The sequence below is a fragment of a genome, unplaced genomic scaffold (genome assembly GCF_019419815.1).
Source record: "Pyrus x bretschneideri cultivar Hongxiangsu unplaced genomic scaffold, Pyrus_bretschneideri_v1 Contig3, whole genome shotgun sequence".
NCBI classification, from domain to species: Eukaryota; Viridiplantae; Streptophyta; class Magnoliopsida; order Rosales; family Rosaceae; genus Pyrus; species Pyrus x bretschneideri.
The window spans coordinates 9,293,933-9,571,611 of NW_025999612.1; the positions used below are offsets into that span (position 1 = coordinate 9,293,933).

Consider the following 277,679-nt stretch of genomic DNA (forward strand, 5'->3'; position numbering starts at 1 on the left):
AAATTGCGGCGGAAGAATCATTGATTTCGGCACCTACTTTCAAGGACTACATTGATCGATTTTCAAATTCAATGACCATCTTTGTAACGTCCCACATTGCCCAGGGGAGTGGATCATGTAAGCCTTATATGTATATTCTCATCTCTACCTAGCACAAGGCCTTTTGGGAACTCACCGGCTTCGGGTTCCATCGGAACTCCGAAGTTAAGCGAGTTCGGGCGAGAACATTCCCAGGATGGGTGACCCACTGGGAAGTTCTGCTCGTGTGAGTTCCCAGAAACAAAACCGTGAGGACGTGGTCAGGGCCCATAGCGGACAATATCGTGCTACAGTGGAGTCGAGCCTGGGATGTGACAATTTGGTATCATAGCCAATCCTTGGCCGAAAGTGTGTCAATGAGGACGTCAGGCCCCTAAGGGGGTGGATTGTAACATCCCACATCACCCAGAGGAGTAGATCCTGTAAGCCTTATATGTATATTCTCATCTCTACCTAGCACGAGGCCTTTTGGGAGCTCACTGGCTTCGGGTTCCATCGAAACTCTGAAGTTAAGCGAGTTCGGGTGACAACATTCCCACGATGGGTGACCCACTGGGAAGTTCTGCTCGTGTAAGTTCCCAGAAACAAAATCGTGAGGGTGTGGTCGAGGCCTAAAGCGGACAATATCGTGCTACGGTGGAGTCGAGCCTGGGATGTGGTGGGGGCCCGGGCCAGGATGTGACAATCTTAATGGTGTGAGTCAATTTCAGAGACCATCTTGATGGTGTGGGTTAATTTCAAGAACCATTTGTGATAAAAACTCGTAAATCTTGTGGGGCCCATTTATATGTCACATTAGCACATAATGGAATTTTTAACAAAATTGTGACGGAATTACCAAATTGATTTGCGACACCTATTTTTAAGAACTATATTGATTGATTTTTAATTTCAGGGACCATATTGATGATGATGGTCAATTTAAGGGATCATTTGTAATAAAAATCCTTTTAAAATTTGTGTCTATCTACTGCACATATCTCGAAAAGTAAACTTATCTAACAATGATAAATAGGGTAGTGAACATCACCATCACTTGAAAGTAGTGAACAAAAATATTCCCCTAAAAAATAATACTTTCCATATTCGATATCATGCATGATGCATCATCAAACCAAAGTGATTAAGCCGTCTTCTTTTCAGCATAAGCACTCTTTCGTTGAATATTATCTATTAATTTATTTCAATACAATGATTTCAGAAAAAATATAACAAATTGAGGAGATTACAATACGTAAAGAAGAGTGCACAAATCGCTTCCCGACATTATATACGTGAGTGGTGGTGGTTAATTTAACAAAAAAAAAAGTGTGCGTGATTTGTGGTGTGGACAGCATGCACGCATGGAGAGATTGAATAAAACAACACAAAACAAGAAAGGTTTCTCGCCCCTTTGGATCATTGCCTGATAAGCGATCGAAGTGCTCAAATTTGGAGCCATTTGGTAGTAAAATACATGTCAAAACATGACATAGAAATGTTTTTAGTCATGCAAAAAGTAGTGACCATCTTAGTGGAGCAAATCACTATTAAGAGAAAGTGGGGAATGAGCTAGTTTTGGTCTTCATATTGTTTAGTTCCCACAATTCCACTACTAATCCCTTTCCTCTCACATTCCCACAATTCCACTACTCATCTCTTTTCTCTCACATATATAAGAAAGATAAAGACTTCTTAATAAAATATTACATGCCTAATAAGTGATGAGTAATAATTAACGACTAATCACGTATCTAGATTTTTTTTTGTTCATGGGGTGAGGGTGTGATGCTCCCAATCTAATGGGGTGAAGACGATTAGCTAGGTTAGTGTAATGGGTGGTGCTATCTACAGTATACACACTTATATTTACCTCCAACAAATTTCTTGTAAATTTTTGTATTTTGATTTTCTTTAATTTATTTAATCTGACGGTCGAAATTGATAAGGATGTGTGTGAGATAAAAAAGAATGTGTAGATAATAGATAGCACCATCGTAGTATAATTTTATTGATTTCCTTTTACAATTCAAATTCACGTTGTGTGAATACAATTGTAGTCGTTAGATTGCTGCAGTCGTCGTTATCAAACTATTGGATCATCATGCTACATACAAGATCTCTAGTGGTTCAAACAGTAAAATTAAAAATAAGAAAAATGTGAAGAAAAGTAAATAATTGAGCCATAAAAAACACAAACAATAGGATATGGACTTTAAGTGGTGAATCCAACTGTCTATTTTTAAGGTTAAAAAATTAATATTGAAAGAATTGTGCAGAAAGTGAAAGGGAACATGTGAAAATCATTTATCTATTCTTACGACCCAGTTAGGGTTAAAATAACTTTTCCAAAATATATTTGTTGCTACAAATAATATTTTATATTAATTTAAATTAAAGCATTATAGAGTAGTTTAACTGTTTAAGTGAGCGTGATATCGATATATAGTAGGCTAAATTTGATAGATATAACATTACTGTACAATAGTGTGAGTTTAATATATTCGTATCACACTCATGAATTTAATATATTGAAGTCATGAGTTTAATAAATTGGTTTCACACTCAAATTCTCCGACCCATTATAAGAATGTAATTTCTATATAAGTTCAATATATTGGGACTACACCGGCCTTTTCCGGTCTACTTCCTAAGAGGGGAGAGATAATTTGAACCCCTTGCACAATAAGTTGAAGAAGAAGGAAATCCTAATCACCAATGCACACAACTTTTTAAAGAGCTTATTTAAAAATGTTAAACATACAAATTATAGCTAGTTGTTGACTAATATATATTATAAATTATAATATATATTTTTTGTAGTATGACTTGGTGGAGGAGGAGGAGGAGGAGGTGGAGGTAGGTGGGTGAAGCTAACTCGGGCGAGCACAGCATGTCATGATGTAGTGGATGTCTAGTAGGCACCACCTAGACCAAGGACATACCTCCAAATAAGTCGATATATTTAATTTGATTAATTTTGATGATGCGAAAGAACAAGGGTCATTACACTCATTAAGTAGAAATCATTTTTTATTAAACAACTAAACGTATCATTTAATTACGTTTGACATTCTTGCGATCACTTTCACTTTCATGCGATCACTTTCACTTTCATGCATGCAGACCACAAGATGCTCCAGCTAGCGAAGTACAATAATACAATTATAAGAATAAACTGCCAACTGACGCTTTAGATTATTATTTAGTTGCAATCAATGTTCTAAAAGATACTAAGTGCTAGTCGAACAGCAGTTGGGACCTAGTTAGACGGCTAGGTAAGGCCTCGACGGACTAAGTGAATTCAAGTAAATTTATTATATATTATATAAATAAATGCATACTTATATTTTATAAAATACATAATTATATTGGGATATATAAATTGTAAAATAAAATGATATATAAATTATAAAGTATTTAAAAAGATTGAAAATATGGGAAACAAACATATAATGAGTGTTCAACAAGTCTCTTACATTTTATTGAAAAAATAAAATGCAAAACGAAAATTATCGATTTTTTTGCATAAATGAGAATCGCGACCTACGCGAGTGCCTAGTGGGTTTAGGCAGGGCTAGGCGGACGCCTAAGAAGGTCTAGGCGTTCTTGGTTTTGAAATGCTTATGGATTAATTAGGACGATGACCAGCTGCCTAGCGCCTAAGTGGCTAGGCGATGATTTTTAGAACAGTGGTTGAAATTGACCCCTTAAACTTTTTTTTTTTTTTGGTAAATTAATCATGTGAAGTGTTTGAAATTAGAGAGTTTTAACGAAAAACCTACGGTACTATTCACTTTAATGAAAAATCAAATTTTTGCACTAAAAAGTCAATCCTGGTACTATTCATTTTACCATTTATTTTGTCTTTATCATTAAAACTCAAAGTTTTCAAGCTATTTTCATTAGTTTTCCTTTGAAATTAACTAATTAATCCCTTATTGTCGGACTCAATGAAATTTCATCCACCTTGTTTTATGTTCAGGATCTTGTTCTTTAGTCTACTTTGCTAAACCCTAGAGAACTTTAACTAGCTTGTTAGATTGTTGACCAAAAAAATATAACTAGCTTGTTGGATTCCAAGATAGATCGTAGATCGTACTCTACTCTCCATTTCCCCAATGCATGGATGAAAATCATGAAATGAATGAATTATTTCGCTTTATTAGGTCAAAGAATCAAATAGAGTACAAGCATTATTGGCTGAAAAGAAATGAAAATAAAAAACATGAGGGACAAGAATAATTAGTAAAATAAGGATGAGTCCCATCCCTCCAGAGTGGGACTTGGGCCCTCCCCCTAATCAACTTCAAACCACATTATCATCTCATGAATCATGTCCTTCTTCACTCCTTGTACGTACCATGATGTACAGCCTAAAAGGGAAGCACTTATACAAAACAAGAAAATGGACGGCTATCCCTCACCATTCATTTATTCATTTGCATATAAAAATGGCTGACTTCAAGCTAATACAGTTTTTCGTCTTACAAGAGTTGGGGAGGAACGTTTATTTTGCTCAATCTTATTCTTATTTTACAAAAAAATTATTTCTAAAACTCGAACTCGTGATCGTTTGATTATAAAGGAGCAACATTTTCATCGCGCTAATACTTGCCCTCATTCATTCATTCGTACATACCTAAGCAAAAATTATGTGACAAATTTTTTATTTAAATGTTACCAAAAGCACATTTGAGAGACCGTATTGTACCATCTCCTTATTATAAGTCAATTTTATACGTATTAATGATATAGCATATTTTCCATTTAATTATATATTTGGTTTGCTTTTCTCAATTATTTGTATTTCATTCGGCTTTATTTAGTTTGTACGTACGTTGCGATCGAACTCATTGTCTCATAACTTTGGAGGCATAACTAAATGTTCTTAATAACTTAACTACAAATTCGTCCACGTTTACAATAGCATGCATTTAAATCCTATTTTTCTCAATATTATTTGTATAAATAGATTACATAAAAACTTTGATTATTTGAATTCATTTTTCAAATTGGAAATAAAATAAAATCTAGGGCCACCTTATCTTTCTCTCTTGGTTGTTTTTTTTCCCCGAAAAAGAGGCTACAATATTAGTTTAGATTATCTTGTTAAGATCCTTTGTATACAAACCAAAAAATAGGTAAAATCAAGCTCCTAGAAGGATAGACGATGAAGCACGTGCAACACATGAAGCACGTGCGCCGGATAAGGCACGAGTTTAGGTTTGCCTTTCCCGTGAGTCATGACAATGTTTTAAGTAATTAACACAATTTAAGCTGCATATCATCAAAATTTGGGGTCCATGTTGGATGAATTTTTTCATGTGATCAAATTTTGATGTGATAATTTTCAACTTTGGACACACAATAATCAACCCGGCATTTGAAATTTGAAAACCCGAAAGTTCGAATTTTTCTAGAGCATAACTCGGATGTACCTAAATTTTTCAAAGTGAAGGAAGACACGTAGACAATACAAATGAAGTAACATAGAGTACGTGTAGAAGTTGGGTTTCACACATGGGGCCTAAGTTTGAACTACCTAAAATGATTCCTTCATGAAAGCCACTTTATTGCTTATTGTGGTATTATATAATAGTTTTTTCATGAGGTCCAAAAATTTCAGTTGTTGGCAAGTGGCCCTGTGGGTGGGTAGGAATGTTGTCTTGCATCACAACATGAGTTCGAACTCCGTCGGCTTCCTAATGATAGATTTGTTAGATTAGATATTAGATGAGGGAATCGACGGGGTTCGAACCACACAATGGTGCAAGGGCAACACTCCTCTCCACCATTGTGGTAGAGGGCCACTTGCTCTTATTTTTCAACTTTAATTAAATATCTTGATTTATGCATCTTTATTGAAAATTTTAATTTGAATATCTAAATATGAAAATCTAACTACTTTCATAAATAATAGTTAAAAGAAAATTTATATGCTATATCCATAGGTCGTTAAAATACATTTAACATGTGATGGAAGTATCTACGAAAATAAATAAAAATTAATCTTCCTATAATCCATGAAAATAGTTCAAATAAATTTCATCTTCCATGCATTTATAAATCCATATTAGTATATATCCTGATTTATATAGTACTTACAACATAGATTAGTCAACACAGTTAACATGTGATGGGGCAAAACAAACAATTGAGATGCAAATTAGGAGGAAAAAAATGAGAAATAATATTTAATTCTTATATTAATCCTAAATTGAGTAAAAGATAAACTGATAAATAAAGATGATATCTATCACAATTTAATAAAAAGATATTTATCACAATTTACTGAAAAGATAATTAAAAAAAAAGTTGATATTGATAATCCGTGAATGGACCTAACCCAACAAAGTGGAGTAAACAAAAAAATAACTCACAAAATCGAACTTATATGAAGTTTATTCTATAATTCTAATTAATCACTTGTTCCTTGTTTTATGAACCTATGGGTATGAAGATTCAACCTGAGTGATATATAGTAAATAATTAACAATAAAAATATTGTTTTTTTTTTTTTTTTTTTTTAACTTTGGGTGGTAAGTACAATTGTAGGTGTCAATAACAACACTCCAAAAAAAGGATTTGTGAAAGGGAAGGGGTCTTCTACCAAAATATGCTAATCTTATGGCCTTATCATGCAAAATATCAAAATATGATTGTTGGCCTAATTGAATGTCCATTATGTCCAGTTGTCAATTAACAGCAGATCGTCCTATCACCCCCACCGCCCACTTATCTTATTGGTCCTTCTGATAAGTGCCCATGTCCCTTCGCTTTACATAGGAAAAGGTGAAAACTCCAAATCTCTCACTTTAGCCCGCCACTCACGTTTACTCTTTATCCATATAAAGAAAGTGAAATAATGAAAAGAAAAAAAAAATAGCAAAATTTGCTAATTCGGAATTTAATTTGACGAAATTTAATTTGAAAATCATGTTTCGACCTTTCTTGATGTCCTTAACAACCAACAAATGGCAGTGTTTTTTCTTGTTTGCATGCATTTACAAACATACTTTTTCGCTGTATTCAAATTTATATATATATATATATTTTAGTATGTTAATAAATATATTAGTATATAATAACATGTTAAATTTCTACCTATTCCTTTGTTCGATATTAATATAATAATTTGAAACTCTCATCTTTTTTTTAATACTGGTAATTTTTAAATTATATTTTCTCAAGTTGCAAATTATAATCGAAGAGAACGATTAATAATTATTGTAAAGTTATGATTACCACAATGAGACTAACCACAAGCAGGATAAAAAGTTACGGAAAGAGATCCTCTCTGGATCCACCCCATCAATCAAACCAGGTTATATCATTTAAAATTTTAACATAGTAATGTGTAATTGACCTAAAATATCGTCAAAGTGACATCTTAATGAGTGAATTATTCTCAACAAATAGGAAATAGGTCGTCGTAAATACATTTCACTCTCGCTAACTAATTGGAAACAGCTACCACTAGTTGAAACGTAACTAAGTGAAGAAAACTACCACAAGCTGAAAGCCGAGTAAAAATGTATAAATAAAGTTGAATTTCATAAAAAGAAAAATGAAAAATGGAAGCGGCGTCCTATAAATAGGACACTTCCCCTGCCTCCTTCATGAGCTGGCTCTCTCTTTCGCCTCAGATCACTTCCTCTGTCGCTTCCTGTCTCACGGACTCGCCCCCTCTCAAAGATTCAGTTAAACGCCCGCCGCATTTGTAATCCTAGATTTCAGCAACCGTCGAGAAAATATCTTAGTGATTTCTCAGCAACCGTGCGATCATTTTTCCCCGACTTTCTCGGCTTTTGTCGCGGTGGTTAGTTACGGGGAGAGGAGAGAGAGTGGCGGCGAGCATTTCAGCACGCGCTGCATGTCAGTAGATTGTATAGAGACCTACTTTGCTGGAATTGGTGAGCTCGCGAACCCCTTGCAATGGCCTCAGCTTCGAAAAAAACGACGCCTTCCTGTTGCTTCCGCCCCGATTCGGCGGCTCTCGTTCCGCGCGAGGCTGCGCCGGCGGCGAAGACTTCTTCCAGCGCCGTCGTCTCGGCCTCCGGTGTTCAAGATTGGAGCAGCGTCGCTGGCGCCGAGGATCGGCGCGATGATCAGCGCCCCAAGAATATCGCCATGGCGGCCTTGTTTCCCAAACCTTCCACCAATGCCACCACTGCAGGTCTATTCACATTTCCCAATTTTATTTATTTATTGTGTGTATATATATGTTGTAAATATTGATTCTTTGAGTAATGTATGGTCGATGAGATGTGAAAATTTGAAATTTCTTGAATTCTTGATTTGTGTTTGCATAAAATGTAGGGTTCTTTTGCATTTTTGTTTAATTTTCGATAAGTCCTTCATTTACTAAAGAGTGAATTTTTCTTGTAAGTTTACAAATAGGAATAACCTCGGAGAATTTCGAATGTAAAAAGCTGAAGACTTTCGCATTTGTCTTGAACTAATTAACTTTATGCTGTCTGATTTTCATGGTTTGTTTTAAGTGATTTCGATACTGAAATTTTCTGTTTAACTTGGTTGGTCAACTAATATCATGTAGGCATCCCAATCATGCTTAGGCCTCAAACAAGGCATCCATTGGACCCTTTATCTGCTGCTGAAATCTCTGTCGCAGTGGCAACCGTCAGGGCAGCTGGAGCGACACCTGAGGTTTGTTTGTTTCACTATTGAATTCTTCTTCAACAAATGCAATTCTTATTTGGTGAAATGGTTGACTAAATAGCACTTTCCGCATTCCAGGTTAGAGATAGTATGCGTTTTGTTGAAGTGGTTCTACTGGAACCAGATAAACATGTTGTTGCATTAGCAGATGCATACTTCTTCCCACCTTTCCAGCCATCATTACTTCCCAGAACCAAAGGTGGACCTATAATCCCAACCAAGCTTCCCCCTCGGCGAGCTAGACTTGTTGTTTACAATAAGAAGTCAAATGAGACAAGCACGTGGATTGTTGAGCTATCAGAAGTACATGCAGCTACTCGAGGTGGACATCACAGAGGAAAAGTAGTATCATCAGAAGTTGTTCCAGATGTTCAGCCTCCCATGGTACTTTTCTTTTGTGTGTTTCCTTTTGACATTTAAACTTGTTTGTACCCTTATATGGTCTGTTTTTTTTATGTTCATGAAAGATTAATTTGATGTTTTGGACTTTTAGCTGAAGAAAACACCATGAATGATAGAATAGATATCGATTTTTGTACCTGTGATAGTGCACTATTTGAACTGGCATTTTGCTAATGGACTTGTGATATATGAATATGATAAGCTTTAGTTGTTCCATAGCTGTCTGAAGTTTGAGGTTTCTGTAAGTTCTTAACTTTTGATTTTCCGGAACTTCAGGATGCTGTAGAATATGCAGAATGTGAAGCTGTTGTGAAAGACTTTCCTCCATTTAGAGAGGCTATGAAGAAGAGAGGTATTGAAGACATGGACCTTGTGATGGTTGATGCCTGGTATGCAATTTACATTTAGTGCTCCTGTACATGTGGAATTTCGGCAGGTTAATCGATGACCTTCTACTTACATATTGGTGTTCATGCTGCAGGTGTGTTGGCTATCATAGTGAGGCTGATTCTCCTAGCCAAAGGCTTGCTAAACCACTGATATTCTGTAGAACTGAGAGTGACTGCCCTATGGAAAATGGTTACGCACGCCCAGTTGAGGGCATCTATATACTTGTTGATATGCAAAACATGGTGGTGATAAAGTTTGAGGACCGCAAGCTTGTTCCCCTACCTCCAGCCGATCCGTTGAGGAACTATACTCCTGGAGAAACAAGAGGCGGTGTTGATCGAAGTGATATAAAACCTTTACAAATTATTCAGCCTGAAGGTCCAAGCTTCCGTGTTAATGGGTACTTTGTGGAGTGGCAGAAGGTAATTTCCAAATTGGTTTATAAGTAATATTTTTTCTTTATTAAAAGTTGGTAAATCAACTAACATTCTGGTTGGCAGTGGAATTTTCGTATTGGATTCACTCCCAGGGAGGGACTGGTTATATATTCTGTGGCCTATGTTGACGGCAATAGAGGGCGAAGGCCTGTAGCCCATAGGTTTAGTTTTGTGGAAATGGTGGTGCCATATGGAGATCCAAATGATCCACATTATAGAAAAAATGCTTTTGATGCTGGGGAAGATGGCCTTGGTAAAAATGCACATTCTCTAAAGAAGGTTTGAGGACTAATTCTTGGATCAGTTTTGGTATATGAATGTTTTCTTGGTATTCTGCGTTTTCTCTTATTATTTTATCCATATTGGGTTGAATTAAACTACCATGACAGGGGTGTGATTGTTTGGGCTTAATCAAATACTTTGATGCACATTTTACAAACTTCACTGGAGGTGTTGAAACTATCGAAAATTGTGTATGTTTGCACGAAGAAGATCATGGAATTCTGTGGAAGCATCAGGACTGGAGAACAGGCTTGGCAGAAGTGCGCAGGTCAAGAAGGCTAACAGTGTCATTTATATGTACCGTGGCTAATTATGAGTACGGGTTCTTCTGGCACTTTTATCAGGCAAGTTCCACATAACTTTCTCACCTTTTCTTAGATCAAGTGTAGTGCATGTTCTTTTCAGTTTAATTGTTAACTTGCCCAGTATAATACAAACATTTTCTCTCTAAGCATTAGTTCCAGCTCTTTTTGAGGGTTTTCATGTTGTACGAGCTACCTGCCTAACAGTGAAATCAATATCGTGCTGTTTTCAGGATGGTAAAATTGAAGCTGAAGTTAAACTTACGGGAATCCTCAGCTTGGGAGCACTTCAACCTGGAGAGGTTAGAAAGTATGGTACTGTGATTGCACCTGGGCTATATGCACCAGTTCATCAACACTTTTTTGTTGCTCGTATGGATATGGCTGTTGATTGCAAACCTGGAGAAACTTACAATCAGGTATGCGGCTACTAAAAGTCTTACAATCTAGCATTGTGCTTTCGGCTTTGAGAATTTTTTCTTTTGGGTTATATTATGTAGGAAGCTTGGCTTCCATGATGAACTATTCACAAAGTTTATGCAAAAGCATATTACAACACTGATTATAAGAGTAGTCCATGGATGTCTGAGGGCCACACCTACACCACAACATACTAATTAGAATATAATTGTGAAAATATGTTTGAGTTTAAAACTTCATGAAACATCTTATTCTATCGAAACTGTAAAATCCACCTCCAAACCTGAGTCTAAAATGTGAAGCAGGAAAATATGATCACCCCCCTGCTCTTATTGAATGGTTTATCTCTAAAACTACTCAAGCACATTTAATAATGGTTTATTTATCCTTAAATCCATTTTACAAAATAGAAGTTTCATAGGTTTATTACTTCATAAGAATTTACTTATTATTACCTGCAGTAGTGATTAAATTGTGACTTTATCATTGCTTGTCAAAACAACTGTATAAGTCTTAAAATCAGTTTTTCTTCTGTAATTATTTATTGTAGGTTGTGGAGATGAATGTTAAGGTTGAGAAACCTGGAGAGAATAACGTCCACAGCAATGCATTTTATGCTGAGGAGACACTTCTCAGGACTGAATCGGAGGCTATGCGTGACTGTAATCCTTTGACGGCTCGCCACTGGATTGTAAGGCATCGTTACCATGATTTTGCAGCTGGTCCTGCTCAATGATTTCCTTCTGTTGTTTAAGATTCTCAGGTGCGATTCTTGTGTCCAATCTTGCTCATGCTGATTTGAAATTTTCTCATGGTCCAGGTACAGAACACACGAACTGTAAATAGGACCGGACAGTTAACAGGCTACAAGCTTGTTCCAGGTTCAAACTGTTTGCCATTAGCTAGTCCTGAGGCCAAGTTTTTGCGAAGAGCAGCTTTCCTGAAACATAATCTATGGGTTACACCATATTCGCGTGATGAGATGTTTCCTGGAGGAGAGTTTCCAAATCAAAATCCGCGTGCTGGTGAAGGATTAGCCACATGGGTTAAGAAAAATCGATCTCTGGAAGAAACTGATATAGTTCTTTGGTTGGTTTCCCTCTCTTAGTTTATCATGCCCATATCTTACTTTTGCCTTTGTACGTTGTATGTACACATAACTGTTTTAAGCTGGTGGAAGTAACCGCGATGATGATTGCAGGTATGTATTCGGAATCACTCACATACCTCGGCTAGAAGATTGGCCTGTCATGCCAGTGGAGCGCATTGGATTTATGCTCATGGTATTCACGCGATAAATCTTTTTTATGCTAGAGCAGTTTGTCATTTTATTGTCTGGTTTCTGATCCCGCATTTTTGGTTCATTATTGCGGTTGCAGCCTCACGGATTCTTCAACGCCTCTCCAGCCGTGGATGTTCCACCAAGTGCATGTGAATTGGAAGCCAAAGAAAATGATGTCAAAGACAATGGAGTAGCCAAGCCGATTCAGAACGGGTTGCTAGCAAAGCTCTGAAAAACACATGCTTTCTTTGACTACCTTGTTTCAAATTCATTGTTTTTCTTTAAATTTTTTAGTATGATCGAGCTACGCGGGTTTTAAGTCTTAGCGGTTTCTGTTGTTCGTAAAGCACATAAACGATTACGAAATACATTCCATTTGTAATTCGTTTATGGTTTTCATATGTGCTTCATATCCGGATTTTGAAAGATTGGTCCAGTATTTCAATCACATTAACATGTCTTACAAGGGTATAGGTTGAGTACAAACTTACTTTTGGATGGGAGTTTTGGTTCGAGCTATATTCTAAATTCTAATTTAGTCTAAACTACGGGGATGAAAATTTGAACTTGTGTTAGAGAGAGAGAGAGAGTATTGCTCTATCCCACTCATGACTATTGATCTCTTAACCTAATTGAAGCAATGTTCCTTCAACCAAAAAGTGCTCGTCAAAATGTGTAACTATGATCATTTTGTCAATTCTGCTACAGCTTTTGTCAAAATGAAGTCGTGACTATTGATTTTTTAACTTATCAAAACGTGCAACTATAATCATTTTGTCAATTTTGTTACAACTTTTGTTAAAATGAGTCGTGATGGAAAGTCTATTGTTATTGAAGGATCATTGCTCTAATTGAGTTATAAATTAACTAAAAGACCGAAGATATGTCATTTTCATTCCCACATTTCAATTTCCCGCCCTACATTTAAGCTGCCGCGGACTACCAAGGGCGTGACAAAAATTTGAATCTATCGAAATTCCAATGACACCAGAAAATCTCTTAACCCGTCCTCCCATCGCCGATAAATTAACGCTGGGCTGCCCAGTCCTCGACCGCTGCCTCGGTGGTGGCGTCCCCTGCTGTTCAATAACGGAGCTCGTAGCTGAAAGCAGTTGCGGCAAGACTCAATTTTGCCTCCAACTCGCCCTCTCCGCTCAGCTCCCGCCCTCCCACGGCGGCCTCTCCGCCTCCTCCCTTTACCTCCACACCGAGTTCCCCTTCCCCTTTCGCCGCCTCCACCAACTCTCCCAAGCATTTCGCTCCTCACGCCCACACCTCGTAGCCATTAACCCCTGTGAAGATGTGTATGTTGATAGTGTGCACGACGCATACCAGATGCTTGATATAATGCCAAAGATAGAGTCTTTTATTGAAAGCGCGAAAACCCGGTTGCCTGTCAGGCTAATTGTGATTGATTCCATCGCGGCGCTGTTCCGGACTGAATTTAACAACACCCCCTTGGATCTTAAGCGGAGGTCGTCGCTGTTTTTCAAGATTTCCGGGAAGTTGAAGTCATTAGCGAATAGGTTCCGGGTGGCGGTGGTGGTGACGAACCAGGTGGTTGATTTTATGGGGGGAAGTGATGGGGTAAATGGAGTCAAAGTGGGCAACTTTGGGTCATTGCACTCCTCTGGAAGACGGGTTTGCCCTGCTTTGGGACTTGCTTGGGCAAATTGCGTGAATTCGAGGGTCTTCTTGTCGAGAAATGAGGTGGTTGTTGCCGAAGGGAATAGTAATGAGCTGGAGGATGGTCTTTGTAGGCAAACAAAGAGGCGACTTGATATTCTTTTTGCACCTCATTTGCCCCAAGCATCGTGTGAATTTGTCATCACACAGCAAGGAGTGTTTGGAGTTGTCTCAGCTAACAGATAAATCTGATGGTGATGGACGTGGTCCAGTACTTACCTAAATTTTGAGTGTAGGCTTCTGCTAGCAAAAGTGAAGACTGGGTTACTAGACCAATGGTAATTCACTTGTCATGGGTTCTGAGGCCAAGTTTTTGCGAAGGGCAGATTTCTGAAACATGATATTTGGGTTACACCATACGCACGTGATAAGATGTTTCCTGGAGGAGAGTTTTCAAATCAGAATTTACGTGTTGGTGAAGGGTTGGCAGTGGAATTTTTGTATTGGATTCACTCTTAGGGAGGGATTGAATATATATATTATGTACCAGATGCTGATGGCAGTAGAGGCAAAGGCGTATTACCCACACATAGAGTTTCATGGAAATGGTGGGATATGGAGATCCAAATGATCAACATTACAGAAATGTTGATGTTGGGGATGGGGATGATGGCCTTGGTAAAAATGCTTCTGTAATCAATTTAGATTCCGTTTATGAATATTTTATGGTTCTTTGTCTTTGGTACAACAGTACAGCTTTAGCCTCTAGGATATTTTTAGAACTTGAATTATCGACTTTCTTATATGCGAACATTTTCTCGCTCTTTAGCATCAGTTCCAACTCCTTTTCAGGGGTTTTCATGCAGTATTCGCTTACTTATCTTTTATGAGCTACCTGTCTGTTTTCTCGCTGTTCTAGTTATTTTATCCTACCGGTTAAGCCAATGTTATGCTGTTTGCAGGCTGGCAAAATTACAGTTGAAGTTAAACTACCAGAAATACTCACCTTGGGAGAACTGCAACCTGGAGAAATTAGATGTACGGTACTGTAATTTCATCTGGGCTATGTGTACCAGTTCATTAACTTTTCTTTGTTGCTCATATCCATACGGCTGTTGATTGCAAACTCGGGGAAACTTAGAATCAGGTATGCTACTTATAGTCTTACCATCAAGCATTGTGCTTTTGGATAGATAAGCACATGAAAATGCCTTCGTGCTGATTTATCTGCAAAGTGAATGCCAGAGCATATTACAACTTTGATTATGAAAGTAACTGATGGATGTTTGAGCACCCATTAGATCGCTGGTTAGACGATAAATCTGAATTATGTTTTAGTTTAGAGCATCGTATATTACCCCAGTAATACCAGCTGAAACATCTTATTCTGTAGAAGGTGCGAAATCCCCTCCAACCTGAAAGTCTAAGACGTGAAGCAGGAACACATGATCAACCCTTCATCACTTCTTGCTTTCAATATAACTCCCACCACGATAACATGCTCTAAAATGACGCAAAAACGCGTCATGGTACTTGACCTATGATGTTTTTTTTGTCAATCGACAGCGTTTTTTGCTTCAAGATACTTGAACTATGAAGCCTGTTTTGCGTCATAAACTTTATCACTCCCGAATCTACGAGGCTATTAACAAACATCATTTTTGCATAGGAACAACTTTGAACTATTAACAAGCATCATTCTACGGGAACGCATCTGCAGTGCTTAAGTGCGTATGAGATTAAGTACATGCCAATCCATTCCTTGATACCGAAGGATCGAGGACTACGAGGTTAAGCGCGTAAAGCAGAAAATCATTGCAAAGAAAACAGAAATCCATTAATTCAAAACATATCCGCGATCCTTAATTATATCACGTTAACCACAAAGGGTGAAAAGAAACAGATAATCTAGAAAATGACATGCAACTAGATATTGAATATGACGGTGATGGATCGATCAGTCCACAATGACGAGACTTCGATAATCTTTGCCGGAGATGGATGCTTCCATGACATGGTTCTGCCGGTCAACTTTCCAACCTTTTTCTTTGTCCCAAATATCCTCGAACGAAACTTGTCCAATCAGATTATCATCCCCTTTCTCCTCCCTAAACTTCCAGCTATTCCGGCCGTTGTAGCCGCTACAGGTGTACCTGTATAAGGGAGCCAAAACCTCTTTCCTCAGCCGGTCTACAACTCTGCTCTCGTAGTTTTCCTTGTATTCCTCCGCGTATGATGCTGGTGGGAAAACCTTCCGCGCAATGCTTTCCCACAGCAAAGTGGCCCGGGCAGCGTGGGATTCATAATGGTTTCCGGTAAGGAAACAGTCTGCAGCAGTGGTTACCTCGGCATACTTCTGATCATCGTCACCATCATCATCGTCATCACTGTCGTCGCTCACATAATATTTAAGGTAATCATGCTTGAATTGTCCCTTCAATTTTTGAATATCTGACTCCAAGCACTCCACAAAAACATCGGTTACACGGTCATGTAACAACTTATAATCCGGATCACCCTCGTACATCTCTACAGCCTTCTTGGTCAGTTTCTCGAGGGGCTCCAGTGTCCCCCATCTACCGTCTCGGCCTTGTAGGAGGCGGTGCAGAAGTTCTACAAGGCTATACAAACCCATACTCCCAAAAGAGGAGGCAATAGGCGCAATGTTGCACAATAGGGTCTTGGGGTGGTTCTGGTGGAGCCAAACCGCCGCCCTGTAGAACGCTTGTTCATATGATTTTCCATTCCTATGGTCATTCAGATGACATATGAGCTTGAGGGTGGTTAGGGGATCGTCGGACCATGCCAGCGGCAGCAGTTGCTTGAGATAGTCACAGGAGGCCTCCACCTCCGCCTTTAAGGCTGGTGGATAACTTTTGATCGATGCGGTTGCAAACTCGTAGTACCCGTAGTTGTCATAGTCAGCCGATACGACGATGTTGAAAAAGATATCAAGGCGGGGGTCGCCGGAGGAGAGTTGGACGGTAGATTCAGCAGTACTGAATCCCATTGCCAGTTAGAGGGGTTCTGCTACTGCTCCTAGTGCTCATTGCTGTTCTCTTGGCGTTGGAGCTATCCCGTTCCCGAATTTCGGAACCATCAGAGAGAGTGATCTGCCTGGAATTGTCAGGTTTGGAGGAACAAGAGTCGGAGAGTTCGGATAAGCCGTCAATCTCACTGCGAGTTGTGAGATTTTGCGGGCGAGGTTTGTGTTTGCTGCTTTCATAACTGATGGGAGGATTTCCGTCAATTTTCCACGAGGAGAGAAGGGAATATTAGGGCAGAAATATAAACGCTGTTTACTTGGGTGACAAGGAATTGGGCAAAACCCTAAATGGTTGCTTATCCAATTCAAATCTATATTGATTAGATAAATGATTTTATTTACTTGGGTGCCAAGAAATTGGGCAAAACCCTAAATGGTTGCTTATCCAGTTCAAATCTATATTGATTAGATAAATGATACTATAAATTAAAAAATTGAAAATAATTAACCTACATGGCACATGTCAATCTCTTAATATTGATAAAAACTTGTGTAGGGCTTGGCTTGCTACCGGATCATACTGAGTGACACTACCACACCATTCATAACTTGCCATGCGTTAAGCATATTGTTGCATTAGTATAACTTTTTATTTTCAATTTAAATCATAACTAATAAAATTAATAAAAACAAAACTTTCTAAAAACACCCGACTTTGAGGGAGTGTAATTACTGGTTGAAAGGTTCATTAAACCATCTTAAAGGTTCATTAGGTTTCTCACTAACCTCATTATTTATATAAATTATCGGATAATTATCAGGTGAAGTACTCAATTATCAAAGCCACCTTCCTTCACCGGTTGTTTGTAATTCCCAGGTTTCAAATATTATGACTATTGATGTGAAATTGAATAAATTAAAAGCAATCATAATCATGAGAGAGAAAGATGATAGATTGGGGAATCAGGGAAGAGGGAGGCTGAGTAGTAAGAGGGGGGAGGGGGGTGGTGGTTTTGCTGCAGATGGAGGAAGGTTGAACTGGGGTTGGGTCAGTTGGCGGTGGTTTTGGAGAGGAAGGTTGAGCATGGGGTTGGGTCCGTTGGAGGTGGTTTTGCAGATGGAGGAAGGTTAAACTGGGGTTGTGAGTTTTATTTTAACCATTTTTTTTTAAACAATCGATGTTATCTATAAAAGATCATAATAAACTAGCAATAATATGGTTTAAATTTACCGTTGACGAGCATCGAATCTAAAACATCTCAGTTACAAGTGAAGAAAAATAACACTAGATCGTAGTACTAAATAACTTATTTTAATAATTTTAGTTTCTTGAAGAAATAGTTTTTTTTTCCAATTTAAGCCGCACATAAATTTTTCCCACTTATTATCGTGGCAATGCTCACCACCTAAGTACCAATTCGAATTCCGGATAAGGATTCGATTTCGTCCGATGTTTTTATTGATCCACGTGCACTGACCAAATTAACATTAAACAACTACCCAGATCACAAGTAAATTAATTATAATGACGATTTGTATTAATTATAATTAACAAGATTTTCTTTTGCAAGATTTAGGAGTTTGTTATTGTTTGGATTTAATTACTTCAATCACTCTTCTCTATATCTTCTAGTTCATTGTAAAATATAAGATGGTCAATTGTAGGCTACTTGTAAAAAAATAAATATAGTCATATAAAAAAAATTAAAAATAGAAAAACAGTAAACATCTTGAGTTTCCTTCCTCTCCTCATTTACACCAAATTTTGCCAATAAAACAAAATCTTATAAAAAAAAAATAAAGAGAAATGTGAAATTATTTATCGGGTTGTGCTCTCCATATTTATTTATTTTTCCTCACACATTTAAACATGAAATTCAATAAATTAAAGAAGATTAATTAAAAAACTAACGTGTGAGTGGTTAAAAAAATGTATAAATTCTATTTATATTTAAAAAACCAGAGAAATTAAAAACAATTAAAAAATAAAAAAAATTTGAATCCTCAGATGCTGATGCAGATAATCACCTAGGAGGATGCTCGCCGGGTCGTGATGATTCAGTATCTTTCAATTACATTCATTTATTGTATATCGTCAAATTTATTTTAAGTAAGTACTGTTTATATTTAATTTTAAATAAAAAAATTTAGAAAGATCCCGCGGCGAGGGTCCTCTCTCGATAATCACAACCTTCCATGGCGTGTCGCCGATTATTCGTTTCTGAAATTCGAGCGTCTTGGCCGGCACAGATTCTCAGAAACCCCAACAACCTCTGCATCCGCCAGACCTCCTAGATTTTCTGCCTCCTTCTCCTCTGGTCTCCCAATAGTCTTCCACTCTTCCCACTCCCCTACCACCCATGGCGGCGAACCCAGAAAATGACGAAAGGACCCTCCACGACGAACTCTCCCTCCCGGTCCTCCTCGCCGATCGCGTCATCAAATCGGCCCAGGAAGCCGAGTCCTCCAAACTCGACTGCGCCGACCTTGCCAAGCAAGTCGACCGCCTCTCTCAAATGCTCCGATCCGCCGTCCGAATCGCCGCCGCCACTCAGTCTCTCTACGATCGCCCCGTCCGCCGAATCGTCGCCGACGTGGCAAAGAACCTTGACCGGGCGCTGACCCTCGTACGGAAATGCAAGCACAGTGGGGTCCTCCGGCAAGTCTTCTCCATCACCACCACTGCTGATTTCAGAAAAGTGTCCAACCTTCTGGAGTCTTCGATTGGAGACATGAAGTGGCTTCTCTCGGTGTTTGAGTCTGACGGCGCCAACCTCTCCCTGCCGCCGATCGCCAGCAACGACCCGATACTCAGCTGGGTCTGGTCATACATCGCGACCATTCAAATGGGTCAACTCAGGGACCGAGTCGACGCGGCTAACTCGCTTGTTTCACTCGCTCGAGACAACGACCGGAACAAGAAGATAATCGTCGACGAAGGCGGCGTGACGCCGCTGCTAAAGCTTCTGAAAGAAGGGTCTTCTCCGGACGCCCAAATCGCCGCCGCCAGTGCTCTGTTTCACATCGCCACTGATCAAGAAAGGGTCCGAATTATAATTGATTTGTTGGGAATTAACGTTGTTGTCTCGGTTTTGGGCGATTCCCCGATGAGGGTTCAGGTGTGCGTGGTGAGATTGGTGTCGGAAATGGCGGAGCTTGACCCGGTGGCGCAGGAGGAGTTAGGCAGAGAAAATGTGATTAGGCCTTTGGTGTCTCTGCTGGCAATGGACACGGTTCTGGATGATCCGAAGGTGCAATCGGGTAAGCCTAGCATTCATAATCTTGTTCAGATTAATAAGCAGTTAGCTGTAAATGGTTTGAATCCAAATAGTCGTTTGTCTTCCTTTTCGAATCATTATCATTCGGATGGTAGTAGTAGAGGTGGCGGGCATCATCGAAAAGAGAGGGAGAGAGAGGCGGAGTCCAATCCTGAGGTGAAGCTTGAGCTGAAAGCCGGTTGTGCCAAGGCATTGTGGAAATTGTGTAAAGGGTGTTTGTCGAATAGTCGAAAAGTTACAGAGCCGAAAGGGTTGATTTGTTTGGCAAAGATTATTGAGAAGGAAGCAGGGGAGTTGCAGCTGAATTGCTTGATGACTGTGATGGAAATAGCCGTGGTGGCGGAGTTCAATCCCGACCTTAGAAGAGCGGCTTTTAAGCTTAATTCTCCAGCTGCAAATGCAATTTTGGATCAGCTTTTGAGAGTGATTCAGGAAGAGGCTAATCAGGAATTGCAAATTCCTGCCATTAAAGCAATTGGGTCATTGGCAAGAACTTTCCCTGCTAGGGAGACCCGGATAGTTGGTCCTCTGGTTGTCCGGCTTGGCAGTGCGGATGTCGATGTGGCAATTGAGGCTGCCATTGCATTAGGGAAGTTTGTGTGTACGGAGAATTTCAATTGCGTGGAGCATTCCAAGACGATTATTGAGTTTGATGGGGTTCCTTCTCTGATGAGATTGTTAAGGACAACTGATCGAACTAGTGAACGGGGTCATGTCAATTGTTTAGTACTACTATGCTATCTAGCATCGCATGTTGGCAATAGCAAGGCTCTTGAACAAGCACGGGCATTGAATACTCTTGAGGGGGGAGCTCGATATCTTGTAGCTCAATATCCCGATTTGAGGGATTTGTTAGCCAAAGCCATACACAATCTCACACTTTATCAGGCTGGAGCTCATCCCCACAGGCAAACCTTCATACCGTAAGCACTTGCAGTTTCAGTCATGTGAGTTTATCCTGTTTTTGTAATATAGAGAGGCAAATTGATTTATCGCCATCATAACAAATCCAAAATTGAATGGTGCACGAAATATTTCTTTGTAATTTTGTATCACATATGTATGATCACCCTACTGTGTCAGCTGTTGTTTTTTACAAGATGAGTGGATGTTTAGGCATGTATCAGCAATCTGTTGCACATAATTTGAAGGTATCTTATTGTTTCGATGAAGCATCAAACTTTTGTTTCTCCCCGTCTACTAAATCTGCCTATGCAATTTTCATTCCTTTTGTCGATATAAATAGTTGTATGGGAAGTGCATAGGTGTAATCTCGGTTATATATTGGTTTGGCATCGACGAAAATGGAATGATGTGTTTCGAGTACTTGTTATTTTGGATCGTAATCTGGAGCTTCTGAAAGCTTTCGATACATTTTAGATCTTCAAATGTACATAGAATTTCTCTGGAAGTCAAGAGGTAGGTACTCTTTTATGTTCTACTATGTTGTATATATGCCGATGTTTTACTTATATTATGGTTGAAGGCACTCGTTTTTTAGGCTGGCACATAGCATGATCCTCTTGCCTTACCTCCCTGAGCTCTTTAATTCTACGGTCACTTTCGTACGATGATGAGACGGCATGAAACCACCTCTGGGCGGGATCAGTAACAATTTTCTTGAGGGCGATAACATTCTTCAAGTACGTAACACGTTGAACGGCCAAAATACCCTAGTATTTCTACTAGATTGAGTTCTGCTGTGGGTGTTTGGCAACCTTTTGTAGTTTCAGTTTTGCAGGGATGAAGAGAAATGCAGCTTCATCACCTCTCTGCAAGTAAAAGGGAACCCTTCATGAAAAAACGTAATTGGATGAAGACCCAAATGAAACCAGTAATTCCTAATCCAAAGGACCAAAGAGCTATATAAGGACCAATGGGTTATTAGAGCCCTGGCCTCTCTGCACTTTTTTGGGCTTTTAATTATATTTTTTTTGGGTCGAATTTGTAGTTTTCTTATACAAAGTAAAATTGGTTATATAGAGCTCCCCATGGCCTTTCTGGTGAGTTGGTTATGATAGGTTGTGATCAATTAAAATAAACTTAAGTCTGGTGTTCATTGTGTCAAAATGTGAGATGAACTATTGGACATGACTGGACAAGATAGATTATGAATACACAATAGAGTGAGTTATCTAACCTATCCATATATACGGGTTACAACTCTTGCCTAACCAATTCCTGTCAATCTAATCTTATCTCTAAGACTCAATCTCATCCAATTCACCAAATGAGTCCTTAATTCTTGACAGCAATTGATTAGAAATAACCAAATTATTCAAACTGAGAGGGACATTTTTCTATTTCTAAGCCACCTTAAGCATGTCATTAAGCAACTAATGACAATCATTAAGAATGTCATTAGTTGCTCCTCCATTCAAACCATGAAAGTGGAAACCAATAGAGACATTAAACCACCACTTTCTCTGGCTCTCAATTTTAGGTTAATTATCTTTGATGAGAAGCTAGTTATGAACATGATGAAGCTTTAGAATTAAGCAAGCAATAAGCACTTTATGTTCTAATTTATTAATTAGTTGAATCTTAATCCTGTCATAATTACTATTACTCATCAGCCAAACTGCAAATTGTGTAGTCTTTGTAATTGCAGTCTCCAACAGCATGGATCTTTTGATATAGGCGCCTCAGTTTTGAATTTTCTAGATCAAACATCCATGTCTTTTAGTTATTTGATTAAACATTTTTTGTCATAATTTTGGTGATATATGCACATTATATTGTAACAAATTTCTTATAATCTAGCCTTTTGATTACACTCTCCTCCGTTAGAGATAATTGTAAAAAAAAAACAAAAGTTGGTTAGATTCAAAATTATTTTCACAATAATGCTACAATTTAGCAATAATTATCTACGATTTAAGATATTTTCTTTCAAAATAGTTTAAAATATTTTTAAATCCCCCAAAATCAAACGTACCGAAATAAGTTTTTCTTTTAGTACGTTTAAATGAAAATAGGATTGAGAATAATATAAACGTACCAATACACAATGTGTACAAAATAAAACGTACCAAAATAAAAATAATGTACCAATATTAATAATATGTATCAAATCAAACGTACCAAAATTGCAAATAAATGTACTAATTAATGATTTTTGTAAATTCAAACGTACCCGCAGATAATATATACATAATATATTATACCTAATAATAATTCGTCAACAACTACACTTTAAAAAACAGCAATATATATATATATATATATAATTTCACAAAAAAATTGAAAAAATTACATGAAGCTTTTTTTTGTTGATCACCAACTATTTGAAAAAGAAAAAATCATTTGGAAAAAGAAATAATATAGTTTAATTACTAATATCTCCACTAAATAAGGAAAAGTTGTAACATCCCACATCGCCCAGGGGAGTGGATCATGTAAGGCTTGTATGTATATTCCAATCTCTACCTATCATAAGGCCTTTTGGGAGCTCACTGGCTTCGGGTTCTATCGGAACTCCGAAGTTAAGCGAGTTCAGGCGAGAGCATTCCAGGATGGGTGACCCACTAGGATGTTCTCATGTGAGTTTCTAGAAACAAAACCGTGAAGGCGTGGTCGAGGCCCAAAGCGGACAATATCGTGCTATGGAGGAGTTGAGCCCGAGATGTGGTAGGGGCCTGGGCCGGGATGTGACAATTTGGTATCAGAGCTAATCCCTGGCCAGATGTGTGTCGACGAGGACGTCGGGCCCCTAAGGGGGGTGGATTGTAACATCCCACATCGCCCAGGGGAGTGGATCTTGTAAGCCTTATATGTGTATTCTCATCTCTACCTAGTACGAGGCCTTTTGGGAGCTCACTAGCTTCGGGTTCTATCGGAACTACGAAGTTAAGCGAGTTCGGGCGAGAGCATTCCCAGGATGGGTGACCCACTGGGAAGTTCTCGTGTGAATTCCCATAAACAAAACTGTGAGGGCGTGGTCGGGGCCTAAAGCAGACAATAACGTGCTACGGTGGAGTCGAGCCCAGATGTGGTGGGGTCCGGGCTGGGATGTGACAAAAGTGCATCATGCAGATAAAATGATAAATTCAAAAATTATTTAATTTGGTCAAAACACTTTAATCAAATTTTAAAAAAGCACAGATGTTTAATCTAAATGATATAGAAAAATTATAAAGAATTCTAATTTTTCCATTAATATATATGATTATACTAGGGTTTACGTACGTAATGTAACACATGTATAACCACAAGTTACAATATTAATAACCAACTCATGCATTATATATAATATGAGTGAACCGGATATACCACGATTTCTATACATCCTTCCATTTTTTTTTTTTTGAACAAATACAGCTGTCCATTATTAGACCATAAACTATTATAAAAATGCCTTGTTTAATTAATATGGAGCTTAATTATAGGGTAGTGCTATTCACATGCTCTTTTTTAACTTTCACATAACCCTTGTTAATTAATTTTTGTTTATTGATTATCTTGAATTCATTCGATCCGACAATAAAAAATTAAGTGGATGTGTGGAAAGTAACAATGGGTGTGTGGATAGGAGTAGGATTCTCTTCCATTCCATCCCCTCCTATTTAAACGGTTGCGATTACGCCACATCTACATCTTGTTTTGAATTTTTTATAGGAAAAATTAGAATGCTCTACATCTTTTCTATAGTTGTTAGATTAAACATTTATCCCTTTTAAAGATTTGATTAAGGTGCTTTGATCAATTGCCACCTCAATAATTTTCTATTTATTTAATTTTCATGTCATTTATTTAAATGCATTTATGTAGAGACATAAGGTAGCTTAGCAACTAATTGCCTATAATATAGGAATTTAATTTCGTCAATCCCCTTCTATGCATTAAATGACATTTTTTAAATAAAATAAAATAAAAAATTAATTAACTAATTCCTCATTACCTTATTCTCAGTGTTTAAAAAAAAGAAAAATTCTCTTTCTATTAAAAATGTCTCAATAAAAAGTCTTCAATACATATATTTTCACGTATAGATATATAAAAAATATACTTAAAACTTATGGTACATTTGAGAACAAAAGTATCGACTTTTGGTACATTTTGATTTCAAATGTTCCGAGAAACCAAATGTACCAAAAATTCAAATGTACCATAAAACCAAATGTACCCATTGTTATGTAACCCTTTTGATACGTTTAGATTTCAAATGTACAGAGAAACCAAATGTACCATAAAACCAAATGTGCCCATTGTCAGGTAACCCTTTTGGTACGTTTAAATTCCAAATGTACCAAAATACCAAATAAACAAAAAATCACAAATGTACCACAAAACCAAATATCTCTATCAGATAACCCTTTTGGTACATTTACATTCCAAATGTACCGACAAATACAAAAAATCAAATCCACTATAAAACTAAACGTGTCCACATTATAGGTAACTAGACGTAGCTATATAATCAAACAAATCTTTATTATGTGTTGGGTCTTCTAAATAATAAAGTCTGACAATTTTTTTTATAAATAGTCTACCATATTCACACAAAAAAAAGAAGCAAAATTATAACAAACAATAAAAAAATGCATAGATATGGATAATAAATGCATAAATATAGTGATAAGAGGAAAAGAAAAAAACGAAATGTTCAGGAAAAGTTGTGAAAAACTAAAATTCTAAACAAAATTGAACTTATGTGAAAAACTGAAATTAATAACCAAAATTTTAGGAAAATGTTTGATCAAATTTTCAAAAGGAGTGTATGTTTTGTCTAAAAAATTTTAAAAATGAGGCGCCTCTATCAAAACGCCCTTTTTTTTTTATATAGAGAATAAGACAAAAAGAAGAGTGTGAGAGGAGAGGATGGAAGGGTATGGTAATAGGAGGGGAGAGAATCCTACTCCGTGTGGATAAAACCATCCTAATTATAAGCTACAATGGCTGATAAAACTCTGCCAGATATATGCATGCATCTGGAAAGCTCTATCAGCAAGTGAAAAATGTTACATTTTCAGATTTCCAAAGATTTTGTGCACCAGATTCAAAGATTTCTCCTGAAAAATGTTGAACTAGCTGGAGGCATCATAATTTGTGCTAAGACAGGCCAATCAAGTAGAAAAGCTCAAAGCCCTTGACCTAATTGTGCTTTTATTTCTGCTCTGTAGAGAAATATTCAAAACCCACCAGATGAATGTGTAAAACATGTCACTTATGACTCAATTACTTACACAAAAGCAAGCACCTACCTTGTCGGGTGCCGTTCGTACTAATATTGGTCTCAAAGGGCTCATTAGCTAAAGCATGCATTTCAAAGTTCACATGAACAAATCTTTGTTCGACCAAACGGTCAAGCAGTACACTACATTAGCAGTAGTACTTGATATCTTTGAATTTTAAATTCTTTTCATCTTCTTTTTTTTATTTTTTTTTATTTTTTATTTATCAAAATTCTTTTCATCTTTACTTGAAGGGAAAAAGTGCAACAAGAAGACCATCATTGTTTTCTCTGGGTTCATGCATGCATTGATATTCTTTTTCACCATATCTGCAGTCGGTTCACTTCAGCTTTTAGTTTTGCATATATATAAATATATACATACAAGCAGTAATGAGAGAAAGAATACAAACGCAGTACAACAAATACAAAAATAAATACTTTTAGCGGCTTGAGTTACAAGATTCTTGTACATATACATGTATGCTTATATATATTTCAATAAAAAGTAGGGGAAGATTGTACGTAATTCCTAATTATACCATTCCTAAGTTCGTTTTGATGTGATTTGTTTATAATCACTAACGTAACAATTGATTAATGTTTGGACTTGGTGATTATGCTCTTAGATGTTTAGATCAGGAGTAAGAAGCAAGCAACTTCAGCTTAGCTGTGATCTCACGGATTATAACATAACAGAAAACGGAAAGGAAAGAAAAGAGATAAGAATATTTAATCAATGATAACTGATGTTTAGTTTGTATTAAATTAATAACTGTCACCACCACAACGAGGGTGATTTTTCTTTTCATGTTTTAAATCATGGGGCAGGAAGGAGTCACGGCTAGTATCTGTTAGGTAACACAGCACTATATTCATATAGTCTTGTGTAAGTTATTGTCTTCAATGCCTCTCAATTCGTTTTCCTTCCATATAGTTTTTAGTTCGGGACAAGCTAGCCCACACTATATGTCATGCGATATGCATGCATGGTTTTAGAAGCATTGGAAGATTACACTAATGGAGGAACCAATTGGTTAAAACATGAGTAGTTGAACATTACACTGATGGCTCATTTACGTAAGTGTAACCAAAGTAGGAGGAATTAGAGTGAGGAGGAATTGAATTAAGGAGGAGTTGAAATGAGGAGTAGTCAGAATCGAATTCCTCTTGAAAAATAATCCAGCAAAAGAGGTCGTTTGCTAGGTAGTGGATAGTGATGGCTAGCAAAACTGGAATTATAGTAAATATTTAAGGGCATAAAAAGTAAGAAAAATGGATTTTGAATTCCTCCATACACTCGGAATTGAAATACCACCTCCTAAAATGAGGAATTGAGTTCCTTATTTTGTGTGGGTCCCACCTTTCTATTTATTCGCCAAATTCAGCAAGCGAAGGCATACCCCGTAATCGGAATTCAAATCCCCGTTTTGATTTTGGTTATGGGTTCGTAAACACGCTATCAGAAGAGAAACACCAAACACAAAATAAGACAAACACAAACTCCCCAATTTGATTCTAGTGATGAGAACGAATATAAAATGATTGGTAAGAACAGGCTAAGTTCACGGTTCAAAATTCGAAGCCCTCCCATGTAACCAAAAGAGAAACACCAAACACTAACTCTACTTCATATAGAGCAGATTGATAGCTTTCTATGATCATTTTTCGTGACCCACTATTGGCTATATGATTGAGTACGTACTTGTAATGGTATGGCCTACGGATAAGGTGTTTAGGGTTAAGGTATCTTGTGTACCTACAAAAATAGGGAAGACCATAGAGAATTATTTGAGAAGGGATTATTCATTCTACATATTATTTTTGACCAGGCATATGTGTCTTGCCCCTCAGATTTTGAAAGTCAAAATTAGCCCTTATATATATGCATGGGCTCCATGTGTATGCAAGAGTTTGGAAGTCATGGCCGGCGCTGACTGGCATCTTCCTAAAGTTATATGGTGCCCATTGTGAAAGCTTCCCACTGTCTATCATCGTTTTCGTTCTTTAAACAATTTAGACTTTTTTTTTCAACCGAGAGACTCTAAATGCAAAATGATTTTTGCAATGACTGTCACACCGTTAGTAACTTGTATGTGTTATAATATAAGTGACGACAGATTTCTTAAAAGCATAATTAAAACATATTCATAACATAATATATTGATAACACATTATGTGACAGTTTATACGTGTGTACTCTCATTCTAGATGTCTCTCCAATAATGTAAGAGAGGCCAGCCAATTTAAACCTTTTGGAGTGATGCGATTGAAGGCAAGAAAATCAGCATCCCTGACATATTGTGTGTGTATATATAAGCCCCAGCCTAATCCTCTTAAAACTCTGCCAGCGTTTCAAGAAATATATCACAATCTCAATCCAACCCCACACACACACCTACACTGAATTAATTTCCTACACTCATTATATAAATATGTATACATATATATATAGACAGACATATTTGTATATGTGTATTATACATGCACGTTCAGTTCATACGGGTTAGCATCAATAATGAGCTATCGTTTGGTCATGGGGTCAATAATAAAAAATCAGATTAGTTTGCAGCTGTTTGGTGCATAGCGATGTTTTGGCCGCTCGAAAAGCACTTTTGTGGTAAGCAGAAAAAACAGAGACATGAAAACAGCAAGGTTCTAATGATAATTAGTTAACCAACAAGGAAAGATTAGGACCACAAAAAGAACTAATTACACTCATGATCATCTTATTTCAACTTTTTTTTTTCTGAAAAAAGAAAACATAAAAATACAGATTACAGAATGTTCTGCAAATTACAATTTAACAACCTTGTCAATAAAAAGTGGAAAAAAAAAATATCCTCAAATATCTCAAACCCTTTTTTTTCACCAGTATGAATTCCCCTGTTACTATCAACATCGATGTGTATTTGTTTAAAAACCCATGAAAAACCCAAAGAATTAAAAATGAATTTACAATTTTCAAATATTCTGGAAAACATCAAAATTTTCACCTGTTAGATCTTCTGACAACGACGTTAATGGATAGCTACTGAAATCTACTGAATTTTGAGCATGGTGATGAACAAGCTGCCCTTGTTGTTGCCAGGAACTAGTGGGTTTGATCATTTCCTCAGACTTTATCCCATTGACATGAAACTGAAACAAAGAGTCTAGTTTGTTATCTGTTTCCCATGAAAAAGCCGCATTTTCGATTGTGTTGTTGCCGTTGTTGCTGGTCATATGATACCCTGCTGCATAGCTGCTGACGTTCGAGCTATTGCTCGAGCTTTCCTTAACCTCATTCATGAAAAATGAGCTGAGTCTCGAAGCTGAATTGTCCGAAAAATCTGTGCCGGACATGCTTCCGTGGTCCGAATTTGCCAAACTTGGCATTGAAGTAAACCCAAAATTTGAGCTTGACTCATAAGGTCTAATGTTGGTATGGTGGTATTGAGTGGCAACAAGATCTGAATTATAGGCTGATGATGACTCGAAACCGGATTGGGACTCGAAACCGGGTTGGTACTCGAAATAAGATAGAGAATCAAAGGCTCTTGAGGCTTGTGGATTGTTGAGGACTCCTCCATTTCCATCATAGTAATTTGAATCATTGAGAAGAAATGTTGGGCCTTGGGAAGCCATGGTTATTGGCATAGCTGGAAGCTCTGGCATTGGCAAAGACTCTTTTAGGTCTGAACAATCAATGTTCTTCCTTTCTTTCAGTTCTTCTTCAGTTAGTGGCTTGTGGGTAGTTGGGTCAATTCCTTGCTTCATTAGCTTCTTCTTCAAACATGAATTCCAAAAGTTCTTTATCTCATTGTCGGTTCTTCCTGGCAATTGTGCTGCAATTTGAGCCCACCTGATGAAATTCACAATTCAGTCGCATAAACAAGTATTTACATCATTAGGGTTTTAAAATGTTGATTATAGTATTGCTCCATGTCGAAGCGACAAGAAAAATTGACAATAAACACGGATATCCGTGGCACAGAATGAGGTGGCCAAAAGTGTTACCGGTTGCCTAGAACTTCGTGAAGACTAAGAATGAGATCCTCTTCCTGTTGTGAGAACATTCCTCTCTTCAAATCAGGCCTCAAATAATTTATCCATCTCAATCTGCAACTCTTTCCACACCTCTGCAAACCTGATGAAAAACCCAAAAAAGAACAAAAGGAAACAAATACATACATCAAACGTTTGATGAAGTGTTCGATTACCTGAACTTCGTAATGCAAAGTTGAAGTGAGTTGGGGAATTACCAGCATGCTTTGGGACTGAGCTCCAGCAGCCAACACCAAATCGAGTGATGTAGTTGAAGAGCTTCTCATCTTCTTCCGGTGACCAGAGGCCTTTCCTTAACTTCTGCTTCAAACAACACGAATGGCGTCCCATTTTTCCTGTGTGCTGATGAAAGTCCGGAAAATAGTAAGCCGCTAGCAGGTTAGCTACTGATCACAGCAACAATCCAGACATGGGGTTTGAGAATATATGTCTGTGTTGTAAGAGCGAGGAAATTTAAGATTAATTTCTTATGATTTAAAGAAAAGTGGGATAAATCATACTTAGAATTCAAGTTAGAGAGAGAGAGAGAGAGAGAGAGAGAGAGGGAGAGAGAGAGAGTTGAAGCAATCAAGTGGGTTTTACGCAAATCTGGTGCTGCTGCTTTTACAATGGACTGGATTGGTTTTTAAGATATCTCTATCTCTACAAGTTGCCAGAAAAAAGTGATATAACTGAGTGAAAAATACAGTTATATGTATAGGACTCATAAAAATATATGAAAGAAAAAGTTGTTTAGGTTTAAAACCTCATAAACTCAAAAGGAGTTGTCCTTTAATTTTGTGTTGCTTACACAAATAGGAGACCTTTTGGACCTTGACTTAATTGAGCATGAGCATATATATGTATATATATACATATATATGTATATATGTATATATGTATGTTTAGTGTAACAATCCATAATTTTGCACTTAATTAGTCTCACCTACTATGTATGTATGTTTAGTACATATGTATATATGTATGTTTATTGTAACAATCCATAATTTTGCACTTAATTAGTCTCACCTACTATGTATGTATATGAGTAGTTTTAAGTTTTTAACCCCTTAGTTTCTTTTTTAATAAAGCGGTATTCTAAATTATTTTAGTTACGAGAAGAGATTGGAATTTTAGTGAAAGGAGATAGACATACTGCACTTACCAGTTGGTCTAACACTGTTGAGAACATTAATTTCAAATCAAGAAAATGAGACCTTGCATATGCTTATAAGTAGTTGGGCTACTCCCCATATTACTAAGTGATTTTATGGTGGAACCTCAAATTTCTTCATGGTATCAAAGCATGTTGTCTGGCGTGTGATACCCAACGGCCACACGTGCTCCAAAAAGTCACCCAATTTGTGTTGTCCACTTGCTAAGCTTGAAAATTCATCACACGTGAAGCGATGTGTTGAGGGCATCAATCCCACATCGGGAAAAAGAAATAGCTGAACTATTATTTATATTGTCAATTGGTTTTATGATGAAACTTCAACTTTCTTTAAACCCTACACCAACATTTTTTTTTGGGGTATATGATATTATATACCCATTTGAACCAAAAGAATCAATAGTTTTATATAGAAATACAAGGATTACGGTTCGATTAATTTCTTCAGAAGGGAAATCAAATATACTTTCTTCTCCCATTTGTTGCTGAAGTGGGAACATATTCATATTCATATTTGATCAATTTGCATATAAATAGTATTTAAGCCATGACTGCCAGCTACTGTACACAGTATACTGCATTGGAAGACAAAATCGAAATTATAAATAATAATTAATCTTATCGAACCACCACCAAGCAGTATTACTCGAAAATTATATAATATGACTCAGGTTTTTGTATAAATATTTACAGGAAAAAATATAAAGTTCGCCGACAGTATACCAGAGCATCAACTGTGGGTTCCATTTGTGTATATATTTGACTATATAAAAGATAAATTATTACTTAAGTCGGACTAGAAAAATCTTGGCGGTAGCTATGTATTTTTCATAACAACACGAAAGAAAAAAACCAAAGATTCCACAAAGAAAAAAAACGAAAGAACAGACAACTTCCCTTTCCCTTTTTTTTTTCTTCTTTTCATTCATATTTTTCTCCTCCCTTTTGGACCTGCCGCCAGTAGCAAGTTTCTTTTGGTCTAACTTAATTAGTGTACGAATCTACCTAAAATAGTTGAAATCAGATCAATTTGCCTGTATAGTTCTTTATTGTTTAAGAGTAAATTTTTTTTCTTTTACTTTTGACTAATGATGCATAGGTGACGTTTTTACTTACCTCATATTGTGACTCGAGCAGTAATCAATAAAGATGAATTCAACTATATAAGTTGGTATTACTTTTATCACTCTCTTTATTGATACAAACAATATTGAGAAAAATGATAATCGATCTCAAGACTTTAGAAGACTCGATGCATGATGTGAATGCTCCTATTCAACTGAACTTTAACATTACACCCTTACTAGTTAAACTACAAGCTCTTAAATTTTAAACCCTAGCTATTACTCCCATCACTCTTGCCCCTCGCATAATGTGCTACACAATATGATACATATATGGTTCAAATAGTTATCTATTTATTTTGGCTAATTATGTTTTGGTAGGGATCACACAATTCCTTGTTTAAAAATACTCGTTTTGACAAGGCTGCAAATGCTTATAAGTTAAATTCATTCTACTGAATGACCAGGGGAAGTTGATATGCCTCTTTGAGTCTTCTCAATTCCTGAAATGATGGCTGCCCTCTTTTTTCTCAAAAAATTACAGTGACAAAAAATTGATTTTTTTTTTCTCCTAGTTTCTTATTAATTGACAGATAAGTTCTCTCCTTGGTCCCAAGCATATATAAATTGAGAAATAAATATGGGCTTTTGTGGGGGTTAGACTTAAAGAAGATTAATGAACTTGCTTAATCAATGTTTCATAAATAAGATCAAACAAAATAAGGGAAAGCCACAACAAGTACTCCCCCTTGCCATTAGTTTTCATGAACTGAAAAGAAGAAAATTTGCCCTAACCCTACTACCCTTAGCTTAAAAAGGATGAACAATCAAAGATCTCCATCATGGATTAACAGAATGAAAGCTTTTGATCAACTAATAGAGGGAACTGATCCACCAGATGGCAGCCACGTGTCCACATATAATCAATTACCGTCTGAGTGGCACAAATTGTATTTAAACTTCATCTTGAATGAAATCTCAATGATTGGAGGCTCTGATAGACGTTTCCATGACCGACACTTACACGTATGAGGATATAAAATGCCATATAATCTTGGAAAATACACAGCCAGCTCGACACACACAAATACGGCCGATTTGTACACTGCCCTACCATCTATCGTCGTTTTGTCGGTCAGTGATCATGCTACAGTCCTATGGACCATGGAGTATGATTCTCTCATTTTCTATTCTCATTCATTTTCCTCCATTTCTTTCATATTTTATTTTTTGTCTTATTGTTTTTATAAAAAAATCAATATAAGATGTTGACGTAATTTAACCATAACCATTCAAGTAGAAGGAGAGGAAAGATAAGAGAGATTAAAAAGGGAGAAAATCCTACTCCCAGTCCCATGCCTCCAATCCGGATGTTTACTGTTAATTTGTATACAAATCTTTCCATACATCTCGGCGGATGTGACTTTCTTCTTCAATTTATTGTGTCGTGAATAAACATAACATTGACCTTAGTATAACATGTTATAAATTTTATTGCTTGTATATATTTTTCCACCGACCTCCCGCTCGACTTCCGATCGGGCTACGAGCATGAGTAGGTAGGCCAATCAAGATTAAGAGCACGCTGGTTCCTGAAAAAATGAAAACAAGAAGAAAAGCTTATTAAAAGAGCATAATTGCCTATTGGATTGAATATAGCAAATTGCTTTGTTTTAGATTACTTGAAAATTATGCATTTGAGATGAGGTTTAAGTAATAATAATTAAGTGTGGGAAATGATATTTTTTGGGCCATAAAGATCTTGTATTACACGTGAAAAAATAACTTCTTGGAATTTGAAAGCAGACTTGATGTCATCGCTTAATAGATTAGTTTTAATGACATGACTTATAATTCATGTTGTTAAATCACTAATTGACACAGGCTGTTTAGAAGTAAAGGAAATGCTTAATTATTGATTTGAATCTAAGAGCTCCTTTAAAATTACTTTTAAAATGATTGAAACCATTTTAAAAAAAAATTATCCCTAAAGCATTTGAAGTGTTTTATACAAAAAGTATCAATTATGTTCTTATTGCAGAAAATATTTAAGTGTTTTTTCAGAATTTATTTGTATTTTAACTAAAAATTAATTTCACAAACAATTCTACTAAAAACACATTTAATCATTTAAAAAAAACTTTCAAACGATCATAAATATTTAAAAACTTGGAAAACAAACACAGGACTAGGGAATTGGTTCGATTTAATTAGTACACACTGCCTGCGTGGGCAATACCTTTTGCGACACCCATGATGTGAATATAACTTTTGAGCATTGACTTCTCCTTAATTTATTTTTACAAAGTTTTTAAAGTATATTTTCAACCCTGTTCAATTGAAAGACCTAAATCTCAAAATCCATGGTGAAAACGTTTGTGACAATGTCAATCATATCGTCTGTGCACAGACTGCAAGGTGAAGAATTTTATTTTACTTTAAGAGATTATATTCACACATTCTAAATTACTTCTTCCACATTTTTTTTAATTTTTAAATATTTTCTACACACCACTAACACTTAATAGAAAAATATTAAAAAATTAAAAAAATATGAAAGAAATAATTTGAAGTGTGTGAATATAATCTCTCTTTACTTTATCTCAACATGGCTAACATGAAAATTTAATAATGTAATTGAATGATAGAATTTATACGTTACAACATATAATATTGATTATTAATTAACGTTCTATAATATAAGAAGTTAGTTATACAAAAACACAATATTTTAGTACCACACAATTGCTTCTCGTTCTCATATTAGCTCATAAATCAATTTCCTGCTAAACTTACTGTAAATTTGAACTTGCATGGCATGAAATTTGCTATATAAGAATTGTGGACCTAATTATAAACAAAGATGAGGTTGTATGATATATGTTATACATTTACTCATTTTTCAAATAACAATAATTTACTTGTTATCTTATATATACTTGTTATTTTTTAGTACGATATTTTATATTTTAGTTTTTATAAAGAAGGAAGATTCAAAATTGAGCATCTTACTTTAGCGGTTACCTAATTATTACAGAGATTTCTTAGTATGCTAGGAACACAGTTTGATACATCAAATATCATAATACAAACGATTTGATACTTGAAAAAAACAATTCAACTACTTGTAATAATATTTAAAATACCAAACTATATTTTCATCACACTAAGGAACACTTGAGTCCGACGAAAGAGTCAAAAAGAAGAAATTAAACTAACATAAACCTTAATTGGACTGTACTTCAATTTATTTTATTAGGCCAGTCTTTTAAAATCGATTTTATAATAAACCGTACCACAAGAAATTTCTCACTTCATGCATTTCAGCATTTGGGTCCCCAAAGATTTTTGAAAAGGACAATGATAGATAACTTGTTTCGAAAAAACTCTTGACATAGGACCGTCACATTATTGAGAGATTCCTTTCTTTTATACATTTCTTTTTTTTAAATTGACCAGAGGCAATTATATTAGTCATTAAGCTTGGCTAATCCCATTTCCATATAATCATGTTATTACTAATTAGCTACAAACTTAGAACACGTTTACTTGCCGGGAATAAGAATTAGAAGCATTTTAATTTTTAAGTTTTCCATTTTTACTAACATGTTTACTTGATGGAAATAAGAATTAGAAGCACTTTGATTTTTGAGTTTTCCGTTTTTACTAAAGTATGGAAAATCATTTCACCTCTTAATTTTCCATGTGTTTATATAAAAATAGAAAAGTGTCAGTTTCTACTTTAAATTCGTAATCAAATACCTATCAAAAATCAAATGAATTATAAGGCTAGTTGATCCAAATTTATTTTCTTACGTCTTATATTTCCAAGTTTTCTAGATTCCTTCCTTCTCCCGTTTCAGTTGATTAAGTATCTAGCTTAGCTCTTCTTATACATGGTTTGTGCCCAATTGAGAATTTAAGTGGTGACTTAACTATTTTGATATTGTTCCAATTATGACCCAAGTTAAATCATCTGGTCCATCAAGTCCCATTTGGAAACAAAAGTTATTACCTAGTGATTCAAGTCATATGGTGGAGCTAATGCTCATCCATCAAACTAATAAATCAACATTAATAAGATTTATGGTTTTGGTGGTAATCATCTTCAACAAAGAACAATCTAAATAATCAATTTGCCAAAATCGGTCAAATTTATATATTTTGAGAGGGCGCAACCTAGAAGTAATATACATGTAATAAGCCGAGTTCTAAACTTAGATGTTCAATACTCGAAATCTCAAGCATGTATAAATATAGTAAAGAAAAACGGCTTTTAGTTAAAATTGTCATAACTCATCAGCTTGATCCATGAGATTTAAAATTGATAGAAGTGGTCCATAAGATTGTTCACAGTAAATTTCTCACAGAATGACCAAAATGCTTGACAGTGGACAAGCTCAAAGGCCACTTCTATCGATTTTAAATTTTATGAACATACATTGAGGAGTTATGCCAATCTTATGGACTATTTCAAATAAAAAGCCAAGGCCATAATGGCAAATAAATCATACATGACAGGCTAAGAGAGAAACAATCACCGTCAAAAAAGTCTGAAAAAAAAATTGTGAGCAACGACAATAATTAATAGATTGTAGAATCATCTGCATGTATGACAAGACACCATTTTTTGGTATGTGGCGTATAATAACATGACTTTAAAATTATTGATTGGGCAGAAAGAAAAAGACTTGTGAATGTACGCAAGTGATGTGTGAATTGAACCCGTACAGTGTAGTGTGGTGTCTATTTCGAGTGGGGTATATGTGCACAGCAATTGTACGATAAAAAAAAGAAAAACTAATAAAAAAATTTGAAAAATTTGAATTTTAAAGATAAAGATAAAATAAAAGATAAAGTGAATAATACTATGATTGACTTTTTAATGTTAAAATATAATTTTTCGATAAAGTGAATAATACCATAAGCTTTTCGTTAAAGTTCCTTTAAAAAAATTCTTAGATACGGATGTCTGTATGTGTAACAATCAAAATATGATTCTCTCTTCTCTTTTTTTCTCTCCATTTCCCTCTCTTCCTATTTGAACGGTCACGGTTAAACTACATCAATATTTTACAAGAAAAAGACAAAATAGAAAATATAAAAAGAGGAAAAATAAGATAATGAAAGGAGGAAGGAAGAGAATTATAATCCGTTGCAACCTCATACCTAAGATAAACATGAGTGAAACTCGCATGTAACATGTAGAGGATTTATGCATTTTTCGAGTAAGAGGCGACGCTTGCGGAGCGTTAGTATGTAACGATTTCTCCTACCGCGTACCAAGAGATTACAGTTTGTTCAAGGAACAAGGACAGGTGGACTCCATATATTAAAAGAAAACTAATGAAAATAGCTTGAAAATTTTGAGTTTTAATGATAAGGACAAAATAAAGGGTAAATTGAATAGTACCATAATTGACTTTTTAGTGTAAAAGTATAATTTTTCGTTAAAGTAAATAATACTGTGAACTTTTTGTTAAAACTCGTTAGATTAAATATACTTATATATGCAAATGCAAGCGTGTAAATGGTCATCAACCATCGATCTTCTGTGTATCATGAGGATGAGGGCATGTATAGAACGTCAAAGTTGATATACTTCCGACATGATATATATATCTCTCTTTCTCTTGGCGGCTGGCTGGAATATATACTGTTGCTAATTGTGCCACCTCGACCTTACTTATAAAAAGTCGGTAAGTCTTCGTCCTCGTGTGGCTACGTCAGGATGATTGTCCCCAACATCATCTACCTTATATTCCCAGTCCATTTCAACGTCCTGTTTCCCTCTCTCACCAGGATAGAAATTTCATGTCACTGGTCCAGGTTTACTATTATCTTTTCTATTCAATTTTCTTTTCTTTCTTTTGTTTTTATTTTTATTTTTTATTTTTACATGAAGAGAAAGATACAGAAAATAACTCTTTTACCGTAAGAGTCTTACGTAAAGAGAAAGATAGAGATAGTGAGATAATATAATCGAGATATGCAAGTAATGACAAATATAATGAAATGACATTTATACCTATGGATAGGCAAGTTACACCCTCTCTCTTCCTCCAATATATATTGCAGTTGACAAATGCAGTAATATATGGAGAACATGGTAACAGTGCACATTTTATCGTCAATGGTATATAGCGCTGAATAGTATGAAAAAAAAAGGACTGGTTATAATGAAAATAGAAGATCTAAAAATTATAAAAATTAAATCTAACGGCTAAAACACTTGTAATACCGTACCGCTGAAGCTAGTTAAGTGAGAATGCTATTTTTATATGTGTGCAAAAGATGTTTCCAACTTATGACAAAATTGATAATTTTCATATGTCGTCCTGCAATCATAGGATAATACCATGGAAAAGAAAATTGTCTATGGTACATACAATGAGTATAGTAGTTGAATATGCTTTCGTCTATAAAAGTATGAGTATGTTTTTTTTTTTTTTTTGGCAAATGATATGGTTAGTGGTTAAATTGTTAGTTATTAGATAGGAGGGTGATCGGTGGAAATCGGACATGATTGTTTTTCCCCACAACGATAAGGTGACATCTGCAAAGTAAGAGCATGTTAAACATGATATATCCAGGTGAAATTTTGGCCCGACAGAAAATGATCGAGGTGCAAATAAGTGCATCCTTGAGCTTCAATATAGAAAAGAATGAAAATCTAGATAATTATAGCTCGTTCAATTGACAACATATTCTATTGATACGTCGTCAACAATATTGACATGAACATTAATCAACTTAATGATGACAGTATTAACAATAATTAACAATCTAATTAATTTGCTAAGACGACTAATTACAATTGATATGATTAAGATGTGTCCCTAGCTATAGAAGTTTTTTCAACACCTAATCTGAGCCTTCACATTATATTTCATTGTAAATGATGTTTCCATTGTCAAAATTATCATCCTAGATTTGTTTTTGCACCAAGAGACAATCTTAATTACAATACTTAATTACAGAGAACTAGTAGAAATTACACATAAAGCAAAATTATGAGACTTGGAGAGAGAGCTTTTTATTTATTTTATAAAAGGACAAAATTTATCTATGTGACAGATGATATCATAATTTTTTTTTAATTGTCATTACATTTACTATTTTAACTCTCCTTTTTCTTTTCTTTTATTTCTCTTTCTCCTCTTTCCTTCTTCGGTTTCTCTATCTTTCTTTCTTCTTGTTCTTCTTCTTATTCCTTCTCTCTCTCTCCTACTTCTTATTTATACTTCTTTCTGTCCTATTCTTCTTCTTTGTATTGTTCCCTACATTTATGAGAACAATTAAGATTTTTTATTATTAGTTTTTATTTTAGAATTTTTTTGAAGTATTTGATATTTGAGGTTTTGATGATTAGGATTTTGAAACTGATCTTGCAAAAATGTTGCAATTTTGAAACTGTTCTTGCAAAAGTGCTAAAAAATTTAAAACTGATATTGTAGAACTGCTAGAATTTGAACTTGATCTTGCACAAGTGCTGAAAATTTTTAAACTGATATTACAAAAGTGCTGAAATTTTGAAACTGTTATTGCAGAAGTGCTGAAAATTTTGAAATGATCTTGCAGAAGTGTTGGAATTTTGAAAAGAGTAAACTGTCGATTTACCCCCTGAACTTTCACCTAGCTTTCGATTTCCCCACTGAACTTTTCTATTGGAAAATTAAGGACTCAAACTAATTTTTTTAGTCGATTTGCCCCCTACCGTTAGTTTTTCATATATTCCATCCATATTTCTGTTAAGTGAGACCATGTGTACAACATGTGAAGGTAGTTAAGTCATTTCACTCTTAAAAATGATTAAAAAACTGAAAATAAATAAAAAAACAAAACTTTCCCTCTATTTTTTCCTGCTAATTCCTATCCTCAATTTTATTTTTCTTTCTCATTCCTATGCATGAGAAATGACATATGATGTTATTGTCTTCGTAAGTAACTACGCTAGTCTTTTTCTTGAAGCATGTACTACCACTTCTATTTTCTCTAACAAATTAATAATTTGACAAATGCTCATGGTGTTATTGTCTCCAAAACAGTGCATTAATATAAGAAACATGTTCATAATACTCATAAAAAATGCTCAAGATAATAACATGTTTTTCTTATATTAATGCACTACTTTGGAGACAATAACACCATGAGCATTTGTCAAATTATTAATTTGTTAGAGAAAATAAAAATGGTTGTACATGCTTCAAGAAAAAGACTAACTTAGCTACTTATGAACACAATAACACCATATGTCATTTCTCATGCATAGGAATGAGAGGAAAAAATAAAATTGAGGATAGGAATTAGCAGGAAAAAATAGGGAGAAAGTTTTGTTTTTTTATTTATTTTCAGTTATTTATTTATTTTTAAGAGTGAAATGACTTAACTACCTTCACATGTTGTGCACATGGTCTCACTTAACAAAAATATGGATGGAATATATGAAAAACTAACGATAGGGGGCAGATCGGCTAAAAAAATTAGTTTGAGTCCTTAATTTTCCAATAGAAAAGTTCAGGGGGGAAATCGAAAGCTAGGTGAAAGTTCAGGGGGTAAATCGACAGTTTACTCATTTTGAAAATGATCTTGAAAAAGTGCTGGAATTTTGAAACTGATATTGCAGAAGTGGTGAGGTTTTAAAACTAATCTTATAAAAGTGCTAGAATTTTGAAATTGATCTTGCAAAAATGTTGAAATTTTAAAAGTAATTTTGCAAAAATATTGAAATTTTGAAAATTCATCTTGCAAAAGTACTAAATTGTTTGAAACTAATCTTCCAAAAATACTGGAATTTTGAAAAATTATCTTAAAGAAGTGCTGAGATTTTGAAACTAATCTTATAACAGTGCAGAAAATTTTGAAACTGATATTGCAGGAGTACATTAATTGTGAAGCTGAGCTTACAGAAGTGCATAAATTAATTTCTACCGATCTAAAGTCAGTTTGAAGTCTTTATAGATGGTGTTGGTTTGTAATTTTGGCTTGGTTAGGTAATAAGTCTATTGGGGACACAACAGAAATTTTAAAATTTTGATGCTTGTTTTCGGGCAAGATTTGTTAAGATTTGGTTTTTGTCTTTCCCTTAAATAATTTAAAATCGGATTCTATAAAATGTATTTTATGTTTTTATCTCTATAATTAAAGCTCCTATGATAATATAGAAATTATATATAGTACACACACTCTCATATCGCATGCATTTCATGGAGACTACTTGTATTTTCCTATTAGCGCAGTGTCCCTTTCAAACAGTCTCCATCGATCAACAAGAAAGCTTCCTTTTCAAGAGATGGTGATCACAAAATGATAGTGAAAGTAAAGCCATGGAAACCCATTTCTTTCCCTTCATCCTTCCCCCAAATGATTAGGTCGTTTGCCCATGGGTCTCAAACTTTTTCTTGTCTCCATAAAAATATATGCAAAAAGATAATATTTCTTGTCGTGAAGGAAAGCTGCTACTTTCTCCATCAAGGCATGAAACTTTCATGCCCCTCTTATTTTTTGGAACATTTTATAGAAGATATATCTACAAACCTTAAAAAATGCTTCTTAATAAGTCACTAGGGTTGGTCAATGGTGAAGGTAAGTATAAGGTAATAAATAGGAGTATGTTAGAAATCCAGAGTTTAAAACCCTCATTTATAACAAAAATAAAAAGTGTTTCCAAATAATAATAAAAAAGCTCAATCCTTTGCATATAAAACAAATTTTATTACCAACATATCATATACACACTGTCACATCCCGGCCCGGGGCGGAATCACTTTCCGGGCCCGCTCCACCACCGTAGCACGACATTGTCCGATTTGGGCTTACCATTCCCTCACAGTTTTGTTTTTGGGAACTCACACGAGAACTTCCCGATGGGTCACCCATCCTGGGAATGCTCTCGCGCATTACTCGCTTAACTTCGGAGTTCCCATGGAACCCGAAGCCAGTGAGTTCCCAAAAGGCCTCGTGCTAGGTAGAGATGAGAATATACATATAAGGCTCACTCCCCTGGGCGATGTGGGATGTTACAATCTACCCCCCTTAGGGGCCCGACGTCCTCGTCGGCACACATGCAGCCAGGGTTAGGCTTTGATACCAATTGTCACATCCCAGCCTGGGGCAGAATCACTTCCCAGGCCCGCTCCACCACCGTAGCACGATATTATCCGCTTTGGGCTTACCATTCCCTCACGGTTTTATTTTTGGGAACTCACACGAGAACTTCCCGATGGGTCATCCCTCCTGAGAATGCTCTCGCACGCTACTCGCTTAACTTCGGAGTTCCCATGGAACCCGAAGCCAGTGAGCTCCCAAAAGGCCTCGTGCTAGGTAGAGATGAGAATATACATATAAGGATCACTCTCCTGGGCGATTTGGAAGCCAGTGAGCTCCCAAAAGGCCTCATGCTAGTTAGAGATGGGAATATACATATAAGGATCACTCCCCTGAGCGATGTGGGATGTTACACACACAATCGAAGGCTCAAATACATAAAAAAACACAAAACAAAAGATGAACCTCCACAACAATGACAAAAGAAGAGCCCTATACAGAAAAACACACAAAGAAACCCTAAATGCCTAGATCTTCTTCCATAGCCGAAGCATTTGCCGCCAACCACGAACCAGCCCCTTGCAATCGCAGGAGATAAAACCCAACCAAAGGGAAAAAAGCCAATGGGAAGTACCCCTATAGGTAGTAATGCCGAGATCAACACACACATGCGTTAATAAAGGATCATTTTTCGACTCCAATGAAAAACAGGCTCAAGATAATGTTTGTCTAAGGCTCAGGGAAAGAAGAAGACCAAGGCCCAAAGATAGAAGGAAGACCCTAAAGGCCCACATGGGTAGAAAGGAATCTCGCCAAGCGCAATAACTGACCACTAATAGCTCGGCTCGACTAGATTACAAAAAGTACTTTTCGACCAACAGGGGCACGTGGGCGGACTGACAATTTTATAGCATAAGCCTTAAGGAACATGCCTACTCAACTGTCAACTCTGAACATTTGACAATCACCACCAGTCAATGTCAAAGTCTGTGACGGGATGTAAAGGTGAAGGGAGCGATACTCGGTCGAGCAAAATTAGGTAACCGAGCCCGAGCAGGTCGCTTGGCTCACATCACTTAGAGATGGCTACACACTAAATGTGCAATTATCACTTCATCACCAAATAATTAACTAACGGACCAGAGCATCTTTTGGCATGTAGGCATAAAGCACTAGGTAACCACCAGGAGGATACTCTACAGACGATCGCTTCTTAAGAAGCCCTACAGCTAGACTACTAGTAAATGAAAGCACGTTAACCAAGGCAAGATATTTATTGGTTGGATAGGAGGAGGCCACGTCACATTCTCTTAGAGACCACACATTAGAAATGTGGTTATTTGCCTATTTAAGGGAGTGAGGCAAAGAGAGAAGGGGTTGGCAAAGTTGGGGTGAAATAGGGGCATTTGCTCCATGGCTTCACCATGCTAACTAAGGGTTTTGAGCCACTTTGTATGTAATATCAGCAAATATATAGACTGGCTAAAGTGGATGTAACCCCGTTTATGGATGACCACTATATATCTTTGTGTTCATGTTTAGCCTAGTATTTCACAGTTTATACTCCAAGCCACCAAGAGCTTAGTATCTTTGATTGTTTCGTCCATAACATGTGAGCATCCACTTGGATTTGTCCAGGTTTGACCTGCAAATTTTGAACATTAACAACATGAAAGTTGGTGGTGTGAACACTTGAGTCGAAGCTCTACACATCTTCAGATAATGCTGTGAAACACGACGGAACAAAATGGTTGCATATCAAAGCAATAGTGGAACGGAGAAAGGGTGAAGCCAAGCCGGAGAGAAAGAAAATGGTTTGAGTAGTTGCATGGAGGTGGAAAGATAGCGGGAAAAAGAAAAAAAATATATTGGAAGAGAAACTTTTCGATTCGGGGCAAAGGCCGGTTAAATCAGAGGCACAAGGGGGTGGATAACAGGGAAAAATGGGCAGGAAAACAAAGAACAACATAGGAGAAAAATAGGACGAAGAAAAGGGAAAGGGGCTGCCATCGGTCATGGGCATTGCTAGGGCCGACGGCCGGACGATTTATCGAAATTGGAAGCACTCACTCACAAATTGAAAAAACCTCTCACACAAAGAGAAAGACTCTCATTTCCTTTGCATATAAAACATTGTTACGAAAATATAAACATTGTTAAGCAAATATACATAAAGCACTTGAATTTTTAATAAAATTATATATAAAAACTCCAAGATGATATTACCATCATTGCGAAATAAAATCGCTAACTTGCCTAGTTTTAACACTCAATGCATGTACAATTAAGATTATTGCAGGAGAATTAAAAAAAAAATACAGTTTATATAGATATGATGGTCCTTTCTCATCGTGCCATGTTGTTTTAGTGGACTATATCTAATCACATAATTGTGATGTAGTTAACTTTAATTTGGGGTTAGTGATGTGTTTCAAGTTTCAATCTTTTTTATATTTACATACTTCTTTTTACTTCTTACGTGAAGAAAGTTGAGATTCCACTATAAAATTAATTAGCAATATAGGAAGTAGTCTAATCTCTTATAAGCACATGCATGATCCTTCATTTCCTTGATGTAGGATTTACTCTCAACATGCTCCTCACATGTGACGAATTTTCAAGCCTAATACGTGGACAACACAAATTAGGTCACATGTAGCATGTGTGTTTGTTTGGCTTCACACGTGGGACAATTTGCTCTGATACCATGAAGAAAATTGAAATTCTATCATAAAATGAATTAGCACTATGAAGAAGTAGCCCAATCTCTTCTAAACATATGCAATGTCTCTCTTATTCTTTAATGTGAGATTCACTCTCAACACACCCTTCTCTATTAATGAGATGTATAGTGGCTTAAGATTCCTTGGACCCGCTAGCTTGAGTCTACCCACGACCCATGAACCCATCCCCACTATAAATCAAGTCAAAAGTTGCAATTAGAGTGCCTTGAGAAGAAACACCCTCCATGTCCCAATCACAAAGCTAAGGGGATAACCCTGATTAAAATTTCATGTCCCCAATTGATAACCAAAATTTTGATTTGACACCAATATTATATTCTAATTAGCACCTTTGGCGTGTTCCACATGCTTCTCCTCTAACTAATTAAATTTGCTTCAGCTTGCTCAAATTATAGGACAAATATACATGGTGGCATGCATATAGGAAGTTATAATATTTGGAAATAGGACTAAGTTTCTTGGTTTAAATTAAGCCACACATGCCAAGAAACTAGTTCAAGCATGATTAGTTGACACTTTTAATTTTTACTTTAAATTTTATGTTGTCTAAGTTATTGTAACACTATAAGTGGTATTGTCTATCAACGATAACTTTATGTGGTTCTGCTCCTACGTAATAATTTTATGTGGCCGCGTTATTCTTCGATGACCTATTATAGTCACCTATACATATTTGTACGTCTATTGTTTTGTGACAATTTGGTATGAGTGGCGTTTGTAGTTTTTGTCCATGTGGTAGTTGTTAGGGGTTTACTATAATTGTCTATTTAAGAAAATTCACTCAAGATCATTTTCTTGATCACTGAAGCAATGTAACCAATTAACACCTTTGTAATATGTTTGGATGATCAATGAAATATCAATCTATTGTTTCTTGTTAAAAAAAAAAACACACCATATGAATAAATATTACCGGTGTTAACAAATCTCTTTATTATTATTATTATTTTGTCAAATTAAGTAGTAACAAATCTCATGAATTTCACAACTTGTCAAATGCAAAATTAGTTAGTGAAAAAGTTGTTAGCACTCTTTTATTTTCGGTAAAGAGTACTCTCTTCTTTTTATATATAGATTACATTTACAAAGTGAAATTTAGACTGGACATTACCTGTAATCTACATATTAATCCTTGCAAATATTTTGACACAGTAGATTAAACTTGCCTTGTCGCTTAAATTCATGACATAAAAAGTGTTTTATGCTTTCATTATCTTGGTAATCCCACATTTTCTAAAGTGTGTTGTGCTTTCATTATCTTTAAAATTAAATGATTAGGTCATGTATACTTTTGTAACATTGTCAACGATAAAAAGATGCTTGCCCCTTAGATTAAGTTATTAATTGACAATTTCATCTTGCTTTGTCACATTCTAACTCATTTTCTTCCCACCCGTAATTTCATTATATTACAATCAGTTAAGATATCGATTATGATGTGACAACCCTTTTAGTTTAGGGTCGATGACATTCTATACCTCCGTTATTTAGTGGATCTAACTCATTAACACAACATAATTTGTTCGTAAAATTTCAATTAACGGGTGGACACTTAATAAGTTGATTATGGGCGAATTCACTAGCAACCCATTAGTTAACATGTGATTTTGGGTGAACCCACGAAACTCATAACTACCCATTAAAGAGGGTTAATTTTGTAATTTAAAAAAAATCTATTTGAGATACTAAGAGTATGCGACTCATTTCTTTTTTACTCCATCGACTCACGCACGCTGCCGATTTCAGGTGAACAATTTTTTGTCTTTTACTCTGGTGCCGATTTTGGAGTTGAGGCGGGCGACGATCAAACCGCAATGACCTAAGCTCCTTCCGGCACAAATCTAAAAGCTTATCAAAAGAACTTGGTGAGCACATAGAGCCTGGTGAAAATGGCGCAAGGGGGCAAATGAGACGCTGGCACGGTCGGGGTGGGAGGCGAAGGCAGAGAGGGGGAAGTGGGAAGAGAGAAGCTGAAGGCATTGGTGGATCTATAGTTGCAATCCCTTCAGCGGAGGGAATATTTTTTTGCTATGAATAACATTAAGGGTTCACTCTGCAACAAAATGAGAGATTAATAGTTGAGTGGTAATTTATTTGTTTACATTGAGAAAGATGGTTTTTCAATGAAGCTATCATGGAACATTTTCACACTATAAAACCTCATCATGGACGACTTAGTTAGGATTTTTTAGCTTGTAATGTTATTTTGAGTATGATAAATGAATGAAATGTATTATCATTTAACTTTCAATGTTATTTTTATCTATAAACTTTTTCACCCTTATTATTGGAACCCCACAAATTTCAAATCTTAAATCCGCTACTAGCCGAAGGGTATGCGTGCTTTAAGAACTTGAGGAACCCAATTGTAATTGCAATGTATCACGTCATATGCATTTCTTTTCTTCTTCTATCTCGAATATTTGAATCACATTATTGTCAGCTCATTATAAAGTTAAGCACACCTCCCTCCCTCTTAGTGTATATTATATCATTCGCTAAAAAAAAAACAAAATTTACCATCTCTATCTCTGTATCCCAATCAAACTTTGATACTAGTAAATAAATACACGAGCAGCGTGGGGGTTGCCCAACTTAATTGGAGAGAGGGCCCTCCACATTTTTCATTTGGATTGGCTGAAACATATATCCTTCATCCTTTATTGCCACCGTACGGACTGAGCCAAAGATGTATCGGAACCACATTTGCCTTATCATTGGTGTCTCATTACTTTAAGACACAAGTAGTGGAGGAGGACATGCCAAATCTTTTTCCTCTTGGGGTTCTCTAGTTTGATTTTATTTAACCCAAGAAGAACACCAGCAGAACACGCTAAAAAGTGAGCCCAACATAACTTTGTCTGTTAGACTCGCTTTTGAGCCGGGTTCGGCTAACATTTTTAAAAACCATTCCATATTGTATATCACATGCATGTCCTCATCTGCAAATTATGTACAATGACAATATATGATATTTGACTTCTGATTGCCAACAAGGGTTGGTTTAGTTAGTAAGGGCATTATTGTGATTAACCTTCAATCTATATTTGATCTCCTTGCCAGCAGTTTTTCGTTAGTGTACGATCTGTAAATTCTTACGTAAATCCACACCGGTGACAGTTGACAATTAGGTGCCACATGTAAATCCTTCTCGCTTGAAGTTGTGGGATGCCCCTGGCGCTGGTGGTGAATGTAGCCAATTTGCTCCTAAAATTTTTGTTGCTGAAAGAAAAAAAAAAGAGATTTGATATTATTTTATTTTTTTGTTATAAGGGACTAACTTACTCCTACATACCTACCTTCACAACTGAACTAACTGACCCTAGTAGCTTTGTTCATTCAAGATGGCTAATCTTCAATAATGGATACATAAACCTTAAATTGTATACAAGCGATATTGAAAGAGAACTAATTGATCTTGAGATCGTAAGGGTGACTATTCTTAACCAACCGCACTATAAATCCCTTTAGAAATTTAACCCGTTTCGAATTGCTTCTCTAAGAAGCACTTTTTTTTATTTTAAATTTTATTTATTTTTATGAATGCTTATGATAGAAATACTTTCATTAGGAACACATTGAAGTCCTTTATTAGAAATTCAATTTCTTGATAAAAAGTACGTGAAAGTGCTTTCCAAAAAAGTATCTAACATGTACTACTCTAAAACACTTCTATCACACAAGCACTTCTAACTTGTCTTTGCCAAACACAATTAGAACCAATATTTGCACTTGTAGAACCAATTCCAATCACGCCGTAGATCCTTTTGCCTGTGAAAACAAGATTGGGCTTTTCACCAAAAAGATTGGGCCAACACCGGCCACTTTAGAGGCAATTACAGATGCAAGCGAAACAAGTTAAGGGCCATTGGGCTTTTTGCTACCCACGACCCGCTTCTTCTTCTTCTTCTTCATCGCTTACTTTTCTGAACAAGACGACTCGTCGTATACGTCGCTCACTTATAATTTCGGCCCCCCAAACACACACACCATTCGAGTCGAGAGAGAGAGAGAGAGAGAGAGAGAGAGAGGAGGGAGAAGGGAAGGAGAGAGAGATGAACTCAGAAGGCGGAGCGTCACTGCCGTCAGGCCCAGACGCGAAGAAACGGCGAGTGAGCTACTTCTACGAGCCCACCGTCGGCGATTACTACTATGGCCAAGGCCACCCGATGAAGCCCCACCGAATCCGCATGGCCCACAACTTAGTCGTCCACTACGGCCTCCACCGTCGGATGGAGATCAACCGCCCCTTCCCCGCCGGGCCCATCGACATCCGCCGCTTCCACGCCGACGACTACGTCGACTTCCTCGCCTCCGTCACCCCCGAGACCCTCGCCGATTCCGTCCACTCCCGCCACCTCAAGCGCTTCAACGTCGGTGAGGACTGCCCCGTATTTGACGGCCTCTTCGGTTTCTGCCAGGCCTCCGCTGGCGGCTCAATCGGCGCCGCCGTCAAGCTCAACCGCCAGGACGCGGACATCGCTCTCAACTGGGCCGGTGGGCTTCACCACGCCAAGAAGGCCGAGGCTTCTGGATTCTGCTATGTCAATGATATCGTGCTCGGCATTCTTGAGCTCCTCAAGGTTCACAGGGTAATTACAAAACGACTTCTTTATTTCTTTTTGTAATTAAATTATTAATTTTTGAATTGAACTAATGTTTTTATTCGGAACTCGATTAGCTTACCTACAAATTTAGGTTTCTTGATGCTTCTTTGCTGCGTATTTTACTTGCATTGACCAATTTTTAGTTACCAAACTATATGAATTTTATGCTTTCTTGCACTTAACCGGGAGCAAGTAATTCGAAGTTTCGTAAAGTTGAATCCAATGAAATTTCGAACGGAGTAAAATCTACTCGTGAGAGTATCCGCCTTTTATTCGGGTTGTACGTCTGGTCTAGGCCCAATGTTTGTTCTGTTCATTTGTTATATCGTGTTTGTAGTCATTGTTTTCGATTGCTTAATGAATTACTTATGTGATCGTCACTGCGCAGCGTGTGCTTTATGTAGACATTGATGTGCACCATGGAGATGGAGTTGAGGAGGCATTTTACACCACTGACAGGGTCATGACTGTGTCCTTCCATAAGTTCGGGGATTTCTTTCCTGGCACTGGGCACATTAAAGATGTTGGGGTTGGGACTGGGAAGAACTATGCTTTGAATGTCCCGCTAAATGATGGGATGGATGATGAGAGTTTCCGTAGTCTGTTTAGGCCCGTCATCCAGAAAGTCATGGAGATGTATCAGCCAGACGCAGTTGTTCTTCAGTGTGGAGCGGATTCTTTGTCTGGTGATAGGTTGGGGTGCTTCAACTTGTCTGTCAAGGGCCATGCGGATTGTCTTCGTTTCCTGAGATCTTTTAATGTTCCTCTGATGGTCTTGGGTGGTGGAGGTTATACAATCCGTAATGTGGCTCGTTGCTGGTGTTATGAGGTTTATCTCTAATGCCTTCCTCTTTATTTTGGCAATCACTGTAACATCGTATATCTGTGTTTCCCGTTTCTTTTAATTGAACAACTATCATATGATGTAATGTCCTTATGATTGCATCCATTACTTTGAAACAGACAGCAGTGGCGGTTGATGTGGAGCCTGATAATAAGTTGCCTTACAATGAATACTATGAGTATTTTGGGCCAGATTACACTCTTCATATTGCCCCGTCCAACATGGAGAATCTAAACACACCCAAAGATCTGGAGAAAATAAGGTGTGTTTGTTGCTTCATTACTTGTGACAGTCACAAGTTGGTGCTAGTGGATTGCATTGTACTGCAGTTTACTTTTAAGCTAGAAATTTTATTTCGTCATTGCTGACACCAATAATCTCAGCTGCATCATACTAGTCCCCAACCATGCTTAAATTATTGAACAGAGATCTCATAACATATTGTAAAAAGGAAGTAGCTCATCCTTAATTTGCTTCTATTTGAAAATATGTTGGCGTTTTGAGCTCCACAAGCTTAGCTTCGCTTCCAGAAGTATTCAGGACATCACATAATTACAGTGGACCCGTCAGATATTGGAATTTTAAGTTCAGCATGCTGTTTATTGTTTGTAATTGGTATCGCAGATCATATGATTTAACGTGTTTCAACATTTGTGCTATTTGCCTGGTGCAATGGAAAGTTCAACTACGAGCATTTATTGAGAATGCTGGATTGTATATTTAACTAGCAGTGAACTCTGTCATCCCTCTCTCATCATATAAGTTTTATTTATTGTTTACTTTTTTTTTTTTCTCCCAGGAATGCACTGCTAGAGCAACTTACTCGCATACCTCATACACCCAGTGTTCCTTTCCAGACAACACCACCAACTAGAGAAGTTCCAGAGGAGGTTCGTTTGAGCGACAAATTAATTTGGATACTTTTTCTAGGATTTTATGTATTCACCTAGTTTCTTATAACCTGAGTTTGAATGGATGCAGGCGGAAGAGAAAATGGACGAAAGACCAAAGCCTCGCATTTGGAATGGCGAGGATTATGACTCTGATCCTGAAGACGACAAGCATTGGACTAAATTCTCCACCCCTGCTCGTCAGCATGCTGTTAAGTCTGAGATGCAGTAAGGTTTTTCTTTTCGTATATTATACAGTAGGTTAGGTTCTTTTTGCTTTCAAGTTAACACTGCCCTTTTTGGAGGTTAATTTAATTCTGGTCAACCATTACAAAAAATAATCTGACCTCATGGTTATCACCCCAGCAAGATTTGCATCAAAACCGTATTTAGGATTTTTCTCTTGATAAATATGCGATTTAATTGTTGGATAAAGTGCGTTTTAACTGTTGCCCGTCTTGTAATGTTCAAGAGATGTGGTTGTTAATGTAGGGATGAAGCAGACGAGATGGAAGAAGATAAAAAACATCATCTTCATCATCATACTTCGTGCTGACGCGGATGGAGTTTTTGTAGCTTCTAGTCGTAATGCCCCTGTATCACCTCGACGCGAGATGTTGTTTAAGCAGAGTGAGGTTTGTTAATGCCACAGAATTTGTAGAAGGAATCCTATTAATTAGTGAGGTATTACGTATTAGAGCAGCCAGTGATGCCGAATTTACATTGTGTAATACCGAATTTACTGCCTTTTACAATGTGTGATACCGAATTTACATTGATAGCAGCAGGCGAATATTACTTACAATGTGAAATACAACCTTCTGATTAGATAGTTGAAAAGGTTTACTATTGTTGTACTATTCTTCTACTTTAACTCAGAATCGTGATTTTCTGTACTCTGAAACTTTTAACCGTTAAGGGCAATGCGAGAGACCAATTTTTTAAACTAAATTTTGTAAACCAGATAATATGATTGTTGATGATTGGATTATTATTTAATGTTGATTAACGTGCTTATTTTCTATTAGGGACATATCATTTGGGTTGCAAATTTAATTTAAAATTTTGGTCTACCTAGTATTATCCAACTCTTAATCCTTGGTCAAAGATAAAATTACCAAGATTTAATGGTTAAAAAACTCTGTAGTGGTACCAATTATGTCATTTACTTGACCAATCATACAAAGCTTTGTACAAGTTTTCTTTACAGGCGTTCATAAGTATAATACTGAATTCCATCAATTGTAATGTTGGCACGAGACATTATAATTGTAGTATACTCGTCTTATGTAAGTTCTTATAACAAGTATCATTTAAGGAGATGACTTACGTGAATTTTCGTATGCCGTTGTGGCATGTCGATACTTGTTCCATTTTTCTGAAGGATCGTGGCCTTCGGAATCACCATTTAGTAGGGCTACTAATAACTAGGCTTTGCAACAAATAAATAATGTAATATCATTTGTTTTAGAATAACATCGCATTATTAGTTTGAGATATTGCGACGACTTTCAGGATGTAGGGAGCCTCCAACATATAATATCTTACGCGCCCTTTTCATTTTCTATGCTTTTCGCCCTGCGAATTGCGAAGAAGATTACACGCAGAGCAAAAAGCAATGTCACTCCTGCAAAACACCCACCAAATTCGACCGTTAATTCCCTATCCAGTTCAAAAATTCCCCAACTCTTTCCACCCCACATCTCCAAACCTCCATTTCTCTCCCAAAACACCTCCAAAACCAATCCACTTCCGCCCATCGACGCCCCAATCCCAACCCGCCCACCACCCCGCGCCGGAAACCAAAACCCAAGACGACGGCATCCCCGCCGAGGATGTCAAGATCCTCGCCAAATTCAAGTCCATGCACAACTACATTCGGGTCCTCGAGGTATCAAAAAGGGCCGACCACCCGTTCGCCGGCTCAAGACTCCTCCTTCTCGACAACCCCGGAAACATCCACAGCATCTCTTTCATTTTCAAGTCCCTCACCAACACCTACTTCGATGTCTTCGCCACCTTGCCGCCGATTATTCCTCCCGGACCCATCGGCATTCTTGGGTTCGGGGCAGGGTCTGCGGCAAGGTCGATTCTTGATCTGTACCCAGAAGTTGTGGTTCATGGGTGGGAGCTTGACCCATCTGTGATTGCTGTGGGCAGAGAGTACTTTGGACTCTCAAAACTTGAGAGGCAATACACGGATAGGCTTGTAATTCATGTTGGAGATGCTTTCAAGGCCAGCACGAGAGACGGGTTTTCAGGGATTTTGGTGGATTTGTTTAGTAAAGGAAGTTTGGTTCCCGAGCTGCAGGATCCAAATACTTGGAAGATGCTCACAAAGTGTTTGAGAAAAGGCGGCAGAATAATGGTCAATGTAGGAGGTAGCTGTGTGGAGGCTGAGGACTCACTGAGAGATGGGAAAATTGTTATGGAAGAAACTTTGAAGGCTATGCATCAGGTTTTTGGCGACAAGCTTTTTGTGTTGAGCCTTGGGAATCGACAGGAAGATAGCTCCCTTGTTCTTACGGGTGATATGCCGCCTGATCTTGGAGCTTGGAAGAAGATGCTGCACCGTTCCTTGGAGGGTTATGTCGATATGTGGACACCATTTAGCGGCTAAATTGGTATGTTTTCCTTCATTGTTTGAAGAATTGGTACATTGTCTAAACACAAGCTGCTGCTGCTCTGTTCATCACAAGGTCTTTAATTTCCGCTCACCCACTTGCTAAGCAAACCCTTAACACAATGCTGTTTTGATCTCTGGTTTTCGGTTTTGCAATCAGTTGAGTTCAACAAGATAGAACCAGCTGTCTATCTCAAAATATGAAACCTCTGGCTTTCATTCAACTTCGTAACTTTAGTTAAACTTGTGCAAATAGCAGTTACAACATTAAGGATGTCTAAAAATATTAATCAAGCATATACGGAGCATTGTGAATCACCAACCTATATAATCTACTCTTTTGTTAATTTGGTTCATGCATTCGCAGTCATCACGGACTACAGATCTATAGTCGAAATAGAAGTCAAAGAACAGTGAACTCATGCCAACTCCATGATTACTTGAACAAAACAAAAATGAATACAATTTAGGTTTAAGGCAATGTAGCTGAGGTAGAGAATCCATAAATGCTTTCAGGGTTTCAGTATTTTAGGGCTTCTGCGGCAAGTTCTTGATTCTTGCTTTCCAGTATGAGCTGTTTTTGGGCAAAGTTGGTTTTAGCTGTTGTAGCAGTATATCTTCTTGTGGGTGTTTTTCCTGCAACTTCTACATTAATTCCTACTGGTAATAATATCATATTGTGATTAGATCTGTATTGGCATTGCACTGTGCATTTACATATGTTGTAGAGAAATCACAGGGCTTTACATTTCCACTTTAATATATCAAACGTTTAGAGGTTAAACTTACTGGGTACTAACATGTCTTCCTTGGTTTTCGCATGGCGGAAGGTGGTGGGAAGATTTTTCACATGTTGATTGTTGATTGTTGCCTCGTCTCGATCATCCGCTACAACATTCATGTGTTAACTCTTGTTCGGGATATCAACATCAAAGTAGTATTTTTTTTTTTCTATTCATCCTCCCCGTCTTCAATGTCTTGGTCTTGTTCAAGGACGCCAATATGGAGTGGTACTCTTTCTTTCATCAATTATGTTTTCATCTTCAAAAGGTGAAGATACCAACTTGGATAAAAGCTGTGTGCGCAGTTAACCATTTTTGGTGTGGTGAGAACTCTTCATATCTTTCATGCGAGTTCTTTAGGTGTCTATACCTAAGACCATGACACTTTCTTAGTAAGGGAGAGACCTAGAAATATACAACTAACATAGTTAACTTTTTTAGTTTCTTTCAATATCTCAATCAACCAACTAAAGTTGAAGTAGCAATGAATTGAAAAGACATGTATATTTGTTGTCCACTAATGTTCAAAGGAAAGAAAAAAACATAGTAAATATTAGTAAAAATTGCTTGCACGATGCTGTGGGTTATTTTATCTTAGCTTTTATATATAAACACACACACATATACATACATACTTGATGTGAAAAGTTGAAATGAAACAACTCGTAGAATAAATGTGATTGTATCATGAAATTTAAGTAGGCTGTATCGTGAAATGAAATATCCATTCCATCCTTAGCAAACCAAACATGTATTGTTCATGTTCCTTGGCAAACTAACATGTATTGTTCATGTTGGGGACCGGACGGAAAATGATGTTTGTTAGATCCGGAAACTCAATTGTTGCCAAGGGGAATATAGGTTTTAACTAATTGTGGCCTCATTTGCAAGTCCATTTGGTCTTTGGGGTCTTTCTACAAATCTTGAAACTCAAAGTCAAATTGTTGAGAGAGTGAATTCCACATCGAGAAAAAAAAAAAAAAGACCTTCAATGTGCTTGTAAGTGATTGGGCTACTCTTCATATTGCCAATTAGTATGGTGAAACCTCAACTTTCTTCATCATATCATAGCAGGTTCTCTCACGTGTGAAGCCTAATGGCCACACGCACTCCACGTCATCCGATTTTTTATTGTCCACGTGTTAGACTTGAAAATTCGCCACAAGTAAAGGGAATTGTTGAGAGTATAAATGACTGATTTTTTGTAGTCCACCTATTAGACGTGAAAATTAGTCACAAGTGAGGGGGTTTGTTCAGAGTATGATTCACAATGGGGACAGAAGGGACCTTGCATGTGCATATAAGTAATTGAGCTATTCTCCATATTGCCAATTGATTTTATGGTGGAACCTCAACATTCTTCACAAATCATGTCACCAATATGCATGGTGACAATGCCTTCCTTGAAAGTAAGGCGAGTAAACTTGTGAAGCAGGAGCACTTTTGTCTTTCATGTGAAAGCAATTGCACAAATAACATGGTCGGACAAAAACCACCCAAAATTTTCTGGTGAAGTAGAGGTCAAACTCCATAATTAATTTCCAAACAAAACATTTTTTTTTCTGGTAAAAAGACTTTTTATTACAAAACAAAAACCTGACATACAAGCATGGCCCAAAACTAACATATAAACAACAAAAAATGGGCCAAAACTAAACAAACATTAAAAGAGCCAAGAAATAGTTAGGCCCATAAACTAGAACACAGACATAGAATCCAAAAACTTCTACTACTTTCACTGCCGCCATAGATCTTCTCGATCCGTCCCAATCTTCTTCCATAGCCAAGTAACGCCTCACCAAACACCACATCCAACTCCAATCTGCTTCCCGAGCACAACCATAAAGTAAGGATAGCCAACAACCAAACGAGAGAAGTTAGTTATCAAGATGAAGTCCGTGGAAATCCATGAACGACACTGCTGATAAAGGCAGATAGACCCCAACTGAAGCTAGGGTCGGTGCTAATGGTTTTGCTCAAATTTGGAGGCCTCGTGACACACCCTAACCCGGAATGTCCACCTGGACTCCGAATCGAGTTATGCTGGCTGACACCAGGAGAGTGACGAAGCCATAGAGTGTTGTGATGTGGAACATGTGCGTAAATTTAAACCTAAAAGTGCCTAAATGAAAGAGTGCGCTTATGAGTGGAAATGAACTCATTTCACACGTGATGTCAGAGTATAAGTAAAGTACAGTAAAATTAGGATAAGAACTATACCATTGGAAGTAGTATTCAATAACAATGTTTGCCAGAAATCCTCGTTGACACGAAACTACTACTAAAACCTGGAGGGATGAAAAATAAGGGTGAGTCGGCCTAAAAATAAACTTTTGTAAAAAACCTTTTTGAAAACATAATAACCCATCACTATAAAACATGTATAGTTTCCAAATATACATACTACGTATAGTGTGAAAGTACTTACCGTAGCCTGCAATATTTCAAAATTTTAATAAGTCACAATAATTCGTAAATAAACACCTAATGTTCGGAAATCAATTAATCTCACATAAAAAACATATCATATAGAGTGTTCATCTACATATGTTGACACATGAGTTCATGTAGAGATATTCTGACATGAATAGGACTGGGTGTAATAATGATATACGCTCTAGTACTACAATCGCATGAAGACTGGTGCTAATTGCTTGTAGTAATCTAGGACAGGATTGGCACCTACAATGGATCCAAAGTAAGTTACGGTGCGATGTGAACATACACGTGAAAGACTGGCCCTGACCCAAGTGACTACTAATACCGGTGTAGCAACGATGAGAAGATAATGTAAACAAAATCATACAGTGGTAAATCAGTAATTTATGTTGACATAATACTATTCACTGCCGTAAATATAAATAAGGCATCCTGTAATAATATGCATACATGTGCATCCCGTAGGATTCATAATAATCTCACAATTTCAATCATCGCAACAATTCTTATAACGTTAATTTAATTATGGCATCACTTAGAAAATGCATTATTAATCTATGTATGGAAACTCAAATAATATATATACTATATAAAAGAAAAGACCCATTCACATATACTTGCGAGGTCGCAGCCATTCGAACTAGAAAAATCGGAGTCTCTGATGGTAATCGCACCTAAGAATAATATCAGGACCCATTAGTAAAACTCAACTTAAACGATCAAATTTGGGAAAACAGAGTGCGGATTTGGAATCAAAGCGTCGAAATATGCTAAGAAGGGTCCCCTGCAAATTTTGTAAAAGTTAACGAAAATGTCCATGGTCAACCCTAAAAAGTCAACCGAGACGCCGAGCCGGTCAACTACATTAAAACTTCAGGATTTCACTAAATAGATGTCAAAAATGGACTTAAGGCATCGAAATTGGCTTATGAGGATTTCCGAAATTTTTTTCTAAAAATCAACACAAGGAATATTCCAAATCCATTAAAAGTGGGCCAGGCCAAATCCTCAGTTTAGGGTCAATGGGCCAAAGGATTGGGCCGGCTTATGGATTAGGTTTATTTATTTATTTTTTCTCGGCCGATTGCCACTGCAATCACCAGAAACTGGAGATTTTGGCCGGGAAAATTCTCGAGCTATGTTTAGCTTCGAAACTCAACCATTTTCAACAATCTTTATGTCAAAATGAAGCTAAGGAAAATGAGAATAAGAATTTACCAACATGAGGACTAGTCGTGGATGAAAAACACCTACAACTCGCGGGTCTAGTCGCCGAAAATCTGGAAAAGTCTTCCCTCTTCATTTCTATGATACTCTGTTGTGCAAAACACATAAGCACACTCATAATCGAACCACGAAGACAAATTATAAGATTTTGAGTATTCTAGAGGCTTACGTAGATCGAACAGTTGGGAGTGTGAAAAAATGGAGATAAGATAGTTGGGAGTGTAGCTCGTCAAGGTTGTCACGGCGCAGTGGTGATGGTGGTGGTCCTCAGTTATCACCAGAGAGGGAGAAAGTTGGAACGAGAAGTAGAGATAAGAGAGAGAGAGAGTTTCAACTGATAGACGAAGTCAAAAGGTAGTTACTGCCAACATGCTTTAAGGAGTTCAGTTGTGTTTAAAACTTCATCTTATTAGTCTTCCTTATTTATAGGATGTATTTTTCAAATATTCTTAATCTTTTGATTTATGTTTTGTATATTTTGAATTTCAAAGTTCCTTGTAAATATGGTTTTCAAACCCTCTAATGTAATCTTGATGCAATCATAAATACAAGCATCCTATAGTTGAATGGGTATGTAATCAAAGTGAAAACCTGAGTTCTTAAGTTTTATACGGTTTCTAGAGCTTTTTTTTTTTTTTTTATGTCTAACGACATAGATCCTAGTCTATTATCCTTCCCATCATCGCTTCCATGGCTGAAAACAATGTCTCCACTGCTAACACACACCCCCCCCCCCCAAAAAAAAAAAAAAAAAAAACACCTGATATCCTATATCCATTGTCGTTAACATCAAACTAGATAAGATCAACTGCCCACTGTGGTTGGCTCAAATCCTTCATATCCTAAAAAGTAGGGACCTAATGGGGTATGTCAATGGCACGCTACTGTGTCCCCTAAAAGATGTTACTGTTTTGACCACTGTTAACCCTGCGTACACTACTTGGGTCAAATAGGATCAAATGATCCTTAATTGGATAAATGGATCTCTGACTGCTTTTGTCTTATTTGTGGTGGCAAGCAAACAAACTGCTCTAGCAACCTGGGGAAGCTCTTGAGTAAATGTATGCATCTACCTCTCAAAATCGAATTTTGTTTATGAAAAATGAGTTGTTGCAAACTAAAAAGGGTGATTTATCCGTGGCGGACCTCGCCTTTGCTAGACAACATGTGAATGATGAACAAGTTGTCCAAATTGTGTTGAATAATCTTGGACCAGCATTTGAGATGACTATAAGTATTGTACATGCTCGTGACAATCCTATCACGTATCCAACTCTTGAAGCACTGATACTGACTACAAAAAGAAGAATGGCGGACCAAACTGTTCCTTTGGGGGAATTGGCACGATGCGGCAAGAGAGAGGATGGAGAGGTTGTGTGTGTGTGGGTCCCCCACATAAAAAAATATGAAAGGAAAATAATTAAATAATTAGGCCAATTGTCTAGTATAGCGAATTTACTAAAATATCCTTCGACTTCGTAAGTCGATAAAATCTCCATCATAACTCCGAATTCGATTCCGTTTGTGTCCATGTGTTCGTATCGTCGAATACTACGCAAATACGCTAAAAGAATGAGTCATACGTCTCTCTAAATGATGGTTAACGGAAGTCAACAATCTCACCGTTAGAGGCATTTTCATCAACTTATTCTTTTGAAATTAATACATTCGTAAAATTAAAGACAGGGTATCACACCTCACACAAGAGGTGAGAAATACTCTCCAAAAGAGAAAGACTCTCACTTGAGAGATAACCCGATGCTTCCAACTTTTTTTTTTTTTTTTTTGTAACGCTCCGAAGCTTCCAACTTTTGATGTGATGTTTGTGTGCAACTTCCAAACAAAACCTTTGGCAACCTTTCTTCTACCAACCCATAATTAATTTTCCAAATTCATTATTTATCGTTGCATTTTTATAAGGAGTCCAATTATTTCGTATCAATATTAGTTCCAACGCATATTTGAGCACACATCGCAATCCATAATAGATTGAAACTATTGCATTAACAGAGAAAAGATGTAAGAGTTGGAATAATTAAACTAATCAGGGAATCATGAAAATGATCATAGGAGCCAAAACCCATTATCTACAATTCCAAATTAAACTAATCAAGGAATTATGAAAATGATCATAGGAGTCAGAACCCATTATCAACGATCACATTCCGAATTAAACTAATCAAGGAAATATGAAAATGATCATAGGAGCCAGAATCCATTACTCACGATTCCGAATTAAATCAATGAGGAAATTATGAAAATGATCATAAGAGCTAGGGTCCATTATTCACGATTCTACGGGGAAAGACTTGTCGTCAACCTTTTGAAAATTCAATTAAAAACTCTTGTCCAAACCCCTGCAAGTTAGTTAAAATGACTCGAGAAAGCTTAAAAGAATAAAATAGAACGTGAACCAAGGTTCATGGAACAAAGTCAAATCAAAGCCTATAAATCTTTTCTTTCCCTTTGCACTATCATTCATGTCCACCTTCACCCGTAAAAAAAAAAAAAAAAAAAATTAAAGAAGTCAAGTCAAAGGCTGTAGGTCTTGCCTTCCCTTTGCAGTATCATTCATCTCCACCTTCACCCGTAAAAAATAAATTAAAGAAGCAGTTTTGTTCCAGTACCGCGGCAGCGGCTGGAGTCTTGAAATTTGGGGGCCGAAGCGGCCACAAAATGGAGCCCTACATATGAGCAACCGTCATCAATAGTTACTAATTTATTTTCTCACTTTATTCTCGATGATAATTAACTAAGAAAAGACTTTATTCTCGTAGATAATTAAGTAATTAACCAAGAAAAATGAGGCACCTAATGCAAGTGACATATTGGTCAAAATACGACCTTCCAATTGAGGAGTCTTACGCGATTTGTGACAGGTTACTTGTCACACTACACATGGGTGATTGTACTAAATTGAGGTGTATGGTATATAGAAGTTCTGGTTTGTAATCAAGCTTTAATTTCAAAGACGTTAAGTTTAATAAAAAATTGTTACTTGTTTAAAATTACACTATTTTTAATGAACAAATGAAAAATCTCTTGTATAGCAGAGAATAAATAAAAAGAGTGGATGACGTAGCATAAAGCGATGAAAGGGTTACTAACATAATTCATTGCAGAACAAAATCTAGAATCCATCAGAAAATTTGAGAGAAATCCCAAAGGGTTTTGTTTGATTAATTCTTGAATGATTGTCATTGATACATCCAAATGACTTAAATAACCATTACAAATGTTCGGAACAACTCAAATGACTTCTAATAATTAAAACAACATTAGTTAAACATTAATCAGATGACAAACGAAGAGTCCAATTTTTATTACAAAACTTTAAACGCTGTTTCGAAGGCTGAAATGACCTCAGTAGCCAAAATCCATCATACATCACAGCCTAAGCAGTGTGTTGGGCGCATGGCGCCGTTTCTTTTTCGAAAAGTTATCACAGGCCTAAATCGAAGCTCGAATATGCAAAATCCCACTGTGTCCTTTTATCTTTCAACAGTCCATTTCGTCTTCGATTCATTTAGCCATTTATTTTACATCAGCGGATGACTTAGGGGTCAATCCCTTGAAAGTTCAATAAGAAACAGAAGCACATATTGACCAAATAAAAAAAAGAAAGAAACAGAAGCACAAAATTATTGTCCAAACCCCAGCAAGTTTGTCTATAAATCTTGCTTTCCCTTTGTACTATCATTCATCTCCACGTTGTGGTGATAGGAGTTTCGAGGTTATTGTTTCTGCTTCCGATGATGAATGGTTCTTCAGCAAAGCTGGTGGCAATTACAACACTAGTGTTGCTTCTGATGGGGGATTTCCAAGCAATTTGTGGACTACTTCCTCATGGTATAACCAATAATTATCTTCCTTTTGTGGGATCTCCAAGCATTAGCATTAGCTACGTAAATCGACTTAGTTTTTACCAATTTTATTATTTAGGAACTAATTTCTTGCTTCTTGTGATTTTCTCATATAATTGAACAAGGTTTCTTTGAATGTCAAAGTGATATTTGAGCACGAAAGTAGTGCCCGTTCGCCGCATCCTAAGATCATTTGATGGGCCGCAGCCACCTGCACCTCATAGGAATCAAGGATATCGGCAAGACTGTCCCAACCGCCCCTGATAGGAATCAAGGATATCGGAAAATTTGTTGTTTTTAAGAAGAGTTAAATTTATGTCCCCTACTCTTTCATTGTATTTTTACTTTATTATTTCTTTTTATATTATGAGCTAAGGTTTATGTCCTTTTAACTTAGTGTAATTTCTTGTTCTGATTCAATAAAATTTCTCTTGTACCGTCGAGATTTGCTTAAAAAATGGAACAAACCAAGCAACCAACCAAGAAACTAAGAAACATAAATTAAGCCATAATATTCAAGCAAGATGACCGATAGATATAATTTGAATTCCAATAACATTCACCAATGCAATTGAATAAAAAAAATGAATTCAAAGAACATCAAATTTCAACCAAAGAAAAAAGAAAGAAAGAAGGACACATCCAATTTATTAAGCCAAGATTTCGATCGATAGGTGATAGCGTCGATGTTATTCTATATTTTTACCCTGATCTTAGTTATAATTTATTTGTTTTTTTTTGTGAGAATTTTGATACTTTACTTTATATTTCAATTGTAGGACATGTGAATCTATTTTGAGAACAAAAAAAAAAAAGCAATTAAACGAATTTTTTTTGGAGTAGATTCATGCGTCTTTTAAGATGATTGTGTCGAAGTTTCATAATTTATTTTCCAGCCGTTTGACTGTAGTGAATAAAAGAAAGTTGATCACACAATGCTGGCAGCTTAACGTTTTGTTCTTGGTTGGGCCATAAGTAATTCAAGATGACCTTTTTTTAGGAAAGTCCTTTTTATAAAATGTAAAGGACATTTTTATCTTTCCAACGCCACCCGGCAAACCCCATTTTAGATGATTCGACTAGGAAACGTGTTGAATATTTGGTTGCTCATATTGTCCAAGTTAGGATAGAATTGTATTTCCTAATCTATTATTTTAAATGGGTTTCTAAATTTGTTGGGAGACCTTATTTAGATAATTTGTGCACACTATATATATTTAGCGGGGTCTTTTTCTACGGCCATAATGTTTTTAGAGTTGGAGATCTCGATTTAGGAGCTTTTGACTGTTTGTTACAAGGGTGTTTTCTATCTTTTCTTCTTAATAATATTTTTGCTTTTCAATTGTAAATATGCGTAACTGATTCCTTTTGTTAGGACGAGTCCACGAACCTTAGTATGAATATGTAGTTTATTTTCAATTTGTTTATGCATATTTCTTTGAATTATTAATCATTGTGTTTAAACTATATATATGTCTTAATGTTTGATCACCATCAGGATGGTTAGACAAGTAATTTGATGCAACTTCTGTTGAAATGTCATCCTGAAATTGAGTAGGGTTTCTTGTGATTGATAATTGTAATTTCACTTAAGGCAAATGTCACGTCGTAATTGTTGCATGATTTTCAAAGAACACACCCCGCTGAAGCCAAGGCATCCTGGTCGTCACCCGAATGTGACGTAACCAAAAAGGAAAGTGAAGCATAAAAATATGGATAAATTCAAACCAAAGCTAACACTTATTTAAACTAAAGTAGATAGTGGCGGGTGAGGAGAGAAGAAGGAGAGAGAGAGAGAGAGAAAGAGAGAGAGAAGTGTTCTGATTGGACAGAAATAAGAGAGAGATGTCTGATTGGGTGAGAAGATGTGGGAAAATGATATGATTGGTGGTGAGGTAGAGTAGGGCTCGGGACAGATTTTAAAGAGAAAAGGGGACAAGATTTGTACAATTTGACGAAATCTAACGCGCCTTTAAAAAAAACAGTGGCTTTCAAACACTGAATAATTAACACGCACGTGTACAAATCTACCCGTTGTTAACACACTTTAACTAAATGTAACTTTTTCGTTACAGGCCCGATTCGGGTTGAACACGCGCTCGCTCACTCGTAACAACGAGTACTATTTAATTACGATAACGAGAAAAATAATTTAAAGCCGAATAACTACATTCATGTCAGTTTCCACTTTGCCAGAAAGGGCATAAACTTCAATTTACACACTCAGGGAGAAAATTACATGGAAAATTAGGGATGGGTTATCACAATCTACCCCCCTTAAGAAAATTTCGTCCCCGAAATTTCAACACTACTAAAGATCATAATTAAATAATAGATGTGGACAAAGATCTTGCATACGCTACTCTATCTCCCAGGTAGCTTTCTCAACGGAGTAGTTTCTCAATAAGACTTTCACCATACGAATGGTTTTGTTCCTGAGAACTTTGTCTTTCTAGTCAAGAATCGTCACTGGAACCTCATCATAAGTCAAATATGGGTTAATCTCTAACGGCTAAGGAGGAATCACATGTGACGGATCATAGACGTATCTTCGAAACATGGACACGTGGAACACATTATTCACTATTGACAATTCTAGAAGTAGATCAAGTCGGTAAGCAGCTTTACTAACTCGCTCAATAATCTGATAATGTCTGATTTAACGAGGACTTAGCTTTCCTTTCTTCCCAAAACATACAAAGCCTTTCCAGGGTGACAACTTTAAGAATACCCAATCTCCAACCTTATATACTCTGTTTATCGAATGTCTGTCAGCTATACTCTTCTGTCGATCTTGTGCTGCTTTCATATTAGCCTTTATCACTTGAATATTCTGTGTCGTCTCATCCACGATTTCAGGGCTTACCAAAACTCTTTCGTCTACCTCGGACCTTCACAACAATGTACGACAAGGTTTCCCATAAAGCGCCTCAGTTGGTGACATACCAATGCTGGAGTGAAAGCTGCTGTTGTAGGCGAATTCTATTAAAGGTAAGCGCTTGTACCATGCGTCTCCGAACTATAGTACTAAAGATCTCAGCATGTCTTCTAGTCTCTTAATTGTTCTTTTTGAAGTCCATCAATCTAAGGATGATAGGCGGTCTTGTAGAGTAATTTTGAACCTATAGCTTCTTGAAAAGCTACCCAAATTTTCGAAGTAAATATGGGGTCTTGATCAGAAATAATACTAACTGGAACACCAAGATACTTGACAATTTTAGAGACGAAAAGTTTGGCCAACCGATTCAACGGGTAGTTCTCACAAACAGGTAGGAAGTGCGCTGACTTGGTAAGCCGATCTACAATCACCTAGATACCGTCATAGCCATTTCGCGACGAGGTAGCTTGTACACGAAATCCATGGTGATATCTTCCCATTTCCACTGAGGTATGGGAAGTGGTTGTATCAACCCAAAAGGTTTCTTTCTTTCTACTTTGACCTGCTAACAGACCGAACAACGACTCACGTACTCCGTAATTTTTCTCTTCATTCCTGGCTAGTAGAAAGGTCAAATAGTATGATACATTTTAGTACTCCCGGGATGCATCACGTAAGTTGAGATATGCACCTCATCGAGTATTTCTTTCTTCAGTTCTTCTACCTTCAGTACATACATTCGATTGCCTTGCATGAGCATACCATCAAGCCTTCGAATCCTGAGATCTCCCCTATTGTCGTTCAACATTGCTTGCTTTAACTCCTGGGATTCTGAGTCATTCATTTAAGCCTCGAGGACGCAATCTAACAAAACTAGTTTGACTTGAAAGCTGGCAAGTAGGGCTCCCTGGTGATCCACTCCTATCCACTCCTAAAGTGGCTCCAGTAGATCTTAGGTCGGTGAGAATAGGAACACGACATGCATAAAGAGCAATGAGTCCACCGTGAGATTTCCTATTGAGAGCATCTGCTACAGTATTTGTACGACCAGGGTGATATTCAATAATGCAGTCATAATCGCTAATCAATTCCATCTATCTATGTTGCCGAAGATTAAAATCTAACGCGCCTTATCAAAAACTGTGGTTCTCAAACACTAAATAATTAACACGCATGTGTACAAATCTACATGTGGTTAACGCACTTTAACTAAACGTAACTTTTTCGTTACAAGTTCGATTCAAGTCTAACTCGCGCTCACACACTCGTAACAACGAGTACTATTTAATTACGATAATGAGAAAAATAATTTAAAGCTGAATAACTACATCCATGCCAGTTTCCACTTTGCTAGAAAGGACATAAACGTCAATTTACACACTCGGGGAGAAAATTACATGAAAAATTAGGCACAGGTCGTTACATCAAAAAAAAAAAAAAATCACAAAGCTTAATGAGTCTTGCATGCTCATATCTGATATGAATATCACATTCATATTGCATGTTTGATATGCATTCTAGCTTGAATGTCACAAGTAAAATATGCATTAGAAAAACCTAGCCTTCATAGTTTGCAAGTGTCAACTCATATGTAATTGGTAGAATTGCATATGATTGATTTTTTCTTCAAAACTATTTAGTTTTCTCTTTGTTGCCAAGTTTTTACTAAATCCAATTTCAATTCTTTTATTTTATGCTTCTTCACAATTTCAAATCTTGTTTTAAATAGTCATCTAAGAATCGGTTTTAAATACAATTTATTTATATCACCTCCGTCACCGTTCAAGCATTCCGCTACTCCGCCTGAGTAATGTCACGTGGATTTTTAATTTTTTATATTAATCGGAGGAGAAAATTTGGCTACGTATATAATACCTGGATGTGCATTATTAGTGTTTCCATTTGGCTTTGGAGTCTTAATCTCTACAAAGCCACTAGAGCCAAAGTAAATGAATGTGATACGGTCGGGTTTTTTTTATATCTATTAGTCATATATGAAATTTGGTGTAAAATTATAAATGAGGAGTGAAACGTAGGAAATGTTGAATTCAACGATATTAAGGGCTGTTTGATGATTATTTTGTTTTTATTCTTTTAATTTTTATTTTTATGAAAACTGAAACCTTATTTGTTAACTACTTTCGGTTTTCAATTTACTAAAAATGAAAATAAAAACCGAAAAGTGAAAACTCAAGATCAAATACTGAAAACTATTGGAGGAGTGAAACGCTACCGTTCGGTTTTATAAAATGAAAAGGTAGGGCCACAACCGCCTTCTTCTTATTCGCAAGTTGCCAGAGCCCTCTGCAAGTAAACTTATTTTTCGAATGCAGGGGCCATGCCTCTGCCTCTCCAAAGTTTACCAATCGCTATCAAGAACCAACCAATTGCATGCTCTGTTTCTCAAAACCCATCTCCCCCACGACCCTTTTTACGCAACCAGATTACTCAGATTCTATGCAATCAACGGAGACCTTCGCTCTGCACGTCAAGTGTTCGACGAAAGTTCCCACCGGAGTGTCTACCTTTGGAACTCCATCATTCGAGCCCACGCTCAAGCACGCAGATTTGAAGATGCATTTTCTCTGTTTGCTGAGATGCGTAGAACTGAAATCAAACCGGATAACTTCACTTATGCTTGCATTGTACGTGCCTGCGCTGATAGTTTTGATCTGGATGGACTGAAGTTTGTGCATTGTGGGGTAATGGTTGCAGGGTTGGGATTGGACTCGATTTGTAGCAGTGCACTTGTTTCAGCTTACTCAAGACTCAGCCTTGTTGATGAAGCAAGCAGGGTGTTTAATGGGATTCGACAGCCGGATATGGTTTTATGGAATTCGATGATTTCGGGTTATGGAAGTGGCGGGTTTTGGGATACAGGTTTGCAGCTGTTTAGTGAGATGAGAAACATGGAGATGGTGCCGGATGGATACACAATTGTTGGGTTGCTTTCAGGTTTAGCGGATTCGAGCTTGATAAGCATTGGAGAAGGAATACATGGTCTTTGCTTGAAATGGAATTTAGATTCTAATGCTCATGTGAGCAGTGTACTTGTGAGCATGTATTCGAGATGTATGTCTATGAATTCTGCACATAGAGTTTTTAGTGGTTTGTTCGAGCCAGATTTAGTTACATGGTCTGCTTTGATCACTGGGTTTTCGCAGTCGGGAGATTATGACAAGGCATTGTTCTTTTTCAAGAATTTGAACATGGAAGGTAAGAAGCCGGATTCGGTTTTGACTGCCAGTGTGTTGGCTGCTGCTGCTCAGATGGCGCATGTAGGGCTTGGTTGTGAGATACATGCTTATGTTCTTCGACATGGAATCGAATCGGATGTCATGATTTCCTCTGCACTTATAGCCATGTATTCAAAGTGCGGCTTCTTGGGGATGGGTACTCGTGTTTTTGAGATCATGCCAGAGAAGAATATTGTTTCGTACAATTCTTTAATATTGGGTCTTGGTTTGCATGGACTTGCCTCCGAGGCCTTTAGAATGTTTGATGAGATACTCGGAAACGGATTGAAACCTGATGAGTCTACATTTTCTGCTCTCCTTTGTGCATGCTGCCATGCTGGCCTTGTCGAAGATGGCCGGGAAGTTTTGAGAAGAATGAAAGATGAGTTTTGCATTCAAGCTAGAACGGAGCATTATGTTCATATGGTGAAACTTCTTGGGATGGAAGGAAGATTGGAAGAGGCTTACTATCTAATCTTGTCCTTGCCTGAGCCACTGGACAGCGGCATATGGGGAGCCCTTTTATTGTGCTGTGATGTATGTGGAAATTTGGAGCTGGCAGAAATTGTAGCCCAAAGGCTCTTTGAAAGTAATTCAGAGAAAAGTGCTTACAGAGTCATGCTTTCGAATATGTATGCTGGTGGTGGGAGGTGGGATGATGCAAAGAAGTTGAGGGATTCCATAACAGAAGGAAAACTGATGAAAATGCCCGGGCTCAGCTGGATTAAAGGTAGTGAATTTTTGTTTGATCAAAATAGTCCTTGTAGTAGGATTTAAAATTAGTGACAAAACAAGCTATCTGTACTAGGAACAGAATATTTTTTATAAGTGCGGAAATTTGACAAGGCTCTTACTTTCTGCGTTAATCGAATGCCATAAAATCTCGGATTGGTTTTGCTTGTTTTACCTTCTGATCTTATAAGCAGCTCTCTAGTGATGCATAAAGAAGGCCAGAGGCAACTATTAAGATATGAAGATGATAAACTGAAGGATATAATATTGTAATTATTAAGCTATAAAGACGATGTATTGTCAAATGCAACTGTCTGTAGCAGTGGATTTTATTCTATTTGTGATATTTTACTGGAATTGAAAGTGTGTATAGAGGTGTACAAAGAAAGAAAAGTGTGTATGGAGTCAATCATAATATTTGAGGGCCAACTACTTGTATATGGAAACAACCCTAACTATTACAGCTTTGCATTGTCACAAATGTGATCCTGAATATATCAGATAGCTTAAAAATTATCTGTTCACCCGCATTGGCTCCTCTCCATCCGAACGTCTCCAAACTTTATTAGATCCTTATACTTCCTTAGTGGCAGCAATTTGTTGCGCCGTTGATATGGTAATAAATGATATGTGGAATGTGCCTAATTTTGTAGTTTTCCTCTCCCCCATCAGGTGTCAATCGTTCTGCATGATCATTCATCAGAGGCAGCAAGTCTAACTGCTCAAGTGTAGTGAGAAACTGCAAACCTTCAGGTAACGTCTTCAGCCCGCACGCAACAGTGCAAGTGGAGGATATTCATAGAATCTGAGTATTCTAGTTGGTGAAGACAGAATTCTCGAAGAGATGAAGACAGAATTCTAGTTGGAGTATTCAAGTAACGTCTCCATTTGGTGAAGACAGAATTCTCGAAGAGGATTGGGGACCTGCAATTTAGTTCCTGAGTAAGGGCGGTCATCATATACTTACAGCAAGCCCTGGTTGATCAGTTCATTTATATTTTCTTCTGCTACTTCCTCCATAAGCTGCCCTGCTTTCTCTTGAACCAGTCCTTCAGCCACTAGTAACCGAATAAGTTTCCCTTTGGAAATCCAGTGGTTCTCGGGGAAGATGGAACAATATATCAAGCAGTGGTAAAGAGAATCAGGTAAATCTCTACAACATATTTTTTATGGAATACATGAAGAAGAAGCTGATGTTTCTTCTTCATTGTCTTGAGAGTCTCTGTTTTCTTCCATCTCCACTTCAATGGTATTTGAACTAGCCATAGAGATCTACCAACTGTGTTTTGCATTTGCATATAGAAGTGAAATATAGCAATATTTATGGGTTAGAGCTTATGTCATACGGTATATATGCTTTGCAGTTTGATCCTTGTTTGCATTTCCTTCAAGCCAGTCGTGGTCTTGTGGTCTTGTAGACCATTTCTTAGAAAGCTTCAGGATGTGACTTCGTGGGAGCTTTGTACCGAAGCAGCCTGCAGCGGAAGAGATGATGAAGAAGCTGATGTCTCAACTTCTTAGTTCTCTTCGAAGTTTTTGTTTTCTTGTCTCTCCTTCGATGGTATTTGAACTTAGCCATATGGTGTTCTACAAATGTGTTGATAGCTTATGCAGCTTGATGCGACTCTGAGATGGTAGCAGATGCAAATTTGTGATGGTTAAGCTTTGTAAAATCACATTTAATATAAAATTTCAATACAATAAAAATAAAACATGATTTTAATTGATATGGGACGAGGATGGAGATGAATGATAATGACAGTATGTACTACCAAAATTACTCTTTATTTATTTTTATTTTTTTATTGATTTCTTTTGTTACTTTGTGCTTGGTTCTTTTTTTAAATCATTAAAAATTGATTCCAATCATTAATTGTCTTATTATGCGGTTTACAAAATATAATCTAAGAAGATGGTTTTCCAAACCTTTTCCCTCCCCCATAAATTGTGTTACAAATTTAAACACCATTTTCTCCGCATTAGACCGTTTCAAACAGGCATTGATGCCTCTCGTTCATAATTAACGAGAATCTAATGTGAAAAAATAAAGTTCAGGTGCCTATATCAAAATGCATATTTAATTTGGAACGTGCCCCTTGAAATTGTTATAGAGAAGTGTTAACGAGACTCTTTTAAAAGTAAGATTAGTCATAAACTTTCTGTCATCTCATGTTTTTTACACAATGTTTTAAAATGTTGACTCGGATAATTAATGTTAAATTGTATCGTGACATAGAGTCCACGAAGAGTACAACTTTTGAAAAGTCCTTAACATTTCTCATTCTTAGATATTTTTCTTTATGACTTGTCTGCTTTCATAGGGTTCGTCCGGCATACCAAGCTTGGAAACCATTAAAGGACCCATTTAGGGGGAGTAGATGGGCTAACCTCACAATGGGGTAACAATAATGTAGTTTAATTTATCCTTTGTCGATAATCAAACCTAAAATCTCTTACTAATAAGTGAAAAAGAATACTACTAAACTGTAGTACTAAGTGACAATAATTTCGTACTCTTGGCTCCTCTTAATAAACATGTTTAGGGTTGGGGGTTGGGGTTGGAGAGGTGCGGGGGTCTTTATATAATGATCTTTACTGGTAAACCCTACAGCCACGAGTACAATTTTGGTCACAAATAACACTGAACAGACTACAGTTGCTCATGAATCTGTCATTTCAATTTGTCAGAATATAGATTATCCCTAAATATCGTCTGTGTTGGGCAGCAATAAACACTACGTAATTAAGATCTTGAAGCGCTTGTCCGCGAAAACTTCAATTTTAGCCGCAAATACCAAACTTAATCATATGAAGGGATATGGGTATGTTAAATTCTAGCTCTTCATATTCATGACTAAAACTAGTCTATAATAGAGTGCGTGTTAAGAAAAATGCTAGCGACTCTCTATGGATTATCTGACACTTCACAATTTAACACTAATTATCGTACTAATATTATAAGAAAATTGTTATTAGCATTCTAATAATCTTATTCTATACTCCTCACAAATATATTTTCTTTCTAAAATCGGTATAACAATCAAGGCTAAAAAATTGTAGAAGTAAGGAAAAATGAAAAGAAGGAAAAAAAGGGGAGAACGGTGATCGACCCTAACCGAAACTAGGGTCGGCGCCACCTGTTCTGCTCAAATTTGGAGGCCTCACACGAAGATGTGAGAAATACTCTCGTAAAGAGAGAAAGACTCTCACTCGAAAGAGAACCCGAAGCTTCCAACTTTTGATGTGATGTTTGTGTATAATTTCCAAATAAAACTTTTGGCAACCTTTCTTCTTCCAATCCATAATTAATTTTCTAAATTCATTATTTATCGTTGCATATTTCACAAGGAATCCAATGATCTCGTATCAATATTAGTTCCAACACATATTTGAGCATACATCGCAATCCATAATATATTGAAACAATTGCATTAACAGAAAAAACATGTAAGAGCTGGAATAATTAAACTAATCAGGGAGGAATTATGAAAATGATCATAGGAGCCAGAAATCATTATCCACGATTCCGAATTAAACTAATCAGGAAATTAAGTAAATGATCATAGGAGTTAGAACCCATTATCAATGATCCCATTCCGAATAAAACTAATCAAGGAAATATGAAAATGATCATAGGAGCCAGAACTCATTATCCACGATTCTGGATTAAACTAATAAGGGAATTATAAAAATGATCATAGGAGCCATAACCCATTATCCACAATTCCGAATTAGACTAATCAGGTAATTATGAAAAGAGAAATTTTATTTGAACCCATATAACATCATTCTACACTCAACTTAAATTTTAAATATGAGGTGTCCTTTTTAACCTATTACATAATTACTATAAAGTACGAGATGTAATTAACAATAAAACTAAATTTTATCAATAAACCCACACCCAATACTTTCACCAATCCTTCTTCTACGAAACTTAAAAAGAGACAAAGAAATTAGATCTGTGACTAAATGCCTAGCATAAAAATCACAAGTCCATGAAGGCACGTACCACTTCCCAATCCATCCTACAGAAAACTGAGGCAATCACGCCAACGTCAAGGCAAAGAAGACAGAAGATGGAGATTATGTACTAGTTAAAATTGGTCAAGAACAAAACCAGATAGCATGATATTTATGTAAATATTCATATAACTAAATTCAAATGGCAAAGAGCATAGGCACCTACAGAAAAATTATGGGTTATTTCTAAAAAGTGGTAACAAGTCAAAGGAAAAAAACATAAACTTTTGGATAGCAATTTTGGACACTCATTTTAAGTGTTTTGCACTCAAAAAGAGAAGTGCAAGAGATTCAATTGAGCGTGAAAATCACTGGCCAAGTTTTTTTCGAACAATGTAACAAAGATTTAAAGCCGAATGTCAATAGAAAAGTCGTAATCACCAAAAATGATACAATGAAGAGAGTAAAATTGCTGATGGAATTGGCAACAATATGACCATAAAGGGTGCTGAGGCAGACATCAATTACCATACCTAAACATGTATATATAAACCTGTCAAACAAAATAGCAACTGATGATTTTCTAACAAGTGCAAAATATAACAAGATTAAAGAAAAACTGCAAGTAGCCTCTGACCTTTAAGTCTCGAAATCAAACTCAGTAAAAACCAAAATTAGGAAATGTATAAATCAGAATCTAAATCATATTGGTTTGGTTATTCTGTAAGAGAATAAGTTATCACAAATTCTAACTTGATATGGGTATAAAGATAATTTACATATTGAATTGGGTTTGTGAGGGTAGTTTATGTAGTAAATTTGGTTTAAAAAGATATTGATAGTTTAAATAAAAAGTTAGATGTAAAGAGAGATTATATGGATTCAAGTAAAATTTTCCTGATGAAAATGATCATAAGAGTTGGAACCCATTATCCACGAGTTCGCGGTGGAAGAAAATGATCATCAGAGCCGGAACCCATTATTCATGATTCCGCGGTAAAAGACTTGTCGTCAACCTTTTGAAAGTCCAATTAGAAACTCTTATCCAAACCCCTACAAGTAAGTTAGAGTGACTCAAGAAATCTTAAAAGAATAAAATACGTAAAGCGTAAACCAAGGTTCATAGGCGGATCAAAGTCAAATCAAAGTCTATAAATCTTTGCTTTCCCTTTGCACTATCATTCATCTCCACCTTCACCCATAAAAAATAAATTAAGGAAGCAATTTGTTCCAGCACCGCCGCTGGGGTCATGAAATTTGGGGGCCGAATCGATCAGAAAATGGAGTCCTATATATGAGCAACTTTTTTTTTTTTTTTTCCTCACTTTATTCTCATAGATAATTAACTAAGAAAAGACTTTACTCGTAGATAATTAACCAAGAAAAAATTAGGCACCTAATGCAAATGACATATTGGTAAAAAACGACTCTCCTATTGAGGAGTCTTACGCGAAGTTACTTGTCACACTACACATGGGTGATTGTACTAAATTGTGGTGATGTTAAAGTTTAATAAAAAATTGTCTACATGTTTAAAATTACACTATTTTCAATGAACAAATGAGGAATCTTTTGTATGGTAGAGAATAAGTAAAAAGAGTGGATGACGCAGCATAAAGTGATTGAAATGGTTATCAATGTAATCCATTGCAGAACAAAATCTAGAATCCATCAGAAAATTAAGAGAAATCCCAAAGGGTTTTTGTTTGATTAATTCTTGAATGATTGTCATTGATACATCCAAATGACTTAAATAAAGATTACAAATGTTTGGAACAACTCAAATGACTTCTAATAATTACAACAATATTAGTTAAACATTAATCGAACTACAAACGAAGAGTCCGATTTTTATTCCAAAACTTTAAACGTTATTTTGGAGGCTAAAATGACCCTGGACGGCCAAATTCCATCATACATCAAAGCCGAAGCAATGTGTTGGACTCGTGGCGCCATTTTTTTTCCAAAAAGTTATCACGGGCCCAAATCGGAGCTCGAATATTCAAATTCCACTGTCCTTTTATCTTTCAACGGTCCATTTCCTCTTCGATTCATTTTGCTATTTATTCTACTTCAGCGGACAACTCAAAGGTCCTCCCTTTGACAGTCCAATTAGAAACATAAGCATATATTGACAAAAAAAAGAAGAAGAAAGAAATAGAAGCATATAATTATTGTCCAAACCCCCGCAAGCTAAAGTCTATAAACCTTGCTTTCCCTTTGCACTATCATTCATCTCCACGTTGTGGTGAAAGGATTTTCGAAGTTATTGTTTCTGCTTCAGAAGATGAATGGTTCTTCAGCAAAGCTGGTGGCAATTACAACACTAGTGTTGCTTCTGATGGGGGATTTCCAAGCAACTTGTGGACTACTTCCTCATGGTATAACTAATCGTTATCTTCCTTTTATGAGATCTCCAAGCATTAGCATTAGCTACTTAATTAAATCGACTTAGTTTTTACCAATTTTATTATTTGGTAGCTAATTTCTTGCTTCTTGTGATTTTCTCATATAATTGAACAAGGTTGCTTTGAATGTCAAAGTGATATTTTGAGCACGAAAGTGGTGCCCGTTCGCCGCAGCCTAAGACCATTCAAAGGGCCGCCACCCGCACCTGCTCGCAATATACCGGAATCGCATACGCCTAGGGTACAATTGAAATAAACAAACATAAAACCCTTGGCAGAAACTCCCCAGGGCACTGCGTCGTTCCTATTTTCTTGTATTGTTATTTGTTTTCTTAAGAGGAGTTAAGTTTATATTCCCCGCTCTTTTATTGTATTTTTTACTTTATTATTTCTTCTATATTATGAGATAACTTTATGTCCCTTTACTAAGTGCAACTTCTTTTTCCTGATTCTATAAAATTTCTCTTATGCAGTCGAGGTTTCTTTAAAAAAAGTGGAACAAACCAACCAACCAACCAACCAACCAACCAAGAAACTAAGAAATAGAAAATTAAGCCATAACATTCAAGCACGATGACCAATAGATATAATTTCTAACAAAGTTCTAAAAGACGCTAGGTGCTAAGTTAGGCGGCAGGCTGAGGCCTAGCGCCTAGGCGGTGGGGTTTGGGCGGGCGTCTAGGCGAACTAGGCGGATTTAATTAAATCTATTATATTTCGTGTAAATAAGTGTTTGTTTATATTTAGGGAATTGGTATTAGCACTCCAAAAATCTCATTTGACACTTCAAACTTTCTATAATTAGAAAGAAAAATATACTTGTGAGGAGTGTAGAATGAGATTTTTGGAGTGCTAATAACAGTTCTCTATATTTAAAATATATATTATTTCATTACAAACTACAAAATGAAATGACATTAATATTATGAGCTATTGGAACACAATGAAAAGATTGAGAATAAGCAGGGATATTTAGATGGGTCTGGATGGGTTAGGCGGATACCTAAGCAGGGATATTTAGAACAGTGATTTCTATTAACATTCACCAATGCAATTGAATAAAAAGAACATTGAATTCAAAGAACATAAAATTTTCAACAAAAGAAAAAAAAAGGACACATCCAATTTATTACGCAAAGATTTCAATCGATAGGTGATGAGTCGATATTATTCTATATTTGTACTCTAATCTTAGTTATAATTGATTTGTTATTTTGTGAGGATTTTGATACTTTTCTTTATCTTTCAATTGTAGGGCATGTGAATCTATTTTGAGCAAAAGGCGATGAAACGAAAAAAAATTGAAGTAGATTCATATGTCTTTCAAGACGATTGTGTCTAAGTTTCAGAATTTATTTTCTAGTCGTTTGACCATACTGAATAAAAGAAGGCTGATCACACAATGCTGGTAGCTTGATGTCTTGTTCTTGTTTCGGCCATAAGTCATTCAAGATGACTTTTTTTTTTTTTTTTAAGGAAAGTCCATTTTGTAAAAGTGTAAGGAACGTTTTTATCTTTCTAACGCCACCCGGCATGCTTGATTTGGAGCAAATTTGACTAGGAAAATTGTTGAATATTTTAACAAATGAACAAGTAAACTTACAAAATATAAAATAAGTCTAAACTAAAATTCTAAACCTATAATTGTAAAGTTATAAAATAATCCCTAACACTAATATGTTAATCCTAACATTATCAAAAACCCTAAACTTACAAAATTGAAACAGAAAATTATAAAGTTAACAACTTAACAAATTTAAGTAATTTAAATGAAAATGAAAATTAAATGAAATTTGCATAAAAATTATGAAATTTAAAATTTTAACCCTACCCAACCCCCACCCCACACCACCCATCCCTGCGCCACCCTTACCCAACCCTCGATGACTCAGTCACAGCCAACCCAACCCAACCCACCCCCACCCCCTACCACCCATCCTTGATGTCCACCCGACCCTACGCCCCAAATTTTGAAATCTCTAAATTCCCTATATCTAAAATCCCTAATTTCGAAATCCTTGAATCACCAAATTGAGATAAACCCTAAATCCCCAAAATGAGTTAAACCCTAAATCCCCAAATTGACAAAATCCCTAAATTTGTAACCCCTAATGTATACCCTAATATGTAATCAATCCACAAAAACCATACATCTAAAATAATAAACAAATGAAGAAAAAAAACGAATTACCTTATAGTTAAGAGAGAGAAAAAGAGTTATAGGGAGCGAGAGAGTTACAGGGAGAGAGGGCTCGAGGGAGAGAGAGAGTTCGAGGGGGAAAAAGAGTTGTAGGGAGAGAGAGTTGGAGGTTGGAGTGAAAGAGTTCGAGTGAGAGAGATGGTTAGAGTGAGAGAGTTCGAGTGAGATGGAGGTTTTGGAAAATGAGAGAAAGAAAGGCTCTCTAGAACTAATAATGCGAAGGACTTTGCGCGACGAACACATTCGTCGCTTAGTTTTAATGAATTTAAAAAAAACCTGCCCTATTTTTGGTTAATTTGAGAACAATGCGCGACAAAAGGAAAACATTCGTCGCGTATAAGTAAAAAGCGCGACAAATATAGCACATTTTGTCGAACAATATTTAATGAACATTTAAAAAAAAGGCGCCTACATTTTACTTTTGAAATTTTGAAGGACTTGTAGTGATGAAGTTATCCCATTCGTTACGCAATACGGTATTGCGCAACGATTTACCCTAATTCGTCGCCTAATGTTTAATGAACATTTAAAAAAAAGCGCCCATATTTTGATTTTGGGAAATTTTGAAGACCTTGCGCGACGAACTGAACTTAATGCGTTGTGTAAACCACCAAATACATCCTTTGGGTTGCGTAAACCTACCTTGAGTGACAAATTTTCTTGTTTTCGTCGCGTTATTACGTTATGCACAACGACCTTCTAGTGTTCATCACTTTGAATTGACTTTAATTTTTTTTTAATCCTTTATCCAATTACAAATTTAATAAATTAAAATTTGTTTATATACAAAAAATTAAATACACTTAATTGCATTGCATATAAGTCAAAAGTCCTTAACCTCATCCTCGGTACAATAAATATCACTATCTTCACTTTGATCACTTTCTGTCTCCCATTCATCCTCATCGTTGGTACATCAACAACATCATCCACGCCCTCAGGTGGATTGTATCGTGGGAGACTTCCAGGATCAATTGTAATTGAGTCTATATGAATTTCGATTTAAGGACCTCCAACTACCTAAAATGGTTCTTGGACAATATTAGTATCCTGAAGTGTTTATGCACCAATTTGTGTCGAAGTTTTGAGGAGTTGGTTAGCAAAGTTGTCATCATCGTCATTGTCGTCAGGATCTCGGTCCGCAATATCATACACCCTTTTGTGATCAATCATCTGAACAACTTTCCATCCCCTTCTGGCCTTTAGATCTTCGATGTAGAAAATTTGCTTGGCCATAGTTGCCAAAATGTACGGGTCTTCACAGTACCAACATCGGGTAGTGTTCATTGATAGTAAACCATCGTCCTGTTTAACACTTCCATTCCTACTAGGGTTTGTATTGAACGAATGACACTTAAAAATGATGACTTGGCATAGAAATCAATGTCTGCAATATCTCCCGCTCTTGGGACATGTACACCGCTGTTTTGAGTACAAACCTTGTCATCACAGTTAGCTCCCAAGAATTTTATGCCATTCACATGACACCCTGAGTACAGTTCCGCGCTTAGAGGTCTGATAGCCAAGTTGCATAATTCATCAGTATACGTGGGAGAATTGCTTTCCTTCAGTTTTTTCACCTAATTTATACCAAAAAATTGACATGTTGGTTTTACCAAAATTTATGACAACTGACATGCAATTATATTTAGGAAAAAATCAACAAAAAAACTTAAACAACTTACTTGTTCGCGAAACCAACAAGGAAACAGGTCACGGTGTGCTTCACAACATATAAATGTGAAAGATGTTCCCGTTTCATCAACTTTTCTTGCTCATCTAGGTACTCAATTATCTTGTCACAATTGTTAAGTACGAACCAATGAGCTACTTGCATGTCCCTTTCGGTGAACGAATCACCTTGTACTAGTTCGCCAAATGGTTGTGCGATTTGGGCAAACACAAATAGTTTTTGCTTTCTCACACCACCTTCATTATTAAGATGTGGTCGATTGAACACCGTCTCAACATCTTGTAAGTACATAGCACCAAACGTATTCGTCTCAAATGCCACCCAAGCCTACATAATTGATCATTTGGGCTTCGCCATGTTCCTTACATTCTTCTTTAACTCACCCAGTAATCTGCAAAAATAAAATAATGATGATTCAAAATAAGTTAAATCATCAATTGATCACGAATTAATTAATGACTAAAGACTTTATACATTTCGATTGAATACATCCATCGATAATTGACTGGTCGGCAAGTAATGCCTCATCTGGCAAGTGAATCATCACATGGATCATGCTTGTGAAGAAATAAGGAGGAAATATTTGTTTAAACTTGCATAGGACTTTGACAATGTCAGTGCGTAACTGTTGTGCATCAGACTTTTGCAACGTCCTAGCAGATAATTGAGAAAAAAATCTTGCCAACAATAGAATTGGCTTCAATACATCTTCTGGCAATAGGTGTTGAATACCAATCGAGAATAGGTGTTGTAGTATGACATGACAATCGTGAGTCTTAAGCCCATAAAATTTGCCCCCGTCGACATTTACACATCGTGCGATATTTAAAGCATACCTATCTGGAAACTTTAAAAACTTTTTCCCCTTCTTCGATTTTACTAAAAAGAAGCTAGCCCCTTTCTGGTTATCTCACCTTCCCTCGTTATCTATAAATGTGGCCTTATTCCTATTCACTCCAAATCGATACGAGCTTTGATCGTGTCCTTTGTCTTTCCCTTGATGTCTAATATAGTTCTAACCAATGTATCAAACACGTTATTCTCAACATGCATAACATCGAGGTTGTGGCACAGTTTCAATTTGGACCAGTACGGCAACCCAAACAACATACTCTTGTGTGTCTAGTTTAGATACGTGTCATGTCTAGTCTTATTTACCGATTTTCCAAACAGACGAAAATCCAAACGATTCAAGTGGGCTAAAATATTTTCTCTGAACCATTCTCTAGGTTTTGGCTGAATTTCTGTTCCATCTCATTCTGATGCCACTCGTGGTCCCACGGCAACCATCTACGATGCCTTAGGTAACAAACCTTCCCGATGTGCCAATAAGATGTTATGTCCTCCTTGCAAACTGGGCATGTCAAATAACCCTTAGTACTCTACCCAGACATCATAGCATATGTGGGAAAATTGTTTATAGTCCATATCACTACTGATTGCAAGGTGAACATCTACCTACTTGATTTATCATATGTCAAAACTCCGTTTTCCCACAAATCTTTCAGCCTATCGACCAACGACTGCAAATAAACATCGATGGACTTGGGCGGATCCTCGGTTATCAACATAGTCATCATCATATATTCTTTCTTCATGCAGTTTCAAGGTGGTAAATTGTACAGAATTGCAAAGATTAGCCATGTGTTGTAGTTTTGGTTTAATACCCCGAATGGATTAAATCTGTCTGTGGCCAGCCTCAATCTTACGTTCCATGGACCTCGCACAAAATCGGGGCACAAACGATCAAGCTCTTTCCATGCCTTACCATCAGCTGGATGCCACATCAAATCGTCATCCACCCGTTTGTCCTTATGCCATGTCTGTCGCTAGTAGTATACGTCAAAATATACAAACGCTGAAGCCTGGGCTTTATTGGAAGATAATGCATAACTTTTTGTGGACTCTTCATCGTTCTGTTTTGAGTTGTCACTTTAAACCTCAGCTCTTTGCATATAGGGCATTTATCTAGCCCTTCATTCTCCTTATATAACAATACACAATTATTTTTACACGCATGAATTTTTTCATAGCCCGATCCCAGACCATTCAACACATTCTTTGTACTTTTGTGATCTTTAGGAAAACAATTGTCTTTTGGAAGCATCCTCTTGAAAAGGCCCAAAAAATAATCAAAGCACTGATTGGACATACGAAATTTTATTTTTCCATGCATCAGCTTCACAATAGCTGTCAGTACTGAAAAATCCTCGCAACTAGAGTATAATTCTTGTTTGGCACTTTTTAATAGCTTTTCATAATTTTTAAAGGCTTCATTATCCATGCTTCAAGGGACGTCATCTCCCCCTTCCTGATCAAAATTGGTCGAGGTGTTTGGAAAAGCATCATCTAGGATATCCATAATTTGTTTGTTTGGATCAACATAAGATTCAGCTGCCTCAACTAAAGGGGTCACATGTGAAAATGAAGGATGTACTAATCCTTCCCCATGATGATTCTAAGTGGTATACGTCTCCATCATACCATGTCGTACTAAATGGTATCGAACATTTTCATAATACTTAACTGTTGAATTGTTATAGTTCCTACACGGACACCGAATTAGAGGTGAACCCTGGTTGTGTGCCATTAAGAAATCAATGAATTGATTTATTCCGTCCAAGTATTCATGTGCACATCTGTTAGGATTCTGTATCCACTATTTGTCCATATCGCATGCGAAAAAAAGAAAAATCACAATGGTTGTAAACACTTCAATTATAACATGCCACCTTATGCCTCTGACAAGGGTCATATCCCATTCATGAATGCACGGCTATATGTCGTATTTTACGACTCTATCAAATTAAATTTCGACGTTGAAAAAATTTGGCAGCACATCCATGCAATTCTTCAAATGCAGCACATATGTACTAAATACGTACGTAGCACTCGAAGAATGCACAGACATGCTACCAAATTTCTCTTTATCGAAATCTAATCCGTGAACCGCAAACTACAACACATAACTGTGCATTCCCAAACTGTCCAAAAATTGGGACAATTCAAGAATTAATTGGACCACAGTCATGCTTTCATATCCATGCACAAAATCCAACTAATTCTCAAACGGGAAGCTAAGTTTTCGTGAAAACAACGCACGAAGTTAATACTTAACTTCATACAAAAATGTTTGCATACAAATAAATTGTATCACATAAATGCTAAAAAACAAATAAATAAACTACATTTAATGTTAATGAAATAGTCGAAGAAAATATACCTCTTAATGCATTCCTCGCCGATAGTCGTTAAAAAAAAACACCTACACACAACAAATTTAATTTTATTAGTTTCATTGTGTAATTTCAAATAAATTATTGAAAACAAATTTGCTTACCAAATGATATATAGGTGATGAAGAGCAGGAGCACGAGACCGAGTGATCGAGCTAAGGGAAAGGAGAGACAATGAGCTAAGGGAGGAGAGGCAGAGCTGCAATGATTTTGCAGTTTCTATCTCTCTGCGTCTAGGAAGCTGAATTAAATTTCACACTCTTACGCGACGAAGGATTCGTCCCACACAATCTGTGCATTCGAATACATGGTGCCAAATATATTCTCCTTTACTGCCATTTTTTACCCACCATGCATGACGAAACATTCGTCGTGTAAAACATATGCATTCCATGTTCTGGCGCTAACTTATGGCCAGTCCCGCGTTTTTTGATAACCTTTGCATGACGATGGTGTAGCGTCGTGTAATTCCACTTTGAGCGACAAAAAAGTAATTTTGTCACTATTTTTATTTTTATTTTTTTTGTTTTAAAATCTTTTTTTTTTCATGTATTACTTTATTTTTAAATTAATTAAACATTCATGCATATTTAATTAATATAATCGTTTATTATAATAATATTTTATTAAAAAAAACTTTAAAATTGCATATTAAAAAGTAATGTTCATAAATAAAAACTTAAAAACCCAAATATTATTATTTAATTAAACATAAAAACAAAACATAAATAAAATTCTATTATGTCGCTGATGGTTCTGGTATTCGGTTCAGTTCTGCCTCATATTCAACATCAAACTTCTACTCCCGAAAAGATGATTTGAATATGTTGTCAATGCACTTTATCAAATTTGGGTCACTTTGGTCGATGTCCCAATCAGGCTCTAACTCATCGACCAAGTGCGTCTTTATCTCCTCGATGACGGCTCTACAAGACTCCCAATCCGCACTGCATTTGTCACGCACTAATACACACACATTGTGCATAAACTTGTTGCACATATCCAACTTCAGAATTCCCATCAATCCTTCATAATTAATTTTGTAGCGGCTCCCTCCAAAACTGTATTGGACCACGGGCGCATCTTTTTTTTTTTTCTTTTTCTAGTCTACTAAAAAAATTTATATTAAAAATAATAATGCAAAGTATAAAATGTATAGAAAACACATAATAAATTTAGTGGGTATTACCTTTTTCAGAACTCTCACCTTCCATCCTCTTCAACGAACGAGCACCTAAGTCACCAATCGTGGATTTGAGAAATATGCAAAACCCCTCAGCAAATGCCGCACTGATTCTCTGATTCAATAGCATTGAATCCTCTGACTTAGAAAACTAACCATCTGGAGTAAAAATCTTGCGTGACGAAACCTTTCTCGCGCAAGACTCCGAAGTCATCGCCCTTTGATTTCACCCTTACTCGACGAACGTTTCGTTGCTCAAAACGTATGGATTCGAAATTTGGCGGTAAATTTAACCGCGTTTTTCATGGCCTTTACGCACCGAAAACTTCGTCATGGTCGGAAATAATAGAAAACTTAAATAAAGTAAATTAATCAATTCAATTATTTAAACAACAAAATATGTATTAAAGGCTAATTAAGTCCAATTACATAACTTAAAATAAATATTGTCCTAAACAATATAAATTTAAAACTACTCTACTAGTCCCCCTTCCGTTCCACGTCATAATGCCACTACATGTAACCCTTCTTCAACGCCTCTTCCATCAACTTCATCAACTCTTTGTTCATATCATCAAGAGTATAGTTACACTGTTACACATATATGCAAATAATTATTTACAACATATAAAAAAACAATTTCACAAAATTAATTATTTTCAACATTTGTCACACTTACTAATAGTATATCCATCACTGCCTTCTTCATGTCCTCAGGCATAAATTTCCAAGAGCGTCACTCAGCAGTAGGACAATTGTTCTGCATTGCTAAACGAATCGAATGCGCAAACTTCACATATTGTGTCATATCATAGGGCCTGAAGGGCGTGTTGCTTCTTTCCACCATTCGTTCATAAACCACCACTCTCCTACTATCCTTATTATTGGCCATCAGATGTACAAAATAATGTGAAGAAAATTGTAAAACAATATGTGCTTATAAAGAACACGTAACACTTTATGCGACGAAGGCTTCGTCGTGCATAACCTTTGAGTGACGAAACTTTTGTCGCGCAAAGTACGAAATAAATGCCACGACTTCAATGCCACTGACCATCATTTTGCGCGACAAAGTCTCGTCCCTCAACGTTATGTGCGACCCTCGTCGTGTAATTAAGTAGTAATATGCAATAAATACGACGCCTTAAACGCTAATTGACTGTTTCACAGTGTTTTTGTGCGACCAAATCTTGTCCCGCAAAGGTTTTAGCGATAAAATTTTTTGTCGCGTAAAGCCTTGTGTGATTAACTGAATATTTATTTTATTCTGTCTCGAAAACAGTTTCTCAACAAAATAATGTCAACATTATAATATTTTAGAAATTTGTTCTCGAAACGAAACAAAATAAATACAATCCATATAAATTTATTCTTCCAAATTAATAATAATTCAGTGACTAATAAAAAAAATTATTCTAATCGTCTGTGGTCCAGCCACTCTGTGCCGCTCTGCAGTCACTTTCAACATCAAACTTCAACTCCCGAAAATGCTACTTGAACACAACATTGATGCACTTCATCAAATTTGCGTCACTTTTGTCAATGTCCCAATTAGGCTGATATGCAAAAATAAATAAATTATACATGTCACTATTATATTTTATCTAAAGAACTAAATTATTATTTAACTAATTAATAATTTACACGTATAGCTAATGCATCGATCATGACTATCTTTATCTCCTCGGGGACATCTCTCCAAGACTCCCAATTCACTCACCAATACCCCGACGCCGCCCCTAAATTTGTTCACCATATCCGACTTTTGATATCCTACTAATTCTGCGTAAGTGATTTGATAACAGCTCTTAGCTAAAGAAGTGTATCTAACGCATGTCGCAACTCTCTTCTTTTTCTTGTCTACCAACAAAATAAAAACTTATATTAGTCTACTCAAATACTTAATTAATTAAACAACCAACAAAATTTAGTACGTATTACCTTTCTCAAACCTTCGCCCAGAACTCTCTTTGACGAAGGACAACCACAGTTCGCCATCGCGTACAGAAAAACAAACAAATTGGAATAATAATTCTGTGAAAGTAAAGAGTTTTTTGATTGAATTGTGAAGAGAAAGAGCGAAACTGGCTAGACTACTTTAAAGGAATTCAGACTACTTTGCACGACGAAACCTTCGTCGTGCAAAACAATGGAGTAAATACTGCATTCAACACTTTGACCAAACAACTGACAAAACTTTTGTGCGACGAAAAATTGGTCGCGCTTTTTTGGCACCAAAAATACAGGCATTCGCACATTTTGCGTGACAAGAAGTTTTTTTGTCGCTAAAGTTACTTTTGCTCGACGAAACATGACGTCGCTCAACATGTTTGTTCCATTAAATTATTTCCGACCGGTTTGAGCAACGGAATGTTACCTTCGTTGCGCTAACCTATTTTGCGCAACGAGTTTTATGTCGTCACATAAAGTTTGGTCGCGCAAATATTTTTTTCTACTAGTGACTAGACCTAGGCTATGAACCCACTTGAAGGAAAAAATTAATTTTTTTTAAGTTCATGAAGCAACATATCGCATGCATTTAACAATTAAATAGTCGAAACATGCTTGTACGCACTCAAAACAAAACTTAACCTATTAAATTCACAACCCAGTAGTTGTGGTGAACCAAAGATTCAACTCTAATTAACAAAGAGAGTTGGATTTCCTTATACCTTTATAGATCCTCTTTGCATAGACAAAGAATAATCACCCAAAGTGAGGGCCTTCATTCCTTTCCTTGAGCTGGACTTCATAATAGGTACTTTTTTTTTTGTTATTTTTAATAAATATAAACTAGTAGATACATTGTTTCTTGTAAAAACTAAACAATAGTTACATTATTTTCATAGTACGAATAATATCGTTCGTTAAAAAAAAAAGATATTAAGAGGAAATTTGAGCAATGGTCCTTGAACTTTGGCCCAATCAGAGCTTTGATCCCTGAACTAAAATCTATGAGGACTAATCCCTGAACTTGTTATAATATAGAGCAATAGGTCGTTTAAGCTAATTTCGTAAGACTTAATCCAAAATAAAGAGTTTAAAGAGGCAAAAAATGGATGTAAATTCTAAAAGACTCCATAATAGGTTCTTTATTTTCTTATAAATATAAACTCGTAGATACATTGTTTCTTGTAAAAACTAAACAATAGTTACATTATTTTCATAGTACGCATAATATCATTTGTTAAAATAAAAAAAAGATATTAAGAGAAAATTGGACTAATCCCTGAACTTGTTATAATAAGAGCAATGGTCGTGTAGAATAATTTCATTAGACTTAATCCAAAATAAAGAGTTCAAAGGGGCAAAAGTGAAGGTAAATTCTATCGGAGTTAGTCAAAATGATCATTGCTCCATATAATAACAAGTTCAAGGATTATTACTCGATCACGAATTTTTAATTCAGTGGCCAAACCTCAAGTTAAGCAAAGTTCAGAAACCATTTCTCCAATTATCTTAAGTCATATTGTACTGCTGTCTAATGATATTTCTCTTTATTTGTAAGTGAGAAATCTTATGTTTGATTGTCGTCAAAGACAAATTTGGACCAAATTATCATACTTAGCCCGTTGTAAGGCTTAACCAACTCTTCCACACAAAAAAAAAAAAAAAATTTAAAAGCCTAAAACATAGTCAATAGTGAAGTTTTGCTCGTTTGAAGATGCCTGCAGAACTACGTTCATATCCCAGTATGATGAACTCACTTAAAATGTATAGTCAACACTCTCTGAATATAGTGACTTTATAGGTCACGAAAAGACAAAACACAAAATTAGGCGCATTTGTTAAAGAACCTAAGCCTAAAAAGAAACAAGTACAAACTTAGGGTTAAAATAGAGGACCAGATCAACTGTTATACTAGTTTTGGAATCGAAAATAAAACTCCCAGTCTTGTTCTCCTGGACCTTGGGAGGTTAAAAAATCATGGTCACCTACTGTCAGGGACGGATTCACCTTCAGGCAAGGTGGGTCAGCTGACCCTCCCAAGCTCAGAAATCTTCTATGGAAGAACTAGGTGCTACATTTTGAAAATTTGAGATACCCTTGAAAACTAGTTGCTACCTTTTGGTATGTTCTCCAACTACTCGACGAATTGCTTGTATGGACACTGGGCTAGGTAGCTGCTAGCCTTGTACTTTTGTATGCATTGTTATAAGCATTTATCGATAAGCTCACTCGGCGTACATTAGCATATGCTGACATACTCACTCAAAAGCCATTGATATTAGTTGATATGCTTGTTCGGAATTTGTTGGCATATGTCGACAGGTGCGGAATATGACTTGATAAATGACCCCGGGCCTACTAGGGCTCGATGAAATGCCGTTCAAAAAGTTCTACACGCTGCTCGCGCTAGTCTTACTGAGCCCCCAAAATAATATCTCTTGAATCCACCACTGCTTACTGTTTGATAACAATTATGGTCATTTAACATTTGTTGTTATTTTCTCTTCACAGGTAAATTAACACCGAACAATGAGTGACCATGATTTCCTTGAAGCTTGAACTTTAGAAGAACTGGACCCATGCAACTCCGGTATAGTTTAGACTTCAGATCATTGCTACAATTTTTCCGTGTTTCATTTCTTGATATGCAATTCCACGAAACCACATTTGTTACTGTGTCTCATTGTCACCAACAAAACAAGGATGGTAGCCTTGCAAATATAACCCAAAAATAGGCATTTATTCAAATTATTAGAAAATCCAGCAGGAGATTACAAAAAAAAAATAGTCATCTACAAATCAGTCAACAGATCCTCCAAAAAATAGTCATCTATCGAACCGAACCAATTAAGCAATTCATCAGAAAACTCAATATCCTCGTAAATATTGGAACTCGAATTCAACTCCCTTCCCTTCGACGACGTCGTCATGCCCTCCTCCCCCTCATCATCATCATCCTGCTCCACAGCTGTCACAACCTTACTCCCACCACCACTCTTCTCGTCCTCAACCGCCTGCATGTGCCCTTCGAACAACGCCATGTGTCCGAACAGCTTGCTCTTCCTCGAGAAGCTCGTGCCGCACGTGCACCGCCACCTAGCCTCGCCGCAATGCTTCAAGTAGCTCTTCAAATCCGCCACCACCGAGAAGCTTTTCTTATTGCACCTGTTACACGAGTACATTTTTGGGCAGTGGCTCCTCTTGAAGTGATTCTTCACGCAAATCACCGATTTTAACGGCCGGAACTTCCCGTGCTCCTTGTTCCGGTTTGGCCAACGCCTCGGGGGTCTTGCACCGGTTCCCGTGAGCCCGCATGTGCATTCTCAAATTCGCGTCTAGCTTGAACCCTTCCCGCAAATCTCGCAGTAATGGATGTGCTCCGCCAGCAGCTCCATCTCGTCCACCTCCACGATGTCACCTCCGTCTGCGTCATCCTTACCGCTATCGTTCTCTTTTACCTCTTTCTTGACCTCGGGAACCTCGATTTGAGCGGCAGGTGTGCGGTTCTGAAAGAGATCCAACAGAGCGGCGCCGTTTGAGATGATTTCCTGGATGGCGGAGGCGATGCCGGCGGATACCATATCCATCTGGTCACTGCTGACTAGAGTGGTGGCGTGGATTGAATCGGTGAGGAAGTACTGCACGGAATCCATTCTTGTTCGGACCATCGAGAGATTCCGGAGCGGGACTGCCGGGTCCGTGTCCTCATTCAAAGACTCGACGGAGCTCTCCGGCGGAGTATGAAAAGGTTGACGCGGAAACGACACAGTGCGGACACAAACACAATCACAATCTCAACTTGACTCCAAGAGTTTCTTTTTGTCAATAATTCGTTGTGAAGTGCTGCGAAGTGAATGTCACACAAGGTGATACATCACGTGTTATATAAAGAGTAGAATATATGTATTTAAAAATTAATAATTTAAAAATAAAATATTTTATCACTTACATAAAACACATAATGTACCACTTATATTTCCGCCGCAACTAAAAATTTCTTTCAAAGCACATGAGCAGAAATCATCACAAAAATGGGGGCCACCGAACAGGTGGCAAAGGTGGGGCCTCACGGAACACGTGACAAAGGTCGGTCATGTGGAACCGTTGAATGAGGCTGGGTGCTGCTCCAGTTAATGTCTGTACTTTGTAGCATAAAATAGAAGGTGGAAGCCAAGAAGCTTCGTTTTCAATATTATATGTTATAAGCTCATTGCATCAGGTGAAGTGCTTTATTGGCCAAGACATCCAAACCCCCTGGATTCTGGAAGCTTTCAATACCAGGCGCTTCATAATTCGAGGGAGGGACGCTTAAAAAAAAAAACTTTCTAACCTGAAGTGTTTTCTTCTGTGTTTTAAGTGCATTGAAAAATTTCTTTAAGATAATCTCGAGTGTTTTTTTTAGCAAAAATAAAATCAAAAGTTAAATTTAAACTTTAAATGTAACAGAACAAACATAATATCTTACTCAATTAACATAATTCACATATGCATAGATAACGTGAATTCTTGCATGAATGATGAATGTGCATATCGTATCATGTTTTTACTTTTTTAAATTATGAGCTACTTAACAACGAAACAGTGAACCGTTCTTTTGAATCATGTGACATGCCAGATTGTAAACACGTTTAACCGTTACATGCGGTACTCCATAATTTTTTTAGTGTTTTTTTAACAGGGCATCAACAAGCCAATGGCGTTCTTCAATTGGATCCTGAAGAAGCAGGCTCGTGTATCTCAGTACATTATTTTTCTTAAAATATACTTATATTTGTCATTATTGGTAGTAAATTATACAAGGATAGTATTATTCACACATTTATTTTTACTTCTCAAGCACTCTTTTTAGTTTTCAATTTTCGAATCGAATAAATTGAAGAAAATTAATAGCTAAAATTTAATAAAAGTGTGTAGGAAATAAAAATAGGTGTGTGATCCATTATACAATGGATATATGATGGTGTATTAATATTTTACTCCAACAATAGGGCAAGAAGCGCACCAACCAATGAGGGGAAATGGAAAAAGTTATGCACACTTAATCAAATTTGAAGGCAATAATGTAGGAAGATATTGCTTACCAGTTTTGAGCGACACTCCCAAGTTCCAAAGACATGGTGGTCGATGATTCCACCTACTAAAACTGTCTAATTTTTAGAAGGAATATTTTATTTGAAAAAACTGTCTAATTTTTAGAAGGAATATTTTATTTGAACTAATATGACCTCACTTTGCACTTACACTTATATTATTTTTACATATTAATTTTAAGAGAGAATACAGTTATAGCCTACAAAAAATTACATTATTAGTTCAGTTAAATAAAATTGTCATCCTAAAATACTAAATAAAAAGACAATAATAAGAAAAATCAATATTATTATCATTAACAAAACTGTTTTATCCCTAATTTTTAAACAAGTTTTTGTTCATCAATTTGAATGGTTTCCTAAAAAAATATTGGATTGAATTAACTCCTTCAAGCTTGACAGGTGAATAAAAATTGGTTATTATGATTTCGAATAAGCCGTTATAGTGAAATCAGTAGACAGACTGCTTTTAGGAAGTCCTACAAGATTCATTCGTTCTTTTTCCTCTAATAGATGGTTAGAACTTTATTTGGGTTTGAACCCTTCTAAGAGGTCCACTAGAGATCAACAATTGTTGATGAAAGAACAAGATGTTCCTTTTGTCCCTTCCAAGCGATTGAAAAATAAAGAAATAATTAACATATTCAAGATGATTACATATTTGTCAAATATTGCCTCAATTCATCCTATTCCATCAGATCTAGGATCTGATATGGTTCCAAAGACTTAATTGGATATAGACAGTTCCAATAAGATTTCATATTATTTTTTAAAAATCTCTTTTAACCCAAATTTACTACTTGAACTACTCTCACAAACCAAATTCAATATGTAATTAATCTTTACAAAAAATTTTAAAAAAAAATTCAAACTTAAAGCATATGTTCTTTCCTTCCAACTGACTTGTCGTCTATCCTTTCAATTATTATAGGAATCGAAATTGAAATTGAGATTAATAATATTTTGTGTATCAAACCCTTTTCATTACAGTATACTCAAACAATGGCCAAACAAGTAATAGTAGATTTCTCCAATGGTGACCAAGCATTTTCCAAGGAGGGAGTAAGGTGGATCAGAATACGTATACCTTAGAAGTCTAGTCATGAATTCGATTTGATAGTTCTGATCAGATAAAACTGCTTAAAAGACTAGCGGCACCACTAGATCTTGTTGTAGTCTATCCAAAAAAGTAGGCGAAGTCTGCCGATTTCGCTAAGATTGACCATTCTTGTTCCGCAAGACACGTAAACTTATCTGACTGGAGATCATATAGATTTCTATATTCTTGTAGATTCTTACCATCTACAGATTGGCATGCGTCTCAAGTAATCACACTTCTAGGAGGAAACAATATCTAATCCTAAATATCCTCTTGGAATCTCCCTTTTTAATACTGAATCTATGTCCTTAAAAAGGTCTCTCTATTGACTATTATAAATACCCTCATTTAGCGCATAACTCTGGTAACGCAATTCCACTCGTACAATGCATGCTCTTTTGCTTTTTCTCTTACCGACTGCTTGAATCTTAACATTGCTTACTAACTTGATCATCAGAGAGCTTACTGATACCCAAGGTTTGACTTCAATTGTTTGATTTCTTATTTATATAGAGCATCATCGTTGGATCATGAGTGGCATAATCTCTTGTGACCTGATTAATTATGAGCATCAAGTCACAATGAATCAGCAGTTCTTTTACTTGGAGCTCTTCCGCGACTTTGAGTCCTGCCAAGAGTGCTTCGTACTCCGCTTCGTTGTTGCTTGCCTTAAACCCAAGTTTTAGAACTTGTTTAAGTATGGAGCCATCTAGGTAGCTGTAGTATCATTCCTGCGCCCGCCCTATGTATGGCCGATGATCTATACGTAGAGTTTCCAAATGCAGGGATTTTCTAGTGGGTTTTGAGAGTTTGTTGTGTCTGTAGTATCTTAAGCTACCAATGTGAACTCAGCCACGAAACCTGCTAGTGCTTAAGCTTTGATTGACGTTCTGGGCCTGTAAAATATCTCGCGTTGCCTCAATTAGATGACCCATTTAGTAACTCTAGATAAGGCGTAAGGGCTATGCAAGATAGATCGTAGCAGATACTCCGTCATGTAGATCACCCTAAACGATTGGAAGTATGGTCAGAGTTTCCTGACTGTTGTTACCAATGCTAAGGTAAACTTCTCCATTTTTTTATATCTTGTCTCAAGTTCGAGAATAGCTTTTGATATATAGTATACCAGTTTCTGCTCCCCTGAGTTTTCTCGGATCAGAGCTGCACATACCACACGGTCAGACACGGCCATGTATAGGTACAAGTCATCTCTATTAATCTGTTTAGGACATCAATAAAGGTTTAGAGAGGCATTCCTTGAGCTTTGTGAGGGCTTCTTCGCATTCGTCGGTCCAGAGCAAGCGCTTGCTCTTCTTTATCGCCATAAAGAACGGCTTGCACTGGTCTGTGGATTGCGAAAAGAATCTGCTGGGCTACCGCTTGTCTTGTCAGGCTTTGTATTTCCTTCATAGTTCTGGGCGACTTTAACTCCATAATGGCTTTGATGATCCGGGTTAGCCTCAATTCCACACTTAATAACCAGACATCTTAAGAACTTGCCCGATGCTACTCCAAATGTGCACTTTTCCAAGTTTAGCTTCATTTTGTACCTCTGGAGTAGACCAAACGACTCTTGGAGGTGTACTATGTGATCCTTCTTCTCCTTGCTTGTGACAACTATGTCGTCCACGTAAACTTCCATCGTGCCTTTGATCTTTTCCTTAAAGATTCGGTTGACAAGTCGTTGGTTTATTGCCACTGCATTAAGCCCGAAGGGTATAACCTTGAAGCAGTTGTCCCTGGGTCGATGAGGAATGATGTTGCCTCCATGTCTGGCTCATACATTTTTATCTGGTTGTATCCGAAGTAAGCGTCCATGAAGCTCAGCAGCTCTTCCTAAACTGCCATTAAATCTACCAGTAGGTCGATCTGTGGGAATGGGTATGGTTCATTTAGGCAAGCTTTATTCAAATTTGCAAAGTTTACACTTACCCTCAACTTTTCATTCTTCTTTTAGACCAACACCACCATCGCTAGCCAGTCTGGATGGTGTAAGTTTGTCAATCTCTACTCCTATGATTTTCTTCATTTAGCTCCGTGGTTGCGTTTGCACTGGGTAACTAGTCTAGCAGTTAGGTCCAGGTGGAGATGACGGCAAATCACGGAGGGATCGATTCTCGACATGTCTTCTTCTGACCATGCAAGCACGTCTCTGTTAGCCTCCAGTAAGTTGGTGAACAATTTTTTCTCTTTATCGGTTAGCTTCGAACCATTCCTCATTTTTCACTCTGATTTGTCAGGTCGAGGCTCATATACAACATGTCTTTGTCCGCCATTGACTCTGACGTGTTGTCGTCTTAAGGGTTAAGATCTAAGTCTAATTCTTTGTAGCTTATTTGCTAATCGTTTGACTATGGTTGCTATGATGATTTGTTCATGGAGACAGCACAGCAGTGTGCCATTCCTTACTCCGCCCGGAGTAAGGTAGCGAAGTAACTAGGCTAGATGGAACAGTCTTCATCTTATGCATCGAATTTCAGCAGAGGATGGCATTGTGGGAGTCGACGAATCCATCACATAAAAGGTCCCCATGTGGTTGTAGGGTTCTACTTGGATCGCCAGTATTATCGTTCCCAAAAATCGAGCTGGGGTTCCGCTGAAAGTGTGAAGGGTCATTTTTCCCTTGTTAACGATGTCAACAATCCCCATCTTTTCAGCGGCATCCTTGAAGAGTACACTAACTCTTGAGCCATTTTCGACCAAGATGCAGCGAACATCACATGCACCTGAAGAGCCTACCGTGAATCGGACTATCGCCTACTCATTCTATCCAACTCATGAGGAAATTCTAGATTACGGAAGCGTCCTGAAGAGACGACTTCTTGAAGAGGTGAAGACATAATTCTAGTTGGAGTATTCAGGTAACGTCTCCATTTGGTGAAGACAGAATTCTCGAAGAGGATTGGGGACCTGCAATTTAGTTCCTGTGCAAGGGCGGTCATCATATACTTGCAGCAAACCCTGGTTGATCAATTCATTTATATTTTCTTCTGCTACATCCTCCATAATCCACCCTGCTATCTCCTGAACCAGTCCTATCATGTAAATTAATCTCTACAACATATTTTTTATGGAATACATGAAGAAGAAGCTGAGGTCTCAGCTTCTTCAATGTCTTGAGAGTCTCTGTTTTCTTCCATCTCGACTTCAGTGGTATTTGAACGAGCCATAGAGATCTACCAACTGTGTCTTGCATTTGCATATAGAAGAGAAATATAGCAATATTTATGGGTTAAAGCTTATGTCGTACAGTATATGTGCTTTGCAGTTTGATCCTTGTTTGCATTTCCTTCAAGCCTGACGTAGTCTTGTGGTCTTGTAGACTATTTCTTAGAAAGCTTCAGGATGTGGCTTTGTGATGGAAATAGATGCTTATAGTTTGTGATGATTGAGCTTTGTATTGAAGCTGCCTACAGCGGAAGAGATTACGAAGAATCTGATGTCTCAACTTCTTCGTTCTCTTCGAAGATTTTGTTTTCTCTAGTCTCTTCTTCGATGGTATTTGAACTAGCCATATAGTGTTGTACAAATGCGTTGATAGCAGATTGATGCGACTCTGAGATGGTAGCAGATGCAAATTTGTGATGGTTAAGTTTTGTAAAATCACATTTAATATAAAATTTCAATACAATAAAAATATAACATGACTCTAATTGATATGGGACGAGGATGGAGATGAATGATAATGATAGTATGTACCACCAAAATTACTATTTAGTTTTATTTATTTATTTTTTAATTGATTTATTTTGTTACTTTGTTCTTAGTTCAAATGAAAACTCAACTATGGCACTAGGGCGTCTTTTTAAACTATATTTTGTAGGTCATATGATATGGCGTTTGATGGTTGGAATTCTTCTTTAAACCATTAAAAATAGATTCAAAGCATCGAAGCACCTCATTATGTGGTTTACAAAATATAGTTTAAAAAAAATTGATTTTCGTAGCATTTTCCCTCCCCTATAAATTGTGTTACAAATTTAAAGACCATTTTTCTCCGCATTAGACCATTTCAAACAAGCATTAATGCCTCCCATTCATAAATTAACGAGAATCCAATGTGAAAATAAAAAGTTCAGGTGCCTATATCGAAATGCTTATTTAATTTGGAACGTACCCCTTGAAATTTTTGGAGAGACATGCTAATGATACTCTCTCAAAAGGGGATTAGTCATAGATTTTCTATCACTTCATGTGCTTGAAACAATGTTATCCGGAGAATTGACCTTAAATTGTAATGTGACAAGAAGTTCCATAAAGAGCACAACTTTCGAAAAAATCTCCTTGGCATTTCTCGTGTGTTAACCGAAGAAATGACTTAAATTGTAATGTGACAGAGAATCGATAAATAATCTCACTTTTAAAAAAGTCTTCTTAGCATTTTTCGTGTGTTAATTCCTGCTGTGTTATTTTTGTGTCACGTGAGTAGTGGCGTAGCTAAGTAGATTGTAAGGGTAGGGATCTTTGGCGTACGTTGCACGCTTTCTTACCGTCCATATATCACAAAACGTGTACTTAAAGTGAAACAATACTACATAAAATATTCTTCTAATCATGTCCGGTCACATTTAACGGATTACGCTCCATAACACAATCGGCAGCTCCACAAAACTTGTCAAATTCTTCTACGAATAAGCAATTTGCATAAAGTGCACGCCTCGTCAATAAATCGAATACACAGCCAAACCAACTATACATATTTCAACCCATTCAATTTCAATCAGGGCAAAACAAATTGCTGCGAAGTTAATTTGAGTCGGCCTTTTTTTCCATTTAATTGCGAAACATGATAAACAATCATATTGCCCGAAACCCTAGTTTATACAATTAAACTGTCATCACATCCACATACATACAACATTATGTATGCATACATGCATGCACAGAGAGAAAGAGACCTGAGGACTTGGTTGTCCCTCTCAACTTCACGAACTTCGGTGAAGAAGTTAAACCAACAATGAATATACAACCATAATCCACAAACAGTATTAGATTTCCCAGAAAACCTGAGCAAAATATACGTACCGCATATTGGAAATAATCCAATGGTAAGGCCAAGAGCTGCAGAGGAGGCCAGCGGCTTAGGTTCTGCACCCCTTCAAAATCCAAATCAAATTTTAGAACTTTCTTTCTTTCTCAGCAACCGCCAAATAAAAGTACCAACGAAACAAGACTTTTTAGGAAAAAAAATTGTTGGACCATTATCAATCAATCAAACAAAAAAGAAAAAACAGAATGTGTGAATCTGGAATAGAAAAAGAAAAATCAAATTAGAGAGAGAGAGAGAGAGAGCAAAGGGTGCCTGCAGAGGATTTCGAGGAGGGGATCGACGACTTTCTTGTTGAACCAAATCGACACCCATTACTACTTGCCGCCATCACAACCCCTTTACAAATTTCAACGACTAATTCTTCTATTTTGTTTTTCAGTGAACGGAATTAGGGTTTGAAATTGAAAGGATTCAGGGTTTTCCCAGGAAAAGAAAGCCTCAACACAGCAAAAAAAGCATTCAAGAGATTAAGGCATTTAAATAATTAGACGAAGTAGACAGAGATTAAGGCATTTAATTTTTATCTTAGATGGTTTGTAAAATGAAAATGCATCAAACCAGTATATACCTTTCTTATAAACTCATCGACTGAGAAAGGGAGCAAGCAAGCAGAGGTCGCCGGAAACAGAAAAGTCAGTTTTGATTTGAGTATTTTTGAAAGAAAAAAAAAGAGTCTGAAAACCTTAAAATCCCCAGAAACCCTAATTTATAAACTCCCGATCAAACGCAAAAAGGATAGAGGAATCCCAAATAAAGGGAAATTCGAGAAATTCAACATACCATAAGACGCTTTCTGATGACCAAATTCATCGTCAATGGAGGCGGTTGTCGACCGTCACTGTACCTCCATTTCGTGGCCGCCATGTTTGAGGCTTTCAACCGTCACTACTTGGTTTGTGGGCTTCACATCGAGAGATATGGGGAGCGGAGAGAAAGGAAGAGCAGCGGAAGATGAAAGATTGTAGGTTTTCCAGTAGAGAAGGAGAGAGACGAGGGACGAGAGACGAGAGGAGAGCGCACGCGCAGGAGAGAAAGAGGAAGATTGATGAGAGAAGAGTGCGTCTAACCCGATTCCCAATCTGTACAAAACCCTACGGACAAAATTGTGGGTAATTTGGTCAACAAACAAAATAGTGGCAGAGTTGTAATTAGAATGAAATCCGGTGCAAAACACTGTTCATTTGTACAGTGCAATTTCCCCTCCTTCTTTAGACTGACTCAAGAATATTTGTGCATCCATTTCCAGAGGTGGAAACCACTGTCCACATCGTCAAGTACACATATAGATGAGAGGCAAACTGAGTTGGGTCCACTACATAGGCTGATAACAGCCTATGTGCAAGGCTAAAGCCTATCTTCCAAATGACTAACTTTTCAAACAAAATGTAAAGCTACAAAACGTCCTACACGTGAATATGTCAACCAAACTGATCCAATCCACACGCCACACATCCCAAAATAAATTAAGGAAGCAGTTTGTTCCAGCACTGCCCGCTGGGTCTTGAATTTTGGGGCCCGAAGCAATCACAAAATTGGGCCCTACATACGAGCAACCGTCATAAAAATTCTTCTAAGTTCTTTTTTTCTCACTTTATTCTCGTAGATAATTAACTAAGAAAAGACTTGACTCGTAGATAATTAACCAAGAAAAAATTAGGCACCTAATGCAATTGACGTATTGGTCAAAATACGACTCTCCTATTAAGGGTCTTCCCTTTGACAGTCCAATTAGAAACAGCAACATATATTGACCAAAAAAAAAGAAAGAAACCGAAACATATAATTATTATCCAAACCCCTGCAAGTTAAAGTCTATAAATCATGCTTTCCCCTTGCACTATCAATCATCTCCACGTTGTGGTGATGGGATTTTCGAGGTTATTGTTTCTGCTTCCGATGATGAATGGTTCTTCAGCAAAGCTGGTGGCAATTACAACACTAGTGTTGCTTCTGATGGGGGATTTCCAAGCAACTTGTGGACTACTTCCTTATGGTATAACTAATAATTATCTTCCTTTTATGAGATCTCCAAGCTTTAGCATTAGCTACTTAAGTCGACTTAGTTTTTACCAATTTTATTATTTGGTAACTAATTTCTTGCTTCTTGTGATTTTGAACAAGGTTGCTTTGAATGTCAAAGTGATATTTTGAGCACAAAAATGGTGCCCGTTCTCCGCAGCCTAAGGCCATTCAGAAGTCGGCCATCTCCACCTCATCGCAATCCACGGATACATCAAAAGTCCCCGCCCCCCAGCCCACCCCCCCCCCCCCCCCCCACCCCCCCCCCCAACCCCCCCCCCCCCCCCCCCAACAATAAACTAAACCAAAGCCATTCCCATTCCCATTCCCGCCCCCGCCCTCTTCTCTTTTCTTTTTCCAGAAACTCCAAATCAGGCTTGACACCCCCCCCCCCTCCCTCCCCGGGAACCCCAAGGACCATCGGGGCAGCGCGTCGTTCTTATTTTCTTGTCGGTTATGTTCTCCCCTCTTTTATTGTATTTTTTACTTTATTATTTCTTCTTATATTATGAGTTAAACTTTATTTGCCCTTAACTAAGTGCAACTTCTTTTTTATGATTCTATAAAATTTCTCTTATGCAGTTGAGGTTTCCTTAAAAAAAATGGAACAAACCAACCAACCAAGCAAAAAACTGAGAAACAAAAAATTAAGCCATAATATTCAAGCACAATGACCAATAGATATAACTAGTAAAATTGCCCGCGAGAAGTATGGTCTTGTACCATTTGATTTGTTTTGCTATTCCAGTTTCTTTTTGGCATTTTGCCATCATGTGCAAAAAATGTAAACTTCAAGCACCAAATTATAAGATGTGAAGAAAAAATGAACACGCATAAATTAAATTTTAAATTTTCATCACATTCAAATTGTAATCAAATAAAGTAAATAAACAGTAACCATTTTAGAAAAAAAAAAAAAAAAACCCAAAAAAACTCAATACACACTCCTAAATCTCGTCTTCAAATTCCAATCCAATTTCCACACAGCTGCTGGGAGCTTTGCAATTGTATTCTCCAAGACAATATGTACATCCTGATTATATAATTTCTTTGCCAAATAAAAATCACGGTGCATAAACAAAAAGGAAAACATAAGAAACGGGCACGCCTCTTCAATCCTATCTTTGAATATATAGCCTTTCGTGGACATAAAATCATACAAACATGGCATATTGGAAAGTTTGTTATGAGAAGTGTCATCGGTTGCTATTAATTGCGTAAAAAAAATCATATCAATATTGAAAAGTTTACTGAAATAAAATTAAGAACAAAATTTACTAAACACAGAACTAAAATTAATAGAAATAAATTACTGAAATTAAAACCCAAATTCCAGAAATGAAGAAAAATGGAATCCCAACATGGAAATTGAAGCTTTACCTGTAGATCGGCAACGCAAACGGAATCCAACAGCAGGTAACTCAAGAGTGAAAGAGACAGAGATGAAGATGAGTTAGACAACGACATGCACCTCACCATTGATTTGAGTTCTGGTAAGGAGTGAGAAGGAGAGGAGAAGGCGAGGTGTGCAACAACACACTCAGCCCGCCGTGCTATCTTGGCAACATCTTGCACGGGAAGAATACTTCTGACCTCCACCTCCAGCAGATCTTTCACACTTTCGACCTATCACAATCAAATCAAATCAAATCAAATTCAAGTAAAAAAAGAAAATGGCAAGCTATAAGAGCACTGTAAAAGTAAAATTGCAACAAATTTAATACTCGGAGGGCAAGTACAAATAGCAGTTGAATACACTTCCAGATTGGCCCATCAACTAAAAGCTTGATCAAGTCTGGCCATTTAGTGAGAGGCCATGCTTCTGCATCGATGAACGACCCAGTCAGACTAACATTGACAAAACCGATGGCCTCGTTTGAACTTGAGAAACAAAATAAGCAAATACAATTTTGATTTGAGATACGAAAAAAAATGACAGCCACAATGGAAAAAAAGTGACGACCAAGTTTAATAATACAAACACCATCAACCCTATACTGAAATTCCGAGAAAATACAAACAGTACATCCAAAGATACTTAATTTGTATGGTTCAAAAGAGGAAAAAATTAGGATTAGAGTTTGACGGTTCTCACCCAAATTTGGTCGCAATCGAGCACTCTCACCTTCCTGCATTCAGTACAATAAGAATTTAAGAACACAACTGAAAGTAAATGAACCAACCCAATGTCAATGGAAATATAAATTGTAACTCACGTACCAAGTGGCATTGATCCTGAGAAACGTTTGAAGACTTCTATATTTGACATGGGAAAATCTCAACAGCACAGGCTTGTTAATTGAAGTCGTCAACATCAGAACAGTTCTTCCTCTGCAATTGACTTTCACAGAGGAAGAGATGCTTTTTAGAGAAATGTCTTATGTCACAAAGATGGTGACAATCACTCCTGGCAAGTGAAACGCTTGCTTCATCCCTGCTGATTGTAGCTGCCTATTAGAACAAAAGCTACACAGCTACACAATATATGCATAGTTTTTCATTGTTCTAGGTTTTTTAAGTTCCTATGTATCTTCTCCTATATCTATGAATTCTAAATAAATGCAAATCATACAATGGTTGAATTCATTATGACTTAACTTTATTTATCAAATTGGAAACATCATAACATGCTCTACCTAACGGATTATATCAACAAACAGATGGAAGAAAAACAAATCACAATGACAGAGAGACGTTTGTTTGTAAGGAACTACAGAACCTCAAGGTAAATTCACCGTCACTGTCAAGCAACCCCAAGCTAATTCATACGGAGCAGCAAAGATACACAAAAAACTATTCAACAGTTACATTGCTATTTGGACAATTACAAATAAACAGACGCACAAAAACCTATTCTGTAGTACCTAAGTCATGACTGAGAGAGATGATAGTGAAAAGATGACCAAAACGTAATAATAACACTAATCTGGAAGACCATCAAAGTTAGAGCAGCGAATTTAAAGTCATATTTCATAGTGTACTGATGCCATAGATGTACAACTATGAAGTCTATTCCATAAGTCCTATACTTCATAACCACAGAAAGCAATGTACACTAATCTCTCTCACAATTTGAGCACTTGCCTAAAATTATATTCGACAATACTTTCAGCTAGCTATGAGCCTATGACCCATTATTCCTTTTTCAAACAATACTACATAACATATTCTTCTAATCATGTCCAGTAACATTTAACGGATTACGCCGCATAACACAGTTGGCAGCTCCACAAAACTTGTCAAATTCTTCTACGAATAAGCAATTTGAATAAAGTGCACACCTCGTCAATAAATCGAATACACAGCCAAAACAATTATACATATTTCAACCAATTTAATTTCAATCAGGGAAAAACAAATTGCTGCGAAGTTAATTTGAGTCGGCCTTTTTTTCCATTTAATTGCAAAACATGATAAACAATCCTATTGCCCGAAACCCTAGTTTATACAATTAAACTGTCATCACATCCACATACATACAACATTATGCATGCATACATGCATGCACAAAGAGAAATAGACCTGAGGACTTGGTTGTCCCTCTCAACTTCACTAACTTCGGTGAAGAAGTTAAACCAACAATGAATATACAACCATAATCCACAAACAGTATTAGATTTCCCAGAAAACCTGAGCAAAATATACGTACCACATATTGGAAATAATCCAATGGTAAGGCCAAGAGCTGCAGAGAAAGCCAGCAGCTTAGGTTCTGCACCCCTTCAAAATCCAAATCAAATTTTAGAACTTTCTTTCTTTCTCAGCAACCGCCAAATAAAAGTACCAGCGAAACAAGACTTTTTAGGAAAACAATTGTTGGACCATTATCAATCAATCAAACAAAAAAGAAAAAACAGAATGTGTGGATCTGGAATAGAAAAAGAAAATTAGAGAGAGAGAGAGAGAGAGAGAGAGAGCAAAGGGTTCCTGCAGAGGATTTTGAGGAGGCGATCGACCACTTTCTTGTTGAACCAAATCGACACCCATTACTACTTGCCACCATCACAACCCCTTTACAAATTTCAACGACTAATTCTTATGTTTTGTCTTTCAGTGAACGGATTTAGGGTTTGAAATTGAATGGATTCAGGGCTTTTCTCAGGAAAAGAAAGCCTCTACTCAGCAAAAAAAGCTAGGAATAAAAAGAACACTTACCGAGCTGCTGGCTTTTGTCCTCTCTCACTTCTTGAGTCCCCAAATCCAGCATTCACCAGCTAACCCAGCAGCAATGACTTCGATCAACACAAAGGTCCGGGTCTGATTAACGTTAACAAAAAATCCCACTTGCTAAAATCAATCCAATACCGTTTTCACAATTACAAAATGTGTTAAAAACAAAAAAGGACGAAAAAGCAAAGAAGAAGCATTCAAGCGATTAAGGCATTTAAATAATTAGACGAAGTAGACAGAGATTAAGGCATTTCATTTTTAACAATATATACCTTTCTTATGAACTCGACTGAGAAAGGGAGCAAGCAAGCAGAGGTCGCCAGCAACAGAAAAGTCAGTTTTGATTTGAGTATTTTTGAAAGAAAAAAAAAAGAGTCAGAAAATCTTAAAATCCCCAAAAACCCTAATTTATAAACTCCCAATCAAATGCAAAAAGGATAGAGGAATCCCAAATAAAGGGAAATTCAAGAAATTCAACATACCATAAGATGCTGATGGCCAAATTCATCGTCAATGGAGGCGGTTGTCGACCGTCACTGTACCTCCATTTCGTGGCCTCCATGTTTGAGGCTTTCAACCGTCACTACTTGGTTTGTGGGCTTCACATCGAGAGATATGGGGAGCGGAGAGAAAGGAAGAGCAGAGGAAGATGAAAGATTGTGGGTTTTCAAGTAGAGAAGGACAGAGAGGAGGGATGAGAGGAGAGCGCACGCGTAGAAGAGAAAGAGGAAGAGAGATGAGAGACGAGCGCGTCTAACCCGATTCCCAATCCGTCCCAAACCCTACGGACAAAATTATCCGGTGCAAAACACTGTTCATTTGCATGGTGCAATTTCCCTCTTAGACCATCTTCAATAGTGACCTAAAACCTAAAAATATTTATCCCAGAAAATTTAGTTTTAGCTCAGAAACAGTTTTTCTACTCCAACCCTTCTGGCTTAAAATTTTAGCCCAGATTATCAAAGAATGAATTAAGTCTATTTTTTTTTAAATTAACTTTTTTTTAAAAAAAAAATTATGTAGAATATCCTAAATTAATTTTATGAACATTTTAACCTAAAAATATTTAAATTCCGATAAATTTTGAAAAATCAATAAATCAATGCATGAAAATCAAGATAAACCACATAAACTTAATACCAACGACATTTAATAAATCACATAAACTTAAAAAATAAAAAAGACAATTAATAAACTACATAAATTTAAAAAATAAAAAAAACAATTAATAAACTACATAAACTTAATACAATCGAAAACTCATAGACTACATAAACTTAATAATGATATTCATCATCTTGACTTGGTGATGGACTTGGGTGATAGTCTTGAGATGAATCATCATCTTGAAATATACTCCTTGTGACATTCCTTCGTAAAATTTCCTTTTGCTTACCACGTAAATATCTCTTCCTCTCTGGAGTGTATTTGTCGAGGTCCTCCATTATCAAATTAGTTTCGTACCTTTCTTGCTCCCTATCCCCTTGTTCCTTCATGGCCAAAAGCATTTGGGCCGATTCTTTTTGCCGACGGCACTGGATTTCGTTCATTATTGCCATTTCGCTAGCAAATTGTGCACGTGTCGGATCTTGAGACTTCCCTTTTCTCTTTGCTTCCTTTTGCTTATCTCTACCCGGGGGCCTTGCAAAAGTAGAAGTTGGGGTCATTTGTTCGACACCTTCATTGTCGGCAAAATTCACACCTTCATTGACATTATTTGGGGGTGGGGCTTCATTATGATATAATTTTCCACTTTGTTGGTTCGCATCGGTTCCCCACCTCGGACAATCCTTGAGGATGTTCCAAGCATGATGCAACTTAAAAGCTTGATTTTTTGGTGTAGTTCTTGTCTTGTAAATTGTCATTGCTTTGTCACCCTATGCAACAAATACATAAAAACAATTAGTTGCAAAATACTATTATGTACATGACAACTAAAATATCAACAAATAAACTCATAATTTCTGAGGCGCCCCTTCCACTAGGCGTGTCAACCATGGCTCTCTCCAAGCTTCCTTTCCACAAAGTGCACGCTTTGTTGATAATCTTCCACCGATCATAAACACCACCAACTTCCCTTCGACCGGCGTTGGAGTTTTCATGGAACTTATCAACGATTTTACCCCATAAAACCTTTCTATTTTGATTGGTGCCGACGACACCATCTTCGCTAATCGAAATCCATGCCAAACATAAAGCAATATCTTCGTCAAAGGTCCAATTACGACCTCTAACATGCTCTTTTGCCATCTTGAAAATTCTGGAAATGAGAATAAATGGTATAAAAAAAAATTGGAAGAATTGTAGGAGAAAAGTGAGTTTTGTGTGGATGTTTGAACAAATACATAGGTATTTATAGAATTTTTGGTTGAATTTTAAGTTAAATAATTTTTTAAAATTATTCTAGTCGTTGCATTTAAATTTGGACCGTTAGATCTTTTTTTTTACCGTTATATTTAATTATATTTGATCTAAGCCGTTAGATTCAATAAATACATAAATATAAAACTAAAAAAAAAAAATTTGAACCTGGACCGTTGGATTAACCAACGGCCCATTTAAAGTCACCATTGGATTACAAAAAGTAGCCGTTAGGCTGCTTTTGCTTTGAAACCTGAGGGAACAGCCCCACGTGGGGCTGTCGGCTGAGAGAAATTTTTCTGGCGCGTGCAGCGCGTGGGCGTCTGGCAGAAAGGAAACTGGGCTTCACAGCCCGTGTTTCACTCACAACAGGTAGGGTCCATAATGACTTTTGGCCTAAAAACGGGCTGGTATTTGGCCTTCTTTTAAGTTTTGGGTTTTAGATTTTATTTAGCACATGGGTTGGAGTGGGTTTTGAGGGGAAAAAAAAGGGAATTTTAGGTTATAAGCCATTGTTGGAGATGGTCTTAGACTGAGGTAATTTGCATCTCATTTAGAATGATTTTAAAAAATGTTAGGCGCTAGTCGGACAGTAAGTTGGGGTCTAGCATCTAGATAGTTAGGCAGGGCCTAGATGGACGTCTAGACGGACTAGGCGGATTTGTACTTTTTAAATATATTTATAATATAATATATAAATAAGTCCATTTTTACACACATAAAAATCATACTTGTTGAGAAAAATAAAATACAAAACATATAAAATAAATATTTGTTATAAAATATAAGTATTGTATAAAACTTTAGGGTTTTTTTAAGACCATAATTATTATTGGGTCTTATTTTGTTTAAAGAATTAAAATTGGGCCTGCTACAAATCTTGAAACAAAGTTCATAAAATTTTAATTAATAAAAAACCTACTAACCCTAGATAATATAGCCCCACCCACCCCCCACCTTTCTCTTTATCTCATTTGCAGACTTCCGATTTCTCTCTTCGATCTCACTCTCTGCAGCGCTATCTTTCTACCCACATCCCTTTCCACAGCAGATATTCTCTCTCTCCTTCCCTTTCTCTCTCTCTCTCTCTCTCTTTTTCACTCCCTCCTCGTCGGATTTCGTCGGAGATCTAAGGCATGGGTGTGACTAAAGATGGAATGCAATGAGAAAATGGTGACTGCGAGCTCGAAAGAAGGCAACAAAGTGACAAGACTGCCTAGCACCGCCGCTGAGGCCGCCTAGGAGCGCCCAGGCGGGCGCTTAACACCTCCCCGCTTTCCTCCGCCGATTGGCACCTAATTGGAGCAGTACCTTACCAACCAGTGCCTAGGCTGATTTTTAGAACACTGAGTAGAAACCAACTGACACTCAAACTCATAGAATGAGAGACTGATCCGTGGCATAGGCTAAAGCCTATCTTCTAGATGGCTGACTTTTCAAACAAAATAAAAGCCACACGTTCACACATCCACACTTGAATCTATCAACCAAACTGATCCAATCATTCCACACGTAGAATGAGAGACTGATCCATGGCATAGGCTAAAGCTTATCTTCCAAATGGCTGACTTTTCAAACAAAATAAAAGCCACACGTCCACACTTGAATCTGGCAACCAAATTGATCCAGTCTACACGCTAGACATCCCAAATCAAACCCATACTTGAATACTTGCATAAGGAGTCAAAATCTACTATTGATGCATTCCACATGGCAAGAATTAAAAGGCATATACCATTTGTATTCATATGATAATCATTCCATCCTACTTCATCATCTGATGTCACGCCTTAATGCACATCCATATCCCCATATTCCATCATCATTCAAATCAATTGGAGAATTAGACAACACTAAGTTGAAATAATTCAATATATTACCGAAAGATAAATATTATGATTAAAACACAATATTATCCCTCCATGATAATTAAAATTATCTCAACCACTTTGTCATCTAACGGTCTAGAACTTTGCTTACTTACCGATCTCGATTATTCAGGCTGATAGTGTAATTTTAGGTCCAAACAGGATGTAAAGATAAATTTACATATTAAATTGGGTTTCTAAGGGTAGTTTAGGTAATAAATTTGGGTTTAAAAAATATTGATAGTTTAATTAAAAATAATATGAGTGTAAAGAGTAAGTTAGGTGTAAAGAGATATTATATGGATTCAAATAAAATTTTTCTGATGAAAATGATCATAAGAGCTGGAAATCATTATCCACGATTCTGCAGTGGAAGAAAATGACCATAAGAGCTGGAACCCATTATCCACGATTCTGCAGTGGAAGAAAATGACCATAAAAGCGGGAACCCATTATCCACGATTCTCCGTGGTGAAAGACTTGTCGTCAACCTTTTGAAAGTCCAATCAGAAACTCTTGTCCAAACCCCTACAAGTAAGTTAGGTTGACTCGAGAAAGCTTAAAAGAATAAAATACGTAGAGTGTGAACCAAAGTTCGTAGGCAGATCAAAGTCAAATCAACGTCTATAAATCTTGTTTTCCCTTTGCACTATCATTCATCTCCACCTTCACCCATAAAAAATAAATTAAGGAAGCAGTTTGTTCTGGCACCTTCATTGGGGTCTTCAAATTTGGGGGCCGAAGCGATCACAAAATGGAGCCCTACATATGAACAACCGTCATAAAAAGTTTCTAATTCTTTTTTTCTCACTTTATTCTCGTAGATAATGAACTAAGACAAGACTTTACTCGTAGATAATTAACCAAGAAAAAATTAGGCACCTAATGCAATTGACATATTGGTCAAAATATGACTCTACTATTGAGGAGTCTTATGCAACTTGTGACAAGTTACTTGTCACACTACACATGGGTGATTGTACTAAATTGAGGTGTATGGTATAAAGAAATTCTGATTTGTAATCAAGTTTTAATTTCAGTGACGTTAAAGATTAATAAAAAATTGTCACGTGTTTAAAATTACACTATTTTCAATGAACAAATGAAAAATCTCTTGTATGGTAGAGAATAAATGAAAAGAGTGGATGACGCATCATAAAGTGATGAAGGGGTAATCAACGTAATCCATTGCAGAACAAAATCTAGAATCCATTGGAAAATTGAGAGAAATCCCAAAGGGTTTTTGTTTGATTAATTCTTGAATGATTGTCATTGATACATCCAGATGACTTAAATAAAGATTACAAATGTTTGGAACAACTCAAATGACTTCTAATAATTACAACAACATTAGTTAAACATTAATCGGACTAAAAACGAAGAGTCAGATTTTTATTCTAAAACTTTAAACCCTGTTTTGGAGGCTGAAATGACCCTAAACGGCCAAAATCCATCATACATCAAAGCCTAAGTGGTGTGTTGGGCTCGTGGCGCTATTTTCTTTCCAAAAAGTTAACAAGGGCCCAAATCCTTTTATTTTTCAATGGTCCATTTCCGCTTCAATTCATTCTACCATTTATTCTGCATCAGCGGAAGACTTAAGGGTCCTCCTTTTGACAGTCCAATTAGAAACAGAAGCATAAATTGACCAAAAAAAAAAGAAAAAAAAAAGAAAAAAAAAAAGAAAAAAGAAAGAAACAAAAGCATATAATTGTTGTCCAAACCCCTGCAAGTTAAAGTCTATAAATCTTGCTTTCCCTTTGCACTATCATTCATCTTCACGTTGTGGTGATAGGATTTTCGAAGTTATTGGTTCTGCTTCCGAAGATGAATGGTCCTTCAGCAAAGCTGGTGGCAATTACAACACTAGTGTTGCTTCTGGTGGGGGATTTCCAAGCAACTTGTGGACTACTTCCTCATGGTATAACTAATAATTATCTTCCTTTTACGAGATCTCCAAGCATTAGCATTAGCCACTTAAGTCGACTTACTTTTTACCAATTTTATTATTTGGTAACTTATTTCTTGCTTCTTGTGATTTTCTCATATAGTAGAACAAGGTTGCTTTGAATGTCAAAGTGATATTTTGAGCACGAAAGTGATGCCCGTTCGCCGCAGTCTAAGACCAATGCCAAATCTGACGCCTCCACCTCCTTGCGATAATGAACGAACGGTGTGGAGGTTTTACCAGTGCAACTAGACCGCATGGCCCCCCCCCCCCCCCCAAAAAAAAAAAAAAACCAACCAACCGCACCATCCCCCCAATATTTTGTTTTCACCCACCCCCATCCCCCGCGACCGACCAACCACACCATCCTCCTCCCACCCCACCCCCACAACCCAATATTTGTTTTCCCCCTACCCCCACCCCCACCCCCATCCCCCCAACCAACCAACCAACCGCACCATCCCCATCCCCCCCCCCCCACCCCCACGAACAGGACCATCTGGGGCAGCGCGTTGTTCTTATTTTCGTGTTTTTTTATTTGTTTTCTTAATCAAGTTTATGTTGCCCGCTCTTTTATTGTATTTTTTACTATTATTTCTTCTCATATTATGAGCTAAACTTTATCTCCCCTTAACTAAGTGCAACTTTTTTTTTATGCACTTAGTTTTTCTAATTCTATAAAATTTCTCTCATGCAATCGAGCTTTTCCTTTAAAAAAAAAAAAAAAAGGAACAAACCAACCAACCAACTAAGAAACTAAGAAACAAAAAATTAGGCCTAATATTCAAGCACGATGACCAATAGATATAACTAGTCAAATTGCCCGCACTCCGCTCGAAGTATAGTCTTGTACCATCTGATTTGTTTTGTTATTCCAATTTCTTTTTGGCATTTTGCCATCATGTGCAAAAAAAATGTAAACTTCAAGCACCAAATTATAGGATGTGAAGAAAAAATGAACAAGCATAAATTAATTTTTAAATTTTCATCGCATTCAAATTGTAATTAAATAAAATAAATACACAATAACCATACAGAAAAAAATTAAAAACCCACAAAAAATCAAATCACATTCCTAAATCTCGTCTGCAAATTCCAATCCAATTTCCACACAGCTGCTGGGAGCTTTGCAATTGTATTCTCCAAGACAATATGTACATCCTAATTATATTATTTCTTTGCCAAATAAAAATCACGGTGCATAAACAAAAAGGAAAACATAAGAAACGGGCACGCCTCTTCAATTTTATCTTCAAATATATAGTCTTTCGCGTACATAAAATCATATAAACATGGAATGGTGGAAAGTTTGTAATGAGAAGTGTCATGAGTTGCTATTAATTGCATAGATAAAATCATATCAATATTGAAAAATTTGTTATGAGGAGTATCATGAGTTGTAATTAATTGTTACAATATAAATGACCGATATGGTTGATATTTCATTGATTTAGGGCATAACATTAATAAATTGCTTGTCAGGCAGGATGTGTAATATCAGGTGAAAATCTACGATGTATGGACATGGACACGGATACGGGGATACGACACGAAGATACGTCAAATTTCTAAAAACGAGATGGGTTTTGTGATGTCCTCGGGGATCAGAGATGGGTTTTAGTTTCAGTTTCAGAGATGGGTTTCGGTTTCACAGTTTCACTATTAAGTATTAACAAAGTGAAACTGAAAACGAAAGCTCACCACTCACTCACCAGGAGTTGCAGACAGAGACGAAGGAGACGACGGAGCAATTGTAGACGGAGAAGATGGAGACGATAGCGTAGTTGCAGATGGAGACGACAGAACGGTTGCATATGATAGTCTAATTCGTGACAGTCTCCCAAGCATAGTGATTTCTGAGGTTCGAGAGGTAAATCCGAATTTTTTTTTTCTTCTAATTATCCTCCGATTTTAGAGTGATTTCAGTTAGCTAACTTCGATCAATCACAATTCTGTGAGGATTTATTGTGATTATTTTTTATTTTTCTTCTGATTATCCTCCTATTTTAGTTTCAAACGTATCTGAAAAGTAGGATACTTGTATCTGGACAATACAATACGCGTATCTTATCAGTCCTAAACGTATCTCTTCATTTCGATACGTATCGGACGCGTATCCTTCGCATATCCGTATCCTTAAAGCGTCAGATACGGGATACAGTAGCTTTCTCCAGTGTCCATGCATCGTAGGTGACAATTTGATGTTATTTTCTCCCAATATCATCTCTACTAATCAAAATGGTGATATACTACTGAAAGGAATTGCCGCTTCAACTGACCCTTTACTTTTAAGAAGCTTTAATGGTCGTCGTCAATGTTTCTCTGTTCTCTTTGTTTTTTCTCAAAAGAAAATGCTGAAAAGAACAGTGCAAAGTTAGTCATTTTTGGGAACCATCTGAAATCATAATCATAAAACAGCCAAAAAAAAAAACCCAAATTCCAATCAAGAAAAATAAAAACTTACATATGTAAATTTAAGCTTTACTTGTAGATCAGCAACAACAAAAGAAAAACGAATCCAACAATCTGAAGAAAGTTGGGTTTAAGGGATTTGGGTTAAATGAAATTGATTTGGATGAGCAAATTTTTGTTTCGATTCGTCGTGCAGCAAGAATGAAGAGGTTGAGGAGGACGAAATGAAATGGTGAGAAAATTTGGATGATGAGCAGTATTCAGTATTGATTCGGAGTGTAGCAAGAAGGAAACGGTGCAAAGGAATGAAGCGGTGCTGCAGAGAAATCTTCCTAGCACGCCACGCGTGCAAAACATTTTTTTGTTTTTTGTATACAGAGAGCCAACACGTATGCCTATTGGCAATTTGAGGATTTAACTATAGAGGCATAAAAAATAAGATCACAGAAACTTAAAAAAAGCGGTGCATACCCTCATTAGCACGCCACGCATGCAAAAGGGTCTTTTTTACTATACCAATTTGCAATACATAAATGAGAGACCAATCGAAGAGGGGTATTTTCGTCTTTACACTGTCACGTATGAACGGTGTTTTTTCGATTGCGCTTTACTATATATAATTTCTAATAACATTCACCATTGCCATTGAATAAAAAGAACTTAAAATTTTCAACAAAAGACAAAAAAAGGACACATCCAATTTATTAAGCAAAGATTTCAATCGATAGGTGATGAGTCGATATTATTTTATATTTTTACTCTAATATTAGTTATAATTTATTTGTTATTTTATGAGAATTTTGATACTTTACTTTAAATTTCAATTGTAGGGCATGTGAATCTATTTTGAGCAAAAAGCGATGAAACGAAAAAATTTTGGAGTAGATTCCCATGTCTTTCAAGATGATTGTTGTTTTGATGGATTTAGGTGAACATTAATTTGGGCTCCATTTTAATTTCTCATTATTCTGTTTGAATGAGGATCCTCTGATCCTCTTTGTGAGGATCCCGGATATCCTCCAATCACATCTGTTTGTCGTATATCGTGCGGTTAGAAATCATTATAAATCTTTTTATTTAAAATTAAATATAAACAGTATCTGACAAAAACTGACCATATAATATACGATGAGCAGATGTGATTGAAGTATCCTTATTCTATTTTGATCCATTAATAAACGCTATTGGAAAAGTGAAACGCTACCGTTCTATTTTATAAACTGAAAAAGTAAGGCCACAACCCTATTCTTCTTATTTGGAAGTTGCTACAGCCCTCTGCAAGTAAACTTATTTTTCGAATGCAGGGGCCATGCCTCAGCCTCTCCAAAGTTTACCAATCGCTATCAATAGAGCCGGCCCTAAGGGTTGCCGGATGAGGCACCCGCCTAGGGCCCCCACTTCGGAAGGGCTCCCAATTTTTAGGCGGAATTAGGTAGGTCTGGACGAGGATGGACGGGAGCTATGCATGCTTATATGTAAAAGCCGGAATTTGGAAATTTTTTGTTGCAGGGTCGGCCTCGCTTGACAAGGAAGACAATCATATTCCAACATCATTTTAATTGCATGATTTTACTTAAGATGGTCCCACCATCTTATTTTAACATTTTTGCTTCTCTCTTAAATATCACTTTTATGCTTATTTTTATGGGGTTTTATTACCCTATTTTAAGATCATACCACATATGTCAATATTATGTACCTAAAGGGCTAAAACTCTCACCTTTTTGAAAAATGACATTATTAAATGTTCAAATTAATTAGTTTATATAATATATAATAAATTATTCAAATCCGTTTCGTCCGCCTAGGCACGTATACGAAAATTACTATCCTCGTCACTCTAATATTTTTCCTAGTTTTAAAATGTTGTCATTGTAATCCAACCATTCAGTCATTTATTGAATGTAATAAGTAACATTGTAACAATAGAAAAATGATTGGAATTTGGCGTGCTGGGTAGGAACTTCTCTTTCGGTTTGAATTGGTTAAAAAATTAGATTATGTCAACTTCATAAGTGCATTTGCATATAAAAATGCGAGACGGGTAATATACTAATATTTGAGTAATGTTTGTATATCTTTATTCGTTTGATATTAATTTTAATGATATTTAACGTAAAAATAGGCTTTTCATGTATTTAATGAATTTTTTTTACACATGTCAATGTACAAAAGGTCGAGAGTCAGAAAACTCTAGGCCCCCATTTCAAAGGTTCACCTAGGGTCCCAGGGCCGGCCTGATCAAGAACCAACCAATTGCATGCTCTGTTTCTCAAAACCCATCTCCCCCACGACCCTTTTTACGCAACCAGATTACACAGATTTTATGCAATCAACGGAGACCTTCGCTCTGCACGTCAAGTGTTCGACTAAAGTCCCCACCGGAGTGTCTACCTTTGGAACTCCATCATTCGAGCCCACGCTCAAGTACGCAGATTTGAAGATGCATTTTATCTGTTTGCTGAGATGCGTAGAACTGAAATCAAACCGGATAACTTCACTTATGCTTGCATCGCACGTGCCTGCGCTGATAGTTTTGATCTGGATGGACTGAAGTTTGTGCATTGTGGGGTAATGGTTGCAGGGTTGGGATTGGACTCCATTTGTAGCAGTGCACTTGTTTCAGCTTACTCAAGACTCAGCCTTGTTGATGAAGCAAGCAGGGTGTTTAATGGGATTCGACAGCCGGATTTGGTTTTATGGAATTCGATGATTTCGGGTTATGGAAGTGGCGGGTTTTGGGATAAAGGTTTGCAGCTGTTTAGTGAGATGAGAAGCATGGAGATGGTGCCGGATGGATACACAATTGTTGGATTGCTTTCGGGTTTAGCGGAATCGAGCTTGATAAGTATTGGAGAAGGAATACATGGTCTTTTGTTTGAAATGGAATTTAGATTCTAATGCTCATGTGGGCAGTGTACTTGTGAGCATGTATTCGAGATGTATGTCTATGAATTCTGCACATAGAGTTTTTAGTGGTTTGTTCGAGCCAGATTTAGTTACATGGTCTGCTTTGATCACTGGGTTTTCGCAGTCGGGAGATTATGACAAGGCATTGTTCTTTTTCAAGAATTTGAACATGGAAGGTAAGAAGCCGGATTCGGTTTTGATTGCCAGTATGTTGGCAGCTACTGCTGCTGCTCAGATGGCGCATGTAGGGCCTGGTTGTGAGATACATGCTTATGTTCTTCAACATGGAATTGAATCGGATGTCATGATTTCCTCTGCACTTATAGCCATGTATTCAAAGTGCGGCTTCTTGGGGATGGGTACTCGCGTTTTTGAGATCATGCCAGAGAAGAATATTGTTTCGTACAATTCTTTAATATTGGGTCTTGGTTTGCATGGACTTGCCTCCGAGGCCTTTAGAATGTTTGATGAGATACTCGGAAACTGATTGAAACCTGATGAGTCTACATTTTCTGCTCTCCTTTGTGCATGCTGCCATGCTGGCCTTGTCGAAGATGGCTTGGAAGTTTTCAGAAGAATGAAAGATGAGTTTTGCATTCAAGCTAGAACGGAGCATTATGTTCATATTGTGAAACTTCTTGGGATGGAAGGAAAATTGGAAGAGGCTTACTATCTAATCTTGTCCTTGCCTGAGCCAGTGGACAGTGGCATATGGGGAGCCCTTTCATTGTGCTGTGATGTATGTGGAAATTTGGAGCTGGCAGAAATTGTAGCCCCCAAAGGCTCTTTGAAAGTAATTCGGAGAAAAGCGCTTACAGAGTCATGCTTTCGAATATATATGCTGGTGATGGGAAGTGGGATGATGCAAAGAAGTTGAGGGATTCCATAACAGAAGGAAAACTGATGAAAATGCCGGGCTCAGCTGGATTAAAGGTAGTGAATTTTTGTTTGATCAAAATATTCCTTGTAGTAAGATTTAAAATTAGTGACAAAACAAGCTATCTGTACTAGGAACAGAATATTTTTTAAAAGTACGCAAATCTGACGAGGTTCTTTTTCTGCGTTAATCGAATGCCATAAAATCTCGGATTGGTTTTGCTTGTTTTACCTTCTGATCTTATAAGCAGCTCTCTAGTGAAGCATAAAGAAGGCCAGAGGCAACTATTAAGATGTGAAGATGATAAACTGAAGGATATAATATTGTAATTATTAAGCTATAAAGACGATGTATTGTCAAGAGCAACTGTCCGTAGCAGTGGATTTTATTCTGATTTGTGATGTTTTACAGGAATTGAAAGTGTGTATGGAGGTGTACAAAGAAAGAAAAGTGTGTATGGAGTCAGTCATAATAGTTGAGGGCAAACTACTTGTATATGGAAACAACCCTAACTATTATAGCTTTGCATTGTTACATATGTGATCCTGAATATATCAGACAGCTTAAAAATTATCCATTCACCCGCATTGGCTCCTCTCCATCCGAAGATCTCCAAACTTTATTAGATCCTTGTACTTCCTTAGTGGCAGCAATTTGTTGCGCCGTTGATATGGTAATAAATGATACGTGGAATGTGCCTAATTTTGTAGTTTTCCTCTCCCCCATCAGGTCTCAATCATTCTGCATGATCATTAAGGCAGCAAGTCTAACTGCTCAAGTGTAGTGAGAAACTGCAAACCTTCAGGTAACGTCTTCAGCGCAAGCAACAGTGCAAGTGGAGGAATTTCATAGAATCTGAGTATTCTAGTTGGTGAAGACAGAATTCTAGTTGGAGTACTCAGGTAACGTCTCCATGAGGTGAAGACAGAATTCACGAAGAGGATTGGGGATCTGGGGACCTGCAATTTAGTTCCTATGTAAGGGTGGTTATCATATACTAGCAGCAAGCCCCGGTTGATCAATTCATTTATATTTTCTTCCGCTACATCCTCCATAATCTGCCCTGCTTTCTCTTGAACCAGTCCTTCAGCCACTAGTAACCGAATAAGTTTCCCTTTGGAAATCCAGTGGTTCTCGGGGAAGATGGAACAATATATCAAGCAGTGGTAAAGAGAATCAGGTAAATCTTTACAACATATTTTTTATGGAATACATGAAGAAGAAGCTGATGTCTCTCAGCTTCTTCATTGTCTTGAGAGTCTCTGTTTTCTTCGATCTTGACTTCAATGGTATTTGAACTAGCCATAGAGATCTACCAACTGTGTTTTGCATTTGCATATAGAAGAGAAATATAGCAATATTTATGGGTTAGAGCTTATTGCATACGGTATATATGCTTTGCAGTTTGATCCTTGTTTGCATTTCCTTCAAGCCTGTCGTAGTCTTGTGGTCTTGTAGACTATTTCTTCGAAAGCTTCAGGATGTGGCTTTGTGATGGTTATGCTTTGTATTGAAGCAGCCTGCAGCGGAAGAGATGACGAAGAATCTGATGTCTCAACTTCTTCGTTCTCTTCGAAGATTTTGTTTTCTCTAGTCTCTTCTTCGATGGTATTTGAACTAGCCATATAGTGTTGTACAAATGTGTTGGTAGCTTATGTTGCTTGATGCGACTCTGAGATGGTAGCAGATGCAAGTTTGTGCTGGTTAGGCTTTGTAAAATCACATTTAATATAAAATTTCATTACAATAAAAATATAACATGATTTTAATTGATATGGGATAAGGATGGAGATGAATGATTATGATGGTATGTACTACCAAAATTACTCTTTAGTTTTATTTTTTTATTGATTTCTTTTGTTACTTTGTTCTTGGTTCAAATGAAAACTCAACTATGGCACTAGGGAGACTATCTTTTTAGACTATATTTTGTTGGTCATATGATGTGGTGGTTGATTCTTCAAAGCATCAACTGCCACATTATATGGTTTATAAAATATGGTTTAAAAAGATGATTTTCCTAGCATTTTCCCTCCCCCCATAAATTGTGTTAAAATTTAAAGACCATTTTCTCCGCATTATACCATTTTAAACCAGCATTGATGCCCCTCATTCATAAATTAACGAGAATCTAATGTGAAAAATATAAAGTTCAGGTGCCTATATCCAAATGCCTATTTAATTTGGAATTTGCCCCTTGAAATTGTTAGACAGAAATGCTAACGAGACTCTTTTAAAAGTGGGACTAGTTATAGACTTGTCACCTTATGTTTTTTACACAATATTTTAAAATGTTGACCTGGAGAATTGACATTAGATTGTACAGTAACAAGAAGTTCACGAAGAATGCAACTTTTGAGAAAGTCCTTAACATTTCTCATTCTTAGATATTTTTCTTTGTGATTTGTCTGCTTTCATAGCGTGTGTCCGGCATACCAAGCTTGGAAACCATTAAAGGACCCATTTAAGGGGAGAGGATGGGCTAAACTTTACAATGAGATAGTAATAATGTAGTTTAATTTCTCTTTTGATGATAATTGAACCTAAAACCTCTCACTTACAAGTGAAAAAGAATATTATTAAACCGTAGTACTAAGTGACAAAAATTTCATACTCTTGGCTCCTCTTATTAAACATGTTTAGGGTTGGGGGTGGGGGTAGTGGGTAGGGGGTGGGGAGGTATGGGGGTCCTTATATAATGATCTTTACTGGTAAACCCTTCAGCCAAGAGTTCAATTTTGGTCATAAATAATACTGAGCAGACGACAATTGCTCATGAAACTGTCATTTCGATTTGTCAGAAGATAGATTATCCCTAAACATATGAAGGGATATGGGTACGTTAAATTCAAGCTCTTCATAATTTATATTCATGACTAAAACTAATGACTAGTTTATAATAAAGTGCGTGTTAAGAAAAATGCTAATCATTTTTTATGAGCTCTTTGATATTTCATAATTTAATATTAATTATCGTATTAATATTATAAGAGAATTGTTATTAGTACTATAATAATATCATTCTATACTTTTTACAAGTATATTTTCTTTCTAATTATAAAAAATTTGGAGTGCAGAATAAGATTTTTAAAGTGTCAATAATAAATTTTTTTTTTATAAAATATTATGCCAAAAACATTAGATGGTAGAGAATCGATAAAGAATTTTACTTTTAAAGAATCTCCTTAGCATTTCTCGTGTGTTAATTCATGTTGTGTTATTTTTGTGTCACGTGAGTAGTGGCTTGGCTAAGAAGATTGTAAGCCGTCTATATCACAAAGCGTGTACTGAAAAGTGACCTTACTAATGCACGCAACTCACTGTCACACAAACTCCCACTTCTCTCTTGTCTCTCCCAGCCATTCACTCACTGTCACTCAGACAATCGCGACCACCCCATGAAAAGTGACCTTTCTTTGTGTTGACTTGTTGTAACACTTGTAAGGCGACCCCATGATTTTAAAGCTCAAGGGAGAGGAACTCAAGAATGTGGAGCAATGGCGGGAACTGTTTGATAGAAGGCATATTCCTGATGTCAAAAGAGAATGCGTGGAACATGTTCGAGTGATGGGACACGAATTGTCCCTTTGGATACCCAAAACTGGTGGGAAATCAATATGTACGGGTTCAGGTTCGCGTTCAAGTATTTCAAGTTCAAAATGTTCGCGCTCTCATAAAGTTCAAGAAGCATTGCTAACTATCCCATGGCTGCTGAAAACCATCCCACTGCAGCTGCTCCCACTACATATGATGACATGGACACGTACATTGCAGCCTTGTCATCCCTGAAAGATTACCCGATGCTGAGGTGGTTCCCCCGAATGTTAGAGGAACGTGTGTTTGTTTGGTTGGAGCATAGAACCCCAGCAGAGGGTAAGGAGGCAATGGCAAAATGGAGGGTGAATTGGCACAGACCAGCTGTGCAAGAAACTTCATCATCTCATCTCCTCCCAACTTAGGGTAATGTCCTAAACTCTCAACTCCTTGCATTCTGCAATCTCTCTGATTATTTTTTCGAGATTTACGAATTTAGGGACTTGGGGATTGCTCATTGTTTGATTTGGCCTGATTTAATGCTTCCAAATTTTGAATGAATTGACATTTTGAGAAATGGATAGGGGATTTTTTTCCCTTCATTGCCTGACTTGCATATGTACCATTTTGGTTCATACACGATATACGATTGCTCATTGTTTGACATTGCTGTACTGATTTTTCAATCTATTTTCTGGAAAAAGTGGAGTGCCATTAACATTTCCCTTCCAAAATCCAATTTTTAGATCATGCAAAGCGCAATGAGTTAGAGGAGCAATAGCTTAGAAGTTTCAAGTAGCAAAAGATCATGTTGTACGAAGCCTAACCAGTGGCGTTTTTGGTATGTAGGCTTGGGTATCCCAGACGAAGCAGAATTATAAACGCCCTTATTGGAGATGCACGCGTTGTGCCTATTTTGTTCGGTGGGTCGAGGCAGATTTAGCAATCGAGTTTAAGGAATTATCTTCAATATTTGCCAACATATCTACTAAATTGGTAACAATTGAGGAAGACATCAAAAGGTACCTCAAATAGAAGGATGCAGCCCGCCATTTATCTGAACAAGTTAAGCAAAATGTAGTAGTTGTTGTGAAGGAGCTCCGCCGAAGTTGCAAGGTTGCCAACCGGCAGTTCATTATTGCAATAGCAATATTTGTGTTATGTGTAGGGTTTTTTATGTTTCATTTTTAGAAAAACTAATGAAAATGGTTTGAAAACTTTGAATTTTAACGAAAAAGATAAAATAAAAGGTAAAGTGAATAGTACCAAGATTGACTTTTTAGTGTAAAAATATGATTTTTTATTAAAGTGAACAGTAGCGGGATCTTTTCGTTAAAGTTCTCTTGATTTTATTAGGACAATGCCGGTCCTAAATTTATTTAATTATTCTATGTTTAATTATTTCATATAACAATATTTGTGTTATTTGTAGCCCCGTTAATGATGACGGAAAGAACCTTCAATGCCCCCCTCATTGATATCGCTCGATGGAACTTTTACTGTTGCATATGTTGATATCCTCAGCGGCCAATCTGGACAATCTTTGTCCACAAGAAGCAATAACATTATACCACAACGTGCCAATGCATACTCAATCCGTATACGTGTTTAAACGCTTTTAACTTTAGAAAACATAAACTCCTTTAATGGTTTGATAAACAGTGAAGTGCGTGGAGAAACACAGCTTATTTTGAACGCTTATAGCTTAAGAAAACATAAACTCCTTCCATGGCTTGATAAACAGCGAAATGTGTGGAGAAACACAGTTTATTCGAAACGCTTGTAACTTTATTTCTTACACTCACATTGGCTCTCCGCCATCAGGTTTAGCGAATTCTTGCACCATAGAGTTGATATCTTAAACGTGGAATGTGCCTAATTTTGTAGTTGTCCTCTCCGCCATATCGGGTTTCAGCCATTCTCCAAGATTCTCTGGCGAAGGCAACAAATGCAACAGCTCAAGTTTGGTGAGAAACTGCAGACCTGAGGAAGCATTTGCAGGCGCAAACAATTGCGCACGTGGAGGTATTTCAAGCTCGGTAGTGCCCCCTCTTCAATTTCTGTCCACTCCTCAAGAACACGCGAAGCAATAGTGAGAACCTGGAGCTTTGGAAACCCAACAGCGCTACAGAATTCTTTCCCTATTCGTTTAGCATCATAAGCATTCCAAAGGCTAAGATTTTCCAAGTTGGGTAGCGGTTGAAATACCAATGATGAGTCCTCGGATATATGAGAGTTGCCTAATGTTAGATTTGTAAGCCTTTCCGAGGAGCCAAAACAAGTACGTAGGTTTCCTCGGATGCCTTCCAGGCAAAGCTTTTGAAGAAAAGGTGGGGGCGAGAATGAATCCAGGAGGATAAGATTTCCCTCGCTGATGGCGTCTTTTGCTTCTAGAGACAAGGAAAGGATTTCTAACATCTTCTTTATAGAGGCAAGTAGCTCATTGATATTCTCTTCAGCAAAATCCATCACTCCAAGTTTTCTGAGCTGTATCAGATTACCTATCTCTTCTGCAATTCCACCACCAGCATGTATACCTGTGAGGGTCAGAATATCATTCAAGCTTCCTATTCCTACAGGTAGCTTCATCCCGTGAACATCTCGAAACACGTTCTTGTACGTTTTGATGTGCCTCAACATCACAAGATTGAGGATCTCATCTGGCAAGGCGGTTAAACGCCCACAAAATCTGATGTCAAAAAGTTTGTAGAGCTTGTAATCTACTGAGCTCCTCTGGAAGCTCTTAGTACATCAGTGTGGTTGAAGCCAAGATACAAGAGGAGTATCATGTCTCCCACTTCATCTGGTAACGTTTTGACTTTGGTATGTGTTGGACCCTAAAAATTACAAAGCCTACGTGGCGCGCAGGTCAAATAACGAATAAGCTAACTACGTCATTCGGTTGAATGGGGGTGTGCCAACTCGTCGGCCGAGGAGTAAAATTTGTTGATGTTGCGTTGAGTGCGTTGCTGACTTCTTTATCTTGCGACTGCGGCCGAGGAAGGAACAAATCTCGGTCTTTGCATTCTCGAGCCTGAAGACAAGGTTGCTAATTCTGCGAAGTTCACGAATCGTCAGCGCCAAATTCGGTCACAGTGATTATATTCGTGAGAGTATAAGCACGTCGAATCGACACCAGACTATACAGACACAAGTACTCAAAGGTGATGTATGTCTTGATGGTAAATGTGGTTCGACCGTCAGAATGCCGAACTCTAAAACTCACTTGTGAGTATCTAATCATAAAATCACTCGGCGTTCAATGCGCCGAATGTCGTAACTCGTAACACCTTACTTCTCTGAGAAGGCTAATAAGATAACCTCTGCCAATAAGGATTCGAAAACCCTTCTTGACCGAGACTGGGATAGGTAACCAGTCGGCCTCGACGTAGTGCTGTTTATCCAAACTGAAGGTGCTTCGTGATCGGCTGATTCTACGGCAGCAGTGCTGTTTATCCAAACTGAAGGTGTTAGCCGGTTGCATTCACAGTGCCGTTTATCCAAACTGAATATGTGTCGGCGGAAAAAGAAAATAAAAAATCTCAAGAGGTTTGAGAGGTTTTGCGCAGGGCAATTGTGTGTTGAATTCGAAGGGGCCTCCGATTGTTGCATGATGTCTTGTATTTATAACACCAAATCCCCCTTGAGATCGAGTCAAGATCCTATATGGATTGGGACTTTTTGTTCTTTTCTAACTCCACTTCCACTAATCCTACTCCTATTAGGATTTTGAACTCACCCCTTTTTTAGGCCATATTCATTGCTGGTCGAGAATCCAAATTACACTAGGACCCCTTATATCAGGACTTCTTCGACCTCTTTGCTCATCCAAACTATTCTTTCTTGCAACAGGACTCGACCATCCTTGCTGAACGACCCAGGATCACTAGGCAGCCCATAGTATATTTGGAAAAGCTTTGGGCCAAACATAACCCATACTCAGCCCAATAATATTATTTTGGGCCCAAACATTGCCCCCTCGTTTCTGAGGTCATCGGCCTGAAGGAAGATTTGTGAAAAACATGTTCATTTAAGCAACATCAATAGCATGCAATTAACAATTAAAGGCGGAATCATGCTTGTATGCACTTAAAACAAAACATTTACCCATGAAATTCAAAGCCTAGTAGATAGGTGAACCAAGACTCAACTCAAAACAAAGTGAGTTGAGAAATCAATACCTTTGTAGATTCCTCTTTGCAAAAGCAAAGGCTAATCACCCAAAGAGAGGGCCTTCATTCCTTGCATCTTAGATCCATGGATTTGGATGGATGAAAAAGTTTCTCCAAGTTCCCAAAATTGAGAACCTCTAATGATTCATCACCAAGGCATAATGAAGAAGAAATGAGTGACCTTGGAGGAGTTTGATTGCTAGATGATCCCTCCAAGGTGGCCTAAATTTTAGAGAGAAAGGAGAGCTTGTGTTCTCATCCTTTCCCCAAAAATTACCATATGTAAATTTTAGGCTATAAAGTCCTTTTATAGTCCCTTCAAATAAGTGACCTAATGGACCAAAAGCCCTATTCTTCTAACATGGCAAGCCTATAGGGTTTATTGGGCTTTCAAGCCCTATGTTTATTCAAGTTGTCATACATCTTAAGTTAATGGGCTTGACATTCAAATCCCATTGGGCCTTGCGGCCCAAAACTAACCCGAGGTTTTTAACGAACTTATTCGTTTGATTAATTAACATATTAATTAATCCTAGCCTTAGATAAATAATTAAACCATTTAATTATTCTTACTCATCTCCGTTGTTTCTTCAAACTCTACCTTACTCGGTGAACGATCCATTAGGTTCCTTTTAGCGAGGCAGTGGGCGATTAAAACTCTTTCTAATCGATTGTGAATTGAAACTTACTTTCAATTCTCCCGTTAGTGATAATACACTTTTAGGGCTTCCACAAACCATGGTTAACGCCTAGCAGCATGTCATGGTTACCCAAGCTAATCAGAAGAGGTGGAGAACCTATTCAGTTTTAGGATTACAAATGCAATACGGTCTTTCTTTAATACAATACTCTTGACCACATTGTTTGGTTTGATAGTTAATTCATGTCTACTATCCAATGTGAGTCTTGTGCTTATATGATTACCTTGAATGTGATTTGGAACATATTCCTAAATCTCATTCATACTTTGGCCAAAGATTCTTAATCATATCATAGAGTATTCTCCCTCAAACAGTTTGAAGGTTAGAGATCCCTTGTTGCGCATTCACTTGCCTCCATGGCTAAGTGGCTTAACCCCAACGATGCCATGGACACCCTCCTGATGGAGTGACTTTGACATAATCAAAGATTAAGGACCTAACCACAAGACAACTGTGATGCCTCAGGTCAAAAGACTACTTTGCATTATCCCAACCATGAGTTCTCATGTGACATGAATATGAGAACTCCTCGTTGATCGTGTTCAGTGAACTCATTCTCTATTGAGCACCTACATGCTTGTCTTGATGTCACACACACCAATGACTCGAGACTAGTCACTCTCCCTGAGAGAAGACATAGCACGTACTGATCTTAATGGACTGTCAATGCCCAATTGACAATCTTATGATCAGGAACGTTTAGGATGTGTCAAGGAAAGAATGGTCTCATGAATCTAACTTCTTTAGATCGCATTCTTCCAATCACATATTCCTTGGACTTATCGTTTAAGCATATAACATTTATATGAGACGGCTCAAACAATAATCTTTGCCCTTTACATTTAAACTACATTAGTTTGAAATGTCCGTAAAGTATCATCATATGATTGGTTTTAGGGCACATTTCCAACACGGCCAAGAATCCTCAGCCGATTTCAACCTTGAAGAAGCGAACTTTACGAGATAACCATGGGATAACAAAAAGCCTCACACGTCCCATCCATCGAGCGCATTTATGAAGCACGATCGCACAATCCGAATTCTCCTGCACGTCTTGCCACGTGTCACTCCCTTGATTAACATAGCAGTCCTCAATCATGATCCTCGAAAACATGCTCCAGCCGAAACGTCTCTTCCACATTAATACATTGATTTCGTTGCAGCAAGCAATCGTGTGTCCTTAAACCATGGAAACCTCGATCCCATCCTTGGAGAGTCCCAAAATATCCAAAATCATTAGGGATTTCCCGTTTGATTTCGCCCTAAAATTTAAAAATCAAACGTTTGATCTTCCTTTTGAAATGCCTATAAATACCTGAATTTCCTTCATTTACATTTTACACCTTCAGAAACTTTAAACCTCCTTTCGCCATTCCTGCTTTTTTAAAACCAGAAAGTCTCAAGGTCACATCTCAAAAAACCTTCCTTAGACCCAGACGAATCTTCGAATCTTCATCGATGGCATCCTTCATCTCGAAGCTCTTTGACGAGTGCAACAAATGCAAGGCTTTCATTGACCGGAGCGCTATCAAAACATTGTGCTTCGAGAGTGATTTAAACACCACTCATCAAATTCTGGGGCCATTTTTAAAGACGCAGTGCCATAGTGCATCACCAACCTCCTTAAAGACCAATGCCTGACACCCATGCTACAAAGGTTCGATTGGTCGAAGTGGTGCTTAGCAAGGCCCCAAGTAGCTTGGGCCTCGACCACTGTGACCTGGGCAGCCTGGGTCGAACGAATGGAAAAATTCTTCGGCAAAGAATGGGGGGCTTTTGGTACTTACGACGCTATCAAACTCTTGACTATGGAGATTACTATGGATAAAGAACTACTTATGGCGGCTCTGAGTTTCTGGTGCTCGGCCACCAACACCATGATCCTTCCTTTTGGCCCTCTCAGCCCCACCATTCTTGATATCTCAGCTATCCTTAGGACTTCCCCATCTGGCCTCCCAATAAATGCTGCTCTTTCTAAGTGCTTGTCGAACCTCGACCTCAAAGCACTATTCGATGACCAGGTCGTCGAGACGCTCAGCCGAGAAGGTCAGGAACCTTCATAAGAGTGAACCAACTTCTCTCACCCTAGGCTTTGATTTGGGCGGGAGGGATCTAGAATATATAATGATCTTTATGATTCGAGTTTACCTAGCCTTTCAAAGACTTCAAAAAAATAAAAATCCTTCAACTCAAACTCTTCATATTTATGACTAAAACTTACAGGCAATAGAGTGTATATTTCTTTTACATAACTATTTGTGCCATGTAAAACGACACAATACACACACACACACACACACACACACACACATTTTACATACCTTTTTTTTGGGGCGAAGGGTACCTGCTTTTTTTACCAAGGCCATTATCCTTCTCTTCAAAACTTCAAAAAGGGTTTATGGGCTGTGAAATCTCGTCTCTGGAATTTCATTATTCTTTAGATATTTCGTAATTTAAATTCGTATTTCACGTTTACGTTGTCTTTATTAGTTAATTTTAATTCCGTTAATTTTAAGAATTAAATCGTTTAGTTATCGAATTTGAATTTTCGTATTTAAGGGACCAATCAGAAATCAAGATGGGAGAGAGAGAAGAAGAAGAAGAAGAAGAAGAGAAAAGAAAAAAAGAAGAAAAAAAAAATAAGAGGAGCCCGCCAGTCCATACACCCGCGCACCAACCTGACCCAATTCCGATGGATTCCGTCATTTTTCTGTTGAATCATCATCATCCATCACCTACAACCTCTTCCATAACTTCCCATATACCATCTTCACCCAAATTTGAAGGGTTTAAGGTCCATTTCAGTGTAGAACCCCACCGGAGCATCGGAGGTGCTCGACGGTGATTCCTCCGATCCGGCAAGTTTCACCACCCACCACCACCCTTAATCATCTCCCCTTGGAGCCAGGAACAAGACCCAACCAATTGTAGGGGCGTCGGAGCACCAAGGAAGAAGAATCGAAGCTTACCCATTCTAGGGTTTTTGGCGAGTTTAAGTGAAATTGGAGCCTTTCCAGGCCAAATTGGTCTTAGTCATAGGTATGAAACTTGCTCTACTCATTGAGATCTACAATTATGTGATTTTTGGTAATATTTGGAATTAGTTGGATTTTCCGGCAAGTCGGGCGATTGGCCGTTGCGTGGGCCGAGACCCCACCTGATCGTCCTAGGCTAATTTTGATAACCCGATTCTATATTTGACATCCGTTTAGTGAAATTCTGATGTTTTAATATAGTTTCGTGGTTGACCACCTAGTTGGCCGTCACGGAATTATTATATGAATGAATGATCCGACCGTTGGATCAACACCAAACTTAAAAACATAATAGTACATAATATTTGAGGGTAGTAGGAACTGACGGATCAGGAATCCTACTTATGGATCTTCCCGAATTTGATTTTTAAGTTTGTAAAACTAATTGTTGACCGCCACTTGAATTACAGATTGGCAAAGATCCGACCGTCAAATCGCGATGAGATTTTAGTATGTTGCTCTATGAGCATAATGAGGACCTTAGGAGTTACGGATCTGAAATCTGATGCACGGATCTTCCGGATCAAATTACGTAGGGTTGTGGACCCTACTGTTAACCGATGGTTGATTTTTGGTCAACATGTCTCAAAATTTTCTAAATACTAAAATTAGTACGACAAGAGACTAAATGAAGTCTAATGGGCCTACATTGGTTAGTAAATGACTACCCTGCTATTGTATTTAATATCCTTGTGGATATCACCTAACTTTATAAATGTGATTTCTAATGAAATGTGATTTTTATATATTTAGCCATAGACCTATGTTTATTAAACATGATTTGGCTTGCGTATTGATGATGATTGTGATATGTGATTTGACGTGCATATTTGAAATGTGGTTGATTTGCATAATTGGTATGATATGATGAAATGTGAGGGCTAGTAGTGGACCGTTAACCCATAGCCATGAGGTTTGTTGCTTCGAAACTGGTTTCATATCCCATTTCATTATTTCATTTCTCGTTTTGTTGATTCGTTCTAAATTTAGTACTTGTGCTTTATTTCATTTCGTTGAACCTTTGTAAATTGAGCACCTGGTTCATGTCTTGTTTCTTCGAGTCGTTGATATGTTCCTTGGCCCTCCGCTCGGTTCCGTTGAGTTATCCAGAACTAGGTATCCACTTCACAATTCCGTTAAGTGATGGTCTGGAATCGTATCCTGGTTTGGATTCCGTAGCAAGGTCCGGAATCACCTTTGGTGTTTGGTTCCGTTGAGTGGTCTGGAACCTGATGTTGATAGATTTTGTTGAGTGGTCCGAAATCGCATCATTTGACTTGTTGGTTCATTGGATTTGATATCAGCTTAAAAAATATAGGCTTCAGCCAAACTGTGTCTCTCTAGCCTTGCATTTTGGTATATGATATATGTTATTGATTGATGTGGTTGTGGAATAATGTTGGTTGTGATTATTGTCATTATGATTAGACTTGTTGACCATTGTGGCTAGAGGATAACATTGTGCTTCGTTGATTGTTCTTTGGATGTTGCATATTGTGAATTGCGGTGTTATGTGAAGCATGGTGATTTTTATGATGGATGGATTAGAATTTTTTTTGTCATGTGGGTTTGTTATGTAGCCTTGAATCTAATAATTTCTTGCTTGTCAAGTCCTAATGATTGATTGATTGGGGTATGTTAGGCCTTTCGGCTTGAACGGAATGTGATATAGATCGAGTTGTATTGAAAGGTGAACTACGAATTTCTTGATCCCTATTTAGGGTACATAGGCAATCTAACAACGAGGTTAGATGCAGCCATAAAATGTATGAAAAATTACTATGCAAATCGATGCTCGAGTTATGCTTTGCCATATCCTGGAGGCGGGATATGTTAGACATACGAATACTTGATGACATCATGTGTCGATCTGAGACGTATGTCGGGATCGAGGTATGACATGGGCAGTCAGCAAAGCAGACTTTTCCTATCATAAAAGAAGCATATGAATAATGTTTGAACCTAATTAAAAATAAATAAAGGAATGATAGAACGAATTAAGCACTGGCCAGCAAGCTCTTTCTAATCATTATGGTTTCATTTTTAAATATTAATTCCAATAACTGAAAAAATAAAAATATTCAAGTTAGGTACACCTTCTTCATGAGGAGAGATTTTTTAATGTGCGGAAACATAAAGTGGTACGCCATATTGTTATTATACTAGTGGATAGAAGTTTTCGTTTTTTTTTTTTTTTTTTAAGTGTCCCTCCACTTGTATATAATAACATATGACGTATATATTTGTGTTCCGAACACACTAAAAAATCTCTCCACCGTATCAGTCCATTGGCCCCATGAGCCACATGGTTGAATATAGATGAAACCCCGGCAAGCTTTCAAAAATCGATACTCACCCTTATAAAAAGCAACTCAACAAAAAAAAAAAAAAAAATTCAAATAATTCAATTAGTTAAAGAATATTAAGAAAAAGAAACATAAGAAAGATCAAGAGAAAAAAATTGGAAATTGTCAAATTGATGGGGACTAACAACAAAGAGAGTCCGAAAAACGTTTCACTCTCAAGGCCCCCGCCAACTATTTTTTTTTGTTTTTTTGTTTTAGAGGCCTACAACCCTCTTTACATGTCCTTTTTCTTTATAGCATACTCCTTTTTTGGTACTTATCTTGCATGCTAAGCCAACTGTGTAGCAACCCTCACCGTTTGATATTATTTACAGGGCATTACACATGCAAGTTACTGCAGAAGAAGAATGAAGGGTGTGGGGCAGAGAAATACGAGAGTGAATAGTTAATAAGTCGTTTGAGAACCATATCAGTTTTATTTTTTATTTTTTATTTTAATTAGAAAGATGTAGAAGAAATATATAAGAAGTGTACAAGAAAGAGCGCACAAAATAAAGAGTAGAGGAAGGATATTGATGAGAGAGAGGTAAAAAATGTATAAGAAAAACCGATAAAAGGAAATGAAAAAATGAAAACCTATTTTGAATTGTTTTCAAATTTCATGATTTGCATTTTTTTTCTTTCCCTCTCTCCCATCATTCTTATTCATATCCCTCATTTCACCATATGCTTTCATCGTATCTCAAGCTGAAAAAAGTTAAAAATTTAAAACTAAAAATAAAATGATTATCAAACAAGCCTTGTGATAATCATTTCGTTTTCAATTTTCCGTGTTTGTTTTCACTTTTTTGAAAACTCTAAACTGAAACATTGTTTGGTAACTACTTTCAATATTCAAACAATAATGAACACTGAAAACTATTTTCTTAAGCTTTCAAAATTTGGCCTTGGGTTTTCACTTTTTAGTTTTTAGTTTTTATTTTTTTGAAAACTGAAAATAATTAATTACCAAACAAGATTTAGTTTTCAATTTTAAAAATAATAAAAACTAAAAACCAAAAATTAAATACGAAATGGTTAGCTAACAATCCCTAAGTTAATCTTAGATATTGATTGTCTGATGCTGTTGGAAAATTGCATCTTTTAGCCACTATGGAGTGCATGACTAAAGTCAGATTTCTTCTTAATTTCAACATATGAAGACCACTAGTAATTAATTAATTACCATTTTAACCTAGTTAAAGATATGACTGAACCTTCAAGCGCCAAATATGGGTTTAGCAAAGGTTTATGCGCGCATGTTACCTTAGGTCATCTCCAACCGAAGGGTTCAGAGAGTCAGAGGACTGAAAATAACCCGAAAATCATCTCGTGGACCTCACGAAATCTGAAAGGGCCAAAGAGCTCGGATATAACCAACAGGAATATATTTAATATAAATTTATTCCTATCGGTTATATCCAATAAGAATGCTTAAACAAAAATTTGAATTCAACGGCTAGCTGACGCCAGTTATCGTTGGATTCAATTTTTTTTTTTTTGGAGCCAATTTTTTATTTTTTTAATTCTTCAAAATTCTATTTTTTTCCTTATAAGTACCTAAACCATTCATTCACCATTCCTACACCATTTCAATTCTCATATTTTCTTTCCTCTTTCAAAAATCTATCCTTCAAATTTTTCAATAATTTTCAAATGGCCTCGTCTGCAATGAAAGGTAGGGCTTGGACCCGAAAAGAAGATGAAGCTCTTTACAAGGCTTATAGATGGGTGTCGGAAGACAGTGTGAGGGGGAATTGTCGAACAAATGGTGGTGTTTGGACTCGTGTGTCCAAAAAATACTTAGAGTTCTATGAAGGCACCACTCCACTAAATATCTGAAACCACGAGAGTTGTTCTTCAAGATGGAAGAAACATCTTCAGCCAAGTTTGAACAAATGGCATCAAGTATTGTTAACAACCGCAAGTAGACATGAAAGCGGCGCTAATTACTGCGACGAAATAAGTGTTTTCACAATTTATTTTAAATATTTAATTATATTACATTTAATTTCATAAATTAATTTCCTTTAATTTTTGTAATTATATTTTCTAGGTACGTCAAGCGGAGGAATTGTATATGGAGAACAGCTCGAAGCCCTTTCAGTTTCACAGTTGTTGGAAAATTTGTAAAAGGTGGGTGTTATTTGAAGATCCAACTCAACATAGAGCTCCTACGCCGGTGTTCAGAACTGCATCCTTAGCTGCAGATATGGATTAAGATGGATCTCCTACCATTCAACAAATAAGGGTAGAAAATCCGTCTTAGGGTGAAGGTTCCATTCCTAGGGTATGGGACAAAACAAGGCGTGAAGGTTGAAGGAAAAAGGCAAGGAAAATGATGATTACCCTGCTCAACATGAAGTGGCAGCCTCATTGCGATTAATGGCGAAGCAAAATACCCTTGAGGCGGAAGAAAGGAAGTGTAGGCATGAAGAACGGGCCAAACAAATACAAGAAGAGATGGATGATAAGAATATGGAAATGAACACTTCGAATTACACTCCAATGAGTAAGGCCTATTTTGATAGAAAAAAAAAAAAGAAGAAATTATGACTTGGCAGCAGTTGTTTACCTCTGACTATACTCCTACAATAGTGGATGATGAAGATGATGTTGACTATGGATATTAAATTTAAGTTGTTGTAGTTTTTAAATTTAAGTTAGTGTTGTTTTTAAATTTAATTTGTAGTTTTTAAATTTAATTTGTTGTTTTTAAATTTAAGTTGTAGTTTTTAAATATAAGTTGTAGTTTTTAAATTTAAGTTGTTGTTTTAAATTTTAATTGTTGTAGTTTTTAAATTTAAATAATAAATTATGTTTGACCCTATGGCCCTTTGGCCCTCAGTTGGAGACAGTTTTTTGTGATAGAGCTAAAACGAGCCCTATAACCCTTTGGCCCTCGGTTGGAGATGGAGGCAAATATGACCCTATATTATTCATTAAAATACTAATATCTTATAGGATCAAAGGTTTAAAACGAGTCATCTGGCCAACCTGCATTTGAAGAAGAACTTAGGGTTATGTACGTAGCAAATTGAGTTGTACTCGTCACAATCATGTGGTCACGTCTTGTCGCAAATCTGAAAGCAACCAGCCTGCAAACCTTGGACCATTCACTGTAGATTACTAAGACATATATTCATGTTAAGTACTCAATGGCATGCATGCATGTCCATGGATGAGGCGATCGTACTCGTACCAGATCATAATAAGGACCGTGATTAGTCCATTGGCTATGGATCCAGATCCTCTCCAGATCTAAGGATTCTGAGCTTAGGGATCAATTGATCTGGACCGTTGAAATTTGATTCAACGATTATAAACAGGGAGCCCACTACAAGTTATAATAATTGTAACCGTTGGATCAAATTTTAATGAGTCGGATCAATTGATCTCTAGGCTCAGGATCCTTAAATCCGGAGAAGATCTGGATCCATTGGCTATTGGGAAGTATATATTTTTCTTTCTTTTTGTTTTTGGCATCAAAATCCGCAGAAGAAATTGATGACATGTTTAATCTTGAGCTACATAAATTTGAAGGGAGTGCTACTATTCTAGTGGCCCTTAAATTGAGAAGGAGATCCCTACAATTCGTTGAAACTGAGGAACAAGTTGTAATTAAGGTAGAGAATATAATTTGATTCTAATTTTTCTTTTTTAGCTTTGATACCTTTAATAACAGAATATTGACTGCAATTCAATTGAAGAAAAAGTATTTAAACACATGGTTAGCAACACTTATGATAATTACTTTTTAATTTTCATGTGTGTGCTCTAGATAGAGGAAAAGTATGCGGGAAGGAGTGAATACAGGCAAACGAAGGATGGTGGAAGAAATGTCAAAAGAATGTGTACGAAATGACACACAAAATTAAAACCGAATAATTTCAAAGTAGTTTTCACTTTCAATTTAGTTTCTCATTTCCCTCGAATACCTTCCTTTTATTTCTAACATAGAAAATAAAAACTAAAAACTAAAAATGCAATTGCAATCAACTAGCTCTATATATTTCTAATTCATGCTGGAGCTATATGAGTAAATATCATTTAGTTAACTGCCACATATTTAATGAGTGTTTGAGTTATAAACTTGGTTAAGAATGTGCACAACTATACTTGTGAGAATCATGGATGCAGCTATGATATGACTTTGGATAGGACTGAGGGAGTTTGGGAGATGTGATATTCAACCACTATTTACAATTGCAGTTGGAGTGGCCTTATTGCTTACAAAAACCATTTTCTCGGATTCCATTATTGTACTGCTGTTTGTTGGTGATGCTCGATATCTATATAGAGCTCTAAATATTTATGTAATAACTGAACATTTCCTTTCTTATCTCTGCATGTGTCTCCTTATTAGTTTGAGAAAATGCATTTAAGATAGCGCATATACATATATGTTACAATTAGAATTCCATCCTTATGTTAATCAATTATATTTAATTTACTGAATGTGTGTGTATTGTATGTGTGTGTTGTGACTGTTGTCTGAATGCATGAGATTAAAAATGAGGTGGAGTGAGATAGAGAGGAATGGGAGACATCCTCTCATCCTTTGATATTATTATTAGATGCAAGGTCATAGTCATTCTTTTTAGTGTACCTCCCATTTATCACTTTGTCTTTCGCCTTCATTCCTTCTCATGTCCACTAAATACTCTACTCTTTGCCTTTTACTCCTAGCCTCTCCCCCCATTACCTTTTGTCACTGCATTTTCTACTGCTGCTGCTCTCTCTCTCTCTCTCTCTCTCTCTGTGTCTCCCCCCCCCCCCCAACACTCCAATTAGGGTTTCCTCCTTCAGGTATATCTCCCCTCTAGTAACAAATCTTTGATGCTTTCTCCTTCAATTGGCTAAGGCTAGCTAGCTCATAAATATATATATCCTGGAAGGAGCTAAGAACACATACAACTAGCTCTTAATTACTTGCAAGAGCTCCACAAGGGAAAGAATAAAAAGGTATAAATTCCCTTTTTTATTTTTCCTTTCATCAGAGAAACGTATGTAGATCCCTGAAAGGTAAACATGTGTAACTTTTCCTGTAAATGCTAATTGTATATATTCTACATAAATCCATACTGTGGTATCTATTTCTTTTGGAGGCCTGCATAGCCTAAAGGCTAATTAAATCGATATATAACTAGATCCTTTGGGTTTAGCTTAAATTAGATCTTAATTTCCATGTTATTGGACCTTCACTAATTAAGATGCGTAAACATATCTATAATGGGTGAGTTTGCACTAGTCAGATCCCAGTTTAACTGATTAATTTGGAAATTAAAGATTTATGATATGATATGCTGATGACCTCATACATATAAATTTGCTCATGCATTTCAGTTCTGCTTCTAATTAAGTGGCTAAGTGGATGGTGGGAGGAGAAAGATGAAGGGAGGAGTGGGGGGAGTAAAATTAATAAAGAATTATAAAAGACAAAATTGGAAACCTAAATTAAGGAACCATGCAGATGGCCCTGCAGGGAGAGCGATCAAGGCAGCGATCACATGCAAGAATTAACTAAACTACCCTAATTTCTATTATTAAAATGGAAAAGACTGATGAGAGCCAACAGAAATTAATTGAGAATTTCCAGATTCAAGAGATAGCTCAGTTGCATGAATTAATTGAATATATATGTGTTGGTGGTGGTGGTGGTGGTGGTTTGGATGAGAGATTTTATATATATATATATATGTATATATGTATATATGTGTGTGTGTGTGTGTGGTTGTTCTGATCGTCCTTGATGCATTTAACAGATGAAATCTATATAAAAAGGGAAGTTAGAAACTAAGAAAAATAAAGGGAAATATAGTAAAAGTTTCAACTGAATTATATTTCTAATCTAGTTATTGTAAACAAAATGTTAACTCAAAAATAAGAAGAAACGAAATAAATATTTTTTTGGTATTAAAATAGAGAATATTTCAGTAAAACAAAATGCATACATGTTTTTTTTTTATAAGAAATTAATGAGGGTGTGGGGTGTTAATTTGTTTAGATACTAGCTTTGGTGTGCAGTGAAATAATTTCAAATGGCATCCTCCAGCTCCTCCTATAACTCTCCATGCGCTGCCTGCAAGTTCTTGAGAAGGAAATGCATGCCGGGCTGCATTTTCGCACCGTATTTCCCACCAGAGGAGCCCCAAAAGTTTGCAAACGTCCACAAGATCTTCGGGGCAAGCAATGTCACCAAACTTCTAAACGAGGTCCTGCCTCACCAGCGTGAGGATGCCGTGAACTCCCTGGCGTATGAGGCCGAGGCACGTGTCAGGGACCCGGTCTATGGCTGTGTTGGTGCCATTTCTTTCCTCCAACGACAGGTCCAGAGGCTCCAAAAGGAGCTCGATGCCGCTAATGCTGATCTCATCCGCTATGCCTGTAATGAACTCACAACAGCTGTGTTGCCTCCTCCTCCTACTGCATCAATGGCCGGGGTAAATTCAGTAATTCAGCCGAACATGGCTCCTCAGAGAAGGTTGGTTGATCATCCTTCTCATCATCATCAGTATTACCAACAAACTAGTACAACTACAACTAGTAGTGCTCCTGGAGTCGCTTTCCCAGTACTTTATCTTCCGTGGAATGAAGGAGGAGGAGCAGGTAGTGGTGGTGGAGGAGGAGAGGGCAGAATGTGATTTAAGATTTGGGATTTTGAGGTTTGAGACCCTCGCTTTAGCTCATCACAATAATTGACAGAGGTAAATAAAACCCAATTCAGCTAGGGTTTGGTTGTGTCAGGCAGGTGTTGTATTAAGTAGATATGTTTACAATTTGTTGCAGTAGAACTCAGCAGGGTCTCTATGCCTAGCCTCACGTGTAGTAGTACTACTACTCTGATCTTATATATTTATATATACGAATTTGTAGCTAGCTAAAGCCAAATAGATCGGCTTAGCAGTTTCATTGTTTCCCAAGTATAACTTGGAGTTGGTGGGTTCAGTGCTAGCTGTATACCTAAATTACATATTCTTCTACCCAAATAAGGGTTCTGTTTAATCAATAATATTGGAGCATCTAAATATGGCGACTGTGTAATTAATTAGTAGTGCAGCTATATGTGAAGATGCGCATGCCGTGCAGGGTTGACATTCTCTGCAGTCAGTAATGATGTGTTTATATGTACTTAATAGCTAAACAGACAAAATATGTCTGTATAAACATTAATTAGTATATTGATTAGTTCTTTTAATAAACTATCGATGATCATATAAAGACTAAAGAGGATTATTCTTGTGTGTGTGTGCCTAAGTATATAGAGGGGGGTTAGTCCTCTTTTCACCATATATATTCTCACCATTGTTTCCGCTGCTCCTTTAATTGCATGTTGTGATGAGGACCACTTTACATGTTTAAATAATTTAAGTAGCTCACTCACGCTGCTGTTTTTCAATATTATTTCATAAATATAATTAACCTAGCTAATAAGATAATCTTGGTTCTATTTATCTAATGATCACAATTTTCATTTCATGGTGTGTGTGTAGTGTGCATGTGTGTTGGCCAAGCTAGCTAGCTAGCTTGAAACTTATTAAGGGTAATGCTAGAGAGATTAATATTTTATATCAAATTCTTTAAATCATATGACGTGGTTATTGATAATTGAATTATTACTTAAGTGTTAATTAGTGTGCTTATTTTTTATTGGGAACAAATTGTATGATTTGCAAATGGGAATTGTTATTAACACTCCAAAATCTCATTCTACATTCCTCATAAATGTATTTTTCTTTCTAATTATAAAAATTTTAGAGTGTCAAATGAAATTTTAAGTGTGCTAATAACAATTCTCTTTGCAAATTTGTTCTAAAAAGTTTATCTACCTAGCATTACTCGCTTCTAAAACATTAGCTAGAATTTTGGGTTTTTTTTTTTCCAATAAAAGTAAAACTTCTTACAATAATTACGTAAGAGAAGGTATTTGAAAGAGGAATGGTGTGAAATTCAACCTTTTGTGCGTGCATGTGTTCCAACTTGTTTGAATTGTAGTGTTTATCATGTACTTGATGGTGTGAATCTGTTCCTCCTCCAAATATTAAATCAATTTGTTATATTTTTTGCGTATAGTATTAGGTATAGTTGCAGAGATATCTGAAACAGCAGCACGTACAGTCTCTCCCTGTTGGATCCGATACATAAATCGCTGTACTTGCTCTCTTCCAAGTTCCAACTTGTACTCACTCTTTCCCTCACTCATCTGCCCTCAAAGCTTACCAGCAGACAAAACAGTAAAACCTTGGATATAAAAAAGTCTAAACACAGTACTAACATTATCCCTTTCTCCCTCTGTCTTCCTCCCTCTCTCTCTCCCTCTCTCTCTCTCTCTTGTATTATAACCTTTTTATGATGATTAGCTTAATTACACTAACAAAATGTCAAATGTTCCATCGGGAAGCTCAAAAAATATTTATAAACCCTTCAGAGCTGCTGTTGAAGCCCTGCAAAGCAATTAGGGTTTTTCGGTCAAAGCCGCAATTAGGTTAGGGTTTAAAACGAATTAACTGCCGAAGTCAACAAAAGCATATTCTATGCTTTACTCAGCACATTAAGGGTAATGCAACAACTTGATCAACTAGTGCAAAATAAGGCATCATTATATTTATATTACGATTAAACTTTCTGAGATTCCACCAAATATTGTATGATATCTGATGGAGAGAGAGGGAGATAAAGAGAGACATTGATTTGAATTTCCTTATATTCTTGGACTAATACTGTGAAATTCTTTTTATTTCATTCTCTCTTTCTCTCACATGCATACTTTGATATGTTTTTCGTAATCTGTAGCGGCACCAAGCTTTCATCATCAAAAACACGCACACCAACTTTTCTGGTTCTCCCTTCACTTTTGACAGTCTTCTCACTCTCTCCATTATAACAATGAAACCCACAAAAGCACTTATTAAAATCAATAAAATTAAGAAAACTTTAACAAAAAATTCTTGATATTGTTTATTTTAACAAAAAATCACATTTTTACATTAAAAAAGTCAATCCTAGTACTATTCACTTACCCTTTATTTTGTCATTTTCATTAAAACTCAAAGTTCTCAAACTTTTTTCATTAGTTTTCCTTAAAATTAAACCTATTATCTCTCTCTCGGTATGTTCACTTTAACAAAAAAAACCATATTTTTACACTAAAAAAGTCAATCATAGTACTATTCACTTTACCCTTTATTTTATCATTTTCGTTAAAACTCAAAATTTTCAAACATTTTTCATTAGTTTTCCTTAAAATTAAACCTGTTATCTCTCTCTCTCTCTCTCGAGCAGACACAAACAGAAAGTCTGAATGAATGAATGGATGGATGGTACCTGGAAGTGGGTCAGCCGTGGTTCCGGTGAGAGTCACGTCCATTGTCCTCCAATTATAATCGTCGCCTCTCCTTTTTCTTCCTTGGAAATTTTGGGGCAACCAAATCCAATCTTCTTATCTCAATTCCACATACCCCATATTCAATAACTGTTTATACTTCATTAATGGATGAGTAATTGGCTAGTAGACTGGTACCAATATATCAAGTGCAGTACTTAATTAGCACATTAGAGAAAAAGTTGGGTAAAGGTTTTATCATTATCGCATGATGAGTGAGTGAAGGCTTTATCATTATCACATGACAAGTGAGTGACTTTGTGCAGTTAGAAACTAAAAAAAATTGAAGTTTCGTTGTAAAATCAATTGTTAATATAGGAAGTAGTTCAATATTTACAAGCACATACAATGTATCTTCTTGTATTGAAGTGGGGATTAATACTCCAACACGCCCCTCACGTTTGGGGAATTTTCAAGTCAAGCACATGGACAACATAAATTGGGTGACATGAAAAACTTGTGGCTATTGAACTTCACACGAAGAACAACATGCTTTGATATCATAAAGAAAGTTAAGGTTCCAACATAAACCAATTGACAATATGAAAAACAGCTCAATTAATTATAAGTATACTCAAGGTTCCTTCTTTCTTACCGTGGAGATTAATACCCTCAACATGAATAGTAAAGAGAGACATTGATTTGAATTTCCTTATATTAAGTGGTGATGGAGAGAAGTGAACCAGGTATTGGTCGGGTAGAGAGACATGTGGAGGCGTGGAGCAGCTGGTGGTGGCCTATGGATTGGTTGGGTGTGGTTAGCCAATTAGCCAATTCGGAATTTGAATTGGGAATGAGCTAATTAGGGAAAGTGAATTGGATGAAGTCTTGAGGTTTCGGGTAGGGGAAAGAGAATAGGCTCTCTATCTTTTGTGTGAATTTAAAAGGATGAGGCTCATGTGGCTTAATTAATAAGAAAACTAATTATTATTATTTTTTAAATGGCTTAACCAAAACAATGCATTGCTTGGCTCAAAACGACATTGTTTAAACTACACCATTTGAAAAAAGAAGTCTTTTTCTCTTTATGGTTTCATTTGCAGAACTTAAATGCAGCGGTCGCTGTCCTCTTCTCCTTGACCACTTGCAATTCATACTTGGATGGTCCTTGAAGGTTCTCACAGCCTGGGAGCTAAGTATGGCTTCCTAAAGTCGTTGTTTCCCCCTTTTTTTTAATTTTTTTTTATTTTTTATTTTTAAAGAAAACTAATGAAAAAGGTTAGAAAACTTTAAGTTTTAACGATAAAGATAAAATAAAGGGTAAAGTGAATAGTATCATGATTGACTTTTTAGTATAAAAATATGGTTTTTTGTTAAAGTGAACACTACTAGGAGCTTTTCATTAAAGTTACTTTTTTTTTATGGGATCTTTTAATATAGGTGCCTCAATTTTGAATTTTTTTAGATCAAATATCCATGTTTTTTAGTGATTTGATTAAACTTTTTTTTATCATAATTTTGGTGCTATAATATGCACATTATATCATAACAAATTTTCTATAATCTAGCCTTTTAATTACACTCTTCTCCATTTGAGATAATTGTTAAAAAAAAAAAAAAAAAAAAAAGGTTGGTTAGATTCAATTTATTTTCACAATAATGATACAATTTAGTAATAATTATGTATGATTCAAGATATTTTCTTTCCAAAATAGTTTAAACTATCTTTAAATCCCACAAAATCAAACGTACCGAAATAAGTTTTTCTTTTAGTACGTTAAGAGAAAATAGGATTGAGAATAGTATAAACGTACCAATGCACAATGTGTACAAATAAAAATAATGTACCAATATTAACAATATGTATCAAATCAAACTTATCAAAATTGTAAATCAATGTACCAATTAATGATTTTTGGAAATTCAAATGTACTTGCAGATAATATATACGTAATGTATTGTACCTAATAATAATTTGTCAACAACTATACTTAAAAAAAAAACAGCAAAAAAAATATAATTTCACAAAAAAATTGAAAAAATTACACGGAGCTTTTATGTTGATCACCAACTAATATCTCTACTAAATAAAGAAAAGTGCATCATGTAAATAAAATGATAAATTCAGAAATTATTTTAATTATAAAAAATATAATAATGACATGTAATTTAGCTTAAGATGGTTATTGGTCAAAACACTTTAATCAAATTTTAAAAAGATACATATGTTTAATTTAAATGATATAGAAAAATTGTACAAGATTCTAATTTTTTTTTTTATTTATTGGGTTTGGAGTTTTCGGGTACAATAAGTTCAGAATCCATAACCCATCAATCTTCTTCTCTGCAAAGACGTGGAAAAGAAGCAAGGAGCTAGTGAAACATGGCAGGGAGGTTTTATATTATTAGCTACAAGGGACAAAGAAGACAACACGACATGGGGCTCCTATTTTCTGCCCCCACCACAAATTCTGTATGTTCCTACCTTGATTCATTCAATTCATGAGTTTTGCCGAAGTAAGAAGGTACTGGCACAATGCTATATATGCTCAGCATATGTATCTTTTAACTTTAACTTAGGTTGTAACTTCTTTTTCACCTTAAGGACGGCATACACATAACTAATTAACTCTTGAATGTTTTGTGAATACATAAGTTATAGATTAAGGGGATAAGAACATTTATTTGATTATAGAGACCATGAACGACTACTCTTAGATAAGAAACTCTCAGTTTTTAATTGATAACGATGCTAAGATCATCAAAGGACGAGCAAAGCTGTTTAAATAGTCATAATAAACCCTAATTGGAAAACAAAAAAAAAAAGAGGAGAAATTTCAAGAATTCCAAAGTTAACAGAAAAATATAAAAGCTAATTTGACTTATTAAACGTAACTAAAACCCAAAAACTCATCTCATATCTTAACAACGCAACAAGTTGAAATTATCTCATCTTAACATTACAACGAGTTGGAATTCTCAACGTACTCTTTCAGAAAGATATCATTGGCTCGAACGAAAACCAAAAATTCAAAATATATACTATATATTCCCCCGCAAATCATTGTTAACATCAAAATTTGCCAGGTCAATATTGATTTCTAGAGTCATAAGAAAAAAATACTGTAACCTTATTTTGATCAACAGTTATTATACGGTCAAGATCCAGGGTTATCTATTTTTGACACACTTTGTAGTGCCCACTTCGTAATTTTTCAAGAATCCAAATCATCTTTATTTCAATGTATAATTCATAAACCATCTTTGCAAAAAAATTAGACAAATTCAAAACCAATAAGACATTCATTTGTAGTAAAGAAAATAGACAAATACGGTTCTGCAAAGAAACATTAAAATGACTATCATTTAATCTAACAATCATATGGTTTCAAATTTAAGTGATTTTTGATAGACATAATTTTTAAGAGAAGACCTTAAAGATAGATAGATTAGAACAGTGAATATATATAAAAATAGTGTATATGTGACTGCCATACACTAAAACAGTGAATGATATATCATATCCGTTGTCAACCCATCATCTTCTCATCTTCGTTGTCACTTCTCTATTCACAAAATGAGGATCATTTTTGCTAATCACCATTTAGTACGGTGTATGCTTATCATCTTATTTATCATCATTAGATAAGTTTGAATTTCAAGATTCGTGTAGTGAATAAGTACAAATTTCAAAATTCAAACGGTAATATATAAAGTGATAAACATACATCACACTACATAGTGATGAGTTAAAATGCACTCCACAAAATGTTCAATACTTATTTTCTTTTCTTCATTTTAATCAGAAAAGGCCATTAGTAAACTGCAATAAATAGACTCAGTAAAATGTCGTTGAGTCAATCTTCACTTTTGATATGAAGGAGTGGCCCATGCAGTTAATTACAAGCAATCCTGTTTTCCATGATCAGTGATCTGGGTTAGACGGTGTCCCTAACCATATGAGTACATGATGGAGAAGCTCAATTTTTCCCTATATTTATTGTAAAGGTATACCGGTGTTTTCCAGAGGCCGACGTGCATATTTGCATCCTATAAAAGAAAAAAGAAAAAAGTAATAAAAATAACTTGAAAACTTTGAATTTTAACAAATAAAGGGTAAAGTAAATAGTATCAAGTTTAACTTTTTAATCTAAAAATATGATTTTTTGTTACAGTAAATAGTACCAGTAAATTTTTCGTTAAATTTCTATAAAAAAATAGAAATTAAAAAAAAAAAAAAAAAAAAACCCCCACTCACACTCACACACACATCTATGCATGCTTTCCCTTTCTTTCACTTTTTCAGTAAAGCATTCGATCCAACAAATATAATTAATTCTATGGTCTTAACTAATTTTTCAAACTTATATCAGCAATCAACTGGTTGAACCTCACTTTTCTCTAAATTTTCCACTAATTAAGCAATTAATATGAAAAGCTACTGTCGACAGAACCCTATTCAATATTGCTTTTGAAAATGACGCAGCTAGCATATCTAACAGGGATGCAGAAAATCGTTTTAAAATTCCAAAAATGAAACAAAAAACCAAAAGGAGTAAAGAAATAAGAAGACGTGAGATCCAAATACAGTTAATACAATATCATATTCAATTGGTAATCATAAACATATTTAGCGCCGCGAGTGCATCATGACCTGAATCTAACAGGATATAAATTATCCCCTCAACAATCCGAAACTTATTTTTCTAGGTCTTCCATCAAAAATTATGTCTACAAAAAATCAACTAAATTTGAAATCAAATCAATGTTGGATTAAGGATTTAAGATTTCTTAAACTGAATAAAAATAAACTATTAACTGGTGTGTTGAAAAAACCATTTAGTGAGCTGTGAAAATATAGTGCAGGACGTTCTTTTTCCTTTCGTCCAGGTTAAAATTTCCAATAAAGTTTTTATCAAGGCCTATTGTTAATTAGCACCCTATCCTCATTAGTATTTGTACGTTTTCCTTCTTTGTCAATAAATATCGTACTTCAACTAAAAAAAAAAAAAAACTCATAAAATTGTAAAGAATTTGAAGAATATTAAACATGTAACTCATGTAAAGTTATTAACAAGTAATAAATAATATAATGACCAAGTGAGAAACGTACAAAACGATAACTCACATACATACTTGATATATAAATCAAGGTCCAGAAGAGACTTCACCCATTACCTTTCTAATTAGATTCAACACAATATTCATAAAAATGAAAACTTTAAACAATATCGTTATATTTATTAACAAGGGGTGTGTGAGGAGTAATTTGGGGTGTGTGGATAGCACATCCCTATTTTTATTATGCAATTCCTCAGTACTGTTCATGGAGAACATGAATATGACGACATTGTTCTAATAGTCAACCGTCTAGGTGGTGGAACAAAGTTGAAGGTTCACTGTAAAACGGAAGATGATGATCTTGGCCTTCAAATTCTGGAAGAAGGCCACGAAGTTCATTGGTGGTTCAGACGTAATTTCTTTGGGAATACACTAATTTACTGCTTTTTGCAATGGGAAAACTCACCCTGGTACACTTTTGATGCCTATTCATGGGTTGTAAGTGCATTCCATGCACAAGTGTATTCCATGGACAGTGATCGCAAATTGCGGTATCACCCAAATGGTGATTATAGCGAGAGGCCGGGGGAAGATAGTGCGGTCCCGTTGAAACCATATTACGGAAAATAAAAGAAAAATCTTCCGCTTTTCTTTCAATAATGATTGCAGTGATCTTGTAGTTGAATTGATTAAGAGAATGTTCACTTGCATCTAATGTTCTTAGTTGGAAACCCCCATTTCTCAATGTTGCTTTCTTGTGCATAATAAAAAAGGAATTTTAACGAAAAACTTCTGATACTGTTTACTTTAACGAAAAATCATATTTTTACACTAAAAATTTAATCTTGGTACTATTCACTTTACCCTTTATTTTATTATTTTCGTTAAAACTCAAAGTTTTCAAACACTTTTCATTAGTTTAATAAGTATATGAAATGGTCACTTAATAATACGGTCTAGTGGTATTATTCTTTACTTATAAGTGAAACGTCTTTGATTTGATTCTCACCAAAGACGAATTTGAATCACATTATTGCTAGTCTATTGTGAAGCTTGACGCACTTCTCACTCCCTTAATGTAAATAATATCATTTATTAAAAAAAATAAGTATATGAAATATAATAATTATATTCCTTTTCTAATCAATATTATTAAATCATATGTAATTATCTTAGTCGGACATATGATAAGTATGCACAATCTTCAAAGAGTAAGTCTTCGTTTGTTTGGTAGAAATTGAGATCAATTATGAGACGTAAAATAAAAAAATATTGTTTAACTACCATAGGTGGACATAAGAGCACTTCCAGTGTTGGAAGGTTCCCCAAGGTAACTGCCTATTAAATCCCCTCCAATGAATAGTAACAGCCTTTAACGAACAGTAATTATCTTTTGCATCTCCACCCCTAAACTGAAAAGCTATGGCAATAGGCAATAAAATATTAGTATTTTTATTTTATAAAATAATAATAAATAATTTTATTTGTAATTTCGGATAAGATTTTTAATTGGTCTCGTTGTGCCACTTATCATTAAATAAGAAATTACAACCCAAAGTATTTGAGAAAATATAAAATTGTGGTGTAAGATGGAAGATAATGATAAGATATTTATAGAAAAATTAAATCAATTTTTTTTAATTTTAAAAAAAAAAATCTGATTTTTTATTAATTTTTTACATTTTTTTATTAATTTTATAACGTGGCTGGCGTCAGCCTTACATAGCGCGCCTTCAGGCGCTCGAGCCTTGGATTCGTACCTCTCCTCTCCCACGAGCCCCCTTTAGCCCAATTACTCGCATGAGCTGGACCAAGGAAGATTGACGATTAGGTTAATTTGGTTCCCTGTCCATCGGGCTATACCCTTCATTGGACTTGCTCTAAGGTAAGGTATGCACAATCTTCAAATAGTAAGACTTTGTTTGTTTGGTAGAAATCGAGATTAGTTATGAGATGTAAAATGTAAAATGACACAAGGTCAACATGTTGGCCACCGTGTTTCTATTTATGCAACTAATAAAAAGTCAATTGACATGAAATATCAGAGTACCGTGTTTCTATTTATGCAACTAATAAAAAGTCAATTGACATGAAATATCAGAGTATTAAGGTGATTGGTATGCGAGAATGTTGAGTCCTACCCTAGGCTATAGAGAGCATACCTTACCCCCTAAGGGTAGAGCAAAGGGGTGTGCATGTGGCCAACAACCACTGAATAACGTATACACATCGATCAATCTTTACATTATTCCCTGCAATGCTGGTGGTTATTTTACATGAATATTATAAACCGAAAAGTGGTTCTTATTTCAGATTACAAATGATGGCAGCCATGACGGTGGCCGTCAATGCGATTATAAACAAATTAACACAAGATTGTGGGTTCGAGAAATTAATTTGCACTTTCTTTGGGTACATATTCTGTCTTTGAGTAATCATTTTATCAAGTCAAATTGTATATCTTATACCTAGATATTGCACAAGAATCCCAGCTGATATATCTTCATATCTTCATCAAGAATATAAGTATATATATTTCGTTGTTCCAAAGTATATAGCACATATCAAGTAGTGCTAAACCCTTTATAATTTTATTGTTAATTAAGGGGAATTAGGAATAATACTAGCTCTAGAGTTTAGTCGTAAGTTAAGTGTTCGTTTCGAATATCTATGCCCCCAATTTTGACTAGGGAAAAGAGATGATTTGTAATAAAAATTGCATCAATTTGATAATATTTAAACAACGTATAGACTTACATGCTTAATGGTAGATCACATGTGATTCATATTCATAATAATAATTAGTAGTCATTATATTCCCTATTTTTTTAAATAACATAATAATAATTTGAGTGGTACATGAATATATTTTCGATCTTAAGGAGAATAATATGATGCAGTTGTCATCAAAAGGAGAAAAATGTTTATTGACATAAAAGAAGAAAACGAGAACTACGCAAAGGTCAAGGCATCAATAGCAGACTTTGTACTCAGGGCCAATCAGCATCTGTTTATTGATTCTGCTTAAAACTTGGACAAGTATATTGCCAAACGCAGCCCACCATCGATATTGGACGGATGATTGTTGAAGAAGGATCCGACCCAAATGATCTTTTGTCCATTGTGCTACCTTCAGAACAAGGGAGCATAACCAATACATAGCGATGATCTATCAATTCATATTTCAATAGTTGGAGGAGAGATTAAAATCCCAAATTTGTGTGTTTCTGAAGTGTTTTCGGATTTGCACCCAATGCTATCAAACTTCACAAATCTAAACCCAATTTTATATGTTTCCACATCTTTTTTTTACTTAAAACAAATCAATCTCTTAGCAGTGTCTAAAATGAGATTTGGATATGAAAGAGAGAGATGAAGTGAAGGTATTGAGTTTTGAGAGATGAGAGAAGAACGACGCTAACAATGAACTTTTTTGTTTTTTGTTTTCATTCCAATTTGTGTTTTCGGTTTTAAAAATGGCTACTTTCAGACTGGTTAGAAAACAAGATCTATGACTAGTGTAATCTAGGCAGTTGCATGAATCCAACAACCAAGATTTCCCACTTCACAACTCAATATGTTATTTTGTTATATCAGATGTTTCAACTTATTTAACTATCCTAATGATAAAAAATCTCCAAACCCATCTTTTCACCCTGGTGACTAACAGACGAGACATATTTAATAGAATCTTTTATATGCTTGTTTGATTAAAGTAACTCTCGTATTAAGTAAGAAATTACAAAATAGAGTGAACTAAACATCAATGATATCCTGCGATATAATTGGTTTCCATACCTAAATGTTTCTCTATGATAAATAACTAACGTAGCACACATAAATCATCACCAACCATCAAGGCATGACTACGTCATAAATCATAATATATTAACATACGAGTATACTAGGCTTACCATTGTTAGAAATTAAGTAAAACCAAATGATGAAGATCATTGGATTTTTTTTTTTTTTAGATTAAACAATCATCAGTTATCAGACCATATTGTGATATCCTTTGCAATTTCACACCAAGCACAAAAGCATACAAGTTCCAAAACGTACCATCTGCACCAAATTCAAAACGCAATTTTACGCCGGCCATATTGAAGCCTTCCCACGTTCCAAATTATTTAGAAGACTTAAATTGTTTTCTCAACAAGAGCGTTCAAATGTAAATGCCTAATGTAGCAAATTAACATAATTATGTAGATAAAACTTGGATAAAATTAACTACTTAAATCATAAAACACGTCTCACAAAAATATAAAATTCATCATATATATTTTGATTACTCAATCACCTTCTAATCTTATTTAATTAAAAAAACTACTCCCCAAAAACTCACACTGCCATTTGCACCAAACCACATTATCCATCCTTCGAAGAAAGCAAATTAAAACACACAAACCAACAAAAGGTTGATGACATATCACTGAACACTCCAGCTCCTCTCTCACCATGCAAACCCTCACTCTCCACGCATCAAACAAGTGTCCCTCACTCCCTCCAGGTGTCCCCTCCACCGATGTCTTTCTCTTCCTTTAAACCCAAACCCTCCTCCTCATCTTCTTCTCACTCTCATTTCTCGACCTCCACCGATCAAGCCAAACCCAGAAAAACCCAGCCAACCCTAGCTCTCTTAATATCTCATATCAATGGCTGAGGCCCACTACCGCTGGCAGCAACCACAACACCAAGGGTACCAAACCAACATCCAGTTCGACAATCCAAAACACCAAGGTTACCAAACTCAGTACCAGTATGACCAACAACAACAACAAAACGGCTCCTCGGCTTCGAATATACTGGCAATTGCCACCCTCGTTCCGGTAGGGGGCACTCTGCTCTTCCTTTCAGGGCTCACTCTGGCCGGGACCATCATTGGTCTGGCGATGACTACTCCGCTTTTTGTTATCTTCAGCCCGGTTTTGGTCCCTGCCGCTTTAGTCATATTCCTGTCTGTGACGGGGATTTTGACTTCGGGGGTTTTTGGTGTCACAGCCCTCTCGTCTTTCTCTTGGCTCGTCCGTTACTTGAGCCGATCTCGGCTGCCCCAGACCATGGGCCAGAAAGTGCAGGAGACCACGGGGTATTTGGGCCAGAAGATGCAGGAGACGGCAGGATATTTGGGACAGAAGGTGCAGGAGACTGGAGACTTTGTGGGCCATAAGATGCAGGAGACTGGAGGTCAAGTGGGCCAGATGACCAAAGAAGCGGGCCAGACTATCCAGGAATATGAAAGGACCCAGGAAGGTGGTAGGGATCAAATAACCAAAGAAGGTGGCCGAGGTAAAGAAAGCGGCCGGGGCCAAGAAGGCGGCCGGGGCCGTGAAGGAGTAAATGTTACTGTCAAGAGTTGAAGTTGAAGAGTGGATCATGGATATATATATATTATTGTACATGGGCGTCAATGGCTAGTGGCTCTTTCTATGTTGTTTGTGTGTTTAGCTTTCTGGTTTCTGCTTTCTGTATTACCATATGTATGTAACGTTTGACAGTTGTAGTTTCGTGGATGTGCAATGTAATAAATGGCTGTGCTATTTTTCAGTGCCTGGTTCTTTTGTACTGGTTGAAGTTTGACTTTCCAGTTCTTCCTTATCACATACTAAATTTTTGAGTTTTAAACTTTGATGCAAGGAATTTTAGGCTTGTAGCTCAAATCATGTTTGGTGATGTTTATATTATTCCAAGGCTTCCTTTACGGATTAGAAAGGATTAGATAATTTTAGGGATTGGCGACTTACCCACTCAGTGACTTTACCCACTCAGTGACTTTACTGGACGTTCCAAAAATGGGTACTGGTGAATTGAATTCAAGGGTTACAAAATGCAACGAAAGCCCTTCTGGCTTAAAACAATTTTCGAACACCATAACATGCACTTTGTTTTAACCGGTCTTGAACCCGTAACAAAGTGTGTAGCAAACTGCAAGTAAATGCAACCCAACCGCGTCACGAAATGTCTAGCATTATATGTAAAATAGAAAATTATATATTAATCCTTAAATAAGATAAGTTTAGAAAAAAAAAAGTCTTTTACAAGATTAAAAAATGACTTCAGTCCCTATATTTTATTTATATGCAGTCAATGTCTTTTCTAGTATTTTATAAGAGAAAATATTTTGGTAGAGATTTTTCATATATATTTATGTTTTTGCATCACTAATTTATTACAATATATTTAGGTATGTACATTTCAGTATATTAGTTCAGTATAATATGTTTAGGTATGCACTTTTGGTACATTTGTGTTTTTGTATATATTCTTATGTGCCACTAACACATTATAATATATGTCTTTACATACAAACATTTTACTACACTAGTTTAGTAAAATATTATGGTGCGGACGTTCAGGTATAATAATTGGAGGAAGTTAAACAAAACTAATGAATTAAAATGTGTATAATAATAAATTTAAAATTTAATGTGGAGGCATTAAAAAAAAATTCAATAACAAAAGGTTTTTTTAGCCAAAATGATCATTGAGATTTGCATAATACATCACTTTGGTCTCTGTGATTGAAAATCAATAGAAATGGTCCCTGAGAGGTTGAGATTGTTCACCATCCATTATTTTGGTCGTTCCGTTAAAAACTCCATTAAGTGTCCCAAAGCTATTGGTCGAAAATTTAGGCAATTTTCAAAACTTCGTAAGTCAATCGTTTCTTAACCAAATTTGACCCATAATAAATGAAAATGAACGTAGGAAAGTGTAGAACAAGATTATACCTATTTGGAAGCCCAATGGTTGCCGGAGATGGCCAGAAAATAGCCTGAAATGTGACTGGTCCGCGGGAAAACTGGAAAACTCGTCGGAGACTGCGTAAACTTTAAACGTTCATAACTTCTTCAATACTCAATGAAATCGAGTGATTCAATAACAAAAATCATACTTCTCGACGAGATGAAGAGAATGGTACTTTCAAGACCAAGACAGCCACTTTCGAGCCGTTTTTCTGCCAAACCATGGTTATTTAGCTGTCGAGAAATGTACCATTATCTTCGTCTCGTCAAGAAGTATGATTTTTGTTTTTGAATCACTCGATTTCATTGAGTATTGAAGAAGTTATAAACGTTTAAAGTTTATCCAGTTTCCGGCAAGTTTTTCAGTTTTTCCGCAGACCAGTCATCTTTCAGGCTATTTTCCGGCCATCTTCGGCAACCATTGGGCTTCCAAATGGTATAATCTTGTTCTACAATTTCCTATCTTCATTTTGATATATTATAGATCAAATTTGGTTAAGAAACGATTGAGTTACGAAGCTTTGAAAATTGCTCAAACTTCCGGCCAAGAGCTCTGGGACACTTAACGGAGTTTTTAATGAAATGACCAAAATAATAGATGGTAGACAATCTCATGGATCATTTCTATTGATTTTCAATTCCAAGGACCAAAGTGACGTGTTATGCAAATCTCAGAGATCATTTTAACCAAAAGGCCTTAACAAAATTACATATGAACTTGAATTAACCACACACTAAATAACTAAAATTAATATGTAATCTAACACTGAATTTTTATTGAACTTTAATTTTCTTCAAGGATTAAGTTCAAAAACCTCTATAAAAAACAGTGACATATATGATGTGTCCAGCAACACAACAGATGCAGCTTGAATCTTCATCGCCAGCGAATGCAAAGACATAACAACCTTTGTCAATTTAAGAAGTAAACCCTAATATTAACGAAGGAAGAAAATGACTCACGCATGATCCGCCGACAAACTTCCATATAAACCCGGCCAGTTACATTCCTTTCAGACGGATTAAACAAAGCACAAAGAATAATGATCCCTTAACCTTCCTTTTTTAATCCCTTATTATCCCAAAATCTGTGTTAAGACTTTCTTAATCTTTAACTAATTGCATATTTGACATATAAGAATATTTTGTGAATAAGATTTTGCTCCGAGTACTTATCCAACAGACACCAAGATATTGCCAATCCACAGACTGCAGCCCATCAAGCTTGTTAAATTTACAATTAAAATATTTAATGGTATTTTATTACCTAATATCTTTGGTCCCTTTTGGTTGGATGAGACACAACATTTGGTTTTTTTTTTTTTTTTTCCCATTAATATCTAAATGATTAAAACTTTAATAATTCAAGTCATTTTTGTGTCCGGTGAAAATTGATGAGAATATAGAATTGGTTTGTGGTGGTCGGATTGCCTTTTAAAAGTGAGTAATGATAATTATACTAATATATTATATCACATTTGTAAACAATGTGATGTAATAAACAGTTAATTAACACTTAAATAATAATTTAATCAACAATCACGTCATATTTTTCACAAAAATATAGTTTAAATAAATGATCTCCTTAGCGTTACAAAAAAAAGTTTGCCACATACATGTTGTAGTGCTACGTGGTGGTGTTCTCGTGTAAAGAGCTGAATACTTCATGTAAAGAAATTCAAACATTGCTATTTTTTATCCTTTATGGTGTTATTAATTTTTACTACATTTATTAAACAACGAGAGGAGAAATTTGAATTTAAGTGTAAAAAAAACATCATGTTCTAACGAACTTGAATAAGCTCAAATCCACTTAATATCTCATTTTAAAATTGACCTCCTCATTCATGATAAGTGCATTTTATAATTGTTATGATATTTTTATAAATTTTATAAAATGACAAAGCATGTATAGCCAAAACCAGAAGCTATTCTTACCCACCTCATCAAAGCCAAGGATCATTATTTCACCATGGAAATGGCTCCCTTAAACCAGAAGTTCCATTTTTTCTCAATTCTCTTCACCATTTTCTTCTATACCAATGTTCTCTCAGACAACACTATTGGAGTGCACCCTTTTCCTTGCTCCACTTCTCACCACACCCAGACCTGCAATTCCTCTCTATACCACATCTCAAAAGGCCACCAAATAGAAGAAATAGCCACTTTTTACTCAGTCAACCCATCCAACATCAAGCCAATTGTTCATGACGACCAACACCCAAAAGACTATCTTGTTTCTGTGCCTTGCACTTGTAAGGACATCAAGGGCACCCAAGTTTACCTCTATGATACAAATTACCTAGTTAAAGAAGGAGACACTGTTGGAAATGTGGTGAGTGAGTTTTACAGTGGGCAGGCAGTGAAAATTGGGGAAGAGGAGCAGCAATTTACTGTGGGAAACATGACTACTTTTCACCTTGTTTGTGGGTGTGTAGAGAAAAAATCACAGGAGGTTGTGACATACACAGTTCAAGATCATGACACGTTATCAGATATTGAAAATCTTCTATCTGCATATGAGAGTGAGATTCAGAAATTGAACAAAAACTTCACTAAGTCCCCTAATTTTATAGATGTTGGATGGGTTTTGTTTGTGCCAATGGAGCTCAATGGACTTCGAGCCCAACAGCAAGGTAGTGCCTTTTTTTTGCTTCAAAATCGTAACAGAATTGTTGCTGACATGCCAAAATAGTCATACTACACTCTTTGCTCTCTGATATTTTATCACTGTGAGAAGTGCGGGATGACTATTTTGAAGTGTTAATAAAAGCTTCTTGTCACAAATGCTTATTTTCTTTAAGTAAAGTACGATAAATGACATATTTTCTTGATCGAACCAGGGAAGAGACTCAGTTTGGCTACAATTATAGGGATAGTGTCAGCTGTTGGGTTTCTTTTGGTGGTCACATTCACCATATTTCTTCTCATAAGATATAGAAAAGGTAAGAACACAGAAGAAGATGTGAACTCAAATGCCAAAAAGGTTTCACTAAAGCAACAGTTTTTCAAAAGGCGAATGGAAGGTAAGACAAAAAATCTCAACTCCATATCGAAAAACCATTTTAATGGGTTCACTTATATATCAATTTCTAGATTAATACATTAACATACGAAATGTGACACACTATTTGTTCTTGCTACAGAAACTTTTGAGAATGAAAGGCCAGTTATATATACGATGGAGGAAATCGAACAGGCTACGAATAACTTTGATGACACCAGGAAGATTGGACAGGGCGGATATGGCAGCGTTTATTTCGGTGTATTAGGAGAACTAGGAGGTAGCAGTTAAGAAGATGAGATCTAGCAGATCAAAGGAGTTCTTTGCTGAGCTCAAGGTTTTATGCAAGATCCATCATAACAATGTGGTAAGAAGAAGAAAAAAGAATGTAAAAGATTTTGGTCCATTAATTTGGGACTGCTTCCATGTGAAGCACTTTTAGAAAGAATAAGAAAATGATTATGAGCGGAAGTGCCTCCTAGGTTCTTCTCCAAAAAGAACTTCTAACTTGGAAGCACTTTAAAGTTTTCCTGCCAAACATAGTTAGAAACGCTTTTGATTGTCAACATTCCCAAATAGACCCCTTGTTTTCTTAGTAAAAAGTTTTATAAAGAAAAAATTAAGTGAACAATTTTTTTCTTCTTAGGTGGAGCTGCTGGGATATGCTAGCGGAAGTGAGCATCTGTGCTTGGTATATGAGTTTGTTCGGAATGGATCCCTCAATGATCATCTTCATGATCCATTGCTGAAAGGAAACCAGCCTCTTTCCTGGACAGCAAGAGCACAAATAGCACTGGATACTGCACGAGGGATCGAGTACATTCATGATCACACGAAGACGCGCTATGTTCATCGTGACATAAAAACCAGCAACATTCTACTTGATCAAGGACTCAGAGCAAAGGTAGCAGATTTTGGCCTAGCAAGGTTGGTAGAACGGTCGAACGAAGAAGATATCATAGCAACACGTGTGGTTGGAACGCCTGGTTACATTCCTCCTGAGTAAGTAAACTATGATACAGGAATTCACGCTTTAATTAAGATTGCTTACTTGCTTGTCAAGGAAAAAAAATCGTCAGTTAGTGGTAGTTAAGCTTATGAACTTACCCTAATGCGCTACTTTTCAAGATCTGTGCGTGAGCTACAAATGACATCAAAAACTGATGTTTATGCATTCGGGGTGGTGGTAGCGGAGCTAATAACCGGTCAACGAGCAATTTTTTGTGACAACAGAGAACCGAAAAGAATGAAGTCACTCATCTCAGTTGTAAGTCAGCTTCTTAAATTCTTAATTAAACATTAATTACGTGCTCCAAGTGACTCAAAATTAACAACATATTGCTTCTGTTTTTTATGCAGATATATGCAATTTTCAAAGAAGAAGATCCAGAAGCTGCTTTGGAAGCTCAAATAGACGGTAACATGAAGGGAAGTTACCCTATGGAAGAAGTCTACAAGGTTTGTGCAACTGAAAAACGAAAGCTAAAAACTTATAACGAAATAGTTATCAAACGGACTCTTAGGTTTACGATATGTACTTATTGGATATGGCGCAGATGGCGAAAATAGCATGGGGGTGTGCGAGTGAAGATCCAGTAAATAGACCGGAGATGAAAGACATTGTGCAAACACTCTCCCAAATATTGATGTCCTCCGTAGAATGGGAAGCATCACTTGGAGGGAAGAGCGAGGTCTTCAGTGGCTTACTCATGAGTGGCAGATAAAACTTGAGGATATGTTAAAAAGTCTTTCAATTATGCAAGCAAGCACAAAGAACGATTGTGGCTTAGTCTAGTTGGTCAGGGCAGTGTGCTCGCTCTAATTTACATTTTTGTTCTTATTTTTATAATTAGAGTATTTTAGAATGTAGCATTGTAAAAAAAAAACAAGCACATCAAATTTTGTTAAAGAATGACTTTTTTTTAATCAATTTTAGAGATAGAGTGGCTTGTACCGGTTGATTGATTTATTTTTTTTAGCAGTACGAGGGAAACTTCCACCCAATAAAATGCTAGCCGCACCTCTAGTTTAACAAAAATATAATACTTGTCTCATTCACTCGAAAGTAGTCGGTATTACTTACTTGTCAATCACAATTTGACATGTATGAAAAAAAAAATATTTTCATTTTTAATGTATAATTTTTGCATAAGTGCCGAAACAATGATTTTGTTCGAAGGAAAAACAACTTGTTCTAAAGAATTAGAAAAAACTAAACCAAGTCCACTAAACAACAAACATCATGGTGTTTGCCTCTTATGTCAAAAACAAAAAGTACGCAGAATTTCCCCGTAAGTTTGTAACTCAAATGGTTAAAAACATTTATCTAGCATCCAGAATCATGCCTCCATTATCGAATATCGTTTGTAGCCAAAAAAAAATAAAAAAATACACAATTTTTTCATAAACCCACCATTGGAGCCCATAGAAATTGCTAAATTGGGCAAAGGAGAAACCAACTTTTATGGGCTTTTTCCTTGTATGGACTTTTAGAAGACTGAAATCTCAAATATGAAAAGAATGACCGGTGGCAACCCATTATTTGACAACACTGCAACACAATTTGCAATTTGCTTCCACCCAGCAAATTAGCCAAACCAATTCGCGTTTCAATCCATTGAATTTCATCACCAACAGCTCAAATTTGCCTGACATTTATAGTAATTAATTAATTAATTACTTACAGCATTCAAGCTTCAAATTTATACACCCATTTGATTGCCTTAATATGTAAAGTATTATATGGCATAGTGCCGCGGAAATCAGAAGCAGAGAATCAGAGAGGTTGTTTTGTTTGTTTGATCTTTGGGGGTTGTATTGATAACCGGGTCGGATTCAAATCTCTCGATCTTCAATCCGATGGCCGGCGCCGCCTCGGCGCTTTTTCTGCTCGACATCAAGGGACGAGTTTTGATTTGGCGCGACTACCGTGGCGATGTCTCTGCTGCTCAGGCCGAACGCTTCTTCACCAAGTTCATCGAAAAAGAGGTAAAAATCTTATATTTATATATATATATGTATGTATATACACATATATGTTCAGCTGCAATTGCAATTGGGTTGCCATCAATTTCTCAATTGGAATAAAAAGTTTCATACTTTAGCAAAAAAATAGCTGAATGGATTGCGTTTACTGGAAAATTTGTATTTTTTTTCAGGGCGATCCGCAATCCCAAGATCCAGTGGTGTACGACAATGGAGTCACCTATATGTTCATACAACACAACAATATCTACTTGATGATTGCATCGAGGCAGAACTGCAATGCTGCTAGCTTGCTGCTGTTTCTGCACCGCGTAATTGATGTATGCATTCTTTGAACTCTTTTGCTAGATTTTTTAGTTGTATTTGGTGTAATGCCGTTGCCATCGTCATCGATTATTGCCCGCTTGGAGGTTTTCATGTGTATCGATATGTTTGTTTGTGTTTTCAGGTTTTTAAGCATTATTTTGAAGAGCTAGAAGAGGAATCGCTAAGAGACAACTTTGTCGTAGTGGTAATTAACTTGTAAGGTGTTTTATAGGTAGAATTATGGATATAATCTTGATGGCAGTACGCTGAATTGCTAAATAATGCCCTTGTGTGTTGACAGTACGAGTTACTTGATGAAATTATGGACTTTGGTTTCCCGCAATTCACTGAAGCGAAGATTCTTAGTGAATTTATCAAGACCGATGCTTACAGGATGGAGGTGACACAACGTCCTCCCATGGCCGTTACAAATGCAGTGTCTTGGCGCAGTGAAGGGATACAGTACAAGAAGAACGAAGTACGTTGATCCTTTTTTCATGTTTATCATTGATTAATTAAATCCCGACTGTAGAGTCATGAAACTCTGTTCGTATTTTATCAGGTCTTTTTGGATGTGGTGGAAAGTGTCAACATACTTGTCAACAGCATCGGACAAATAATACGGTCAGATGTCGTTGGGGCCCTAAAGATGAGAACATATTTGAGGTGCATAACTTCTTTTCTTCTTGAATTTAGTATTAAGGCACAAACTGTAGGAAGTAGCAACTGCATTTGCTATAAAGCCACTAACCCGCCGAATTAAAATGTGTTCTGGCCAACCCTTTGATTAACGGTTTGGATTTTGAGAAGGAAACTCCAGCATGTTCATTTGAGATAAGGCTCACAATGTTAACATGAGCCTGGAAAATGAGTACTTATTGAGAGTATCCTAAAAATATGTAGATATGTATGGATTTCGTCCTTGGATGTTGTGATGTTTACTAACTTCATGTTCGACACTGACTGGTTAAACTTGCTTCATTTGTTGTAGTGGTATGCCCGAGTGTAAGCTTGGACTAAATGATAGAGTGCTGCTAGAAGCGCAAGGTCAAACATCGAAAGGAAAATCCATTGATCTGGATGACATTAAGTTCCATCAGTATGTTGCCTTAATACAAGCTAATTCATATATCTGTTGCTTCACAAGTTTCTTTTTCCATATTATGCTACAACTCTTATAATGTTACTGCTGCTCGAAATGCTTATAATATTTTGTATTTACTTTATTTTTTCCGACCCATTTAGGTGTGTGCGTTTGTCTCGATTTGAGAATGACCGGACTATATCGTTCATTCCCCCTGATGGAGCATTTGATCTGATGACATACAGACTCAGTACTCAGGTACCTTTTTTTTTTGCTATTAATTTCCTTATTTCCGCCATGTCTATAAAGCCTTGTTAAGGTTTTGGTAACTAAGGGAGCATAAATTAGTCAATTGGTGGAGCTCCAACCCCTATTGACATGTGCGTTTACGTTTGCTCAAAATATAAAGCAGAAAAGACCACTTGTCCTTCAATGATTTCAGGTGAAGCCTCTTATCTGGGTGGAAGCACAAGTTGAAAATCATTCTAGAAGTCGTATCGAATTCACTGTAAAAGCAAGGAGCCAGTATAAGGAGCGCAGGTAAAAGAATTGCTGCTCTAACATTTATTTATGTTGAATCCATTATATAGAATACCAAGGCTCCGAGTTACAATTTTTTACAGCATAGTGAAAACTCAACATTTTTACACATTACGAGTTTATTCTTGAGTGCCATTATCCGAATTCTGACTGTAAGCTATGGTTACATTGTACAGCACGGCTACAAATGTCGAAATTGAGTTGCCTGTGCCCGCTGATGCTACAAACCCTAATGTCCGGACATCAATAGGATCTGCTAAATATGCTCCTGAAAGAGATGCTTTGGTCTGGAAAATCAAGTCTTTTCCTGGTAATAAGGTAACAATTCGTCTAAAGCTTCATATTATTTCTCCTCCCCTAAATATATATTGATTGCAGAAACCTTCGCAAAGATAATTTTGACCTTTTTTGGGTATTAAATTACTTAGGAATACATGTTGAGATCTGAGTTTACGCTTCCTAGTATAACCGCTGAAGAAGCGGTTCCTGAAAGAAGAGCTCCTATTCGGGTGAAGTTTGAGATACCGTATTTTACTGTCTCCGGAATTCAGGTGCGTTATAAACTTCGTTATTTCCTCGAAAGGTTGCTTGCTGTTATAGGTTCAAACTGATGCTATATGGCATGTGGATTTTGTAGGTCCGATACCTAAAAATCATTGAGAAAAGTGGGTACCAGGCTCTTCCATGGGTGAGATACATAACAATGGCTGGCGAATACGAACTGAGACTAATGTAAATGCATACGTATCTTGCTGCTTTCGATCGCGTAAATAGTTTACATTCGTGCGGAGAGTTTTCTTTCGATACTTTCGCTGTTACCAGTAGAGTCTCGTCTCCGGTGATCTTTCTTCCAAAGGACACCCTACAAGTTTCTTCAATCAATTTTTGTGTTTTGTCTATCTTTTTTGTTATAACCAATTGGAGATTTTGTTTCAGACCCACAAAGTAAATTGTACGTCGTGGCGAATAGTTGTGTTTTTGACTCGGTAATTTTATTGTTGCCATGCTTGAAATATAGCGAATGATAAATGCTTTCGAAATATACATGAAAACGAGAAACAAATACAAGTCGCATGGTGTACCATTTCACGTGTTATATTCTGAGTGGAATAGTCGCACACCACGAAGCCGTGTTTTAGATACACCAGAAAATTCCAAATTGCTCCATGAGAGAGAGAGAGAGAGAGAGAGCATGTCAACATTAATTGGCAAACCGAATTGATAGAATTGTAAAAATAGTCAGAAAGATTGTACAAAATTACAAATATTTTTTAGGTGAGTACTTAGGCTAGATATCATAGAACTGCAAAGCTAAAGGATGAGGAAGATCCGCACAGGCTCAAACCTATTACAAAAGACTGAAAGAGTATGCAAGGCAGCAGCATTACAAAACCTCAAACCCACGCCTAATAAACCTGCAAGCAAAAGAACAATGAACAAAGAGATCGAGTCAACTTCCAAGCAAGAAGAAAATGGACGATCGATCCAACGAAAAAAATAATGTAGTTTTCATAGATGATAGTGGTAACAGTAGCAATTCTTTAAACAGATACTAGAACTAAATATATAATCTTACAAAACCATAATTGTAATGGTATTACAAATTACACAATCATGCTTCTTTACTTCAACCAGTTTCTCCAACTGACTGAGAAATTGTTTGGAAAAATTGTCAAGCTACAACAAGTACAACGTCCTAACTTCAACTCCAATGTAAAAATAAAGATTCACAAGAATTTTGTAAAGGATACGAAGTTGTGTTGGATGGGCTTTGACTCTTGAACAATGACATATTGGGGGTTAATAAGGACCGGGATATTTGTATCATGGTTTACTTTTGTTTGTTGGGGTGTTTCACCAAGATTGTGGACATTCTTACCGCAATTAGAGGGACCCATTGTATAGCAAGGTAATCTATATTAGACACAACATCCAATGGCTATTCTATTTTCTACTCACTTAAAAGTTAAGACGAACAAGCCCAAGACTAAGAAACAGATGTACTTACTGGTTGTACAAACATGGTGAGTAAAATTAGCAAGTAGACTTTGTAGGAGCGACAACTAGAGGGAGAGTAAAATAACATCCCAAGACTACTACACACTGATATTAGACAATGACAAAATTTCTCGCAACTGCAATTGGTCCAATATCATGCGATCATGCCCCATTTCTATAGACTATAAATATGATATATCCTTTATATATGTTTGGTTGTGGACTTTTGAGTATTCAGACTATAACAGTGATACAGGATGCAAGACCGAGTCCCAGATGAGTTATGTGTGGCAGAATATAACATTATACACATCATAACAATACATTATGTCATTCACGCGAAGAATAGGCTCAGATACGTTAGATTTGGTGTTATAGAGGGAGAAAGAAATCTCCTTCAACAATCAACATAGATTTCGACAGCAGAATCAAAACAAGAATGTCAAGTCTTGGTAGTTCTCAATGGTCCCTCTCATAGCAACGTCGTACAGGCTCAATTCAATAACAGAAAGGCATGAACTTTAAAGACTACCAATGATACACATTGCATATACCAAACAAACAACACCGTAACAGGAAGAGATAAAATATACGAGCATTGAGAAAAAGATGCCAAATCCAACAGTTCAAAACTGAATCAAAACAAATGAAGTGAGGAAATAATACCAATCACTGTTGCTGCTGATTTTGCTGCTGGTTCTGAGGGTTGGGTGGAGGCGGCATTCCAGGACGAGGCGGTCCAAACATATGCATTGCACCACCAGGCGGAGGAGGCATTCCAGGACGGGGCGGGGGAGCTTGCATTCCAGGGCGAGGTGGAGGCGGTGGACCCCTCATCATCTGCCCAGGCGGCGGAGGACCCATCGGCCTCTGCCCAAACTGCATCTGGGGCGGGCCAGGGAATTGCTGAGGTGGACCCCCACCAGGAGGCCTAGAAAACTGCGGAGGTGGAACACCAGGCGGTGGACCACGACTCATCGGAGGTTGCCCGGGATATCCAGGCATCTGTCCAGGTGGACGAATCACCGGAGCAGACGGGTAGGACATAGGAGGCGCGGAGAGGTTCGGAACTGGCGGGCGTGAAATCTGGGGTTGCATCATGCCAGGGGCCGGTCCACCAACGCCGCGAACCGGGCCAGAGAGACCAGGCTGGGCCTGGGCCAGCGGAGCAGTGGGGATACCTCGTCCGGCGGCCCGGCCCAAACCGGGACCAGCCAAAGCAGCGGCGTTGGCTGCCTTAGCACGAGACTCTTCCTGAGGAGGTGGGCCCTCGACAGTCATGGAGACGACCTCTTCGCCGCGGAGGAGGACGAGGCCTAGTGTCCGGCGGTCGTCGCGCTCCTCGTTGATCTTCTTGCCTTTCAGTGGAGGCAACTTGCGGAACTCCTCGCAGTCGCCGAGGACGAGGTTCATGTGGCGATCGAAGGCCATGAACTTGCCGACGAGCTGCCTGCCGTCTTGGATCGTCACTCGCATCCGGTAGTTGATGAATTGCAGCATCTTAGAGCTCTTCGACATCGACATTGTGGCGGCGGATGGTGGCCTCTGCCGTCCTCCGCGCTCAGGGCTTCTCGAGGTTTTGGAGACGGAGAGGAAGAAGAGAGGATTTGAAAACCCTAGGGTTTTGGATTTGACCGAAAATCGATTTCAAATTCAAGTTAATTGTGCAGTTGGTTGGCCCACGAGAAGGATTTGGGCTTACAACCGACCCAGGATTTGGGCCTCCAACCTCCAATTAAATCTCGAATTGCATTGTTGGTTTGAGGACAAACTTGCAATTTAGGGTATAACTTATGGACCATTGTCATGATTAATCCATTTACCTCGAATTTCATAGGGTCAAGTACATTACTTTAGCCAACTTGACTTAATTCAGATTTACTTAAACAATCTTTATCTGAAAGATTGAATCACGTGAAGTGACACAAAAATGAATGTATTGTCATTATCGGCTTGGATTTATCACCATTTTTTAATTTTATAACCGATGTATGCATGTGTAACTTTTTCTGTCATTTCACGTGAAACCGGTGAACGTTTTGTCTGTGACTAAACCAACTTTATTACAAACATCAGTTTTATCGCCCAACTTCGCTATAAATACCTCCCAAACCCCCAACTTAACATATTAAGTAAATCATATATCGCTTGCTTTCATCATGGTTACCAATTCTTTAGAATTTGAGAGCCAGTTTCCAAGTTTTAGAGGGAGGAGAAAATGGGAGGAGAAGAAAATGATAGGGAAAATGAAACATGAGAGACAATTGAGCTTAGTCAAAAGCACTTATTCCATTGTAGAAATGGGTGGCATGGGAGAAACGACGCTCGAGAGTTGCCCCTTGTGACGTCGAGCATAAAAGGGTTTGACGTCCTCTGAACCAGCCACGGAATGTCCATTTACTCGTTGAATTTTTTTTATTTTTTTTTAGTACATCGATATTTTTACATTAAGAGAATGAGAATTTCGGCTAAGCCACATAATAGGTAGCCTAATTTGGTATCAAATTCTTCATCTACGAGATTCGAATCTAAGACCTCTTACTTCCAAATAAAGAGAAATATCATCAGATCGTAGTACTGAATGACATTTACTCGTCGATTAGTCGTTCTTATTTTTACTTTAGGCTTTTTTTCCATTTAAGAGTATTTTGTTTTTTACCTTTGGCTCTCTATATACTGGTGTTAGGTGGCTGGTTCAGTTTCCTTACGGCCATGACGTTTTGTGAGCTCTTCCATTACTGTCATGGCCCCTTTACAGAGGTTAGAGTGAGCAAATCCCGTTATTCCCCAACGGACTTGCAGGCGTAAGTTCGAGGGACAACTCACTCTCTTTCCCAGAAAGCCGGATGAGTACCAAGATGATCATTGTCATGAACCATTTCTGAGATCAGAAAAATGGAGCCTCTGGAAGCGTACGAAAAAGACTGTCGAGTTCCATCGCTGTAAATCATTATATATATTTTTTTGTCATTGCGAAAATGTAAAAACAAAGAACACACATTACAAAGAGTTTATCAAAAATCATTGTCAATCGATTTATTTGTTATTGTATAAGAGAAACGAGATTGGATTGCAGAAATCAAATAAAAACAGGAGACAAGATAAAACAGGAGTAAGTAACAGAAGAAAATGTATGAATATCAACTTTCCTTAGTTTAAATATAATTTTTTTTAAAAGGTTTTTTTTTTTCGAACAACTTTTATTTAGAAGATTCAATCACGTGAAGTGACATAAAATAATGTGTATGATCAGTTGTCATAATCCATTTTGATTATACAATACTCGAATTTTGTAAATGCTATATGCATGTGTGATCCCTTCGGTCATCTCACAAGCAATTGTTAATGCTTCTTTTGTTGAAAAACCAACTTTATTATCAACATCATGTAAATTGGCAAAAAAATTTAATCTGTGTGTCATAAAATGTTTCGGTTAACTTTTACTCATCTTTTATGTTCACGTGAAATAAGTGAATGATATTTAAATTTTGTAGTTGTTATATGCATTTATCACATTCTTTGTCATTTCACGTGAAACTGTTAACGCTTTTTTTGTCATCAAACCAACTTTAATATTCACATCAAGTAACGGATAAGAAAATTAATACGTATGTCATAAATTTTTTTGGTTACCTTTTACTTTATGAAACTATTGTTTGACTTCTCAATATGTTCACATGAAACAAGTGAATGAAATTTAAATTTTGTAACTGTTATATGTCTGTGTAACTCCCTCAGTCATTTCACGTGAAACTGCTGACACTTCTTTTGTCACCAAATTAGCTTTATTATCTACATCACGTGAATTGACAAGAAAATTAATATATGTGTCATAAACTATTTCAATTAGCTTTTACTTTTTTAAACTATTGCCTGACTTCTTAGTATGTTCATGTGTGATGTCGTGCCGGACAAAAATTAGGTTATTTTACATGAAATAAAATTAAAAGAAGGAAGCAACGAGAAATCAAGAAGTGATTGAAGAATCGGTAGTTCATGTGTTAATAGGTTATTTGTTGTTGCCATATACTGAAAATAGATGTTTTAGACTTTTCATGTTGTCAGGATTAACACAACTGTAGTTTGATGCGTCTGTTTTTGACCCATAATATATGGATTCAAAGAGAACAATGAGATCTATAAGAATTGTTGTACAACATGCCCAGCCGGAATTTGAGGTCGTTTACTATATTGTATTCGAATTTTAATATTTTAGGATTTTTTATATTTATTTTGTTAATTTATTTCATTTCATATTTAGATACTTAGGGTAGGGATAAGAGCATTATAAATAGGTCATCTTGGCCTTAGGTTTGTAATATATTCGACTATTATTCAGTAAACCTGAGTTTCTTTCTATTTTCCTAGTGGACTCTAGAGCTTGCTAGTTGTTTTCTAGCGAAGGATTATCGTTCGATTTTTCTTGATATATTCTGTTGTGTCAACGTGAAACGAGTTAATAATATTTAAATTTTGTAATTGTTATATGTATGTGTGAACTCCTTTGTCATTTTATGTGAAAGTATGCATGTGTAACATCCTATGTCGTTTTACGTGAAATTGTTGAATGCTTTGTCTGTGGCTAAATCAATTTTATTATTAATATCACGTGAACTGACAAAAATAATAGTTCACGTGAAATGACATGACAAGTAATACACATGTCATAAGCTATATTTAATTAGGGCTTAATTTTAGTAACTGTTACTATAGCGTCTCTGCAATTTCACGTGAAACCAGTGAATTATTTGTCTGTAATTGAACAAATTTGATTCCATCGTTGATTTGGTACCCAACTTTAATCTCTCATTGGACTTATTGTCAAGCTTTTACCATGTTAGTAGTTTATTGACCTATGTATTTTTTCTCTCTTTTTGAAATATGATCTTTTATTTGAAATTCTACATTTTTTTATTAAGATGCCATTAGATTATTTCTGTACAAACTGTTCGTACATAATTTTGTTTTTTTTTTAATTTAAATTTTTTGTAAATACATGCATTTTATATTCACTAAAATTAGATTAAAACTTTGTCTTTAGTTGACCAAATTTAAATATCTCATCAGTTATATGGCTTAACATTAATTTTCTCAAAATTAAATATGAAAATTGTTATTGGCATTCTAAACATCTCATTTTACACTTCTAACTTTTTATAATTAGAAAGATAAATACACTTGTAATAAGTGTAGAATAAGATTTTTTGAGTTCTAATAACAGTTTCCTTAAATATTTATGCTATAAGGTATTATCTAGAATATTTAGTCACATGAAATTATATCAAAAAATTGTTTCAATTAATATTTAATTTTTAACTCTTAACGTGCGCTCTTTATTTTGTGGTAACAGATGAACAATTTGTCTAAACATGTTAGAGAACAATTCAGAAACAAAAAATAACAAAAATACATAACTTGAAATACTTATACTTTATTACTAAAATATACTTGCAATACATAATGAAATAACAAAATAAATACAGAAATTAAAATGATACTAACTTGATTGAATCAAAGGTAGAGGCTAGCGCAATAGCTATGTCCTTCGAACGATATTTTCATCCCACTTTTGTGCTTGTGATTCTACAACGTATGCTCGACCAGGATATAACTATCTAATTCTACAACCCGCACTGGATTATAGAATTCTAGCGAATTTTTTTGTGTGTTTACTCTCTGGAAATTTTGTACGGAAGGAAAAGATGAAGAAAATATGATTTTACTTGGAAACTGTGATTGCAGATATATAGGTTGTTTTACACCTTTCAAATATATGTTCAACGTATTTGAAAATACACAACTCTTTCTAAGAACTGTGTCTCTTGATCAAAACATTTTTTTTAATTAATAAATAAATAAATAACTTAATCCAAAAATAAAATTAATGAATATGATTAATTTTAACTTCCAAGGCCCAAGGCCCTTGTCTTGATTAATTAATATTAATAGTGTTAGGCTATATTATACAAACCTAATCCCACAATCATAAGGCCCAAGCCTTCAATCTATTTCCAAATTGTCCAAATCCTAACTACTAGTATAAATGACTACACCTATATAAAGGCCATTGACAATTCAATGTTTCCCGATGTGGGACAATAGGAGTCTCAAAACTCCTACAAAACATGCGTTATTTCTGTTTCGCGTGAAACTAGTGAACTTTGTCTTAGTTGATTGTTGATTCCAAATTTTCCTGTAAATACCTCCCGAACCTCCTCTTGTTCGGATACATTAAAGTTACTCATATATTGTTTCATATCTCCCTCCTTTGGTCATGGTGACCAATTTAGAACTTCTGAGTCGGTTTCTAGGTTTTAGGGGGAGGAAGACGAGGAGAAAGAGAGGGAAGGAAAAGCCTAAAGAGAGAGGAAAACTTGAGAGAGTTGAAATTAGGGTTGTAGAAATGAGTGGCATGGGAGAAGTGGGAATGCTGCTCCAATGGTGGGCACCTGAGGACCTACAACCTCATCCTTGGCTGGAAGTTACATCCATTTACTTGTTGCACTGTAAATTTCATTATTCATGGCAAGTGTTTCTGCAAATTTCATCCGAAAATTTCATTCTCGAGGGATGGATGGATTTGGACTCTCATAAATTACGTTGAAAAATCATATCATTTAAATAGATGGATACAGATTGTATTACTTTTCATTACTAATCTACATATGAACGAATATGTGACACTCCCTCTCCTTCCTCTGCAACAGCTCACGGTCCACTGTCATGACTGAATCGCAGACAGTCGCTCCACAAATAAGTTGAAATTGTTGTCCCGATCCAACATGCTTATGCGGACGTACTTTGGACCCACTCCAAAGTGCCTTCCTCCTCTTGTTAACATCTTGTAGCCTCTTAGGAAGCTTTCGCAATCTTCCACACGATCGTCCTCACATTTTAGCCACGCGAAAGCTGCAAAAGTGGTAAACAGTAGAGTCAGCTTAACAGCTTAAAAAATGTTTACACAGTTATGTATAATGACTCTTAACTAATCATTTCATGATTTTTCACTTGCCAGGTTGAGGCTGGGAGTCCTGGTTGAGGAAGTGGCAGAACCCAGGTGTAAAGTCGGGCAGACTAAACACTCTGCTCCTGTTCACCGCCGCCCTAAGTAGCTGCCACCTCTCTGCCATGAGGTGGTGGCTAATCCAGAAAAAGGATTCATAGGAACCAATGTGGCCAACGTTTTCAGAGGTGTTGGTCATCACCTCTAAAATCTTGGCAGCTCGGAGCTGTGAATCCCTGGACACCCCAATGGTGTTGAGCTCTATGAATTTGATCATCTTCTTTGCAACTTCAGGATCTTTAACAAGAGCCCACCTGGAAGAAAAATTCAAATCAGAGATCATTTTTCGTAATGCAAGAACTATTGTTCGCAGAGCAACACAACCAAGACACAAGAACTAAGACTCTGTGATCAGTATCAAGCTTACCCAATGCGTGTCCCGGCATGGCCAGTAGCTTTGGAGACGGTGAACAGCGTCAGATCATGGTCCGCAGGAGAAGAAATCGGGGTATACTGTGGCCAGTAGTAGGCCAAATCGTGAACCAATAAACCCCCTGTTCGATTGACCATGGAATGCCTGACGAATCCATCAGGGTTGTTTGGGGAGGTCACTAGCTCTATATAAGGTCCCTCTTTGCTGAAGCTTCGGGCATCACCGGCCCACTTGTACAAGCCGGACTTCAAGCAGTCCGTCATAGAGGGGTAAGACTGCAAAGAAACCATCAGTAGCCACCTTAAAACACACAACATCATACACACATTTACAGACGAGCAGCAAAGAATGCAAGTTCAAATTATCGCCATCACGCGAAGAACTATCTTCCTAGTTTCCAAGAAAAAATGAAGCGTGATCTTCGCTAGGACTAGGCATGCCGAAATGTTACGAATTTGATTCGAGAGCAGACTGCATAACGTGATGTGTAATTTTATTTATTTATTTTTTTTAATTCGTTACTCCATGAATTATGATTGAAGTAATGCTATAAAGTTGAATATTTGAGTTAATTTATGAAAGCTTAGATATATATTTTCTTACTTATTTGATCTGTCCGATGGGCACATGCTTGGACATATTTTATGTGTGCAGGACAGGATAAATAGGGACGAACCAGGAAGGGAGACGAAAGATGTAGTCAAAATTAGGGAGAGGGGGGGCAAGGATAAATAATTGAGATACCAAAATTCAAAAGCTTCAGAAGCAAGGCAGGCAAATTAAATGCCATATTATTAATGTCACAGGTGAATCAAACTCGAGGCTTCCAAGGGTGAATGCTCGTAACCAGGGTTCAAATTTGTTGCACTCATTTTTGTGTGTGACATTTTTATGATTTCTATCATTACTTGACATATGGTAATCCTCAACTTTGTTATCATTAGATAAACACGTGTCAATCAATAATAAGCCACATAAAGACCACACAAAATGAGTTAAAAGTAGATTTGCCCTCTCGTAACACACTTTTTGAAGATGTTCTTTATCATGCATGAAAAGCCAAGAGATTAAGCAAGATGACGCCATCGGAGTAAATATCTGACTTAATGTTAATTAATTTTCTAATTAAAGTAGACGCCATTGGAAAAAAAGCATGTCCACTATGCAAAGTGATCATATAAACAAATACAAAATTATGAGAATAAAACATGTGGTTTCATCACTGATGCATGATGCGTTTGACTTTGCCTTGATTTGTTGGTAAGTAAACTAGTGACCTTAAAATATTCAAAAATCTATAACTTTAAAGCACTAAATATAATTAAACTAAACAAAAAAGGATTAAAGTTAAACCCAAAATATCAAGCTTACCGAGTAGTATGGGGCGGCCGACACCACACTCAATGGCTCAGATCCATCTTTGGGAGCTAGGGCATAGAGGGCGGCTAAAAACAGCTGGGATGAACCCGTCCCGACCACGATTTGGCGGCCCTCGGTGACGGCGTTGCCGACCACATTGTGCAGTCTCACAACTTGTTTGGCAAACTCTGGCTCCAAAAACCAGCAAGGGTTTTTGACATCTGAGAAATAGCTCATTGACTGCCACCCAGAGATCACGACTGTGGTTCTTTCACCCATCCGCTGCCAGTAATTTTCATACATAGTAGGGTCACCGCTGCATTCACCAACACGGTAAAAAAAAAAAAAAAAAAAAAAAACATGTTAAACAAAAAAATACGATACCACTGTCGCGTAACGAGGTAGATAAAAAGAGAAGATGCTACGGCGGTTACACGGTCGAATCTGTCCTCACAAAACATAAAATCCGAAAAATAAAAATCTGTCGCACAGTAATGAGATTCCCTAAAATTGCATGGAGCCATGGAGGTAGGTATGGCATGGGGCAAGGTGGGTCCCACTCTATCAGCAGATCGATGACTAGATGGATACCCGGCAAACATCAGACCATTCTAAGAGGGGTTAAATCTTTTGTGGGTCCCACAGGGCGGTAAGATCCAGAGAATCTCGACATGGGGACTAAAAAGAAAGGTCATGAAAAGCTAATTTTACAACTTGGACGGCTAAAAGTTTTGAATATCTCAGACAGCCCACGGCGCACTTCAATTTAGTCATTTCAGCACTTCACAGAAGGCCATAAAGCAGGTGTGCATCTAGAAGCCCCATGTAGTGCCTCATGCTAACACGCACTTCGGGTAAAAGTTGCCATAAAAAACATGCACATAGGCTACTCCGCTCTTGAGTAAATTGTAGTAATGATCATTTAACTTTAGCTCAATTGAAGTAATGGTTCTCCAACTAAAAATTCATTACCATTGGTTCCTCAACTCATCAAAACGTGTAGTTATGGTCCTCAACTAAAAATCAATTACCATTGGTCTCTCAACTAAAAATCAATTATCATTGGTCCTTCAACTATAACCCAATTGGAGCAATAATCCCTCAACTTGAACCCAATTAGAGCAATGGTCCCGCAACTTGAACCTAATTGTAGCAATGGTCCTTCCAACATAACCCATTTTGACATAATTCTGACGAAGTTAACGAAAAAGACAATAACTACACGTTTTGATGAGTTGATAAACCCCAATTGTAGTAATTGTAGAGTAAAAAATAATCATGAAAATTATGGAGGCTACACGTGTACTTTTGGGTGAAAAAAGACAATATTACCCTCGAGGCACACCAAAACTTCTATGCGCAAGCAGCAGACAATCACAACTCAATCAAGATCAAAAGTGATCAAAATAGGTATTTATTCAAAACATATTTCATCTATCCTCATCAAATCATTCCCACAAGGTAACCTTCAATTATTCATTCAAAATAGAATTAATTACTTGAATTAATTTCCTAATTGATTGCAAGATATTATTTTGACATAATATCTTGCAATTACACCTAAAAACCACCATATATGGTCGTTTCCCATCTTTCCAAAAGGGGCCAACCACACCCTTATAAATACCACCTCATTTTTCTAAAAACCTAAGTCCATTATTCTCCTAAAATTCTCTAAAGATTTTTTCACTCAAATTTTAACTTTGACATCAGAGGTTTTTTGGTCAAAGTCTCCCCCACATTCATCATAAGCGTGTGAGACTCTTGGCATTGACCTTAAGTGTTAATTATTTTGTAGGTGCAATTTTGTCCAAGAAGAAGAAGGCGGAAATTTCCATTCACAAATTGGTGCTTTCATTGAGAGTTCGATTCACATGCTCAAAGAAGACTCTCGCATTCAAAGTTTCTCATTTCTTGTTCATTTGTAAATTTTTCGTACGTCCTTATTCTTAGAATTTTTTTTATAAAATTCTTTGAATAAACGTAAAAAAAAAGGTGCAATGATTAGAAATTCGAAAACCATGACGAACAGAACTTTCTACGTTCAAAGATCCCGATCGAATGATGGAGGACGAGACATAACCCCACTACAACAATCAACAAGGCTCAATACGATGGCAAGAGGAGCAACTTTGCCACCAAAGAACACCACCCCCATGGCAACCACGAGGGCTACCGTGGCAGTGGGAAGTGGACCAGCTCCATGGTAGCAAGCCCACGGTAAACAGGGGGCAACAAGGTAGCCACCAGCCTAGGCCCAAGCCGCTTTGCAGCAGTAAGCCCATGCGCTAAAAGCAGCCCAAACCGTTGCCCCAACAATGTAGGCCCAAGCCTCATCCACCTGGTGCACGGCTTAATCTACAAGGTAGCCAAGTCAGGCCCAACGCGAGCCCGCCCAAGCCATTACCTCAGCAACGCAAGCCTAAGCAGCTGCGGCAGGAAAAGCAACCTAGCCCTCGCGGGCCCAAGGCTAGCGCAAGCCCAGCGCACTCCCAATCAGAGCTTAGGCCCAGCGCCCACACGCACCACACAAGGGGCAATCCATGCTAGCTGCGCGACCCGCTTCAGGAATCCGACTCGCTTCTGCGGTCCAATCTGAAGCCCAACCCACTCTCGTGGCCCACCAACAATCTCAACCATTCCAAGGCCGGTTCAACCGTCCCGACTTCAGATTTCTAGACCGACGATTGAATCGAGGGTATTTTCACCTCATTTCTCCACAGATTTGACCTCCAAACTCAAATATCACGCCCAGAGTCCATTACATTTCCATTACTCAATGAGATGTATACCGTCCAAGCTCTTCCACCTCAAATGGCGAGCAACAATTGTCTTGACAAGTCATAGAGTTGATAAGCACTCTCGCGCAACAAACTACCTTGGCGAATTAGCTCTTGCAGCGTGCCTCAGACGAGGTGTCCCGAAGTAGGACAAGGGCAGACGACGAACCTCTCCAACAGCGTCCCGGCAAACATCCACTTGACCAATCACGAACCGAATGTTTTGGCAGTGTACACTACTGACTGGGCCTCCAAGATAGCGTATACTCTCATCTTAGCATGCAGAGGAGTGTGCATTCTCGGTTAAGCCCACGGACAAGCATACATTCATTGTTGGGGCCACACTTCAATAATCAACAATGAGCAACCTTCTAAATGAAGTGTTCATTCGCGGCTAGGCCCGTAAGGAGCATCATCCACCTCACATCGAAGTAGGCAACACGACAAACGGAAAGAAGCAATCACTCAATCTAGCTTAAGTTCAATCAGCAGTTTACGAGTAATTCGCTCTCTTGCCAGGAACGTACTACATGCATCGTAGCCGAGGCATAGATGAGCCAAACACATAAAAGAGCAGCCAAGACCAACAGGTCACGACCGGGGGCAGCCGAGAGCTCCACTACCCCAACAAAGACATACTCATGAATAAGTAAAAATGCTCATAACCGAGCGATTGTGCGATTTCCAACGCAACAAAACTACCGACAAGGCGCACAAACAAGACATGACCAACATAAACGGGTTATCTTTCATTGACATAGTTTGTCTGATACAAAGATTACTTATGTTCTGACAAACGCATCAGCTCAGCCTAATAGCTCGTTGAGGGCAGACAAGTACCAGAATGACACACCAACCCAACTACCAAGAACTGAGGGGCATGTCTTGTTCTCAACACTCTACATGATTCAATACTGAAGCAGCACATCACCAGTAACCGAACATCATGGACCTAGTGGTCCAATACATCTTGTTGTGCATAACCTGGCCCAAGCCAGCCCCAACTTTGCGCTCACAGTCGTGCCTACTTGCTCCACAGCCCCCGGCCGCCCTTGATCCGTCACCATGACTCTCAACCGTGCCAATCTTGCACCACGGCTCTTATTTACGCCGACCAAGCCCACAACACTTCAAACTTCAAAGCATCCAACGATGGAGCAGAATACGAGGCCTTACTAGCAGCCTCTACTAACGAAAGACTTAATGGTGGAGAAGCTTGCAATCCATTCAGATTCTCAGCTGCTCACCACCAAGCCTCGGAAAAGCATACGACGAAACATCTAACGACAACGCAACACTTGAGGAAAGTCCGGGAACAGCTCGATGCGCTACCCATTTACACCCTTACATAGGTTCCACAAACAGTTCGAAGTCTCAAGCAAATCGCCAAACAAGACCTCAGATGCTGAGGATTATTTCAGTTGTCCAGCAGTCAACTTTCCTTAACTGCACTCACGACGACGACTTTCATGCTCTTCAGTACGAAAGGATAAACTAATTGATCTCCAGTGTGATAGGGTAAATCAATTCTCCGACACCCATATGGGTCTGCTCTTTAGTGCGAGAGGGTAAACTAAATCCTCGATACCCATTTGGGTCTGCTCTTCAATGCGAAAGACATAAACTAATTCCCTGACACCTATTTGGGTCTACTCTTCAGTGTGAGAGGGTAAACTAATTGCTCTCCAGTGCGATATGGTAAACTAATTGCTCTCCAGTACAATAGGGTAAACTAATATCCTGACATCCATATAGGTAAACTCGCCAGTGTGAAAGGGCCACATAACTCAAAAGATCGAAATCTTGAAGACCAACTAGGCAGCGAATTGTCAAGGGACTTTGCACTTAACAGTTCACGCATCCGATACTTTATCTTTAGCAGCTCCAATCTTGGCAACTCCATCCTTGGCTTCTCCATCTACGGCAGCTAAGAAATCAAACTCAAGCAGTTTTTTCATTTTTGGCAAGCATCCAACATGAGGCAGCCCAAACCGTGGTCCATGCCACGCTACTTCCTTGGTCCATGCCGAGCCAGTCCTTAGCTTCAGTTAAGCGGAGCAGCACAAGCAATGACCCTTGCCACACCACCTCTTTGGCCCATGCCAAGCCGACTCCTAACCCCTGCCAGCCGACCTGCCTCACCATCCCGACGGCTGCCCCGCGGCAGCACCACCCAATGAAAAGATAAGGAGAATTAAGTTTTTCTTACATCAGTGCGATGCGGAGAAGACAAAGAAATTAATGGAAGACGAATCTTTGCACGAGCAAGCAAAGAAGAGTGCTATGGGAAGGAACAAAATCCTCTAGTTTTCTCTCTTTCTTGTAGGGACAAATAATTGCCTTCTGAAGTTGATTTAATTCCTTACTTAAGGTAAGCTTAAATAGGCTTTAGAGGCGATTTATTTCCCTTTTCTAGAAGAATCTAATTCCAAGTCCAAGTGAGAATCTGCATCAAAGCTAGAGATCTTTACACTTGCTGCCCTTTTCTGCAAGCAGCCTAGTAAGTGTAGGGGTATTTGTAGAGTAAAAAATAATCAAAAAAATTATGGAGGTAATACATGTACTTTTGGATGAAAAAAGACAATATTACACTCGAGGCACACCGAAACTTCTACGTGCAAGCAGCAGACAATCATGACTCATTCAAGGTCAAAAGTGATCAAAATAGATATTTATTCAAAACTTATTTCATCCATCTTCATCAAATTCTCCCCACAAGGTAACCTTCAATTATTCATTGAAAATATGATTAATCACCTAAACTAATTGATTAATTTCCTAATTAATTTCTTAATTGATTGCAAGATATTATTTTGACATAATATCTTGCAATTATACCAAAAACCCACCATATGTGGCTGGTTCCCATCTCTCCAAAGGGGACCAGCCACACCCCTATAAATACCATCTCATTTCTCCAAAAATTTAAGTCCATTATTCTCCTAAAATTCTATAAACACTTTCTCTCAAATTTTAACTTTGACATTGAAGGTTCTTTGGCCAAAGCTCCACCATTCATCGTATGCGCGTGAGGCTTTAGGCCTTGACCTTAGGTTTTAATTGTTTTGTAGGTGCAATTTCGTCCAAGAAGAAGAAGACAAAAATTTGCATGCACAACAATGGTCCTTCTAACATAACTCATTTTGACAAAGTTAACGAAAATAATCATAGCTACACATTTTGATGAGTTAAGGGACCAATGGTAATGGATTTTAAGTTGATGAATCATTGCTCCAATTTGATTAAAATTGAGGGACCATTACTACAATTTACTCTTTGCATCTTTGCTATAAACTCTCAAACTTTTTGGGGAGTGAAAGCTATTGAAGCGGTATTTCAATTCATTCATACATGTTATTTAAAAAGTTAAAATATAGGGTAAATTACATTTTATCTCTTTAGGTTTCAATGTAATTACAATTTCATACATCTTTAAAACATTTCAATCTCGTACATTTAGTATTATTTTATTTCAATTTCATACAACCGTTAAAAAATTTGTTAAGCTAACCGTTAAGTGATGACGTGACAAATATAGGATCTCCATTTGTGTTGACGTGGCTGCCACATTTGTGTCACATGACTAAACAACAACAAAGTCTTTTCCACTAAGTGGGGTTGGCTATATGAATCCTAGAACGCCATTGCGCTCGATTCTGTATCACGTTTTCCGTTAGATCCAAGTACTCTAAGTCTTTTCTTATAGTCTCTTCCAAAGTCTTCTTAAGTCTTCCTCTACCCCTTCAACCCTGAACCTTTGTCCTGTAATCTCATCTTCTAACCAAAGAGTCAATAGGCCTTTGTTTCACATGTCCAAACCACCGTAACCAATTTTCTTTCATTTTTCCTTCAATTTCGGCTACTCCTACTTTACCTCGGATATCCTCATTCCTAATTTTATCCTTTCTCGTGTGCCCACACATCCAACAAAACATTCTCATCTCTGCTACACCCATTTTATGTATGTGTTGATACTTCACCGCCCAATATTCTGTGCCATAAAGCATTGATGGCCTTATTGTCATCCTATAAAAAATTTCCTTGCGCTTCAGTGGCATACGACGGTCACACAACACGTCGAATGCACTTTTCCACTTCATCCATCTAGCTTATATCCTATAGTTGAGGTCTCCATCTAACTCTCCGTTCTTTTGCAAGATAGATCCTAGGTAGCGAAAGTTGTTGCTCTTTGATACTTCCTGATCTCCAATCATCGCCCCTAACTCATTTGAGCCTCCTTTTGCACTGAACTTGCACTTCATATACTCTGTCTTTGACTGACTTAGGCGAAGACCTTTAGATTCCAATACTTAATAAAAAGTTTAAAATGTTAAAATAATTAATTAAAAAAAAAAACAAAACAAAACAAAAGCCCCTTCTTCATCTTCCCTACCCGAGCCACCCATCCATCCCCTCCACGGCTCCACCTATTTCCCCTATCGCTTCTGCACCTTTCTCTAATCATAAATCCCCTTCATCTTCCTTCTCCTATCACCAATCCTTTGCCTTAAAATTTTCCCACCCCAGGTCACAGGCCGATCCACCCTCTTCCCTATCACTTATGCACATTTCTCTAACCATAAGTCCCCTTCTTCATCATCCTTCTACCATCACCAACCCTTAGCCCCAAATCTTTCCCACCCCAAGTCACACACTGCACCCACCTATTGCCTATCACAAAGGAATTGCATGAGGCGGGTCCGATTTCGAGCAGCAGTAACGGCATGACGAAACTCTGTGGTGCAGATCATGCTTGGCTTGGTGTCGATGCTATAAGTTCTGATTCAAGGAGGCTCGATGTTGTTGCAATCAAACATGAGCTTGGTGGGTGGATAGGGGTGGTCGAAGGAAAAGGTCAAATCGTTGAAAACCAGACGGAGAGTTGGTGTTTTGACGAGAAAGATAGGTTTTTTTGTTTTTTTTTGGATTTGAGGAGTTCAGAATTAATGGGGGAAAGGATGGGTGATGGGGATGGGAGAAGGGGGTGGGCTCGGGTGGGAAAGACTAAGGGGATGTTTTTTCTTTCACTTTATTAATTTTTTATTTTATTTTATTAAGTGTTTAGTCACGTAGCACAAATGTGGCAGTCACGTTAGCACAAATGGGAACTTCATATTTGTCACGTCATCACTTAACAATTAACTTAACAAATTTTTTAACGGTGGTATGAAATTGAAATAAAATAATACTAAATGTATGACATTCAAATGTTTTTAAAATATTGTATGAGACTGTAATTGCAGAGTAAAATATAATTCACCCTAAAATATATAACAGTACTCGATTAATTTGAGATACCGACACAAGAGAATCCCACCAATTTGTTGGGATGCATACAAGTTTCTGTTTCTATGACACAATGATGTTGTTGGTCAAAGGTTCAGTTACTACCATCTATGGTGCATGTTAGAATTGCTTGGGAAGAGGAATATGACCGACGGAAAAACAGTCATCGAGTACAAAAGAGTTGGCCAGCTCTAACATGCGCCATGTAAAATCTCAACCCTAAACAAGGATCTCTCCTACCTTCCCCTATCCTAGCCTAAATAGTCAGCACAGTAAACAGTACACAAAATTAATCAGAAAAATGAGGAAAACAATAAATATTTTAGTCAAAAACAGAAAATCGGTAATGTTTGAGGTCTTTTTTGCAAAAATATCACTGACGTCAAGTGAAGTTTATGACATAATATTCCCTTATTTTGACCTCCTTCATTAAATTTCACATGCCATCACACCCTTGCTTTGCCTGACACTTCCTGTGCCCCCCATTTTTCACAAAATTCAAAAGACAATTTTGTCCCTGGTTTTGAGCTAATTTTAATAGTTTACTTAATTAAATACCTTGACAACTCAATGGAGTTCATATATTCTAAAAAATTTTACGTAAGTTAAGCCAGTTAATTATTACTAAATTTTATCATTAAACAGAATTATGCACAAAAAAAAGAACAAAAAAAAAGGTTGGTAAATATCACTTCGTACTTCTAAACTGAAGAAATCTTAGCGGGAGGATTAGATGATATAATTAAAAACAAATAAAAAATTAAGAAAAAAACAAAACAAGTGTTGAAGCACTTACTGGTCGAGGTTGATAACTTTCTCCATGACATCTTGGCCACAAGAAGAAGAAGCGGAGAGACGCGTCCTCTGCGTCGCCTGAGCTTCCTTCCCAAAACCCATGTCCGCCATTGACGGCCCTCTCTGCTCCTCCACAGAGAACCCATGTGGGCCCCCATCCTTCCCGCTCTCGTAAACCACCCTCAGAACCAAGCTCAGATTAAGAGCCAGTGACAGCCCAAGCAAGTTCCTCACTGTGAAAATCCCCAGAAAGTTGGCCATTTTTCCAAAAGCAAAGAAATTGGAGGACCGAAAAACAAACCAGAGTGAGTGAGCGAGTGAATGTGAAGAACTCAAACACTGGAGGGCGGATTTACAGCAGAACCCAGATGATGAAAACCAAGGTTGATCGCCAGATGGACGGTGAAGATTGAAGCTTTGGCTCAGACACCCCGGATTACTACGGTTGCGCTTCAAATCAAACAGGAGATGAATCAACAAAGAAGGATGGTTTTGAAGATTTGGAAGGACTCTGAAAACTTTAATTAAACTCGCGGGCTCAAAGGTTGAAACTTTTACTGAAAAACTGATGAAATGGGTGAGTTGAAAAAACTTCCGACCGGATTTTTTCTCAGGAAACGAGAAATCCCAGAACGATTTTCCAGGAAAATCGCAGGTTTCCGATGCTAGATCTCGAAGATAATGAAAACCCAATAAGACCAGATTCATATACTTCCATGTGTGCGAGTGTGAATATATATATGTATATACAGATAGATAGATATATGGGAGTTATATATATAGATGCACGGGGGGTTAATAAGGAATTGGAAAAGCTGCTGTTACTACATGCTTTGTCTCCATCTTTCTGTTTGCTTTAATCTACCCTTCTTTTTTATTTTCTGATTTTTCAAATTTTTATTTGATTTGATTTGGAGAATTTGGCTTTTGATTCTGCTTTGTTAATTAGTTTGAGGTGTTATTGAGTTGTAATAATTTTGAGTTAAGATTTCGACTGGGAGCTACAGAAGAAGGAAGAGATGGTGACCACACGGAGGAAATTTGGTAAACCCAAAATTTGTCCATTTGGAATTTTTGTTTAAGATAAACTCAGAGACTTTCTTAAAAAGTATGACTTTTTATAAATTCTTTGTCATTAATTTAATGTTAATTCTTTTGCTGATGTTTTAAAATATTGTATCGAAACAATGAATACAGAAAGTCCATAAGTCTCACTTTTGAAAAAAATCTTGTATTTCTCTGTTAGTAATTCTGTTTGAAAGTGAAATGGTGCATTATCTTTTTCTTGTTTTCTTTCTTTTGTTGTATCTTTTTAGATTTTATTTAAGTGGGTCTTTATGTTTGCATAGACTAATGAATTTTCCATGTTTAAAATGTTTTACAAGGATTAATTTATCTACAAATCATGGGTTCTTATATTACATAGCATAATCGTATCGTATCATTGTGTTATGAGATATTATATTCACACTCTTTAAATTACTTCTCCCACACTTTTTTAATTTTTTAATATTTTTTACACACCACTAACATTTGATAGAAAAATATTTAAAAAATAAAAGAGTATAAGAGAAGTAATTTGGGGTGTGAATATAATCTCTCTTGTATTATATAAGGAATAGACAACTCTTACAAAAATATTGTACTTTGCGATCCAAAAAGTTATCTTCTAGTCGTATTATGTTTTCGGATTATTTGAGTTAAATGATGTGTTCTAAATCTAACGAAAATTAATTACGGGTGGATTCTGATTTATTTGTTTAACAAGTTATCACGATTTTTAACCATTTGTTTGTTGATAACTAATTTACAAAACGTATTCAAATTCAACAATATATTAGTGTGCCGATGTTGACGTATGTGTGTAACGGATTATAACGAATTTTGTCAATAACCTAATTAAACAAATATATAAAAACTGCGTAGAATGTGTTCAATAACAGATTAGGGAATTGTTATTAGCACTCCAAAAATCTCATTCTACACTCCAAACTTTCTATATTTGGAAAAAAAAAAACACTTGTGAGGAGTGTAGAATGAGATTTTTGAAGTGACAATAACACTTCTCACAGATTATAAGAACGTTTTAACTGTTTGTTTGTCAATTGAAAGTATCTAGAAAATAAAATTACATGGCTAACTTATGTCATGCTTACGTACTAAGAATCGATAATTTGAACACGAAGAAAACTTTTTAAAAATCTATTAATGAGAATGAATTGAAATCAAACAATTTTGTTAAGAGTATTTTAGTCTTACTTACTACATGAGAGAGATATTGAATAAAGTTGATTAGTTTTAAGTATTTTCACTGCCAGAGAATAATTTAATAATTGGAATGCAAGAATTAGCAAAATTATGCAAGAAAATGACACGAACTGGCCTGAAAATTGGTTGACCAACCTTCGGGAAATGGCGTAAAAAAATTGAATAAAAAATGTTGCTAATTCACCGCATACACTTCACCTTTAGTGTGAATGCATCACATCTTTTAATCTCGGTTAAAAATTTCATCAAAACTCATTAGGTGTTGCGCGAGTGAGAATTTGTTGCATGCATATATCTTCAGCAGTTCAAGACCCTTAAACGATTTAGGGTAAGAATTTTGTTGATTACAACTTGTCTTTGTTGAAGCAAAAGTCCAAAGATATGTCTCACGAGCTTTTGTTGACTAGAACACGAGTCTAGATATGTTTGTGCAATTTGCAATAAAGATTTGTTGGTCACAACAAATGCAGTTTTTAGTGTGATTGTCATACTGTTATGTGACATTATCGATCAACTCATGTTATATCACATAAATTCATTTATGGATACCCTAAATTTATAATGTATCACCTTATTTTTATCTGTAATGATGTGACAAGACAACCCTATTAAAATACATTTATAGGTTACACAACCAATCCAATTTTTTACCTTAGAGTCCTTCAATCCCAAAACTTCCATATTAATACCTTAAAAAGAAGATATAAGGCGTTATAACTACAAGGGTGGTGGTGGTAGATGAAACAAATTTCATTTGTTGGTTTTGGACAAAATATAGATGGAAGGGGATGAGTCACATATATTCCTGGAGTACAAGAGGGAATGGACCTCTCTCTCACTTATTAGCTTATTTTAAAGGGTCCACAAAATCAGCACAATCAAGAGGTGGTTCAGTGATTGGAGCAAATTTCAAACTCATATTTTACACAATTCGTCTCGAGTTTTGTTTTTGGTACTGGTGAATCACACGATGATGACCAAACAGAGGCTAAAATGCTTCTGTGAATTTTTTCTGACCTCCAAAATGGTGAACTGTCGTGACTGCGCCATCAATTAAAAATATAAATAAATAAGGAAGACTATTTTGTGCCTATTAGTCTTGGGACCATTACTATTTATGTTACTGAGAGCTCAGTCATTGTAATCTAATATAATCTAACAAAAAAATCTCCTCCTCCTCCTCCCAAATGGAATGAAAGATTGAAAACAAAACCCTCCTTCCTTCCTAGTCCACATGAACAGACTCACCCTCTTTGCAATCAAGTCTCTGGTCACTATCTTTTTTCCTCCCTATACCAAATTGTGGTCCTATTTTTCTAGCCATGAAAATTTGAAAACCTCTCCATTTTCTAGCAATTAAGGACATGGTCCTTCTTCAAGATAGGTCGAGGAATGTGCATCAATGATTAAGAGTTTAAGATACATGACAGAAAAAAAAAATGGTTTCAGTGAGGACTATTTGTGCTTAAGAATAAATATGTTAAACCAATCGAGACTTTTATTTTTGATAAGAAGAAAGAATTACATGCAAGGTTTCATAAAACTCGAATAAGTTTCTCTTATCACATAGCTCCTGTGATAAGAGACGGGTTCCATGAACCTGGGTTTATCTAACCACTCTTTTAGTCTTTCTTATCACACAATTCACTAGATAAGAGAGAGGAACTACATGAACCTGTAAGAAAATAAGAGATGGGTTACATGAACCTGGGTTTATCTAACCTCTCTTTTAGTCTTTCTTATCACACAACTCACTAGATAAGAGAGAGGAACTACATGAACCTGTAAGAAAATGGATGGTCAGAGGTAGAATTGTAACGGCAAGGACTGGCTTAAGTGAAAAGAGAGGGAGAGGGTGTTATTCACACTCATTTTTACCTCACGCATCTTGTTATTTTTTTGCCGTGGATCTTCTGTAATTCATTCCATCCGACAGCGAAAATTAAGAAGAGTGTATGAGAAGTAAAAATTATATGCATGGATAACACTACCCTTGATTTTTTCTATTTAATAAGAGCAAGTTGTAAAAATGGATGGTCAAAAGTAAAAGTGTAACGACAATGACATCTTAATTAATTCCGTCAAAAGTTACGTGATAAGAGAAAGCAGGATTTTTCGCATATACATGTGATAGGTAAGTTTTTCTTTTTCTTCTTCGAGCAGTGCTATCTACACTTTTTTTTTTACTTCACATATACCACTTTTAATTCTGACCGTCAGATCAAATAAATTAAAAAAAAAAAATCAAGAATATCACTTTCCCGTCTTTAACTAGGGATGGTCAAAGTAAAATGAAACGGCGAGGGAATCTCTATCACCAGCAACCAGTCTAGCACGCCCCTAGAGTCTGCACAGCTTTGTGAATGAAAAAAGCCCAGCTGTCACTCCTTTCAATGCCAAGCTACACCTAGCCCACCCTAAGTTATAGGCTACATGCGTGTCCTTAGCAAACCGACGAGGTTTCGGGAGAACTGTCGGTTGATTTTGAGTTGGATACTCACATTCTAATATTTTGTCACTCGATCACGACATAAACCTTCATGCAAGTAACATCCAAGCAAACGTTTGGTGAAATTTACATTCACAAATACAACACACAACAAATTTCAATGTCACCAGTCATTTCATATTTACATTCAGAAACAAATGGTGGTAATTATACATGGATGCGGAAGCACATAGAAAAACTAAGCATATAGCTGAATATCACACTCGTAAATCATAATCAAGCAAAGTATTAGAAGCAAGCGCATTTCTTACCGGCCAGATCCACCACTTTGAGGCTGTTCTCCATTGTTCATCAGCTTATCCAGCACAACATTAACGTCCACCGACTGCCCATTCTCGGTCATTTTCCTCACTGTTGCTCGGACCATGTCCCTCCGGAATCCCATCGCGACAACCTTATCAATGACATTATCAATCGGTATTCTGTTTCCAGTCCCACTGGAACTCGATTCCTTATCCACGCTCGCAGCCATGGGTATTGCGTGTGGCAATACCTTGGCAGTTGGCAGTTTCGAAAAGCTGCTTCCACCAGAACGGTCTAAAGAGGCTGGCATGACTTGCGAATGTTTCATGTTTGAACCGCTGTCGTGAGATGAAGATCCAACGTGGGAACGAAAATCATCAAAACGTGAATTTTGAACTGGTTGCACATGCCCAGGGGGGAACTCCAGGTAGTGATTGCTTGCGGTTTGATCATGCGTATATTGAATGGAACCTGCATACTGCTGTTGTTGGGGTGGGAGAGCCAAGCCAGGTGCATTAGAGGTGTTGTGGAAGCTTGGAGGATATCTTTGAGATGGCATGGAGGTTTCTCCAGGATTATGAACCAACGAAAACTGGGCTTGGGGATCAGCAGCATTGAAGGGTGGGTGCTGTTGAGGCAGCTGCTGCGATTGTGAGGTTAGTGATGGTTGTGGTGCTGATGGAAAAAGTTGATACGGTGCAGTGGGTGGCGGTTGCGAATGCTGTACTTGAGGGCTGTAGTACATCTCAGGTGTGGGCTGCGGATTTGGCACAGGTGGTGAGTAGTTAGAATCTGCATGTTGAATAGATGGGATTTGACTCTGAGGTGACTGCGTGGGGACCTGGACCTGTGCTGTAGGTGCTGGAGGAAAATTCTGATGAGGTGGAGTTCCGGGATCATTAGTAGGAAGAGAAGGAACTCGTAGGGTGGGGGCCTGAGCTGAATGCAGTTGGTAGCTTTGCTGAGGAGCGGATGATCGTACTCCTGGAGATGAAACTTTTTGCACATTGCTCGCTTGGTTTTCCGATTGCTGCTGACCCTTTAACATTTGAAGCTTTGCAAGCTCCAACCGAGCCTCTGCTATCTCTTGTTTATCTCTCAAATTCTGCATACCAGTGTCAACCTACAGTTTATTTACAAGCAACACGAACCATGTCAAGAAGCTGTTGGCAAGTACATTGTGCCTCGTGTTACAAAAGTCGAGCTCACAAGCATATTTAAATCAGATAATTGCCATGAAAACCTATCTGGCTATGAACCTGCTAAATAAAAACTTCGACTGAATAAATTTGCCATCAATATCAATTCTGTGCATCTAGGACCTAATTTGTACCACCCAAGTTATCCATCCTCTTAAGTTTTACTCATAGAACAATGCAACATACATTGACCGGTTAAACGAAAAAACCAATAATTTCACAATACCTCTTTTAGCATATTCTCTAGCTGCCTCAGTTTCCCATCAGCCTTCCCATGGTTGATTTCAGTAGAATCCTTGAAGTCGTCAACAGAATTCTCCAGCCGGCGTAATCGAGTCTCCAGCTGGGAAATTCGTGCACTGAGACCCTCAACCGCGTGCAATAGACTGCCAAAATGCTGGTTCATCTTTCCCTCAATCACCGAAATCAATGGCGAATCCTCGCAAGCCCTGACAGCATACTTGCTTCCAGGTTTGGAAAGGTTAAGGTAGTCCATAGAACTGCCACTCTGTGATTCATAACAGAAGCAAGCAATCACTTGAAACTCTTCAACAATCACGAACACGAATCGAAACATATAACTTACAAAATTCAACAGCATATCAGTTCAAATTTCCAATTTTTTTTCTTTGGTAACTTAAAATTACCAGATCAATTTACATTAAACCGAATTTAATTCGATTTAATAACACAAAATTGAATATAAACTCCATACAAAACCCTAATTACAGTTAGAATTCAACTTCCCAAATTTACCAAACACAGAAGGTTAAAGCTTTAGCTGAAATTTGAAATGCACAAACCTCGAGAGCGGTAATGCGCGGCTCCTGCGAGGCGACACGTCGTGCGGGGCGGAAATGAAAGCTGGAAACGGAGTCGGAGTCGGAGTCGTCCTTGCCGTCGTTATCGAATTGTTGAGGGTACGAAAGTTGAGAGAAATCCTCGGAGTGGGACCGAGAGAGTTCCATGATCTGCTTATCCATGAACTCCGTCGTCTTCATCGTGCTAGGAATTTTCTCCGAGATTTTCCGGTGCTATCCGTCATGTTTTCTGAGAATCCAAACAGCTGATTGTGTAGTGCTTAGTGGCCCGACGGAGATGCCTACGGAGGAATGACCGGCGTTTGAAGCGGAGCCGCAGAGGCTGATTCCTCCACTGTTCTTGATATGTTTCCTTTCTCTTTTGGGTTGGATTGCGGGTGGGTAAAGCCCAAACGAAATTTCTTTTAGCTAAGCTCAATAGTAAGGTTTGATATTTTTTTCGTTTATTTATTACTTTTTGTAAAACTAAGAGAATTGTGAAACAAGTTATGGAATCCGGATTCTCTTTGTGAGAATTCTAAAGATACGTAAATCATATTCGTTCATTGTATATCGTGCGATTAGAAATCATTTTAAATATTTTTATTTAAAATTAAATACAAACAATACCTGACAAAAACTGACCGTATGAAGTACGATGAACGGACATAATTTACAAATCTCCAGAATCCTCACCAAAAGATTCGGAGAGGATCATGTTGGCAAGTTATGATTCAAAATTCTGAAAAAGTTATGATATAGACAAAAATATCAATATGCAAATTTATGAAAATATCAATATTAATAGCGATTATCTTCAAAGGAAATTATCGAAATTTGTGATGGAGTAGGGATCAACTCATTCAGTTTTAGTCAAAATTAGAGAAAAATTTCTCAAAAAAAAAAAAAAAAATCCAAAATTCGAAATATGCAATAGATTCTGACAAAATTTATGTAGTGAATTGATAAATGTTGTCGGTATTTAATAATTTTCCTATATGTCGCCGATATATAGTGAAATTTATATTTCACTCCCTTTTCATATCGATCCTTGATTATCGATAATTTCGTGAATATTTTAAACACTACGTAGATAGGTTGATTCCTTATTTAAAATATTAAAGAAAGAATTCAATCATAGTCTATATCATATAATTCTTAAAATATAATTTAAAAACATAGTCTTCGTTGCATTTTCCATAACAAATTATTAATTTAAAACACACTTCTTGTATAAAATCCACAAAGTTCATGATCACTTACCAATCTAGCATATCATATCACACTGTTTGCTGAAATAAAAAACACGATTGAATTACAGATTGAAATTGCTAGCAACAAGGATCAAATTCTTTACATTTGATCAAAACAAGTAGTCAACTAGAACTGATCTTGAAGAAGTAAGCCATGGCACTTGGACTCTGACCATCTTATCAAAATAATCAAACTTCACTCCATCTCCATCGATCTCACAAGCAGTTGGCCTTTCTGAAGCAAACATTCTCATTTCTCCACAACCCTTCACTCCAATTCTCACCAAACTAGGGTTCCCCTCATGCTCCTCAGCTTCTACTGAATCAATTGCACCGCCAGTGTTGAGCATGTTGACCAATCCAATCGGAGCAAATTGGATCAGTTTCTTCCGCAAGACCCTCACCGGAGAAACAGTGAGGAGCTCAAAACTAAAAGGCTCAAGTGGAATCTCTACCTTCTCTGATGGCTTCAAGAACTTCAGCTTGTTCTGCTGGAACGTGTACACAGCAAATATGGTCACTCCTTGTACTGAAATGGGGTTCTTCCCTTGATTCCATTCCACGTCTTTTGGACTAGCAAAACAGGTCACAGACTTTGAGCAGTCGGGGGCGATTTTGTTCCGCCTGGATTTCGAGCACCATCCTCCTCCTTGACAATTAAAAGCACCCAAAACTCCAGTACACTGGTGCAAGTACATGTCGAAAAACGTTGAGTTAGCACCAAAACTAAAAAGGGCATCTTTTTAAACCCTATCTTACAGTTCAAGCAATATTTAGGGTTATTGCTATCTAGCTTACCAAACTTTACTACACTTTGAAAGGAGAAAAGCTGGCATCAGTGGTCATCACGTTGGTAGGGGGTTGGAGCCCATTCACGAGACTCACAACCAATAACAGTTTAAGTCACACATGTACATGAAACTTACTACCATTAACAGTTGTAATGGAGTTAAGCAGGTACTTGATAACCGACGCTAGTTTTCACTGTTAGAGAAATAATTTATGCACTCAATTTTTCTCGTATGACCAACGCTAACTTCTCTCTTGTATTTATGTTCCAAATGCAAACAATAAACAAACACTATGTAGAGCGAGAAAAAGAGTGCCAAAATCACATCCCGTGCTGTTAAAAGAGTGTCTTACTTTGTTGAGGTTCCATATTTTGAGCATTGTTTTCCCATCATGCAAAGGGTCTTCAAATAGGCAATCCCTAGCAGGAAGGGCATAGTGTTGGCATCGCAGTACGGACCCATCAGGCAGAACCAGGCTCTTAAGAAGCTTGAAGTTGTGCTTTCCGACAGAGTCACTAACGTAGATTGGTCCTCCGGATATAGCTCTTGACGCAGCATGGAATTCAGCACAAGGGTGAGTAGACTGAAACATGTCCCAATCTGGCTGTATGATGTTGCCCATCCAAAGGCTATTGTAGGCGCAGTGCACCGTGTGACACCCTTGCAGCCAATATGTTCCATCTGCTTCCGCCGTCGTCTCAGACCAAAAATCATCTCCTATGACATTTGTATCAATGCGAAGAAATTGGTTAGACCTGCAAATAACTGATAAGAGAATGCAAATTCTTCAAATAAAAAACATATTGAGGTTTTCTACAAATTGTTCCCTGAACCTGTATCAATCACCCTGTCAGTTTCTACTAAGAACCTTTTGTCCAGCCATTATTCTATGAACTGATAAATAGGCAATTATCTCCATACCGTTCCGTTAATCAACATTACATCCAAAATTTTGTCCACATGATTTCACTTCTCCAGTCGAGAGTAAATCCTACTTCCTAGCCTCACTAAAACACACTCCTACAAACCAAATTATCCCTCGTGTGCAGATCTGATCTATCTACCTCTCTATCACAAGGACTTATCAGATAGCAGCAAAATCACGTTTTTATTCTCTTAAGTGGCTCATGTGACAAATATATAGATGGAAGAATTGATGAGAAGTTTGCAAATTTGACAGTTTGGAGATAATTGGCTACTTGTAAAAGTTCGAACGGATAATTGGCTCAAAGAAAAGTTTATGGTGGAAATTAATAGCTTAGAAGTTCGTAATGTAAATTGCAAAAAAGAAATTCGAATGCAAAATACTTGCTCGGAATATATAGTCTACGTACCAACACGTCCAAGGGCTATGGCCTCGGTTCCGAGGTACATAAAGTCATTGCAGTGCTGCATGCTAGCAATCACCCCATTGCCATTGAAATGCTTCCTCATAGAAGCAGTCAGTGCCTTGTAATAGGCTTTCGCCAGCTCAACCCGACCCCCAAAGTCCTCGCATAACATCTCAAGCAACTGCACCATGGCACGAAATAGAAATTAAATCAAACAGTATATCTCTCGATTTAATATGCAACCTCACCTTTGAAATATGACAATGATAGCTTATTCTTTTTGTTTCTTTTGTTTTGCGAATGATAAAACACACTAGTAGAAAAAACTACATGCCCGACAAAATTTTAGTCAACAAAAATGATTAATAGTAATGATAATGTGAATTAGGTTAATGATCTCTACGAACAAAGATGTCATATAACAGTGTTTCAAACCCTCATACATAGACCATTACGACATTCACGCTTATCCAAATAATTAACGTTCAAGTACAAGTAACAATTCCATAATTTGAACCAATAAAATATATTATAGAGCTACATAATATTACAGTTTAGTAATGAAAAGTTCAAAACGGTGCACATGTGTCCAAACTCGTACCATGTAAGCAAAAAAATTTGTGACGTTTTTCAAAAGTGAAAAAGGATAAAAAGAGCTTAATTTCGAGAACAAACTTACGTGTATGACATCAACCTTAACACCATCGATCCCCGCCGACTGAAGATAAGAGTGCATCCCCTCATACAACTTGTGCGCCACCTCCGGCAGAACCAACCCTACTCCATTCCTCACAATTTTGTCCACCGCCATGTCCTCCATTGCCCTCTCCAACCCCGGAGACAACTTAGGATTAATCACCCTGCACTCTTCAGGCATCACTGGACTATTAGTCCCGGGCCTAATCCCACCCCAATATCCACAAAGCGCATGCCACACATACACATGCTCCACACTCCCAAACTCCTCCTTCAAATCCTTGATAAAGCCACCCATGCCCTTGCTAGACGCACCCTCATAGTCCTTAAATTTATAATTCTCTTGAAAACTAATCAGCCTGCCTGGCATTTGTTCCCCGGCTGATATCCTGGTCATGCTTTCTTGCCCCTTCACCGGGTCCTCATCGCGGCAGATCGATTGCCATCCGTCGTCGATGAGGACGAGTGCTGGAGGGCACCCACCTTCCACTAGGCCCTTCACACCTTCCCACACCCCTCTAGGGTGCACCATAAGATAGAATGCATCCCATGTACACCACCCAAGCTTGTCCACTATTTTTGGTACATTTTTCTCCTCTAGGAGCTTGAACGTCCCCAAGTGGGCCCTCACCACCTTCATTGACTCGTTGACCAAACTAAACGGGTCATCGCCGACGTGCATGTAGAAGCAGCTTCTGAAGCTCGACCCGCTGACACGTATCGAGCCGCTTTCCACGCACATGTCCACGTAGTCGTCGTTTGCACGACTCGGTTGGAGAGAGGCTCTGAAGGGTCCTTCCAGGAGTGGAAGAATCACAACGTAGGGTCGCCGGAGTCGTTTTTGTCCAAGAGCATCATCTGGGTCTCGTGCTCCACGTCGTTTCCCGTGGTTCCAGTCCAATGGGTGGACCACCAGACCTTGAACCGGAATATGCTCATGAACCTGATGCCGATGAGTTTTCCGATGTGGACCACGTGGCGGCTCTTGGGCTCGTCCGCGTCGAATCCCAGGAAGCAGCCAGAGGGCGTGGTCTTGTTATAAGGTGACAGGGTTGCTGTGACGCTGAGAGGGACTTCAGTGAGGATTGGGTGGCCATTAGCGAGAAGGTTGGATCCATTGAGAGTTATTGGGAGTTGTGACGTCGTGTCATCCACTGCAAGGCCCTTTAGGTCTAGGGCATTCTTTGTTAGGCTTGGAGCCATGGAAACCTAGCGTAGAGATAACGAGTGAGAGAGATTGTGGTAGCTTGGTGAGTAGAACTCGGTAGTAGGGAGTGGGGGGTTATATAGAGATGATTTGTAAAGAGGTTGGTGTGTGTGTGTGAAGACACTTTTAATTAGTTAAGGTTTGTGATTTGCTTTAGACCAAGAGAGAGATAAAAAAAAAAGTTTCTGATTTGCCAAAGAATGAGTGATGAAAATGTACAATGATGAATCATTAGTACTACTACATAATTAGGGTTAGGTTTCCAGCCAAAAATAAAAGGAAATAAAGAAAGCTTCGTCAATGTAATTTGTATATTTTTTTTTTTTTTTTTTTTTTTTGGTGAATGTTAATGTAATTTGTTTAGTGAGTTATTTTAGTTAGGGTTAATATGAAATGGCTACAATGAATTCATGCTCTTGTTTAACTTATCCGTTTTTTTTTTTTTTGATATATTTAATGCGAGGGTCAGAAATAATATATATATATGTATGTATGTATGTATGTATGTATGTATGTATAAGAAGCTGAAAAAATAGAAGTTCTCCCAAGATGAGACACTTGTCATTTATCATTTTTATTAGGTTGGTAAGAAATAATAAAAACGTAATGAATAGTAAGAGGTAATTTTGGTAAAAGAAAAAGATACAGGAGTGGGATGGGATGCAACAAAAATATAGAACAAGTTATGAACCCTTGTAAGTGGTAAAGCGTAACCATGAAGAGAGTAGTGGCATGGGATAGGGTTGTGATATAAAGTAATTTAATGATATAATATTAGAAATAAGCAGCACGTTATTAACGTTTTAAGTAATAAATCAATCATCAACTTTCGTGTCTTTTAATTTTTAAAATTGTGTTTACAAATTTAATCTCCTTAAGATTACCATTGTTTGTTGTTCCTTCTTTTTAGCATTTTCTGGGTCTATCTCACTTTTCTAGCTATATGTTCAATCCCTCAGCTTCTAATTTACTCCGGCCATTTCCGGCCAGATGATTCCTCCAAATTAAAGTTTCAATGTTATGGGATCTTGCTTAATTTTCTTTAGAAAATAAAGAGAGGGGAACAACAAATAATCTGGATCTTAATCAAACCAAAAGGTTGGATCCAGATGATGAACTACCACACTTCAACACAAGAAAGAACAAACTAATTAGGAAAAATTAGTATCCGATCCTTAGTTAATAATGTTTTTTATTGAAACCTTTTTAGTTTTCAGATTTTGATCAAGATCCTTAGCATTAATGCAATAATGAATTTACATGTTAGTTACATCATTTTTAAAATAAAAATTAATAATTGATATAGGATTTTAATACTCACACCTTTATTAAACTCCTAACTAATTTTCAATTCAAAACATTTTCAAAAAAAAAAAAAAAAATTAGAATAAGTTTATACCCCTTAATTTTTTATAAAAAGGTTTCCAATTTTTTAATCTTATATGTGCTCATTCATGTAATTTTTCAATTTTTAAATCTTAAAATGTACTCATTCTTAAATATACCAATTTGTACTGGTAAAATATAACTTTTTTATATATATAAAATCTAATCAATTTTTTCTAATCCATTTTTAAACTTATATGGGTACATTCTTTTTCTTGATTTGAGAATGTATCCATGTCAAATTTAATCAAAGAAGTTTACTAATGTTATTAAGTCTAATATCTATTATTTTTTGTGTGGTTTTGAAGAATGTACCCATATTTTGGTACAATAATTTTTTTGTTAATTTTGATGAATGTGCCCATGTTTATATACATACATACATACATATATATATATATATATACACACACACACACACACACACACATACACACACAATATATTGGAGAGTATAATTTATATTTTAATAAGTTTAATCCACAAGTTATGGGTATTTTTTAATTTAAAATCTCATTAATACAAACAGCTATAAATTTCAATTTTTAATTTAAAAAATATAGTAACCTATATAGAAATACATTATCACATTAATTTCAGGAACTTGGATTAAAAATTGAAAACCAACAAGATTTCAGTAAAAAAATATTGATAATTAGGGATCGCATCCAAAATATCCCAACTAATTAAGTAGGCAAGTAGGTGTCTATTGTCTGCTAGCTGGGATGAAGATTAGACAGAGGGAAGTGACATCGCTCTCAAATTCTCGACCGCTTCCGTGCATGGCGAACGCACTCAGTGCCACGCACACACACCTCAGCCTACACTTGGCATCCCAGGAGCTTCGCTGTCTGCATGCATGAGCCATGAGCTTTCCGGATTACTCAACCTCCCACGGCCAATAGCCTATCGCTCTTAAATTTTATGATGGTAGTTCCGCATGTTTATGTTTATATTGCGAATTAATTTTACAATGACAGTTCAAATTTTTTTATGTGGTATTAAAGTTGGTTGGTCAATATGTGAAAATATTAAGGACGACATGCGTTCTTGTTATTCATATATATTCACGTATTTTGCTAAAATATCGTCACACGTGAGAAGACTTGTTATCGTAAAAGTATCGTTCCATGCTAAAAACAAGAAGCCAATGTAGCAGTAGATTAAACCATTTTAATGTTTTTCATGACGAGGCATGATAAATTTGGGCAATAACCTAACTTGACGCCATCGTTTCATGTGAGTCATTCTCCCGCAATAGAGAGGGGTGGCATGCAGGAATTCAATTTAAGTAACAAAACAAGAACGATTCCGTTTTGTATGAATGAATGATATGGAACCATGCAACTGCACGTTAAGCGTTAAGAACTTTAACCTCGATTACGGCGGCCTAAGTTTCACTAGTTACTTTTACATAACAAAAATGTTCTGAGCGAAAAATAAACTCGAACGTTAATGTACATACAAAATGAGGATTATAAACGATGATTGTGTCCTACAATTTTCTTCTTCTTACTTCAGCTGTCGACTTCTCCAGGTACCATCTCATCATCGTCGCTAGCTTTCTTAGCGTCAGAAGGTGGATCTGCTTTCTCCTTCCCTATCAAGCTCTTCTGCTCCAGCTCCTGCTTTAACCGTTTGATTTCACGATCTTTCTCCTCTAGCTGCTCTTGCGTGATACGCACCTGCAATGGAAGACGCTTTAAATTCTGACTCTCATTAAGTACCAAATTCGTTAGATAAAGGACAGATTACGAGGCTTTCTTAAAACTAAAAACTAGAGGTCTCGGGTTCGAAACCCGCTGCTGGTGTGGAAGTCAGACTTGTGGCCAGGGGGAGGCTAGAATGCCTCTGTGAGTCTTCCTAGCCCCCGAAATGGATGGATAACTGAGGGTTGCAAATTTGACAACTACTCTAAGATCACAGAATTGAGGAACAAATAATAGGACTCGTAATATCAAACTACACTGAATAATATAGGAAGGGAAGGGTAATCAACTAAAGGATTAGATGTAATCCATACGAGTGGTCTTAATTTAAACTGTGATCGATAAAATGGCAGCAAATTTGGTGCATTATCGAAACAAAACGGAAAAGTTTAAATTGTGCATCTATGAAGCTAGGATGATGTACGATCTCTGTAAACCAAAAAACGAAAAAAGTCGAGAGAAGAAAGAAAACCATTTCATTTGATCTTTCAACATCATTTGTGAGCCCCTCCATATGTTGGTGCAACCCTGTACGTAGAAACACAAAAAGAATGAATGGGGAATGACCTGACAATATAAAATCCAGGATGTAATAACATTTTTTTTAGTACAATGCATAAAGAAATTATCATTGACATTAAAAAACAACAGTTTAAATAACAGCTTTGGGGAAAGAGATGCTCAATTGAACAATTAATAGTGACATACGCAGTCACGCAGTATGGTTCCCAGATATACAACGGGTGCAAGGGCATTGGATGTACCATTTAGCACACACATTCTACAAATCTGAGCGATACTGATAAGTTGATAACTAAAATTTTGATTGGTTTAACACTGACCTTCAAATTGACTTCTGAGTTCTGCATTTTGGGATTTTTGCAACGCAAGTTTCATAGATAATTCATGCATCTGCACACCAACAATACCAAAATCATGTTAACCAGATCGTTGGTGTATAATATAAACAAACAGATGACCATCCCAAGAGAATAAGGTACATTTGTTTAAAAACCAAAGGAGATAAGTTTATTCATAAGCACAACATAATAAGGCATCAAAGATGTCCATGTTCGCTTTGGTTCTAACAACATACTTTTGTGCCAAAATCAGTATTATTTATTCAAAGGGACTCGGGTGCTCAAAAGAATTTGAATGATCCAATGATTGTAGATAGCATTCACCGTCTAACCTAATCCCATTTCAACATATTGAAAATGTGAAGAGTTGATAAAATGTGCATGTAGCCATGCAAAATCCTCTATTAATGTCTCAACCCCAGGAAAATTGAACAAAAAAACAAAATTGCCAGGAAAAACAAAAGATATTAATTATATCTGTGGATAGAAGTAGCACAACATGGAAAGCATTTAATAACATCTAATATATTGTAAGTGCAACAGCAGCACCTTTCCCTCAGAAGCTTCATTGCCAATCTCCTCATTTTCCTCTTGGAGTGTCCGACATTTAGCCATTAACTGCTTCCCCATCTTACTTGCCGCAGTAAATGAAAGAGCTTCGATATCTTCCTTCAACTCCTTAACCTTTTTTTCCTTCTCCTCAACCAAAGTCTAACATTAAAGCACCAAAGGAAAACACATAGATAAGTTATTTATAAATATAAGGAAAACCTAGGAAAAGAAAATACTTGCAGAGTCTCACAATTGCCTTCATATAATATATAAATTTTTCCTTTAATCGATACAAGCAGGTAAAGCCGATTCACGAAAAAGAACATAAAGAAAAGCTATCCACCTGAAGTGGCATATAAATTTTTTTCCCAACCTTTTTTGTTTTCTTCTCACAAGGATTCCTCCCTTCAGTATCTATTTCTCGGACTTATAATGTAATTTCTTTGTGTATACATGGAAAAAATGGGATGTGTGTGCTATAATGAACAAATATAGTAAAAGCTTAAAAAAGAAATGCAGATCAGCAGCTTCAAAAGATTAACCTTTAGACGAGTAAACTCCTCATGAATTGCTGGATCGAGTAGCAATCTTCTTGCCTGTACAATTAATCAGCACAAAGAATTGCAGACCAGGTTGAAATGAATCATAAAGAGAATTTACAACCAAACCAAAAATTAATAACTTTACCACTGGTCTGAAATTTCAAAAGCTCAAGGTAGGCAATTTTAGAATCATATAAAACTAAAGGATTTTAAACTACCTGCATTGATGGTGGCTTGAGTTGAGCTTTAAGCTCCCGGACTGCAGACTGCATTTTAAATAAGTTAGGTCTTTACGGTCACAGAGAATTAATCTTACTCTTTTTACAAATAAAATCTTCCTACTAAAAAAGCGAATATACTATCAAGCTCTTATATTCTGACATGAGAAGGGCGCATGAATTAATTTCTCTTTACTTTTTACAAATAAAATCATCCTACAAAAATAGCAAATATGCTATCATGCTCTTACATTCTGACATGACAGAGGTACATGATACATCACATGCAAAAGATATTTAAAAAAATTGCAAATATGCTATCATGCTCTTACATTCTGACATGAGAGAGGTACATGATACATCACATGCAAAAGATAGATATTACCTTGAGCTCTGCTATCTCCTGCTCCCGTTTTGCAAATGTGACAATGAACGCAGCTTCCTTTTTCTTTGCTTTCTCTAACTGATAATAAGAACAACCCGTGAACAAAAAGCTCAAGATTACCGATGACTTATGAAAAGAAACATTTAACACTAACCTGTTCTTTCAATGACTCCTCGGAGTTTTTCAGGGACTGAAGATAATTGATGACCAGTTTAGGATCTACAAGATAGGTTGAAACCATATTTGTTAATACATTCAGATAATGCATATAAAATGATCATACGATAAGTTTATTGTCAAAAACATATAATCTAACTCTTGACATAACAAAACAAGGACAGGCAAAGCAGTAGAATGCCCTGAGGCTAGTATGGGACTAACCAGGAGAAGTTCCAGAAGCTAAGCAGGGTTCATTCTGAAATGAAGAATGCCACTTTTGAATCTCAGATTTTGCAGCTTCAAGTTCTGTCTGTAGCCAAGCCAAGTAATTGTTAACCATCTAACAAGTATGACTGTAGCGAATGCATAGTGCCATGAAATTTTCAAGCTCGTGAAGAAACTATGTTCATTCAATCTATCTCACAACTGTAAGCATCAAATATTTTACCTATTTGACTACAAATTAAATGGAATTGGTTATCAAAGAATTGATATTTCCCTAACTGTAGACAATGAAGGAACATATAGAAGGAAAGAGTTAAATTAGGAATGCGTACTTGGCATGTTGCAAGAGTATCTTTACAGTTTTGAAGACTGCAAAAACAAATACAATAAAAATTAAAATTTCAGGCCTAAAGAAAATTCAATGCATAAGTATTGCCAGTGTTATAGAAGTTTGATCACTAGAACATAACACATTACTTCATAATACCTCTCACGAAGAGTCAAAATCATAGCTGTTGCACCACCAGGAGCAGTCTCTTCAACTTTAGAGTTACCCTATATTGTAAAAGATCATTTTATTTTCCTTCAATTGAACGAAAACTGAAGAAAGGGGAACATACAAAGAAAACTCTCATATAAGAAAGAATCTGTAGAGGGCAAGCATGTTTATCAGAGGCAGCTTCTTAGGAGCATCCTTCCGTTTGACAAGTATAATTTAATAAAAACTATTTGATTTAGATACACATTATATATCCTACTCTTTTACAAAATTTGTTGACTGTGGGCAATAAATGTCACATCACGTCCCAACTATAACTGTTCTGTTGACGTGCATCAACATACTTGAATTACAACTACGTCTTTTTTCTCACCCAAAAAATTTAAGTTCTTTCTCCACAAATTGAACCTAACTTCCAAAACATCATCTCTGCATTCTTCAATACTTTGGTTCTTCACCTAAACTATTTGCTAAAACACACTGTTGTACACCAATACTGTAGTGAATCCAAGAAATTTTTTTACTTTACCATTGTTTCATATAGGTCCAACCTAGACAGTAGGCCAAAGAATAAAGATACCCAGATCTAAGTGCTTTTAAAACAGCTAAAATAACTTCTGAAGGAACAAGCCAAAGGTGCTTTTGAGTCGAAGAAGCACTAGGAAGTGCTTTTCAGAAAATGCACTTAGATTTATTAAAAATTTCGATGTGTTTCTCATAGTAGCACTTCCAGCAAAAGCACTTATAAGTCAGAGAAGCAATTTCAAGCAGACGCCTGGCAGGAATAAAATGCAATACCTGTTTCGAGCCGAAAGGATCAAATTCTAAGTCGTCATCGCCAAAGCTTCTCTTTTTACCTAGATTGATAAAACACAAAGATACAGAAATCAATAAGCAAAATTCAATCACACATTCAGAGCCACGCCGTTTGGTTGCCAAGAAAGTTAGACATACCGCGCCTGGGACTGGGAGAATCGCCACCGAAGTCATCATCCTGTATTTCAACGAATCAAAAACGCGTTCGAATTAATCACTGAGAATTAGAACAATTAAACCCTAAAATCGAACTAAATGCGGAAATTGAGGTAGTAGCTAAAGGGTTTTGGAGGGCTTACGTCATGGGTAGCCATGGAATTTGAAATCTTCAAAACCCTAGAACTTGATAAGCGAACTGTAGCTGCGAAGCTGGAAGCACAAGCCGTTTGTTGCAGAGCGGATCGGAAACAAAGGGGTTTTGGGTTTGGGGGGAAAGAGCAGTTATCAGCTGCGCGCGGCTCCACAGTTTGACCGCCCTAGTCTAATATTCTCGATAGGCCTAAGAAATAGAGCCCATTTTATAAAAATGATCCATTGGGCTTTAAGGGATGAACCTATAACTATGTCATTTTCGAAAATCTGTTTTTTTTTTTTTTTTTCAAAGAGGAATAATTGGTGGCGAACCACTGTTATCTATTATTTTCTTGTCTAGAGGAGGCTAGTTAGGAATTCCACCCTACTTGTGGTCAGGATCAAGTTGATTTACAGCTTACAAAGTATCGAATCCAGGACCTCACCTTTTTTTCTTTTACGCCACTTGTCATGGTTCGGGAAACATAAGATTTTTAATTTAAGAGGAAGTCTCTGATCACCTAATCTATCCACCAGTTATTATTAAAATTAGGGTCATTTTGATTTCGATCCCTAATCAACCTAATTGTTAGACTGAAACCTTATTTGCTTAAATATATTGATCGAGGTCCTTAGCCTCATTTAAGATATTTAACTCATGCATTTATGCGTTTAATGTCCCACAAATTATGAAATTTAAACAAATTCAAATAATATTTTTAAATATAATAAATACTTAAAAATGAAATTTAGAGTAATATTGTTCTTCACAAAAATTATAGCAAAATAATAATGTACCCACATAAATAGTAACATATTTTAAAAAATAACTATTGATATATTTTAAAACATAAAATAAATACATATAATTAGCATGGGTATATTTAGCAAAATTAAAAATGGGTACAAATAAATTAAAAAATATGTGTACAAATACAAATAAGAGTTTTTAAAAAATGGGCACAAAAAGGAATTAATATAGAGGTACAAATTAAAATTGAAAAGAAAATTGGTACAAATTTAAAAATTAAAAATTAAAGAAAATAAAAAATAAAAAAAAGTTCCAAATTAAAAATGGATACAAACTAAAAATAAAAATATATGATAAAAAATTTATCCATGGATATAAATATAACAAATGTAACGTTTCTAACATTAAATGAATATATTTAGAAATAAAAAATATTTTATCATTGAAATAATTAATGATGTTTATTAAAATATAGGGACCTTAATCAAAAATTGAAAATGAATAAAGTTTTAATCAATGGAGTAGGAAAAATAAGGATGAGAACCTAATTTTTCCTTAAAAGTTATTACAATGTACACAGCACACACCGCTTTTTTAAATTCTCCTTGATAATGTGGTTTCATACGCTAAATCCTCAATTTTCTCAAACCCCTTGTAAAAAATCACGCACAAAAAAATCAACGAAATAAAAAAGATGAGGAGTTACCTAAGCAAATGTCCATTCTCACAACATAATTAATTTGCAATTTTTTTTTGCACTAATGTTTTTAGGAAGAAAATTTGAAGAAAATGAATTATTCGAATTACACAATGAGTTTCAAGATTGTCTGTGTCGTATTAAATTATATAATGTATATTGATGTGTATTTGAACACTCTTCAAGATAACGATTGGTGTCACTTTAATTGATGTTTATCGAAGAGCCATCTACAAGATCAAGCTCAAAAGTATTCTTAAACTCCATGGATCAATTAGTATCATCATTTCTCTGCAGAAAATATGTCTGGAATTTGCTCCAACCAAGTTCTACATAGGATAATCCACTCACCAAGAATGGCAAACACATGTATTATGCTTGTCTTTGGATTTTGATTGGTCTGTTTCATGTCTCCTTTCCTACGAGAAATTTTTCAGTGTGTCATAAATACAACTTGGTACACCAAGTGTAATAATGCGATCGGTTGAAAACGTGAAAAAACTCGACAAAAAAAAAAAACTTGAAATACATTCAAAACAATTGTATTATGACACTCGGTATATAGGACCGTGTTCCCAGCACATTAAAAAATCTCTCATTTCCCACCACCCCCTAGCTAGTATTAACAACTAATTCAAGTGATCCACCAGTGCTAATCACAAATTAATGTATGCGTTTAGTTAATTTTTTAATTAATGTTGGTGGGAAGGAGGTATGTCCATGTCTTCAATCAAACCCTCACACTAACTAGCTGGTTCTAGGCTTCCATTTTAAAATAATCCCACGTCGTTTTGGTCCGATAAGGTTCACATATATATGGAAGATGAAGACAAACCCCCTTTTCTCCAGTTTTCAAAAAAAAAACACTCCCTTTTCTCCAAATCTTGCATAGATTGACCCAGCCAAGGAAAAAAATTAGGAATATATAGTAATTAATTAGTAAATTAGCTTTTTAGCATAGGTGAGAGATCATAATTAATAATCTAGCTTATAATACAATTTATCCCGTGATTGACTCTTCTTGTGAGGATAAATTTGTGAGAAACTTTTATGGTATCGGAAAACACAAAAGTTAGATGATGTATGATTTTACGTGTTTTAACAAAGATGGATAATATAGGAGAAATTTTATTTAAACTCATTTAACATCTTTCTACACCAAACTTATTCCCTTCACCCATATTGTTTTTTATTAAAGAATTAATCTCTCTTTAAACTCAAATTTATTACCTAAACTACCCTCTCAAACCCATTTCAAAATGTTAAGTTATCTTTACACTCATTCCCTTTATAAATAACATCTGTAATTGATTTTTTTTTTAAAAAAAAAAAGAGGCGTCTTTGCCCCCACCCCCCCCCCCCTCTTCCCACTAGCATTTCCATGACTACTTTTTTTTTTTTTTTCCTGCTACTAAACCCAGACATTTGCCTTTTTTTCTTTCTATTGATATGCATAAGTAACAAAATCAATCAATTCATCCTCTTATACTTATCAACAAGCAAGGAAGTTTATAATCTAAGAACATTGGTAAGAAGTTTTTCCTATAGAATTTTCCAATTGCAAAAAGTTTAACAAACCATTCGGGATTGATGAAAAAAATTGAAACCCAAATACTCATCTTCTAAACTTAAAAAAAATTGAAATCAAACGAACAAAATATTCATAAATTGAGTCATACCTTAGTTGGAGGATTCAAAACTTCAAAATCACCATCCATCAATAAAAAAAAACTTGTTTTTCTCTACAAGACCTATTAGGGTTTTAGTCAGAATGAACGTAGGATAAACAAGAAGTGATGGTAGGGTTTTAATGGGTTTATTGATAAATTTGAGTTTTATTATTAATTTCATTTTGTACTTAATATTAATTATGCAATAGGATAAAATAGACAATTAACAATTTAAATTTAAACTAGGTGTAAAAAGATGTTACGTAGGTTCAAATAAAATTTCTCATAATATAGTTTATTTGTTCCGCATTCAGAATATATTTATAAAAAAACGAATTTAGGTGTTATAACTTGAAATAATAACGTTGTGTGATCATGTTATGAACACACTGAAAACTACTCACTTGTGACGGTCCCTTAATTAGTTATCCAATGGTTGGCTTGTGAGTGGCAGTCATCAAGATTAAACCTTTTTCCTTAATCTTCATGGATGGCAAAAAGGGTTGGTTGATATGATTGATATGAGGAAAAAAATTAGGGTTTGTCGGCAATGGGAATTTAAAGATATACAGAACGCATCAATTCAGGTATGAATTTTTGTGGAGGGAGGAGACATCTTTTTAACACTTGGGGCCTTTGGTTCCTTTGGACTCATTTCAATTTTCTTCCCTATCAAATTATCAATGAGAAAATGTGACCACATTCTCAAGTGAATTACGGGTTGTTGAAAAAATAACATCATTTTCTTTAGGTTAGGTGGAGATTGCGTTTTAACCTCTCATAGATTTCTTGACCAATATTAGTTTGGTGGAGTTGTTGGCCATTTATTTGGAATAGTAACTAAGTTGACCAACAATATCAAAAGATGATTAGGAATTAAGTTATTGAACTAATAGTCTTATTTTAATAGATTTTGATCTACTAAATCTATGTTTTTTAACGTATAAAGTGTACCACCTTTTCTTAATTAATCTATCACATGAATCACATTAAGTAGGTACTTATCCACCTCCAAAATTAGAAAGAAAATAATATATCAAGTTGTATTTTTCTCCTTTGTTTATTTCATAATTTTGTGCTTTTTTGAATAAAAGATATTATATATACTAATTTTGTGCTTAGCATAAGTAAGAATCGGGAAAAGAATAAGCCCCAATTTTCAACTAATTGATTAGAGTCATTTAAAATCATAAAACAAGACCCTATGACGCAACACTAAGTAAACAAAAGGGTTACCAATGTAAGCTCTTGAAGAATTAGATCTGGAGTCCATTAGGTTCTGAGAGAAAACCTAAAGGGTTTGTATTTGATTAATTCTTGAATAATTACAATTGAAGCATCCTATGACATAAATAAAAGGTTACAACGGTAGGAACAACTCAAAGGACTTTGATAATTAAAACAACATTAATCGGACGGAAATCGAAAGATCTGCTTATTATTTCAGAAATTAAAATGTTGTTTTGGAAGCCTAAACGGCCTCAAATGGTTAAAATCCATCATATATCACAGCAATTGGAACCACGATATTGTTCCCTTTTCCAAAAAGGTATCATGGCTTCAATTCGAAACTCGGACCCCAAATTTGCAAATTTCCGCTGTCTCTTTGTCTTTCATCAGTCCATTCCCTCTTTAATCTATTTGGCCATTTATTCTACATCACCCTACAAACTTATAATATTGAATTAGAAGATGGAAGTTTAGTGATCAACAAAAATTAGTCAAAATTTGATATTTATGTTTTAATAAAACGAGTTTATCATGATCTTGAATTAGTCTAGTTTTAAACATGGATTTATCGAGTGAAACTAACATATATTGAGTTTGTGGTTTATATTTGGGGTTGGTTTAGCATTAAGATAAACCCTAAAAATGAACTATGGTGGTTGGATTTGTCGTTAGACTGTAGATCTGGACACTTAATTAATCAAGTAGCTTCAGTAAAAATGCATGATTTTATCAGCGACAACAATATAATATTTATCTTAATAAGATATTATAAGATTGTCTTCTAAATGCAGAGAGTAGAAGATGATTCATCTCCTGCAAGATATATATAACATGGTATAGAAATAGAAGTATAAATTTCTCCAAAAAAAGCATTGTTCTCATAGGTCACGCGCACGACAAAACTACATGCAAAAATAGTTCGAATTCGAAAACAAGTTAAAGCCACTCACATTCTCTCATCCTTCTTTACCTTTTGTATCCAACAAGCTGCAAGCGTGCATGTATATATGCGCATATATACCCAAACAAATGGCTTTTTCAGTCCAATATATGGACTTTAGTGTTTACACTTTTTAGCATACCATGTCATGAATATGAAGCAAATAAAGTTAGGGTAAGAAATTTTGGACATAAAGTGCAAGTGATTTATTCGTAAATACAAAATTAACGCAGTGTAAGTGATTTATTCGTAAACACAAAACTAAAATATTTGTTAACATACTTTCTAATATAAGTGAATCTTACCTATAATGATAGAGCTCAAATTTACCGAACATTGTGTTGATAAGTGTGTCGATTTTGTGTGTCCGAGTAGTTTTATTGTAAAAGTATATGAAGTATTGGATGTAAATAGAGAAAGTGAGTGAGAAAGAAGTGCATCTTCGTGTGTGGCCTGTCATGAGAGGTGTATGCAAGTTTGGAAACACAATGGGACCCTTGTGCAATAGCCAGTTCACACTCCATTGCTGAGGAGTCAACCTCATTGCTCTCTTTTAGTCCATCAAAGATCCAACACCGTCTATCATGATTATTTCTCAACACAAAAGTTTGGAAAAATGAAATGGCTATGGGGACAAAAAGGACTAAAGCAGAGACGTGGAGAGGACATATCGCACGCAAACAAAGCATTTTTGTCTATGCCACTTATACATATCTATGGCCAATATATGCAAAAGTCCACATGTAAAATGGTAAATTCTCTGTTGTCTCATAAAATTCAAATTATCAACGATTGCATGTAGTGTAATTATCATCTACAAGATCATTTCCTACGTGTGCACGTGTGTAGGGCTTTCTAATCTACACCTTTTTTTTCTTTCTAAAATTTTCAATTTGGTGGATGTAGTTTGAGTACTATGTATGCATGGGCAGCATATAGGATAGAAACCGAAGTTTGAAAAAAGAAAAGAAAAAAACCTGTATCGAAGCATACACAGAGTCATTGCCACCAAGAGAGATCACATCAAAATCATCGCTAACAAGTGAGGCCACATCACTATCCGAGATATCAACTGCTAAATGTGATAAATAAACAAAAAAACCTAACCTAATCAACCATTCCACGGCAGCAATATTATAGATGATGTATCAGTGACATGGGTATATGCCAAATGCTGTCATGTTTCTCATGCACAGTAAGATTAGACTTCTGAAGTTAACATGCATGGTTGATTAATCTTAATTTACACTTAAACGAGCAATCAAGCGCCTAATAACTAAGCACAACATCATTATTATTACTTTCCTTTAGCTTTGGCCGGCATCAGAGGACAGTAATTTCTCTGAGATGATTGGATAAGAAGATATTATCTAATACGCAAAGTTTACTCGTGGCTATCCAAACCAAGCAGATCCAAGTTCAGAAGATAATAAAGGTGCGGGCAACATTCAACCACCATTTTACTTGAGAATATACTACAATATTGATACTTTTTCTTTTTGTGAATTGGGATGGATGATGATTAATTTTACATAATGGTAAGCAATAAAATGCACTTGAAATTGAAAGTCATGCCACTGGAAATGACAAACTCACATCCTATCCATCACAAAATATATACAAATGGAAGCCACTCAATGAGGGGCACAGACAGTAATAATTAGATTAAACAAAGACAAAAAGTAATGGGTGAATTTTTTTTCTGAATAGGGTTTTTCCTCTAAACCCTAAAGTTGTAAATGCTCAAAAACACATAGCCCACCTCAACCAATCATTTTCATTTGACTGGTATCAGAAAATTCTACAAATTGTGTTTATTGGTTGAGACCACCCTAACTAGGGTGGTCCAATCGGTGCCCTAAAAATACTCGTCTTCTGTATATATGCACTATAAATATATGTGATTTTCCACCAAAAGTAGCACTTTCTTGCAGAATTGCAGTTTCTAGCTAGGATTCTTTGTTTTTGGGAGCCCCATGAAGGAGACACTAAGGTACTTGGCAGGAATTGCAGGGCCAAGTGGTTATGGCTCAAAATCAACTGCTGAGCAAGTCACTCGGGATTGTTCTTCCTCAGTCCCTTCTCAACTCACTGCCATAATCACTGGTTAGTTTATCAGAACCAACCATCTCTTATAAAACCCAAGAGAATTATAGATAGTAATATGAGCAAATTACAAATATGCACACACATGCATCTCATTATCCTTTACAATTGCATGGTAATTTGGATGCAATTTTTCCAAATATGTTCTATATGTATCCCTTGTTGATAATTTTCACTAAACAAAGGTCGAAGAGATTTCTGATCAGAAAAACATTGGAACACATGAATATATAATATATATATAGTGTATGGTTGATTTCAGATTTTTCAGGCTCTCTTTCAATCTCTCCTCTCTCTCTCTCTCTCTCTCTCTCTCTCTCTCTCTGTGTCTGGTTTTTTAGTGGCCTTTACTGCAGTTACATGAAAAATGGTTTTTACTGTTATCGATAGCGTTCTCTTAGTTTTTCAGTCTCATGAATATATGTATACATATACATATTTCTATTATCTCTCTCACCTTATTTTGCTCCATTAATTTGGATATGTGTCGTATTTTTTTCAGACACAAAATCCCGCATATATGATGAAGTTTTTTTTTTTTTTTTTAATTTTTTTTTATAATGTTTTTGTTAATTTTCAGTAACATAATTCAAAGACTTATTCATTTTTTTTAACCCCTTATATCTCTCTCTAAACAATTCTTCTTCTCCCCGATCTCATTTGTTTCGCTCCATAATGATATGAAAAATGAAGGGACCGTTTACAGAAGAACTCTTCAATCCATGCTTTCTTGGATGGAAACATAAAGTTCATCAGAATAATCCTGAAAAATATAAAAACATACCTAAATTCCTATCCAATCCCACCAAATTTTGATACGCTAGAATATTTTAATTACTATTTTAATGAATACATATATTCCATGCAAGGAATTTAAGTTGTATATTAATTTCTTGCAAGTGGTTCTTTTTGGCCCTAGCAAGTATGGTTTTTGTCTCTTTTGAATAGTATTCTCCCGTTGGTTCAGAGTTGCTCTCTATATCACAACTGCTTTCTGGACCATTTAATCATGCACTATTTACCCTAATTAATTAATTACTCTATTACCTGGGAATTACAGGAGCAACATCAGGGATCGGAGCTGAAACGGCAAGAGTGCTGGCAAAGAGAGGAGTTAGGGTCGTGATTCCGGCCAGAGATTTATCGAAGGCAGCGGAAGTGAAGGAGGGGATTCAAAGGGAGAGTCCAGAGGCTGAGGTTATAATCTTGGAGATTGACCTGAGCTCACTTGCTTCTGTTGATCGATTTTGTTCTGAGTTCTTAGCTCTAAGACTTCCCCTCAACATCCTCATGTAAGTTTTTTTCATTTATACACACACACACACACACACACACATACATACATACATACATGCATATATATGTATGAATATATGTGTGTTTGTGTTTTTGGTTGGCTCTAATGTATGAAATCTGCACAATTTGCAGAAACAATGGTGGGATGTTTTCTCAGGCTTTGGAATATTCTGAAGACAAAATTGAGATGACATTTGCTACAAATTACTTGGGTAACTTCTATTTCACTACCCATGAATTTTTTTTTATGTTAGACCATCACACAACCACCTAGTGTTACAAATTTACTCTTGTTATAACTCGCGGAAGACGATCCTCTCCTGAGCTCAGGATGGGGATCCTCCTGACCAACCCATCTGGACAGTCAAATTTAATCCAATGGTTGCAATTATTATAACTTTTAGAGGGCCCCCTTGTTTGAAGCCATTGGATTAAATTTGAACGGTCCGGATGAATTGGTTAGGAGGATCCCCATCCTGAGCTCAGGAGGGGATCCTCTTCCATAACACGCGTATTCATTTATTAATATCATATATTATAAGTTCACGGACAACTAATTATGTCATTTAGTTGCCACTAATACTACATTTTAATGATATTAGTCTGCATTTGTAAGGAAAAAAAACTTTCATTGTTTACTCATATTAAAACATGTGAATCAGTAATATCACACGGACAATGACTGTGAACTACCCAAAAAAACCGTAGTTTGGGGCATGAATGAGAGGTATTCACATGCAAGCAATGGCCTCAATTGCTGGAGTACAAATTTTGTTTCGAGCGGTGCTATCCACACATCCATTTTTACTTCTCACACACCTTTTGTTAATTTCTATATTTTGACCTTCTTCAATTTATTCAATCTGATGGTCATAAATTTAAAAGAATGTGTGAGATAAAAAGAGGGTGTAGATAACACCAACTTTTGCTCCCTTCCAAAAGATGCCAAGAAAACTTGGGCATGCTCATGTGGCCTAGAGTATGTGTGAAATGGACCACAAGGCACGTTTTTGGATTCTCTACAAGAACCCCTTTTCATTCTTGCCCGTGATAAAAAAAACAGCCCATTTGGGAAAGCGCATGACCATTCAGTCCTTTTATTTGGCAGGACACCATTTTTTGACAGAAAAGCTGCTGGAAAAAATGGTGGAAACAGCAGCTCAGACCGGCATCCGAGGGAGAATAATCAACGTTTCTTCTGTGATCCACAGCTGGGTTAAGAGAGATGACCTCACCTTCAACCAATTGCTCAACCCTAACAAGTAAATTAATCACACACTTAATCCTAATTAACCATTACTAAACCGTGATTAGTAATATCCGTACAAGCACTAATCGTGTTTGTTCATGCAGTTATAATGGTACAAAAGCATATGCTCAATCCAAATTGGCTAACATATTGCATGCCAAGGAACTGGCAAGACAGCTGAAGGTAGCTACCATTTTTCGAAGATTTTTTTTTGTAATGCGCCGGTTATATATAACAATCTCTAACCAGGACGTTTCTTAAACGTTACAGGCAAGAAATGCAAGAGTAACGATCAATGCCATACATCCGGGAATTGTGAAGACGGGAATTATGAGAGCTCATAAGGGCTTTATCACAGGCATGGATTCATTCCTTTGATCTAAGCTTACATGTGAATGACATCTTACAGTTTTGCAGAACGAAATCTAACTTCTCGGAACCTTTTTGTTTACGTGCAGATTCTGTGTTCTTCATCGCGTCCAAGTTACTAAAATCAACATCTCAAGGTGCTTCAACAACGTGCTATGTTGCTTTAAGCCCGGAGCTGGAAGGAGTGAGTGGGAAATACTTTGCAGACTGCAACGAAAGCACCTGCTCAAAACTAGCAAACGATGAATCTGAAGCTCATAAGTTGTGGAAGCAGACTCGTCGTCTGCTAATCCATAGACGACTTTCTCAACCAACAGCTTAAGAACAACGAGAAAAATGTGTATTCCATACCTCTGCCATTCAGCCATGTATATAAGGGGATTTATATAAGCAAAAGGTAGTTAGAGAGGCTTAGTATATGGAGACTACATAATGATCAGACTCCAGAACCAAAGAATCGTCACTTGGTTGTGCGGCCGTGACACTGATAAATTCCTCCCACCACCCAAATAGAGAAAAGAATGTATAAATTCCAAGGTAATTAATAACTGAAAGAACTTACATACCCTATGTTGTCACTGTTTTCATACAAGAAAATCGATATTTACATAACAAAATCTGAAATTCGGCTTCTAGATGCAATTTTGCCTGCTTGTATTCTCCGAAAACATGATAGATAAATTCAGAGCATAATGATGTATATCTGTGGCAGCATATACAGTCAAATATTTGAACCAAGGACTTACACATCAAACAATCTGAACTTGAGAAATCCATAACCAAATCATACATCCCACTAGCGTATATAATTCTTGCTTGTCACCTGGACATATCCCTCATGTCAAGGCAGGGACAAGGTTCAAGTCACGGCTGCAAAAAAAAAAAAAAAAAAAAAAAAAAAATTCTGGCAATTGGATAAAAAATATCAGTACTATCAGAGTAGTTATATCATAATTTACCGTAAACTGCATGATCAAAACCAACAAAAATGAGATACCAGAAGACATCCTGTGTGTCAAGGGAAGGTGAAAGTGAAACTACAACCGAACAAATTGTGAAGAAGAGAAACAAAGATACATTCTCATAACCCATGCCATCTACTACATAGTAAAAACACAATTCATGAAATGATAATACACCGAAATCTAGGATACAATGAAAATACAAGTGAAACACACACGTTCTCTAGCAAAGAAGGTTGTGGATTACAAGGCTTACATATTCATTACGGATTAGCTGTTCCGTTCAAGGAAGACGCTGAGTACACAAGTGAAACAAACCCAGCAACAAGGTGGTGCTGTCAAGTTGGGCTGCAACTCTTAACAATGAAGCTCTTTCTTTCTGTCTACTACACACAGAAATCAAGTTTCCTGGCTGACAAGTCAAACATCAACATCATTAAGCATCTTGGGTTGTGAATTATAAACATTCAACGTTGTCAAGTGTCTCCTCCCATCTTCATTTCTTGACCTGCCATGGTTTTCAATAGATGTTTTCAAAGGAATTCTACATCACCAGTTATATTTTCCAAAAAGGAAACAAAAGATTATTGCAAAGCATTAAAGAACTGCGAGCAATGAAAATAAATAGCAAGCAGAAACTTAGAAGAGAAAATGAAACCTATAAACCAAAATAAGGAAATACCCTTAAACGAGGTGACCGACGAATAGATAATGCAGAGGCAGGAGAAAGAATTGCTGCTCTACTCCCCTTCCCATGGTTTGGTTTCTTGAAATGTCTATTTTCTTCTCCGTATTGAACTTGGTGGTCATAAATCTTGGCCGGAGATTCACTTCTCTCAGTTGAGACAGACAAAACTGGAGCAGACCCAGAAATTGTGGAAGAATCTTGAGGAAGAACAGCTGGTAAACCTGTTGAGCCATAATGGACACAAAAATCAATACCGTATATCAATAAGTGCAGTAGAGTCAGGAACTAATACAGCTTTTAGAATAATATACAGGGCCACTATTTGAGGATGTTCCCCTTCCAGCACAGAAGATTTTAGGGAAATACATGAGAGAAGGCCTACCTTGAGCTGCAGCATCTTGAAACTTCACTCTCATATCTCTGGCAAATTTAAATAACTCATTGGTTCTGTTCAATTCGTGAATCATCTCTTTGGTCTCGTTCAAGTACGGATCACAATCTAACACTAAACATTAAAAGAAATGCAATATTAGAAAGTTGGAGATAGACAATATAAGATGTACATTCAAGATTAAACTATAACCTACAAATAAGAGGGACAATACTTACAGGTGTAAGTATCATTTGCATGGCGAACAGTGAAACAGAATTCCTGATCTGGATTCTTCAAACTAATGTTTTTGAATGTGAATTTTACACCTAGTCACAGACGGATGTATGTCATTCCCCATAAACAGTATATGAGAAATATTGCACAATCAAATAACTTAAATTACCATATCCGCCTTCAATGTAGAAACCAAGAACCCTATTATACCACGAGATGGCCTCTTTTATTTCATCCTTTCTGTCTGGGATACAATTTTCTTCAGATTCTGCCAAAGTTTGAACGTTACTAAAATTTAAGAAAAGTAACAAAATTTGGAATCACAATTATATATTGACGTCCTTTGAAATACCGAGTCTCCCTCCTTTAACAAAGCCAGAATGCAATCAAACAAAGAGAAAAAGTTTAACTATTAATAAGTATAAAAATGATAGAAAGCTATAACCAAAAACCAGCAATAATCCATAACTGAAATAATAAGAGGAAATTACCGAAAGATTGCTGAGAAAGGATTGCAGCATATTCATCCCTCTTAGCCCTTTGATCTTGCACTGTTCTCTTAAGTACTCCAATTCTAGCTTTCCTAGCTTCAATGGCCTCCATCAATGCCATTCGCTTGGCCTCTTTACGGGTCTTCACTACAAAGAATAATAAGAAATATAAACTAACACAGATTAATATGAAGAAACAAAATATCTTAAAAGAAAAAAGATTACAGCTAATCATAGCATAAGCAGCAACTTAATTGATTAGCTTTCACAAAATTTGTGTAATTTCTTTGCAATTTAACTACAAATTTTCCCCAGTAATTTCTAATTTCCATTAAAATTATAAATACAAAATGCAGAGATATACCTGCTAGGGCTTTAAACAAATCATCCTCAGCTTCCCTCAATTTAGCTTTAGCCTCTCCTAACTTTACCTGCACTTATTCAAAAGAAAAAAAACTTTAGCCAAATGAGATTTACAAAAATTTAAATCCGAAACCCTAATTTCGCACGAACCACACATCCTAACTCTGCTCAAGAACCGTAATTTATGCACGAATAACAACAAAAACGCAAATATAAACCCTAAATTGAAGTGCTTTTTGACAAATCGAGTATATCAAAGAGTTAAATGAGAAGCTGGACCTTGGGACTGGAGGGTCTCTTGTGCGGTAGCGCGGACGGAAGCCAGGGAATCCCGAAACGACGCCGTGAAGGCATCCAAATCCTGCTGGTGGATCGGAATCTCACTCTCGCAGGCCATCCGTAGCGACTCCATCTTCGTCCGTACGGACTCCTCTGGTTTGCCGTCCATTTGCTAAGGACTGAGGAGCGTGTGAGGAAGAGGGAGCGTCGGACTATTTTTTGAAAAATGAAATTTTTGCGCCCGCCAATTTTTTTTTTTTTTTTTTTTTTTCAGTGAGCGCATTGGATTTGGTTAGAGACATATGGGCCGTATTGGATTTGGTTGCAGGCATATGGGCCGGGCAAATATATGGGCCTCATGGATAAACACAATTTGGGTTTTGGGAATTGGGTTGTAGTTGTTGAACTGATCAAACTAAGGTTTTGTTTGGAATTGCCTCTGAAATTGCTAAAGCGTTTTCTGGAAAAGCAGGTGGTGGATGCTTCTTCACGAAAGGAACAGCACTAGGATTTTTATAAAAAATTTGATTGAGTTAATAATAGAAACACTTTCAGTAAAATCGCTTATAACCATAAGTGTGTTTTAGATAAGCAATCTCCAACGAGAGTTAAATTTGGTCCCTCTAACAGCATTTTACCGCACGGCACGTAAAAATTGTTGTAATACATGAACAATCAAGAAAAAAATACCGATATTGAATGTCACATTCATAAATTGTTGATATATCATGAGTTTACTAACATGGAATAAATATTGAAATAGTAAGTATTCCTCACATTAAGATTATGTATGTCATACGTAAACAAGCAAGTATGAGATAACCACGGAGGATTGTTGAAATTAATGTATTATTGTCATTCATGACTACTTGCATTCCAAATAAATAAACATGTTAGTTTATCTTATACCTAAACAACCATGTATCATTCAAATTCATCATTTTCTTGGGTAATTAAAAGTTGGGGTTTGTGAACATTAGTCCTTATAAAAAATTAAAATTTAAAAAAAACCTAGTGCTAGATTATATATTCAATTTAATCCCTTGAAGTGTACTTTTATCAAAATTTACATTTAGTTTTTGCTATTTAATGTGAATTTTTAATTAATCTCTCCACATTAAATTTTAATTTTATTAATATGCACATATTTAGTGACACACCCCGACCGAGATCAGGGCGTGCTGGCCGTCACGTGGAAGTGACGTAGCCATGTGCACAGTGCGGAAGCTAATAAAGTAGTAACGTAAAAGTACGAATAAATAAAAACTAGCATACATAAGGTCAAAGTAATAAGTGCTAGCGTAAGTGAGACACAAATTCAAAGCAGAAAACCCTAAGCAGTCCAAACTAAAATAGCGTTACAAGAGTGCACTCGAAGGTGAACATACGCTGGTGATCGTCTGTCAGAAATGCCGGGAAAGCCCTCTGGGAAACCACCAAACCAACTGAACAGCTAGAACCTGGAGGGGCGCAAAACAAAAGCGTGAGTGGGCAAAAACAAAGCCGTGAGGGAATGGTAAGCCCAAAGCGGACAATATCGTGCTACGGTGGTGGAGCGGGCCCGGGAAGTGGTCTCGCCCGGGCCGGGATGTGACAGTTTGGTATTAGAGCCTAACCCTGGTCGCGTATATGCCGACGAGGACGTCGGGCTTCTAAGGGGGATGGATTATGACATCCCACATCGCCCAGGGGAGTGATCCTTAAATGTATATTCTCATCCCTACCTAACACGAGGCCTTTTGGGAGCTCACTGGCTTCGGGTTCCGTAGGAACTCCGAAGTTAAGCGAGAAAGGGGCTAGAGCAATCCCATGATGGGTGACCCACTGGGAAGTTGCTCGTGAGTTCCCAAAAACAAAACCGTGAGGGAATGGTAAGCCCAAAGCGGACAATATCGTGCTATGGTGGTGGAGCGGGCCTGGGAAGTGATCCGCCCTGGGCCGGGATGTGACAATTTGGTATCAGAGCCTAACCCTGGTCGCGTATGTGCCGACGAGGACGTCGGGCCTCTAAGGGGGGTGGATTATGACATCCCACATCGCCCAGGGGAGTGATCCTTAAATGTATATTCCCATCCCTACCTAACACGAGGCCTTTTGGGAGCTCACTGGCTTCGGGTTCCATGGGAACTCCGAAGTTAAGCGAGTAGCGCGCGAGAGCATTCCCAGGATGGGTGACCCATCGGGAAGTTCTCGTGTGAGTTCCCAGAAACAAAACCGTGAGGGCGTGGTCGGGGCCCAAAGCGGACAATATCGTGCTACGGTGGTGGAGCGGGCCCGGGAAGTGGTCCGCCCCGGGCCGGGATGTGACAATTTGGTAGGGTCACCCATCATGGGATTGCTCTAGCCCCCTTCTCGCTTAACTTCGGAGTTCCTACGGAACCCGAAGCCAGTGAGCTCCCAAAAACAAAACCGTGAGGGAATGGTAAGCCCAAAGCAGACAATATCGTGCTACGGTGGTGGAGCGGGGCCGGGAAGTGATCTGCCCCGGGCCGGGATGTGACATTTAGTTTTTTAATTATAAATGAATGTAAATGAGAAAATATTAAAAGAAATTTGTGATACAAAAATATATAAATACATAAGTGTACAGAAATGATTGTGTCGAAATATATAATTGACTTTTTTGTACCGAAATATTTGTACCTACATGATTGTACCGAAATATATTATAATAAACCTAAATGTATTATATTGAATTAATGTACCTAAATGTTAATACCGAAATATATGTACCAAAATGTACGTACCTAAATGTCAATACCGAAATGTATGTACGTATGAATGTATGTACCAAAATGTACATACCTAAATGTCAATACCAAAATGTATGTACCTAAATGTCAATACCGAAATGTATGTACCAAAATGTACGTACCTAAATGTATGTACCGAAATATAATATATTGAATTAATGTACCTAAAAGTCAATACTCAAATGTGTGTACCAAAATGTACGTAATGAAATGCATTATATTGAATCAATGTAATTATATGTTTGTACCGATGGATATACTAAAATATTCAAATGTATTAATGTACCTAAATGAAGAACATAAAAAATTGTTATATCGGAATATATATTATAAAAAAAATTAGTTCCCTAAATGTAGACATTAAAATATATTAGATGAATGAAATAAAAATTAAATTTAAATGTAATTAATACATTAAAATAAAAATTAAAAGATAAATAAAAATAAAAAGATAAATAAAACATCAAAATATAACTAATAAATGATATGATTAAATGTACTGGGGACTAAAATTGGATTTTAATCTTACACAAGGTTATAGTCTAAAACTCATCTTTTTTAAGGATTAAAATGAAGTTTTCTATTAAAAGTTTAGGGGGAGATTGATTACTCTCACCACCAGCGCTAGGGCATACCCACAACTTCGAACTAGAAGAACATACACGTGACACCTAACTGTCAGCTGCTACCAGGTGCATAATCAATATGTAATGCTTTGACCTTTAAAGCCAAACAATTGTGTGAGAGTGGAAAGAACATGTAAGACCCACATGGATTATGATCATTGTATCAAATATATGTTTACTTGGATTACAATCTTCCTTTTCTTTAAATTACAATGTTGTTAAAATAACAAGAAAGTACAATGATTGTTTGAGATGCTTCATGCATGCATATATATATGATGTATTCCAAGAAAATTAAGGGAGTCGTAATGATCTTTCTTGCAAACCAAATCAAAGACGGAGTTGTATTAGTGCATGTTAATGTATATATTCTCCATAATTATGGGCTCATAACTTGTACAAAATCATTATATTGCTAATTAACTGCTTAATCAATCCAGCTATATAAGATTCCACGCAACAAACCATTACTATTCACTGCATTTTGTTGTTGGGCACATCACAATTCACATGCAGTCTAGGCTAGGTTTGACACCTTTTTTTCATACATATAGAGAGAGAGAGAGTACTCATAGATTTGAGAGATTTTTTAATGTGACGAGAACATAGAATGGTACATTACGTGTCATTATACAAATTGTAGGATATATGTATTAAAAAATTAATAACTTAATAAATTAAACTTCTCATCACTTAGATAATAACACATAATGTATCACTTTTGTTCCGGTCGCAACAAAAAATTTCTCCATAAATTTGACCATTTATTTCGAATTACAAGGTGCACGCAATGCAACGAGCAAGGATCAACCTCTCTCCGTCTCTCTTTATCATTTTAAGTTAAATGTGAAGGCTCGAAATCCTCGCAACAATTTAAAAGTCAACAAATAGTAGTCTGTTACTAAAGAAAAAGTTAGCCAGACAAATTTTTAGATCATATTTTGTAAATCACGTATATGATGTAGCGGTTGATGATTGGGCTAATTTTTAATTGATTTAAAGAATGAATCCAACCATCAACTGCCACATCATTAAATTTATAAAAGATTATCTAACAATTTGATCTTTCTAACATCACCCGTTAATAAATATTCGAAAAGGATCCATGAGTAACACACGGCATGTGTGTGTATGCATTGGTACGTAGAGGTCCATGCATGCATGCATGGACAAAAGTTTTCTTACTTAATTCAAACTTGAAAGATGATCATTCAGTCTTAAAGAGATAAAGCTATGAATATATATTGTATGTTAATCAGATTTAATTATATATATCGCGCCGAAAGAAGGAAAGCTAATTAGGCCATTAACCTTGAAAGAAGGGAAGAAAGTCCTTCTATACATTAAAAGCAATACAACAAAAACCCACCACCACCTCAAAAGTTCGTCAAAGATGAAAGCTAGGACAACTACCATACCCTCAAAGAAAAGAATAGTTAGCCTTCACTACGTGTGTTTAATTATTTAAATACGAGATTAACTCATTACTAATGATTAATTAGATTGCAATAATGCACACATAAGTTCGTAATTGATGACATATAATTCAAGCAAATTAATGTTACTTAATTTCATTAATTAACATCTTTGTTCAATTAATCATATGTATATCTACCATCATCAGTTCGTGCGTTTTCCACTCTTGTTGGTGACCCAAATGGGCCATGCATATATGCATTCATGCTTGGAAAATGGAAAAGTTTCTTAGTCAAAAAGCCTCATGGTTGATGACGAACCCTTGATGATATAACCTTTTTCATTGGGATCGTTTTTGCTCTTATTGTTTAAATCACTACGGGATGATTCAGTGGTTGGGGACGAATTTCAAATCTGTATTTCACACGACACGTCATGAATTTGATTCCTAGCGTTGGTGAATCATAAGATAGTGGTTAAGAGGAGGCTAAAATGCTATTGTAAGTCTTTACAATCTCCGGAAGTATGGATTGCCATTGTGAAGCAACCATATGGTTTTTTTTTTTTTTTTTATATATATTTTTTTAAGGAAAAAAACCACATAACATGTTACAAATGTGCATTATAGAATCTCTCCTTTCTGAATCTTTAGAATTTGAAGGCGTCGAAAGAGAGAGACAGAGAGAGTAGATATTACAACGGTTACAAGATTTTTCTCAATACTAACTAACAACATATTCCTATAGATAGATTAATAGGTCACGTACTATTGCACCATTTACTCTAAATTTGTAATAAACTATAAGGAGATGTCAAATACGCTAACTAGGACTTAAAGACATCAAAGCGTTCTCCAAGAAAATGTCATATATAACGTGGTAGCTGAGTCATTTAAGTCATTGCTTTCTAGTTGTTTTCTTTGTCCACTAACAAAGATGGAGTCTAATGCCTTTAATTTAATTTTTTAATGTATGGATCTCATTGACAACCAATAGGATGAATTTTTAATTATTTTTTAATAATTAATGTAACTATAAGGCCCAATATATTAATAAATAAATATTTAACACATTCATTAGCAATCAAATAAAATTTTAACATATTATATTTGACATATTCTTTAAAAATGCTCTAAGTCGGTATATTTGAAAAATGGTATACATTAAGAAGGACATGAAAGAACAACAATTAAGAATATATAACAACAAATCCAACGAGGGAATGATTATATATATATATATATATATATATATATAAAGTATGATTTAGAGAGTTGTTGAGATTCCAGCAGTAATGCATTCTCCTCAAAAAATAAAACACACACACAAAGTCACTTGGTCGATAGAAATATATGATCGCTATTTAAATAACTAATAAAAAAGTTTGGAAATTAAAATGTAGAAAACTCAATCCATGCTATGCTAATATTACCATAAAAAAGGGAAGTCATATCATCCTCCCAAATTCTTCGACTACATGATTATATTGTACATAATGTGTTATTGATTTACATGTTATAATATGAATGATATGATAAGATAACTATTTATTGTATATAAACTATTTGATTTAGCAACGTTTAACCTTTACTTTGTTGCACGACGATTTATTCCAACAACACTCAATTTTTATTTTATCGGATGAATTCATAAATTTAAATTACTCATGAAATTGAAAGAGAAAAAATTATCTCAAAAGGGTGACAGGGTTGACCTAACGCTTTTCGTGGCCCAAACCCAGAATGGCTAAAATAAAAAAAATAAATCGGTGAAGGCTGAAATTGAGCTAAATATCCTTTGCAAAGCAGCCTGGCCAAGCTTTGGTGTCTAACGTCTGCTATGCACATGATGTGCTTTGCTTTCCTCCATGCAACTATTTAAGAAGATATACGCTCAGAGTAATGTTACGTTAGCTATGCATTCAAACCAATATATTGATATTGACAATACCAAGGGAGCATTTTTGCTCATTACTTTGCTTAAGTAGTGATGAGCTAGCTTTATCACCTCATTAACTGTCGTTAAACGAGTGAATATTTTGAGAGAAAAGAAACTTAAATTGCAAAGTCTCGAGGGCACATAATACAAGCAGCGTTAAACTAGTACGAATTTCAAAATGTTTGTAGCGCAAAGATTAAATCACACTCATCAATGACTATAATGCTTATCATGCACCAATCAAGGGGGTGAGCAATAATTAGCGATCCACGACCAATGCATGATTTAGGTTATCAATTTTCGTTCATTGTCTATGATTTAGGTCTAGTTAAGAAAATAACTTGTCTAACAAAACATAATCTGTTGCAGTCATATTTAGAATAGGAATGTGATTGTGTAAATCCTAGTAGATATCGGAATGTATCTTATATTTCTATTAGGAGTAGATTACCTATTAAATGTTGTAATCCTAAAGGGAAAGGTTTTTACCTATCCTACTACTATAAATAAAGGCACAATAGGGTGAATCAAACAACCTCACAATTAAATCACTCTCTCTTCTCTCTAACCATAGTTAGCCCCCCTCTTTCTCTCTAAACCCTAAATCGTTCAATCAAATAGGCCTACAACATGTCATCAGCACGCTCTTGCCAGAAGCTGAGGAACTGACGCATCGTAGGAGGAGGCTATCATCCACCAAATTCAAAGGCTTATTCGTTTTCTGCTAATTAGGTACGCTTAAAATAAAAGAAGATATTTGAAATGTCCACGAAGCATGAAAACATTCCCCATGATGCATGAACCCCTCTATGTTTATATTTTCCTTCTGATATATATATATATATATTGTATACGTTCATATATTTGTCAATATATATATTTGTTTCATGCATTGCACAATTAAATTGTTATGTGGAATTTGTGAGTCAAAGTATCAAATTAAATTAGAAGCAAATTTGGGTTTCCTAAACTCTAGGGGATTTGAAAAAATGAAGAAGGGGGAATTAGACATGATGCGGCACACCACCACAGTTGGCAAGCTTGCTGGTCTGAAGCCTATCTGACCCTCATAGTCACCAGAACTCGGCCTAGGGTCCATCTCAACGAGGCTTGCAGCCCTGACTTGTTGCCATCCAATCCAGGCCAGTTGGTTGGGATTTTTCCCACGGCCAGCACCAGCCCACAAGGTTGGGCTTAACCCTTACGCGCCCAACCCACAGCCAGCACTACGCTGGACCTCACCCGTGACCCCCATTGGCCCAACATGCCAGCCTACACGGCCAGGCCTACCCCTGTGACCTGCAGTTCACTCCTGAGGCCCTTTTTTAGGCCCTGTGACACACCCCAACCGAGACCAGGCCATGCTGGCCGTCACGTGGAAGTGACGTAGCCATGTGCACAGTGTGGAAGCTAAAGGAAGTAATATAAAAGTACGAATAATTTAAAAACTAGCATATATAATGTGATAAATAAGTGCTAGCGTAAGTAAGACACTGAATTCAGAGCATAAAGACTACAGCAGTCCAAAGAAAATGATACGACAGTAGTACACCCGAAGGTGACCCTACACTGGTGAGTGTCTGTCAGAAATGCCGAGACGCCCTCTGGGAAAACCACCGAACCCGCTAAGCTACTAGAACCTGGAGGGGCGCAAAACAAAAGCGTGAGTGGGCAAAAGCAAAGCTCTTTAAAAACCATTTAATAAAATACATTCTAACCCCTCGCCGTAAAACCTGTATACTTCCCAGAAAATAAACATATATACGTATGTATAAATATGCCAATCATGCTCAAGGGTATGCCAAGTCAAAGCCTCATAATGATATGCAAGTGCTCAGGTATAAACCGTATCAGTAACATAGCACTGGCAGCCGGAGTCACCTAAAGTGACCTGTTCGGCTGAATCTAGAGCTCAAATCTCAATCTCAATAACTAAACCTGCCCACGAGTCGGAACCACCTGTAGTGGTCTGTACGATAGGCCTAGGGTGTAATGCATATAAACGCTCTAGTGCTACGATCACGTGAAGGCTGTGCGAATAACCGCGGGTCACCTACGAGTCGGAACCACCTAAAGTGGTCTGTACGACAGGACTGTGCACCTAACTTGGATCCAAGCTGAGCGTGTGGTGCGGGAGGTGAACAACACGTGAAGGACTGTGCCCTACTCTGGGCGGGAGCACTAACACCGGGGGTGCAGGTTATGAGCTCTCTAGGCATCTCAAACCACTATTAATGCAAGGGTTAAATAACGCTTACCTGGCACTTACCTGCGCCTCCACAGCACCAAATATAAATATGTATATGTATGCCACTACTAATGCATATGATAATGCATAAACAATAAGGATATGGTGCATGGCATAAAACAAATAACCCTTTTTAACAATTTCTGGGAATATAAATGTATATAGGTATATACGGAAAACCAAAAGCCCACTCACTGGTATGTGGAAGGGTCGTAGCCCCCCTGTCTCGAGTGCGCACGCTCGTCCTCGGGATAGGAATCACCTATATGCGAAATAACTATAAAAATGTTAATTTTAAAGCACATAACCTTCCGTTCAAAATAACTTCTCATACATTGCTCAAAATGGACAATTGAATATACCAACGCGCTCTACACAACCTCAGGATCACAACCATATTTTTAGAAAAATTTTCTACCGCCGCACGCGCCGGCCACGTGCCTGGCACGCTGACGGCGTCAACTGACGCCGTTAGGAATATTCCGTCAAAACTGACAGATTCCGTTAACGGCGTCAGGAATATTCCGTCAGAATTGACGGAATATTCCGTCACCTTCTCTGTTCAGTCTTCGACGCCGGCGACGTCGCCGGAAACTGGGAAAACCTGCAACTTGGGTTTTCTCGCTCATTTCCCACCGTTTTTCACGTTTCTTGCACCAAATTAAACCTTAGAACGAGTAGAACACGTCCAAACGAGTTTTAAGGTCTAAAACTACAAGATTATACCTGTCCAAAATCTCCATAACCGGCCAAGCTCGAACCAGGCTATTCTGACGTCCACTTCCGTCCAACGATACACTCTGAGGTTCCTTGGGACCTCACAAACACAACTACAAGCTTCAAAATCCCAAAAACTAGCTAGGTTAACCTTGCATGAACAGTACACGAATCTGCCATTGTAGAATCAACGTGAAAACAACGGATTTCATACCTGAAAATGGTATGATCGTGCTCCCCTCGACCTCACGATCTCGACTGTGAGCTTAGATTCTTCGATCTGTGGTGAAATAGTGTAGTTGTGTGTGTGTCCGTACCAGTTCAAAGAAAGAGGAAGAAGAAAGGGAACTTGGGAGAGAGAGAGAGACAGGGAAAGGGACAGGGGAATAGGGAGAGTGAGGGTGTGAGTGTGTGGCCCAGATCGTGCCTACACACATACAAAACAACCAATAACTTAACATAAACGAACTAGGGGTAAAAATGTCATTTCACATGCACGTTTTAGATAATTTCCGGGACGGGATGTCACATCCTGCCTTCTACTTAAGGCACCTAACCCGTGCCTCTTACCCACAGCACCAAGCCCAAATATTTTTGGGGCTATATTTTTCAATCCAATAATATTATTTTAATATTATTTAGCTTCTACAATCGATCCCGTATGGCCCGATTTATTGAATTAATTAAAAGTGACAAGCAGTCCATTAATCTGATAATGAATCCAAAATTATTGACCTGGAGATCACTTTTGGACATTAACGATTCAATAATTTATTTTTATACTTTGAACCATCACATACTTTTGTAGTACCGAAGCTTTCACACTTGAGTTCCCGAAGAACCTCAAATCCACTATATTCAAATTAGTATATTGCATTCTGTGTTTTTTGCAGGAACCTCTCATTATGAACTAATTGTTCATAAAAACTAAATTGAACCTATAGTTTCAAATTTAGTGCCTTTGAAACCTGAAGTTTTCATCCAAAACATACCACATGAAACCTGTAGTTTTCATGCATAAATTAAACCAATACATGTCTATAGAACTTGCATGTTCTACAATATATGTCTATGGCTTACCATATGACTATTCACGTTTTTCCCTCTATTTTAGTGACATGTCAAACTTGAACAAGCTCAATTTCTCCACTCTAGAAGTCTCTGGAAGAAACTATCTAAAGTAGGTACAAAACGTGAAGCTCCATTTGACTGCAAAGGGTACTAGAGCCATCATCGAGACACCTATCGCCGACAAACCTATTGACGAAGCTCAGAAGGCTGCTGCAATGATCTTCATTCAAAGACACATCCATGATGCACTGCAGACTGAGTATCTCGCTGAGGATGACCCATGCACCCTCTGGCTTGCTCCGGCAGACCGTTTCGATCATAAGAAAGACATATACTTGCCCGAAGCAAGACACGACTGGTAGCATCTTCGCTTCCAGGACTTTAAGTTCGTGAATGAATACAACAACTCTGAAGTTTGTAGAATCTGTTCATTGTTGAAATTCTGCAAAGTGGAACTAACCGAATCAAATCTCCTAGAGAAGACTTATTCAACCTTCCATGTCACCAATATTGTCCTGCAGCAACAATATAGGGCATAGAAATTCACCAAGTTTTCAGATTTGATCTCTATTTACCTCACAATCAAATCAGTCTCTCTTCTCTCTAACCATAGTCGGCCCCTCTCTCTCTCTCTCTAAACCCTAGATCGTTCAATCAAATAAACTTACAACATAATCAAATTTCTTTCTTCAATAATACAAATGGGAAATCGAACACAAAATCTCAAAAAAATCTAAAAAAGGATGATTGTATTTGATAATTTTTAGTTCAATATTGGATTTGTAGTGGTATATAGCAAATATTATAGAAGACAAATTAGAGAATGAGTGAGATGGATGTATAATACAGTGAAGTGATACGTCTACTTTTTGTGATGGATGTGCTTGTCTCTTTCCCTTTGCCAACGACAATGCAAAAAGGACTAATAATACACTAAAAAGATGTATGTCTTATACTCAAAACTGAGATCTCTGTACAGCTTAAAAATTAGATGATTTCGATCATTCAAGATAGAGATTCGGATTCTTACTTTATGTGAAGTAGGTCAGTAAAATGGACAATAAAAAACACAAAATTTAAAATGTGTACTTCGAATCACCTGGTCCGTTGGCTTCATACACAAAAATCCAAAGAGTGTCTCGATTCCTATCTCCATCTTCTCCCACTTTCTCTCACCTCTCATGTGCAAAGCAAAACCCTAACTAGCCCTCCTCACAATCTCGTGCTTGGATTCCTAATTAAACACACTTGTAAGATAATTTGATTGGATTAATAGCAAGCCACTCAATCAAGTCACGAGGCTGCAAGCAAGCAAGGCATTATGTGTGTGACTGACTAAACATAATTAAATAACATAATTAAAAGGGAAAATTAGAATGTCCTAAATCTTTTCTATAGTTGTTAGATTAAACATTCATCCCTTTAAAGATTTGATTAAGGTGCTTTGATCAATTGCCACCTCAATAATTTTCTATTTATTTAATTTCCATGTCATTAATTTAAATGCATTTATATAGAGGCATAAGGTAACTTAGCAACTAATTGCTTACAATATAAGAATATAATTTCGTCAATCCCCTTCTACACATTAAATGACATTTTTTTAATAAAATAAAAAATAATTAATTAACTAATTCCTCATTACCTTATTATCAGTATTTAAAAAAAAAAAAAGTCCCTTTCTATTAAAAACGTCTCAATAAAAAGTTTTCAATATATATTTTTTCACGTATAGATATATAAAAAATATACTTAAAACTTATGGTACATTTGAGAACAAAAGTATCGACTTTTGGTACGTTTAGATTTCAAATGTACCGATAAACCAAATGTACCAAAAATTCAACTGTATCATAAAACCAAATGTACCCATTGTTATGTAACCATTTTGATACGTTTAGATTTCAAATGTACTGATAAACCAAATGTGCCCATTGTCAAGTAATCCTTTTGGTACGTTTAGATTCCAAATGTACCAAAAGACCAAATGAACAAAAAATCACAAATGTACCACAAAACCAAATGTCTCTATCTAATAACCCTTTTGGTACATTTACATTCCAAATGTACTGAGAAATACAAAAAATCAAATCCACTATAAAACTAAATGTGTCCATATTATAGGTAGCTAGATGTAGCTATATAATCAAACAAATCTTTATTATGTGTTGAGTCTTCTAAATAATTAAAATCTTACAATTTTTTTTATAAATATTCTACTATATTCACAAAAAAAAAAAAGTAAAATTATAACAAACAATAAAAAAAAAATGCATAGAGATGGATAATAAATGCATAAATATAGGAATAAGAGGAAAAGAAAAAAAAAACGAAATGTTTAGGAAAAGTCGTGAAAAACTAAAATTCTAAACAAAATAAACTTACTGAAAAAATGAAATTAATAACCAAAATTTTAGGAAAATATTTGATCAAATTTTCAAAAGAAATGTATGTTTAGTCTAAAAAATTAAAAAACGAGACGCCTATATCAAAACGTCCAAATCTTAATTAAAAACACATGGGATTCGTATTATTCTCATTATGGCCTCTTGTCACACGACACCACGTGACCAGTTTTCCCCCCACTAATTGCAATTCTCGAGTGTTCGTGGGATTTAAGTATTTAATAGAAAATTAAGGTGGCAGATTTAGTGCGTTGCAGGCCACCAAGTCAAATAATCCCAGCAAGCAATATAAATCTGGTTAATCATAATTGGATGAAATTATTATTTAGCTAGATTTTGATCTAGTAAAAATATGATGGATTTGAGAGCTAAATAAATCAGATTGGTGTGTTATTATTTTTTTTTAATTTTTATCCAGAGGAATCATTCTAAAAGAATATGAAATTTATAGGATAAAATAAGCTCAAGCAATAAGAGCAGATGACATTTTACCGTAATGGCGGAAAACAATTTTGTGTATACACTCTAGTGCGAGTTCGATCTCCAATGATCCCCTTTTCTGGCCTTTTCCCCTCTCCTTCCTCCCCTCCTCTCTTAGTTTCCTCTTCTTCTTTCTCTCACTACAGAGAAGCTAAAACAAGATGATGATGCGGCTTAATCTTCAGCATTCAAATAGGAGGGGAGGAGAGGGGAGAACGAGAGGGGAGAGAATCTAGATCTATTTCGAATAATATGATCATATCTTATTTTAGGTTATCATTGAAAGAATAATGTGCAAATGAGAAATTTTATTTGGACCCATATAACCTCTTTTTACACTTAACTTACTTTCTACACCCATATTACTTTTAACTAATCTATCAATATCTCTTTAACCCAAATTTACAACCTAAAGTACTCTCACAAACTCAATTCAATACATAAATTTGTCTTTACACCCATTTATAAAATATAAATCCAAAATCGAGAACTATATAATACTTGAAATGAAACATTAAGAACTGTACCAAAGCATGTTGCAAAAAAGGACCCGCGATCACCCGTTGTGTTGATGACTTCATCAACTATTCTACCTTATCTGCTGAAGATCTGATGCGATGGTTTGTTAAGTATTTACACACTCAAGGGGGAGTGTTGCAGTCATATTTAGAATAAGAATGTAATTGTGTAAATCCTAATAGATATGGGAATGTATCTTATAATCCTATTAAGAGTAGATTACCTATTAAATGTTGTAATCCTAAAGGGAAAAGTTTTTACCTATCCTACTACTATAAATAAAGGCACAATGGGGTGAATCAAACACACCTCACAATTAAATCACTCTCTCTTCTCTCTAACCATAGACAGCCCCATCTCTCTCTCTAAACCCTAGATCGTTCAATCAAATAGGCCTACAAGACAATCAAATTTCTTTTTTTTCAATAATACAAACGGGAAATCGAACACAAAATCTCAAAAAAAATCTAAAAAAGGATGATTGTATTTGATAATTTTTAGTTCAATATTGGATTGGTAGTGGTAGATAGCAAATATTATAGAAGACAAATTAGAGAATGAGTGAGATGGATGTATAATATAGTGAAGTGATACGTCTACTATTTGTGATGGGATGTGCTTGTCTCTTTCCCTTTGCCAACGACAATGCAAAAAGGACTAATAATACACTGAAAAGATGTATGTCCTGTACTTAAAACTGAAATCTCTGTAGAGCTTAAAGATCAGATGATTTCGGTCGTTCAAGATAATGATTCAGATTCTTAGTTTATGTGAAGTAGGCCAATAAAATGGACAATAAAAAACACAAAATTTAAAATTTATACTTCGGATTACCTGGTCCGTTGGCTTCGTACACAAAAAGCCAAAGAGCTTCTTGATTCTTATCTCCCTCTTCTCCCACTTTCTCTCACCTCTCATGTGCAAAGCAAAACCCTAACTAGCCCTCCTCGCAATCACGTGCTTGGATTCCTAATTAAACACACTTGTAAGATAATTTGATTGGATTAATAGCAAACCACTCAGTCAAGTCACGAGGCTGCAAGCAAGCAAGGCATTATGTGTGTGGCTGACTAAACATAATTAAATAATATAATCAAAACCCAAATCTTAATTAAAAACACAAGGGATTCGTATTATTCTCATTATGGCCTCTTGTCACACGACACCACGTGACCGGTTTTCCCCCCACTAATTGCAATTCTCGAGTGTTAGTGGGATTTAAGTATTTAATAGAAAATTAAGGTGGCAGATTTAGTGGGTTGCTGGCCACCAAGTCAAACAATCCCACCAAGCAATATAAATCTGGTTGATTATAATTGGATGAAATTATTATTTAGCTAGATTATGATCTAGTAAAAATATGATGGATTTGAGAGCTAAATAAATCAGATTGGTGTGCTATTTTTTTTATTTTTAAAATTCTTATCCAGAGGAATCATTCTAAAAGAATATGAAATTTATAGGATGAAATAAGCTCAAGCAATAAGAGCAGATGACATTTTACCGTAATGGTGAAAAACAATTTTGTGTATACACTCTGATGCGAGTTCGATCTCCAATGATCCCCTTTTCTGGCCTTTTCCCCTCTCCTTCCTCCCCTCCTCTCTCAATTTCCTCTTCTTCTTTCTCTTTCTACAGAGAAGCTAAAACAAGATGATGATGCGGCTTAATCTTGAGCATTCAAATAAGAGGGGAGGAGAGGGAGAACGAGAGGGGAGAGAATCTAGATCTATTTCAAATAATATGAACATATCTTATTTTAGGTTATCATTGAAAGAATAATGTGCAAATGAGAAATTTTATTTGGACCCATATATCCTCTTTTTACACTCAACTTATTTTCTATACCCATATTACTTTTAACTAATCTATCAATATCTCTTTAACCCAAATTTACAACCTAAAGTACTTTCACAAACCCAATTCAATACGTAAATTTATCTTTACATCCATTTATAAAATATAAATCCAAAATCGAGAACCGTATGATACTTGAAATGAAGCATTAAGAACTGTACCGAAGCATGTTGCAAAGAAGGTAGATACCAAAGCAACAAGGTACAACAAAGAGGTGAACAATTGCAGGCCTTGATTATTAAATCATAGACTGATGCCAAGGAAATTAAAATTTCATGATATAGTCTCCATCTCCATCTCCATCTCCATCTCCATGTTCTTTATTTCTTTTTATGTTTTAAAATACAAAAAAAATTATTGTAAGTATTGGTTGTCATGATCACATTCTGATGAGAAAAATGGAGTATTGACTTAAGAATTTAATTCAATTGGAGTTTTGGTTTTTAATTTAAAAATTGGCGAGTCATGGTTCCAAACTTGTTATAGTGTAGATCAATGATCTTTTTGGATAACTCAGTTAAAACTTTTGTCTCTTATTTTTTTTTTTTTTCTCTTGTAACTCTTTATTTTAGCCAGAATGGACATAAGATAAAGATTGCGTGGTGGTAGAGATTGATTATTGAGTGTGGGTTTATTGATAAATTTTAGTTTCATTGTTAATTTCATCTTGTACTTCATAGTAATTATGCAATAGGATAAATTTGGGTGCAGAGGTGGTTATATGGGTTCAAATAAAATTTCTCTGTACAAATATTTCACTCAAATCGAAATTTGTTTAGTTATCTTATTGTGACTAGAGACGAACATAATTGTTGATAAACAATGAAATGTTCACAATAATAATAGAATGACTGAATGATTTTTTTGAGTTGATTAAATTTTTATAAAGATGTTATATGAATGATGACCTAAAAAATAAATTGATCGAATCGTGAAATTACTATGTGGTCCGAGTCCATACTAGTGTTTAGCGCTGTATTATGTGTGTATATGTATAAATGTGTATATACAGTATATGGATTACTGTATAATGCAGTATCTTACTGGAGCAGTACTTGAATGCAAACTCTATTGAGAACCATACATTTCTGTTCGAGTCCATATTTTTCTAATATAGATTTGGATCCAAATCTGAGCTCAGTTTTAACGTTAGGATTAGGATCTGCAATTTTACAGTAGATATGAATATTATTGCTTAAAATAATATGGACATGGAGCCAATATAAACAAGTATATAGTATTTCACCTTTCAGCTTTGTTTTTCATTTTACAGCTTTTGAAAAACTTTTAAATGGTGACTTTGGAATCGAAAACTTTCCAGATCTCTGTGTCCGTAGTCGTCGGTCCGACCATTCAATTTAAATTATTTGATACTCATTAATTCATTTCACAAGTTTATTTTATACAAAATCGAGTTTTTGAACGGTTCAGATTTCGAGATCCGTCGACTTCAGATAAAGAGATCTGAAAAGGATATCAATTCATGGTTGGATATAAACAATTTTACCATTTTGATACACAAAATTCACATGCTTGCCGACACACACGTAAATAAAAATAGGTTACATCTTTCTTTACAGAGAGTGTATATCAAGTTGCCAACAACTATGTCAATTTTTTGTGTCTGAATATCGTATTTTCAGTCCAATCGTTTTCTGAATTTCATGCAAAAAATCAAAGAATATGATGAAAAAAAGAAATACAAATCCAAGAGACAGTGAAAGATCATTGTCCATGTCCGATGCCCAAAAATATAAAAAAGGAAAAGTTCATCATAAAAAAACAAAGAAAAAAAATATATATAGAAAAACCTCACCCACCCATCTCTTTCTACCCCACCAATTGTTTTCAAAAAAAAAAAAAAAAAAGTTATCCCCTCCTCCTCTTCCCTCCACCTATATCCTTCCTTCAACTGTAAAACAAATAAAAAAATGCAGAAAAAAACAACCATCTAAAATTCCATTTCACTCTGCTCAAACATCATGGCCTGGCTGTTGCTCTTCTTGGATCCCGAGCTTTTGGGTCCTAAACCCTATTTAATATATAACATCCTAGCCCACCAACATGATTGGCTTCCTCTCCTTGTCCCTCCCTCCTAGGCAGCTGCTGCACCTCCTCCCCCTCCTCCTCCTCGGACTTCTCACCCCTTTCTTTCCGTAGCCTGCAGCCAGCTGTTTGTTGTAATGCCTGTTCATCCATGGACGACCCTCCTCTCCTCCTCCTTATTCATGTTGCTTCTCCTCTCTTTTTCTCTCGCCGCCTCGGCCTTGAACCCGCAAGGTCGAGCTTTGCTCTCGTGGAAGCAGAGTCTCAACGGCTCTGTTTCCACGAGTGCATTGGGAAATTGGGACCCGAATGACGAAGCGCCGTGCGGGTGGTTTGGGGTCACCTGCAACTCCAACGGCCAAGTTGTGGAGTTGAATTTGAAGTACCTTGATTTGCTGGGTCAGCTCCCTTGTAACTTCACCTCGTTGTCGACCATCACCAAGCTCACGCTCTCCGGCACCAACCTCACCGGCTCGATCCCGAAACAGATTTCCACTCTCAGAGACCTCACCGTACTGGACTTGAGCGACAATGCATTAACCGGCGAAATCCCAACCGAGATCTGCTCGCTGCCGAAGCTCGAGCAGCTTCACCTCAGCGCGAATCGATTGGAAGGCGAAATCCCAACCCAAATCGGCAACCTCACCAGCTTGAAATGGCTGGTTCTTTACGACAACCAGCTCAGCGGCAACATTCCGAAATCGATTGGCGATTTGCACAATCTTGAAGTGATCAGAGCCGGCGGGAACAAGAACCTCGAAGGCCCTGTGCCCCACGAGATTGGAAGCTGCAACAATTTGGTAATGCTGGGATTGGCAGAAACCAGCATTTCGGGCTTCCTCCCTCCATCTCTTGGCCTCCTCAAGAAACTCGAAACACTCGCAATCTACACCGCCTTGCTCTCAGGTCCGATCCCACCGGAGCTTGGAGACTGCTCCGAGCTCCGGGACATCTATTTGTATGAGAATTCGATAACGGGATCGGTCCCAAGCCAATTGGGGAAGTTAAACAACCTTCAGAACCTTCTTCTCTGGCAGAACAACTTGGTGGGAGTCATTCCGCCGGAGCTCGGCAACTGCCTGCAGCTATTAGTCATTGACATCTCGATGAACTCATTGACTGGAATCATTCCCCTGTCTTTCGGAAACTTGACTTCGCTTCAGGAGCTGCAGCTGAGCGTCAATCAAATATCGGGCGAGATTCCGGCGCAGCTCGGAAACTGCCGGAAACTGACGCACATCGAGCTCGACAATAACCAGATCACCGGTTCGATACCGGCGGAGTTCGGAAACTTGTCGAACCTTTCTCTTCTTTTCTTGTGGCAGAACAAGCTCGAAGGAAACGTTCCGCCTTCGATTTCCAACTGTGTGAACCTCGAGTCCGTTGATTTGTCACAGAACGGCTTGACGGGGCCGATTCCCGGAGGACTCTTCAATCTCCAGAATCTCACCAAGCTGCTGCTGCTATCTAACAACTTCTCCGGTGAAATTCCGTCGGAAATCGGAAACTGCTCGTCGCTGATTCGGTTTCGGGCCAGCGGCAACAAACTAGCGGGAGGGATTCCGCCGCAGATTGGGAATTTGAGAAACTTGAATTTCTTGGATCTTGGATCGAATCGGCTTAGTCGAACCATACCGGAGGAGATCTCCGGCTGCCGGAATCTGACGTTTCTGGATTTGCATTCCAATTCGATTGGGGGAGATTTGCCTGGAGGTTTTGATAAGCTTGTATATCTCCAATTCGTGGATTTCTCAGACAATTTGATCGAAGGGACGTTGAGACCTGGAATAGGATCACTGAGTTCACTCACCAAGCTCGTTTTGGGAAATAATCGGTTCGCGGGTGCGATTCCGAGTGAACTCGGTTCGTGCTCGAAGCTACAGTTGTTGGATTTGAGCGGGAACGAGCTGACAGGGAATATTCCGGCGAGCTTGGGCAAGATTCCCGCGCTGGAAATCGCTCTGAACCTGAGCTTGAACCAACTCTCCGGCGAGATACCGAAGGAGTTCGCCGATTTGGACAAGCTCGGGATTCTAGACGTCTCTCACAATCAGCTCTCCGGCGACCTCCAATTTCTTGCGGACATGCAAAATCTCGTGGTCCTCAATATCTCGCACAACAACTTCTCGGGGAGAGTCCCAGACACGCCTTTCTTTTCGAAGCTTCCACTGAGCGTCTTGTCCGGCAATCCCTCGCTCTGTCTCTCCGGAAACAACCAGTGCTCCGCCGCGAACAAAAATCCCAACGGATCCCGCCGCCGCAATGTAGCAGCGCGCGTGGCCATGGTGGTGCTACTGTGCACCGCGTGCACGCTTCTTCTCACGGCGTTCTACATTATCCTCGGAGCAAAGATGCGGGGCCCGGCCGGACTCTTCAGAGGGTCCCATGAGCCCGACCCGGAGGACGACAGCGAGTTAGACGTGGGCCCACCGTGGGAGGTTACGCTTTACCAGAAGCTCGATCTGTCGATTGTCGACGTGGCGCGAAGTTTAACTCCTTGCAACGTCATCGGACGGGGCCGCTCGGGCGTCGTTTATCAAGTCACCATCCCCTCAGGCTTATCCATAGCAGTAAAAAGATTCCGTCCGTCAGAGAAATACTCGGCCTCCGCATTTTCCTCGGAGATTGCCACGTTGGCAAGAATACGACACCGTAACATCGTACGGTTACTCGGTTGGGGCGCGAACCGGAGGACGAAGTTACTGTTTTACGACCATCTGGCCAACGGTAATCTGGGTTCGTTACTGCACGACGGGTGCGCAGGATTAGTGGAGTGGGACACCCGGTTCAGGATAGCGTCGGGCGTGGCGGAGGGGTTGGCATACTTGCACCACGATTGCCAGCCGGCTATCTTACACCGCGACGTGAAGGCGCAAAACATTCTGCTGGGGGATCGATACGAGGCCGTTTTGGCGGACTTTGGACTTGCTAGGCTGGTGGAGGATGATCCAAACGGTCCATTTTCAGCCAACCCCCAATTTGCCGGGTCCTACGGCTACATTGCGCCGGGTAAAGTTTAAAAAACAATTAATTTCGTTTTAGTTGTCTTAATCATGGGTTTTACTTTTAACCATCATTGTCTTTGCTCAGTCATTATACCCGTTATGAATGACTTCTGATTGTGGTAATTAGACTTTTAATTAAGCATGTTTAGGAAAAGAACTTAGTCTAAACACATCAAATTTAGCTTGTAGACAGTAATTTGACATCAATTAGTGATTACCATTAGACTTTTGGTTCAATTATGAGTTTGATTAGGTGACTTTAGATGAATATGATGGAATTGATGTGAGTATGACAGATGTTAATCATGTCTAGCAGGAAGAGAACCTCCGCCATTACCAAATTTTCATCCAATTAGATGTACTCGGAAAATTTTCTCGCTATCAGTATCACTCACATCATATGATAAGATATAGATAGAAAGAGAGCGCTGTATCTGGGATGGAAAGCTAGAATCCACTAAGTGGGACTCAAGATGGGCAAGTAGTAGTACAGCTTTAGTAGACGGACCCTTCTAATTGTAGCTTTTCTTGTTGCTTAGTATTTGTTTAGTTAAATCACCATATGGTCCAGATGCTGTTGGGGTTATTGGAAAAAGGGACTTTAAACCGTGTGACATGACATGTCTTTCACCTTGCGATATCAAGTGTCCAAAACATCACATTCTTGGTGCTAGCTAACATCAAAAGATGCTTACTTTTTGAGCAATATTTGCATGGTTTTCATTTCATCTTTTTGCATTTGTCTTCCTCTCAGAAAACCGAAAATTTTACGGTGCTTCTGAGTGTCGTGTTTTTAAAAAAATTAATTATTGAGTCTCGGGTATTGTATTTTTGTGAAAAATCTAACGGTTAAAACTCCTGATATATAGAATTCATCGGTATATATCAGAAAATCTCCTTAAAAACTTGCATAGTTTTCCACAACACCAGAGCTGATAATTCAGTTGTTATCTGCAGAATATGCCTGCATGCTAAAAATCACTGCAAAAAGCGATGTGTATAGTTATGGGGTTGTCCTTTTGGAGATCATAACTGGGAAAAGGCCAGTGGACCCATCATTCACAGATGGGCAACATGTGATTCAGTGGGTCCGAGACCACCTGAAGAGCAAGAAGGACCCTGTTGAGATTCTTGATCCTAAACTTCAAGGTTATCCAGACACACAGATACAAGAAATGCTCCAAGCTCTTGGAATCTCACTCCTCTGCACCAGCAACCGGGCGGAGGATCGTCCCACGATGAAGGACGTGGCGGCATTGTTGAGAGAAATTCGACACGATCAGGGCCCGGTGGCAAGCGAGGTGCATAAGCCGGCTACCAACGCCTTGAAGAATTCATCGTCTTCTGTGACACCGGCTCAGTTGCTTCAGCTGCAAGGCTCCTCTCGTTGCTCACTTGCTTACTCATCTGCTTCAGCTGGTTATCTGTCAGGAACTCAATAACAATAATGTCATATGTTGTATTAGTTGAAAACATATAATTATTTGTTAGGAATTAGGATTAGTTGTGAGATTATTTGTAGGATTAGGGCAACATAATATGGGCATTGCCAAAGAGTGCTTAATTTGCAAGAGTGATATGGATTAATTGATATCACAAGTTGAGCACAGTGATTGTACAGCAACTTGACATTATTGTACTAATTAGTGAGTAATGAATGAGAGGCCAGCCATCAATTTCTTGAATTTCAATTTACTTTCACATCTTATTAATGTTACGGATAATGAGTTGCAATCCACATACAGCATGCGTACGAACGGTTGTTAATGATTTTTATTAGCTCGTAAGTCTTTTCAAATATCAGTTAATCACATGCATTATCCTTGAAAATGACGCTTAATTCAATTTGTCGGGCTATGGAACAAACTCCCATGCCATTGGCCTGATTCTTTTCTTTAATAAACGACAAATTTCAATACAGTATCAACACTATGTCAATGTTACTATGACCAACATAACGTACAGACATGATATCGAAGCAATTTCAACAACATCGATGCACATTCATTCTCTAGAGTAAAGAACAAACGTCATACATAGAGAAATTCTATAATTCGATAATATGAGAGAGAGAGAGAGAGAGAGAGAGAGAGAGAAGGGGGACAACAAAACTACTTCTATTGCTTGAATGTGAAGTCATTTTCCATAATTTGTTTCTCAAAAATGCGTGTGTTGTGTGCATGCAGATTGCAGATACAATGTCTTATTTTTCTCTTCTCGGGGATGTGAAGGTGGGCGAGAGAAAGGTAGGGGATTTATGTGTGGTGGGGAAATGTGGGCAGCTATTATAATTTGAGAAGCCAACCTCCTTATCTTTCCCACAGTCGCTGTTTTAAAGATAATCAGCAGCATCAAGGCCCACCATGTGATAGTATTGGACACAAGAATTTATCTTAATCAGAATGAACAAATAATATCTAAATCTTTTTATGAAATCATGGTTGTAGCTACATTGTTTAGAACGGATGCACTCGAGTTTGAATTGTAAAGAACTTCATCTTAGAAGTTTACTAAAGATTGCATTTACTAATACAGAGTCGGGTTATTTCTCATACCGTCAATTAATTTTATAGGAGAATTTAAATTTGTTCATGGTATTATAGTAAGTTAATCCATGTGTGAAGCCTAGGCTTACAAGTGCTCTACGTCATCCGATTTGTTTTGTTTATATGTAAGAACGGAAAATTCCTCACACCTTATCACACGTATGTGGCCGTTTTAGGATTTGAAGAAATGTCTAACATTGAGTTGAGCCAAACTTGTATGTCCTTATAACGAGTTGGGTTAGTCTATATATTGACAATTGGTTTTATGATAAATCATTCATGTAGTTTGGATTAGTATAAAATAAAATGTTGCTTGTATGAAAACAATATTGTATCATAAGAGTATTTATTCTGTATTTCAGCTTTAATTTATGGCTAGCTACATTTTATACCTTTCAAGTTTGAGGTGACTTTTGAGGTTTCATTTTCTCAATATCGCACCCTTAAGTTTTGAAATTGTATCCGTTTACACCTTTTGTCTCTTTAAACATCTAACCATCTATTAAACTGATGAGTATTTTTGTCAATACAATGCAAATTTGTCTTACATGTTAACTTATATAAGAATCTCAAGCTTACCAAATCATCAGTTTAATGAATTATCATATAATAAATCCGACCGAACACACATATTAAAACAATTTTAACACCTCCAATATAAAAAAATTAAAAAGTTATAATCCGTTTTAAAAATCACTCCAAACCTAAAAACCTAAAAGTTATAGAATGAAAATATTTAGCAGTATCTTCCATACTGGTGCAGAAAGGTAGACAGCAAAGAAAAGAAAAGGATACCTGTCTGGTGATCCTTTGCTCGCTTGAGCTCACGTGATACACGTGCTAGCATGTGAGATGAGAGATCTGAGATCTCTTATTTTCTTGGCGTTGATATTACTTTTTTTTTTTTCAAAAGCACACATCAAAGATTCCCAGTGTAGATCATGAGGGACTTGTATGGCTGTATATGCAGCAGTTTGCAACGTTGTAGGGTCCACTGTTCATGATCTAACGGCTATATGATGCTCAAAGGCCTAAGGAAACCAAGGCAGGCGTGGAGCCCAGTTTTTGTTATTCACATTCTTAGTTACTATTACAGATGGAAATGTTAGGTCAGTCGCAAATGCGTTTGCACGGGTTGATTATGGCCGTTCATACTTTTTGATCTAGTTAGTTTTCAGTCACTTATGTTTGTAAGACGCATAAAATATGAACGGCTAGTTCAATTCATGGGCACGTGAACGATTAATCCTAACACTTCTTTATCATGTCAATATTTGGCACTTGATCTACAAGGTAAGTGAGACATCTCATATGTTATTCCTTTGATCATACTTGTATGCAAATTTAAAGAAAATGTATGCCTCCATCACCAAGTATTAAGTCTACCTTATTTTTTTTTTAAATAATAATTTGATTTGTGACTTTCAATTTGTTGGGAGGGAGAAAGGGTACATCTGAAAATTTAAGACCCAAAAGAGACGTTGTCTTTGTTAATGTGAGAGTTTAGTTTTCTTTGGTAGAAGGTCACTAAAGTAGGGTTTATTTGGAACTACCTTTAAAATAGTTAAAAACGTTTTTTTGTAAAAATATTTTTGAAATTAAATTTTAATAAAAAATCCAAATGAATTTTAGAAAAACACTTAAAAGTGCACCCTACAAAAAACACATAACTGGTGCTTCTTACAGAAAACACTTATTTTTAAAACCCATTTTTAAAAATAAAAAAAAAAAACCACTTTCAGTCATTTTAAAATCACTCTCAAATGAGGCTATAATTGTTATTTATCAGACAAAGATTGCAGAACAATAACCAATTCGGTAGTCTAATTTACTTTCATCCAAATATTTATACAATAAACAAAATATGACCTCAAAGTTAATATTTATTACATTAATATGACAATTCTTCCTCATCAAAGTATAACCTCAAAGCTGAATATTTACCTAGGCTGCTAAAGTATCTAAAAGCTCAAAAAGAATTGGTTGTAATTCTCAATCGTAGAGATCATCTTCCTCTCCAGCAACTGTGGCTGAAGAAAATGGGGTTGGAGCTGCTTCTCCTCCATTGTTCTCTGTCTGTGGAAATCGAAATTCGGATCCAAACCCTCGAGATTGCTGCAAAGTCTGAGCAAACACCTGGTACTTCATGATGTCTGCATCACTCACACTTCTTCGGGCATGTTTCATCGATTCCTCAAAGTGCACTGGCTTGATCTCGGGTCCCTTATCAGTTTCATCTTCCTCCATGGCTTCGGAGTTCTCGTTCTTTCTTCTTTGCCTCTCAATATCCTATAAATGTTTAAAAAGAGGAAAAGATTAGCATAATTTTCACGAGTGTTGTGATTTTCATGTGATTTATAAAAGAAATTTAGAATCAACTTCAACCAGCATCTATGGATCATGTTTATGCTGCGATTAGGTTTCTTGTGTGTCAAGGAATGTTAAGGAAATTTTGTATTAGAAAACGAAAAAAATCTATAAGGAGCATAAATTTTCTTCTGCAATTAGGCTTCTTGCTTGTGCTGCAAATAATTGCTTAATTAACTCAAGTGGGAGAAAACCTCTTACCTTCTCAATGTCTTCTCTGATGGCATATTTGCAGGCACGTTGACATATCTCGATGATATCTGCACCACTAAAACCGCGCGTATAACGGGCAAGAGCTGCTAGGTCAATATCCTTAGAGATGGGTGACTTGCGCAGACATGCTTTAAAAATCTGAAGGCGCGAAGCCTCATCTGGGAGCGGGATGTAGATAAGTTGGTCAAGACGTCCAGGCCTGAGCAATGCCGGGTCAATAATGTCTGGCCTGTTTGTCGCCCCAATGACAAAGACGGTTTTCTTTGCATTCATTCCATCCATTTCGGTTAGAAGTTGGTTCAAGACTCTGTCTCCGGCACCACCAGCATCCCCCACAGAATTGCCACGCTGATAGAGGAGGGGGTTTGTGAGTTAGTTCAAAGTGCAAAATAGTTAACCTCAAAAGAAACAAGTAAATTAACCCGTAAACAGAATTTAGAATGTGATTGAAGGGAACAAAAATATAATCGTAAGTACCTGAGTTGCAATTGAGTCTAGCTCATCAAAGAAAAGAACACAAGGAGCGGATTGGCGAGCCTTGTCAAATATCTCGCGCACATTTGCCTCACTTTCTCCGAACCACATTGTTAGCAGCTCAGGTCCTTTGATACTGATGAAGTTGGCTTGACATTCATTGGCAATTGCCTTGGCGAGAAGGGTTTTCCCACAGCCAGGTGGTCCATAAAAGAGAACGCCTTTAGAAGGTGACATCCCAAATTTCTCAAACATCTCTGGATGCTCCACGGGGAGTTTAATAGTCTGCCAGAGGTAAAGTAATTAGTATAAATTTGGTCCAAAAATATTACGTATTGAAGAGGAAGATGAATCGAATCACAAACCTCTTGAAGTTCTCTTTTGACGTTCTCCAACCCGCCAATGGCATCCCACGAAACATTAGGTACGTCCACAACCTGTAAACAAAGAAAACAAGTTATCATTCTCAAGTCCAAAGATATTCTAACTCTCTGAGTAGCAACTTCTAAAAAACAAGTAAAGCTTGCTACCCCAAAACTTCAAAAAAAAAAAAAAGTGTTAAAACTTACAGTTTCGCGCAAGGCAGAAGGATTTGTAGAGGACAGTGCGGTCTGGAAGTGTTCATTCGTCACAGCCATCGAATTCAACACCTCAGCATCAATCGTATCGTCTTCCAAGTCAATAACATCCATTTTTTCACGGATGCACTGGAGCGCAGCCTCTGTGGAGAGAGCGGCAAGATCTGCACCAACAAAACCATGGGTATCTTTTGCAACTCGTTCGAGATCAACCTGTAATAGTAGCAAAACACCAAGTAATTAACATAATTTATCGCAATGCAGGATAAACGATATGAAAATTTGAGGATAGAAGATCTTACATCATCTGCAAGTTTCATCCTCTTTGTATGGATTCGCAAAACTTCCAATCTTCCAACTTCATCCGGGACACCAATGTCAATCTCTCTATCGAATCTTCCAAATCTCCTTAGAGCAGGGTCGATGCTGTTTGGCCTATTCGTTGCTCCCATTACAATGACATGCGCACGGGACTTAAGGCCGTCCATTAAAGTCAGGAGCTGGGAAACTATACGCCTTCCCACTTCACCGTGGGTCTTTTCCCTCTTCGGAGCAATAGAATCCATCTCATCAATAAAAATGATTGAGGGTGCATTCTTTTCAGCTTCCTCAAACGCCTTCCTCAAGTTGCTTTCACTTTCACCTGCCATCTTGGACATTATTTCAGGTCCATTGATCGAAAAGAAGAACGCTCCAGTCTCATTTGCTACAGCCCTTGCAATCAATGTTTTCCCCGTCCCGGGTGGCCCATAGAGTAAAATCCCCTTCGGGGGTTTCACTCCAATCGATTCGAAGAGCTGTGGATGTCTAAGAGGCAGTTCTACTAACTCGCGTATCTGAGCCATTTGCTTTCGAACACCTCCAACATCATCATATCCTACATCCTCTAGTCTTTCCTCGTCCTCGCGTTTGACAGGCTCTCCCTCACAGAAAATCTCAGTATCCGGCGCAACAATGCAGTACTCATCAGGGTCTGTCTCAATGATCTTGAACTCAATGCTTCGCATCATGCCCTGAACCAGGAAAAGATCACCCTTCCTCACAGGGCGGTAAGCTTCCGCAAAGTATGCTGTCAACCAAGTAACAATGTTAAGAGACATGTCACAGAAGCACATAGTGTAATTGCAAAAAAAATATTTATGTGTGACATAAACAGTCAAAAAGGAAATAATTTTCGAAGAGAATACTCACGCTTCAAATATGCATCGAATAAGCTTCCTGTCACGCCTTCAATTGTATCATCGATTGGAAGGATGTGAACCTTCTTTCCATACTTGACATCATGGCAGAGACGAACAGACACAATATCCCCGAGGCGAACCCTAAGATTAGCTCTCACAACTTTGTTCATTCTGATTTTCGGCGCCTCGCATTCGTTATCAGCCATAACAACGCAAATTGTGTCTCTCCTTTTCTTCCCCTGTACACCCAAAAAATGAAATAGTGAGATTTAATTTCTAGCCATTAGACACTTAAAGTTCGAGGCATTAGAAACATAGAAGAGCGAAATATACCTTAATTAAAACAGTGTCTCCACGGAAAAACTGAAGCTTTTCCATTGCAGAAGGGTGCAAGGAAATCACAGAATTATCATCATTGACAGCTTCATCAACAACAAGGCGATTAGGAGACTTCTTTCGTTCCGAAATGGCGGTCGAAAAATCTTTCTTGTTACTTTTCCTGTATTTGCAAAAATAAATACTTTAGTTTCTACTTTCTCGTAACGAAGCACTCATCAAAAACCAAAAAGGAAAATCACCAATGTGCATAAATTAAGAATCTAACGAATATCAAATTGTATCATTCAAAACCAAAATCCAGCAATACAAGACTTTCGGCAAAAGTTAAACATGAACTCCCCGGTAATTTTGCGCTACAAAATTGTTATGTGGCTCTCTCCCCCTACCATAACCAAGCAATACAAACACAGCAGTACACGAGCATTCTTTGGAAACAAAAATATGGTGCAGAAAAAAGAAAGGTTGAATCTATGGAGTTCAAGATTAGCTAGAGCGGATGTGCTCCCCATGTGCACTGAGTTTGAATTTAGTCAGGGAGGTTTAGATTAGTTTAAAGTAGAATACCGTTTACATTGAATTAACAAAAACAAAAAGCACACGCATAGACACATATACACTGCCGTAAACCCTAAACCCTATTCAGTTTCATGAAGATTTTAGAAGTTAGGTTCTTTTCAAGAAATTTTCACACGAAACAAACAGAGGCTAATACGAACTGCGAGAGCAATAACATATGGCTACGAATACATACGGGTCCAAGGACGAAGACGGCTGGGATTGATCAGGAGCAGATGGACCAGGTGGCGCCATTGTTGCTGCTTCTTTGGTTTTGGTTTTTGGTGGTTTCTTTCGATCGTCAACAAAAGGCTTTTGGGAGTTTGGAAATCTGCAAAGTATGAGACGGTGAGAAAGGTGTTTCGTATTTATAAGGAGCTATAGAGAAAAGAGTGCACCTATTCCGTTTAGGAGTAGGGGGTCTCTCCAGCAAAGGAGTAGGAGTTATATTCCGGTTACTTGCGGAAAAAGATACTTCTCTGCCAACAGAAAAGTTATGGATTATTTATTGTTTGATCCCTGTAATTTGGGCGAAGTTCCACTTGGGTCGTTATAGCTTCAGTTGTTGGGGTTTAAGTACTTGTAATCTACTATTAAAAAAAAACTTAAATTGATATTTTTTTTGCTAAATTAAGGGTGGTGCTATTCTACACACATCTTTTTATCTTTTATATACACCTGTTAATTTAGTGTCATTTAATCATTTTTAATTCATTCAATTCGACGGCTGAAAATTAAGAAATGCATGAAAAAGGTAAGGCATGTTTGGTATCCTATTTGAAAATTTTAATCATTTCTCAGAACATTTCTTGAAAACAATTTTCTTTAAGACTTAAAAACTTGATTGGTTTGCGATTTAAAAATTTTAAATCTTAAGACTTAAATTAGACAAAGAGACCTAAAAAGATGGGGTCGCAGGAGTGGCAGAAATAGGAGAGAGGAGGAAAGAAAGTAAGAGATGATTGAAGGAAGGAGAAAGAACAGAGAGGATCGGATGAGATAGAGAGGAAGAGGAGTAAGAGAAAGAACCAAGAGAATGAAGATAACAGATTAGAGGAGAGACAAAAAAGGTAAAAAAAAAGAGAGAGAAAGAGGAAAAGAGAGAGAGATAGATTTGGAGTGAGAGGGGAAGAGTGAGAGAAAAGAAAATAGTGAGTTTAAGTTTAAAAACTCTAAAAACTCATTTTTTATGTTTTTAGATAATAGACTATATTTTTTAGTTAGTCTTGAGTTCAATTTTCGAAAATAATTCTATCAAACAAGTTTTCAAAGCCTAAAACTTGAAATTTGTATTTTAGTTTAAAAAGTTGATTCAAGTAGAATACTAAACATACCCTAAAATTTCGATTCTCGCTTTCGCACTATTGCTTCTATGAAATAAAAAGAAAACAAGATAGTAATTTTTGCACTTTTGTTTTTTTAGTTATTTGATTGAATACCTCAGCCAAAAATCAAGGGATAGAATTAAGCAGAGAAATGTAGAAAATCACAATTAGAGTGGAAATTTGGACCTCCTTTTGTATAATTTTGTTCTGTTGGTATTAAAATTACCCTTGACCAAAAAAAAAAAAAAAAGTCAATACTTTTGACAAAATTTTATTGGGCCCAGCCATAAAATCACTTCGGCTCTCTCTGGCCTGGCCTCAAGTATTCTTCTGCAAATCAAAGAGGGCGCGCGGAGAAACAGAACGTATGAAATCCGAATTATTATTTGACCATAAAAAAATGGAAATCCGAATTAACTCGATAGCATAAGTTACAAGAAGAAAACATGGGTATTCAAATTGAGGGGCAAATAGGGAAGGTGAACGGGAAAAAATTGGGGTACAATGAGTTCGTGGAGGGGTACATGGAGAAAAACCAGCCTGCGATGCTCACAGGTCTCATGGACGATTGGAGGGCTTGCAGAGGCTGGGTCACCGACAATGGCTTGTCAAGTCTTCAAATTTTCGCCACCCATTTCGGAAAATCCAAAGTTCAGGTACTAAATTTCTTGAAGAAAGCTGATTTCGGTGAAAATCATGAATTATGAAGTGTGCTTAGAAGGAATTAATCAGAATTAAGAGGATTGATTATGTGGTAATTAGATATTAGCTAACCCATCAGTTCTTTTTTGTTTTCTGTAGTTAAAGATTCAATATGTTTGGTGTAATATTGCAATGCTAAGTAATTTTAAGGTGATGTGTGATTGTCATGATTAAGAAGTATGTTAAGAGGAATTAAACATAATTAAGAAGATTAGCATTTTGGTAATTAGATATTAGAACCCACAACCCTTTTTATTTTGCTTGGTTTTCTGTAGTTTGTAGTAGAATTAATGGCTTAAAAGGTTCAGGCTTTGTGTATTTGATCAATTTAAGGTGAGGGGATAGTTTGTCATTGCAGATTGTGGTACCAGAGAATTCACAGATCAGAAGAGAACGAAAATGACCGTTGCGGACTTTGTCGAGAAATGGCTCGGGGACTCCATGCAGGAGCATAGTGAGGCTTCAGGTCACGAAGCTATGAGCCAAATGTTGCTATATTTACTCAGAAAAATAATGAAATAAGTTGCTCGGATTATCGTTTTGTTTACATGGGAGCAAAAGGTGACAGAATATTAGTGATACGTTCATTCTCTTTCTCTCGCTCTCTAGTCTTAGATATGATCAGACTCAAACTTTTTGAGATTAGCTGTCCCTTTCTTTGGTTTATGCAGGTACTTAGACTCCCCTTCATGCTGATGTTTTCAGGTCATACAGCTGGTCAGCGAATGTGTATGGCAAAAAGCGGTGGATTTTGATCTCGCCTTTCAAAGTCATCTTGTGTTTGGCAGGCAAGTTTACATTTACCTGCAATAATAGTGATCAGTTAGATCTATGTCGGGATGTTTTGATACTGTATTGCTTTGATGAAAGAAGCATGTATTTCTCTGCTTATCCAACTCTTACTCTTCTCTCTTTCTGTAGCTAAAGGCTGTGTATATAATATCTCTGGTGATGTTAGCGAAACTAATGTTCCTGGTTTTTCAAAGGTAAATCATCAATCTATATCTTCAAGTTTTCTCTTGTCTAGTTGTATTTTTGCTGCTTTTCGTGTGTTGAGATTGTGTATTCTTCTATTGAGCAGGCAATCTGGTTGGAGCGCATTCAAGAACCAAATGAGATTATCTTTGTACTGAGCAGATGGTATCATCAAGTCCATAATTTGGTATTTCTTCAAGTTTGTTTTGTGCTTGTTGTTCCATTCTATCATAAAATTTATCATCTTATTCGTGTTCGTAATGCTTTCAGGAAGATAGAATTTCCATTAACCACAATTGGTTCAACGCCAAGTATATCGTGTTAAATTGGCGATGCCAGTGTTCTATGGCACTAATTTATATCTATTTAATTATAGTGAGATTTGCTTTTGAGGGAGTACTACGAGGCTAGGGAGTACATAGAAGACATGAAGGATATATGTGATTTGAAGGTCTCTGCCAACGCAACCTTGCCGCTAATACAGGTAAAGTTTAAACTTCTGAAGAAAGCTTAAACTCGGTAGAAGACGGTTATCCTAATATTCTAGCAGGTCTACATGCAATAGCCTAAAGCTTGTTTAAACTTCCCCAGTGGCTAGTCCGAAGCACATGGCATAATCAACTTAGCTTCCGGAAGAGGGGTGGAATTCAGGATTTTAGAAAAAGAAAAGGAAAAATCATAATCTACTAGCTAATTGTTTCTTTTTAATGCAGGCATGAACTTCAGTGATTTCTTAATCTTCCTTGCACGGTTCTCCTTGGCCAACTTGATCCAACTTCGTTATCTTGCTAGAAAGAATGGAAATCACACTCGGAATTCATCCCCAATAGCTTAGAATTTCACCTTCAACCTTGCAACTGTTCAAAAAGTTGCATCTAATATAAAATCTGTTGAAGATCTGACAGGAAGTCATGGATTTCATTTGGATTTCCGGGAAACCTTAACTGATCCTGAGTTCTTTAAACTTAATACTGATTTGGGAAGTATATATGGGATGGTACACATGCAACCGGACTGGAATTGTGATACTAAGAAAGGAAAACTAATGAAAAAGGCTTGAAAACTTTGAGTTTTAATCAAAATGACAAAAAGGTGTTGTAAGTGAATAGAACTCTCCCTTCTAAGAAAGCTTGGTTAGATGATATGAGGGACATGGACATTGTAGGAACTTGTAGGTCTCAAGTCTGTACTGCCAAGGGTCTTGTTAAATTTATAGAGCATGCTGTTGCGGAATTCATGTATGTTTAAACTGCAGAAGATGTTTCGCCCTCTAAATTGTATAATGAAAAGAGTTTCATGAGAATTGTTATCCAGCTACAAGATGTCCATGGTGAACTACTGGTTCTGTGCATCTTGACCTTTTTTTGTGTTGCTTCAACGCCAAGAACAAATCTGCCTGCAGCGCTGCTTTTTCGGCTTAGGAGGGTTTGTTAAACTTCCGGCACAATTGCCCTTTTCATTTATGAAGGTTTGATTTTCGGTTGTGGGATCCGAATGGCAAGAATGGTCATGCCAACTCGAAGTTTGAACAACTCTACCGAGTCGCTGAATCCACTGGTATCACTCTATGAATCTTCATCTTAACTAAACGATCACTTTCTTTTCCTCCGTGCACCGCTGTACATATTTTCTTTTTGGATGAAGTTCAAATGATGATTAAGTAGTTCAGCTTGCTTTACTTTGTTACTTGCATCGTACTTTAATGATGTTTAAATGTGGTAAATAGGAAGTGTTGAATCTTATTAACGCATTTCATGATTCATATGCCCCAGAAAGTAAAAGCTAAAAAGAAATGTCTCCTTCTCCTCCTGTTTTATTTGCTTTCACGTTAAGCGGTCTTCTGGTGCTTTTACTTTTACATATACATACATACATACATACATACATAGATATATATATATATATATATGTATTGTAGGCCAAACATTGATTTGTTATCTGTAGTTTGTCGAAATTCCACTTTGGTCCTTATAAAGTTATGTAGTTTACTAATGGTTGTAATTTGATAATAGCTTAAACCCGTCAAGTTTTTTTAACAAAATTATCATGTGTATGAGTGTGTGAGGGTAAATGTGTGAAAAAAACATAGAATTAGTACACCATGCCTCAAATTTTGTCTAAACTAAAGGTAGAAAATGAAAAAACAAGAGTAAAAGTCATTCGTAAACTACAAAAATTGTAGGATTAGAAGGGATAATTTTTTTATCATCAGTGATTTATCATCTACCCTCAACTTATCTAATTAAAAAGTTATCTATTTTTTCATTCAACGTGCCTTGAATTTTATGAATTATTGCATCTAAACTAACATTTTCTATCAAACACAGCGTATAAGACTTAAATCGCGACAATTGAAACTCCTGAGATCGAACTAGAACTTTGCCCAAACCACATGGACCAAAGTATGCTTTCCCCCATAAAATCCTTGTCACATCCTTGTTCCTAAGCTTAAGCACAAAAAGATGGTGATGTGATGAAAGAATTGGTTGAGAAGTATGGAGTTAGGTAGGTAGGTAGGTAGTTTCCATCTACAAAACAGACCTAGCTTCTTTGCCCTCTCATTTCTCATACACTCTTATCCTCTCTTATTTGTGCGGTCACGTCAATATTTTATATTATTATTGTTTTTTCTCTTATTATCTATATAAAAAAATCAATATAAAATGTTGATATGATTTAACCGTGATCGCACAAAATAGAAAAAAATGAGAATTTATAAGAAGTAGGAGGGTAGAAAAGCCGGTCCCTACAAAACTGAACACCCTATCCTCAGGTAGGTGGTACACTCTCTGGTCATTTCAACCCATAAAAAAAGACCACTAGTCGGGAGAGTTTAAATCTTCTGCACTCAAAAGTTTTTGTGATCTCTTTATGATCTATTTCATTTGCTGACATATGATTATATATTTAAATTTCACTTAACAGTTAATTCTTCAACTTATCTTTTCAACAAAATAAATAAAAAAAGCACGTCTCACTCAAGTAAATAAATGATAGAAAGGTCGCACCGAATTTTGGACACCGAAAATTTGAACTCTGGCTTGGGAATGCAAACTTCTGCTTTTTATATATTTATTGGGGTTGACAACTACATGTTAATGTCACCAATTTCTTTCAACAATTTATTTATTTATTATTATTGTTGTTGTTGTTGTTGTGTGGAAACTGAGATTCTTGTAATTACATGCAGATGTCGAAAGCTTAGGATATAATATTATAATGGTAGAAAAGAGGTTCCAAGTAGTTTAAGTGGTTACGTGTGCTGGATTTGTTTACACTTTGCTTCCTTGTTTGCTTCCTTGTTGCTGCCCACATGCTTTGGCCTTAGAACAAGGATTTGCTTTACCTATAAAATACATAAAAAAATCATGCATTATATTTGCTTGGGAAGAAGAAAGTTTTGTACTTTTAAAAGCAGTGTGGATTTTGCAAGAGAAATAATTTTTGCGCACGCTTTTTTTTTTTTAAATTTGAGACTGAAATGATTATCAAACCGTCTATTAATTTATCAGCTTTGCTTTCCTTATATTCGGTGGTGTATTCTCCTGTCATGTGGAAAGAATTTGAAGAAAGAAATAGAAAGACACTATGGAACCATACAATACTGTCAATATATTTTTTTTATATATATAGAAACAATGGAAAATACAACAAACCCTATTGTTGATAAACTCTTGAGTGCAAACGGCCAAACTACACACAAAGCTCCCCATGCTCTTTGTATGTTGGTCTCACTCATTCTTTTGTGTCTGGTGCCCTATACAAACGTCCAGACAAAAGAAACTCTCCCTATAATGACTTAGAGGCTAGATCCCACGCAATATTGTCAACACTCATTTTTTTTTTTTTTTTTTTTTTTAGAAACACTACAAAATACAACAAACCATGTTGTTGATAAATTCTTAAGTGCGGACGGCCAAACTACACACATAAAGCACCCCATGCCCCTTGTATTTTGGTCTCACTATACTTTTGTGTCTGGTGCCCTATACGGACGTCTAGACACTAGAAACTCTCCCAATTATGACCTAGATCCCATGCAATACTATCAACACTTTTTCTTTTTTCTTTTTTTATATAGAAACACCTGTAAAAATACAACAAAGAACAAACTCTGCCGTTGATAAATTCTCAAGTGTGGATAGTCAAACTACACACCCAAAGCACCCTTGGTCTTACTCGTCCTTTTGTGTTTGGTGCCCTATACGGACGTCCAGACACAAGAAACTCTTCCTATATGGTCTATAAAGAAAAAATAATCAAATACCTAAACACAAGAAATAAGAAAAATAAACAAAAATTACTATGCTGTTATTATATTCATGGACACCTCACATTTCTTCCAGGACCTCCATAGTAAAAGTAAGTTCCCCACACATTATTTCTTCCCTGTCTTATATCATAACAATTAGGGTGATCAGCCTGGAGGTGGAGATTTGCTAGTGGGAGCAAATTGTTATCCCAATCCACAACCTGCAAGTTTCTGAAATAAGATGCTTTTCCAAACCCTGCTTCTGCAAATTGTCCACTCCCCATTTGTGTCGATGTGTGGTACCCTCTAGATCTGCTATTTACGATTTCACCCCCAAATTGCACCATGCTTGCATGGCTCCTCAGGTGACTGAACAGGAATGCTGGCCAGTATCCAACCAGTAGGCCATTTCCAAATTCTAGCCACCAATGTCCATGCTTTGGATCCTGCCAAAAATACATGATTTCATGTTGATTAACTCTGTTTTAAACAAAAAATAGTTGTGATCAATTTAGCTTCTTTTGTCTTGCAATGTTTTCCTTGACTACGTAATGATGAGTTTTTGGCTTATATGGCTGCACCAATATACTTTTTTTCTTGTCTTTCGATTCTCTTTTAATTTATCTAATTTAAATTTTGAAAAATTATAAAAGAGTGCATAAAGAGAAAATAAAAGCAAAAAGAAAACGACATGCAGGATAAAACTGCAATTTTGTGTGATAAAGCTTCCAAAGCCAGTTGGAGGAGAGAGAATAAACATGTAAATAATACAAATGCCCATTAAATAAGGAGAGATTTTTCAATGTCGGTACACAAAATTGTACTATATCATTATACAAATAATGAGATATGTGTGCTAAAAAGTTAATAACTTAAAAAATAAAATTTCTCATCACTCCTATTAAAACATGTGAAATATCATTTATATTTCCGTCACAACTAAAAATTTCTTCTAAATAAAGCAGCAAAGTTGACACGTGTGGGATGATCTTGGGGAAGTGAAAGAATCTCACTCTTTAAATATAGAAAAAACCTTGGGGCAGTGAAAGAATCTCACTGTTTAAATAGAAAAAATGAAAATATTTTTATTATCACATTCAAGTAATACTTTATTTATTCACCGTACAGATGTTAAAATTTAAACTCATCATAAATAAAGTGCTAAACATTATCATCACTTAAGAGTAACGAGTAAATATATTCTCAAATAAGAAAGAAATAGATCGATTGAAAGGTATGTTTGGCTAGGTTGTTTATACAAGTGGACTAGATGAAAAAAAAATTCGAAAAAGGTTTTTTTTTTTTTTTTTTTAAAGAAAAATTGGCGAAAAAAAACACTTCTTGTTTTGGCTACCTTAAACCTGAAGGTAACAAATTCAAATTTCATATAGGAAAAATTATACATAAGACTAAATTTATCTAAACTGCGAAAAGTATGGAACTTAAGCGATAAAAAAAAAAAAAAAAAAAAAACACCGCTTTAGCCAAATCAACTAGTAATATGTCCATATTTTTATCATCTATTGACTTGAGTTTATTTTTGTTGTTTTTTTTGGATTTGAATATTGACTTGAAAAACTCACCTTCCAAACCATCAAGCCAATGTCAAATTGTCTGCTACCATAAGAGGACCTTGGGGAGATTGCTGCCCCAATTGCAATTTTATTATTTGTTTGGACAAATCCAGAGCAAAGCAAGTTGTAGCATCCAGTTGCTTGATATGCATCTGTCTGAAATTATATATTAAGCAACAAAATTAGCACTAATCATACTTTATTTCCTCATAATTTATGTCTGTATTCTTCTCTATGCAGAAGAAAAAAGAAGAATTGAATTAAAAATTTTAATAAAACTCACTGTCCAGTATGTAAAGAATCTTGGGTAATTATCTCCATACAACTCTGGGCTAACCTGAAAAAAAAAAAAAAAAAAAAAAAGGATAATGTTAAATTTCGCAATTAATAAATACTTTATACAAGCGATATTGGGAGAAGGACTACACGACTATTTCCGCTTAAATTTTTTAAGAATCCAAGAAAAAGACAAACCTGCCATCCAGCTTCAATGGTGTTGAGATCATGGCCAAAAGAACCAGAGATAACCCAAATCTGAGACAAACTAAATTCATACTGATCAGTGACACGTGGCGTCCACACATTGATGCTGGCCTTTGCTCCATAGTACTGATCTCCATTTACAAACACAACTGCATGCTGTAAAAATCCAACCCAATATAAAGTCAACATATTAGTCGTTGACCATTGAATTATTGGACACCATTTAATAGCTCCGAGCGAGATGACAGTAGGCTGCTTTTGATAGTACGATGGCATACGTAGTGTGCAGTTTCACTCGTCTAATCCTTTATTGGGTCGTTATTAACAAGAGAAAAAAGAAATAAAAAATAAAAAAAAACTAACCTCATGGCCACTGCCTGAGGAGTCTCTCCTCACATGTCTTCTCGGCTTTCTGCCGAATCTTCTGATGGAGCTTGCTCGTAAAATGTCTTTCTCTCCGGTCCGCCGGATCGGTACTGTTCCTTGTGGACATGATTCACCTGAGTCTGTCCATAGCTGATAGCTCTCACCTACTTGATCTGTGCTGTTATGGCTTTTGGGCCTGTCTGGTTCCTCCTGTAAAAGTAAAATCATTGTCCTAATTAGTCCCTTAATCATAAATTTACAAGTTAATTATCCCAAAATTGACAAAAATAGAAGAGGTGTGATATTCTCACTCCTCTTTTTACTTCTCACACATCCTTTTAATTTTCAGCATCAAATGAATTGAAAAAAAAATGTGTGGATAACACATCCCAAATAGAAATATCCCAAAATTGAGAAGGGCTGTTGTGGAAATTACCAATGGCTTCTTCCCCTTGAGCTCAGGATGATCAAAAGCTGGTTGGAGATGAGATAAAACACAATCTATCACATCACCATCTGGACTCTGCAAAAGAAATAAAACAAGACTCCACGTCGTTAAATCTCAAAAACAATGAGAAACGTAAATGACTGTTTGGTCTAACGACACTTAGTTTGCAGTCAAAAATAAACAAGAAGCCAATCAAGAAATCTCAAAAACAAGAAAATGTTTGTAACTATGTAGTCTAGCGGCGCATAATTTTCAAATCTTATGAATGACATTTTGTCCTTCTCTATTTGTTTATATTCAATAAAGAGTGCATAAGGAAAAAAAGAGAAGTGCGAAAATCACTTCCCAGCTGAAAACTGCAGACAAGAAGAAAATGAAGATTTGCAAAGAAATCACTATCAAAGAAAAGGGAAATGCCATGCCTGAATAGTCTTGACAGCAGGCTTGTTGATTTTCTTTAAATATGATTGGACTTGGAACCCCCTCAACTTGTTGATCTCCGAGCTGGTCCGAAAAGTCCGATTGGCCGGGGAGGGGCGCGGTAGGCCGGAATCCGAGACAACTGGGTGGGACAATGCAGGAGTAAAGAGAGAAGAAGAAGCAACAAGAAGTAAGAGAACAAGAAGCATGGAGACGAATGAGAAGGAGGTGGAGGTGTGAGAATAAGTAGGAGGAGCCAGTTTAGAGGAATGTTTGGGTTTGATTAGTGGAGTAGGTTGTTGTTGCTGCTGTCTCTGTCTACTGTTTGGTACAAAAACGGAATCAGAAGTTTGTGTTTGGTTGCATTGGACTGGTTGTCTAGTTGTTGTTGTGTAGTGGGATATCACATTCCTCAGTTTTGTCCATGGAAGTTGTGGTGGATTAGGATTAAAACCTTCTTCTCCTACTCCCTTCATGTCCTTACAAAACAGAAGAAACCATCAAAGATGTGAGAGTCTGCCGCTGCCACTGCCAGCCAGCTAAGTTGTTCGCTTGACTCACTGCCTCACCATTTCCAGCATATAAACAACTCCCTCTCTCTCCCCCTTTCTCTCTCTCTCTACAACTTCTGAGGAGAGAGATTCTTGCGTTTTTCTTGGTTTTTGGTGGTCCTGACACCTAAGAAAAATTTGCAAGCATGAGGATTTTAAAATAGGGGAAGATGGGTGGGGCTGTACTTCCCCAAGTTTTAACTATTAGGGCTTTGGTCAAAAATGTTTTAAATTCTTTTCACAAAGAGGGGCAAGAAAGATACGGGTGATTCAAGTTCAGGTTTATTTACAGAATGGTGAGATATGCGACTGCTTGAGAGCTAAGTCAAGTAGTATGGCTAGCAAGTGACGGCCTACAGGTTGTATGCTTTTCTTTTTGGCTAAAAGAATGTCGTTGCTTCGCAAATAATCTTCTCAAAACTCCGTTTCATAGTCGGAAGCACTTTTAAACTTCCGTTTTGAATATAAAAAAATGTCATGGATCCAAATGTTATTTTACGCGATTGTTATTACACCTAATTGCTCATTTTAGCATTTTGTACTTACTTTGCATGCGCATTCAATAAACAAAATGACCTATCATGGTGGTGTTGTCACCAGTTACCACTAGGAAGTGGAACAGTTGGAATGCACAAACAACCTTACATTCTTAAGTGTCTTATACACTGTTCTAAAAATTTTTGCCTAGCGTGACGCTAGGTGGCTGCCCACCATCTCCCCATGTTTTCCACATGTTCTACTGCTCTATAATCTATATGTCATTCTAATTAAGTATAAGTAGAAATTTCTTAATATGCTATATAATAAATTTAATTAAAATTAATAAAATCGCCTGGACCCCTGTTTGTCGCTCGAGTAACACTTAGTGCTTTAATCTTATATATTGATCATTCAAATTGGACCATGAAAACTACAACAACAAAAAAAAAGAAAAAGAGAAAGATAAGTTCCCACTTTACAATTGGATAACTTCTTTTGACTACAAAGACTTATTGGTAATCAAAAGATTCCTGAATTACTTATTAGTTATGACAGAAAAGAGAAGAAAAAAATATGGTATTGTAATTGGTTAGATCAAGTGAAAATTTGAGAAAAAATTCTGCAGCATGTGGTTCTTGTGCTCTCTCAGCGCTTAACTTGCTAAATTGGTGTGCCTTATTGTTTGTTTACTGGATGGTCAATGCTTTGAAATTCATCCAAAATTCAAAAAGTCAATGATATATATAGTTTCAAGTTTTTAACTAAACAGAAACTTAAAAAATTTAAACAGAAAATGATGACAAAGCTTATTAAAGTATTCTAGTTCTGACTAACTAGTCACAATTTTTTTTATTACAAACGATATAATTTCTCTCAGCTAAATTAATAAAAGTAAAAATGATTTAATCTGCAACGTAATAAAATGAAGTAGAATATGTATCCGCAGAGGAACGTAGAATTTGCTAACTAGCCACAATCACCGGGTCAATATCTACTTCACCCAGGGCAGATCAAATTTATTGCAGAATTTACCAAGGAAAACGGTGCATATTGATTAGATGGGTCACGGTGCATATTGATTAGATGGGTCCAATCCTGAAATCCATATATTGATATCATAATCTATTGATCTGAGTAACTGACGCCAAAGGTCAAGCATGTAAAAGCCTAGTATGCCGACAATTTGTGATGCCATATATGATACATCCCAATAACCCTCCAATAGAGAATGGTAACAGAATTACTGTTGGAATTGATATTCTAACTAACTTCAATTTTGGTGATTGACCTAACTTGCGGAAGGAGATGTTAGGATCAATTTCGCATGTAAAATTGAGTTGATTCTGACCATTCATGCTTGTAGAACACATAAAACATAGACATAATGATCCACCCATTTGCATGTACACGACCAATAGTAACAATCCGCATCTATACCTTTGCTAGCTTAATGTCACAAGAGATTACATAATCTAAACTCTATAATAAGAGCTTGAGGGCCACATGTATATACCACTCTAATGTGTAATCATATTAGGCTCAAAATCTTGGAAGTTATTTGTCTTATCATACCAACGTCACATAATGTTAGTAGTTGATGTTTAATTATACTAGAAGTAATTAACCAGATTGTACTTTAGAATACGATACTAATAAAAATACTCATGACATAAGTGAACTCAGTAACTCGACCTAACGATATACCGAAAATATGTCATTACCGCCTTTTATTTTAAGGTAGGATTACCAATTACGATTAAAGTTAAAAGATTCCTACCTAGACCTAGTAATTTTGTAATTATACCATATGAAGATCTGAATCTCTAGGGCACTAGTTTGTGGGAGGCAGAAAGGTATGGGACCTTTGCGCTTTGGCTATCCTTCTAAGGTCCTGGTCAAGCAAAGGTGCTTGCCACTTTCAAATGGCCCTCCCAACTCCTTATCACTGTTTGTTAATTATACACCATGCATTCTTTAAAATTCTCTCTTCTTTTCAGAAAAGACCCTCCACTCACTCACACTCCCAACAACTTCTGCAGCAACCAGTTTGAAGAATATGTATATATATTGGTCCACCCTCTAAACCACGCTCATTAAATAGTTCCGTGGCCCTCCCTTCTGTAAAGGCCTCCCAGAATTGATTCCAGCTACAAATTTAAATATATATTATATATATCTATGTGAAAAGAATACATTTTTTTTGAAATTTTACATGTTGAATTTTGAAGTTATCGAACAGATTAAGATCTCTTAGGGTGGGTTATATCCTATAATTTTAGGGTTTGTGATTTGTGCTGGTAATCCATAAAGTTAATGTCATTTCATGGCATAGACTATATAAAACTGTAACTTTTTTTTTTTCTGGTGCATAATACTGTGTCACTTGACTTGGAGTGAAAGGCTGCCATTGTCGTGCTTTTTGAAAGCGAGCACCAACCGGCAAAAGGACAATTAGTTACCATGTAATTTTTCGTGGGGCTTGCTAGCTCGGATTATGCTGAGATTTGCTCTAATTCTTCAAGCTTGGTGTGATTAGGATGATATAAAATTGTACTCAATGTCTCCATCATCTGCTGTTTGTATTGTTTATAGCAGAAGGCACGCACCAGCTGGTAGATTGAAGATTCTCTTGTGAATTGTGTACATGTAGTTATTAAGGAATGAAAGAACAATATAATATAATCATAATTATTCAACGATTAAGATTGCAGGTTAAGAGAAGGGAATCTTATATTATGCAACATTTGGGTTCAGTTTGATCCCAATGTTTCCAAATATTGGCAAAATACAAACTCTAAAGTTACAAATTGTTATATCATTGATCCCTTCATCTATTTAGCTGTCAAGTTAACTTTTGTTTTGTTGTCATAGCACTTGGAAAGTTTAATGTTTGTTTAAATGGATGCCCGGCCAATAAAATGCGAATTACGGGAAAACTCTAACCTTCTAAATATGAAAAATCACCCACCTATCATCAACATAGCATTCATGTTAGCAAAAGATAGGTCCATCAAGTGTCACATCAAAAAACATATATTGACTTGAGATTTAAACGTGCACTTGGAGTAATAGTATAACAATTTGTACCTTAAATGTTGTTTTTTTATCAACGTAACTTGAATGATGTTTTTTTAAAAAAAAAAATTGAAAATATATGAACCAAAATGGTACAAACTGAAAAAAATCCCATTGGCAAATTCACCAAATTTCTTGACCTAATTTTTCAGCACCCATCATGAGACAGTCCATTTTTAGCTCAGGAGACATATATAGTACAAGCACTAGCAAGCTAGGGTGAAGTACTGAATGCGATGCTTGCTTACCAAGCATGAGTATCTTGTCTTAAAAGAGAAGTGCCTGCAGAACATAATGCAGGAGTAAGCTTATATATATATATATATTATATCTTAGTGCCTACCTTGAAGGTTGAAGATGGTGATAGTTCATACAAATTCATAAATTGATATGAATGTGGTGACGATGTGATGTTTATCTAGTATAGGAGCGGTTCTATTTTACACTGCATATATATCTTAGTGCCTACCTCGAAGGTTGAAGATGGTGATAGTTCATACAAATTCATAATCTGATATAAATGTGGTGACCGTGTGATGTTTATCTTGTATAGGAGCTACACTATTTTACACTATTTATATATATGAAAGAAAAAGTTGAAATTATTTGCCTTTTTTAAAAGGAAAACACTTTAAATCTTCAAAGGTATGATGGAATTGTACAATGTAGGGACTATCACAGTCACATGGGTGGCCACCATCGCCACAAAATGTTAGAACTTATATGGGTTTTTATTTTTATTTTATTAAAAGTTTGACAGAAAATATGGGTTGTGGTTTGGAGGTCAAAAAGATTTCTTAGCATCATGATTTACCCAGAAAAAAAAAATGAAAGAAAGACCAACTTTGAATTCTTCTGAGAAAACTGGTCTGGAAGACTGGAAGTGCTCAAGCAACTCAAGTGCTAAAACCACTATCGGTTGCTAAACTTGACATTTTGAAGTTAATAATCATACTAATCTGGGAAAAGGGCTACCCATGATGATATATAGGTACAGGTTTTCAGTTGTGCTTTATTGACTAACTAAAAAAGATGATCCTAGCTGAAGTGAATAAAAACTCAAATACGCATGCACTTAATGTCCTACATTTGAATTTCAAAAATCATTACACATAATATTCACTTTAGCTTTTGTCTTTGCTCTACAATGTGCTTGGAGAGCTCAAACGGTTAAATTTTTTTATCTCTTCATTCGAGGTCCTGTCTTCAAATACTCTTTATTAAGAACTTTTACTCCTATATTTGAGGTTCTGTCTTCATCTTCGTATACACTCCTCATTATCCTTTTTTTATGAACTTTTATGTATCACTACGAGTTCCTGTTTTCAAATCCCCCTACCCCATTTTCGTTTTGCATAAAGGAAAAAGGGAAGCTCCAAGATATGTGAAAACGAAATTGTCGCACATAATATTCACTTTAACTTTTATCTTTGTTCCAAGATTGTGGCCGCCCTTCACTTTCCAGCTTTCAAGTATTTGGTATTTTTAGAGTTTTTCAAAAATTGGTATTGAAAGAAACATTCATGGAAGAACAGATTCTGAAAATAAACAGACTAATTTGTACAATCAGTGGAAATGGCCTTAATTAAGGAAATATCCATTTGTGCAAAAAGCATGAATTCTTTCGAAATTTTACGTCCAAAAATAAAAGGGTGGTGCTGTCTATACACCCATTTTTACCTCCCACACACTTCTTGTTAATTTCTGTCATCCAATCTTTTTTCGATTCCTTCGATTTGACGACCAAAAGGATGTGTGACAGGTAAAAAATGGGTGTATAGATAGCATCACCTAAAACAAATCTTTCAAATTCGACTCTGGAAGGATCGATTAAAAGATGGACCAATCTGTTACAGTCTATAGAGATGCTCCATATTGCATGAATCTCTTGCTCATTCAACGGTGGATTGTATCACAAGCAAAGCATAATCCTCTCCTTTCATCTTTGTAGACGCTAAAAAAGAAGCATCTTCACATTCTTTAACAATTCTCTTTTTATCTCTACAGTTGAACTTTCATCTAATAAAGCAACAATGGAACTGATTGATTGTTGAACTACTTTGAACAACCATATATCTCAATTAGCTCCGCTGTCGTGTTTGATAATGTTCGTAATGGCTTCCCTATAGGCTTCTCGTTGTAATTAACTGTCTTTCGTATATAAAAAAAAATTAAGGACTGTCTCAATTGGTCTTATTACAAAAGAAACTTTCAATTGTCGGCAATGAGGGAAGGCATAAGATCGGCAGCGGAGCCCTCTTGCAGTGGGATAGTTCGCCGGATGGTAAGCCTTCCGAGAAGCCTTATGGGAGGATTTTCGAGAGCAGTGGGGCACGGTAGACACCTCATAGGAATAGGATCAGGAAGAAGAACTCAAACCCTGCCATCAAACTTTCCAATGCAGAATCCAGAAGAGCCTCTGATCCTTCCAGAAGTATCGGCTTCTTTTCTAACTAGCTTCGAGCAGCAGTATGGCACCATGCATCCGTTCTTTTATGCGTGTAGTTTTATGGAGGCCTTAAAGATGGCAGAAGATGAGCATAAGTTCTTGTTCATTTATCTCCACTCACCGGAACACCCTTTCACACCGTCTTTCTGTAGGGAGACGCTGTCTTCGGAGGTGGTGGTGCAGTTTCTTGATGCTAACTTTGTTTCCTGGGGAGCAATTGCAGATGGAGAGGAAGGTCTTCAAATGGCTGCAACTCTGCGTCCTACTTGCTTTCCATTCTGTGCTATTATAGCTCCCGTTGCTGGTGATAACATAGCAGTGTTGCAGCAGGTTAATTGAAACCTTAAACTTGAAGGATTTGAATGAACTTGTCATCCATTAGTTCTAGATTTATTATTGAATGCCCAAATTTGCATCCATCAATGCCTATATTAACAGAACTTCCTGCTACGAGATGTCACTGTGACGGTATCCTAAGTGACTCAATGTCATGTGACACAAGCTAATTAAAACGTATCATATATAATGCATATTCACTTGAGATGCCGCCACAGTGACACTCCCTTTGCAGGTAAGTTTCTCTCTTTAGTAACAACAACAGTTTCAACTTCCAATACTAATGATAGGGATACTTCAACTCTCTTTGTTCTCTTCTCTGTCCAAGTTTAGATGGAAGGGCCAATTACCCCAACTGAGCTGGTGGGGATTCTGCAGCGGACGGTGGAGGAACAAGGGCTGGCGTTTCGCAGTTCAAAGGCCAAGAAGGCAGAGAAAATAATGGCAGACCGCCGTCTAAGGGAAGAACAAGATGCAGCATATCTTGCAGCTCTACAAATAGACGAGGTTTGTTTACACTTCTTTTGTATTAAAGGAAAATTTTCAGCAACACCCCTAAACTTACGGTTTTACTTTTGTCCGTTCAAGTGGGGAAACTAATAGAAAATGTAACGATAGAGGGAAAATTGACGCGTTTTAAAATTTAATGGAGCTCAAAACCAAATAGAAAGTCTTAGAGGAACTCATATTCTTGCCTACTTGCAGGAAAAGGAGAGACTAAAGAATTTACCTCCCGCTGTTAGACCTCATAAACCAGCAGAAGCCCCAAACAAAGCAAGTCATGAGAGGCTTCAGAACCATTCTGCCAAACAACAGCATGGAAAAACTAGAGAGGCTGCCATTGATCCTCAAGATCCTCAGGCTGCCCGGATACTGATAAGGTTTCCGAACGGCGAAAGACGAGAGCAATGCTTCTTGTGCACAGACAAACTGCAGGCAGTTTACAGATACATTGATTCATTGGGTGTTCCTGATATAGGAGGAAACTACAGATTGATATCAAGCTTCCCAAGAAAAGTGTACGGAGTTGATCAAATGGGGATCACACTCAAGGATGCTGGCCTGCATCCAAGAGCAAGCCTATTTCTTGAACTTGTGTGACCGATCGATATCAAGTTGAATTATATTTGTATAAAAAACTTAGGCAGATTATCAGCTTGCTACTATATTATTATTAATGATCAAGATTAATATTGGGGTTAAGGAGAGGTGATTCCAAATTGATCCAACCTTTTAAAATATTCTAAACAACTACTTAACGTTTTGAAAATTTAACATACGTTCACTAATGTTAAGTGATGACGTGGACAAATATTAAAACACATTATAACTCTCAATTATTTATAGAGCTTTGAGTCCCCAAATTAATCACTTTCGCAGTTTAATTTGGCTTAAATGTGTCGAATTAGGGACTAGAGCTCCAAAAAATGACGATCAATGAAAACCAACTTCAATATTTGTTAACATCATACTTAACGTATGTGACCTAATCAATGTCAAATTTTTAAAACAATAGTTATTGAAAATGTTTTAAATAGTTATGGCCAATTTGTAATCACCCAAAACAATGGGTAGTTATCTGTATTTAACTTTTACTATATGTATCGATATCAGACCATGTAGAAATATGATTCCTTGTATTAAGTTGTGTGAAGTATTACAATATATAAGGTTATATCAATTTCTATTTAGATTGAAATTTTACACTAATTACAATTGAAAATTACATTCCTCTAATACAAACGATAATTATATAAGCATCAAGATTATATATTCTTGTAATACAAACGATAATTACGAAGATAATTCTGGATGAATTATCTCTAATTTAACATAAGGCATCTGCCCTAATGTCTTTCTCTTCTGAATCTATTTACCAACCAGTCCTCTTGGACAAATAGCTTTTTTTTTTCTTTTTTTTTTTTTTGAAACTTTAACAAAAAGCTTTAGATAAAGTTTATTTTAATGAAAAATTACATATTTACAATAGAAAGTCAAATCTGCTACTATTTATTTATCTTTTATTCTGTTCTTATAGTTAAAACTTAAATTTTCAAAGTGTTTCATTAGTTTTTTTTTTTTTGGGGCTACGTGGCGTCACAGTGAGATGCCCTCATCGTCCTCCTACCAAAATTCCCGATCGGATTCAGCGGTTTGAGACCACTTAATCGGAGAAAATGGAGCTCCGTAGTATCTGTAATCCCCTGCGTCATCTTCCCGTGCTCTCAAATTGTTCCTACCAAATTAAATCCTCCCCAGTTCGCACTTTCTCAGTTCGGAGCTGCCGCTTAGACGTCAACGAATCACACAAGGTCAGTGCACCTGCAATTCCCACTAACTCGGGTTCTGTTTGGTTTCTGAGAAAATGTGAGAAAGTGATTGAGAAAGTTGTAAATTATCGTTATTAGATATGCCAGCTGAGTTTTGAAGTTTGTATGTTTGGTTCACAGTTTGTGGATCAGAAAGATTGGAGTTTTGAATTATGATTCCTAGATATACAAGTTTGAATTTTTAAAATTTGGGTTTTTTAATTCACATTCTGGGGAGCATAAAGATTTAATTTTTTTTATGTTTCTTAATCTTTGGGTTTCTTACATTATCCTGAACTCTGTACTCTGTTTGGATACTCGGATAATGCGGGAAAGTGACTGGGAAAGTTGTAAATTATTATGGATATGCAAGTTTGAATTTTGATGAGCATAAAAACAGATTCGTATGTTTCTTAATCTTGTTCGAATTGGTTTTGCTTGCATTGTATTTTGAATTGCTGATAAGAAAATTGTGGTTGTTCTTATCTTCTGTGCTTCGAGAAGTTGCAGCTGGTCGTGGAAGTGAAGGAGAAGCTTGAGAAGGATTATCGAAGTCTTCCTGTAGGGAAAAATGGAAGAGATGATGAGGATATGATCCTCTGGTTTCTCAAGGACCGCAAGTTTTCGGTCGAAGATGCTGTTGAAAGATTGAATAAAGCAATTGTATCCTTCGCTAGCTCAATCAATTGCATAATTTGCATTAGTCGTTGCTTGAACATGTTCAGTCACTTACATTTTACGTTGGAAAAGTTCGTTCCTTTTAGATTTTTCACACCTTAAGCAGGAAAAGTAATTATGAATACAGTTTCTTTTTTGGTATTTCCCTAATCATGTGATAGAAATGGCGTCAAGAATTCAGAGTGTCCGAATTGTCTCAAGATTCAGTGAAGGGTATAGCGGAAACTGGAAAAGCTTATGTACACGACTTTCTCGATGTTAACGGCAGGCCAGTTCTCATAGTGGATGCTTCTAAGCATCTTCCTGCTGTAAGTTTTATTCTTTTGGTCATGTCCGACTCCGTACCATATAAACTTAATATTCTTGAGGTGTTACATACCAATTTTAATCAACAAAATAGTGTTAGTTTGCACACCATGTCGAAAATTGTGATCAATCTTTTGCCACTTTTGGCCTAGATCAAGTTTTGTATGGTACATTGGTAACTGTACAAAAAGTGCCACAGGTGCATGACCCGGTTGAGAATGAGAAGCTCTGCGTGTTTTTGATTGAGAAGGCGTTGAGTGCCCTTCCAGAAGGGAGCGAAGAAATACTCGGAATCTTCGATCTACGAGGGTTTGGTAGAGAAAATACAGATTTAGATTTCATAACATTTTTGGTAAGCTTTACGAGCCACCTGCTGATTGTTCCTTTGACTACTTACTCTAAAGAAATTATCGGTTTTTCTTGTTGCCGCCTCTGCTTGTCATGCATCATAATTAAAGAACTTTGGTCTGCTAATCAGATTTTCTCGATTAGTTACATATTAACCGTCAAGACGATTATATGATGCCCATTGTGAGTTGATTCCTTATCTCTTGCAGTTTGATATTTTCTACTACTATTATCCAAAGCGATTGGGCCAAGTCCTCTTCGTGGAAGCTCCGTTTATATTCAAGCCAATTTGGCTGCTCGCCAAACCACTGTTAAAATCGTATTCTTCACTGGTATGTATTGCAGTCAAAGATGAATATCTACGTACCATATTGTTCAAAAAACCTATTCTGGGTCAAAAGGAAGTTTCATAATGCGTTCTGTACTGGAACGACATTCGAATTTGATACCTTTAGTATGTGCATATCTTATTAAGAGGAAGAGGATATCCGACAGAGTTCTTGAAAGTTTTGCTTTAAGAAACTCCTCCACCTATTTGTGTTAGAGAAAAAGAAAAGGGGAACAAGTAAAAAACCGATGTAGCGTTACAAACCAGAAGCATGCTTAGCCATGAATTTCTGAAAGTTTATTCTACTCCGTGACGTTAGGCAAACTATTGAGGTTTTCTACTACGGAGTTCTTAAATTTTTTCTTCAATGTGGGCTGTCAATTAAGTTACGAAAGTGATTAGGTGTCTATTGTGAATCTGATGCATCCTCCCTACCGCTACTCTCTGCAATTTCATTTGAAGTAATTGTCTTTTGTTATCTGTCTGCTTTCATTTCATTTGAAATTGTCTTTTGAAGGTGAGGTTTTGCTCCGTGGAGACCGTCAGGAAGGAGTACTTTACAGAAGCAACGGTGCCAGCTAAATTTAGAGACTGAGAAATGTTACTCTCAAGTTTTGACTTGATGCACTATAGTACTTGTTTTTTTGTAGAAATATAACTGGCTTTCAATGTAACAAATTTCAATTGACAAGAAGCGTTGTGCTTTTGAGTTTCGGTGATCCATTAACACAGAAGCATGTAGCATATGTATCACAATTTCTGTATTTATCAAAGAATTTTTACAGTACGTAAAATCTAATCCATCATCTTCTGTTCTCTTACTGGCAAAGATGCCCTAGCTGCACCTTTCTTGTCGATCATGGGCAGCTTGACGTGACTACAATACACAACCAACAGAAGGAAAAGAAGTAAAACAAGTACAAAAATGGGAGAGGATGCAACCTCCATGTTTAGGGTCAAAATGCTAGTCCGAGATCGAATTGTACTCGACCATAAATACTCTCCTTCGACCAGGGCAGCTCCTAATGTCCAAGTAACGTCTGGAGGACCAAAAACGATTGTTTTGTCACCAAGACACAGAGCATCCTCAACGAGTGATGCCATGTAAGGTACCCGAAAACAATATTGCCAAGCAAAATAACCATTTTGTGAGATGCTGGTTTGGTCAGACCATGATTTGGAGCATAGTTGCTGGCCTTTCTCCCATATCTTGGGCAAGGTGGCTCGGCCACTCAAATTCAACTTGTCATAAACAGCGAAAAATCCAGATAAGGCGTGAAAGCGAGCTGTGGGGTGAACAACGGCTGTCAAATTCACCATTTCACTCCCTGTGACAATGAGCAGGGAATCAATTACAACAGTGATATGAATCCTAAAAATCAACTTCAATGAGACGGAAAAAGAAAGTAAACAGAGTAATGCAAATAGAGTTATAAAGATGTAATGAACGAAAAAAGGGGAATTCGAACTTGGGAATGCAAACAGCCAAACTGAGACCCGTCTTTCACCCAAATGAACGTAAATTTTTTCTGAGATACATTTCTCTGCGAAAGTATGTGACTTTTCGACAAAGGAAAGACTTTGTTTAACTGAATGAGTCGAGTCAAAGTGCATAAAGATCAAAATTTTGAGAAAACAAAATAATTTGTAGCTGGTGGGGAATGAAAGGAGTACTTGCCATTATCAGAACATGACCTTGTTCTTTGTTCTGCATCAGATGTGCTTGAATTGATAGCAGCAGCCCTAGCAAGTGTTCTGCATTGCTCCCAATCCGGTGCTCCAAACAGATGCACCAAAGGAAATTTAGTTTCTTGCAATTGGCCAATGACATTTTTCTGATCAGCACCATTTTGTCGGACACAACCATAGCATGTATAGTTTTGGACCACATCAGTACGAAGACAAGGATGTCTGATCTCTAATACACCTGCAGCACTTTCTCTGCGTTGGCTCAGCATAGCAACTGTCCGATCAAATGCTTCATTTAATCCGAATTCTGACAATGAGTAGGCTAAAATCTCATGTTCAACATAGCCAAATTTTGATCTCAGCAAGTTTGCATCTTCTCTTGCACCATCAGTCTCCACTACAACCTGCAATGATGAACCTCCCAAGTCAAGAAGTCCCAAAGTGGGTGACCTTGAAGGATTCTGAAAACTACGGCTTTTATAATTTAGAGCAACCCAACCATAATAAGCTTCTTCTTTGCCACTCAACACCCTAATCCAACTATTTTTGTACAAAAAAGAATATTCTTTTAGGACAGATTCGATATCATCTAAGACCTGCCTAGAATCCTCCACTGCCAATCTCCTTAATCCAGCAGTAGCTAGAACAAAAATAGGAGTCTCTCTGCGTCTTTTGGAAGGAACCTTATGTTCAGCCAATGTAATTAGTGGTTCCAAAGACGCTCTTACTCCTGACAAGTTTCCAACAAATTTATCCAAACCAGGCTCGGTTTGCAGACAGTGATACTTACAGCTCTTCGAAACCATACCCTTAGTTGAATTATCCGGATAAGAGTACAACAATGTAGGCAATTCCTTACCACTAACACCCGTTACCAGCCACTCGTACACGTTAACTCGGGTACCCGTGCTTCCACAATCAACCACCACAGTAAAGTATGACCCCTTAGATGCACTACGGCCTTTCGTGGAGTTAAATCCGAAATACGCACCAAAGAACAAGAGCATTATAACTATGATCACAATACTTGTTTTAAATGCCTGTTTATATTGAGTAGATCCCATGATTGAGAGCTTAAGTTTTGAAGGAGATTTGGGTTCCATAGATGCATCACTAACAAAAATGCATCCCAAATTTAAGAACAGCGCTTTCACGCTCACTTCACCTTCAATTTTCCGTCAAACCCCACTTCGAAATACACTGATTGTAGGATTAGAAGAGAGATAAGTTTCGAATTAATGTTCAGTCCCTTCTAATCCCATCAATGAAAAATCATTCACCTCTACCTTCACACATACCTTGAATTATGATCCGATCCAATCCAATCCAAGCCAATCCCGGACACCAAACGAGCCCTAAATGTTATTGTTACAAGTCAACTAGGAGATAGCACAATAGTCTAAAGTTGTAAACCAATCAATGTCCTACTTCCTTACTACTCAATTGATCAAAATCAAACCCAAATCGAAAACCATTCAACCAAATGTGACCTAATCGACATAACTTTCGCGATCTCAATTCGATGAAACAAATTTGAAAATAGCCAGGCAAAGCTGCAGAAAAGGTCATGCTTAGTAAGCAAACTTCAGTATGTAAATAAAAAGTGAGCCGAAAACCTACAAAATCAGCATTGAACAAACAAATCTGTCATGCCTTGTTCGATGCCAGGATTGGATTGGATAATTCGCCAGATTCAATCAGACAATCCTAAATACCAAACAGAGCACAGAATGAAAAACCCAGCTGCCATGATTAGCCAAAAGCCAGAAAGTTTCCATCTTTGTCAAGAAATCGGAAAAGTAGTTTGCTTAAAATGGGCATCACAGAAGAAAATGATAGGTAGGCGAAAAAGGAGACGTGCAAAAAAAGGCATATAATTATGTGGAAAATGACATGATTGAAAGAAAGAGATCTGAATCCAATCCAATCCACCCAAATAAAGAAATGCCTGAAAGAAATTAAAGCAAAGCAGTGTTTACCTGGCTTCTGGTTTCGGCTGCAAAACATTCATCAAGCTTCCCGTCGCATACAACCGTATAAACTACCTGCGTGCGGGTTTCGATGGGTTTTCAACGCTGTTTGGGCCCGAACCCAATACAACCCACTCTCTAGTTCGATTGGGTTCGGGCTGTTTAATTTGTCTTTTTGTCGACGTGATCTCACTTATTTTGGTTGAGGTTTTTTTTAATAGACGATATAATCTACACTAAAAAAAGGAGGAGTGAGTTAAGCTCCACAATAGACTAGCACTAATGTGGTTCAAATTCACGTTTGACGAGAATCGAATTTAAAACTTCTCACTTATAAGTAAAAATGAATAACAATCGACTGTAAACTGTAATACTTGAGTTGAGTTTTAGGAGCGAGTGTATAAGCCATTTTCTATATAAATGATATGGTGGAGAAAATAAATTTCGAAACTTGAATGTGTTAGTGAATGTTTTTAATTGATTGAGCAACAAACACTTGTGCTCGTTTATTTTTTGTTTAGTAAGAACTAGAGTCACCTAAACTTTCTTTGGCGTCGTTGGATTGACTAAATCTACTTGTGAAAGGGATAGTCCTATGATCCCAACCCTCCATTCAATATCCTAAAACAAAAGCAATTAGGATAAGGACATTTTACACCTAATCTCGCTACTAATAATATAAAATGACATTCTTAACCGTCCCACATCACTTGATAAAACAAAAATACAATGAACTCTTCCCATTTTCAACAAAAAAAAAAAAAGAAGTTATAAAACACAAATTATCAAGGATTTCTAGCACAATCACCATAGAACGACACATTAGTTGGAGATTATTTCATACTCATATTTCACATACCACGTCTTGAATCGATTATGTGAGCTGGTAAATCGCACGATGCGGCAAAGAAAGACTAAAATATCTTTGTGAGTCTTCTCGATTTTTGAAACAATTAAAATAGAGTCATCACTTGGTGCTTTTTTGAGTTAGAAACTAGTATATGGGCACACATAAGAGAAGGAGAGAGGAAGAGAGTGATAGAAAGTTAATTAGAGAGTTAAACTGATAATTTTATAGAATTTTAGTTAACAATAAGTATTTTATTAATTAGTAGAGATATTATTAGACGAAATTGGATATTGCTGCAGTCCATCTAAAAACCAAACCCATACGTTCTCCAAAATCCTAAAACTCCTCATACAAAAATTCCAAAAAATTCTGGAAAAGCCCTAAATTTCAAATTTAATTTTGCGAGAAGTTCCTGTATTTACAAATTTACAATTTATCGGATTGCATCTCGTACATCCTCGATCTCCCTCTCTCTCTCTCTCTCTCTCCCCCCCTCTTCTCCTTCTCTCTCTCTCTCTTCCCCTTCGCCTTCCTTTGATCTGAAACCGATCACACTCAGATTCTCTTCCAACTCACAGAGATCTCTGTTTCTCCGAACCTTCCTCGCGATCTCACGAACCCTTAAACGCTGCGTTTCGGTCGTTCATTCTCTCCCAAAACCCACATCAACTTTCCTAGGGTTTCCACGAGCCTCTTAGAAACCTATTTTTTTACCAGGCAAGTCATTGTTATTTAATTTTCTCGATTATTTTATGCTAATTTGGCCTGTTTGTTTCCCCGGAAAATAAAGGGAATAGAAAATCTGTAAAAAGTGGATGAAATTAATTAGAATTTGCTATTGAAAACTGTAATTTCTACGCTTAATTTGTTCTGGAATGTTCTTATCGTTTCACATGATTCGTTGCCCAACTAAGCGAACGCATTCGTGTGGTGGGATTCAGTGCTTTTTTGTTAAGTATGTATATGTGTGTATCTGTTTACCAATCATTTTAGGTATATGCTTATCATTTGTTTCATTGAGTGATGAACGATTTTTCGGATATTGTCATGGTTGGATCGATTCTTATCATAGTATTGGGCCATTGTTTACTACAAATGTTTTCGATGTCAGGGAATTTTTGTTGTTGTCGAAAACTGGGTCTCGCTTTAACAGTGCTGTACATTTTTTGGAATGGAAAACTTGATAGGTTTAGTTTGGCGATCGAAGCTATATAAATTGCTCAAACTTTAGTAGTGCTTTATTGTAAAAAGGGTTAAGAAAAGAGTAACAAATTTTAAGACCTAGCATTGATCATACAGCAGAGGCTTACTTAAGAAGGATGAAGTTTGCGTCTTTGTGCTTTGTTGGTGCAAACACATGCACCGGAAGTAGTCATGTTGTAATTTTTAGTTGTAACACTAAAAAAAAATGTTTCATGCAACATGAACTATAAAATATTCATAGAAGATATGATAATTTTGAGTTTTTGTGGCGTCTTATGTCACTTGCTAACCCTGCTAAAACTGTGCTTTATTTTTATTTTTGTCAAGAAAACTATGCTGTATTTGACTACGTGGTTCAGTTACTGCAATGTCATGCTGATGGAATCTTCAATTGTCTTCTATTTTTCCAGGCTTTGATAAATTGGCTTGAATGATCGTGTGGCAACAATTGAAACATGACATCGAGTATGTTGTTTGGGGATCGGAGGTATGAAAATCTGGCAACATTCACAATGTTTCAGCCATCGGAAATTGTTGGTTTTAAGTTTTTTGAGTAGTCCGATATTGGGAGATTTAAAGAAAAAGCATTGAGATTTTCTAGGAAAACTGATTTACATACAGAGACAGACACGCACATAGATATCAACATCCTCTGGTGGTTTTTAATTCTGTCATTGCTGTTGCAGGACGACTTCCTCCCGAAGAAGTGGAATGACTGTTTTAGGGAAAGTTCCAAAACCCGTAAACTTGCCCAGTAAGAGGTATGTCTTTCTACTAAACTACCCTTAAATCAATTTATTGTGGTCCTTTGTCTTTCGGCTAAAATTCTTTTCTTGTCTTGACTGTTCAAGGTTAGAAAATCATGGTGCAGACCCAAGTGTGGAAATCGTTCCCAAGTAAGTTCTCCCTCCCTCCCTCCATCCCTCCAATCCAATTTCTGTTGGGATCGGTGTGTAATATTTTATTTCTACTAGTACAAGTGCATCACCTAGGTGATTCTTGATTTCAACTATTGCAGGGGCACCCTCAGTTGGGGCAGTAGATCATCTTCTGCATCAAATGCATGGGGTTCGTCATCATTGTCCCCAAAAGCTGATGGTGGCACATCACCAAGCCATCTCAGTGGCCACCTTTCACCTGGAAGTGGCACTCGACCATCAACTGCTGGTAGCGACAAAGGGCATGAACCTTCTTCTAATGCATGGGGTTCAAATTCTAGGCCATCATCGGCTTCTGGGGCCTTGACATCAAATCAGACAACACTGACCTCATTGCGTCCTCGCAGTGCAGACACAAGACCTGGTAGTTCACAGTTGTCAAGATTTGCTGAACACTCTGACCATCCAGTGGCGTGGAGTGCTCCTGGGACCGCAGAAAAATTGGTATTGTCCTTCATTTGTAAGCTTTGTGTTTGAATATGTATTAGCAACACTCACTTGGTTAATAAAGCTTACGACCAGTGAGTGATCATCCTGGGAATCTCTCATTTCGATATAGATGGTTCAGTTAGAAACCTTTATAATGTTGATGTTAGTGGAATGTCAGAAAAAAAAGGAAGACTATAGCCAAAACATCCAAGACTCACCTAACACCTGATTTGATAAAGACCATATCCTTTTTAGCCTTTAGGTGTGTGTTTGCTAGCTAGCTGGGTGGTAGGTGAGCCTTGGATGTTTTGGCTACAGTCTTCGTTAGATAAGAATTTATCTTGGGTGGTGGGGTTTTTGATAAAAAGAAAACGAAATAGAAAAGCCCAGAAAATGTCACTGGAGAATCCATATGTCGGCAATATAGCTGATTAGGACCTTTTGTTCTCTCCCTTTCCATCTCTTAGAATGAATGTTCAAATATTTTGGCAACTGTTTGGATTGAAATCAGATCTTCCTGGTAATCCCCCAAATCAGAATATACCCCCATATATCAGTTAGATTGTATTAATGTTGCATTCCTTGATCATGTCATATGTTTGATTGTGTTGAATAAATTTTATTCATATAACACGCTCATTCTTAAGAGTATACGATTGTCAAGGTCCCTTGTAGTTTACTGAACATTTCACCATGGCTCTAGTTTCAGTTTTAATCATGTTAACCATGTAGTTTCCAGTTTGTGCTAATATGGTATTTCTAGTCTTAATTAAACCATATTAACCTGTATTTTCCAAATTTGGTCAATTTGGTATCTTCATCCAATTCTGTTAAGCATGATATCAGCTATTCGTCCAAACCACTCTTTCCAACCATCCAATCTGACCTTGTAAGTTAAATGCGGTTACTATCCCACCTCTTTATGCTGCTTCTACAAACGCTCTGACAAGTTGGAAAATATGGTCATGTTGATAAGTACTTCAGGACTAAATAGCTACATTCTATATGTAGCAAATTATTATTAATTTTTTTTTTTGGGAAACTTTACACCCTTTATAAAACATACGGTTTGTTATTGACCACATGAGACCCACATATGTATATGTGAAAGCAGTAATTTGACTTGTTATGGGAAAAACTTATAGATGTTGAGTGTTTCCTTCATCCACTCTAGCTAATGAAATTAGATGGAGGGGAAATATTGAAATAAAAAGAAGTGTAGGTTGACATTTTTTTTAGTTTGCTTTTAGTTAGTTTAAAGGAAAATAATTTTAATTGTTAGGGGAGTTGTATTAAATGTAAAATAGGGTTAGGATTGAGGTTTTGCCCCATTTGCTTTACCCATTCCAATCTTAGGGGAGCCCAATGGCGGTTGAACACTGCCTCTGCTATTTCTTCTCTCTTGCAGTCAGCCCAGTATTTATCTGAAGTCTAATTTGATTAACTGCTGTCACACGTGCAGGGGATGATGTCATCGAAGAATGATGGATTTTCACTTACTTCTGGAGATTTTCCGACGCTTGGTTCAGAAAAAGATAATCCTGGAAAGAGTGCCGAGCCACAAGGTCCTATGCCTATATTTCACTTATATAATTTAACATTTGAAGACACTGTGTACCAAGATTTTTTTCAAATTTCACATGATGGTTAAGTTGGCATGCCACACATTGCATTACCTCATCAACTGTTTTTGGCAGTGCCATCGGATTTTTATTAATTGATGTGGCACTGACATGTAAATTGCCGTTCCATGTCTACAAAATAATTTGCAAAACTTTACACCTAGCTGCCAATTTTCCAGCACGTCCAGAATGGCTGCCAATTTTACTTATTCCAGTGTTTATATACATTTTCTTTTTTGCCAAATGGAAGAAGAAAAAAGAAGCTGAAAAAATAAACTATGCATATTTTTTTGAGTTCAAGTTTGTATTTCTTTTCGTATGGGACAATTGTGTTGTTGTAATGAACTTGATGCTCCATTTTGGTTTACTGATTGCTTGATCAATCATTTATGACAGATCACAGTTCTTACAGTCGTCCTGGCTCTTCTAGTGGTAGAGTGGCAAAAGAGACGACTGGGACTTATGTAGTTGGTTTGTGCACATGCTCTTAACTCTTTTGTGTTTTATTAGAGTGTTGCAATATTGATCTTTTATTAGTTAATGTCCGTGGTTTCTCATTCGCTCATGTATATAAGTATGTGCTTGGTTTCCATATTTAGGCGAGATTTCTGAAAATGCAAACATGAAGGGTGGAACTGCTAATTCATGGAAAAGAGAAAATCCCTTGTACAACGAAGATGGAGGTAGACATGGTATGGAGAAGTGGCAGGGAAATCCCCACCCTTACCCTAGTGCTAATGTTCCTCCCCAGCACTATGATGGATGGCATGGTGGTCCAGTAAATAATCCACAAGGTGGTGTTTGGTATAGAGGACCTCCAGGAGCTCCCTATGGAGCTCCGATCCCTCCTGGTGGCTTTCCTATGGAACCATTTCCATATTATCCTCCAGGACCTCCACAGATTCCACCTGCTGCTATTGCCAGTCAGCAATCCATTCCTCCACCTGGAGCAGGACCAAGAGGACACCATCCTAAAAATGGAGATATGTACAGACCTCATATGCAGGATGCATATATCCGTCCTGGTATGCCAATTAGACCTGGCTTTTACCCTGGTCCAGTGGCCTTTGAGGGCTATTACAATTCTCCAAGGGGCTACTGCAATCCAAATGAAAGAGATGTTCCGTATGTGGGAATGACAGCTGGTCCCCCTGTTTATAATAACTACCCTAGCCAAAGCGCTCACAGGCCTGCCATTTCTCAAGGCAGACCCAGTGGATACGGTCCCCCCAACCCCAAGCTGATGTCGGAGCAATTTGAATCTGCTCATCCGCCTGATTCTCTTGGACCTTACAAAGTTCTTTTGAAGCAGCATGATGGTTGGGATAGAAGAAATGAGGAGCAAAGGAATGAGGGTGCTGTCACAGGACTTTCAACTGATGCATCATCTCTTGAGAGGGAGGATCATCCTAGTACGTTGGGAGCAGAGCGTGATTGGATATCAGATCACAGAAAGGAGGGAGTGAGGGATCAAAGGAAAATGGTCGGTGAAGAAGCTGCTTCAAGGAAGTTTGACAACCAAGGAGCCGCTTCAGTTCCTAAGAAAGTGATGTCTCCTGAAAGTTTGGAACAGATAAAGACAGTTGATGTCATCTCAATGAAGAAATCGGGTACTGAAGCCTATGGCACGCCGGAAGTCGCACAACCACTCCTGGATGCTGCAAAAGACTCCAGTCTGATTCAGAAAATAGAGGGATTAAATGCAAAGGCACGTGTTTCTGATGGACGAAGTGATACTTCATCTGTTTCCACTAGGGAGGAGCAGAAGAACAGATTCCAAGTCAATGCTAAAGCTCACAATTCAGTTAATGAACCTGTTGGTGGTGGTATTGTAAATCCGGAAAGATCTCATGCCACAGAGAGCATAAATCCTTCTCTTGAAGTGGGCAGCACAATTTCCATCTCCAGGTTGGTTGGCGACTTTATGGTTTCCATTGAGAATGTACATGTTATTGTAAATTAATGGAATATGCTGATTTTCTGATCTACAGGCAATCCAATCGTGCCATGCATGATAATAGATCAGATCATCGTGGTAGAGGAAGGTTCAATAATCAAGAAGGTGAAGGGTGGTCAAAGAAGTCCTTGGTCTCAGAACCGACAACTGTTGTATCAACTGCACGTTTTGAAATGCCTTATGACCACCTTGTTTCAACGGAAGCAATTGAAAAGTCAGGATCTTATCCACAAGGCAGATGTGAGGAGGAATTGGCCATGCCAATGGTTGATCCAAATGATTCTGAGGCACAGGTATACACGTTATTCATATTCTTGTTAGATTTTGTGTCAGCTTTGCAACTAACATCTCTTCTTTACCAGCGTGCTAAGATGAGGGAATTAGCTAAGCAACGTACCAAACAGTTACAGGAGGAAGAGGAGGAACGGACAAGAAGGCAGATGGCCAAGGCTCGTGCAAAATTGGAAGAGTTGAACAGACGTACTCAAGTGGAGAGTTCAAATCAGAAGATTGAAAGTCACTCAAGTGGTGCCATCCAGATTAAGCAAGAAGGTTCTCAAACCGCAGGTGAACCACTAAGTGGTGGCAGGAAATCAGCTCTGGGATCTAATCTTGATGGTGCTTCACTGATTAATGAGAGTAGCACTGGAAAAGCTGAAAAGTCAACTGTTCTGGCTAGTGACCTCCCTTCAGACACGCTAAAGAGTGTCTGCAAGGAACCTGTTCTGATGCACGATGAATCTATGCCTAAGCTGAAGGAGGTTATTGTTGCTAATGTCGTTGATCAAAACAATGCTCCCCAGGCTCACGAAATCAATATTACTAGGGTTAAGCAGGCCCCTAAACAAAGGCAGAACAATCAGTTAGAAAAGAAGCCTACTGGAAAGTTTACTTCCACCAGCACAGATGATGCAACAAAATGTCAGACAGATTCCCTGGTTGATGTTTCCAAATCCCTTGGAGTTGTACCAAATGAAACAGCCTCAAGCAGTGAGTCAAGCCAGACTGCTAATCCCAGTGTCATACTTGAGTCAACTTCTCATCCCAGAAAGAAAAACAACCGAATTGGAAAGAATAAGCAGAAAACAGAGAGCACATCGACGGCAGCTGCAATGCCATCATCTGCATCGAAAGAAACAGATATTGCAAATGCCACAGTTGAAAGTGGAAGGCCAAGGGTATCTGAGTTGGAGTTGGATCCTAGCTCGGGTCAGTCACAGACCATTCCTAGAGATGCATACCACTCTTCGGCACAACACTTGTCTCCATCAAATGAAGAATCTAAAGGTAAAGGAAATAGCCAGTGGAAACCTCAGCATTTTCGCAGGGTGTCAAGGAATTCGCAAGCTATTAAGCACTCAGAAAAATTTCACAGCACTGATGCTGTTGTCTGGGCACCTGTGCGGTCACAGAACAAAGCTGATGTACCTGATGAAGCCATCCCCAATAATGAAGTTGAGGCTGTTAGTGCTGTAAAGACTGAACATAAAGTGCAAAATAGTTCAAAAAATAAGAGGGCTGAAATGGAGAGATATGTTCCAAAACCTGTAGCTAAAGAGATGGCGCATCAAGGAAGCACTCAACAGCCAGTGGCTTCTGTAATCAATCAAACTGCAATAAATGAGACCATTGAGAGATCAGATTCTGGTTCTCAAGTTGCTGAAAGTTCTCAACCTATTACTCTAACTATTGGAAAAGTGGGGATTGCCATAGAGCCGAGGCATGGGAGTAGTAGACAGAGTAAGCACGGAAAAGCACATGGATCATGGAAGGGCCGGGGGTCAACAGAATCAACTGCCATGCATGGTTCGGAAGATGGACCGTCGTATGCTTCAAATGTTGATAAAAATTCAGTCCAGAATCATCAACCCCAGAAGCCTGATGTTGTCTCAGAGATAGAGCAACCAAAGAGTTATGATTGGAATGATTCTGACGGATGGAACATGCCTGAAGAGCCTGTTGCTGTTGCACCAGTCTCTGTTTCTGCAAAAGACCAGGGAAATACCAGAAGGGGAAAGCAGCATCCATTCAAGGGACACAGAGCCATGGGAAACAATCATGATCTGGATGAAAAGAACAATAGCAGAGGGGATACCTACAAAAATAACAATCAGTTTTCAGCCTCAGAAACGGGTCAAACAGACTTAGGTGCTGCTTCCAGAGAGAATCGAGCTGTTGGGGAACGTGCAGCGCCTCATTGGCAACCCAAATCTCAGGCACATTCAGGCAATAGTCAACTGGGAAATAGGGCCAGTGGTGGTCAAAACGTTGTTGTGGAAGTTGGTCGGACTGTCAAAAAGGAGACCAGTCCCCGAGGTGCGGTGCCACGTCCGGCAACACCTGACAAGGATAATACTGAATATGTGGCCCAGTATCAACATGATCAGGTGATATCTGAGAGAAACAATGCAGGGGAAGGACATAGTAAGAGAGAGAGGAAAGCCTCATTCAGGGGACGCCCCCGCTCTCCAAACCAGGGTCATGTTACCCCAGTTGAAACAGCTCCTGTTAGTATGGATACTAGACAAGAGCAGCATTTTAACACTGGGTTCCGCAAGAATGGAAACCAAAACAGCCGTTTTGGGAGAGGTCAAGAGTCTCGTGGGGATTGGAATTACTCAGGGCATGATAGTAGGCAGCACAACCACCCTGCAAACCGGGAGAGACAGAGGCACAGCCCGCATTTTGAGTACCAGCCAGTAGGGTCGTACAACAGCAATAACAAGTTCAACAATTCCGAGGAACCGCGAGATGGTTCTTACAATACTGGTGGAAGAGTCAAGGAAAGAGGCCAGACCCATCCGCGACGTGGTGGGGGTAACTTGCATGGACGGCAAAGTGGCGCCTCCCAAGTAGATGCAGATATGGAGCAGTAGCTGAATGATTTAAGATTCTGAAGATGAGGTTTTTATCGATTGAAACCCACCTTTTTCCCACTCACGCATCATTAGCAGTGGCCGATAGCATTCAGGTATTCTATCAATTGGTCAAATTTAGTGTTCATACATGTTAAGTAGACAACTGACGGCTTCTGTCCACCGAGCAGGGCTTGCGGCAAAGTAGACGGTGCTGAAGTAGATAGCCGCGGTTGGAGGTAGTCGATGGTGTCGTAGTTCTTATTTATCTTCTTGTTTCAATTGAATGGGATGTGAAACATTGTGATATGGTCACCCCTTGTTTCGTACGGAACGATTTTAACTTTGTTTTTCTTGTTCTGGCCTTTGTATTTACTGTTTTAGAGTGACTCGTAATCCCTTGCCTTGGCTCTAAATATTAATATTGGAGCGGCAGGAAAGGAATGAAGTTAGAGATAGCTTATGATTTCTCTCTCGATTCTCTGCCTTGTTTGGCCGGTTCGCTTCGCTTTGTTTATATCTATTTGTTGATTTGTAGTTTTTTTGGCCAAAATTAAAATATATATCACGTAAATCCAACAAAGCGAAAATTGGGTGTCACCTAACAAGACATGCGTTACTTAATATATTCATCATCTAACGGTCTATATGCCTATGCGGTTAGATATGGTACTACACTTTAGGGTTAGTAGGTCACCAAAATTGTAAGGGATAAAGAAAAAGAAGTTTTAACGAAAAGCTCCTAGTATTGTTTACTTTAATGAAGAATCATATTTTTACACTAAAAAGTCAATTATGGTACTATTTATTTTATCCTTTATTTTGTTATTTTCGTTAAAACTTAAAGTTTTCAAGCACTTTTTATTAGTTTTTCTAAAGAAAATTGTTACCTAATTAAAGTAAAAATATTTTTTTGTTTATTAACAAGGAAAATTGTATTTGAAAATGGTTAAGTGAACCTGAAAGCAAATTGTCATGTCATCCCGCGGTTGATCAACACAGGAAAACAATATTAAAATTATAAATACAAGTGGTCGCTGGTTGAGCCAGGACATTTTTTTTTTTTTTGGATCTGGACTCGACTTTTTTTTTTTTTTTTTTCAAACGAGTTCAGGCCAATCTAAGTTTATGTGATTTTTATTAGTGGAACCAACTCATTTCAATTCGTTTGATACGGTCCGGTTTTACAAATCAAACGGATCTGTGTTTTTTCTTTTGCAAAGCATAAGCTTTTGACTCGTTTGAAAATATTTTTAAGAATTGGTTTAAAAAATATTTTCATCAAAGTATTTTTTGTCATTTTAAAAGAATAAACTTTTTATTTACCTTTACTCTGGCTTTTTCATGTCAATTCGAGATGAGTGATTGTAGTGGCGTGAACAAAAACAACTCAAATTAAGTCTATTGTCATA

The 277,679-nt window shown here is 36.9% G+C and overlaps 27 protein-coding genes, 4 long non-coding RNA genes and 4 pseudogenes across 63 annotated transcripts; 19 read left to right on the forward strand and 16 right to left on the reverse strand.

Moving 5' to 3' along the window:
- Positions 1 to 7,690: 7,690 nt before the first annotated feature.
- LOC125479868 (copper methylamine oxidase-like) lies at positions 7,691 to 12,686 on the forward strand. The gene is made up of 12 exons (XM_048589995.1): positions 7,691 to 8,197; positions 8,579 to 8,688; positions 8,779 to 9,084; positions 9,379 to 9,491; positions 9,584 to 9,914; positions 9,993 to 10,208; positions 10,319 to 10,555; positions 10,747 to 10,932; positions 11,484 to 11,624; positions 11,754 to 12,022; positions 12,135 to 12,216; positions 12,313 to 12,686. The coding sequence occupies exons 1-12, from the start codon at positions 7,957 to 7,959 to the stop codon at positions 12,445 to 12,447; spliced, it is 2,367 nt and encodes a 788-aa protein (XP_048445952.1). The 5' UTR covers positions 7,691 to 7,956; the 3' UTR covers positions 12,448 to 12,686.
- A 434-nt stretch (positions 12,687 to 13,120) lies between these two features.
- LOC103952964 (DNA repair protein XRCC3 homolog) lies at positions 13,121 to 14,942 on the forward strand. Its single transcript, XM_048589288.1, has 2 exons — positions 13,121 to 14,519; positions 14,804 to 14,942. Exon 1 carries the CDS (start codon positions 13,197 to 13,199, stop codon positions 14,085 to 14,087), a length of 891 nt encoding a protein of 296 aa, XP_048445245.1. The 5' UTR covers positions 13,121 to 13,196; the 3' UTR covers positions 14,088 to 14,519; positions 14,804 to 14,942.
- An 856-nt stretch (positions 14,943 to 15,798) lies between these two features.
- Positions 15,799 to 16,851, reverse strand: LOC125479703. Its single transcript, XM_048589426.1, has one exon. It carries the CDS (start codon positions 16,849 to 16,851, stop codon positions 15,799 to 15,801), a length of 1,053 nt encoding a protein of 350 aa, XP_048445383.1.
- A 2,033-nt stretch (positions 16,852 to 18,884) lies between these two features.
- LOC103937551 lies at positions 18,885 to 21,277 on the forward strand. Its single transcript, XM_009347500.3, has one exon. It carries the CDS (start codon positions 19,188 to 19,190, stop codon positions 21,030 to 21,032), a length of 1,845 nt encoding a protein of 614 aa, XP_009345775.2. The 5' UTR covers positions 18,885 to 19,187; the 3' UTR covers positions 21,033 to 21,277.
- Positions 21,278 to 28,982: 7,705 nt separating this feature from the next.
- LOC103937552 (transcription factor MYB86-like) lies at positions 28,983 to 31,078 on the reverse strand. The gene is made up of 3 exons (XM_009347501.3): positions 30,522 to 31,078; positions 30,277 to 30,406; positions 28,983 to 30,121 (listed from the first exon to the last, which is right to left on the reverse strand). The coding sequence occupies exons 1-3, from the start codon at positions 30,652 to 30,654 to the stop codon at positions 29,242 to 29,244; spliced, it is 1,143 nt and encodes a 380-aa protein (XP_009345776.2). The 5' UTR covers positions 30,655 to 31,078; the 3' UTR covers positions 28,983 to 29,241.
- Positions 31,079 to 49,310: 18,232 nt separating this feature from the next.
- Positions 49,311 to 52,519, forward strand: LOC103937553 (histone deacetylase 6). Of its 3 annotated transcripts, none has more exons than XM_048589829.1 (6): positions 49,311 to 49,924; positions 50,328 to 50,768; positions 50,903 to 51,045; positions 51,583 to 51,673; positions 51,765 to 51,901; positions 52,146 to 52,519. In XM_048589829.1, the coding sequence occupies exons 1-6, from the start codon at positions 49,388 to 49,390 to the stop codon at positions 52,315 to 52,317; spliced, it is 1,521 nt and encodes a 506-aa protein (XP_048445786.1). In that variant the 5' UTR covers positions 49,311 to 49,387; the 3' UTR covers positions 52,318 to 52,519. The 3 variants fall into 3 exon arrangements, with proteins under 3 accessions (XP_048445786.1, XP_048445788.1, XP_048445787.1); XM_048589831.1 differs by having other exon boundaries at positions 51,765 to 51,906; positions 52,166 to 52,390; XM_048589830.1 differs by having other exon boundaries at positions 49,312 to 49,924; positions 52,166 to 52,519.
- Positions 52,520 to 53,203: 684 nt separating this feature from the next.
- LOC103952967 lies at positions 53,204 to 55,653 on the forward strand. The gene is made up of 2 exons (XM_048589134.1): positions 53,204 to 54,297; positions 55,127 to 55,653. Exon 1 carries the CDS (start codon positions 53,292 to 53,294, stop codon positions 54,291 to 54,293), a length of 1,002 nt encoding a protein of 333 aa, XP_048445091.1. The 5' UTR covers positions 53,204 to 53,291; the 3' UTR covers positions 54,294 to 54,297; positions 55,127 to 55,653.
- A 1,038-nt stretch (positions 55,654 to 56,691) lies between these two features.
- Positions 56,692 to 59,236, reverse strand: LOC125479582. Its single transcript, XR_007260116.1, has 5 exons — positions 58,914 to 59,236; positions 58,736 to 58,832; positions 58,129 to 58,191; positions 57,299 to 57,366; positions 56,692 to 56,900 (listed from the first exon to the last, which is right to left on the reverse strand). It is a non-coding gene; the product is annotated as an uncharacterized LOC125479582 (long non-coding RNA).
- A 3,140-nt stretch (positions 59,237 to 62,376) lies between these two features.
- Positions 62,377 to 63,050, forward strand: LOC125479587. The gene is made up of 2 exons (XR_007260119.1): positions 62,377 to 62,593; positions 62,733 to 63,050. It is a non-coding gene; the product is annotated as an uncharacterized LOC125479587 (long non-coding RNA).
- A 4,629-nt stretch (positions 63,051 to 67,679) lies between these two features.
- LOC125479752 (putative pentatricopeptide repeat-containing protein At1g64310) lies at positions 67,680 to 95,735 on the forward strand. Of its 4 annotated transcripts, none has more exons than XR_007260229.1 (3): positions 67,682 to 69,451; positions 70,126 to 70,598; positions 95,598 to 95,735. XR_007260229.1 is itself a non-coding variant. In XM_048589590.1 (2 exons), the coding sequence occupies exons 1-2, from the start codon at positions 67,813 to 67,815 to the stop codon at positions 69,653 to 69,655; spliced, it is 1,647 nt and encodes a 548-aa protein (XP_048445547.1). In that variant the 5' UTR covers positions 67,680 to 67,812; the 3' UTR covers positions 69,656 to 69,977. The 4 variants fall into 4 exon arrangements, 2 of the variants coding, with proteins under 2 accessions (XP_048445547.1, XP_048445546.1); XR_007260228.1 differs by lacking the exon at positions 95,598 to 95,735 and adding an exon at positions 70,818 to 71,182; XM_048589590.1 differs by lacking the exons at positions 70,126 to 70,598; positions 95,598 to 95,735 and adding an exon at positions 69,648 to 69,977 and having other exon boundaries at positions 67,680 to 69,451.
- LOC125479755 lies at positions 88,806 to 89,880 on the reverse strand (annotated as a pseudogene).
- Positions 95,736 to 97,014: 1,279 nt separating the features above from the next.
- Positions 97,015 to 98,353, reverse strand: LOC125479757. Its single transcript, XR_007260245.1, has 2 exons — positions 98,106 to 98,353; positions 97,015 to 97,371 (listed from the first exon to the last, which is right to left on the reverse strand). It is a non-coding gene; the product is annotated as an uncharacterized LOC125479757 (long non-coding RNA).
- A 1,829-nt stretch (positions 98,354 to 100,182) lies between these two features.
- Positions 100,183 to 104,324, reverse strand: LOC125479754. Of its 20 annotated transcripts, none has more exons than XR_007260239.1 (5): positions 103,787 to 103,989; positions 103,500 to 103,576; positions 102,994 to 103,064; positions 101,565 to 101,778; positions 101,010 to 101,473 (listed from the first exon to the last, which is right to left on the reverse strand). XR_007260239.1 is itself a non-coding variant. In XM_048589595.1 (4 exons), the coding sequence occupies exons 2-4, from the start codon at positions 101,657 to 101,659 to the stop codon at positions 100,572 to 100,574; spliced, it is 528 nt and encodes a 175-aa protein (XP_048445552.1). In that variant the 5' UTR covers positions 101,660 to 101,778; positions 103,997 to 104,324; the 3' UTR covers positions 100,183 to 100,571. The 20 variants fall into 20 exon arrangements, 5 of the variants coding, with proteins under 5 accessions (XP_048445552.1, XP_048445551.1, XP_048445550.1 ...); XR_007260233.1 differs by having other exon boundaries at positions 103,500 to 103,601; XR_007260237.1 differs by lacking the exon at positions 103,787 to 103,989 and adding an exon at positions 100,183 to 100,970 and having other exon boundaries at positions 101,084 to 101,166; positions 101,440 to 101,473; positions 101,565 to 103,780.
- A 5,100-nt stretch (positions 104,325 to 109,424) lies between these two features.
- Positions 109,425 to 112,110, forward strand: LOC125479758. The gene is made up of 2 exons (XR_007260246.1): positions 109,425 to 109,664; positions 109,795 to 112,110. It is a non-coding gene; the product is annotated as an uncharacterized LOC125479758 (long non-coding RNA).
- A 2,354-nt stretch (positions 112,111 to 114,464) lies between these two features.
- On the forward strand, positions 114,465 to 117,663 carry LOC125479753 (annotated as a pseudogene).
- A 3,672-nt stretch (positions 117,664 to 121,335) lies between these two features.
- On the reverse strand, positions 121,336 to 125,811 carry LOC125479704 (disease resistance protein RPM1-like). The gene is made up of 2 exons (XM_048589427.1): positions 125,719 to 125,811; positions 121,336 to 122,166 (listed from the first exon to the last, which is right to left on the reverse strand). The coding sequence occupies exons 1-2, from the start codon at positions 125,809 to 125,811 to the stop codon at positions 121,336 to 121,338; spliced, it is 924 nt and encodes a 307-aa protein (XP_048445384.1).
- Positions 125,812 to 134,279: 8,468 nt separating this feature from the next.
- On the forward strand, positions 134,280 to 136,707 carry LOC125467816 (protein LATERAL ORGAN BOUNDARIES-like). 4 transcript variants are annotated; one of them, XM_048589299.1, is made up of 2 exons: positions 134,280 to 134,702; positions 135,692 to 136,707. In XM_048589299.1, the coding sequence occupies exon 2, from the start codon at positions 135,719 to 135,721 to the stop codon at positions 136,319 to 136,321; it is 603 nt and encodes a 200-aa protein (XP_048445256.1). In that variant the 5' UTR covers positions 134,280 to 134,702; positions 135,692 to 135,718; the 3' UTR covers positions 136,322 to 136,707. The 4 variants fall into 4 exon arrangements, with proteins under 4 accessions (XP_048445256.1, XP_048445254.1, XP_048445255.1 ...); XM_048589297.1 differs by having other exon boundaries at positions 134,280 to 134,642; positions 135,685 to 136,707; XM_048589298.1 differs by having other exon boundaries at positions 134,280 to 134,642; positions 135,705 to 136,707.
- Positions 136,708 to 148,243: 11,536 nt separating this feature from the next.
- Positions 148,244 to 149,615, forward strand: LOC125479558 (oleosin H2-like). The gene has a single exon (XM_048589019.1). It carries the CDS (start codon positions 148,716 to 148,718, stop codon positions 149,418 to 149,420), a length of 705 nt encoding a protein of 234 aa, XP_048444976.1. The 5' UTR covers positions 148,244 to 148,715; the 3' UTR covers positions 149,421 to 149,615.
- Positions 149,616 to 152,784: 3,169 nt separating this feature from the next.
- LOC103953051 (lysM domain receptor-like kinase 3) lies at positions 152,785 to 155,595 on the forward strand. Its single transcript, XM_009364770.3, is given in 8 exon segments — positions 152,785 to 153,442; positions 153,650 to 153,832; positions 153,953 to 154,080; positions 154,082 to 154,177; positions 154,457 to 154,812; positions 154,939 to 155,077; positions 155,170 to 155,268; positions 155,367 to 155,595. Coding segments are annotated over 8 exon segments (1,827 nt in total). The 3' UTR covers positions 155,535 to 155,595.
- Positions 155,596 to 156,343: 748 nt separating this feature from the next.
- On the forward strand, positions 156,344 to 159,769 carry LOC125479729 (AP-1 complex subunit mu-2-like). Its single transcript, XM_048589454.1, has 11 exons — positions 156,344 to 156,798; positions 156,969 to 157,115; positions 157,244 to 157,306; positions 157,403 to 157,579; positions 157,664 to 157,767; positions 158,093 to 158,200; positions 158,347 to 158,443; positions 158,628 to 158,725; positions 158,902 to 159,043; positions 159,154 to 159,276; positions 159,363 to 159,769. Exons 1-11 carry the CDS (start codon positions 156,670 to 156,672, stop codon positions 159,459 to 159,461), a joined length of 1,287 nt encoding a protein of 428 aa, XP_048445411.1. The 5' UTR covers positions 156,344 to 156,669; the 3' UTR covers positions 159,462 to 159,769.
- A 151-nt stretch (positions 159,770 to 159,920) lies between these two features.
- Positions 159,921 to 162,247, reverse strand: LOC125479730 (small nuclear ribonucleoprotein-associated protein B'-like). The gene is made up of 2 exons (XM_048589455.1): positions 161,390 to 162,247; positions 159,921 to 160,140 (listed from the first exon to the last, which is right to left on the reverse strand). Exon 1 carries the CDS (start codon positions 162,245 to 162,247, stop codon positions 161,393 to 161,395), a length of 855 nt encoding a protein of 284 aa, XP_048445412.1. The 3' UTR covers positions 159,921 to 160,140; positions 161,390 to 161,392.
- Positions 162,248 to 167,294: 5,047 nt separating this feature from the next.
- On the reverse strand, positions 167,295 to 179,384 carry LOC125479840 (tryptophan aminotransferase-related protein 2-like). The gene is made up of 5 exons (XM_048589917.1): positions 178,381 to 179,384; positions 169,531 to 169,834; positions 168,154 to 168,434; positions 167,736 to 168,040; positions 167,295 to 167,632 (listed from the first exon to the last, which is right to left on the reverse strand). Exons 1-5 carry the CDS (start codon positions 179,085 to 179,087, stop codon positions 167,445 to 167,447), a joined length of 1,785 nt encoding a protein of 594 aa, XP_048445874.1. The 5' UTR covers positions 179,088 to 179,384; the 3' UTR covers positions 167,295 to 167,444.
- A 3,815-nt stretch (positions 179,385 to 183,199) lies between these two features.
- Positions 183,200 to 185,810, reverse strand: LOC125479776 (WW domain-binding protein 11-like). The gene is made up of 3 exons (XM_048589708.1): positions 185,402 to 185,810; positions 184,825 to 185,106; positions 183,200 to 184,522 (listed from the first exon to the last, which is right to left on the reverse strand). Exons 1-3 carry the CDS (start codon positions 185,597 to 185,599, stop codon positions 183,404 to 183,406), a joined length of 1,599 nt encoding a protein of 532 aa, XP_048445665.1. The 5' UTR covers positions 185,600 to 185,810; the 3' UTR covers positions 183,200 to 183,403.
- Positions 185,811 to 186,761: 951 nt separating this feature from the next.
- On the reverse strand, positions 186,762 to 191,532 carry LOC125479571 (annotated as a pseudogene).
- Positions 191,533 to 193,354: 1,822 nt separating this feature from the next.
- On the reverse strand, positions 193,355 to 198,484 carry LOC103931134 (FKBP12-interacting protein of 37 kDa). Its single transcript, XM_048589020.1, has 14 exons — positions 198,327 to 198,484; positions 198,166 to 198,205; positions 198,010 to 198,068; positions 197,200 to 197,267; positions 197,045 to 197,081; positions 196,710 to 196,797; positions 196,483 to 196,547; positions 196,329 to 196,406; positions 195,944 to 195,991; positions 195,726 to 195,779; positions 195,181 to 195,342; positions 194,614 to 194,683; positions 194,244 to 194,299; positions 193,355 to 193,747 (listed from the first exon to the last, which is right to left on the reverse strand). Exons 1-14 carry the CDS (start codon positions 198,339 to 198,341, stop codon positions 193,580 to 193,582), a joined length of 1,008 nt encoding a protein of 335 aa, XP_048444977.1. The 5' UTR covers positions 198,342 to 198,484; the 3' UTR covers positions 193,355 to 193,579.
- A 6,973-nt stretch (positions 198,485 to 205,457) lies between these two features.
- Positions 205,458 to 209,261, forward strand: LOC125479863 (short-chain dehydrogenase TIC 32 B, chloroplastic-like). The gene is made up of 7 exons (XM_048589968.1): positions 205,458 to 205,712; positions 206,773 to 207,004; positions 207,141 to 207,220; positions 208,117 to 208,270; positions 208,362 to 208,440; positions 208,528 to 208,615; positions 208,716 to 209,261. The coding sequence occupies exons 1-7, from the start codon at positions 205,583 to 205,585 to the stop codon at positions 208,946 to 208,948; spliced, it is 996 nt and encodes a 331-aa protein (XP_048445925.1). The 5' UTR covers positions 205,458 to 205,582; the 3' UTR covers positions 208,949 to 209,261.
- A 424-nt stretch (positions 209,262 to 209,685) lies between these two features.
- Positions 209,686 to 212,271, reverse strand: LOC103952982 (kinetochore protein SPC25 homolog). Its single transcript, XM_048589969.1, has 8 exons — positions 212,016 to 212,271; positions 211,739 to 211,803; positions 211,375 to 211,521; positions 211,053 to 211,151; positions 210,886 to 210,975; positions 210,659 to 210,781; positions 210,271 to 210,497; positions 209,686 to 210,096 (listed from the first exon to the last, which is right to left on the reverse strand). Exons 1-8 carry the CDS (start codon positions 212,183 to 212,185, stop codon positions 210,085 to 210,087), a joined length of 933 nt encoding a protein of 310 aa, XP_048445926.1. The 5' UTR covers positions 212,186 to 212,271; the 3' UTR covers positions 209,686 to 210,084.
- Positions 212,272 to 230,174: 17,903 nt separating this feature from the next.
- LOC125479733 (LRR receptor-like serine/threonine-protein kinase RGI3) lies at positions 230,175 to 234,781 on the forward strand. Its single transcript, XM_048589470.1, has 2 exons — positions 230,175 to 233,100; positions 234,054 to 234,781. Exons 1-2 carry the CDS (start codon positions 230,229 to 230,231, stop codon positions 234,536 to 234,538), a joined length of 3,357 nt encoding a protein of 1,118 aa, XP_048445427.1. The 5' UTR covers positions 230,175 to 230,228; the 3' UTR covers positions 234,539 to 234,781.
- A 2,727-nt stretch (positions 234,782 to 237,508) lies between these two features.
- On the reverse strand, positions 237,509 to 241,604 carry LOC125479798 (cell division cycle protein 48 homolog). The gene is made up of 9 exons (XM_048589822.1): positions 241,546 to 241,604; positions 240,789 to 240,954; positions 240,466 to 240,694; positions 239,577 to 240,343; positions 239,266 to 239,487; positions 239,062 to 239,133; positions 238,700 to 238,981; positions 238,211 to 238,570; positions 237,509 to 237,931 (listed from the first exon to the last, which is right to left on the reverse strand). The coding sequence occupies exons 1-9, from the start codon at positions 241,602 to 241,604 to the stop codon at positions 237,635 to 237,637; spliced, it is 2,454 nt and encodes an 817-aa protein (XP_048445779.1). The 3' UTR covers positions 237,509 to 237,634.
- Positions 241,605 to 242,675: 1,071 nt separating this feature from the next.
- On the forward strand, positions 242,676 to 246,090 carry LOC125479799 (annotated as a pseudogene).
- A 2,366-nt stretch (positions 246,091 to 248,456) lies between these two features.
- Positions 248,457 to 252,722, reverse strand: LOC125479800. Its single transcript, XM_048589823.1, has 7 exons — positions 251,897 to 252,722; positions 251,463 to 251,549; positions 251,024 to 251,236; positions 250,652 to 250,816; positions 250,461 to 250,514; positions 250,187 to 250,333; positions 248,457 to 249,049 (listed from the first exon to the last, which is right to left on the reverse strand). Exons 1-7 carry the CDS (start codon positions 252,368 to 252,370, stop codon positions 248,672 to 248,674), a joined length of 1,518 nt encoding a protein of 505 aa, XP_048445780.1. The 5' UTR covers positions 252,371 to 252,722; the 3' UTR covers positions 248,457 to 248,671.
- Positions 252,723 to 257,932: 5,210 nt separating this feature from the next.
- LOC125479788 (plant UBX domain-containing protein 10-like) lies at positions 257,933 to 259,988 on the forward strand. The gene is made up of 3 exons (XM_048589792.1): positions 257,933 to 258,779; positions 259,119 to 259,292; positions 259,491 to 259,988. The coding sequence occupies exons 1-3, from the start codon at positions 258,225 to 258,227 to the stop codon at positions 259,884 to 259,886; spliced, it is 1,125 nt and encodes a 374-aa protein (XP_048445749.1). The 5' UTR covers positions 257,933 to 258,224; the 3' UTR covers positions 259,887 to 259,988.
- An 852-nt stretch (positions 259,989 to 260,840) lies between these two features.
- Positions 260,841 to 263,541, forward strand: LOC125467967 (motile sperm domain-containing protein 2-like). Of its 3 annotated transcripts, none has more exons than XM_048589561.1 (6): positions 260,846 to 261,097; positions 261,599 to 261,757; positions 261,934 to 262,080; positions 262,278 to 262,430; positions 262,636 to 262,758; positions 263,272 to 263,541. In XM_048589561.1, the coding sequence occupies exons 1-6, from the start codon at positions 260,963 to 260,965 to the stop codon at positions 263,347 to 263,349; spliced, it is 795 nt and encodes a 264-aa protein (XP_048445518.1). In that variant the 5' UTR covers positions 260,846 to 260,962; the 3' UTR covers positions 263,350 to 263,541. The 3 variants fall into 3 exon arrangements, with proteins under 3 accessions (XP_048445520.1, XP_048445518.1, XP_048445519.1); XM_048589562.1 differs by having other exon boundaries at positions 261,605 to 261,757; XM_048589563.1 differs by lacking the exon at positions 262,278 to 262,430 and having other exon boundaries at positions 260,841 to 261,097.
- LOC125479745 (probable apyrase 7) lies at positions 263,492 to 266,534 on the reverse strand. 4 transcript variants are annotated; one of them, XM_048589559.1, is made up of 3 exons: positions 266,423 to 266,534; positions 264,433 to 265,996; positions 263,492 to 264,082 (listed from the first exon to the last, which is right to left on the reverse strand). In XM_048589559.1, exons 2-3 carry the CDS (start codon positions 265,544 to 265,546, stop codon positions 263,550 to 263,552), a joined length of 1,647 nt encoding a protein of 548 aa, XP_048445516.1. In that variant the 5' UTR covers positions 265,547 to 265,996; positions 266,423 to 266,534; the 3' UTR covers positions 263,492 to 263,549. The 4 variants fall into 4 exon arrangements, with proteins under 4 accessions (XP_048445516.1, XP_048445517.1, XP_048445515.1 ...); XM_048589560.1 differs by having other exon boundaries at positions 264,433 to 266,059; positions 266,423 to 266,515; XM_048589558.1 differs by having other exon boundaries at positions 264,433 to 266,150; positions 266,423 to 266,444.
- Positions 266,535 to 267,777: 1,243 nt separating this feature from the next.
- Positions 267,778 to 276,737, forward strand: LOC103952989 (protein MODIFIER OF SNC1 1). Its single transcript, XM_048589579.1, has 11 exons — positions 267,778 to 267,980; positions 268,877 to 268,953; positions 269,153 to 269,227; positions 269,318 to 269,362; positions 269,485 to 269,848; positions 271,296 to 271,398; positions 271,852 to 271,926; positions 272,055 to 273,363; positions 273,447 to 273,705; positions 273,775 to 276,383; positions 276,459 to 276,737. The coding sequence occupies exons 2-10, from the start codon at positions 268,922 to 268,924 to the stop codon at positions 276,286 to 276,288; spliced, it is 4,776 nt and encodes a 1,591-aa protein (XP_048445536.1). The 5' UTR covers positions 267,778 to 267,980; positions 268,877 to 268,921; the 3' UTR covers positions 276,289 to 276,383; positions 276,459 to 276,737.
- Positions 276,738 to 277,679: the final 942 nt, after the last annotated feature.

What these genes read in the sequence shown, in the direction of transcription:
- LOC125479868 (XM_048589995.1), top strand. Translation starts at nt 7,957, where the DNA reads ATGGCCTCAGCTTCGAAAAAAACGACGCCTTCCTGTTGCTTCCGCCCC. An exon ending in CAGCTGGAGCGACACCTGAG is followed by an intron (nt 8,689 to 8,778) that starts GTTTGTTTGTTT and finishes TCCGCATTCCAG; the next exon opens with GTTAGAGATAGTATGCGTTT. An exon ending in CAGATGTTCAGCCTCCCATG is followed by an intron (nt 9,085 to 9,378) that starts GTACTTTTCTTT and finishes CCGGAACTTCAG; the next exon opens with GATGCTGTAGAATATGCAGA.
- LOC103952964 (XM_048589288.1), top strand. Translation starts at nt 13,197, where the DNA reads ATGACACCAGAAAATCTCTTAACCCGTCCTCCCATCGCCGATAAATTA.
- LOC125479703 (XM_048589426.1), bottom strand. Translation starts at nt 16,851, where the DNA reads ATGGGATTCAGTACTGCTGAATCTACCGTCCAACTCTCCTCCGGCGAC.
- LOC103937551 (XM_009347500.3), top strand. Translation starts at nt 19,188, where the DNA reads ATGGCGGCGAACCCAGAAAATGACGAAAGGACCCTCCACGACGAACTC.
- LOC103937552 (XM_009347501.3), bottom strand. Translation starts at nt 30,654, where the DNA reads ATGGGACGCCATTCGTGTTGTTTGAAGCAGAAGTTAAGGAAAGGCCTC. An exon ending in CTCAGTCCCAAAGCATGCTG is followed by an intron (nt 30,407 to 30,521) that starts GTAATTCCCCAA and finishes GTTTTTCATCAG; the next exon opens with GTTTGCAGAGGTGTGGAAAG. An exon ending in CACGAAGTTCTAGGCAACCG is followed by an intron (nt 30,122 to 30,276) that starts GTAACACTTTTG and finishes GAATTTCATCAG; the next exon opens with GTGGGCTCAAATTGCAGCAC.
- LOC103937553 (XM_048589829.1), top strand. Translation starts at nt 49,388, where the DNA reads ATGAACTCAGAAGGCGGAGCGTCACTGCCGTCAGGCCCAGACGCGAAG. An exon ending in AGCTCCTCAAGGTTCACAGG is followed by an intron (nt 49,925 to 50,327) that starts GTAATTACAAAA and finishes GTCACTGCGCAG; the next exon opens with CGTGTGCTTTATGTAGACAT. An exon ending in AAAGATCTGGAGAAAATAAG is followed by an intron (nt 51,046 to 51,582) that starts GTGTGTTTGTTG and finishes TTTTTCTCCCAG; the next exon opens with GAATGCACTGCTAGAGCAAC.
- LOC103952967 (XM_048589134.1), top strand. Translation starts at nt 53,292, where the DNA reads ATGTCACTCCTGCAAAACACCCACCAAATTCGACCGTTAATTCCCTAT.
- LOC125479752 (XM_048589589.1), top strand. Translation starts at nt 67,813, where the DNA reads ATGCAGGGGCCATGCCTCTGCCTCTCCAAAGTTTACCAATCGCTATCA. An exon ending in CGGGCTCAGCTGGATTAAAG is followed by an intron (nt 69,452 to 70,125) that starts GTAGTGAATTTT and finishes CTCCCCCATCAG; the next exon opens with GTGTCAATCGTTCTGCATGA.
- LOC125479754 (XM_048589591.1), bottom strand. Translation starts at nt 101,479, where the DNA reads ATGCAGGAAGGTGAGAGTGCTCGATTGCGACCAAATTTGGGTGAGAAC. An exon ending in TATTTGTACTTGCCCTCCGA is followed by an intron (nt 100,971 to 101,068) that starts GTATTAAATTTG and finishes TGATTGTGATAG; the next exon opens with GTCGAAAGTGTGAAAGATCT. An exon ending in TTTGCGTTGCCGATCTACAG is followed by an intron (nt 100,378 to 100,724) that starts GTAAAGCTTCAA and finishes TTATATAATCAG; the next exon opens with GATGTACATATTGTCTTGGA.
- LOC125479704 (XM_048589427.1), bottom strand. Translation starts at nt 125,811, where the DNA reads ATGAAAGCCTTGCATTTGTTGCACTCGTCAAAGAGCTTCGAGATGAAG. An exon ending in TTCGTCTGGGTCTAAGGAAG is followed by an intron (nt 122,167 to 125,718) that starts GTTTTTTGAGAT and finishes TGATGTACTAAG; the next exon opens with AGCTTCCAGAGGAGCTCAGT.
- LOC125467816 (XM_048589299.1), top strand. Translation starts at nt 135,719, where the DNA reads ATGGCATCCTCCAGCTCCTCCTATAACTCTCCATGCGCTGCCTGCAAG.
- LOC125479558 (XM_048589019.1), top strand. Translation starts at nt 148,716, where the DNA reads ATGGCTGAGGCCCACTACCGCTGGCAGCAACCACAACACCAAGGGTAC.
- LOC125479729 (XM_048589454.1), top strand. Translation starts at nt 156,670, where the DNA reads ATGGCCGGCGCCGCCTCGGCGCTTTTTCTGCTCGACATCAAGGGACGA. An exon ending in TTCTGCACCGCGTAATTGAT is followed by an intron (nt 157,116 to 157,243) that starts GTATGCATTCTT and finishes TTGTGTTTTCAG; the next exon opens with GTTTTTAAGCATTATTTTGA. An exon ending in TACAGTACAAGAAGAACGAA is followed by an intron (nt 157,580 to 157,663) that starts GTACGTTGATCC and finishes GTATTTTATCAG; the next exon opens with GTCTTTTTGGATGTGGTGGA.
- LOC125479730 (XM_048589455.1), bottom strand. Translation starts at nt 162,247, where the DNA reads ATGTCGATGTCGAAGAGCTCTAAGATGCTGCAATTCATCAACTACCGG.
- LOC125479840 (XM_048589917.1), bottom strand. Translation starts at nt 179,087, where the DNA reads ATGAATCTGGTCTTATTGGGTTTTCATTATCTTCGAGATCTAGCATCG. An exon ending in CATGCCGGGACACGCATTGG is followed by an intron (nt 168,041 to 168,153) that starts GTAAGCTTGATA and finishes TTTTTCTTCCAG; the next exon opens with GTGGGCTCTTGTTAAAGATC. An exon ending in GGACTCCCAGCCTCAACCTG is followed by an intron (nt 167,633 to 167,735) that starts GCAAGTGAAAAA and finishes CCACTTTTGCAG; the next exon opens with CTTTCGCGTGGCTAAAATGT.
- LOC125479776 (XM_048589708.1), bottom strand. Translation starts at nt 185,599, where the DNA reads ATGAAGACGACGGAGTTCATGGATAAGCAGATCATGGAACTCTCTCGG. An exon ending in CGCGCATTACCGCTCTCGAG is followed by an intron (nt 185,107 to 185,401) that starts GTTTGTGCATTT and finishes TATGAATCACAG; the next exon opens with AGTGGCAGTTCTATGGACTA. An exon ending in TAGAGAATATGCTAAAAGAG is followed by an intron (nt 184,523 to 184,824) that starts GTATTGTGAAAT and finishes AATAAACTGTAG; the next exon opens with GTTGACACTGGTATGCAGAA.
- LOC103931134 (XM_048589020.1), bottom strand. An exon ending in ACTCAGAAGTCAATTTGAAG is followed by an intron (nt 194,300 to 194,613) that starts GTCAGTGTTAAA and finishes TTCTACGTACAG; the next exon opens with GGTTGCACCAACATATGGAG. An exon ending in TTGAAAGATCAAATGAAATG is followed by an intron (nt 193,748 to 194,243) that starts GTTTTCTTTCTT and finishes CTTCCATTGCAG; the next exon opens with GTGCGTATCACGCAAGAGCA.
- LOC125479863 (XM_048589968.1), top strand. Translation starts at nt 205,583, where the DNA reads ATGAAGGAGACACTAAGGTACTTGGCAGGAATTGCAGGGCCAAGTGGT. An exon ending in ATTTGCTACAAATTACTTGG is followed by an intron (nt 207,221 to 208,116) that starts GTAACTTCTATT and finishes TTTATTTGGCAG; the next exon opens with GACACCATTTTTTGACAGAA. An exon ending in TCATAAGGGCTTTATCACAG is followed by an intron (nt 208,616 to 208,715) that starts GCATGGATTCAT and finishes GTTTACGTGCAG; the next exon opens with ATTCTGTGTTCTTCATCGCG.
- LOC103952982 (XM_048589969.1), bottom strand. Translation starts at nt 212,185, where the DNA reads ATGGACGGCAAACCAGAGGAGTCCGTACGGACGAAGATGGAGTCGCTA. An exon ending in GAGACCCTCCAGTCCCAAGG is followed by an intron (nt 211,804 to 212,015) that starts TCCAGCTTCTCA and finishes ATAAGTGCAGGT; the next exon opens with AAAGTTAGGAGAGGCTAAAG. An exon ending in CCTTTCTCAGCAATCTTTCG is followed by an intron (nt 211,152 to 211,374) that starts GTAATTTCCTCT and finishes AAACTTTGGCAG; the next exon opens with AATCTGAAGAAAATTGTATC.
- LOC125479733 (XM_048589470.1), top strand. Translation starts at nt 230,229, where the DNA reads ATGCCTGTTCATCCATGGACGACCCTCCTCTCCTCCTCCTTATTCATG. An exon ending in CTACGGCTACATTGCGCCGG is followed by an intron (nt 233,101 to 234,053) that starts GTAAAGTTTAAA and finishes TGTTATCTGCAG; the next exon opens with AATATGCCTGCATGCTAAAA.
- LOC125479798 (XM_048589822.1), bottom strand. Translation starts at nt 241,604, where the DNA reads ATGGCGCCACCTGGTCCATCTGCTCCTGATCAATCCCAGCCGTCTTCG. An exon ending in GGATGAAACTTGCAGATGAT is followed by an intron (nt 239,488 to 239,576) that starts GTAAGATCTTCT and finishes CTACTATTACAG; the next exon opens with GTTGATCTCGAACGAGTTGC. An exon ending in TCAGAGAAGACATTGAGAAG is followed by an intron (nt 237,932 to 238,210) that starts GTAAGAGGTTTT and finishes AAACATTTATAG; the next exon opens with GATATTGAGAGGCAAAGAAG.
- LOC125479800 (XM_048589823.1), bottom strand. Translation starts at nt 252,370, where the DNA reads ATGAAGGGAGTAGGAGAAGAAGGTTTTAATCCTAATCCACCACAACTT. An exon ending in CTGCTGTCAAGACTATTCAG is followed by an intron (nt 251,550 to 251,896) that starts GCATGGCATTTC and finishes TTTCTTTTGCAG; the next exon opens with AGTCCAGATGGTGATGTGAT. An exon ending in GATTCTTTACATACTGGACA is followed by an intron (nt 250,334 to 250,460) that starts GTGAGTTTTATT and finishes ATATAATTTCAG; the next exon opens with ACAGATGCATATCAAGCAAC.
- LOC125479788 (XM_048589792.1), top strand. Translation starts at nt 258,225, where the DNA reads ATGAGGGAAGGCATAAGATCGGCAGCGGAGCCCTCTTGCAGTGGGATA. An exon ending in ACATAGCAGTGTTGCAGCAG is followed by an intron (nt 258,780 to 259,118) that starts GTTAATTGAAAC and finishes GTCCAAGTTTAG; the next exon opens with ATGGAAGGGCCAATTACCCC. An exon ending in CAGCTCTACAAATAGACGAG is followed by an intron (nt 259,293 to 259,490) that starts GTTTGTTTACAC and finishes GCCTACTTGCAG; the next exon opens with GAAAAGGAGAGACTAAAGAA.
- LOC125467967 (XM_048589561.1), top strand. Translation starts at nt 260,963, where the DNA reads ATGGAGCTCCGTAGTATCTGTAATCCCCTGCGTCATCTTCCCGTGCTC. An exon ending in ACGTCAACGAATCACACAAG is followed by an intron (nt 261,098 to 261,598) that starts GTCAGTGCACCT and finishes TGCTTCGAGAAG; the next exon opens with TTGCAGCTGGTCGTGGAAGT. An exon ending in AAAGATTGAATAAAGCAATT is followed by an intron (nt 261,758 to 261,933) that starts GTATCCTTCGCT and finishes ATCATGTGATAG; the next exon opens with AAATGGCGTCAAGAATTCAG.
- LOC125479745 (XM_048589559.1), bottom strand. Translation starts at nt 265,546, where the DNA reads ATGGAACCCAAATCTCCTTCAAAACTTAAGCTCTCAATCATGGGATCT. An exon ending in AAGGTCATGTTCTGATAATG is followed by an intron (nt 264,083 to 264,432) that starts GCAAGTACTCCT and finishes TCATTGTCACAG; the next exon opens with GGAGTGAAATGGTGAATTTG.
- LOC103952989 (XM_048589579.1), top strand. Translation starts at nt 268,922, where the DNA reads ATGACATCGAGTATGTTGTTTGGGGATCGGAG. An exon ending in CTGGGACCGCAGAAAAATTG is followed by an intron (nt 269,849 to 271,295) that starts GTATTGTCCTTC and finishes TCACACGTGCAG; the next exon opens with GGGATGATGTCATCGAAGAA. An exon ending in AGCACAATTTCCATCTCCAG is followed by an intron (nt 273,364 to 273,446) that starts GTTGGTTGGCGA and finishes TCTGATCTACAG; the next exon opens with GCAATCCAATCGTGCCATGC.